At 37.5% G+C, this 288358-nt stretch overlaps 5 protein-coding genes and 1 long non-coding RNA gene across 7 annotated transcripts; 4 read left to right on the top strand and 2 right to left on the bottom strand.

The window, feature by feature from the left end:
* The first annotated feature begins 4403 nt into the window (after nt 1-4403).
* LOC124642552 lies at nt 4404-232070 on the top strand. Its single transcript, XM_047180981.1, has 7 exons — nt 4404-4686; nt 223286-223500; nt 224451-224586; nt 227098-227231; nt 230111-230313; nt 230684-230829; nt 231232-232070. Exons 1-7 carry the CDS (start codon nt 4629-4631, stop codon nt 231300-231302), a joined length of 963 nt encoding a protein of 320 aa, XP_047036937.1. The 5' UTR covers nt 4404-4628; the 3' UTR covers nt 231303-232070.
* LOC124642556 lies at nt 24349-27502 on the top strand. The gene is made up of 3 exons (XM_047180984.1): nt 24349-24466; nt 24552-24614; nt 27015-27502. Exons 1-3 carry the CDS (start codon nt 24463-24465, stop codon nt 27404-27406), a joined length of 459 nt encoding a protein of 152 aa, XP_047036940.1. The 5' UTR covers nt 24349-24462; the 3' UTR covers nt 27407-27502.
* On the bottom strand, nt 27620-30860 carry LOC124642551 (zinc finger BED domain-containing protein 4-like). 2 transcript variants are annotated; one of them, XM_047180980.1, is made up of 3 exons: nt 30530-30860; nt 29889-30017; nt 27620-29441 (listed from the first exon to the last, which is right to left on the bottom strand). In XM_047180980.1, the coding sequence occupies exons 1-3, from the start codon at nt 30629-30631 to the stop codon at nt 28278-28280; spliced, it is 1395 nt and encodes a 464-aa protein (XP_047036936.1). In that variant the 5' UTR covers nt 30632-30860; the 3' UTR covers nt 27620-28277. The 2 variants fall into 2 exon arrangements, with proteins under 2 accessions (XP_047036936.1, XP_047036935.1); XM_047180979.1 differs by having other exon boundaries at nt 27620-30017.
* LOC124642555 lies at nt 92129-93402 on the bottom strand. The gene has a single exon (XM_047180983.1). It carries the CDS (start codon nt 93302-93304, stop codon nt 92381-92383), a length of 924 nt encoding a protein of 307 aa, XP_047036939.1. The 5' UTR covers nt 93305-93402; the 3' UTR covers nt 92129-92380.
* Nucleotides 170197-172153, top strand: LOC124642554. Its single transcript, XM_047180982.1, has one exon. It carries the CDS (start codon nt 170295-170297, stop codon nt 171216-171218), a length of 924 nt encoding a protein of 307 aa, XP_047036938.1. The 5' UTR covers nt 170197-170294; the 3' UTR covers nt 171219-172153.
* On the top strand, nt 178304-179250 carry LOC124642557. The gene is made up of 2 exons (XR_006985787.1): nt 178304-178357; nt 178745-179250. It is a non-coding gene; the product is annotated as an uncharacterized LOC124642557 (long non-coding RNA).
* Nucleotides 232071-288358: the final 56288 nt, after the last annotated feature.

Here is a 288358-nt window from a genome sequence, read left to right on the forward strand (position 1 = left end):
CTGCTACTGACGGGCGAGTGAACAGCATCGTGTTAGAGGCCGCCGAATGAAAGTTACTCATGTTCGGTCACGTTTAAGGCATAAAAAATCCAGCGCTGTTTGCAGTGAAGCCAGCGGATACGATCTACGCGAATAATGTATTATAAACAAATAAAAGCGAGTGTTTTTCTGTTTATCCCCAACTTTATGAGCGGCTGTGGCCTCTGGGGCCGGGCGGGGGTGAGGGGAGGTCAGGGGGGGGTACATAGCGTTTAGTAAAGTGTTGAACAACAGAAGAACAGTGTTTATAGCTCGTGTTCTTGTAGAGCGAGGAAACTGGCCGTTCTCTTTTTACCGCCCGCGTTAAGCAAACATACTAACTATTATTAAAACCTTTGTTGCAAGATACCTATATGTTTATCAGTTGTTATGAGAGTAAGATGTTACTCTATGAGAGTAAGATGTTACTCTATGAGAGTAAGATGTTACTCTATGAGAGTAAGATGTTACTCTCATCATCCTCCGAGCCTCTTCCCAAACTATGTTGGGGTCGGCTTCCAGTCTAACCGGATTCAGCTGAGTACCAGTGCTTTACAAGAAGCGACTGCCTATCTGACCTCCTCAACCCAGTTACCCGGGCAACCCGATACTCCTTGATTAGACTGGTGTCAGACTTACTGGCTTCTGACTACCCGTAACGACTGCCAAGGATGTTCAATGACAGCCGGGACCTACAGTTTAACGTGCCATCCGAAACACAGTCATTGGTGTCTAAGATATACTTAGAAAGTACATACAGACTTAGAAAAGTTGCATTGGTACTTGCCTGACCTGGAATCGAACCCGCGCCCTCTTACTCGAGAGGTTGGTTCTTTGCCCACTAGGCCACCACGACTTCCCCACTAGGCCACCACGACTTCAACAAAAACTTCAACAAGAACTTCTTCGACTAGAATACAGTTTATATATGTCACCGGAAAATAACAAGATCCGTAAGTTTATCAATTTACTAGGAAGTTTATAAACTTTCATAAGATTCTAAACGGGAGATAAATTGTAATATTTTACGTCCACATTTTCGTAAATTGATAAACTTACTGAATTCACTCGTAAAATAATAAGTAAGCAGTAACCAAAGGCTACGCGCGATCTGATTGGTTGGCTGTCACGTGTCACTTCTCCTTCCTCGCGGCCGCCAATGCTGGCCACGGAACATAAACAAACCGGTTTGCTCGTGCGTTTTTATTAGTTTTGACAAATTAAAAATGTTATTAAAATGATAGAAAATTATAATAAAGCTAAAGTTTTGGGAAGTCGGCCCACAGACAAAGAATACTATCACGCCAAAAAGTATGACGTAATGACTTATATTTAAAAGAGTTTCTGTGATTGCTCGAACCATATAAAATCTTACGAATAGATATTCGTTAGTTCATAAATTTACCGTATGACGTCGGAAATTGATAAATTTACGAAACGGTGGACGTAAAATATTACAATTTATCTCCCGTTTAGAATCTTACGAAAGTTTATAAACTTCCTAGTAAATTGATAAACTTACGGATCTTGTTATTTTCCGGTGACATATATAAGTGATTTTATCGCCGGTACACTCGCGTGCACTCGCCCAGTGCACACGATACGCTGGCGGCCACACAATATGGGCGCAGCACCAAAAAACTCCCGCGAATTGTTCGCGCTGTAGTGATGAAACCGCACTATTTCCGCAGTGTTTGTGAACTAACTAAATAAACTACAAAGAGCTGCACTCACTGCAATCCGGTCACCTCGCACGCACTGTGTCGCTGCAAGGGGAGATATGCCTTCGTGGAACTTTCTAACACTGTTGTACAGAATACTCTTATTAGTAAAGATATAGGTATATACAGCAGATACATTGCACGCTGTCAGCAGCAGCTGGATGACTGGCTCATACAGACTTAAGTGACATATAATTACTACAAGTTCAGTTGCACAGGCTGGACGATGCGGAAATATTCAATTTCCTTCAGATGATAACCAGCGTGTTGAGTACAATTGATACATAGGCAACTATTAAGGTAATCTGTGATATATGAAGGTACCTAAGAAGTATTATAACTAAATTATCAGAAGAATGCATTGACATGATAATATTATTTATATCTTAATTGAAATCAAACTCATCTGCACATACATCGACTCACAACGTATTCGTCATCTCATAATAAAAAGCACGCAACTACACGACTACGTGGTCAACTAAAGTCCTACATGTAAAGAATGCCGAGTCCAGAGACGCGTCGCCTCGCCTCGTATAGCACCGCCTCGCCTCGTATAGCACCGCCTCGCCTCGTATAGCACCGCCTCGCCGCGTATAGCACCGCCTCGCCTCGTGTAGCACCGCCTCGCCTCGTATAGCACCGTCTCGCCTCGTATAGCACCGCCTCGCCGCGTATAGCACCGCCTCGCCGCGTATAGCACCGCCTCACCTCGTATAGCACCGCCTCGCCGCGTATAGCACCGCCTCGCCTCGTATAGCACCGCCTCGCCGCGTATAGCACCGCCTCGCCTCGTATAGCACCGCCTCGCCTCGTATAGCACCGCCTCGCCTCGTATAGCACCGCCTCGCCGCGTATAGCACCGCCTCGCCTCGTATAGCACCGCCTCGCCGCGTATAGCACCGCCTCGCCGCGTATAGCACCGCCTCGCCGCGTATAGCACCGCCTCGCCTCGTATAGCACCGCCTCGCCTCGTATAGCACCGCCTCGCCGCGTATAGCACCGCCTCGCCTCGTATAGCACCGCCTCGCCGCGTATAGCATCGCCTCACATCGCCTCGCTGTCGCGCACTGCATGTCAATGTGGCTCAAGTTAGCGCCGCTCAGCGCCCCGTCGTGAACACTTTTATAATTCAATCATTTGCAAACTTGTGCTCAATACAATGCTTTATTTCTCAACTATCGTCAATACTTACTATTCATATTGTTTGTTTGCAGTGTCACCGTCAAAATATGGCAGCGCAAATACTTCTATTGGAGTAATCATCATCCTCCTGTAGCCTGGATCCATTCTTTATCTTAACATTTGGTTCTGTTTATCTATGTCCAGTTCCATTATATTAGAGTACAGCAGACTATTTTGTTCCTTTTCATTAATTTACTGCACATATTTTGTTCCTTTTCATTAATTTACTGCACATATTTTGTTCCTTTTCATTAATTTACTGCACATATTTGAAGGCGTGAAGTGTAACATTGTCAGGCTAGCACGTATGTGTTAGTATCGTGAGTACTGCGGCTCGTTACACGATGTAATTAACATTATCTGGGCCATCGCGCGCATCTAATGACGCGCCACATAATGATGACTTACTGCCGCTGCCCTGCTGGCTGCTGCTAACACTAGCTATACTCCAGTAAGCGCTGCTGCCCTGGTAGCTTCCACACCCGAAGATCTTTATAGTCTTTTAGATATAAGTGAGCGAAATCACAGGAAAAAAAGCACTCTATGAGCATATAGAAAGGTTTCGCAGTATTATACCGTAATGTTCGGTTCGTATTGAATAACAACATATTATCTGGTCGTCTCTCATCCTCATGAGTATCAGGTGCACATAGCTACATGTATGTCAAGTAAGTATTTACACAAAACAATTGATGAGCTGTTAATTGATATCGCTTTCGCTTGTTGACAATAAAATCCAATAGGTTTTACCTCGAACCGTAAATATTTATACAAAAGCAAGCGCCCGAGTGTTCGTGCGAGTGAGGTGTGTGACCACGCAGCGCCGACATGTGCCAACATGTTACCCGCGGGTGGAAAATACGCCATTTTTGTAATATTTACAATTAAGTTATATCAAACATTATATTGTGATGTAAGTCAACGGGACACTAATTCTGTTTGCGTATATAAATACACAGTGATTTGTTTCCCCTTATATACTCTCAGAGGGTTAGCTGAGCACCCCCGCGGGGCTGGAGGGTATTCATAGCACAGATAATACTCCAATTTGTACAATTAAGCGCAAATGCTAGAAGTAATTCGTCCGTTGTAACGCTAATGATCGTTTTTGTGAGCAGCTCGTCACGCGCTTATCTGAAGGTCAGGCTAGCCGACACTCGTGTCTGACACCGCTCGAGTGTCGCGACATCGTTATGTCGTGAGATGTCTCGCTGATTCAATAATTCAGCAGCTCTCACGTACAAATAAATTAGATAAGGCTTATCCTGTTTTAATCGTTGTCGACGCGGTGCGGTGTCGCGGGGTGCGTTTAATTTTGCAGCGTCTCGCGCGACTCTAAAATTCCATAACATTATGTTAACGCATCTGCATACACACCGCGGGAACTTTATTAAACGAAATAATGTAGTGAATACGTTGCCTCACTCACTCCGGCATAATGAGCAATCTCGTAGCGCTACGCCGTAGCAGGCTCAGTACCGCGAGGGACAGCGCGCCGAGCGCACGCTACGCCGCTACGCGCTACGATGGCCGGCTCCTAGTCACGGCGCGCGACTCTCGCGTTACAACTTTGTGAACAGTTCACTCGTGTGCTCGCTTACCTACCTCCCGCAGTCGGACAACACTCGTGTAGTTGTAGTTCGCGTGTAGCCGGTACTTGTGTAGTTCTGTAAGTGTCGCCAGTAGTTCACTAAGTGTCGCCAGATGATCAAGATGAAACGGATTTGCCACCTGATCTTCCGGCTGCTGTTCCTGCTAGACGGTACGTGTGCTGCGTGTAGTGTGTGTAGTGTGTGTAGTGTGTAATGTGTGTCGTGTGTGTCTTGTACACTAATTACACGCAAGTTGTCGTGCTTTTGACAAATGAGTAATGTAAGTGCTGAGCGCCGGAGCCGGTTATCTCTTTAAATTAATTAATGGCGGTGCAATTATTATGTTAACGTTGTTAAATTATAATTACTTTACAACGGTTTATAATTAAAACGAGTCTCTCGGTTTATTAAAATGATGTCCGACGTTGTAAGGACGTGTTCAACTGCAAACCGTTTCAATATTTATTCATTACTGTATTAAACGCACAAATATTATACAAACATTTTAATTTGAGATATTTTGCTATACAGTTTGTTACACGTAATTTTTTACAAAGTTTTAGCAAGTTGATTTCTGACACGCGAATATAAGACATTGAAATAAAACAAGTTTTACGGATTTTATCGCGGTTATATGAATATTATTTAATCCCGACGTTTCGGATCCTCAGCATCCATGGTCACGGCAGACTAGTTAGCTGTAGTTGTAACCTTCCCTGGATACATGAAGAGTACAACAAACACACACACACACACAGTGACACATGCTAGTGTATGATGAAGTGGTCGTGTATAGCAGTAGCGAGCGCCGCGAGTCGGGAGTGCGCGGTGCGCCGCTGACCACAGTTTTAATTAAACTGCTAATTTTGCACTTGATTTACTAACAACATGTTGTTCAAATTAAATTTGTTTGTGCTCACTCAAGTGAGATGTTATTTATTTGCTGAAATACTTGGTTTGTATCAAACGGAGGCACCCGCGAGGGAAGTCTTCAGTCAAAGTGAAAGTTTCTTTATTGTGGGCATATGTAAGTTACAGATCTTAATAAAATATTCGAGTATCAATATACTCGAATATTGACGATATATTAAGATTGATAAAGATTGACAATATATTAAGATTGACGTATTGACGTCCTGCCTGATAGGCATACAATAATTATATGGGTAGGTATTGGTGGTGGAATTAAAATTTGATCAACAATTTAAGAAATCTTGAATTGTGTCAAAACAATGTCCAAGGCGACAATATGAATATGCCTGTCAGATGTGTTTTAACTGTGATATTGTTCGCTAATTAGCCATAGCCACTTTACATAGTAATTGTGTTAGTATAATGTGGTAGTGCGTGTTCACTCGACCGCGATGTCCCTCCAGGCGTCTGTCTGTCTGTCTGTATGTGTCGGGAACATATCGACGCAGTATCAGCTGTACTTACTGATTAGTGCTTCAACTGTTGTGTGTCGCGTGTTCACAAACTATAATTAGTGTGATTTGTGCCGTTTGATGGCGGCGCGTTTGGAGTCACTTTAAACTTGTTGTGGCATTCACTGTCATATCGTATCATAAGTTAGTACCGACGTGTGTCGGTGTTCGCGTGCAGAGACTTGATCTGAGGGCACGGCAGTGCCCCAGCCAAGACTCGAGCAAAGCGGGCACGGCCGTACCATCTTTTCTCGAAGCGTTTCGCGGCTATTTCAGCCCCCTGTATCTTCCATGTGAACAAAGCTAGGAGTTTAGGTTTTCGATGACCAAGAGTAAGTATTAGAACAAGCTCAGTCTCAAAATTACAAGACATTTGAATAAATAGTTTACGAGTTATGAGCGATCAAAGTTACACCATTTTGTCACTGACTCACTCACTGACCGATCATCAAAAGTCTAAGGTACTTCTAGCAAACTTAGAACCTTCAAATTTGGCACCAAGATAGGTTATTAGCTACATATAAAGGGAAAATTATAAAAACCTTAAAACTTAATAAAAAAATAGGAAACAAATTTATATTTGCGGTTTTTCAAGAACATTGTGTATGAATTCTGACTGCATTGATAACTTTGTTATTTATTTATGTACAAAATGTTACTATTTGTTTTATTGTTACGTAGTGGTATATTGTTATTATGTATTAAATATACAACATATGAATAAAAAAGCTAGGTTTAAATGAAATGAATAATGATAAAATCTTTCATATTAATGCAGTGCGATAAACACTGCATGCTCGCTCGATAGATGGCGTTGTCCTGGTCTAAATCGCGCTATGGTTTCGTTACATAGCTTATATAGTAGTACTTAAAAAAAAACATATAATTTCATGTGATAGCGTCATCTACCTCTGAAATAAATCTCTTTAATACTAAAAGATATTCGATTAAAAAATAAGTTTAAAAAAAAATTTTGTTTACATGCTACCTACTTTAGGTGTACATATTTAGTTTGTTATATATTTAGTTAGTTGCATGTAAGTTAATTTTATTTGTTATACCTATACTTGGAGAAGAAAGAGACCTACAAAAAATAAATTAGATCCCACCAAAAACATTAAATGTAAAAAAAAGCCAATCCTCTACGCAATTCCTCCACCGTAAAAAGTTTTGAGATCGCATAGAAGCCAAGTCCTGTTCTACTTTATTTGTAATAATAAATCAATATTTTGTGACTATATCAATAGTTTTGTTCACATTACAATAATATTGTCTTGGCCATGAGCACAAGTTAAAATTCGCTCCTTGTAATCATGTGTAAATACCATTGAATTGATAAATTCTATATGGACATGATTTTACGATTGGACTGATTATGGACTGATTGGAATTTGAGATCACCATGGACTAAACATGCGCCATAGTACATGTGCAGTTCATTGATGTTGGATGATACTGACTGTCGGTCATTTAGTAACAATTGAATAAACTAAAAGTATTTAATTCTGTGATATTAAACTTCATGTTTGACTTTCACCTCTCCAAGATATGCTGTATTATATTTGTAGTTTATTGTGCTCATGGCCAAGTCAATATTATTGTAAAGTGAACGAAACTATTGATATAGTCACAAAATATTGATTTATTATTACACATAAAGTAGAACAGGACTTGGCTTCTATGCGATCTCAAAACTTTTTACGGTGGAGGAATTGCGTAGAGGATTGGCTTTTTTTTACATTTAATGTTTTTGGTGGGATACTAGATTACGTCAAGACAAGTCTCGTATAACGATATAGGGCATATATCTGTAGTTGTTACGAGTTCTATGTTTTCAAGAACCTGACTTTAAATAAGTCGTACTTTAAATAAACTCCTTTAACAAAGTAACAATCATTTGACATACATTGGAACATCTTTGGCAGTAGTTACGTAGACAGCCGTTCTTTGTTAAGCATTGGAACTCAGCTGCATCTAGTTAGACTGGAAGCCGACCCCAACATAGTTGTGAAAAGGCTAGGCAGATGATGTGCACCAAAATATCTACAATTATACATGTTATGTATAACGTCGACGAAAAGGCATGACGTCTTGCAGTTGCAAATACAATAAGATCATTATTTTAATGAATAAGTTGATCAACACTGGCGTTCTTAAAGCACCTTGTTTCTTAACATTATGATAGTATTCCTGAGCAGTGAACAGACTCAGCACTGTCGACACTAGTGTCAGTAGTGTCGAGTGTCGCAGGCGGCGGTATTATCATGTTATGCATATGTAACTGCAGGCGTGACGTCATCGGCTGCTCACTGCACATAGAAGCAAATGTGGAACAAATATGATCACTTGTATAACTGTTAGTGTGTTATCAGCGTGTTATCAGGGGGCATCAGTTAGCCGGGACTTATCTAAGCATTAGAGAACAACTTGGAAGTCGCTCCACGTAATGCAATGGTGCACAGTTACAAACTGAATGCTGACCCGATGTACTTAGGAAAACTATAGTACATGACAGAGTTTTATAGAGAATGTTAACAATGATTAGCTGTGTCAAATATCGAATCCCGTAAGACATGTTTCTTTAAAAATAATAAGACAGCGCTACTTTCCCACGACACAGACGTATTGAAAGAAAACTATCGGGATAAAAATATGTTCTAACTCAGTAGAGTAAACAAATTAAATGACGTTTATTGAATAAGTCTTGAGATAAAAACTAAAATAAACTTGAAAGCGAATGTTCGCCGGAATAACGTTTGAGTTCGTTTGAATGGACACTAACGTGAATGGCTCGCCTTAGCGATGTTCGCAATATTTCTGTGATATTTTAATTTTCTGAGAAATCTTCGCGTTTCACTGAACCCCCGCTGCAAACATCGGCTGAATTAATCAATGAATAGCAAGAGATCTCACTGTTGCTGGACAATTGACTGTTAATAATGTGTTTCACAAGAATTGAACGCGTACTAGTTTATGGGTGTTTATTCCTTGTACTTATTTAAACATTATTAACAGATAATAAACCTCAAAGACATAACTTGAGGACAACTTTATTTCGAGATCCAGCACAAACAAGTTGGAAGTATGGAGCCGCAGCATCCCGCTATAAATAACATCTCCCAGCTCAACGAGATGAAGCTGCACGACGACACCAGTGTAACGTTATTGTCGGTTCACATTTACAATACATAACACATATATACCTATATAGTAGCAACTATTGTACAAACGTTATCTCCTATACATCACATCTGATGGAACTCTGACCTTGTCAGGCACTTGCAGTAATGGCATACAGCAATATGCATAGCTCAATAGCAACCAGGATACCTTCAATTTTCTCGTGATCTTGTCAAATCAATAAAACTATTTACAAAAAAACCGACTTCCATGAAATGCTACAACCTTCTCCTAAATCAACAAATATTATGCTGATAATCCCATCAAAATCACCGATTTCGAGCAGCCAAACGTGAAATTATCGCATATAAATATACTTACATACAGGTTAAACTGAGAACCTCCGTTTTCGAAGTTGGTTAAACATATTGAGTGTCGTATACATGTTTTATTCTGAGAAGAAGCTTTCTGTGTGATTTTGTGATCTACAGACTTTTCGGTGACACTGATTAGTCATTTAATTTATTCTAATGTCCAATGTTTCACTATACATTATAAGCAATTAGCATTAATATTAAGGTCAATAAGAGTTTATCAGTGTTCCGGGATGTCAGGCGAATATTGTTGATATAGCTGTAAATAAGCAGAGTTTATCAAATGAAGCGACCGCGACGTCATAACGTGTATTATTTGCACCGAAGTAAATCAATCGTAATCACCGCCAATTACACGATATTTATGAAACAAACATACGAGATATATTAATAAACTAGCGACTCGCCCCGGCTTCGCACGGGATAACAGTATTTCCCCACTATTTAATGTATGATATTATACACAGAAACCTTCCTCTTTTACTCTATCTATAAAAAAAAACACATGAAAATCAGTTGTGTAGTTTTGAAGATTTAAGCGTACAAAGGGAAAACGGGACCTATATCTGTAGTGGTATGTCACAGTTGGATATTACCTACTTATTGCATGAGGGATATTTATTAAGTCCCGGACGGCGATGGCGAATGATTCGCGGACAATTAACGCCTGCATTAGTATAACGCGTTAAACCCCGCGCCCTGTCCCCTCACCCCTCACTCCCCCGCCCCGCATCTCCCCGCGGAAGGGATCACGGTGTCCATAAAAGGTTCCTGGTCATTAGATATAATGTGACAGACATGTGTGTGAAGCACATGACTGCAGTAAACTCACTCTTGTAGTCGGTTTGCACACATGTGACTGGTACTTACTTACACATAGCATAATTTTCCTTTTACAATGTTTTCTAATAATACCTGTTTGGAGAGAAAACAAAGCAAATAGTTTGTGGACTGCCCGCGAAAAGTCTATAACATGACAGAAAAGTGTGGAAAACGTTTTAGTAGTTTTGAGAAGTTAATTAAGATCGACAGTGACGTCTTACTTCGGTTTGCAGCTACAGTTTCAATATTTTGTTGTAAACATATCTTAAGGTATATTGCGCAGTTATCTGACCAGATAAAGTTTAGTGTTGTCGAGTGCAACAGTCAGTGTAATCTATTAAAGCGCTTTACAGGACCTTTGTGATGGGATTCGGTCGGCAGTCTCCAGCTGCGTGTTTTCTTCTGGACGATACTAAAAATACTTGATGACAACAGGACGGTCAGAAGAACATGGAACTGTGGTCTGTAATCATGGTCACCCAACGCGCGCCACAGTCTGTGCCAGGTGCTTCTATAGTGCAGTGGTACAATCACTCGCCGTGATGGCGAAGAACAAAATGACGTCAACAAAATGACTAGCGGAGGGGCCATAACAAAAAATCGCCTAAGCAAGTAGCGCGCCAAAATTCGGGTGAGTGGGGGACGAGGAACATTACTGTTTTCGCCCTTATACGCCTTATTTGGATCCTCGTTAGTTCACACGTAACTGTTCGTTTTGGTCATGCCCACCGTATGAATTTGAGCTAGAAGAAGGCGCCTGATCTACCTGCATTAGGCATCTCCGCTCATCTTTCATTACTCCGTGTGACGGACCTTCTGCATTTGGTTAGTCTGCGACAAAGGCTCTTGACACAGTCCCGTGCGTCACTCGCCGTATTTGAGTAATTAAAACTAGTGGTTTTATGTGTGGGCTTTATTTAGTCAAGCTTCTGTTCCACGTTATAATTATAATCTTCAAGTCTGTCTTACAAAGAGTAATAAGTAGTCAGGTAGTGCGCGCCAGTTCATTTACAAAGCCACGCTGTTTCCCTCGCGCTGTTTGTATTCAAACCTCTTCGTAAATTAACTCTTCTCCAAAGTGCACTATCTATTTATTTACTGCTGAGTACATACCTCATTCGGTGCACGAGCTAGTTCAGCTACATATATGCAGTATGTCTAGGTGTTTTTACAATTAATTAGTAGTTTACTTGTCCTCAAGACACGCACGTATGTGACCTCCTCGAGGTCGACAACTACAAAGTGAACAAATTAATTAAAAATGTCTATGTGTAGTCTGTGGCAGTGTACTGACGCGGTTGTTCTCTGAGTGAACTTTAAAGTACAGCAGAATGAATGTGAAACAAAAGGCTCGCGGCCGCTAATTAACTAACACAATGATTGTAAACACTCGATTGTAGTGAGCTCAAGTACTCGCGTGGAGCTGGCTGTAAAAACACACTGAACTAATAATACTAAGCACGTTTTTGTAATGACCTTTAAAGCACAAGAACTTTTCAAGAACATTTATTTGCTCACATTAAACTCGTAGTCAATAGACAATCTACGAACAATACAAACAGTTAGGCGAGCACTTGGGGACGCGACACTCGGTACGAATGTACTATTAGTGTCGCACTCCGCATGACGCCTGAGCGACACGACAAGCGCAGATATACATTATATCCACGTGTCGGGTAAGTGTGAGAAAATATCCAATAAATATACGACAGCGGCTGCCGACCGTGAGTAACGCGACCGGACTGCGCGCACTAATTTGTCTCGGCTCGTGTGCACACGCCCTTTCACGAGTCTGTGTCTACGTGACACACATCTACACTACAGAGACACTTGAAATAATATTTTCGTGGCTAAGAAAAATCTGAGCACAGAAACATCGCGTTACAATAAAATTCCAAACGGCATAAGTGGTCACCGTGCCAATTAGTTATCATCATGACATTTAAGTAAAACTACTTTTACGAATTTTATTGCGGTTGCATTAATATTATTTTAATCCCGACGTTTCGGATCCTTTACAGCAATCATGGTCACGGGCAAACTAAGGTGTTGATCATGTTGACACTTTAGTTACACACTGCTACCCTACATTTAGTTGATTATTGACAATACGATTCACGCAGAACGAGCTCACTACCTATATCTTTAGGTCTAGCAGTGCTTGGATTTGGATTTAATAAATAGTTTCTATGATGGGGTTCCAAGCAGGTGGTACGCTCCAGCCTGCATATAACTTTTCTCAAACTTAAAATTTCGTATATTTCCCGCAATGGACAGTAGCTGATATTATCCAGTATGTCGACTATCAGTGTGAGTTGTGGAGAACTGTGTTGCACTCGTGTCGGCCATGTTCGACAGTTGTGCATAGTTCACACAGTAGTAGTAGTAGTAGTGTCATAGTTGAGTAGCGCGGCGGTCACCGCCGGCGCCGGACGTGTGCGCCAGCAGGCTCTCCACAGTACCTGGCGTGTCCGCTGGAGGGCGCCACAGTGTTGTGCAGTGTCGAGCACGGCGGCGAGCGCCGTCAGTAGCGCGGCGGTCACCGCCGGCGCCGGACGTGTGCGCCAGCAGGCTCTCCACAGTACCTGGCGTGTCCGCTGGAGGGCGCCACAGTGTCGTGCACAGTGTCGCACGGCGGCGAGTGCCGTCAGTAGCGCGGCGGCTACCGTCGGCGCCGGCGCTTGGTAACAACATCTCCCAAGCCTGATCGGAAATCCCCCGAAATTGTGTCTTGGCTAAATAGCAGACCACCACTGGTGGCAAGACACCGAGGCATCGCAGGAAGGCCTAGAGGCAGCGATAGGGATCGTGTTATCGTATGTCAAACTGCTGCATCTAACATCTCTCCGATCGTAGCGGTTCACCGTTCCATCGGATAAAGGGATGTTAGACGAGAGAGTGCTCTTGCGTTTGCGCGTAATATATCCTGCGCATCTGACTGCTTCCGTATAATGGACCCCGATTTGGCGAAGACTAGTGGCGATAGGTTGAGGTAGAGAGGTTCGGGCTGATGCAACCTGAGCTTTGTCTGAGACCTGCACACTAGCGGCTCTGGGGGTGTGAGTACATGCCGTGGTCGTTTTCTCTTTGAGCTGGGGGGACAGAGGGAATCCGGCAGCACCCAGAGCGACAAAGCAGCCCTTTTTAGGGGAGCACTGCTTTCCTTGCTCAGCCTGGGAGGGGGCTAGAAAAGGTGCCCTAAAAAAATGCTCACCCCAAACACTCTTTGGATAGCAGTAACCACGGCTGCTTCCGCATCTTTTTATTCGTGGTCGACACAACAACAGTAATAAACGTAAAACACCTTTACTGACTTTTGGTGCATGGAATGTTCGCACCCTTCTCGACCGCGAGACAAACGCCTGCCCAGAACGGAAAACAGCCATAGTTGCTCGAGAACTCCGCCGCTACAACATTGATATAGCTGCTGTAAGCGAAACCCACCTTGCCGATGAGGGCGAGCTAGTCGAGCATGGCGGTGGCTACACTTTCTACTGGAAGGGCACTGCTGCAACAGAACCAAGAAGGTCGGGAGTTGGTTTTGTGATCAAGAATAATCTTGTGAAGACACTTCAAGAATGTCCAATCCACATCTCGGACCGTATAACCACATTGCGCCTTCACTTAGACGGTGACAATTTCCTTAATGTTATCAGTGTCTATGCACCGACGCTAGGTAGTTCTGACGACATCAAGGATAAATTTTATGAAGAACTTACACAATGTCTCCATAAAATACCGAACAGAGAAAAGATTCTCTTGTTAGGGGACTTCAATGCTAGAGTTGGTCAAGATTATGAAGCGTGGCCTAAAGTTTTGGGTAGACATGGGGTAGGCAACATCAACTCTAATGGCCAGTTGCTGCTTAGTTTATGTGCTCAATTCCAACTTGCAATCACAAACACCATGTTTCGCCTTGCTGCTAAGCACAAAACTACGTGGATGCACCCACGTTCTAAGCACTGGCACCTCATTGACTATGCCATCACGAGGCAGCGAGACATCTCTCAGGTCCTAGTCACTCGTGTTATGCGCGGTGCTCATTGCTGGACGGACCATAGACTAATTGTCACCAAACTGCGTCTTTGCCTTCGGCGACCATTCAGGGCTAGCAGGAAAAAGCCTCAGAACATAAACATTGAGAAACTCAAACATCCGGGACCCCGAAGCAAATACGCTGAAACGCTGGCATGTGATATACACTCTCATCAAAATACCGGTGATATTGATGCGGACTGGAACGCTTTATCGTCGTCCATTCTTGACGTAGCCATTAACACCATAGGGCTAAAAAATAAACGCAAGCAAGACTGGTTTGATGAGAACGACGAAGTTCTTTCTAAAGCTATTGCCAAACACCGAGACCTTCCCAGGCGCAGTAATAACAGCGCACTTATAAGAGAGAGTGACCGTGAGTTGCGTAAACTCACGAGACACACTAAAGATAAATGGTGGCAAGACAAGGCTCAATACATCCAGTCGCTTGCTGATAGTAATCAGCTCGGTGATTTCTATAGCGCAATTCGCAATCTCCTGGGTACCACCAACTTCATAAAGGTACCACTGAAGTCGCTGGATGGTAAAAGTCTGCTGAAAAGCAAAAATGAAGTGTTAGATCGTTGGGCAGAACACTTCAATAATCTACTTAATGTAGATCGAACAGCCGATCTACACTACATAGACAGTTTGCCTCAACTTCAAATAGCAGAAGAATTGGATGATGCCTTGTCTAAACATGAGGTGCTTTGTGCCATCAAACAACAGCAAAATCAGCGTGCGGTTGGCCTAGACCTTATACCAGGTGAGCTTCTGAAGTACGGCGGCGAGGAACTGCATTCGCGCGTCTGGGAAATGTTTGTGCTTATGTGGGAGAAAGAACAAGTTCCTGAAACTTTTAAGTTATCGCGCGTCAGGGCTCTCTATAAGAACAAAGGCGACCGGTCGGAATGTGGTTCTTACCGCGGTATTTCACTGCTCTCTGTCTCTGGAAAAGTCTTCGCCAGAGTACTTCTAAACCGCCTCAGGAACCTCTCTGAAAAGATTCTGCCGGAAACCCAATTTGGTTTCAGACCAGACAGAGGAACTTGTGAGGCAATATTCGCAGTCCGTCAACTCCAGGAAAAAAGTAGAGAGCAGGGACAGCACTTGTATCTCTGCTTTATTGATCTGGAAAAAGCCTTTGACTGCGTCCCTCGCGAGGCCCTCTGGAAGGTACTGAGAAAGTTGGGGTGTACAGAGAAGTTCATAAGACTCCTGCGACTCCTGCACGATGACATGCAATGTTGTGTAGCGGTTGAAGATGACCAATCGAGCTTCTTCTCCGTCACCTGTGGAGTGAAGCAAGGTTGTGTCCTGGCTCCCACATTGTTTGCATTATATTTCGCAGTTGTAGTCCGGGAAGTATTGAATTCTTCTCCTGAAGGAGTTCGTATTCGTTATCGGACTGACGGCAAACTTTTCAACCTGAATAGACTCAAGGCGACCACAAAGGTGTCCTATGCACATATACAGGACATTATGTATGCAGATGACCTCTGTTTCGTGGCTGAATCCCCTGAAGTCCTGCAACAGCTAGTCACGAACCTTCACAAGCAGTGCTGTACATTTGGTCTAAAAATCAGCATCAAAAAGACAGAAGTAATGTCTTCAGATAATCACGGACGTCAAGAACTGACCATTATGCTTGGTGAAGATGTCCTGAAGCAGGTCGATAAATTTCGATATTTGGGGAGCACTATAACAGCAAAGTGCGACCTTGACGCCGAAATCAATAGCAGAATTGGTGCTGCAGCCGCTGCTTTCGGCAAATTCGACAAGAAGGTCTTCAGCTCCCATGACCTAAAGATATCCACAAAGGTTTCTGTGTATATGGCAGTTGTGTTGCCTTGTATACTCTACTCAGCGGAAACATGGACACCGTACCGACGCCACATCAAGCAACTAGACCGCTTCCACCTCAAATATCTGCGCAAAATATTAAATATCCGTTGGTTTGATCGTGTGCGTAACACAGAAGTGTTGAGGAAAGCCAATGTAGGTGGCATTGAAGCATACCTCATGAGGAGACAGCTTCGTTGGTGCGGGCATGTACTGCGCATGCCGGATACTAGAGTGGCCAAGCGCATCCTCTACTCCGAGTTGCAGGAGGGCAAGCGGAAACGTGGCGGACAGCTGCTGCGATACAAGGATGTGCTGAAGCGTCACATGAAAAGCTGTTCCATTGACCCGTCTCAGTGGGAGAATCTGGCATCCAACCGCAGAGACTGGAGAAGCCGCGTTAAAGCCAAAGTCTTTGACTTTGAAGCACGCCGACTTTCTGAGTTGGATGCCAAACGAGATGAGTTGAAAGCTCGACCACCTGTAGCTATCAACTACAACTTTGTGGCTGGTACCCTGACATGTCCGCAGTGTGCGCGGACTTTCACGCACAAAATTGGATACTCCAGCCACATGAGAGCACACGCACGCCATTAGGGTCGAAGTGGTCGCCGTTGCCGAAATCGGCGTGGAAGATTATTATTATTATAGTTCACACACAGCGCTCTGCATATTGATACTCGCCGCGGGCACTCCACGGAGCAAGGGGTTACACGTTCTTATGCAGTATATGTTCTGAATTGAATGTGTTAGTGTTGGAATGAGAACAACTAATCAGTTACGACTAAGACAAACAACCGTAAACTATAAAATGTTCTTAATCTGTAAAGGTTACTGCGAGGTAAAGAATTATCTTTTACTAGCTTCTGTCAGCAGTTTCACCCGCATCCCGTTGAAATATCTGCACGAACCCGGATAAAAAGTAGCCTTTAGCTTTCCTCGATAATCGGGCTATCTAACACTGAAATAATTTTTCAAATCAGACCAGCATTTTCTGAGATTAGCGCGTTCAAAAAACAAACAAACAATTGTATAGATTCCCGGGCAGATACACAAGTTTCAATGGATCTCGTGATCTAATATCGAGTGTGGGTACAATTACGCGTACATGCGCGTACAAGCGCGTACATTATGTACGTAAGTCACGTGGCATACACCACGCTCCGGTGACGGTGACTCGGAGCCGCACTAAGTGTGCACCCCTGTCTCACGGTGAAGGCGATTTACACTGTTGCAGATCCTTAAACTAGCTTTTTTTATAGTTCAACGCATGTTTTGAAATGGAAATGTTTCACGTAACCGATTAAACAGTTTCAAAAAGTCTTCAGCAGCTTTCGATCTTTACCTAATACTAAGCTTTCGCCGTTCAGAAGATGGCGTGACAAACAAGTTGATTTCAATACTGACTCGTAGTCAATGTAATGTGTTAAACATGTAATACGATCCTGTGTGACTGTGTTATATCGCACTTTGTGTCGACTCGATGTGTCTCGCGGAGTGTCGCGAGTGTCGACGCATGCGACACGCGCGACACTCCGCGAGACAACATTAACATAACTTTGTGAGAGTGGAACATTCGCAATTAATATTTATTTGTATGTCGTCGTGTCTTAATATACAAGCTAAGTAACCTTGTACAAGCGTGGAACGTACTAATGTGTTTTAAGTCAATGATATTTACCTATGTAGCTTTTGAAAGCCTCTAAACAGCAGAATTATTAATAACTTTGAAATGTAAAACATGCGTAAACAATCTGACAGGCAAAAGTTTCCCTTTGCTAAATGAAATAGTTTCAAACACGCAGATAAGTTAACGTAAATACAAACTGAAGGTTCTTCAGGACACTTCACAAGACTTCAGTGTTCTCGTGGAGGGTTCGGAAAGGTTTCAAAAAGCTTTTCTTAGAAATGCTTGAGATTTGCACGGAGTATCAAAATTCGGAGTGTATAAGGGTTTGTGTCCCAGTGGTGTTGCTGTGAGCTCAGTTGCTGTACAGACATACAGACAGAAAGAGGATGTAATCAGCGCGCGCCGGTGGCGGCGTGTACCAGGAAATAAGAACGTGCGGGAGATGTGAACCTAACGACAAGCGATACCAGACGTCAGTTGGTGCAAACTGTGTACTGTGATCTACAATATACATTGCATCAAATGTTAATAAGCTTTTTAATTAACAGTATACACTCGACTGTTACTTCGACGACATAATATTTTGTGTCTTTAGAAAGTACAGGATCATTGTATTTCAAATCAAAAATATTTTTAAACACATATAAAATTGATTAATTAATTATTGTTATCTGTCATGTCACATAGATACATTGGTTGCGCGGTAATTTTCATATCAATAATTTGTTATATTGGTAATATCACTGGTGTTTGCAATCCTATTCCCTTCCTTTTCCCGCACATACCTCAACGCATTCGTTGGAGCGAGAGGCGACACTAGCGCCCTTGAGTCGTGTGTGCAACATAACAAACAAATCAATGGCTGACAACGCGCGCGAGAGCTCACGTCTCTCTCCGATACAAAAATCGATATTGAGTGGAAAACTGGTGTGATTTGTGTTGAACTTTATTTGTGGCAGTGCTCCTCGTACAGAAATCGCCGTAGAAGACAACAGGTACTGTGCTTCTTTCCTTTAGGCATACTTTCTTGTTTTGTGTCGCTCGCAGTATGCCGACCTTCCGTCGTATTTATAATCACCAGTTTTTTTCAAAAAAAAAATAGCATTTTTCCGAACCATATTGTATTTCCCGCTTAACCATACACAACTCTTGAAGCGTTTGTGACATAGACGTGAACAATTATATTAGTGAACACCTACATGCCGCCTCCAAACCACAATTTCTGCGTTCTTTATGTTATTAGAATATTTATGTGTAGGAGTGAGCATTGAGTCAGTCCATTTATTAAATCAAATAGAGTCAAACCATACTACAAATACTACACAAGTAAAATACAAGAATAACGTGAAAACTTTCACTCCTCTCTTCTGAAATAAAAATAGCAAAGTAAACTGTTGTTTTCTAAAAAGCCAAAAAACAAGTAAATAGACTACGTTATTTTGTATACATTGTTGGGTATAAGATATAGAAGTATCGTTAAGAATGATTTCGAGATGAGACTCGGTCGACAGTCCGCCGCGGAATGCGGTATTTATTTCAAACCCAACACAACTGCTGTATTACACAGGCAAACAATTCGTGGAAAGCCCTTCGACAGACCTGGCATCGTCGCTCTAGAGCATACGGATCACGGTGTCACACAACACCAGGGAACAGACAGTTAGTAACAAAAAGGTGTGAAACAGAGTGACGGCTCGCGACTTCTGACAGGTGAACTGGGGACTCCCAGTGGACTTCATTGGACGAACACTTTGTAACTCACTTGTTTACTTTCCCGTACTTTAAAACTCTCGTGAACTGACAAAGTTGTTGAGTATAATCTACACCTACAAACTATTTTAATATTTGGAGAATTAGTGTCCAAATGAACCATTAGGCGATCAGTGTTTACGATATCAGTTTACCTAGCTTTGAGCCTACCATTAGGCTATCATCATTAAATAGTAAATAATTATGTTCATAAAGGCCCACACGCGTGTAGAGTGAGCTCATGGAGAACAAAATAACTAGTGGAGGTGCCTTAACTAAAAATCAACAAAGAAAGTAACGCGCCGACATACAGGTGAGCGGGGGACGAAGAACGTTACTGATTTCGCCCTGATACGCTTTCATTGGACCAGACCATTTTTTGTAATACCGAAAATCGTTGACAGATGCCTCAAAGAACCCAAACGCCTCGTTAGTTCCCTTGTAGCTGATCGTTTTGGTCATGCACACCGTTCGAATTTGAGCTAGAAGAAGGCGCCTGAGCTACCAGCATTATGGCATCTCCGCTCATGTTTCCTTACTCCGTGAGTGTATTACTCAGTAATTCAGTAATGACCTCTAGTGGCGTAATGTGGCACTAGTCAATACCGCCATTACTGCGTTTTATTGCCGTCGTCTCCCGCGCTTCCACTGTGAGGATTTGTTTTACTGCCAGTAATTAGCAGTACTACTGTAGGTGTGTACAGGACGAGAGCCATTGGGATGTTTACATTACTCAAAAGTACTGACACTACTAAGTTAAGTTAGCTCTTTGTGAACCATCAAAAAAAAAAAAAAACGATCAGTAAACCAAAATTACCAAATACCAAAAATATTGTATGTTTCGAAAATCATTTTGCATTTTCTTCCTACATCAAGTTATCATGTGAAGTAGAAATTCTGTTCAGCTACTTACAACGTGTTGTCATGTATATCGGTTAGTTAGCGTCGAATACATTAATATCCTCGTCACAGAGTGACGTGGCACGCACACATACACAAACACACACACATAGAGAGCTACCTGACAGGAGTATAATGTTAGGGATCACCTCGAGACTGTGTCAGTAACAGCAACAACTTGTAATGTACTCTCTCTCTTATAGTGAAGATCACTTCACAAACATACACCGCCCTATATTTAGCCTCTGCATACTTGTTACTCTGTGATTCTTAAACTTCGATTTGTTGCTAAGTACTGGTAATAATAAAGTTAGTATGTTTTGTTGTCGTCTGAAGGCTTTACCTTTTGTTTGAAACACTTGTTGTTTAATTTATTTAAATTATTGTTGTCGACAATTATGGCGAAACTTTGATGACTGCGAGGGGATGCCGAGAGCTCTCAGCGTCCACTGACGCGTTGAGTATGAACTCTTGATATAGAGCGCTTCATACATAGAAATAAATGCGTAGGCACTTGTAGTTTGTGTAGAATACTAAATTGTTTTAGGAAAGAGATCGCCGTAATTTCTTCATTTTTGTTAAGTCATAAATGGGACTAAAACTAACTAACTAACTAATAGTAAAAAAATAAATACTTGAAAAAATATTTTTAGGAAGCAAGTCCGTCAATCATGGCCAGCAGGTCTCTGACTATTGTCCCATCTGCATATTCTTAGAAACAACAAACTATACATTGACGTCAATATCCGTTGTATTGAAGTCAAAGTAAATAGTTTATATAGGCAGGTGTAAATGATTGTCATAGTTCTCCTATTTGACTAAGACATACTAGCGCTCTATATCGTGGCGCATACTGCTTGGCGTTGCTCGAGCGGCGCTTCCAATTGTCATCCACTTGAGTCTGTTTGTTTTGCTTCCATTTTAATTACACCTCTTGTGATTTCCGAATTATTTTAATTATACTCAGGAGATTAAACGTTACAAACAAGAAAAAGTACACAATTACGAGAGAGGAAAGTTTAATGGCATTTTATCTACTGAACAAGTGGAATTTGTTTAAATATTATTATAAAATACAATCTTTATAGAGAAGGCTTTAGCTCTAATAAAACCTTTAGTTGCAAAAAGTTATTACCATGGAACCGGTAACAAACTGCATATATACTCTCGTCAAAGATTCGGCTAACATTATTATAATCAGTTAGGAAGATTAATAATCGCATTCGGTATGCAGAGATTAAACAAGGCAAAATAACAAGAACAAGTGTATGAACTACATAGAAGTGACATTCATCAGCCGCAAGAAATAACGCAAAATGCTGCAAAAGCTACACTACTACACTAAACAACACTGACCTACCCCTAGTCGGACGAGGACACACTAACTTCATACACAATTTGTGTTGAGAAGGCGACCAAATTCCTTCACAGCATTAAATCCATTTGGTCCGTTTAAGTATTTATATATTTATAAAATTCGCGGTGAGGGTTCACGAGAGAGAATAGTTCCACTAATGTGTACCTCCCCGAGTACACTGGATGAATTATTAAGCGGCGGCCGCACTCGCTACAAGTTTTATGAAAGCTGCGGGACTCTCCCGACCTACAAGAAACACAAGTTCTGTGTCCCCACCCGAGCACAGCCAGCACTATGTGTCCGATATTTCCTCTGTATTGTTCTCAGGAACTGAGACAAAGTAGGTAATCTCTTGTCCACGCGCGGCTCACGGCCGTTTTCATGTATTAGGAAAGACCCAGAATCTTCCACCAATATATCGAAAATAAGACCAAATCAGTTGCGTAAATAGGAGTCATATAACAGCGTGATATGTGCTGAGTAACATTTATTATACATTGGTATATCGTAAGTACTCACAGACGACAATGTTATGATCGCGTTCGGCTCACATTGGAAATAGTCTGCGTTATTAAAACAATAATCCGTGTGTTGATCGAATGTAAATCGTATTCATTGAATCAGGCGATAACTAGCGAAGCTGCTCAACACGCGAGCAAAACAAACCGAAGCTTCATCGTTAACAATCGAATCAATTACAGCGACGATATTTTTACATTTAAAATATTAAGTTCCTTTGTACAATATTCAGTATTCCATGTTCATTCACATGGATACATAGACAGATGAGACAGCTGAACTAATTTCTAGGTAATGTAATCTGTGTACAAATTATGTTGCGTTTCATCAAGGGTGATGTTTTCGGTACTAAGTAGCTAATGAACACACATTATTATTTTGCTTGATGTAGTTTTTTTTTTTTCCTAAAAGTCACAAGCAAAGAAAAATAGTTGTTGACTATTAACTTATCTATTATTTGATCGCATTCAGTGGTAAGCACACATTACAAACTGAAATACAATGGGCAACTGACCCATACATAGGTGTGAAAGAGGCGGCAACTAATCTCCGATGATATAGAGTTGGCAGTCGGTGAGTCCCGCGAGTCCCGGCAGTCCCGGGGCCCGTGAGTCGTGGGACTAAAGGACTACGGAATAGTTAAGTCGCAGTGTATTTGCCATAAACATCAAACGAGTAAAGGTTACAAGCGCACTGTTCCGAGGGTTATGTTGAATCGTTTCACCTTCACTTGTGTACGGTTGGGGTTTTTCCTCGTCGCCGGCTGTTCCAATCAATTCAATACGAGTTTGTTTTATTTTCTATAGTTTGTTATATAACTATGCGATAAGCGAATTTATAGATTTTTAACAAATACACAGTCTTTGTAACTCCTTTAATTCGCAGTTTTGATACAAAACATTGCTGATGATTGTAATCAGTAGATAGCAAACTATCGACTATCCCAAAGAAACAGCACGTGCGGTCCCACGCCGCCAGACAGTGCTGGATGCTGCCGGATGCTGCCGGACAGTGCCCGACAGTGCCGGACAGGGGGCGGTGTCGGGCAGCGATGCACTTACACGTGTTATTACTGAGAGTGGCGCTCAGCAAATATTGTTCAGAGTTCAGAGTATCGCGACACACACGGACACACATATCTACGTGTAATATAACTACAATACATGATTGTACTCGCCGCAGTCTGTATTATTTATAACCGCTACCAATATTCTATCCACCTGTTGTTTTGGTTAGGTACCAGAGATAGGTATTTGACATAATTTTATACCATGCAGCTTATGTCAAAATTCTATTTATAGTAGGGATTTCAACAGATAGATTATTGGGACGGCCGTTAATGAAACACAGAAATTCAACTATGAAATGATAAAGTCTGTGTTTCAGACTCTACTTGTTTATTTCCCATACTACGTGTGTACTGTGTGGCTTTGTGAACGTTTCTGCAATTTATTCCAAACATGAGGAAATCGAGTACCTATGAGTAGTTGTACTACCGCTTATAACGTTTTGGATTATTAACCCCACATTTCGACTGAACATCAAAGGACTACCTCGGTATTACCCGAATAGAATACTATCTCAAAACTGGGCTAAATTGAAATTGTAGTAAAAACAATTCTAGCTAATCTGAACCCTTACAAAATGATGTAACATTCAGTAATGTTACAGAGTACAGTGCGTAAAGTGTAAGGTGTAGAGAGAGATCTCGCCGATAAGGGATGTAAACTGCGCCCTCCGGAGCACATTCACGCGCCGCTTATTTATTTACACCTACGGCAAAGTATGGCCGTTTTATTGTTAGATTGCATCTACATTCAATTACATACTTTGCTTTATTTACGTTTTCACAATCGACACTTATTGTTTACGTACCTCTAAACAAGGCTCGGATACCGGTTAAATTTTCAAACCGCTATGATGTACTTGACGCAAAACCTTTACATTTGGTTTCGTTCGCATAAACCGTTTTTTTTTAACCGATATTTGGAACAGTATTTACATAAAGGTTTTTTGAGATTAAAAGGTTTAGAGCAATAAAAACCGGTTTAAAACGGACGCACCCTAAAGAAACGCCGCGCATTGTTCAGATTTTATTCAGTAGTAAGATTTTTTTCGTTTGGGGTCGGACGTTCATGTCATTGCATCAATACGCTCTGTTGCAAACATAAATAATGAGTAAGTACCTATCTAATATTTTGGTGAAATTAAGTTGATAATGATGATAAATAATCTGTAAACATTTAAATATTATTTTTTACAGATCCTATGGACCAATTAGATAGTCAGCCATTTTTTATTGAAGAAGAAAGCTCTCAATATCTAGGTAAATAATGAATTTAGTTCATTACACTGGTCCGCGCAACTATTGTCTTTTAATTGTGTCTTTAACTACGGTATTCGAAAGGTTAATTCTGTATCCGATATTAAAACTCAAAATTACATTACAAATAGGCCAATCGTAATTATAGATAACTATTCTCTTCCTGTGATTTCCCCTGCGTAAAATTTCTTGTCCCTGCGATCCACCCTGTCGCATTCAGAGCTGACTGGGTACAGGACCTCATCGGCTCGGTAACACTACCTCTAATTTCGTCGGCCGCCAGGGCGCCCTGCAGACTCACCGTCCACATACCGGCCCATTGTGCTGCTCGACGAGGTAGGCAAGCTCTTTGAAAGAGTAATTGCAGACCGCCTCGTCGCGCTCCTGACACGGAAGGGGTCGGATCTGGCGGATGGTTAGTTCGGATTTAGCAGGAGGCGTTCTACAGTGGACGCCATCATGCGCGTGCGAGCCCTCACGACGGGGGACGCGGTATCCCGGGGCAGATGTGTCTTGGCGGTGTCTTTGGACATCGCCAATGCTTTTAATTCGCTGCCCTGGAGTTGCATTGGGAGGGCACTCCGGTATCACCGGGTGCCCGACTGACTACCTCTGTCGTGTGATCAAGGCCTGTCTGACAGGTTCATCATCTATCCCGGTCACCAAGGAGAGTGGAAACGTCGAGAGATGTCGTGCGGTGTTCCACAGGGATCGGTATTAGGACGGCCCTTGTGGAACATCGAGTACGACTACGTGCTGCGCGCCGACCTACCTGAAGGTCTCAGCGTGGTCTGTTTCGCAGACGACACGCTGGTCCTGGCGCAGGGAGAGTCGTACCAGGCGGCGGTCGAACTAGCGACGCACGGGGTTGCGACAGTCGTGGAGAGGATCGAGCAGTTGGGACTCGAGGTAGCGCTACACAAGTCCGAAGCCATATGCTTTCACGGCCCTCGGAACGCGCCACCGCCGGTCTCCCAACTAACGGTAGGAGGAGTTCACATCGGCGTCGGGTCGACGATGAAGTACCTAGGACTCGTCCTCGACAGCCGGTGGAATTTCGAGGAGCATTTCCGACGTCTAGCTCCCAAATTGAATCGGACCGGGGCTGCCCTCAAGCGGCTCCTGCCGAACTTAGGGGGTCCAGACGCCTCCTGCCGGAGGCTCTATGCTGGCATCGTTCGGTCCATGGTCCTTTACGGGGCGCCAGTGTGGGCGCCGTCGCTGCGTAAGCGACCAGCGGCCCAGCTGAACGCCTGCCAGAGGGTCATGGCCATACGGATAGTACGGGGATACCGCACGGTGTCCCGCGAAGCAGCGAGCCTCCTTGATGGCCTGCCACCGTGGGATCTGGCGGCAACAGTCCATGCACACATGCACGATCTGCGCGCGGAGATGCAACGCCGGGGCGAAACTCCACTGCCGCGACAAGTCACGGCCTGGCGGACAGAGTTCCGGCGGGATCTCATGGTGGAATGGCGACAGCGACTATCGCAACCTGGTGCTGGGCACACCATAATTATGGCGGTAAGTCCCATCTTTGAGGCGTGGCTGGAAAGACCTCATGGCGTCCTCACCTTCCACATGACGCAGGTTCTCACCGGACATGGTAAGTTCGGGAGATACCTGCACCGGATTCGGGAGGTGGCGACGCCCGGGTGTCGCCACTGTGTGGACCGCCCGGAGGACACGGTGCAGCATACGGTAGAGGTGTGCCCCGCTTGGGAAGAGCATCGCCGTGTCCTGGTGAGGGCGATCGACGGCGGCGATCTCTCGCGCCGGGCTTTGGTTGAGGCCATGGTCCGGAGCGAGGAGGAGTGGCAGGCGGTCGCTTCCTTCTGCGAAGCAGTAATGCTAGCGAAGGAGGAAGCCGACCGCATAAGGCAACGGCGCACACGCCGCGGCCGTCGCCGCCGCATTTCCGATTCCGATTTCCGGCCACCGGTTTTGTCCGGACCTAGTCCAAGCCGTCGACGGCGCGCACTGTTCCCGCGCGCCTCAGGGAGTCGCTAGTAAACGGGGGCCCGAACGGGCCGAAGCCTCCTCCTGGGGTTCTGGGTGAATGCGAAAGTTGGCGCACCAGGGCTCTGGGACCAAGAGATGGAACGGGGTGGGTTTTTAGTCAGTAAGAGTCTGACACTATTTCCCGCCTTGCCCAGGGGCGGGATTTGTCATTGGATGATTTTACCCACCAAAAAAAAAAAAACCCTGTCGCATTGCCATTGTCGATCAGTTTGGCTTCGTTCACACGGCATTGTCCTGCACGTCTTTTTGCAGTATACGTCTTAACGTATAAATAGTGACCATACAACTTACATAGATCCATTTTCCATATGTTTGTGAGTTTATGTGGTAAAGAAAAACTATTTTAGTATTTATTTAAATGGATGTGTATTATTGTCACAGGTGAATCACGAAAAAGAAGACAGGAATATTGTGATGATGAAAATCAATCCCAATCATTGCTAATACCTAAAAAACGTGTTATCAACGCATCTGACACGTTTAACATAAACACCCAATTTGAGAAAGAGGATGAAAAAAATAGTTCTGATAGTGACGAAAAGATGAAGTGTGGTGAAGATTCTAAACCAGAAGAAGAAACTACTTCAAATGTCAAACAATGTGTTTTTTGTATATTTGATAAGGAACTAGATAAACGAAACTATTATTTTGGAAATTTGTTAATAGGTGAATTACAATTTTTGCCACCATGTATGCGCTCTGAAGCATACATCAATATTTTAAAGTATATAGATGCTTTAAAACATCAACACCGTGATAAATCAAACAAATAAATATTAAATTTGTATGATGTGCCTGAACGAACATGCAAAATATCAATGTGGATCATTCATACTTAAATGTTACTAATAAAAATGATTAAAGGAAAATACGAGCAGTTTTATTTTAAAATCTGGAATATGCACAAATATATATTTTTATCTTACGGATCATTTGACACTTTTACCAATATTTGGAAAAAGAAAAATGAAAATACTTTTCATTATATCAGATATTTAATCGTCTTGTCGTTTACATATTATTATATATGTAAGTACAATTAGGTAGTTTAGTTAAAAAAAATGTAGGTAGGTATACACTAGTTCAACCGCACCCTAATTGCATAACACACAACTAATCACCGTGTTCACAACTAATCATTTCGACAACTCAACAACATTAATTGCGTTACTTACGTTGTTGAGCAGATACATTTTTCGAAACTAATAATTAAGCCATTGATTTGGAAATTGTGTGCTAGTGTGAGTTGTTTCGTTAACGTGATCGTGACGTTTAGCGGGTTCGGCTCTCTGATTGGATAAGATCTTGGAGCAGGCCAATCGGAGTGCCGAACGTCATAAACGCGTCGATCGCGTTAGCGTAAAACAACTCACACTCAGCACACCGATTAGTTCAACGTTTGAACTAGTCAGAATTAGGAAATATAATGAACAAAGTAAAATATTTGGCTAAATCAGTCTTAAAAATCTTAAAATTAATGATTCTTATTTTTTTAAGTAGTAAAAAAGAACATTGTTTAGGACAACATGAAAATGTTATTTTGTTGACATATTCGAAGTCCTGTAACTAAAAAATACTCTAAAAATTAACTGAACAAAAGCACAATTAGTTAATCAGTTTTGTCAAATTAAAATAATAATTTTATTACTGACACAAATGATACAAATGGTTATTTCTAACAATTAAAATGTCGTCAATGGTTGTATCCTTTAACGATATTCTTAAGTTATTCATTATAAATTTTAAAGATGAGAATAGCCTCTCCACACTAACCTGTGTTGCTGGTGTAGCCAAGGCAATTTTAGAAATCAAGTATAATTGTGGATCAGTAATCTTCTTTGATTCCCAATAATTTAAAATATTTGTATTAGAAGGAAGCAACGGTTCATTAAGAAAAGCAAGCAAACTAATTTGCAAATTATCATTATGATTTAAATGCGGTAAATCTTGATATCGTTGCCTGAACTGCGTTTGCAAAAAAATGTCAAGGATGGAGGATGAAGTTGATGGTATGGGATCATCTGGAGTTTCATTTTCTGTTTCTCTTACACTAACGGTCGAATTTAACCTTAAATATCTTTGATATGTTTGGACTAAATGGGCACGAGCTAATTCCAGCTGTTGATTTGACAACATTGAATTTACTCTCGGATCTAGATAAATTGCACCCAGAAAACATTCATTTTCAAGAAGAGTTTTCTCTCTTTCCCTCATACAAATGACTAAAAATATGGCAAAAACTGTGTTTATATTTTCTATTTCTAGGATACATTTAAGCCAGGCAAGATAGAAATCTCCAAATGTCAATTGCTCATGTTGTATAGTTTTCGACAGAATACGACATGGTTTTAAAGCATCAAGAGTTTCATTAAGTTTCTGCCATGTATCTTCTACGGCAAAAGTTTGAAACACTGGTTCTGTGCGTCCACTCAAGAAATCTTTGAATAATAATATACGCTCTACCATGTCTGCTGTAGAATCCCATCTCGTAGGACAATCAATGATGGCTTGTGGTAAGCCCTGAACTCTTAACTGAAGAGCATTATTTGGTGAGCGCAGTACACGAGCTATCTGGCGACATTGTTCTAAAAGATCACGAAGTTCGCTACAAGCATCTCTTATAGCGAGCTGCAGTGTATGAGCTGCACAACGCACTGTAGTCAATTTGTTTTGGCCTTGATTATCAATATTTAGATTTAAGTTACCTGCTTCAGCGAACCACACCTCGTATCCGTTCTCATGCTCAGAATCCTCGCCTTCAACGAAGTCATGTTCCTCAGTTGTATTTTCTTGCATCTCTTCCTCCAACTGCTTTGACATTCGAATCATGTTAGCTCCATTATCAGAAGTTACGGAATATAATTGTTTAAGCTCAATACCGAAACGACTTAGGACTATCATCACTGTTTCTTTTAGAAATTCGGCCGTGTTTCTCTCATGTAATTCATGGACACTGAGGTTTCTTAGTACAATTTTACCATTTGCAATATACTGAATGTTTATGCCGAGAAATCTTCTAGATTTTACCGAAGCTACATCAATTTTTAACGATATAAGTTGATCCTTTAACTCATCATGGACATTCTTGCGTATATTATAAGCATGTTTTTCAATCATTGTTTTAATGTTTTTAACATTCACAGACAGGGGATTTGAATTTGGTATTAATGATATTAAGTCTTTAAAAGCGTCATCCTCTAAAATCGAAAACGGCCGACCATGAATCGTAACTAATTTAGAACAATGCTTCATTACTTTCATATGGTTGTCATCTTTTTTCGGTGGTACATTTTCTTTATTCTTTTTATTCTCGTGAAGGATTTTGTCGTGCAGCTGTCTGTGTTGTGTGTAGAAATGTCTCAATAAATTAGCACCATGATTTCCCTAAAACAAAAATCGAAGAAACATAAAAAAATCTTTCACCTTAATAATGACGTGGAAAAACCTAAATCTTCTAATGGATAGCGTATTCTTTACAAGCAACAATGTAACATAAATTTTATGTTAGTTAAATTTTAACTTCATTATAAACACATTTAACTAACAGGCATCACTTCAAATCAAATCATAAATCAAATATAATAAACTAAACTAAATATGTACATTAAACCTAACCATGTACATACACATATTATACAATAACCTAATAGTAAGTACATCAACAAAGTTATTACTACTACCTACCTTCACGTTAAGTTATAATATTTCGGCAGAAAAAAATCTGACTTAATTATCCATCATGTTAACTATAACAACAGAATATAATAACCACTAAATTAGGTACTTTATTATAATATTCTGTGCTGTAACATAGGTACCTTCTGTTCACTACCAGTCTAACTGTGAATTTTAAACATTTAAGCAAATAAATACATGCCAATCAATGGTTTACTTACCCGTAAAACTTGTTCACAGTTTTCTATTAGACACTTTGAAGTTTTATTGTTTTCATTGTAATCAAAGTATGTATAAATTAAATTCGTCTTCTTTCTACCCATTTTAAACACAAATAATATAAACAGGTGACAAAATCCCTTTGCTCAGCACACGTCTACCTACGAAGTCACGCACAAATCGAATGAAAAGAAATATCTTAAAGTACCTACCACGATCCATACAAGTTGCAACGCGTTTACCGCCGTTCGTCAAATAAACCGGTTAATTTAGGTAAAATAAAGTTCTTAAAACGTTCACGTTCTTAAGAAAAGTTCGGAGGAAAACCGTAATAAACCGGTATTAACTGGTATTTTTTAAACCGGTTCCGAGCCTTGCCTCTAAATCTGTTTTAAATAGACACTGAAATTACTTGAGAACTTGTATGATGAATGGTATTATATGAAGGCACCAGGCACACTCTACTACCTACGAACGCGAGACACCCGGCTTCTGTACAAAGTTGTTTGATTAAGTTAGCAACAGCCTCGAGGCTGTATTCACGCTATTTATTTCTTTAGATAATTCACATATAGACGCGCGGGTTGCCATGACAACCGCGGTTATTGTACCTCTCTCGTATTACGGTAAGTTGGTCTACAAGTAAGTTATGTTATTACTTGGTAACTTCAAGTTATGTGTATTACCTGAGCATGGAAGCCGGGAGCTCCCAAATGTGTCTTTCCCGTAGATATGTAACGCTGAGTAGGTACTGTGGGTACCGTGGTGGGAACGCACTCTTTCTACTTTTCCTGACTCTATAGCAATATCTAGAGGCAGTTAGACTTCATAAAAAGATGCAGTTCATCATCATCATCATCTCAGCCATAGGACGTCCACTGCTGAACATAGGCCTCCCCCTTAGATCTCCACAGATACCTGTTGGAGGCGATCTGCATCCAGCGTCTTCCGGCGACCTTTATAAGGTCGTCTGTCCACCTCGTTGGTGGACGTCCTACGCTGCGCTTGCTAGTCCGTGGTCTCCACTCCAGCACTTTTCGGCCCCATCGGCCATCTGCTCTGCGAGCAATATGGCCTGCCCATTGCCACTTCAACTTGCTAATCCTGTGTTAATGTTGCTAAGATGCAGTTACTTTAACTATATTATACTTTACACGATTTCCCCCGGTTTCAAAAGGCATAACTTACCAGCAGTCATCCAGCACTTCGATTGGTTTTCACTTGGACACAAAGTAAACCATCAGACGTGAATTCTTGTGAGCCAAAATAGCATTACTGTCGTAACTCGGCTCGTTACAATATTCACGCGAATGCCAGAATTCAATATGTGTAGCAAATAAATAGTCGTGTCGAAGCCTAAACCAACACTACCCTTGATACTTGGCTGAACAACGCGGGAATCAATACAGCGATGACTTGAGAGCTTACCTCTCGATTACTTCTGCACTCCTGGTACCTCCGTGTTTGTGAGACATACTCGAGTGGATCACGGCGTTTGCTTAGTCACAAAATATTTGGCTTACAAACATCTTGCTGTTGTTTACAAATCTTTTTGTTTGGGGGAAACGATTTCAGTTACATTAAACAAAGCGAAAAAAATACAGACAAGAGATCAAAATTAAACAAATTCGGTAATAATCACAGAATCTTCGAACCGCACTAAAGTAATCGGATACCAAACACATTTTCCGTCTTCATTAAAGTCGCATATCAACCTCCAACGTGTTCCTGTTCGCCTAGTACACGCTGAGTACATACCAGGGCAGCATGTTCTGTAGGAGCGCAAAGTTTGCCTCATTCTCTATATTAATGACGTTAACGTCGCTCGCACGCGCGCTCGTGAAATGTGCGCCGATCCTGTTTCACTCATACCTAGGCTATCATTGGAAATTGCCCAACTTTATTTTTCATGGACTTCCAAAAACGGTCCTCAGTTTGGCTGTTTTTTCCAAGGCTTTTTTTGTATAAGTGAAATGTTTTAGAGTCTCTAATAATACGGTTCTAAATGTAAAATTTGCGAATCATACTATACATTGAGTACCTATTATTTGTGCGATTTACAATTAAATAAGAAAGCTGTTACGAGTAAGTGTATGGACTTTTGTGTATCTCCATACGTGCGACACAATCGGTGCCACAGGTGATGTGTTCCGTAATACATCGCCGAAACTTGTGCCTTTTACGTATTATTATAAAGCGAGACCATTTTATTGTCATAAGCTTCTCAAAGTATGTCGATGGAACATTACAATTATACCCATCTATAATAATTGCATTCACTAAAATAAATGAAGTAACTTGACTATGCAAATTGGCTTATATTATCAGGTATTGATATACAGACTCCCGTAGCTTATTATACATATAAGTTGTTGGAAATGAATTGAGCTGCGTTGTATGGCCTAGCGTTGATCACGTCGTAATAGTATTTGCTAATTACGTGCGTTGTTCTCTGTGAGACAGGGTGCGGCTAATTGGGTCGCGGAGGCTCACGAGGCGAGCTCAGGGTATAATACTCAATGTGCTGTAAGGAACTATTATAACTTGGAACTTTACATTATCGCTGCTGGGACAAGTTTCGGAATCGCTTTCGGTACAGCTTTTGCGTGACATTTCATAAGCAAACAGTAGCGAATAAAAAACATAATTCAAATAATGACAGTAAGACTGATATTTTTTAGGCAATTGTGATCCGATGGCCCCTAAAATGTGGGCCATTACGACATTTAGCCCCGAAGAGACTTCACAAAAGAGAACCGAATTCCAAACCTTACTAACATAATATTTATATATTTATGACTATTATTAGCTTTTTGATGTTATAACAAGAGACTTGTAGTTATTCAAGAAGAGACTGTTCACGTATTGAGCGGTTTTCTTCTAAGAATGGCGAACAGTTCGGCAGCGAGTCACAGATCTTATTACAGATAGGCGCTATCTGTTTCAATATTACATTTCGCTTTCACCGAATGAGAAATCTGTGTCAAAATGGAGAAACTTTAAATGTCGAACTTTGTTCTTTTTCAGCTACACTAAAACAAATATCAGGTTTTTGCTGAATCTTTGCCTTTAATGTCATCGATACCAGTCTCACTGAAGCTGATTGCTCATTGAAACTAGAACAACAATTCAACTTTCCAATATTGTAGAAAATGTAAATTATAATAATGTCTGATATGATGACCTTCACGTCACAGCAATTTGACGCGCCGACGGGAGAGAGGGCGCTACTATGCGGGGGGTGATGCTATATTTAGATAACTGATACTCATTATTTTAAATTGAATACCAAACAAATGACAGAACATCATCACAGCAGCCAGCCAAGTTTAAGCTTTCGTGAAACAGTCTGCCAGAAACGAAATGGATATTTCTATAACTAAGTTTGCATCACGCATTACTTGTTAAATATTTGCACCTGTTCAGAAAGGACATATTCACGGCTGTCATAATGAGACCAATGATGGAACAGTCCATCATTCCCCCTCTCCCCCCCTTGCCCCGCTCTCGCCTAAATATGCTAAACACAACGACACTCACAACACAGTTGTGAGCACATCACGCACACAAACACACAGTACACACACATGCATACACGTGATCTATACATATAATAAATCTGTAGAAAAGTAAATTTTTGTACATTGAAGAAATTTACAAAAAAAAATAGCCAGCATTTTAAAGGATAACTAACAGAACCCATTTCCATCATTTTTGTCTGTTTGTTTGTTCGCGATTCACGTAAAATGTACGAATTAAATGCAGACAATGCTTATATACAAAAATTCTACGTAACTTGGGGTATTACTTAGTTTTTGTTTCATCGAAATCGATTCACTCTATCAAAAGATATGATTAATTTTGTGAATTCAAGACGTAAAATATTACGACACGCAATCTATTTGTCAAAACTGTACATTTGAATGTTGTACTTATATTAGTTGATCGGCCTATTATTAATCTTTACACAGAAAATCACACCTTTATAAGTAACTTCGGAAGAAAAAAAAAATGAAAATTTTGTTTAGCCAAGGTTAAAGTAGCTTCATCTGTGGTAAATAAAATACATCAAATTAGTCAAAGGAGCGAGGTGGTAAATGACAATGTTACCATACATTCTTTATAGAGGATTATTATTTCAACAGATGGAGTTGTGTAATTTCCGTAATTCACCATATTTTAACACGTAGTGTAATTTTTCGATAGACATTTCAATAGTGTTTGTCAGTTTGCCGTGCCACATCAAAATCCAACTATAATTATTACCTTGATGAAAAGAAAATTAATAGTTCTCAGCCAAATTTAAAACTGTGCCATCGAAATTATTTTTTGAACATTATGTCAAAAATGATGACTTTAGTGGAACAATTAATTATCATTTAAAGTTACAGATGGAGTTCATATCAGGATTTTTTCATAAACATAGTTTAGCTTATCTTCCACTAATGTGGTGGCCTTAAAACAAATTACTTTGAGTGAGTAGTATTAAGTAGACCTTAATTATTTTTTCTGATGCAAAATATGTAAACTTAATCCTAGAAGAAATGAGGATCTATCTCTCGCAAGCGCTGCTAAGCGTGAGGTAGGTAATGTAGGATTCTGTAGCTTTAAAAACAAGCCCAGATACAAAGTGCAGATAAGAAATGGGAGCTTTCTCTATTTAATACCATACACACGTAAAATGCTTTATGCGTCTGAAAACGTACAAATTACGCGCCGCATACCAGAGACATGCTTACTTTCAACTTCTGATCGCAAATACACTGTACACGATTACGAACAGTCTCAGTAAGACTCGAGCCAAGTCTAAAAAAACACCTTTTATATGAAACTACGTTTGATGTCATTTAATCACAAAGACAGAATTGTTCTCTGTTGCAAATCCTATCCACCTATATCCTATCCTAATCCAGAATGCATTGCAGGTGTGCATTGCACAAAAACCAATGGTATCCTATTCGAGAAGTCAAAAGAGTTGACCTGCCAACGTCAGCTTCTGCGCTAAGCAAGTGTTCTTTATAGTACCATCAGAATTACATTCATCGTTGAATGAGTTGAATAAATTTTCAGAAACCACAATAACAGTAGGAGCCAAAGCGTATTATCGCTTCATAGAGCTCTGATTGGCCCCAGGTGACCAAGTCAGGTCTGATTTGTTCGTTCATCAGATCTTTGAAAGTGTTTCGGTGGATACTAACTGTCGTCCTGATTACGTGTGACACAAAATATGGTATATAAACGTCCTCCGCAAGAGCGAAATTTTCCCGGTGTGTGGTAGTGACGCACAGTATACAACACTTATGTTTCTTTTGATTTGCTGGCTCCATCAAGAAATGACAAATTGCGAGCGTACATTCTGAAAATCTTGGCAAAACTGCAGGTTTCAAGTACGAACACATGAAGTGGACTCTCACAGATACGTACATTTTGCCTATTCGTGAACTAATGCAAACATTTAGGTGGAGTCCCGGCTTAGGCCTCCCCCACATTAGGCGTGCGCGATCCTCGGGCGTGTGAGTAGCGCGGGCGCCGCGCGTGCGTCGCGAGCGCGCTGCGTGAGCGTCGCGTTTTGCTGCCCTGCGGCATTTGCAGCGCGCTCGCGGCGCGCACGCGCCGCTCTCCTTGACGTTTAACTGCTAAGGCGTTTAGCGGGCGGCGGGGATAGCGGGCGAAGGGGTAAGAACGCAACTCGAGCGCCGCGTGCTCGCCGCGAGCGCGTCGCTTGCACTCTTCACACATGCCGCAGGGCAGCAAATCGCGACGTTCACGCAGCGCGCTCGCGACGCCCGCGCTACTCACACGCCCGAGGATCGCGCACGCCTAATGTGGGGTCAGCCTTACCATAGTGAGTAAGTGAAACTATCCTACCCTATGCGCCTGCTGATGATGATGACTCATTTTATCATCCATCCAGCTATTCCCCAACTATGTTGGTGTTGGCTTCCAGTCACCGAATCTGTTTGAGTACCAATATTTTGCTTGGAGCGACTACCTACAATCAGTCTACAATCCAGTCAACTACACAAGACGATATCCATGGTAAGACTGACAGACTTTCTGGCTTCTGATTAGTCGCAGCAGCTGCAGAAAATGTACAAATGACAGCTTTTTGTCAGACTCAAAGCATGTAGACATAGATTATAGCTGTTTCCTGTGAAAATTACTTACGCACCATACGTAATAATTATCCAAATTGGCTGAACAACGTCACAAACTTTACTTCTTTTGTTTAGATAAATGGTCACATCCACAACACAACCTTGATCAATGAATCTATGCGACTGCTAAGTGCTAATCCTAATTATACTGTCACGTGAAAGAATGCACTTACGGGATAAGTAGTATTTTGACGATTCTATATTGCCCACGCAGACGAAGTTGCGGGCAACAGCTAGTAGCTAATATAAAAGCTGTCAGTTGCAAAGGCGGGTAGAATACCAAAATACTGTAATCACGAAACTGCGGAGACCACAATGTTGCTCTTTTACAATTACTTTGTGTTAAAAAATGTGGGCGATGTTCGGCTTTTTGTAATATTTGGCAGATCACGCGGCTGTTGTTTCTCTCGCTCCAGGACTGAACTACACGTGAACTACGAAGTAGTTACATTGAACTAGTTTTTGTCTGGATTCGATTTGTTGTCTTCATGAACTTACTCCATACGCCTGAACGTATGATTAGGTCTCTTACTAAAAGAAAAAGTTTCTTACAAACTACAGACAGTCGTACAGATATTCGACAAGTTAGTATTGCTATGATGTTATTTAGTTTGTCTGTGACTCAGTACCATCAGTTACTTCATGAAATATTCAGAGAATCTCGTACTAATGCATGCAACACTATGCAGGTGTAGGCAAAACTGATCACTTCAAGATACGTTGTCAGTATAAGGCTGTTCGCCCACGTCCGATTTGTAGGAGAAGAATAAAACCGACTTCCAAAAACACTAAAAAGTTAAAAAAAAACTAATTAGGTGCATCGGCCTAGAAGTCGGTGTCAAATGGATGTTACTAAGTTAATTTTGCCACCGACTTATAGGCCGATGCACCTAATTAGTTTTTTTTTAACTTTTTAGTGTTTTTGGAAGTCGGTTTAATTTTTTTGTAAAAAAGTTTTTTATTTACTGCTTTTCAGTGATACGAATAGTGGTCACTATCCATATAACGATGCCTTAGAGTGAAAACCTCGTAAGTGCAAGAGATAAATTTTCAGGATAAGGATTAGTATTAGATATTTTTTACGATTATCTTCCAAGAAATGCAATAAAAAAAAAATTGAGAAAAAATGCATTTCCGAGGTTTTCATTCTAAGGCGACGATAAGTGGAAAGTTCTCATCAATATAAGGAATATAAGCCCAAATACGAGGTATTTTACATAATCAGTTGTCGAGTTCCCTCGACCTTCTCTGGTCTCCATGATCAGGTCAGCTCCAAACCTTCACTGTTGCAAAGGTCTCGTCAATACAAATAATATAAGCCCAAACACGAGGTAGTTTACATATTCAGTTGTCGAGTTCCCTCGACCCTCTCTGGTCTCCATCATCAGGTCAGCTCCAAACCTTCACTGTTGAATAGTGCTTTCAGTCAAGTTTTTACCCTATGTATGCCTACAACTTTCGAAGGTTGCCCTCGATTTCTCAAGGTTTCCATTATCAGATCCTGACCTGATGACTATGGGACCAACTGGCAGCTATTCTGCGTCGAACAAAAAAAGAATCACGTAAATCGGTCTATAAACCTCGGAGTAATCGATGTACATACATAGAAAAAAAAAAAAAAAATACATACCGGCCGAATTGAGAACCTCCTCCTTTTTGGGAAGTCGGTTAAAAATAAAACACATTGATAGCAATAGTGCAACGCACAGGTTCTATAAAAATTTAGATAGTCCTACTAAAGATCGCTCCTATCACGTCCTACACAAAGTTTGGCGCAGGCAGACAGCCTATTTATGATCACATGCTTGCATAGTAAAAAAAATAATAAACAGGGTATAATAAACAGGGGGTATCTAGACACACGGCAGTGTGTCCGCCAAGTTCGAGCAAAAAAAGCGACACACCGGCCGTGGGTTATATTACACGAACCATTTCGGGCCAAATTCGACCCCCCTGTAACTCAAAATCTATTTTATTTACGCATATCAAATTTCTAGTATCTATTGAGACCCCCTCACTTATCTAAAATACAAATTTTCATTAATATACCTATTGTAGGTCTTGAGATATTGACGTCAGAAAATCGCTATTTTTACTATACACTCACTGACTGACTGACTGACTCACTCATCAAAAACCTAGACCACTTCCAATGGTCGTATTGACTTGAAATTTGGCATGGAGGTAGGTCTTTATGTCAAAGTAAAGGGAAAAATCTGAAAATGGCCAAGTGTGAGTCGGTTTCAAAATAATGAAGGTGTTTTATACCCGGTGTAAATTTATACCCCAAAGGAACTAAAACGAACTAAATTTATCTATATTTATATAATATATCTTCGAATGGTCGTACTGATCTGAAATTCGTTACAAAGGTTTTTATTTAGTCAAAGTAAAGTAAAAATCTGAAAACGGCCAAGTGTGAATCACTTTCGAAAATAACGAATGTGTAACTTTGATCCACGAACATAATATATGATAACATGTCGTGTCAGTCAGTTGGTAAATCTAGTCCATTTAGTTAATCTAGTTCATTTCTTTGTAAGAAACATAGTGCATATTAAAAAATCTGAAAGATAGTATAAATGAGACATTTCTTTAACTAACTTCATCATAAGAAAAAAATAAAATTAACAACCTTACAAAAATAAATGAAATCCCACCCAAAACAAAAATGTGAAAGACTGCCAAGTTCGATAATATGGGAATGCTTCGCCTATAAAAGAAGTGAGATCTGAATAAGTACCAAGTTCCATACACATACCTCAGTTAATAATAGTTACTTTTTAATGATGTTACTTGGCAAGTTTTAATAGAAAATTAAATACTTGATTCATTTTAGTTTGTTGTTTAGTTTGTTTGTTGCGTTTAGTAGGTTTATAACAAGGTGTGTGAAAACTTGCCAAGTAACATCATTAAAAAGTAACTATTTTTAACTGAGGTATGTGTATGGAACTTGGTACTTATTCAGATCTCTCTTCTTTTATAAGCGAAGCATTCCCATATTATCGAACTTGGCAGTCTTTCACATTTTTGTTTTGGGTGGGATTTGCATTTACTTATGTAACTTAAAAAACCGGCCAAGTGCGAGTCGGACTCGCGCACGAAGGGTTCCGTACCATCCGAACTAATATTCTATAGGTACATATGTATTTATCGAAATCGAGCAAAAAATCACGTTTGTTGTATAAAATATTTATTTGATTCTAGTTTTCAGTATAAAACATACGGAAATACATCATCTGTGAAAGTTTCAACTCTCTAACTATCACGGTTCATGAGATACAGCCTGGTGACAGACGGACGGACAGAGGAGCGAAAACAATAGGGTCCCGTTTTACCCTTTGGGTACGGAACCCTAAAAAGATCTACTTTGCTATTGAATTTGTGTGCAAATTGCCTGAGCTCGTGTATAAGTGATATCGGCGCATCTCACCTGTTGCCGAAGGAGCGACATAATCACGCGTGTTCCCACCGTATCGGAACAGGTATGCGAGTAACAGCTACAGTATCGTAACTGTTCCTAGTATATCGGAATAGATCATAGTGTTGTGCTTTAATGTTGAAATTAAAGATTGATTGATTTAATGTTCCAACTCATCACGTCGAGACATTCCTCAAGGAAGAGTTTTGGCCGATGGGTGTCGCCTTTCGGAGGTTCCGAGGCAGGCTACGCGACACCTCGCAGCGTAACACGACGCCGACGCTTCGTGTACATTAGTTTTTAAGTTATTTATATATTATGTATTAGTGTATTATAATTTAATGTTATTATATTTAAGTATTGTATTTTCTATGGGTCTCAGATGCCTGATGCAAATAAATAAATAAAAAATATAGGGAAACATTTGGAATGAGTTTTCCAATTTATTCATAGTTTATACGAATTCTGAATGTAAGATAGAATGAAGTTAATCACATGAATAATGGAATCAGGCGTTACTTTCCGGCGATTAAATGTCTGGAACCATATTTGGCGTTAGTTCCGCGAGACGTCTCGTTCATTCTCGCGGCATTAATGCTAAATATCTCTCTTAACCACATCATCAATATAATATTGTTCAATCAAAATCAGCTTCGATGGAACCTGTAGTGTTGTGGTACATAGCATGTATATTTATCAACAAAATTAAAATAAAACTGAAAGCACCGTCACTTGACAGGAGTGCTGTTGAGTAGTGTAGTACCAGCGGCGAACTTCACAGTGCTCGAACACGACGCACGAGCGACGCCGCGGGGCAACGCTATGCCGGAGACAGTAATAGTTCATTTATTCACATCAAATAAACAAGACACACTAAATTCCTTACATGATATTCCAAAATTATTCTTGTTTACCTTAAATATTGACTACAAAATAATAGTTAATAATAAAAGATGAGTCTGATTGTTTTGAAATTACAAGTGAGTTATTTTTTAATTGAGGTCTCTGTTTCTGAGTTTAGAAGAGACCCTAGTTTTTATTTGTATTTTTTGGCATAAGGATAAGATTATAATAAGTAGCTAGTTAATTAACTATTCTCAGAATGATGACTGAGCTTAGTCGATATTATTGTCTTTATATCCTTCCGCTAAACACTAATTAATTAACTCCGACTGACCAATTAATATATTATTAATGTGAGTTAATACGGTAAAATGAGTTTGTTTACTTGCTAACGAAGCTATTAACTGAATCTATCTATTATCTGATAACAAGATATTATTCTGATATTCAATAAAGCTCTGGTTCCAATAATAATTCTCATCTTGTTACGGACAATCATGCCTACGAAAGCGTAGCAAGCGTAGGCGCTACGCCGTAGCGTTTTGTGAGTCGTAGCAAACTAATCACGTAGGTACATGTTAATATACTCTATTTGATAAGAAATACTATTATTATTAGATTGAATAGAATTATTAAGATTGTACTATCTTGTAAGCCATTTTGTCAAAACAACGTCAGCATGTAATTTAATTCATAAAAGTGTGTAGATAGTAGAATTCGTTGAAGGAATGAATATGAATGGCAAAACTGTGTATTAACAATTCCATGGGTACGCGAGCGGCATACATAACATGTTCAAACGCTCGTGGCTACAGAGTGATCACGGCGAGGGAAAAAAGACGGGTGTGAATATGCAGTGCGACAACAACTCGATCATTGTTTCATGAGTCTGTGGTATTGTTGCTATATTAAATACTAGCTGTTGCCCGCAACTTCGTCTGCGTGGGCAATATAGAATCGTCAAAATACTACTTATCCCGTAAGTGCATTCTTTCACGTGACAGTATAATTAGGATTAGCACTTAGCAGTCGCATAGATTCATTGATCAAGGTTGTGTTGTGGATGTGACCATTTATCTAAACAAAAGAAGTAAAGTTTGTGACGTTGTTCAGCCAATTTGAAAAATTATTACGTATGGTGCGTAAGTAATTTTCACAGGAAACAGCTATAATCTATGTCTACATGCTTTGAGTCTGACAAAGCTGTCATTTGTACATTTTCTGCAGCTGCTGCGACTAATCAGAAGCCAGAAAGTCTGTCAGTTTTACCATGGATATCGTCTTGTGTAGTTGACTGGATTGTAGATAGGTAGTCGCTCCAAGCAAAATATTGGTACTCAAACAGATTCGGTGACTGGAAGCCAACACCAACATAGTTGGGGAATAGCTGGATGGATGATAAAATGAGTCATCATCATCAGCAGGCGCATAGGGTAGGATAGTTTCACTTACTCACTATGGTAAGGCTGACCCCACATTAGGCGTGCGCGATCCTCGGGCGTGTGTGTAGCGCGGGCGTCGCGAGCGCGCTGCGTGAACGTCGCGTTTTGCTGCCCTGCGGCATGTGTGAAGAGTGCAAGCGACGCGCTCGCGGCGAGCACGCGGCGCTCGAGTTGCGTTCTTACCCCTTCGCCCGCTATCCCCGCCGCCCGCTAAACGCCTTAGCAGTTAAACGTCAAGGAGAGCGGCGCGTGCGCGCCGCGAGCGCTCTGCAAATGCCGCAGGGCAGCAAAACGCGACGCTCACGCAACGCGCTCGCGACGCACGCGCGGCGCCCGCGCTACTCACACGCCCGAGGATCGCGCACGCCTAATGTGGGGGAGGCCTAAGCCGGGACTCCACCGAAATGTTTGCATTAATTCACGAATAGGCAAAATGTACGTATTTGTGAGGCCTCTGCCTCGAATTTTGCGGGCAGCGGGGCGGCGGCGGTGGCGGCGCGGGAGCGGCAGGATCTTACGCGTATAATCAAATGGACCGGCCCTCGAATACAGCGGCGCAGCGGCGGGCAACGAGCGGTGCGCTCCAGTCAAGCGGTGACCGCCCGCGGTGGGCGTCTGCATTGTAGGCATAGTGTTATACATTTTTTTTGTGACGTATCAAAATGTCTTCGGACGTGCAAGAGCTAATTATTTCGGCCATCTTTGAGAGGACACCCATATGGAACAGCAAACACAACAGAACACAACACTACACTGCTATATTGCCGCGCAATCTGCCCGCTAGTTTCGAGAACAGGTATGCGTTGCCCGCCCCGCTCCCGCGCCGCCGCCGCTGCCGCCCCGCTGCCCGCAAAATTCGAGGCAGAGGCCGAGTCCACTTCATGTGTTCGTACTTGAAACCTGCAGTTTTGGCAAGATTTTCAGAATGTACGCTCGCAATTTGTCATTTCTTGGTGGAGCCAGCAAATCAAAAGAAACATAAGTGTTGTATACTGTTCGTCACTACCGCACACCGGGAAAATTTCGCTATTGCGGAGGACGTTTATATACCATATTTTGTGTCATACGTAAACAGGACGACAGTAAGTATCCACCGAAACACTTTCAAAGATCTGATGAACGAACAAATCAGACCTGACTTGGTCACCTGGGGCCAATCAGAGCTCTATGAAGCGATAATACGCTTTGGCTCCTACTGTTATTGTGGTTTCTGAAAATTTATTCACCTCATTCAACGATGAATGTAATTCTGATGGTACTATGAAGAACACTTGCTTAGCGCAGAAGCTGACGTTGGCAGGTCAACTCTTTTGACTTCTCGAATAGGATACCATTGGTTTTTGTGCAATGCACACCTGCAATGCATTCTGGATTAGGATAGGATATAGGTGGATAGGATTTGCAACAGAGAACAATTCTGTCTTTGTGATTAAATGACATCAAACGTAGTTTTATATAAAAGGTGTTTTTTTAGACTTGGCTCGGGTCTTACTGAGACTGTTCGTAATCGTGTACAGTGTATTTGCGATCAGAAGTTGAAAGTAAGCATGTCTCTGGTATGCGGCGCGTAATTTGTACGTTTTCAGACGCATAAAGCATTTTACGTGTGTATGGTATTAAATAGAGAAAGCTCCCATTTCTTATCTGCACTTTGTATCTGGGCTTGTTTTTAAAGCTACAGAATCCTACATTACCTACCTCACGCTTAGCAGCGCTTGCGAGAGATAGATCCTTATTTCTTCTAGGATTAAGTTTACATATTTTGCATCAGAAAAAATAATTAAGGTCTACTTAATACTACTCACTCAAAGTAATTTGTTTTAAGGCCACCACATTAGTGGAAGATAAGCTAAACTATGTTTATGAAAAAATCCTGATATGAACTCCATCTGTAACTTTAAATGATAATTAATTGTTCCACTAAAGTCATCATTTTTGACATAATGTTCAAAAAATAATTTAGATGGCACAGTTTTAAATTTGGCTGAGAACTATTAATTTTCTTTTCATCAAGGTAATAATTATAGTTGGATTTTGATGTGGCACGGCAAACTGACAAACACTATTGAAATGTCTATCGAAAAATTACACTACGTGTTAAAATATGGTGAATTACGGAAAATACACATCTGTTGAAATAATAATCCTCTATAAAGAATGTATGGTAATATTGTCATTTACCACCTCGCTCCTTTGACAAATTTGATGTATTTTATTTATCACAGATGGAGCTACTTTAACCATTTTTTTTTTTTTTCCGACGTCAAAAATCATCAAATGACCCCTCCCGCTTGGGCTGCGGGTTGTTCGAAAGTTCGAAGTTACTTATAAAGGTGTGATTTTCTGTGTAAAGATTAATAATAGGCCGATCAACTTATATAAGTACAACATTCAAATGTACAGTTTTGACAAATAGAATGCGTGTCGTAATATTTTACATCTTGAATTCACAAAATTAATCATATCTTTTGATAGAGTGAATCGATTTCGATGAAACAAAAACTAAGTAATACCCCAAGTTACGTAGAATTTTTGTATATAAGCATTGTCTGCATTTAATTCGTACATTTTACGTGAATCGCGAACAAACAAACAGATAAACAGACAAACAGACAAAAATGACAAAAATGATGGAAATGGGTTCTGTTAGTTATCCTTTAAAATGCTGGCTATTTTTTTTGTCAATTTCTTCAATGTACAAAAATTACTTTTCTACAGATTTATTATATGTATATAGATGTATATAGATTTTTCCCATATACAACATGTAACGTAATTAACGCACACCCTCAAACACCCTAATTAGAATATTATGTTATAATAATCATAATACATACACTGAATTTTTAATTTAACATGTATATGCATTGTTATTTACTAAATTAGTTATACCAATTCTTGGAGAAGTTTTTGGTCATATTACTACGCACGCAAATATCGCGCTCGACTCGACACAACATAACGAAACTACGGAAAAAGCCGACAATACACGAAGTCTTATTACTTTGAGTTACAGTCTATTTGAATTTGTTTTGACTGTACAGGGTTAATATGACAATAATTTCCGTAGTTTTAATTATTTTTGGGATAAAAAATTACCTATATTAAAAATGGGTGTACTATGCCAAATCGAATAACAAATAATCGAATATCAATTGATCGACCACTATAAATCGAAATTCTAAATACTCGAACATTCATAATATCGAATGGTTATTAAATCGAACATTCAATACATCGCGCAGTCTATACTTCGAGTGTTCAAAATATCGAATGTTCGTTTGATCGAGCGTTAAATGCATCGTATATTCATCCTATCGAAAAATTTATATTTTTTATGAATACAAGAAAAACTCAAAACTTATGAATAAATCATATTTTAATGTAGTTTTTATTATTATTTAACATTTTTTCTATCGCATTATCATCCCTTTTGCCTCTTTTTTGTAAAGTAGGTCTTCCCAATTCCGCGTTTGCCTTTTCAATTCACACAAAATTTTAAAATGTACCTTTAAAAGATAAGAATTAAAGATTAAAATGTGATTTATTAGTAAATTTTGAGTTTTTCTTGTATTCATAAAAAATAAGGATTTTTCGATAGGATGAATATGTTTTGCATTTAACGCTCGATCAAACGAACATTCGATATTTTGAACACTCGATGTATAGACTGCGCGATGTATTGAATGTTCGATTTAATAACCATTCGAAATGATATAAATCGATTCAGTAAACGATTCTGAACAAACTAATTTCAGGATGTGCGTTAATTAAGTTACATGTTGTATATTTTCATTTTTTTTTTATAATGAAATCATACTTTTATGTTTTAGTTTTGTATTTAAATGAGTTCATTTATTCATGAAAAAGGTATATGTAAGTACAACATTTCTACGAACTCCCTTTCTCGATTACATAAGTTGTACTGAGAAAACAGATGTACCTAATATTTTATGAAGAATCACGAATCAATTGACTTATAATGAAACAAGGCTAATCATAATATTCCATTGAATCCCGAACACAAACAGACAAACACCCCGCCGACATCTGCCTCTCTGCCGAATATTTTTTATTCCATTTCATAGAAATTGGATAGAATAGTTGAGTAGTGAAACTTTTACAAATGTGCCTTATTTTAGCTGGCATTGTTATTGTAGTACCTTGTCTGTGTACGAATATATTGAATTGATTACAGTTGGCGCAAGTTTTTGTGCTCAATAAGTAAGTTGGACAAGGTTCCACTTGATTGTGTATAATGCTAAAGCTCGGCATTCACGGCGCGACCAGGGGCGAGTACTTCATCTGAATGGATGGTTTTGGTCGAGGCCAGGCCGAGTGCAGATATTGTACCTTCCATTCGTTGTTATAACTCAAAATATTCAACCCAAAAAAAGGCCATTGATTTCTAATTTGACGAAAAGCGCCCTGATTCAGTCTAGATAAATCCAATCATTATCAAATATCAACAGCTTGATAATGACAAGTTTGTCCATGTGTGGTTGAAATTTACTCCACATCAAATATATTTTTCATGCGTATAGACATTACCTATGTCCGAGTCAGTCGAGTGTCACCGACGCGATAATTACACTTGCCGGCATGTAATTGGAACACATATAGTTCAGGGATCACTGGAGTACACTCGCGTGACAACATATCAGGACACACGTTAAGCTCAAACAGACTAGATTATACTCTTAACGTGGCAGTTTCTGCGTCCAGGCAGTGTATCGAGGTGCAAATACGAGTGCAATTTGATTGCCGCGAAGCCTTTACTGCTCCCGAAAAGCGATTACCAGTCTATGCATAAATCGATCGCTTATGTTCAAACTGGTGAATTCCTTTCAGTTGCTTGCTTTTGTGGGTTATCACTGTTTCTCTGTTTCGAGCCGTAACTTAATTTGCTCAGATAGTGAATACAGCTGCATCTAACACTAGACACTATAGTTATAGTTTGAGTAGTATAACACAGAGTAACTGAGTGCAAATCCGTCGTCCCTGACGTACATCGCCGCCATTAGCCGAGACACGCAGTAAGCTCATTGTAACTCTGTGTTGTTTGACATTACTGTATATATTTTTTCGTTAATGAAATAAAATTATTTGATTTTGACTAGCTATGTTAGAAATTGTGTAACATATACTTTTTGCCTCCCCCTTTGATTTGAATTAGAATCCATACTGTTCCAAATTTTTCAAATACTAACCATGCAATATTGAAAAAACTGGTCGCTGAATATTACAGTGATATTGCATATGAATTATGCTTATAGCCTAAGTATACAGCTTTTTAAAATAGCATAATAAACGATCACCTTACCATACAATAAACAGTCATTTGAGCCCAAAATGGTGTTCACAAAATGACAAAAGTTGAACATAAACGCATAGAACACGCGCCCATCAATAATGCCATTCTACTCTACATACGTTATGAGATAGTGCCGGGGCCGGACCGGGGTCGGGCTCGAGTCGCGCTGGAGCCGGGCCGGGGTCATGCTGGAGTCGTGCCGGACTCGTGCCGGACTCGTACTGGACTCGTGCTGGACTCGTACCGGACTCGTGCCGGAGACGGGCGAGCTAATGTCCGGTAATGGCGTTGAACGTGGACAGCTGCGATGTTCAATCTGTAGGTGTTGAGGTCACTAAGCTGCTACTTAGTGTACGGGAGAAGGGAAAATTGTGTACATTATTGTGATGCACATAACTGAGTTCTCTGAAATTGTGGGTATTGTGCTATCTATACTAATATTATGAAGCTGAAGAGTTTGCTTGTTTCCTTCTAACTTACTGGTTCGAACAATAAAGCTTTAAGTAGCTGAAACATCGATCTCCACTCAGGCAAGCTTTTTTGAAAATTCGAAAATATTGGGGACAAAACATAGACATAAATCTGTAAGTTCATCAAACAAGACAAGATTTATATGGACCTCCTACTTAGAGCAGCTCTCGTACAAGTGCGCGCGACACCGTCCATCTGTCGCGACAATACACAGATAATGAGCCGCTCCCACCCTGCCCCACCTCGCCCCACCCCGCCCCACCCGCGGGGCGCGGACTGTCCACTTGTTACTGTCGCTGTGTAGTTGAACATGTGCTGAGCGCAGTTAATAGAGCAGTTTGTTCTAACTCATGTACTTACACCGCTTTTGTAGTTGTGTCTGGGTGTAAGGACTTATGTCTTCAGTGATTTTTCATAATAATATTAAATAATTAAATAAGTATATAGTTTTATTCATTTGTTTGGTAGGCAACAGTAAAGACGGATTTCGATATTTATAAAACCGTGCGTCAATGACATTTCATCATAATTGCTTACAACAGCTTAACAGGAGATTTATATTGATTGTAATTAAAAGCTCGGATCTCCTAATCGGATAGCTCAGCAAATAACTCCATTTGAAACCAAATTGAAAGCTACACACAGTACTCATAGGGAGCCTGTATGAACACACGGACATATGAACAAGCTCTCGCTAGAGACGGGACAAACCGCGGCGGTCGACGCTCGATTGATTCGCGTGTCCGCGGTGACAGCCCGGGACAGCACTACGCTAAGGACGGGACATATTGACACACTTCACTACACAACACTCGAGCTATGGGCCTTTTGCTCTGCTATTGTGACTTTAGGAAGGTAAATAGCCCAGATTTTAGGAAGACTGATAGGTTTAAAACCATGCTTTGTAAGTTCGAGTAGAAAGTTAAAAAAAAAATAGGTATATTATTTCAGTTTGATTGGCATAGCAATTTAAGTTGAGCATTCAGATTCGTGATCTTTCAATTCGGAAGAGATTTCCGTGGAATTACAGGTTACCAATGGTGGATCACACACAGTTGTTGTTGTTGTTGGAATTAGATGAGAGGTCTTGCTTCGGTGGTATTTCACTTCATGGAACTGCTCTAAAGCTACTAAGTATATGCCGGTTTGAGAGTTTTATTCTGGCGAGTATTAGTGCCCTTAACCATCACAGCATTGAGTGAGCAACAATGATCCAATAACTGAAACGAGTAGTGTCAGCTACTTCAGGGTACTCTTTTACTTTATTAGTGTTCGTTAAAAGAATCAACCAATGTTATTTTATAGCCATCATGTTATTTCCAATCTCAATCGCCTCTAAAGGAACTCGAGCACTCACGGCGAAACAAAAACGAATTATCAAATAAAACAAACAACAGCAGAACGTTCACTTTCAGTATTTTTGTGAAAAACCTCGCGTACGACGCGGATAACATATAAAACCACTTACCGCGTCCCGCTCACCGGCCACTGCCTCACAATGCCTACCTTACGTCACAAATTGATAACTTCTGCAAATATTGGTACATTCTTCATCTTCAAGAATATTATTTACTTATTTGGGATGCCAACAATTATAACATTATGTATAGGAGAAATCGATTCATGCAAATAAGTTACAAGCTAAATTTAACTATATTATATTCAATTAAAAATAACATGCACACATTGCGACAATCAATTTATAAAATATCGCTTAATAGTTTTCATGTGAAATTGCATTGAGTGTACGACTGACAAATGATAAATGACCATATAAGAGTATTAACACAGCGTTTTGTCTGTTTATCGATAAATAAAGTGGCGCAGTAGCTAGAGCGCCGCGCCAAATGGTCGGCGGTTCGATGTCCGTGCCAACGATACGTGGCGATTAGCCAGCTCACTGGTGTCGCACTTTCATTACGAGCGAACCCGCGGGGCAGGATTAGAACCCGATATTCAACTGCCAATACCAACGATCAATGGTTTTTATGATAATATGCCAATACATTCTAATTTCAATACTGATAAGCAATTGTCTATAGAGTAGACACACAAAACTGTACAATGACGTGAAAATGTATCATCTTGAGACGCACTTTATATCCATTGACGGTTAACTAAACACTTGGATGAGCACCGCGCACACAAAGCGCGCGATGTACTGCCATTATTCCGAGAGCTATAACATATTACACACACAAAAGAGCTGATATTTATGAAGAGTTTTAAGAAAACGCGTTAAAAGCCGAGACTAACACATTTAGCCGTAAATTCGTTACATTATGTGTTTACGAGCGAGAAATATTCGCACAATATCGAGAGTTCATTGTTGCCGATACAATAATTTATGTTCTCGTGTCGTGTGACACACAGTCACACAGGGTGATCGTGTGTCACAGTGTCTGTGTGTCACACAGTTACACAGGGTGATCGTGTGTCACAGTGTCTGTGTGTCACACAGTCACACAGGGTGATCGTGTGTCACAGTGTCTGTGTGTCACACAGTCACACAGGGTGATCGTGTGTCACAGTGTCTGTGTGTCACACAGTGTTTATGTAAGGGATATGTATGTTACTGTTTCTAGACATCTGGCTTTCAATAGTGGGTTCTTGTTTTACATTCAAGAAACCAGAAATACTTGTGTGTGTGTGGACAATAATTTTGAGCTGTGGCTTAGTGCTTAGAAATCGTTCAAAAACACTTATTAATGGCTATTTTTCTTTGTTACAGGTATGTTTGGTCCAAAATAGACGTCGCTGCATCCGGCTGGTATGCTCCTGCTAATAATAGGTATAAAGTTAAGTTACGACGTCACAGCTGCTCTCTACGTCGATAATCTATATAATGCTATGATAGGCTGAAACCTTTGCAATTAAAATCCGTCACAAAGGCGGGCGGATCGCCACAGATAAAAAATGACGCTCGATCATTTAGAATTTTTGTAAAAAGTGTCGCCAAACAATATTTCAGAGGGCTTCGGTTACAAAAGGCGGCTGATAATAGGATCTTTGTTATAAAGGACTTGTCATTACCGCGCGCGCCGTGATCGATTGGCGCCGTGACGTCACGCGGTGACTTGCCATATAATTAGCGTGCCCACTGTGCACTGTGCCTGCACACCGTGCCTACTGTGCCCACTGTGCACTGTGCCCACACCATCGTGCCCACTGTGTGCTGTACTCGCACACCGTGCCCACTGTGCCCACTGTGCCCACCGTGCACTGTGCCCACATCACCGTCAATACAAGCATCTCACAGAGCGAATAAGTCTCTGTTAATATTGAAAAAAGAAAACATTAAAATCATCATAAAACTTCTGGGTATAATAGAAATCCGGAGTCAGTTGTAAGCACACTCTATAGACTGATACTGTTATACGCTGATGATTTTATTACCCTCCGGCAGTCAGTATTGTTATATGGAACTAAGGCCTTTTATTAATGGCTGTTCATTCATTTATTCGATTGATAAAAATCATTACTTTAAACATTAAATTTTTTACATTTTTTGCTTTGTTTTCTAACTTTATTAAAAAAGTATTTTAGCTAAATGAAGGCGTATTTTCCATAGGTGATAAATTTAAGGAAAATCAAAGTGTTTCGGCTCGTTTAGTAAAAAATCACTTAAGTAATGTTCGGCGCAGGCTCTGCAGGATTACTTTGTTTAGAAGCAAGCGAGTAAATTAGATGAGGCGAGGTCGCACAGCTCGCGGGAATCTATACTAATGTTATAAAGAGGTATTTGTAAGTTTGTATATACGGGGTAATCTTTGAAACCGCTGGTCGGATTTCCAAAATTCTTTCACTGATCGATAGCTACAATGTTCCCAAATGCCATAACCTATATTTTATTCCGGTACGGGCAGTAGTTCCCACGGGACGCGAGTGAAACCGCGGGAAAATGTCCAGTTCGCTATAATTTTACCTTTATTTTTTATTAAATCAACTTTAAACTGTTCTCGTACCGAATATAAACTATTTGGTATAAATAGTTGGGTCAAAGTTCACGTCTCTCAGTAATAGTGAGGAATCTCCCACAAGTGCATCGCGGTGCAGCTGCATGCAACATCGCCGCGAATGTAATAATTAGTTGCTTCGAACTGATAAGTTTTGTATCGGGTGAGTTCCGCGCGCGAGCTGAGCACTCGAGTACTGTGTGTGGGGAGGCCTCACTGTGAGCGAGTAGCGGGTGAAAACAATACTATGTTTCACTTTATTTACAACATAAATAAGAGGCAATTCATTAAGACTGAAAATATCGATTGCACCCATTTACTTTGTTGTGATATGTGGACCATTAAATAAATCTGTTTAATTTGTATTTTTTCAAATCAATATACTCACTAACTTTTTGATAAAAGGAAAGAGGTTATAGTTTACATAACAATGTTATTGCATATTTTATCTTCACAGTTCCCCTTCTAAACTTCCATAGAAAATGTTATAACTATACAAATGCGGAGGCGGCGCGTACAAAAGGTTGGCTAACTGTAGTGTGAGCGATGTAATGCCTTTATCACAATGTGCCGGCGTCACCTGGCTAAGCCGCGGGTCGCAGCTGTGTCCCGCACGTCACACCTCCGTCACGCCCGACGTACTATAATAAGTTGTTACGTAACATCCCCTCTAACGACCCGACGTTCATTAATTACCAATCTAATTGCCACTAAAAGGTCTCAATCAAATCTGGTTCCCACACGCTCGCTTGCGGTCGGACCTCGCCTAACAAATCGTTCGAATTAAACTAATTACCTTTCGGAATCGACTAACTCGTGTTTAGGACCTCTTAAAACTAATCTGCGGATTGACAAAGCGAATAATTTCCACTTCGCTCGCTCGAGATTGATTTTCTGCGTTCACTGTACTCGATCATTTAAAGTTGGATTACTTTGCTTGTCGGTTGCCATGGCGACCGCGGCGGAATGCTGAGGCTTCGTTAATTAATATTTGTTTAGTATACAATTGTTATGAAACGTTACCGATCCACAGCTCGTTAGTCGCGGGACTTAAGAGATTGTTCTCCTACCGAGTTGCGATCGCGTTCCCAAAATATATTCCGCTTCCTCTGTGAACGTCAATAACAAGAGAAATCTTCGCTTGAAGAAAGGTGAAACAAAAAATTGTTCTATCGAAATCAGAAATAACTAAAGAAGTCCCCTATTGGAGCCGAATTGCAAAATACATAAGATACCTGAGCAGTAGCCTGGCTGCTGGCTGCACATTGGTAAAGTCTAAAGATTACAGACTTCGTCAGTCGCAGTATTTAGTGACGTCATTGATCGCGAAGCAATATCAAAAATCGATCCATATCACCCTCCTCTTGAAATTTCCTTACGCCTTAAAGTTAATCACAGCTTAAAAACAGAACCTAAAATTAGATTAAACTTCAGAAAAGCCAACTACGCTGCTATCAAATCTGAACTAGAAAATACCGACTGGCATGCGTTACTCTCAGATACAGACGACTCCAATATAATGTTGGAACGGTTCTATGCGGTACTTTATCAAATCATCGAGCGGTTTGTCCCATCGACTTTAGTGAAAAATAATGCGCGACCTCCATGGTACACAAAAGGGCTAGAGAAGTTACTGCGTGAAAAAAATAACTTAAGAAGAAGGTATGGTACGTACAAAAACCCTATGGACAAGATATCTCTTCGTTGGGTTAGTAAGCGCTGTGATAAACTGGCAAAAGAATGTTATAACTCCTACATAAATAACATAGAACAGAAAATTACAACAAATCCCAAGTTCTTCTGGTCTTTTATTAAGGCTAAGCGGGGTGCTGCTAATGCCTATCCAGCCTCAATGTCAAATGGCGTCAGTGAAACTTGTAATGGTAATGAGATGTGCAATATGTTCGGGACCTACTTTTCCTCTGTGTACAGTCCAGCTACCCATGCCTCCAATGTAGTTCAATCCTCGCCTTTCTTTGAAAGCCTTATCTGCAACTCTGACAGCTTTTACTTGATACAAATCCCAAAGAATAAAATAGCCAAATATCTCAAAAGCTTAGACATATCCAAAGGCTCGGGCAGCGATGAAATTCCTCCTAACTTTATTGCAATTTGTGCTGACCAACTAGCAACCCCCCTATGTTTGATTTTTAACAAATCTCTCAGCGTTGGTATTTTCCCCCAGCAATGGAAGCTGGCCAAGGTGGTCCCGATTCATAAGTCAGGCGAGGACAATTTGGTTGAGAACTATCGCCCAATATCTATTCTCTCGACATTTGCCAAGGTTTTTGAAGCAATGGTATGCCCTGACATACAAAACTACTTTAGGAAATATCTGTCAGACCATCAGCATGGCTTTACTGCAGCTAGATCCACCTGCAGTAATCTAGTGGCTTTCGTTGAGATTATTGCTGCCTCACTAGATTTGAACCAGCAAGTCGACGCGATATACACGGACTTCAGCAAAGCTTTTGACAAAGTTTCCCACGAAGTGCTTATTCAAAAACTCGCTGCATACGGCTTTGCTGGTTCACTTCTTAAGTGGCTCCACTCTTACCTTGTGGACAGATCCTTTTATGTCGTGGCCAATGGCTTTAAATCTGACACCATGCCCATAACCTCCGGCGTTCCGCAGGGCCCTGTATTATTTATCGTCTTCGTAAACGACCTCCCATATTGCTTCTCTAACTCCACTCCATTCTTATTCGCCGATGATTTGAAAATAGCTCGCGTTATAGATTCTCCAGACGATTCAAAATTACTTCAGGATGACTTGAATAGACTCTTAAAGTGGTGCAAGGATAATAGAATGCAACTTAATGTGGAAAAATTTTCCCAAATTACGTTTACTCGCAAGGCTAACTTCATCGACTTTAATTATAGTATGGACAGTATGTACCTTGGCAAAGTTGATGTGATCAGAGATCTGGGAGTTCTTTTGGATAATAAATTAACTTTTATTCCTCACATGGACAACATTGTTAAAAAAGCTTCAAAGACACTCGGTTTTGTGTTACGTAACGCCAAATGTTTTCGCAAACCTAAAACTAAGATCTATCTTTTTAACTGTCTCGTTCGCACAGTGTTGGAATACTGCGCGGTTGTATGGCGTCCCCATTATGCAACACATAGTCTTAGGTTAGAGAGGATCCAGAAAAGATTTCTGTACCATCTTACCTATTCTGTGGGATCAAGCAGAAAAATACGGAGTTATGCAAAACGTCTGGAACAATTTAACATGATCTCACTTGAAAAACGAAGAGACAATATAGATTTAATATTCCTGTTTAAAATACTCCAGAGTAAAATAGACTGCCCTGATTTATTAAGTAAGTTTAACTTTAACATACCCCACAACTATCCGCGTCGCCCTATAAAATTATTACGTCCGCCATTCCGCAAAACTGTATCAGGATCCAACTCTCCCATCCCCAGAATTTGCAGGCTTCTCAATAGTTGCAATGAATCAATTGATATTTTTTCCACAACACTTCAGAAATTCAAGCGCCAAGTCCAAAAAAACATACCACATTGTTAAACTTTTCCTACCCACTTTTGTTGTAATTGTAGCGTTATTTCTGCACTAAGTATATTGTAGCTTTATGTTGTTATTTTTTTTCCTTTTTGCATGCTGTGTCGATCGCACTATGTTGCACACTATGCTTGTATTTTTATTACTAGTATCATAGGAACAAACAGTGTAACAATTGTAGATAGGCCAATAAATAAATAAATAAATAAATATAAGATGCTAGAAAATGCTGCGAGTGCGGGCGGGTGCGTTGAGATCGCAATTAATTTAATTAATCGAGCTAAAGTAATGAGATTGTTTACATTGTTGTCGAGTAAAAGTGAAAGCATCGCTGCTTTACAGTGGACACTTTTACTTTATTTATTCTGTTACAAATTGATATTAGAGACAACACGAAACTGATTAACATCTGGTAAAAATGGATGAAGTGTGTGAAAGTCGACATGGCTCTAGCCAACGAACGTTAACGCAGTAAGAACGTTACTTGTGAGAGAACGGCAAACAGAAGAATATGTAAGAAGAAAGCATACTGCACCGACCACAAATAAAAATTGGGATAAGGGCAGGAGGATGATGATATGAATCGCAGCGTTAATCACAACAATTATAACTGGTTCAAACTGTTGATGAATATTTTCGATTACTACGTAAGTTACAAGTTCACTCGTCTGGAATGATTTAATTTTGCAAACATGCTCCGATTGGCTGTTGTATTTAGGTTAGTAAATAATATTTATTGTATTTACTTGAAGCATGTTTTGAGGAAAATACCTGAAGTTTATTTTCAAATATTAAACTATTTTGGTACAGGAGAATAGACTAGAGTGGGTGAAATTAAAAATTCACTTTCCTTCACTAGCTTGGCTCTTATTCGAATTTCTTATTTAGTATCCTCCGTATTAGATTACTACTCATGTTGCGCACAAAGAAACTACTCATACGCTTGCGAGGCGCATCATATTTACTAATGATTTTATTAAAAACCTATTAGTATGATTGATATGTTTTGACTGTTTACGTAATTGTGTAGATTACTAAAAAAAGAAAAACACAATTTTAATTAATATTTATATATTTTTATTACAAAATCTTTAATCAAATAAATCTTAGAAACAATTTTTAGGAACTTAGGCAATTTAACAGTGTTCTCATTAAAAATAAAAAATACAAATTTAAAGTATACAATTCTCTTGGAAAATAGTAAATTATGAAATAATCAACCAAAAAAACTAACAATGTAACAAAAAAAAATATTTTAGATGCATCCGATACATACATGAACTTGATGTATAGATGTTTGGCACTTGGCGCACGTCATTTTGGACATCCTCTTCTTTTTAGATGTACAATAAGAGCAATATCTTCTTTTTTTTTTGGCGATGGTGGACCCTCATTTCCTCCAGAACAGTCATCGGAAGGTTTTTTTAGGATGACATCAATTATATCCCAGATATTGCGCTTCAACGTAGGTGCTTCTAGTCATTTTTGCATCCATTCAGTAGTCAACTACGTGCTAAGTTTTTTCGTAAATTGTCTTCGACTTAGGGGTTTTTCATTTTTTGTTGATATGTTATGACAATATATAACATACTAGTATAACATATGAATTTACAAAAGATATGTAGAATAACTAATAATGAACAAAAAAACACTAACAAAATAATTTGATTAATAGCGTAAAACTTACATACAAACTACTCATACGTCTTTGGAGCGCCAAGGGTAGTAATATCAAAAAAACTATTACACTTACCGTAACACAACCACCGTCCTGCGACACGTGCTGGTATGGACTGAGATGTCCTGGAACGTGAATGCCGTACGCGCAAAGGATAAAAGGAGAAAGCAAAATACCAAAAAACGCGGGCGCCTCTGCGACGTAGAGTAGTAATCTAGGGTTAAATAAAATTAATAAGGGTATTAAAGTAGTTCGAAAAATCTCAAATTAACAAGTGCAATTTCAAGCAACATTCACGTTAATAAAATATTTTACAAGAGTACATGTACATGAGTGAAACAGACATTACCATTTTATGTTATTTAATAAAAGCTTTCCATAATCATAAACTAACAATGATGGACTGAATATAAATATCACAACAGTTCATTTAATAAAAACATTTTAGTATTACTGCATCAGTCGTATTGGAAAAGTATTAATCTTCTATATTTGTATTGTAGTTATAATAATAAAGCCTGAGATAACCGTTTTTGTTAAAAATAATCCACTTTCATAAGGTTCTCGTCATGCGGAACGGCGACATCGACTATCATCGCGCGGCGCGCTGATCGATCTATCACCACAATATCAGGCTTATTGGCTACAATAGTCCTGTCAGTGATGATAGATCGATCCCAGTACAACGTGATATGGTCCTTTTCGAGAACTGGGTCGGGCGCATACCTGTAGTACGGTACCTCAAGGTCTACAAGGTTGTATTGCAGAGCAAGCTGCTGGTGGATAATCTTGGCCACTTGGTTATGTCTGTGCAAATATTCACCATTAGCCAAACGAGAACAACCAGATATAATATGTCTGATAGACTCACCCGGATGGTGACATGCCCGACATATGTCAACCGTCCCGTCTTTCACGATATATCTCCGGTAGTTATTCGTAAGGATAACTTCGTCCATAATTGCACATACAAACCCTTCGGTTTCTCCAAACAAGTCACCGAAGCGTAGCCAAGATACGGACGCATTGAAGTCTACATCGGGGCCATGAAGAGCCCCGAAGAAGCGTCCGTGTAGCTGTTTGCTCTGCCATACCTCCTTGCGATCATGGGTAGTTAGTACCACAGGTCTGCGCCAGTTCTCATTTGCCAACGATAGCGGGGTGAGTCCTTTGTCCACTGCTACCATATCACGATGCATACCCACGTCGCTTTTGAGAAGATATTCTCTGAGACTGCACACCTCACGGTTGTGGAGCGTCTTTGCATTTAAAAAGCCTCGGCCTCCACATTTCCGTGGGATGTACAGTCTCATCACCGACGATCGTGGGTGATGCATTCGTTCTGCGGTCAGCAGTGTGCGGACTCTCCTATCCAAGGCATCCAATTCAGTTTGAGTCCATTTGAGTATGCCGAAGGAGTACATCAGGACTGGCATGACCCAACCATTATAGGCGCGAACCTTGTTGCCGCCTGATAAGGAACTTTTTAGGACCTTATTCAGGCGGCCAAAGAAACGCTCCCGCAATGACTGTTTCATGACAGCCACATTGATGCCTAACCCCTCCGCCATACCCAAGTATTTATATGTATCGTTTGCGGAGAGTGATCTCAGGTTTATGGAATCTGAGAGTTGTACTCCCTCAGATTCCACAATTCCCCCTCGCTTTACATGCATGACTGCACATTTGTCCACACCGAACTCCATCCTGATGCAACTACTGAAATTTTCAGTGATCTTCAGTAGCTTCATCAGCTGCAGTTCTGTAGTGGCAAACAGTTTCAGATCATCCATATAAAGCAAATGGGATATAACCTGACCCCCTCTCCGCAAAGGATAGCCCAGCCCCGAACCCTCTAGCAATGTGCTCAAAGGGTTCAAGGCCAGGCAAAACCAAAGTGGACTCAAACTGTCACCCTGGAATATTCCCCGCTCGATCTTAATAGGATCGCCGGTCCCTTCAATTTGTCTACATCCTGGATAGTGAAGAACCGTTCTCCATTGCTCCATACATGACGCAAGAAAGGCGCGTAGAGTTGTATTTATTTTATACAACTCCAGTACCCTCTTAAGCCATGCATGGGGGACCGAGTCGTAGGCCTTCTTATAGTCTATCCAACATGTCGACAAATTCTTTCGGGATCGTCGAACCTGTTGGCTGATGACCATATCAGTGAGGAGCAGCTCCTTAGTAGCACGGGACCCCTTCTTACATCCATTTTGAGAAACTGACATAATTGAATATTTTTCAATATGTTGGTTTATTTTTAATCTCAAAATAGATGTAAGAAGTTTATAGACCGTCGGTAAACAAGTGATCGGTCTATAATTTTTGGGTTCCGCGGTACTGCCTGATTTATGGAGCAGATGGGTAACTCCTGTTGTTAGAAACTGTGGGAGCGACCCGGCTTCTAAGGATGACTGAAACTGTGATGCTAAACAGGGGTGTGAACTTTGCAGCCACTTTAACCAGAAATTGTGCAGTCCATCCGGTCCTGGTGATTTCCAGTTTTGCATCGGACGAACTGCACAGGCTACGTCGGAGGAGGTAATATTGACCTCCTCCATTTCTGGTATTTGTTCACACTTCCGTTCAACATCACGTGTCCAGTCACCCTCCTCGTGAAATACGGGCGTCGACCAGAGGTTGCGCCAAAACGTGTTTGTGGCACCATCATCCGGCCGGCTCCCGTCCATCACGTATTGCTCAGGTCGCTCCCAAGTTCTATATACCCATCTTTGATCACTCTGGAACATACGATTCTGGGTGTAACGTTCTACCCGTCGTTTATACCTTCGAATACGGCTAGCCCATGCACAGACTTTTTGCTTCAGGAAGTCGATGCGCTCCGCGATACGCGGCATATATTCATGAGGACTGAGTCCAGTCCCCATGAATGCACGTCTCACAAAGCGCATCACCCGTGGTCGGGTATTACCCTCCCTGAAGCAATATAGTTTGCCGATGAGTACTCTGGCCCCCTCGATACGACGCTCAATCCTGCACTGCCAAGCTGGTACCGCTGATTTTGGTCGCGTAGCTCTGTTACTGTCAGGGAATTTGACATTAGCTACACGACATGCCGCAACAGCCGCGCAATACATAATTGAGTGTGTATCAAGGAGGTCTTCGCTGTTTTCAAAATATTTTTCCAACAGCGAATCCAGAGCACACACCAACGCCCTATTCTGTCTGTGCATAGGCAATCGAGGTAGTCGCGGTCGGTTTTCGACGGGTGAGTACCTAAATTCCTGAATCGCATCCTCCAGAGCACTCCTCACACGTTCGTTGCACTGAGTACTTACCGTTACAACCCTATTGTCCTCATCCCGTTCAACGAGATTGGACCGCGGCGTGACTCCGCCTGAAGGTGGCGGTGGCACCGCGGCCTGTGACGAGGTGGTGACCATAGGGCTGCTCAGCATCTCTAAGCGCAGCCGATCAAGTGCGGCGTCGTCCAGTCTGTGATTGCGCTGGATAACCCGCACCTGATCCGACAGTCGTTGGGCCGATACGTTGACGGCTGGCTCAAGCACCTGGAACAGAGACAGCATCCTATCACGGTACGCAGTGAGGTTAGTTCCTCCCTCTGTGGACCCGTAGTATGCGCGCATGACGTTCTCATTCATTTTCTGAGTCCATCTCATGCGCTGCACACAACCACCGGTAGCGGGGACCCTGCTAGGGACCTGATGGTCCCCCGATCCCAAGCCCGTCGGTGGCCGGCGTCTCCCCTGCCGACGTACAGGTGGTGGCGACGTCGGCGGAGAGAAGTACTCGTCGCTCGAGCTCGACGCAGCTGCAGCCGCCGGTATCACTGGTGGTCCGGGGTCCGGCGGCGGCGAGGCGGAGCTGAGCGACGATCCCGGAGGTGGTAGTCGTGCGCGTAGGCGGGCCGCTCTCGTCAACATTATTAGTTTTCTCTCACATAGCCGATGCACATTGCTGATTTTTTAAAGAGTTTCTTGTCGTCTTTCTCGTTTCTCATTTTAGTCGTGTTACTATTTTCCTTTTTTTTTTTGGGTATTTCAATACATTATGTATAAAATATATATGTAAATTATTAATTTTTATTGAAAAGATTTGGAGAGCAAAAAAATGTGACAGTGACGTTGACGTTGCGTTTTATTATTATTCATGAGAAACAAATAAAGTATCTCGACTTAGCGCACGAGGTTGTCGCCATGTGGAGTGTCGACACGGCTGTTGTTGTGCCGATTGTCGTTACGGCCAATGGTTTAATAGCCAAGAGCCTCGACGAACACCTCAGGAGGCTCTCGTTGGGCGGCTGGATCAAGGGACTGATTCAGAAGGCAGTACTCCTTGATACGGCACGTATTGTGAGGAGGTTTCTGTCTCTGGGACCCTAACCACCGGTACCTTGGACCCTGTGCCCGATATCGGTGGCAACCTATTTTTTATATTTTTAAATGTTTTTTATTTTTATATTTAATATTTAAAAATGTAAATTATATGCTGGAAAATAAATAAATACCAAAATCCACTTTCATAAAATGATTTAGAAAGTAGACCGATTCAATATTATTTTCATAAAATTAGCTTTTTATCCTTTTATTAGAATGGTTGAACGATTTTGTAAGAGCCTTCGAATAAAATAAGCTTATAATAACACAGACTAACTATTGCTCTGCAACTGGGATTTGACGAACTATTTTCACGTGAACTGTTAATACTACATATATTGCTAGAAGCCAATCACAACATCAACAGAGACAATGCTAAGCGGATCTCACACTAACTCCCAGTGGGCGAACTATTGAGCAGCCGGCGTCTGTCAACAATTAGTTGAACAACTTGTGCTAAGAAAAACACAATTCCCTGTGGCACGTGTGAGTGACAGCCGAGCTTGGACTCGCAGACAAGGCAAACACCCCGCGAACAGCTCGCGAGGCCTGCGGGAGTCGCACGGACAAAGTTTGGAGGTCCCGTGGGCCTCGCGAAGTTCCCGCAATTTGTCACCGTCGGCTAGTGGGTCCTGCTGACTCCTGCTGAGTATATGTCATAAGTTGTGAGTAGTTGTGGGTGGGGCGTCAATCACGCTCGTTGTAGTGAACGCTGTGTGAGTGGAGATCCTTGTTTTAGTTTTTGTCATTATTGATAAGTTTCGCACAACTTTCAAATCACGGTTTCTTCATGCCTAGATGTCGATACGAAATTATATTTAAGTTTAATCTATAGAAGTATTATATCTAGGACTTAGTTTAATAATTTTTCAGTAATGGAAGAATGGAGAGGTAGATTAGAAGTTAATTAAGTAATTTTTTTATGTCTCTCTGAAGTAAGCTCTAGATATTTTTTATATTCAGTGTGTGACCAATGGAAATGTCATGAACAAAGATATAACTTAAAATAGTGGAAAACATTGATACTAATTAAATTAATTATTTTTATCTGTAAAGTAATAATATTTTGATGAATGCTACTTAAATAGGATATTTTATATTTAATTGCCAGCGTTGATGTAATTATACAACGTAAAGGCTTCAAATAATTATTCTAGAGATTTTAATTAAAACAAAAAATCTCATTAAGCCAGTCGAATACTTTTCACTTAGCAAAGACAGATTTTGGACATTAAAATATTCGTGGCATTAAGTTTTAAGTCAATTTGTCTGAACATTCAGCGGAATGGCTGTAAAACATCACTTTACATTTTCTAGCAGCCAAATTGAAAATAATTATCTAAGTGGTCCGGAGTAAATTAATAAATTAACCCCATCCCCTAAGATCTCAGTCACTTTCTCTAAGATAATGATATCTGCCATAATAGCGCCCATTATCATCATAATGGCACAACCCTTGTAACCGTTACGCCGTAGGCTGCTACGCGGCTACGACGCTACGACGCTACGGCGCTACGCGGCTACGGCGTAGTCGGTTGGTGTTGGGAACATTAACAACAATGTTGGACTAAATGATGTTGTATAGAAGTGAATGATATTGGTTTGAGAATATTTGAGAGATGTTATTTAAGTTAATTTATTATTGTAATTGTAAGAACTTGAGCTCGGCAGTCTCGTTGAGCGAGTTTGTCTCGCGATAGTTTCTGTTTCACAATTAAATTGGTTAAAGACGTGAGTTGTAGCGAGCTCTCTGTTTCGTACATTAGCGATGTAATCAAATATTCATTGCACTTAAATTTCAAATCGTTATGATTCAAACAGAATTAAAAATGAAGTCTACTGTGTTTGTGAACATTATTTGATAACATATTTGAATTGAACATGACAAATATATTTGTGTTTGAAAGCTTTATGAACTTTTTAGCTATATGTATGTATAATGCAATTAAAAATAAATAAAATGCTTTTAATGGTAGCTGATTAAAATATAAAACATGTCTTTGACGTAATAAATTACATGTTTTTGAATGTACGCTCTGAGTATCATAGAATAATAGAAACTATATGGTAGTAAGCAGTAGTTGTTCAATTTATTACTATGTAATTGTTTAGGCTGAATGTTTATTATGTTCAAACAGACAGATAGACTGTACCTTACATCTTTTTAACGTTGACGCGTAACAAACAAAAACCAGATATTTTAATAGTCAACAGTATAATGACATAAACCTCGACAATTACAGTTAATCTCCTTTAACCGATGACTTATTAATTGCTTCATGCAGTTAAATATATTTCTCTGAACATGCCGAATTAAATCAATTGCAATAAAATCAGATTCAACATTAAAATTATATGAATCATGTAGCATCAGAGTCTTGTTGATTTTAAATAATATAATTAATTTACGTGCCAACATTATAGTATTTTAATTTTTTCGATTTACCTCATAAATCTGGCCTGCTCTTGACGTATTGTCCACTGAGCCGAGAGAGTCTAAAAAATAAGGTTAGTTAGAATAGGACCAGTCGCAAAGGTACCAATACTCACAGCCATTACATTCCACAAGTGTTTATTTGCTAACAGTACTGACTTCGATACACACATACAAACAATAACAGTGTATAGTTACATAGTAGTTGTGCATGTGTGTGTAGTTGCCATGGAGGCAGTAAAGATGAGCGGAGATGCCATAATTAAGATAGGTCAGGCGCCATCTTGTAGGTCAAGTAACGTGCGATGGGCGTGATCAGTTACTGGAACTAACGAAAAGTTCCGGTTCTCTTGTTAAATCAACACGAAACTATCAAAGACTAATCTTTATTCATTGGTGATTTTGTTTAAATAAAAATAATCTGGTTCTACAGAAGATATTTGAAGGCGGAGTAAGCAGCGTTCCTGATCCCCGAACACCTGCATGTTGTCACGCTACTTTATTAGGAGATTCTGTATTATGACATCTCCGCTAGTGATTTCGTTCTCCATGGTAGGTGCTGGGTGCGTGTCGCGGAGATCCGGCGTCTGTCAGACCGCGCTCACGCTAGCACAATACCGCGGGTGCGCTCGCCTGTCGCGACAATATTGTTAGCTGTATTGACATGATTGCTCTGCTTATTTATGTACCGTCTGTGGTCAGTTTAGACAGAAAACGTCAAATAGTTTTGCCAATACATATCAATTTGTCGACTTGTTATAAGATATTGTAGTTTCACGATGGTTTCGTGTTGAGATTCCAAATCTTTGTAGTTCTTTTTATTTGATCCCTATTCGACTTCATTACAAATAGGTAGTATAAATCCAGATTTTTTAGTTAGTTACGAAAGGTTTCTGGAGCTTACTACGGATCAGGCGCTGCATGAAAGTTTTAATCTCTCAATTGGCTGAACTTGCACAAATAGTTTATGACACGAGAGAGAGATAGAGCTTCCTTCAGTTAACGTCACTAAGATAACACAACTTTATAAACGGGTTAATAGAAAACAATTTCGGACAAAGTTTATCTTTTAATCCCGGCGGAAGTATTACAAGTTTAAAGTTGGTTGACATAACAAGCTTAACTGTTAAGTATCTTGAGATACTTGGATGCTGAGCACTCGCCCTCGGGACCAGGTGGACTCAACTATGTTATTTACGATCGTCTGTAAACTTCACTAGTTTAGGCACTACTTTCCAGAAACATTTGTGATTTAATGTCCGTTAGAAACTGCTCTATAGCTATGACTGAATGTTGAATAAACGATACGTTTTCAATATATAAATATTTATTTTCATACCTCAAAAGCTAACCAATTGGTGAATGTCAGCTCAAACACACAACTAATGAAGCAACAAATAAAACATTTGAATTTCATGCGAGCGTTACAAACACAAATATACAAAAAAAAAAAACAATTGTACTTCACAGCGAGTTATATTTTATTCATTCGAAATGTAAAAGTGACAAAAGTAGCGACCGCCGAACTATGGGCACAAAGCGGGGCTGTGTCCACACAGAGCGCAAACAGTCCGACACAATGCCATTGTTGGACTGAAGGCGTCTGACGGTCTGACAGACATACATCTCATCTGCGGAGGGTTGCTTCTGGCCCTTTTGACCGCGACTTGTGTACACTGAAGGGTTAACGTGTCAATCACTGTGTGCTCGCACAGAATAGTTTCTTTTTTAATTTACTTTCTTGTAAATGGGTTTAGTTTGTGGGTTGTTTGCGGGTGGCTGTGATCATATACCTATGTAGTATTGTATGTATCTAGTTGGTATCGATAGTAAAAGCATACGAAAACCAATGTTTAACTCGTAGATTTCTTTTACATAGGTACCAGACTTTCGATATTTTATCTATATTGAAGTGAACAAAGCGCTAAATATTATCGAATTGACAATTGATTAAACAAATCGTGTGACTTGACGTGTGTCAGTAAACATTGCGATTGGTGGCGAATATCATAAATTCGCATTTAAAAGCGTCTCTATTTGTTCGCTTCAATCTATTTTTGTTTTGATGAAGCTCATTTTGTTCGAAATAAAATATGGAGTTCATAAAATTTCCTGCAGTATTTTTATACAAAACTGCATTTGTGATAGATTAAACACATGTATATTGTATAAATATAGAATGCTCCCGCAGTGGTTCCCGGCGGTTCTGTTTGACAGCTGGAAGGTTCGTGTTCGCTATTTGTGTTTTACTATTCATATGTATTTTCATATTTTCTAGAACACTCGGGAACAATGAATTCAGCTCTGTTTCTAAACCTATATGAATTTGCTGGAACTACAAATATCATGTTCATGGTAAATGAAATATTGACTATATCGGTTTATTTGGTGGTTTATATTTTGTTATATTTGCCCGTTTTACTATAACATAACTTGTGATTCTCAGATTTGTTGTTATTCGTAGATAAACAATGTGAAAACAAACTTAAAACCATGTTCAGTACACAGTTAATTTCTGAAAATATGAGAGCAATTTGTGCGCCATGTAACCCGACACGAGTGACGTCACGCTACACAATGCGGGTAACCCGAGCGCGGCCGGGGGGCGCACTTAGTGCAGCTACTTACTAACACATTACAGTGTTCTGACCGCGTGTGCGTCATGTGAGGGCTTATGAACGTCCATTAGAAGCCGTGAACTGTATGAATAATGCACGACTTGTGCGAACATAAAAACTGATGACAAGAACTGATTCTGAATAGAATCGCGACTCCATTATAGTGAATGAGCTTCTAGATTGTTCCATACGATGTCAGGTCACAGCAATAGGCTCGTACGGTATATGAGTGCAATTTGTTTGAGCAATGCTCTCGATATTGCTAAGCTCGACATTGTGACGAATTGGCTACGTGAGAGAGAAAACTATTTTATGTTCAATCTAAGATGAGTACGTGCGCAGTTTATGTGAAATGTTGGAGTTACTGAGTAATTTGCTGCACTTTTATTCTCGCATGAGCAAACATAATACTTTGGGTCTGAATGAAACAAAATATGTCCAAAAAAGCCACAATTTAAAAAAGCGTTAAAAAAGAAAGAGGTAAATATTTCTGCAGGCTGGAACAAAAAGTAAGTACCTATTGGATCAATTTGCAAGTTCTTTTATCCTTAGAATGCTATTTTATACGTGTATATCATGTGGAACCACGAAGAACATCTAGTTTATGAATAAACCACTAATGAGCGGGTGATAAGAGCCAGAACTAGACCAGGCTATAACTCAGTGTTATCAGTGTTCAGCTAAACATAGTGCAGTATATATTGTGCAGTATATAATGTATATATAATGTGTCGCAGTCGACATAATTGTGAAGGTTAATGTGTGCGTTAGTGACGGATCAGTGACGAGTGTAATGACTCGCTGCACCTGAGAGACATACACACATACATACATACGTAGTATGTTATTATTGCTATATACATATGTCGGTTATCAATAACATGCATCATCTGACTACTCAATACAGAGATAATATTATCGTAAGAATAGCGCGTTCAACCTAACAAACCGTTAGCTTTATCTATACATATAATAAATCTGTAGAAAAGTAATTTTTGTACATTGAAGAAATTGACAAAAAAATAGCCAGCATTTTAAAGGATAACTAACAGAACCCATTTCCATCATTTTTGTCTGTTTGTCTGTTTATCTGTTTGTTTGTTCGCGATTCACGTAAAATGTACGAATTAAATGCAGACAATGCTTATATACAAAAATTCTACGTAACTTGGGGTATTACTTAGTTTTTGTTTCATCGAAATCGATTCACTCTATCAAAAGATATGATTAATTTTGTGAATTCAAGATGTAAAATATTACGACACGCAATCTATTTGTCAAAACTGTACATTTGAATGTTGTACTTATATTAGTTGATCGGCCTATTATTAATCTTTACACAGAAAATCACACCTTTATAAGTAACTTCGAACTTTCGAACAACCCACAGCCCAAGCGGGAGGGGTCAATTGATGATTTTTGACGTCGGAAAAAAAAAAAAAGGTTAAAGTAGCTCCATCTGTGGTAAATAAAATACATCAAATTAGTCAAAGGAGCGAGGTGGTAAATGACAATATTACCATACATTCTTTATAGAGGATTATTATTTCAACAGATGGAGTTGTGTATTTTTCGTAATTCACCATATTTTAACACGTAGTGTAATTTTTCGATAGACATTTCAATAGTGTTTGTCAATTTGCCGTGCCACATCAAAATCCAACTATAATTATTACCTTGATGAAAAGAAAATTAATAGTTCTCAGCCAAATTTAAAACGGTGCCATCTAAATTATTTTTTGAACATTATGTCAAAAATGATGACTTTAGTGGAACAATTAATTATCATTTAAAGTTACAGATGGAGTTCATATCAGGATTTTTTCATAAACATAGTTTAGCTTATCTTCCACTAATGTGGTGGCCTTAAAACAAATTACTTTGAGTGAGTAATGATGATGATGTCCTCCTAGCCGATTATCGGCTACGGCGGCTGTTCTCATGTAAGGAGATTAGCCAACTACGCAGGACATATTATAGTGCACGAGCATTTGCGCAGACACAGGTGCACTCACTATTCCTTCACTCTCATAGCCCGATGGGACAGCAATCCGACACGACCGGAGAGAGATCAGGCGCAGGACCGACATTTACGTGCTCTCCGATGCACGGGTGTATCAATCACCATGACAATCACCATGAGTGAGTAATATTAAGTAGACCTTAATTATTTTTTCTGATGCAAAATATGTAAACTTAATCCTAGAAGAAATGAGGATCTATCTCTCGCAAGCGCTGTTAAGCGTGAGGTAGGTAATGTAGGATTCTGTAGCTTTAAAAACAAGCCCAGATACAAAGTGCAGATAAGAAATGGGAGCTTTCTCTATTTAATACACACATACACACGTAAAATGCTTTATGCGTCTGAAAACGTACAAATTACGCGCCGCATACCAGAGACATGCTTACTTTCAACTTCTGATCGCAAATACACTGTACACGATTACGAACAGTCTCAGTAAGACTCGAGCCAAGTCTAAAAAAACACCTTTTATATAAAACTACGTTTGATGTCATTTAATTACAAAGACAGAATTGTTCTCTGTTGCAAATCCTATCCACCTATATCCTATCCTAATCCAGAATGCATTGCCGGTGTGCATTGCACAAAAACCAATGGTATCCTATTCGAGAAGTCAAAAGAGTTGACCTGCCAACGTCAGCTTCTGCGCTAAGCAAGTGTTCTTCATAGTACCATCAGAATTACATTCATCGTTGAATGAGGTGAATAAATTTTCAGAAACCACAATAACAGTAGGAGCCAAAGCGTATTATCGCTTCATAGAGCTCTGATTGGCCCCAGGTGACCAAGTCAGGTCTGATTTGTTCGTTCATCAGATCTTTGAAAGTGTTTCGGTGGATACTTACTGTCGTCCTGTTTACGTATGACACAAAATATGGTATATAAACGTCCTCCGCAAGAGCGAAATTTTCTCGGTGTGCGGTAGTGACGCACAGTATACAACACTTATGTTTCTTTTAATTTGGCTCCACCAAGAAATGCATTGATTGGCAAAACTGCAGGTTTCAAGTACGAACACATGAAGTGGACTCTCACAGATACGTACATTTTGCCTATTCGTGAACTAATGCAAACATTTCGGTGGAGTCCCGGCTTAGGCCTCCCACACATAAGGCGTGCGCGATCCTCGGGCGTGTGAGTAGCGCGGGTGCCGCGCGTGCGTCGCGAGCGCGCTGCGTGAGCGTCGCGTTTTGCTGCCCTGCGGCATTTGCAGCGCGCTCGCGGCGCGCACGCGCCGCTCTCCTTGACGTTTAACTGCTAAGGCGTTTAGCGGGCGGCGGGGATAGCGGGCGAAGGGGTAAGAACGCAACTCAAGCGCCGCGTGCTCGCCGCGAGCGCGTCGCTTGCACTCTTCACACATGCCGCAGGGCAGCAAATCGCGACGTTCACGCAGCGCGCTCGCGACGCCCGCGCTACTCACACGCCCGAGGATCGCGCACGCCTAATGTGGGGTCAGCCTTACCATAGTGAGTAAGTGAAACTATCCTACCCTATGCGCCTGCTGATGATGATGACTCATTTTATCATCCATCCAGCTATTCCCCAACTATGTTGGTGTTGGCTTCCAGTCACCGAATCTGTTTGAGTACCAATATTTTGCTTGGAGCGACTACCTATCTACAATCCAGTCAACTACACAAGACGATATCCATGGTAAGACTGACAGACTTTCTGGCTTCTGATTAGTCGCAGCAGCTGCAGAAAATGTACAAATGACAGCTTTGTCAGACTCAAAGCATGTAGACATAGATTATAGCTGTTTCCTGTGAAAATTACTTACGCACCATACGTAATAATTTTCCAAATTGGCTGAACAACGTCACAAACTTTACTTCTTTTGTTTAGATAAATGGTCACACCCACAACACAACATTGATCAATGAATCTATGCGACTGCTAAGTGCTAATCCTAATTATACTGTCACGTGAAAGAATGCACCTACGGGATAAGTAGTATTTTGACGATTCTATATTGCCCACGCAGACGAAGTTGCGGGCCACAGCTAGTTATATAATAAATCTCATTTGCAAAAAGTTTCATAATGGTCATATTCAAATGACTAGCGACATTGCCTTGACATTGCAGTAGTTACTCACACAGCCGCCGACGCAAACCGACACACTTGCCCACAAATGTAATTTCCTACTAAAGAAACTACTTATAATAATTCAGTGGCGAGCTTATCTGCATGTCCGGCCGGACACGGCGGCGGCCGGCTGGTGTCCGGCGGTGTCCGGCGCCGATACATAACGCACCGGACCCGCTATTGTCCGACCGAACGGATCAAATTGCTGAAACATTTGTATGTGTCCTCGTACTGGCCTAGACTTGCTTCTTGCTTGACTCACTATCAATCTTTTGTAGTTCTATTTAAATATCTTTTGAAGTACTGTTAACTCAAGCGTGAGAAATTCTCAGCACTGAATACTGATTATATGCATTTAAAAATAAAATTGCGACTTTAATTTGGATTCAAAAAACGTACATATGGACATCGCGTAACAAAATATGTAAACTCTTACTTGTAGCTTTCTCCCACTTATTATCGGCCGATAAAAGACAAAAGCGCGAAAGCCTCTAAAATGAAGAAGAACAAGATTAATTTAATAAACGAGTATTTACAGTTAGTTGATTGTGAGTGGTTTGTTCGCCGAATATTAATGAATACACAAAGTTTCTTTAACTGCCACTACAGAGCCGCACATTTGTAACTGTCGCCGCGCAACTGAACAACATTCATTTAAATATAATTAGGCTTTAAGCAACGCTAATGTATTATACTATTTAGTTATTTGACTGAAGACTTTTATTAAGATTGACATCTGTTTTATTGTAACTTCTGCACTTCTTGTCTTTATTTTATATTCGATACTTACATAAAGAGTTGTGATTTTGTTATCTCTTTGTCAAATGGTAATGAAAGTGGAAATGGAATGATGTCATCTTTGGTCAATGTTATGGGAGTAAATAGTTTCGGGGACTACAATACTTCTTTTCAAAAACAAGGATATATCAGAGAAGGCTCAAAATAAATCCTACAACAATACTCAATACCTTATTGCATTTCATAATGAGTACAAAATTGGTAGGTAAAAATAAATGGAAACTCTTTGTGACAAGGAAATAATTTATGCGAAGATTGTGTACTCATAGAAACTATTACCGTCCCCCACCGCGTCGGTTCACACCTACATCAGCACTGATGACCGGGTCTCGGACCCCAATCACGTTTTTATCAAAATTCCAATTTTCCAGTATCTCAGGCAGCCAACCCTCCAGCGCCGATATATAATGTTTTTATCTCCGTTCTGTCACCGGGTAACCCTCTCACCACTCATTTATATCGTTTTATTGTGCGATTGTTAATTGAGTGGGTCGATGATACCCGCGTGAGCACAAACACAGTCGATCAGGGGAGGGTTGGCCTGCCTCGTGTTAATTGACTCAAATTGCCGTGATTTTTGTTAATGGATTTTATTTCGTTCGGGAGTATTTTAACACGATTAGATTGTTGTTTATTTGCAAATATTTTATATTGACACACAATCTGAAATAAAGTGAGTGAATTACTTTTTACCGTTTTGACTAGAGGAATGAGTTAACCAGCATTGTGGGGCATTGAGTCAGTGGAACTGAACATTGCACAGCTGTTATGCTGGAGTCTTTTGCGTTCGATCATTTATAAACAGTTACCACCTCGCTTGTTCGAAAGTGATGGCAAAAGAGTTTCATAAAAGTAATGACGAATTCATATTTACCTTAATGGCAAAACTAAATATAGCAATAAGCCTATTTTTTTTGTAGTATTTTGTCAAACCTAACAAGGCTGACGCAACGCATCAGCGCGTAAACCTCTACAAACACATAACGGGAAAAAAATCACTAAAAAATCACAACAACATCAGGTTTCCATAGCATCGGCCAAACACGAGCCATGGAAAACACATCAAAATATAAACTAATAATGTCCGCACATTTTCCATCAAATCAGATTATAGGTACTAGTGAACATTCGATATGCATTCGATTATAAACTAACATCGAAAATAATCGAGACACAACTACACAATCGATATCATGTAGGACTTTTATGTGAAACATTAGAGCGGTATCTCGGAGTTACACTAGTACAATAACCGTTACTGATAACAGTTACATTAGAGAGTAACGCGTAACTTGTAACGCGTATTGAATCATCAGGAACTGGGAGATAAGGCACAACCTGCGCTCTCTAATGGTTTTACAACTTATAACTGGTGCCCCAATTGTGAATAATATTCCAATGAAGTATCTTTGAAGGTTGGGGACACTTCTCTTTGCCCGAAGGCTTTTATTTTGATTTCTACAAAGGAATTTTATTTGACGCACTCTATTAAGTAGTTCTTACTTTTATTATGTGATTATAATATCTGTTATATACAGTTGAACTGCTCCTCTGTGTGGTCTCCGATATACAATAACCACATAGATCGCATAGAATCTATACAGAGAAGATTTGTCAGAAACTTAAGCGCAAAATGTGGTCTAAGACGTAAACTCCCCAATTACAAACAGCGCCTCACACACTTTCACATGAAGAGTCTTGAGAGAAGGAGATGGATTAGTGATTTAAGTGTATTGCATAAAATTGCCAATGGTTCTTTTGATATTAACTTACTTGACCAGTTAAGATTTAAGATACCCACTCGATCTGTACGCATTCCACAATTATTCAGTATTCCCTCTAGTAACAATAATGTTTCACAGAATAACCCGTTATCCAGAATGTGCAATCAATATAATACAATATGCCCTAAGGTAGACTTGTTCTTGAACAGTTTCAACGAATTTAGAAATTGCTTAAATAAATTGTAATTAATTGTTTTAGTCATGTATTAGCTTCTTAATATTAAGTACTTCAACTTTACTGTCTCTAACGAAGCATATTAATACTTGAATGTTATGTACAGGAATAATTGGACTTCAGATTTATGTACTGTATGCTAACTATTGTTTTTCTTGATTGTCTTAACCTGTAGTCTGTCACTGTACTTATTAAATAAATAAATAAATAAAATAAATAAATAACTTCTAAAACAGGCAGTTACTTCATTCTTTGTTTGTACGAAAGAAATCAATAGAACTGAGCATTTCATCGAACAGAGCTGACATTCTTTGGTTCAATATAAGTGACCCGGTTTGTTCGGCCGCGAGTGTAGATGTCAACACAGTGGTTCCCCTTCAGTGCATTACACTGAGTGCATTCTATCTGCCGCCGCGACTGGTCAATATTCGCTAATGCTTCTATATTGCTGTTCAGTAAATGATAACTAGAGTATTCGCTAATGCTTCTATATTGCTGTTCAGTAAATGATAACTAGAGTATTCGCTAATGCTTCTATATTGCTGTTCAGTAAATGATAACTAGAGTATTCGCTAATGCTTCTATATTGCTGTTCAGTAAATGATAACTAGAGTATTCGCTAATGCTTCTATATTGCTGTTCAGGAAATGATAACTAGAGTATTCGCTAATGCTTCTATATTGCTGTTCAGTAAATGATAACTAGAGTATTCGCTAATGCTTCTATATTGCTGTTCAGTAAATGATAACTAGAGTATTCGCTAATGCTTCTATATTGCTGTTCAGTAAATGATAACTAGAGTATTAGATTGTACGTATAAAGTGGTCTTAAGCTTTGGTTTCCTAGGAAAGCGGTGCCGTCATATAGCGGCCGTAATACAGCGGTGAATGACGTCACTAGAACGTTGTCTATGTAAACGAAATGGGGCGGTTTCCTAGAGAGCGGTAACGTACACCGTAACTTCAAAATGCGGTGCCGCCATTTGCATGACGGCCGTCTTGACGGTGTCAGATGGTTTGGTGAACGTTTTATTGAAAGCGGTGAAGCTTTTTTAATCCGTATTTATGTTTGTTTTTTCGGAACAACGTAAAAAATGAGTTCCAACTCTTGGAGCAGCGAGGACGACGAAATTTTAATAGATTTCGTTCGTAAGCCACGAAGCAATAAATAATATAAGAAGTAAAGATTATAGAAAAAGTCAACTAAAACAAAATCGGTGTCGTGAAATTTGAGAAATATTAAATAAATCAGGTTAGTAAGTATAATACGACTAAAAAAAAGTTTATGACGGTGTGTTAAAACGGCCGTGGAACTTTCCACATGTCATCACCGTAAAGACGACCGTCTATTTGCGTCCGTAATATTACGGCCGCTATATGACGGCACCGCTTTCCTAGGAAACCCAAGCTTTAAGTATACTACATTTAAAGCAGTTCGAAAAGATACTGTAGATGTTATGGAGTTATAACTGGCAGTCACAAAATTGAGCTACGATATAAGGCGAGAATGATAGCAACAATTTGAGAAATTTCTAATTTGTAACACATTAGCGACAGCTAAACAACAACATAAAGTAGCAAAATATTCCGTCTATAATGAAAGCAGAATATTTAATTAAACCTTCAGAAGGAACAAATCCCAACAATATTGTGAAACTTGCAATCTGTGCAAATGATGGAATTGTGAATAAATGAATAACAAACACACGACGCAACCAATTATTGAGGAAATTAACCAAATCATTGGATCCCGCAATCCCAACTAATTGAAAAAAGTTTTAAGCGCCTCCGTCAAATTGTTTCGCCGAGATTTCGGCGCCATTTTAATTTGCGAGCAATTTGTATAAAAATTAAATGTTTAACGTGCGCGCTAATGGGATGGGGACGGGATGGCGGGATGGGACGGGGATGGGGATGGTTGTCCCGGCTGTATGATTGGGTTGCCACACAGGCGCTTCATTTGTTTCACTCGGGTACAATTCGCGCGTTCTTTTTGTCGCGTCACATCACATCTCCCTGTTGATTCGCATCGGGAAGGTTTTTAAATTGCCCCGCGGGTAATTGTGTGCCCGACTTTATTTGTGTCAGCTATTGTGACTTTGTTTTTTGTTCAATTATGTGAGTTAAGAGCTATTATTCGTTCCTTCTGGATTAAAAGTAAAGCATGTAAAATATTGGTTATGGATGATTTTCCCGTACTAATAGCAAAGGAGACAGCTACAGGAAATATAGAGAAAAATATGTCCGGCGCCATGTGTCAGGGTTGTCACAAGAATTTACGGAAGCAGATGAAATATGGCGGTGTTCGTAAGTTATAGAGTCGCAATCTGTCAATAGTTGTGACAAGTTGTAATCCGGGGGCAATCAGACGCGAGCGCAGGACTCACCGCGCGGCGGGGCTTGTCGACTTAGTTTCACTTACTACTACATCATTACACATTGTGAACAATATCGTGGTCATTTTTGAAATGTAGTACAATATTGCACTTTGGTTACATGTAATACCTTAGGAATATATCTAGTTAGACCAGTTTTTATCGATGGCAAAAATCATCAAATGACCGTCAGAATGAGCGTCAGACTCTTATTGACTAAAAACCCATCGTGTTTCCTTCGTAGGCCTTTTATGTACCTTTCGAACAATCCCGCAATTAGAGGTTGCAGTAAACTAAAACAAAATGTTTTGGTAAGCGACCATGTCGAAAACCAAACATATCTTGAACGAAGTAACAAATAAAACGTATCCTAGTCTCCCACAAAATATTCATTCAAACTTCCACATAAAATATGAGTTGTTTCCTAATAAATTTGCCATGGTTTCAACACATTACTTCCTCAATACATTCACATTAGACTGTTGCCACAGAGTAGCGAGGCGGCGAACATGTCGGCGGGTCTGCTGTCACTTTGCCGCGTGTTTGCGCAGCATGTGGACGGATCTGTATCAGTTAGGACGGCTGCCAGGCTCCGCGCCGCGTAAATAACAGAACGGAACCAGTTTGGTTCCAGCACTTAATAATAAATTCCTCGCCATGGGGTGGTGAGCGACGCAAGATATAGGCGGATGACTACTTGAGATAAACAAAAGACGATTGTAAAACTACGATGAAAACATAATTCGTATGTTGAAAAAAACTTCAAATATACATAACGATACAAAACTATATAAACACTATAAACACAACTATAAACACAATAAAGTAGGTTCTTTAAAGAATCGAGACAGCTATCAGCTAGTTGGCTCAGCTTTTTTATCTGTTAGAAATGTATCATATTTATGCTCTATCTTAAAATATTATTTTCAGTCGATTTCTCTTGAAATTATAAACGTTTTTCTTCACAAGTCTTAATAAAAAGGCTCAGGAGATGACGATATCCTTGTAGTCCACGATACAGGGTCGCTCCCGCTCGTCACTTGGGCTACGGGCCGCTATCGCCTTGGTGGCGTGCCAACCGTCGCGCGAAGACTTTGTCTCAAGAAAAACTCGATTTGTGTCCCGAATAATGACCAAAACGAATTGTTATAGTTTTTTCTTGTCCTCGTTTCTTGCTATGGCAAGTTGTGCGTAATCACAGTCGGTATGTGTACAAGGTAGATTATAACATTTAATGGGCATATATTATGTTATAGCTTTGTTTTACATTTGGTTAGGGCTGTTAATTCTGAAGTAACTGATAATTAAGGAACACAAAACGGATATGTCACTTGACAAGAGAAAATTACAATTCACACAAATTCAGCTATGCAATTCTCAGTATTTTCCCACAGTATCCTGTCTGTCCAAATACTTACTCTGCGCAACTTAAAACAATTATGCCACGTGACATTAGTAGAACACATTGGAATATTAATGAAATGTGTGTTTTCGTTGTTTTTCACGTTGTGACGTCACACACAGTATTAATATTTTATTGTTATATTTGTAACGTAGTTTAGTCGGCAATAGTGTCGGATATTCATAGTTTTGTGTGAATCGTTAAATGCTGTCATCTGACTGTTATGTGTTTTTCTATAGTTTTGCTCGCTCATTCCCTTTTTGCTTATATGAGTGGTATTTTTCTGATAACTATCCCATTGTTTGCGGTAGTGGTAGTCATATTCTGTCATTCTTTAAGATTAATTCAAAGCTCTATAAATCTTATGATTTAATGAGCAGTAAATCATGCTGTCAGTGTAAGTATGGTCTATGGTCAATGAATAAACATGAAGTATCGATCGCGACATAAAGCCGAAGCAATCCCATTACATTTGGCACATGCAACGCACACATTAACTCTGTTACAACTCTCAACTACCACCACCCTTCATACATATACATTGATAAAGAAATGTAATTGTCTATACAATAGAAACTCGTGAGCCCCAATAGAAATGCTATAGAGCAATTAATTACTTATAGACAACCACCAAAATAATCGTCAATTACGAGTTAAAATCAAAACAAAACTCGTTAAATATTGAACAGTTGAACAAAGTAGCTGTCACGCACTCGTCAGAGTTCGGGCGCGTTCGGGAATTCTCGGCTACGTTTGGAAGCACTCGGGCATCTCCGATAAACGCCTTTCGGATAATAACTTGCGGTAAGTCTTAATTTGTTGATAAATTCCGTAGTTGAATTGTTGCCGCGAATTCTGTTTAATGAAATGAGGCGATCTATTGATTTCATCGAGTATATTGAGTGCGCCAACTTACACGACTGTTAACAATTAATATATTTGGAGTAGAGGGGGCTACGGGGGTTCGTGGCTACGGAGTTCGATACAATGAGGTCGGAAGGGGGCTTGTTGTTATAAAGTCTGTTTTGTTAGAGAGGTGCTAATAACATTCTAACGTTGTGCGCTTTAGCTCCATATTTATGATTCTACTGGTTTGTGGGGGTTAAGCGAAATGCCTATTTGTATGTAGAGTATTTTTTTTGTAAGCTTACTGAGTAGATTTTTATGGAACGGGAAAAAAGAAATTATCAGATACCTAATTAGATTTTAATCCAAGAATTTTTATAATTTTAATTTCTTGGTATAAATAAGTTTAGATTACAATTCAGTTGTCCTCCAGGCTTATCTTACATCGAAAACTTTCCTCAAAGCTGTCAAAGACACAATTAAACACTAAGAAGAGATTTTAAGGAAAATCTTACTTTAGCTTTTAGTGGAATTCGCTTCGATTTGTGGCCACGGAGATAGACATACTTCTGTAGCTTTTTCTGTGAAGGAACTGAAGTAAGGACAAAATGTAGCACCAACTAAAGCCAGAGAACTTAGATTATCAAGTCTTTCCATACCACTACATAGTATAAAACAAAGTCGCTTTTTGTCAAAACTCAAAACTACGTAACCGATTTTCATGCGTTTTTTTTTTTTTAAATAGGTAGAGTGATTATAGAGAAATGTTTGTATAATAACATACCTACATGTTATAGGAATTTACAGTTTACTGTGATCATCGTCGAGCAAAGCTAAATATTATTACGATAACTGGATGGGCCTCGCTGGAGAAATTGCTGGCTTTACTGCAAACTCCGTTGAAGTCCCCGTTGAAACCCCGTGACCCTCAATGTAGGTGAAAAAGGCAAACTTACCCGGGAAACAGGGAAGTGGACAGGAAGGCGTCTGCCGACGACGGGGCGCTCGAATGCCGGCCGGCCAGCGGGACACTTTCTCTGCACTTGCTTTGTATTGTCCTTTTCACGAGTCCGGGTTGTCGAGGCACTAACGAACAGCACTTCTAGCGAGGCTTTTATGAGTTTTTCTTATTTTTATCGCGCGACGAACCGCGGGCGATACCAATTTTTTGACTTTCCCAAAGAAAAGTGAAACAAAAGCGAAACCCGTCATGGCAGGAAGAAAAATTAAAAATAAAGAAATGAGGAAACGACCAAGAAGTCTGAACATTTCCCCCCACTTGAAAGCCACATGGGTTTCACGGATAAGTCGAACGCAACGGAAGCTAAGCTCGAAAAATATACGTTAAACTAAAACTTAACTTCTAAGAATGAGCAATACGATATAAAGGACTGAGATCGATATTGCTCAAGTTATCTAGTATAGACTAATTAATTGGTATAGGGCAGACCTTGACGATGTGTCGTCGAAGCGTCCTGCCATTAGCAGCTCGGAGAGTAAAAACTCCAACTATGGTATCGGCACCTGGGTGCACTTGTTCTATATGAGCCAATCTCCAGAGCAAAGGTGGAAGATTTGGTTTGTTGACGATGACTAAATCGTTAACCTTTAAATTAGGCGCGACTGGAAACCATTGGTTATATTGTTGAAGTGTGTGAAGATAATCACGTTGCCAAGCTCGCCAAAAGACGATTTGATGACAAGCTAAACCATTGTATACTATAGCAGATTTATTTTTATAAAGTTCATTAACGAACTCTTTGAGACATTTATTCGCGCCTAAGAAATTTTTACGACAAGCGGTTAGAACATAATAACACATATCGCGACGAGAAACAAATCTGATTATCCAGAAGTTATGTTGAACTAACGCTCCCAAGGTTCTAGGATCGCAAAGAAGATTCTTTAAATGAAAATATTCAACTATCATTCGAGATAGAGGACTTAATTTAGGTGAAATAAGAGAGTGGGACGTAGATGTGAGTAAGGTAGCCTCATCAATGCGTCCCCCCACTTGCAGACAACCTTCCTCATCTATAATCGGTGAAAAGTTTTGAATAGATTTGGAACATTGTTGCTTATCGTACACTTGATTGAATACTATTGTCATATGTTGACTTTGAATGTACTGCACCAAAGCTCTCAATGACCTTTTAAGTTCAGTGCTAGAGAGAGGAGAAGTGTCCCAATTTTGTTTGGGACGTTTAAAATTCGATATAATACGAAACCACCAGGCTAAGGTTTCTTGAAGTTTTATGAAATTGGAATGTCTAGAAATTAAAGTTGAAATTACATCTTGAACTTGACGAGAATGTAAATTTTCCGTTCCAACGATTTCACAATTAACTACATACATTTTTAGTAAATGAGGATTAGTATTAATCCAAGAGAGCGTACTACTGCTATAAGAATGAGCACGATTAGTTTGAATAGGAGTTCTATCCTTTAACAGATTATACATGTGAGATAGCACACGCGCTAGAAGCAAAGCATTGCTTAGCTCGAGCCTATTCACTGTAGGAGCCACTCTAGACTTTCCTATAAATAGATGCGTTACAGTAGAATTCGTACATGTAACAGCGCATAAATACACGCCGCATCCATATCCTTTTGACGAACCGTCGCAAAATCCTACTATATGGATATCAATAAGATCTGGAGGAATAACCAGCCGCGGTAAGATTATACTTTTCAAACTAAATAAATTCGCGGCAGGCAAATGCCATTGTTTGACTAAATGTTCAGGAATACAAATTGCTAAATAAAGCGAACTAGTTACTTCATATGCAACTGCTGTGTTGCACTCATATTCTACGAGAGCGTCGGTAAGATTGTCTCGCCATAGAATATGTTGACAGCACCTCTCTTGAGGCCTGAACAGAATCTGTCTGTAAATGTTACAAACAGGAGAAACTTCAGCAGTAAGAACAATTTTATAAAGACGAAACTTTGTAACTAAATCGACTATATCGATTTGAAGTTTAGGTCCTGTATGAACAATATTGTTCAACGTGTAATTATTCGTAGTCCGACTACTGACGTCGAAGACTACACGCAGTCGTGTCGTAGTGCTTTCTGGACGCACGGCGCAGTGATGCGGAATAAGATACTGAGCAGTAGACAAAGAATCAATAGGCTGCATATGTCCCAAGTCTTTGTACTGCTCCATGGAATCCTGATATTCCGTTTTAAACTCAGGTCGAGTACATAAACGTTTCTCTAGGTGGAGAAATCGCTTTAAAGCGTGGCGAGAAGAATCGCCAAGGGAAGGGGCATTATCCTTTAACATCAAAGGAACTAAATACCTATCCTCCGGAGTACGATAGGTACCGGATTTCTGTTCACAAACTTCGTGAACTTCGTCTTTAGGGCCGGAAATTGTACATTTCGACGGCTCCTCAGACTCCCAGAACCGTTGAACGGTATCGTCGAGCGCACTGGATGACGCGACGAGTGACGTAACGGATTGATCTGGTGTACGAGTTGACGTGTCATGAAGAAACTGACCTGTTATCACCCAGCCGAATACACTCGATAACGCACAAGGTAACCCGGGACCGGGAGTGTAACGAGAGCCAGTATATATCCGGTCAAAACACTCAACTCCTAATAAAAGATCGATCGGACCCGATTTATAGAAATCGCAGTCGGCGAGATCTAAGTGTGCGAGATAATCCTTGACGTACATCGGCAGCGATGACGAAGGCATCATTCCTGCAATCTTTGGTAAAACTACCAAAGAGATGTCAAACTGTGGTGACTCACTCAACCGAGGTATTATCGAACCAACAGTGTGACCCTTGATATTAACGAAATTTTGACCAAGCCCAGACACGGTTAAGTTGCATTTTCTAATCCGCAAACCTAATCTGCGTGCGCACTCATTTGTGATCAACGAATCCATCGACCCGCTGTCGATGAGCGCACGAGCATACTGCATAGAACCATCGGAGTGAAGCAAGCGCACTACAGCAGTACCTAAGATCTTTGTACTCTTGAACGGTTCAGCTGTCGTAGATGAGCAGGTAAGCGTGGTGCTTGAACCCGCTCTCACAGTCACCTTTGAATCACCCGCCTGTGTTTCTTTACTTTGACGTTCGATATGCAGCAGTGTATTATGTCTCTCGTTACAAATGTAGCAAGACAACTTTGATTTGCAGTTAACATTATCGTGACCAGGACGCAAACAGTTAGTACACAGACGCAAATCTTTAACTAAGGTTCTGCGTTGATCAACCGACATTGAATGCATCTTTCCGCAACGGTACACAGAATGACTTTCATTGCAACAAACGCATATTATCTGGTCTGACTTGGTATTATTTGAGGTAGGTTGCTTAATATTTAAGGAAATTAATGACGTTCGATTCGGACGATCATGATTTTCGACCTTATTAATCCGAACGTTAGATTTATTAAAATTAGAAGAGCAAGCTAACGCGGGTGGCTGACTTACTTCCAGAACTTTTATATAATTTTGTAAATAAGCCAGAAAGTTATTGAACGTAGGAATTTCGTCCTTATTCTCTAACTCGAACCTTCGCCTAGTGTCAAAGTCAAGAGGTCGAGACGCAATGTAAAATAAAATAAATTCACTTAAATCATTAATATTTAGAGCACGAAGTGCATTGACACTTTCATACAGTGTATTGGTTAACTCGGATAGATTCGATAACGATGGTTTTTGAATTGGGGATAATTTAAATAATTTCTCTAAATAAGTTGTCGCGAGAATGCGCTTGCTGTCGAACCTATCGATGAGCGCGTTATATACTACAGCGTAATTCGCTGATGTAATAGGAACGCCTTTCGTGAGCGACAACGCACTGCCGGACAAACATGGAATTAGATAATGAAATTTTTCTATATCGGATAACGAGGCGTTATTATGCACTAATGGCTCGTAACTATCTTTAAACGTCTGCCAGTTTTCAATCTGGCCATCGAATTTTGGAATTTTCAACTTAGGCAGCTTTACAGCAGCAATCGATGATTGGGTACCAGATGCTACTGCCAGTGGCGCACACGAACTAGAGTCTAGCGAATCGGCAAACTCAACGGCCGCGTAATATAACTCGTCAAACGACACCAAAACGAGATTATCAATTACGAACTTCGGATTAATTTTTAATTGTATTTTATCAATTTCTTTACAGACTTCAACATAAGTATCGCGAATTTTTTCTATTGACTTATATCTGGCCTTGAAAGTAGATATTTTTGCTTTACTTTCTTGGCAACTTTTAACTAAGTCGTAAATAATTTGCATGTTTTTGAACGCATACTCGCGTTCTTTAATCAACGATTTCAATTCTACTTCCATCTTGCTCAGAGACTACTGAATGAAGAAAGAAAAAGTTAACTGATTGGTTTATAAGTAAAATAAAATCCTTCGAGCACAACTGTCACTACGAACTACTTATAAGAGATCAACGGCGAATGCAGCAGCAATACTCTTAGGTATAAGAAGTTTTGCGAGTGGAACAGATCGAAAACTCGATAGGAAATATTATTTTGAGAAAATATTACTAAGAAATATTAGTATTTACGAGGATTTGTGAGGAAATTCGTTCCTCACAGGAGGCACCAAAAGAAGAATGGATGGGCCTCGCTGGAGAAATTGCTGGCTTTACTGCAAACTCCGTTGAAGTCCCCGTCGTCGGCAGACGCCTTCCTGTCCACTTCCCTGTTTCCCGGGTAAGTTTGCCTTTTTCACCTACATTGAGGGTCACGGGGTTTCAACGGGGACTTCAACGGAGTTTGCAGTAAAGCCAGCAATTCCTCACAGGAGGCACCAAAAGAAGAATGGATGGGCCTCGCTGGAGAAATTGCTGGCTTTACTGCAAACTCCGTTGAAGTCCCCGTTGAAACCCCGTGACCCTCAATGTAGGTGAAAAAGGCAAACTTACCCGGGAAACAGGGAAGTGGACAGGAAGGCGTCTGCCGACGACGGGGCGCTCGAATGCCGGCCGGCCAGCGGGACACTTTCTCTGCACTTGCTTTGTATTGTCCTTTTCACGAGTCCGGGTTGTCGAGGCACTAACGAACAGCACTTCTAGCGAGGCTTTTATGAGTTTTTCTTATTTTTATCGCGCGACGAACCGCGGGCGATACCAATTTTTTGACTTTCCCAAAGAAAAGTGAAACAAAAGCGAAACCCGTCATGGCAGGAAGAAAAATTAAAAATAAAGAAATGAGGAAACGACCAAGAAGTCTGAACAATAACACTTAGTCCTCCTGGACTCAGACCCAGCATCACGTAATCTATATATATCACGTAATTTAGGCCGGGCCACAGCACTTCTTCTGCCCTCCTCAAAGTGACTGGCGATATTAGATTTGCTATGGAAGACGCTAATCTCACAGTGTTGGTACTCGTGGATTTTTCAAATGCGTTCAATACCGTCAGTCACGACATCCTTTTATCTATTCTATCACATCTTATGGTCTCTTCTAAGGCGTCAGACTGGTTTTCCTCTTATCTTCATGATCACCAGCAGTCGGTTCGGGTGGATGAGGATTCATCTGCGTGGTGTTCTTTGAATGCTGGCGTTCCTCAAGGCGGCATACTCTCACCTCTGTTATTCTCCATATTTATAAATTTCCTTACTCCTGAGCTTCAGTGTTCGTATCATCTCTATGCCGATGACTTGCAGTTGTATCGTCACACAAAAGTGAATGAGTTGGCAGCTGCGCTTGTTAAAATTAACAAAGACTTGGAGGTAGTCAAAAGTTGGTCTGACAGGTTCGGAGTGGCAGTCAATCCTGTTAAATGCCAAGCTATTATCATTGGTAGCTCAAGAAATTTAGGTAAAGTAGACGCACTTGGGTTACCAACTTTGGTATTTGACGGGATAAATATACCGTTTAGCTGCTCAGTGAAGAATTTGGGCCTTCATCTTGACTCTTCACTCAATTGGCAAGCACAAGTTGCAGCTGTCAGCCAAAAAATCACTAGTACACTGCGGTTTCTTTATCGCTTCAAAAACTTGCTCCCGTTCCATGTAAAAGCAATGCTTATGCAAACCTTAATCTTTCCTATAATCGACTATGGTGATGTTTGCTACTATGACCTGAATGCAGATCTGCTCAATAAACTCGACCGGCTTCTCAACAATTGCATTCGATTCGTTTTTAATCTTCGCAAGTACGATCATGTGTCAGCGTATCGAGCGCAACTTAAATGGCTACCGATAAGACAACGACGTGTGATGAGGGCATTAACTACTCTTTTTTCTATACTTTATACCCCGTCTTCACCTTCCTATTTAACTTCTCACTTTCAGTATGTGTGTTCTCAGCATAACAAAAATCTCCGCTCCTCTAATAATCGTCTTCTTCACTGCCCTGCTCACCGTTCAGACATTATTCACTCTTCCTTCTTTGTGAAATCTATTCTTCTTTGGAATGAGCTACCTCTGGAGGTCAGGATGGTAAATAGTCGACACACTTTTAAAATGAAACTGCGAAATCACATCCATGGCAAGTTGGCCGAATCATTACAGTAGTTCATTTTTCTTACCATCTTCTCCTACATTCTCCTGGATACAGTTGTACATATATATAGTTATATATATATATATATATATATATATATTATATTTATATATGCATAAATATATATTTTTATTATCTTCCACTGATGGTCAAATTGTGTTGCACCTACCACTTCTATTTCACCACCACCCTAAGGTAGACTGGCAGAGAACGCCTAAGGCGTTAAGTCCGCCGTTGTACAATGTGCAAAAAGTATTTTAAATAAAAATAAAAAATAATCCCTGGGCTTGGATAGTTACCCGGCGGATGTAACTGCGGGTTATCCGCCGGTACACAAACACGCCGCCGACCGGGGTCGGGTCTCATCGCTAGCGCTGCGGAGTTTACTACAAGCCGTAGTTAGCACAAGTAACTTGAACGATAAACGTCAGTTATAAAATCCTCATCATGATTTTTAACCCCCGACGCAAAAACGACGGGGTGTTATAAGTTTGACGTGTCTGTCTGTGTGTGTGTATGTGGCATCGTAGCTCCCAAACGGATGATCTATTGTAATGCGGTATTTTTTTGGTTTGAAAAGAATGTCATTCGGGAGTATTCTTAACTATGTTTGGTGGAAATCGGTTCAGGTCTTCAAGGTCATCAGCTCGTTAGTTAGGTGTGATAGGAATGTTACACGCTCAGTTTACTTGCAAGCATATGTGGGATCTAAAATTTGAAATACTAATGTCTTCTGGAACCACTGAGCTGGTCTGCTGTTAGGACACGAAGATAGGAGACGTAACCCTGAACTGCCTTTTAGTAAACCCATCGAGTTTGGGCTCGTTGAATTTTTCTTGACTGGTTCTCTTCATGTTTCTAATTGACGAGAATCTGATGCTGGAAATGGGATGTGGCGGATGAAACCCTGGAATGGTATATAACCCTGGATCACCAAAGGTTAATCTTTATTGTTTCTCAATCTGTGCAATTCTCCCAGAGCCAGTTTGTCATGAGGATTGTTAAACAGCTTCCTTTGGCCGAGATCGCATATAGCTACCCCATCTTAAAATAAAATAAATTAAATGAAGGAAAAATTAAGTAGCTCCTTCAAAAAGCATGAAATAAAATTAAATTATAAATTTAAAAAAACCCCCGACCCAAAAAAAGTACGCAATTATTATGACAAAAGGTTAAAAACGCTAAACCCTATAAAAAGCAAAAAATAACTTTTAACACTACGTAAGTACCAACTAAAGCATGTCAGACTAAACTTAATTTTGACGTGTCGTTGGACCGCTTTTTACCTTCAAAAATACTTACATAAATCAAACTAGGTACCTACCTAATTACAACATTCGTATATAAAAAACACGAATCTTAATTAGATAATTAGAGCGGTCCCCCGACACGACAAAATTTAGTTTAGTCTGACATGCTTTAGTTGGTACTTACGTAGTGTTAAAAGTTATTTTTTGCTTTTTATAGGGTTTAGCGTATTTAACCTTTTGTCATAATAATTGCGTACTTTTTTTGGGTCGGGGGTTTTAGTTAAAAAAAATCGAGCTCGCTCGCCTCGCACCTGTACAAACCCAATCTATTTCTTTTTGCGTTTACTTTGTCAGTCTTCAAACTGAAAACTATTCACATAATACACAAAGTCAAGGGCGGCTAAATTATTTTCTGGCCCGTGTGGCAGATAGCCATGCTACGCCTGAGTATAATGAATATGTCTATAACCATATAACCATTTGGAGCGGTACCACACGCCACGAGCCGTACCTAAGTGTATTTACGTCTTTAGTTTACTTCTTACTTAAGCTAAGGTTCCGCCGAAAAATTGTGAAACGAAAAGGGTTCCGAAGCCAAAAGAATTCGGGAACCGCTGCTCTAGCGAATGCTAGCCGCTGTCAGTGAGACCACGGCTGATGTTTCTATTATAATTAATTGAAATAACCAAACACTTGCCTTTGTTCCGGCGAGAGCTCATATTTCAAGATGTTCAGGCTAAGTGCTGACAGTTACAAGTACACAATAATACCCAAAAAGTTTTGTGTAAAGAGAAACAATGATAACTTAAGTTGTACACACAAGATGTACTTAAACATCACGTAGGTATATATAGAGAAAAGCATAAAAAACGAGTGCTTTCTTTGAAAACAAAGGTCAATACTTGACACCCCATAAGGAGGTGGATTTTTGTCGCGTGTAGCAAAACCGACCGTAATATCTGCTAGTATAAATGCACTGACACCCTCAATATTGAGATGCGCACAATAAAAACTGTCAGTTATCAATACAAATGTATTTTACACAACCCGTACTTAAATAAAACTCCTGTCTTTTGACCTTTCTTCATAGTACACACAGACTGATACAAAACATCAGAAGGTCTACTCAGGTTACACGGTCGCGTCACCGGTCAGCACCGTTGTCTCTCGGAAACAAACTCCGTCAGTCGGTGTTCAGCACCAACTATACGTGAGTTGTGCAACTTCCACACATTCCTGCTTTATTCCTACCGGAGTTACACTGTCAAAGTTCTCTTTGTTTATTTCGGGGTGGTTTTTATTTTGACCCCTCTCTGGTTGCATTTAGCCAGGAACTTGTGAAACGCCACACAGTTGCATGGTTCCAAAAGTTGGTCTCATGGAGAAAAGCTGAAAAAGAACTCCATGGACACTCTTTTTAAAAGATTAATTTACGTTATTGTTATTTCAACATTTTATATTTTTTTCCTACTACAGTTAAAGAGAGTTTCTGGGGTTGGTTCTCATCGCTTAGGTAATACTAAGAATGAAATAGTCCACGACTAACGTCTGTGTAGTAGAATAAATAAATAATTGTTTTCAGTCTTGAATTTCCACCCGTTTCCTGAAAACTACATTATTAGCAAATAATTCAGGGAAGTCTTTAGATTTAATTCGAGCTTGTTTTATGCTGAAACTGAAATATCTTGATAGTCTTCATAATCTTAGTTAAATACAGTTTTAAGACTTTATTTATTTATTTATTTATTTATGAGCATGGAAGACTTACAGCTAAGTACATATAATAGGTAATTGTGTGACTAACTGACAGCCAATTACAAGTCTTCACTTCTAAAACTAGTTAAACATAAAAAAGGACAGTGGAACAAACTCAACACACTGCTTATAACGCCTGAGCAAAAAAACAAAAAAAAAAAAAAAAACAATAATTAAAAACGCAAAACCAATAGCTTTGCTACAGGATTTTTTGAGGGAAATGTTAAGTATTAGAAATTGAATTGAAAGATGGGAACAAATAATTTAATTTTTAAAGAAATTCAATGCTAAACTCTTTTTCACCGAAGTCACACTTGTGTTAAATATGTCAAAGTCAAACTGCTTACACACCTTATTAAAATATCTACACACACGCACAAAATAAGAATTTTGCCTGTAATTTGTATTTGATAATGGTACGCTTAGCGGTGGATTGAACCTTTTGGATTTACTTGGCACATTAAAAAAGAAAGACGATAAAATTTCAAAACAATTTATATCACCTTGAACCGTTTTCAATAAAAATATGCAGTCAGAGATGTCACGTCGATTAGCCAGTGGTAAAAGATGAAATTTTTTACAGAGATTGGGGTAGTTAACTGATTGATACGGTACTCCTTGGTGATAGCATAAGAATTTTATAAATCTTTTTTGGATACGCTCAATGCGGTCAATGTATTTGTGATAGCAGGGATTCCATATTTCAGATGCATATTCCAAGTGGCTTCTAACATAAGTACAGTAAAGAATTTTTAAAGTTTTGGCTTTTGTGAAGCACTTAGATAATCGCATAACGAAACCCAGAGACTTAGACGCTTTAGCAACGATAGCATCGACATGCTTATCAAAGCTTAGTTTGTAATCGTGATGCACTCCCAGATCACGAATAGTATCACATCTGGGTAAGACATGACCACCTAGAGTGTACGTTGTGGTTAGAACCGATCTTCCACGAGAATATGTCACAACAGAGCATTTGCTGGGGTTCAGGTCAAGCTTGTTATTTTTACAATAATCTTGAAGACTCTGTAAATCTTTTTGAAGTGCTGACATGTCCGCTGTTGAAGATATTGTTGCGTATATCTTCATATCATCAGCAAAGCACAATAATTTGGATGAAGTCAAGCAGGAATCGATGTCATTTACGTAAATAATAAATAATAACGGACCGAGCAGGGAGCCCTGGGGGACACCACTAGGGACTGAAACCCAGCTAGAAATGTAGTTATTTAATACTACAGCCTGTGACCTGTTTTCTATGTAAGATGAAAACCATCTGAGTAAGTCACCGCGTATACCGATCCCCTCTAATTTTCGTAATAGGATGGAATGGTCGATCCGGTCAAAACATTTACTATAATCTGTGTAAATGACATCAACCTGCCCACCATGATCCATTGCATCTGTGATGTAATTGTTTAGCAGTAGAAGATTGGTAACAGTGGATCTACCTTTGAGAAAACCGTGTTGGAAGGGACTAAATGATAATTTTAAAGCCGAATAAACTTGGTTGTACACTATACGTTCGAAAATCTTGGCGACAATACACAGTTTGGATATCGGTCTATAATTTGCAATTTCTGTTTTGACTCCTTTCTTATGTATTGGCGATATATATGCCGACTTCCACATGTGGGGGACAACACAAGAAACTAAAGATTTCTTAAATAAAATTGAAATAGGATATGCAATAGTTGCAGCACAGCGTACTAGAAGCTTGGATGAGATGTTATCCGGTCCTGGCGCTTTGGACGTATCCAATTTACGAAGCATGTTGATAATATCTTCTGTGTTTACCGTGATACAACTGATATCGGATGAAGGGTTTGATGGTTCCGTTACATGAGCGAAAGGAGAGCTAGCACCATCACGATCGAAGTTGGGATCTAAAAAAGTCGAGTGAAAATACTTTGCAAAAGCCTGACAAATAGATTCACCAGTGCGCAGTGTTTCATTTTTATAATTGAACGAGCTCGGGATCGCATTCGTGTTATGACGTTTTTTAACAAATGTCCAAAAATGTTTAGGGTTGTTTTCTATAGACGTTTCGGTAAGTTTTAAGTAATTAGAGTAACATTGACTTTCCAATGATTTTACCCTTTCGCGAAGAAGTTTAAAGGTTTGTTCGTCAGCTATATTACCGTAGGTTTTAAATTTTTTAAAGTACTTATATTTCTCCTTTATGATTTTTATTAATGAGGAACTATACCAGGTCGGATACGATTTGTTGCGGAAAAGTTTCTGGGGAATATATTTAAGTTGGAGGTTATAAATTATGCTGTTGAAAAAGCTTACCGAATCGTCAATTGACCTTACTGAAAATTCATTATCCCAGTCAGTCTTAGAAATATCGCGGTTAAGAGAATCATAGTCACCCCTATCATATAAGAATTGTAAACGTGATGCTCTCTCAAGAGGAGGCGTTTCGACAAGATCTACTGTAATCTGCAATGCCGGGTGATAATCATCGATTGGTACCAACGGGCTTAAACATTCACTGACGCCGACTGCCACGTTGGAGAGTACTAAGTCGAGTATTTTGCCGTGTTTATTAGTCACACCGTTATATTGACTAAAATCTATAGTACATAACTCATCGCCAAATAATACTTCATCACTACTTTTAAGATTTGTTGGGACGAACGATATGCTATCAGATGAGACCCAATTTATTCCACTCATGTTGAAGTCGCCAATAACAAGAAATTTATCAGGACAGTTATCAATAACAGATGTATTTAATTTGGACAGAAAGTTCGTTAACTGTGAAGAAAAAGAAAGACCACGGTTTTGTTTACAAAGATAAATCCCACAAAGATGTAAGTTAATATACTTACGTGTATTATATAAAGTCCTTCAAATGCATACTTATCCAGAGATCTTCAGCTGTTGATTGAAAATGTTGTTGACATGTAACTGACAATTCTCGACGAGTAGCTATTAACACCCCACCACCGCGCGATTGACCAGTTAAAATATAATCCCTGTCCCTGCGCCACACAATATACCTTTCATCAAAAAACTCTGAGTTCAAAATTCCATCCAATAGCCACGTCTCCGTGAGAATAATAATATCGTATGTACAAGCTGCCATCTGACGATAGAATATATCGGATTTAGTTCGTAAACCACGAACATTCTGATAGAATATGTTTAGGCCGTATAAGCTTACATTCGCATTAGTTGCCATTGCGCATCAAATCAATAACAAAAAAGAAACCATTACAAAGTAGCAATAAAAGTCGTTTAAAAAGCATATGAATAACCGATACAATGTCGAAGACAAATAAATATGTTTGCAAATTAAATTTTTGTAAGCAAATTACCAATATTTTAATTAGCGTGAGGGTAATATTCGACTTTGAGTGGTAAACAACTGTGTGAGCAAACAAGCAATAACGTATGGATCGTACAGGTAAGAAAGAGTTAAGCATATTTTTAGTTTTGACGCATTGAAGTAAACAGCGCGATAAGCAATATAGTGGAATTTTTACTAACGAACAAGAGAATGGTAACCGGTTCATTAGTGTAGCAGAGGTGCTAAACAATTTGTAACAACTTAGTATAGTGAAATGAGTTATGACAAAGCAAAGTAGTAGCGATGATTGTATAATGTAGTATAAATAACATATTAAGCAATTTTGTTTAAATCCGATTCTTTCCTCACTATTAGAACCTTTGAGTTGGTGTTTTTGAGTACGTGAATTTTGCCATGTTTCACCCAAATAAATTCGTAGTTTTTTTCTTTGGCAATAGTTTTGGTTTTACTCAGTAGCTTCTTATATTCTACACTAAGATGATCATTGACAAATATGCGCCGAGATGTGCCTTGATATCCAATGTCGGTTGTGGACAGGTCCTTTACTGCTCTTGCGGCCGCTATAAAGTCCTCCTTGACGTATCTGTTCAAGAAGCCCACGACAATAAGTTTTTCGTTAGAATTGAAAATGGGCACCCTCGAGACGTAATTAATCAGGGTTTTGGGGCAACTATAGTTCACTTTCCGGCCAATCGCATCAATAATCGAGAATAAATTTTCATCTTTCTTTATAGGAACACCCTTAATTTCGATATTATTTAACCGGGAGCGCTGGTCAAATGATGCAATTTCGAACTTAGCTCTGGATAATTCTGTTTGAAGATCATTAATAGTCTCTTGCAGCTTGTCAATCTCTGAGACTTTATTTTCGACTTCAGCAATTCTTAAATCAAATTCTTCAAGTTTGCCACTGGTTCCCTCACATGTCGACTTCAGATCGGATAGCTCCTCCTTAATAACCTTGATGTCATCGATTAGTGTCGGCAAATTAATCAGTTGGCGTTTCATGTCCCGTATCTCACTGAGGATGGTTTCAAGGGAAGCTTGATCAGAAGTTGGTACGGCTGGAGACGAAGTTTTACAGGCTAAGCACTTCCACTGTGCCATCCTTGTAGCACCCAGCTTTCTCCATCCAACCTCGGATATATTTGCACATTCAAAGTCCAGGTGTTTTTTACAGCTTCCACATTGAACGCCATCGTTGAATTTCACATTACACACTGCACACGTTTTCATTGTTAAAGCACTACTAGAAAAGAGTTGAAAGAAGTATGCAAAAGGTTGGCGATCTATTTATTTGCTCGGAGCAGCAAGCAGCGCGTACTGTACGACTGAGTGTCCACCGTGACATGAATGAACCGTGACATGATTTTGTATTCTAAAAATATCCGCCAAGTTATACCGGGAAGTCAAACAAAGGCACCAGAAGTAAATGTTGAAAGCATTATTTTGTTTTATTGTCGAGTTTAAGAATATAATATTTTTAAAATTTTAAGTAAGACTAAAAAAAGGAAGAATTATTTTATCTTTTATCCATTAGAGTTTAGAGGTTGATGAAGTTTAGGGTACATTGAGTGGAAATAACACTCATAATGATGCTAGTTACTTCAACTTTGAAAAATTAAATCAGCCTGCACTGTACACACTGCGACACCATGGATGCTATAAGCTAAGCCGCACATTACACTGTACACACTGCGACACCATGGATGCTATAAGCTAAGCCGCACATTACACTGTACACACTGCGACACCATGGATGCTATAAGCTAAGCCGCACATTACACTGTACACACTGCGACACCATGGATGCTATAAGCTAAGCCGCACATTACACTGTACACACTGCGACACCATGGATGCTATAAGCTAAGCCGCACATTACACTGTACACACTGCGACACCATGGATGCTATAAGCTAAGCCGCACATTACACTGTACACACTGCGACACCATGGATGCTATAAGCTAAGCCGCACATTACACTGTACACACTGCGACACCATGGATGCTATAAGCTAAGCCGCACATTACACTGTACACACTGCGACACCATGGATGCTATAAGCTAAGCCGCACATTACACTGTACACACTGCGACACCATGGATGCTATAAGCTAAGCCGCACATTACACTGTACACACTGCGACACCATGGATGCTATAAGCTAAGCCGCACATTACACTGTACACACTGCGACACCATGGATGCTATAAGCTAAGCCGCACATTACACTGTACACACTGCGACACCATGGATGCTATAAGCTAAGCCGCACATTACACTGTACACACTGCGACACCATGGATGCTATAAGCTAAGCCGCACATTACACTGTACACACTGCGACACCATGGATGCTATAAGCTAAGCCGCACATTACACTGTACACACTGCGACACCATGGATGCTATAAGCTAAGCCGCACATTACACTGTACACACTGCGACACCATGGATGCTATAAGCTAAGCCGCACATTACACTGTACACACTGCGACACCATGGATGCTATAAGCTAAGCCGCACATTACACTGTACACACTGCGACACCATGGATGCTATAAGCTAAGCAGCACATTACACTGTACACACTGCGACACCATGGATGCTATAAGCTAAGCCGCACATTACACTGTACACACTGCGACACCATGGATGCTATAAGCTAAGCCGCACATTACACTGTACACACTGCGACACCATGGATGCTATAAGCTAAGCCGCACATTACACTGTAAACACTGCGACACCATGGATGCTATAAGCTAAGCCGCACATTACACTGTACACACTGCGACACCATGGATGCTATAAGCTAAGCCGCACATTACACTGTACACACTGCGACACCATGGATGCTATAAGCTAAGCCGCACATTACACTGTACACACTGCGACACCATGGATGCTATAAGCTAAGCCGCACATTACACTGTACACACTGCGACACCATGGATGCTATAAGCTAAGCCGCACATTACACTGTACACACTGCGACACCATGGATGCTATAAGCTAAGCCGCACATTTTTTTTTTGTTTTAATATGTCACTTTTTAAAAAGGGTGTCTATGGAGTTTCTTGCCGACTCTTCTCCATGAGACCAACTTTTTGGAACCGTGCAACTGGTGTGACGTTTTATAGGAGCCTGCAAAGACCTATTTGAAAGAAAAACATTTGACTTTGACTTCCAAAATATCATCATCTCCCGAGCCTATTTCCCAACTATGTTGGGATCGGCTTCAAGTCTAACCGGATGCAGCTGTGTACCAGTGTTTTACAAGGAGCGACATTCAAAATATACCAGTTATAAATCAGTTGAGATCACCTCCAGCCAATCAGAGGCATGGGTCAAAACAGTTGAGCTTCGAGGACCACGGGGACTTTATTAAACAACTATTCGCTCCTTCCACTCGGACGGAGGGACGAGAGGGACCCGACGGAGGGGGGGGAGGAGGAGAGGACCAGGGGTTTGTTTAGAATTCCGATCCGTTTGAGTATAATGCCGTTAGTAATTGACGTAAGTGGAGTTCAGAAATTGTTATTTAATGAACATTAATTTTGGGGCGGTTAAGTTGTTTAGGTATTTATTTATGAGTTGGTTCATCATTGATTCAACTAATCTATCCCACTTCTGAGTTTTTGCTCCTTAATCTATCTTATTTGTGAGTTTTTGTTGTTCTGTATTTTAGGCTAAATGGTTTTACATCTTGTGCCCTCGGGTATACACAGCAGGTATTGTGGAACACATGGTTACATTGCTCGGTGCTCAGGTGATACCGTGACGTCTCCCGGGACACAGCCAGTGATGGATGAGCACTACCATATTTATATTGTCTTGTACCTATTATTTGTAGAAGCCTAAGTGTGTAGGAATTTTATATTGAAGCGGTTCTAGAGTTTGATAAAGGCTTGTTTATACTACATTATTTAATACCAAGGGGTATTGGGTTGCCCAGGTAACTGGGTTGAGGAGTTCAGATAGGCAGCTTTTCCATGGAAAATACTGGCAGGTACTAAGCTGCATTCGTTTTAAAAGAAAGCTGACCCTAACATAGTTGGGAAATTATTAGGCAAGTGCTGATTAATACAACTTTTCAGTTTTTTTTCCAAATGTTACTTGTGAAGTCAAAATAAAATGAACATAAGGTTCGAAAGGCACACGTAAGTAGAATGCTCTTTACAAAGCGTCGATGTACAATATTATCATACCTAATCCGCGCAATAATTACCTATTAGGTAATAAATGAATCACTTAATAATCATGCAATAATATAACCTGTGCAGAATCCTAAAAAGCATACGATAAAAGAAGCAACATTACTTCGCGAGTAAGTATTCAGTATGATCGGCGAAACATTGGCTCAGCCCCCAGCGCTCCGGAGACTATCAAAGCGTATCAGTACGCAATCCCGCTACGAATTGAAAATAAAAAGAACATTATAATAAGGTAGACACGGGGGCCGCAATAGTCCGCAAAATGTTCGCTTATCGCTGCCTTTCATTTAAAAATAAAGCACCTTCGATACTCCGCAAGCCTTTGCGACGCGTACCTAAAGACCATTCGCTCCGAACCAATAGCAACTCTATCAACTATAACACAAAGTCGCATTTCGAATGGAGAACAGAACATGGATTGGTACGCTTTGCACATTTGAATTTGGTCCAATGAATATATTCTAAATCTGTAGATAAGCAAAATGGATCTAGACAGACTGATATTGTGAGGGTCGGGAGTCGGAGCTCGCGGTGGATTTGTAACCGGCACTCGAGTTGCCAACTCGACGGTACTCGCCCAGGTAGGGGGGAGGCGGGGGGCGTTTAGACATTTCCGAGATTAGATCACGATTGGTTACCTCGATTTCACTTAACTTTGTTTTTATGAATCTTCAGTTATAATTTGCGTAAAATAGCGACTTCGGTGAATACTTAAAACAATTTCACTCAGCAACTTATTGTTACAAAGAATTAATTATGCCTCTCAGTATGTAAATTAATTATACCTTGGCCATAAAAACAATATTCAAATCAGGCCTAAATCAAAAACATTTCACCATAAAACTACATAGCTCCGCAAAACGCTCAGTAATCCAATTTTCAGATTGAGGCCAAAGACATAAATATCGTGCTCGATATATCGGCGAGAGCTCCGACATCACACACGGAATAAAACACTCCAACAATTTACCGAACGACTATTTCTCTTAAATATTTCCAAAGATTGGGCGCCTCCCTAAAATATCAATAATATTCGGTGTTGAGCCCCAATCTCCTACAACTGTGCCCTCGAGAAGAAGCGACACAAAACGTTTGACGCGATCCAATGCGTGCTACACGCGGCGGAACATGGAAGCGTCTTTGTGTAAAGCCGACGTGCATAATGAATTTATTTGCTTTGTCCTTCGGGAGTGTGTGGTAAGCGATAGAACTTGGAATGTTAAACTAGTTGAAACGTAATTTGTTTATGGATAAAGAGTTTCAAAGATTTGTTTGTGAATGGAAGATAGCTAAACGTAATCCTTAAGTTTCAACCTTCTGATATCTTGAACTAATGGTTATCTTTCGGTACTTTCGGTTCGGTCGACATTTGTGTGATGAGCATGCTTGTTGGCTGTGGTCTGGGTGTTATGATATGTATTTATAAATATGTATATATGTAGCTATATGTAGTTTATCAGTTGTGTTAGCACCCATAACACAAGTTAATTAATAACTTACCATGGGGCTAACCGACCGTGTGTGAAAAGGTGTCCCGACATTATTATGTCCCGACATTATAAGAGTTACGTACGTACGTACAGAACTACAGTCTATATTGTTCATACAAATCTTTCAATACCGCATACCCAAGATTGATTCCGTAAACAATTGCGCAGAATTTCCCTAATGTATAAGCGTGAAAAATTACTGGTGAATATGTACGTATCCGCTGAAACTATAAGGGATAAAAGTACCGTAAATATTATGAAGAAACAGCATAATGTCTCATCAAGTTTATTGGCTAGAGGAAAAACACGAAGGAATATAAAACAAAACAAACTTGCTCACAGATGACGCTGCACTCTCTCCCTGTTCCGCTTACATTGCGTTTTTGTTTCTATCTTTACGAATATACTTGATAAGAAACACAGCAATAGTACATGTACCTACCACTTTGAATACATATATTTTACTTGTTTGTATATACAGGCGTGAACGGTATGTATACCTTTGTTGCCGGATTTTCCAAAATAACGTTTTGACTGGCGGATTTTTCGCTGTTTTTTATCCATCGTGCACTTAACAAATGTTTGTAAAAAACATATTTATACATGGAGCGAGCTGTAATACGTTAAAAGCCTTTTGTTATTTATCACGTACACGTAATAATATACTGGTTCGGCGTATCTTTTATACATTTTAATACAAAGTGTATTGTTCCTACGCACAGCACTGCCTCAGCTCGATCGATTTTATTGTGAAGCGGAATTTCACTGCCGAAATATAAGTGAAATAAAATGTCAAAATATTGGAGGGATTTGTGTGGCTTATGACAATCTACTACAGTCGTATCGTCAGGTAGATGTGTCCGTATTTGCAGAGAGAGGTAGGGAGGGTTCCATGAAAGCGTTTTGGTCACAGTGATCTTAAAAGATCTATTGTGTAGTCTTTCAGTCAGTAAATATCGCTGTCGATTACAATGTTACCATTTGGGTGACAGTGTTCACTTAGTCGGGAAGTGGGGAGTGTGGAGGTAACTGGGGTAATAGTGGAGTCCCCCTACAGGAGGGTACTTAAAAGACTATTATGTTATCCGAGAGTTAATAAGAGTTGAGGCTACAGCGGCATGTGTGTCGAAGCAGATTTTTGTTATCTGTTGAGAGCGGGCGTGGAATTACTGAACTGTAGAATACCTAGAACTAAATGGCAGCTACGAGAAGGTAGATTAGGGTGCAATTTTGACGTCAAAAAACTGACCGATTAGAAAACGTTTCGTTTCCCGTTAATAAGATTTAATGGTCTGATGATACACTCGAATCTTTTGCAAATGAAATAAAAGCCTCACATAAAACACATAAAACAACGCTAGTAGAGAGTTTATGAGCCGTGCACGGAGATAAACAAAACACGTTCATTCTCGTGGACAGCCGGGACCAGTGACATCATTTGGGTAGTCTGGTGATGGGGTAGACCAATCAGTAACGCTCCAAAATTCTATCAGTCACAATATTTAAAAAGAATTCGTTTTAAAGAAGGCGTGCAGACTAATTATGTAAAGGATAGGGCGTAGGTTTTTCCTTAAAACGTAATTATGGTCGAATTAAAAGTTCAGAAGCATGTCAATGTTTAGACAGAAGCGGATTAGGAAAGTATAAATAGAAGGAGTGCTGAAAACAGAAAATCGGTATCGTGATTTCTTTATGTTGACTATATTTTAAAATTATTTTAGTGTCGATAGTTGACAAGAGGCAAATTAATCAAATTAAGATATACTAGCTGTTGCCCGCAACTTCGTCTGCGTGGGCAATATAGAATCGTCAAAATACTACTTATCCCGTAGGTGCATTCTTTCACGTGACAGTATAATTAGGATTAGCACTTAGCAGTCGCATAGATTCATTGATCAAGGTTGTGTTGTGGATGTGACCATTTATCTAAACAAAAGAAGTAAAGTTTGTGACGTTGTGAATATCTCTGGATCTAGTCAGCCAATTTGGGAAATTATAACGTATGGTGCGTAAGTAATTTTCACAGGAAACAGCTATAATCTATGTCTATATGCTTTGAGTCTGACAAAGCTGTCATTTGTACATTTTCTGCAGCTGCTGCGACTAATCAGAAGCCAGAAAGTCTGTCAGTCTTACCATGGATATCGTCTTGTGTAGTTGACTGGATTGAAGATAGGTAGATAGGTAGTCGCTCCAAGCAAAATATTGGTACTCAAACAGATTCGGTGACTGGAAGCCAACACCAACATAGTTGGGGAATAGCTGGATGGATGATAAAATGAGTCATCATCATCAGCAGGCGCATAGGGTAGGATAGTTTCACTACTGGGGAGAAACACTTGTATGACGGGGATTTTCTGTGCACTTACTCACTATGGTCAGGCTGACCCCACATTAGGCGTGCGTGATCCTCGGGCGTGTGAGTAGCGCGGGCGTCGCGAGCGCGCTGCGTGAACGTCGCGTTTTGCTGCCCTGCGGCATTTGTGAAGAGTGCAAGCGACGCGCTCGCGGCGAGCACGCGGCGCTCGAGTTGCGTTCTTACCCCTTCGCCCGCTATCCCCGCCGCCCGCTAAACGCCTTAGCAGTTAAACGTCAAGGAGAGCGGCGCGTGCGCGCCGCGAGCGCTCTGCAAATGCCGCAGGGCAGCAAAACGCGACGCTCACGCAACGCGCTCGCGACGCACGCGCGGCGCCCGCGCTACTCACACGCCCGAGGATCGCGCACGCCTAATGTGGTGGCCTAAGTCGGGACTCCACCGAAATGTTTGCATTAGTTCACGAATAGGCAAAATGTACGTATCTGTGCGAGTCCACTTCATGTGTTTGTATTTGAAACCTGCAGTTTTGCCAAGATTTTCAAAATGTACGCTCGCAATTTGCCATTTCTTGGTGGCGTCACTACCGCACACCGGGAAAATTTCGCTATTGCGGAGGACGTTTATATACCATATTTTGTGTCACACGTAAACAGTGTAGCATATTTAATATTAGTGAAGTTGAGGGTGTCTCGAAATAAATCAGTCTGTGTCAAGCTATCTTGTTGTTTTACTACATGGTGACAGCGGTGCGTGAAATAAATTAAATAATCGTGTAATTGGTGGTTAAAAGTTGTTAATATTGATTGTATTTGCTGTATAAACATATTAATCATCGAGTACAATGGAACATGCGCGACCACCAGCGGAATTGAGCCTGGAAGGAGGGCCCGCCAACCGGGCCGACGCATGGCGTAAATGGTTACGTCAATTTCAAGTGTTTTTGAAAGCGTCAGGTGTTCATAAGGAGCCGTCGGATGTTCAAGCCAGTTTATTGATAAATTTGATCGGACCGGAGGGATACGACATCTTTACAACGTTTAAATTTGCAGCGGACGAAGACAAAGACAAACTAGAAAAAATTGTTGAACAATTTAATGCCCATTTCGGTACAAAATCTAATACTACCATGGTGAGATTTAAATTCTTCACAAGATGTCAAGAAATTGGTGAGAGCATAGATGAATATGTCACTGCTTTGAAGCTGTTAAGTCAGCGTTGTGAATTTGAACAACTGGAGGATAGCTTATTGCGCGATCGGATTGTGTGTGGGGTCAAGGACACGAGTGTACGCGATAGATTGCTGCGGACAGACGAATTGACTTTAGAGAAGGCGGTAAAAATATGTCAAGCAAATGAAATATCCAACGACGGTGAAAAGCAGATTGAAGGTATTAAAACGGAGGCCTTAAAAAGTGCATCGGTGGACACTATTTGGAAAGGTGGACGGCGAGACGGCCGCCGTAGTGTCAGAGGCGCAAGTTTGAGTGTGGAATCACGGCGTGGGCGCGGAGCTGTCGGCGGCGGCCGGGGCAGCGGCAGCGCGGGCGCCGGCTTGCGTGGCGGCGGCGACGGTGGCGGCGCGTTTGCTGACATGCGCAGCGCTGCAAGCGGGCCAGGCGAGGCGGCCGGGCCCAGCGCGCGCGCCTGTGCGGCCTGCGCTTCGGTACACTGTGATAGCGGTGAACGTTGTGCGGCGCGTAAAGTGAAGTGTTTTAATTGTGGTGGCAAGGGCCATTTCAAGGTAATGTGTCCAGTGCGTAAGTCAAGAAAGGTTTATGAACTGTACGAAGATTACGATGAAGATGATAAGAAAGACTTGTACTACATATCATCATTGGAATATGTGGATACGATTGTGCAAGCAGAAGCCTCGAAGTGGTATGAAACTCTTTATTTATCCTATACAGGCATCGAACATCGTTTCAAATTAGACACAGGTTCGGATCTTAATGTTTTATCAAAAAATGATTATATAAAATTAGGTTTATCTATGTCGAATGTTATTAAAGACCATACTCGTGCAAAATCTTTTTGCGGCAATTTCTTGTCAATTATTGGGTCTTGTATAATCAAATGGATGTATAAGAATGTTACTTATAATTTGAAGTTTATTATATCGGAACAAAACTGTCAGAGCATATTAGGTAAAGATGCCCTTGAACAAATAGGCCTTGTAAAAAGAGTGTTTTCATTGAACTTGGACAATTATAAAAATTTATTTCGGGGTCTAGGGAAATTACCCGGTACTTACACTATTCCTATTGAGAGTAATGCGAGCCCTTGCATATGTCCGGTCAGAAAAATCCCATTGGGTGTGAGAGACCAACTTAAAGAGGAATTGACTCGCATGGAAAGGTTAGGGGTGATACGAAAGGTTCATCATCCTACATCCTGGGTTAATGGTATTGTTATGGCAGGAAAAAAAGATGGTAGCTTTCGAATATGTCTAGATCCGCGGCCACTAAATCGAGTAATACGACGTCAACATTATCCTTTGCCTACATTGACTGAAATAGCGACCAAGTTGAAAGGTGCGCGGTATTTTAGTAAACTAGATGCAAAATCTGGCTTTTGGATGATACAGCTGGATGACAAGAGTGCTGACTTGTGTACATTTGGGACGCCATTCGGCCGGTACCAATATTTACGTTTGCCATACGGCATAAATTCGGCTTCTGAGGTGTTTCATGCTCGAGTTAGGCAGTTGTTAGAAGACCTGGAAGGCGTCGACTCATTCGTTGATGACGTCATCGTCTGGGGTTCTACTAAGGAGGAGCATGATGAGCGCCTTCGAAGCCTTCTGGAGAGAGCCAATGAGGTAGGTATAAAATTCAATCCAGAAAAGTGTGAGTTCGGTGTGAATGAGGTTACTTATTTGGGCCATAGATTTAGTATTGATGGTATGAAAATAGACCAAACTAAATTAAAGGCGATTACTAATATGCCGAGTCCAACAGATCGTTCATCACTCGAACGCTTCCTCGGTATGGTTAATTATGTTAGTAAATTTATTCCTCATTATTCGGAAAAGGTTGCACCGTTGCGTAATTTGTTGAAAAAAGATAGTGAGTGGTGTTGGGGTGAGTGCGAGGAGGTCGTGGTAAGCGAGTTGAAGCGTGCGTTGTGTGCGGCGCCCGTGCTGGCGCTGTTCGAGCCGCGCGAACCCGCCGTGCTGTCGGTGGACGCGAGCGCGCGCGCTCTCGGCGCGGTGCTGCTGCAGGCCGGCCGACCTGTCGAATTCGCTTCAATGACGCTCACGGACACACAGCAAAGATACGCTCAAATTGAAAAGGAGATGCTGGCAATAGTTTTCGCTTTGGAAAGGTTTCATCAATACATCTTTGGAAAAAATGATGTAATCGTTGAAACCGATCACAAACCTTTGGAGGCTTTGTTCAAAAAGTCACTTGACTCTGTGCCGGCTAGACTTCAGCGAATGATGCTTCGCGTGCAGCGTTATGACTTTCAGGTAAAGTATACGCCGGGAAAATATATGTTTGTTGCCGACACTTTATCTAGGGCCCCGCTTCCTGATTTATTAAATAATAAGGTATCGGAGGAACTCGAAGAACAGACATGTTTCTTAATACAAAACCTAAGATTTAGTGGTGGTCGGCTTGAAACTGTAAGGGTGCATACTGAACGAGATGAGGAATGTCAAACTTTAATTAATTATGTATTGAACGGCTGGCCCATTAACAAGTACAATGTGAAAGAAATAGCTCGCCCGCATTGGAGCTACAGAGAGTGTTTGGAATATGTTGATGGAACGTTGTTAATGAATAACTTGGTATTTATTCCTAAAACACTCAGGTCGGAGATGATAGAACGCGTGCACGAGGGACATCTCGGTATAGACAGGTGCAAGAGGCGTGCGCGTGACGTCATGTTTTGGCCAGGGATGTCACGCGACGTGGAGCGCGCTGTGCGTGCGTGTCGAGTGTGCTCGCTGCATGCACCCCTGCCGCAGCGCGAGCCGATCATAGCACACCACATACCTGGGTTACCATGGGCAAAGATAGGCTCGGATATTTTTGAAGTCAATAAGAAATATTTCTTGATACTAGTCGATTATTTTTCAAATTTCGTGGAAGTTTCGCCGTTAACAAGTATTTCTTCAAAGCAGGTGATATTAGCCATGAGGGATCAATTTGCCAGGCATGGCATACCCCAGGAATTGATATCTGACAATGGACCTGCCTATTCCTCTAAGGAGTTTAGAAATTTTGTTGAGAACTGGGGATTTAAGCACTCGACATCGTCACCTAATTATCCGCAGTCAAACGGACGTAGTGAGCGTGCAGTGCGAACAATAAAAGGCTTGATATCCAAGTCAGTACATTCGAATGAAGATTTCTATTTAAGCTTGCTTAATTACAGAGCAACGCCACGAGATGGCATAGCGAGCCCTGCCCAATTGCTGATGGGCCGAAGGTTAAATACTCGTCTTCCGTGTCACCATAATAAACTGTTGCCAGAAAGGGACAATACAGCTGATTATAACAACTTGATACGAAATCAAATTAGAAGCAAATCGTGGTACGACTCTCGTGCCCGGCCGCTTCCTGAATTAAAAGTAGGCGACAACGTTGTGGCGCTGGAGGGGCCGCGCCGGGAGTATGCGCGAGTGCTGCGGCGCGCGGCCCAGCCTCGCTCGTACTTCGTGCTCGATGGTGCGGGCAGGGTGCTGCGTAGGAATCGTAGGCACCTAGTGAGGGTTAGTTCTCCTGATCCTGAGCCGTCTCCCGCGACATCGTCGCAACAGACGACTTGTGAGGACGATGTCACCCAGGAAGATACTGGATTAAACCATTCTTCTAGCGAGTCGGAATGTTACGATTCCTGTCCTGAACTATATGATAATGTATCTCCAAAATCATCAGTTGGCCAAATACAAAATAAGCGAACTGAAAGGGCAGCTGCAAGGGTAGCTAAAGAAAAGTTAAAATTTATGAATTAATTACCTAAACCCCCATATTTACCTACTTATTATTATAATATTAATTCATTGAATAATGTCTTGATCAGGTTGATGAGTAGGTATTAATATGTTCATTTTGCATGTTTGCTTATAATTGAAACCAATTTACTTTGTGGAAAGAAAAATATATCTATTATTGTTGTATCGTACTTCTATTATTCTATTAATATTTTAGAATGTGTGTAATTAATTATTATGTAGATATTGTTACACTCTTATTTTGTTTTAAGATGGTTGTAAACAATATGAGGGATATGATAATTATATGTAACGTGTATTACTGATTCCCATTTTGAGTGTAAAAGCGATAAGGTAGGTAATTAGGTATATATGTATAAATAACTTGCAGTATTAAGTTTAAATTAAAATTGTATTGCAACTAAATATAGCTCCTATTCCTTGGGTCACATCATTGTTACTGTACTTACTTATGTTTTTATTTTGTTGCAACTTGTATGGTTACTATTTAAGTATGCTAAGCTCAACCTACATTAAAATGTTATTGTTTAAGGAGGGAGATGTAGCATATTTAATATTAGTGAAGTTGAGGGTGTCTCGAAATAAATCAGTCTGTGTCAAGCTATCTTGTTGTTTTACTACAAACAGGACGACAGTAAGTATCCACCAAAACACTTTCAAAGATCTGATGAACAAACAAATCAGACCTGACTTGGTCACCTGGAGCCAATCAGAGCTCTATGAAGCGATCATACGCTTTGGCTCCTACTGTTATTGTGGTTTCTGAAAATTTAATCACCTCATTCAACGATGAATGTAATTCTGATGGTACTATTAAGAACACTTGCTTAGCGCAGAAGCTGACGTTAGCAGGTCAAGTCTTTTGACTTCTCGAATAGGATACCATTGGTTTTTGTGCAATGCACACCTGCAATGCATTCTGGATTAGGATAGGATATAGGTGGATAGGATTTGCAACAGAGAACAATTCTGTCTTTGTGATTAAATGACATCAAACGTAGTTTTATATAAAAGGTGTTTTTAGGGTTCCGTAGCCAAAATGGCAAAAACGGAACCCTTATAGTTTCGTCATGTCCGTCTGTCCGTCTGTCCGTCTGTCACAGCCGATTTACTCGGAAACTATAAGTACTACAGTGATGAAATTTGATGGGAATATGTGTTGTATGAACCGCTACAAAAATATGACACTAAATAGTAAAAAAAAGAATTGGGGGTGGGGCCCCCCATACATGTAACTGAGGGATGAAATTTTTTTTTTCGATGTACATACCCGTGTGGGGTATCAATGGAAAGGTCTTTTAAAATGATATAAAGTTTTCTAAAAAACATTTTTCTTAAAGTGAACGGTTTTTGAGATATCAGCTCTCAAAGTCGTAAAAAGTATGTCCCCCCCCCTCTATTTTTATAACTACGGGGTATAAAATTCTAAAAAAAATAGAGGTGATGCATGCTAATTAACTCTTTCAACGATTTTTGGTTTGATCAAAGTATCTCTTATAGTTTTTGAGATAGGTTGATTTAACTGTAATTTACGGAACCCTTCGTGCACGAGTCCGACTCGCACTTGGCCGGTTTTTATTTTAGACTTGGCTCGAGTCTTACTGAGACTGTTCGTAATCGTGAACAGTGTATTTGCGATCAGAAGGTGAAAGTAAGCATGTCTCTGGTATGCGGCGCGTAATTTGTACGTTTTCAGACGCATAAAGCATTTTACGTGTGTATGGTATTAAATAGAGAAAGCTCCCATTTCTTATCTGCACTTTGTATCTGGGCTTGTTTTTAAAGCTACAGAATCCTACATTACCTACCTCACGCTTAGCAGCGCTTGCGAGATCGAGATAGATCCTCATTTCTTCTAGGATTAAGTTTACATATTTTGCATCAGAAAAAATAATTAAGGTCTACTTAATACTACTCACTCAAAGTAATTTGTTTTAAGGCCACCACATTAGTGGAAGATAAGCTAAACTATGTTTATGAAAAAATCCTGATATGAACTCCATCTGTAACTTTAAATGATAATTAATTGTTCCACTAAAGTCATCATTTTTGACATAATGTTCAAAAAATAATTTAGATGGCACCGTTTTAAATTTGGCCGAGAACTATTCATTTTCCTTTCATCAAGGTAATAATTACACTAGTTTACACGGTTTTTATACCCCAGATGAAAGTTGTTGAATTTTATCTATCTATCTATAGGTACTCTAGGAAAAATATTTAAAAAAATCTATCACGTCCACATTTGGAATTATACTTAATTTAAAAAACACGAGAAAACGGACCATAAACAATTAAAAATGATTAATTTTGGACTTCTTTTTGTAGGTTTCGGAATCGGTTTCTCTTAATATAGACCAGGAGTAGTCACCCAACATATTTTCGTCCCAATAGCCTTGATGACGATCTTCAAAAGCCTTTAAATCCTGGTGAAAATGCTCTCCTTGTTCGTCGCTCATGCTTCCTAAGTTTTCCGGAAAAAATCCAAGTGGGAATGTAGAAAATGAATCATTTGACATGTTAACACTCATCTTATGATAATTTTGTAATGAATCACTCGCTATCTCTTTATTGTTTTCACTTTTATTATTGCTTAAAAAGTCTCTAACAACAGTTTTGAATGAATTCCAAGCAACTCTTTCAGTCGTAGATAAAAGAGTATCAAACTTAAAATCACTTATGATTTTGCATACTTGTGGGACGCCAAACACCCCCTCTTTAAGTGACATATGCATACACAATACCCGACTTAGTTTTCCTATTAAAACCCGAAGTCTTAATAACACAAAAGTAACAGTCATTTTCGTGATTAGTTGGTTCCCTGCACAACATTGGTGTACCAAATGATAGGTGTACGTTTTCGCCGGATGACCATCACAGTAAAGTGATTCTATAGCTCTCACAAAACACATAGTGAGCCCAGTTTTTTTCTTGATTGGCCACAGGAAATCCGAAATAATGAAGATATGCAATTTTCAACGATTCCGTCATATGTCTTTTCTTCTTTATAAATATAAATTGTCCACAAACATAACAAAAGCGATCACAACTATGATTACACTGTCTACGCGACATTTTTTTTTTAAGTTAAACAAAGAATATCTTTTAAACTAAACAAGTGATGCAACACCAAAGATCGAGAGTTAAGAATGATTCCTAAAAACAAATATTTGGGGGTAGAAAAAAAATGTGACGTGATAGAATTTTTATGTTGTTACTTTTAGAATGTACAAAAGTGGCGGAGAGTACTGGTATAGATTTTGCGAGGGGTATATGAAAAAAATAAAAATTTGTAAACTAGTGTTATAGTTGGATTTTGATGTGGCACGGCAAACTGACAAACACTATTGAAATGTCTATCGAAAAATTACACTTCGTGTTAAAATATGGTGAATTACGGAAAATACACAACTCCATCTGTTGAAATAATAATCCTCTATAAAGAATGTATGATAATATTGTCATTTACCACCTCGCTCCTTTGACAAATTGATGATGTATTTTATTTACCACACATGGAGCTACTTTAACCTTGGCTAAACAAAATTTTCATTTTTTTTTTTCTTCCGAAGTTACTTATAAAGGTGTGATTTTCTGTGTAAAGATTAATAATAGGCTGATCAACTAATATAAGTACAACATTCGAATGTACAGTTTTGACAAATAGATTGCGTGTCGTAATATTTTACATCTTGAATTCACAAAATTAATCATATCTTTTGATAGAGTGAATCGATTTCGATGAAACAAAAACTAAGTAATACCCCAAGTTACGTAGAGTTTTTGTATATAAGCATTGTCTGCATTTAATTCGTAGATTTTACGTGAATCGCGAACAAACAAACAGATAAACAGACAAACAGACAAACAGCAAAACAGACAAACAGGCAAACAGACAAACAGACAAAAATGATGGAAATGGGTTCTGTTAGTTATCCTTTAAAATGCTGGCTATTTTTTTTGTCAATTTCTTCAATGTACAAAAATTACTTTTCTACAGATTTATTATATGTATAGAAGAGACGAGCTATAAAAAAGACCAAATGAATTCCACACGAAAAAACACAATTTCAATTTTTCTGTCCATTAAATCTACAATCCCATCCCGGCGTCACATTCCCTCGGGAAAACTAGCAGATTCTTTTATGCGTAGTTACTTAATATTGTCCATATAAAATCATTGTAATATTAGTGCAATTTGTTAATTAGTAGTTCAGCTTTTAAAACGTGGTTTTAATTGAAAATATGTAACATTAAAAGCAGCTAATGCATTCATTGAAATTGGTTACTACTTTGCTACGATTTTACACTCATTTCACAGTTCTATAAAGTCCTAGATAACATATAAAGCTATAAACCACAAAGAGTCAGTTTTCGAGCACAAAGTTGTTCCGTCGGAGTCATGGAGAACAAAATGACTAGTGGAGGTATCATAACGCAAAATCTCTTTAGAAAGTAGCGCGCCAAAATGCCGGTGTTCGGCGGACGAGAAACGTTACAAGTTCTACTCTTATTTGTATTCTTTAGAAACCGCCAAATTTTTGAAAAAAAAAATCGACTTTCAATAAAGACCAATCTTTCACAGAATCGTATTGATTTGACAAGGAACGCGAACGCCTCGTTAGTTCTAAAAACTAATTACACCCTAGTACTCGACCTACAAGAAGATGTCTGACCTACCTGCGTTACGGCATCTCCGCTCATGTTTCGTTCCTCCGTGGTGAGAGTATATGTTGAGCTGTGTGGCGCGTATCTCCGCCACTTCAATCTATTCCCGTCTCGCTGTCTGTCTTGTTATCTCTCCTACTTCTCATATACCAATGTTTTAGTACAAAGTATCAATATTCGCGTATTTGCTCCATTTCTGACACTGGATTGCTTTTCTCGTATAAAATATCGGCATCTACATACTGCTATTGGTTTTTTTACTTGTTTTTATCAAAGCGTCTTTTGAAATACCTAAGAAGTGTACCTACATGTATTGATATAACTGTTTTTTTGTTGTTAATATATGTTTTTCGTTTTGTTCCAGGTATGTTGAGAGTCAATATGAAAGAAACAATTTACTTTCGGGAAGCCTGAACGGAAACAATATGCGGACGGAGAGTTACCCAGTTACAAGATCTGTTGTTGTTGAAACAACCTTTAACAATATTGCTTAGTTTATATGAATCAACGTTAATAACAGTATCATGTTCGAGGAAATACTCGGTAAGATACAATACCTTAGTTAAATATAATACGTTGGTTAGTGTTCACATTGTTTAGCTACACGTGGTAGGTATTTTTCGAAACATAATATTATAATTTGCTCTCATTCCCAATTTATACAATTATTTTTACAGGTTATAGAAGAAAGTCTGACGAATAAAAGTAGACGAATACCACAGACTAAACAGTCGACTATTGACGATTTGAAAAATTAGTTCTCTATTGATAATCAATTCCGATAGAAACTATTCATGCATGTAGTGTAAATTCAACGTTGCAGTAATAGTTAATTCGTTTGTGAATGCATATCGCTTTGGGCACAAACCTGCTATCGTGGCGCACAGACATGTTGGTCGGCTGTCGGCACGGCTAGCTAAATGTTATTTATTTGTTTACAATATAACCGATTCATAGAATTAACCTTTCAACGCTGAATTATTACTGCGAATATAACTAAAATTGGAAATATCCAAATAAGCATCCATTAGCAATCGAAAAACGAAAATAGATATTTTATTTAAGAACTCAATCTGTTTTTCTCTGTATCCAATTATATCCTACACTCGAATAAAAATGGTACCTCTTTCACTGATATAAATTGATATATTATCTCCATACAAATTGTCATTAGTCGGTTCAGTTGTTTTGAAGATAGGTTATAACGAAGCGTGGTATAAAAATTATAACACGTGGATATATTCCCAGTTTAAAAGCGCCTAGGGAATCAGTTCATCAGTTTATACAAACTGACAAACATAAATTGCGGTTTTTCTAGCACATAATTCAAGCATTAAAAACGGTAAAAGTCTAAAACTATTCCCAGTTATTTAAAGGAATGTCGGACAACACTACAAATTCGTTTTCAAAAAATCTACCCTCTTATTCCGCAAAAATATGTCGGTAGTATTGTAGAATATTGTTAGCGGCATGCATACCGTAGCGCTCAGCTGCACCGAGCCGATGCAACTTTGATCAGCTGACCGCGGCTACTAAACAATTGATGCGCGAGTGCAATTTAGTGCAGTGTTGCATCTGTGTGCATCTGTTAGAATGCGGCTTTGTGCTGGGTCGTGTTTGTTTGTGGCCTGCGGATGTCGTAAAAGACGAGTGAAGCTATTGGGAATAAGCGTGTCCTTTTATGTCCGTTGTTTTATCTGAACATTGCAATCATCTATGATTTTTCTTGCCATTCAATGCAATGTAGCCAGCTTATAGGGAACGATTCTCGCTGACAGCGACGTGGACGAGTTTTTCGATAAATTATGTTATTTTAATTTAATATTTTTTATAGTTGAGTTTGAGCATATGTTTATCAGAGTTAAAGTTGATCCATTTCAAATTCTTGGTATTACCTAGGTGCCAATAAGTACTCTCATTTTTGGTGATACTTAGTAGAACAATAACAACAGCTAAAACTATGTCCAGACCTTACTCTCGTAAAACCACACCACAGATGTATACTAAAAATACCCCAACATAGTTCAGTAAAGTTGTTGCAGTTGCACATTCACAATATATGCGCCGTGACGTCACACAGATCATGTGCAGCGCTGCACTTGCGAGTTGCAAAAGTTCAGACTTATGTGCTCATGTCGGGGAAACCGTCTGATATACTCACAATAGGTTTTAATTTCTTTAAAATGTTACCCAAGCTAACTGTTTCGAGTTATTTTCAAGAAAATCAATCTGACTTTTTTCTGAAGGTATGTTCAATCTAAGTAGATACTTCTAATTTTATTACGTACTTAAAATATATCTGTTTATTGGATTGGACTTTTATTAAAACAGTCGAAAAAGGCATCAAATAATCTCAACTCTATCTTTAAACACACGCAGCCACAAAACCTAGCACATATCTGAAAATTTCCATACATATCCTCCCATTCACGTTGCGTTTTGGCAGTCGAGGCGACGAAACGCGATTACTTGTCGCCCGCTAATGTGCGACAATCGTGACAAACGGGCGACAGCGAGCCAGCACGCGCGACAGGCTTATTCCCATTCACTCCAATCCCATTGTTTTCTGTTAGCGAAGTTTTCATACATTTCTTCCACTTGGGTCCAAAATGTTGTTGAACAAAATACATAAATTCGCGCAGGTAGTTTTAACCATCAACCATCAAACCATCTGCGACGATAAGCTCACATGGGACCGCCGGAGCCCCGCAGCACCGGAGCCGTGACAAAAGCGATGCTTGCTGCATGTTGCTTGCTTACATTTTAAACGTACTGAGTTAAAAAATTAGAAGCTAATTAATTATATTTTATGATGTCATTTAATAGTATTTTAGAAGTTTACTGTTAGAATGCATGCTACAAAGTTAGATGCTAAAAAATAACCATCGTGCTGAGTTGTATTTAGAGTGGTTTACTTAGAAGATAACTAGTGGCTAAGATAGTATTATTTAGATGCTCGTTAATTGTAGCTGACTTAGTAATTTAGAAGGCAACATACATTTTTGGGGGCGAATCCTACTTATATTATAAATGTGAAAGTTTGTGAGAATGTATGGATGTATGTTTGTTATTCAATCACGCAAAAACGGCTGGACCGATTTGATTGAAATTTGGTATGTAGATAGGTGATACCCTGGATTAACATAAAGGCTACTTTTTATCAACACACCACGCGGGCGAAGCCGCTGGCGGGAGCTAGTAATGATATAAATAGAAGCCTGTTTAATTAGCACCCAATAAAATTCACCTTCAAATTCCTTCAATATGTCTCCAAAACATTGTGAGTATCGTCAGCAAAATATAGTAAATTACGTCTCTGTACTTAACAACTTGAAGCTAGATTAAATAGAGGGAAAATTTTATTATTTTAAGAGAAGGAATTTGTGGAGGAGATGGGAACAAGCCCTCGCGACTGGTAGGAAGTGCGAGTTTTATTGCTGCGAGTGTCGCCGGGGCTCGGCTGAGTCGCGCTGTGAATGGCTGGCACCGACGTGTGAGCACCATGTACGTTTGAATTATGATGTTGCATCTCTGCGGGGTGTTGTGATATATTTGCATAAAAAGGAGGTCCTTTTTCAACCCCGGTTTTGGAGAGATGCTAATCTTATTATTATCTCAAGCGATTTATGTACCCGGGCAATATTTCAGGCCTCAATTCATCTGTTCCACTGTGCTAAATTGTAAATCAATTAACATAGAGGTACATACAAATTTGGTGAGTCATGACATTTCCCGTAGACTGGCTTACAATTGAACTCAATCCGATTGCATCATAATACCCAGTGGAGTATCACAAAAGTCGAGAAATGTATCAACAACATAGCCATAGATATTGTAACTCTATGTATTATAGTTCGGCCATTCAGAGAATGCGTTCCTGACACGTCGCGATTGAACTGACGACGTAACTACATTCATTGATTATTGATATAATAATGTTGTTTTAATGCTCCTCAATTGTTAAAACGGTAAACAACCAGCAAAAATATTTTTATCGTAACTGCAACGCCATTGCAAAGTTACGTCGTCAGTTCAATCGCGACGTGTCAGGAACGCATTCTCTGAATGGCCGAACTATAGAGGCAATCACGTGAGTTCCCGCGCTCTGAGTAGCGACTCGCGTCTCACTGATTAGATTGTACCGTCTCAGCGCTGTATCGCCGCGTATCAGCCTCGTATCGGCCTCGTATCAGCCGCGTATCATACTGCCTTACAGTACAGCCGTAACGTTGTTACACAGTCTCATGGTGGTCTCGATGTTTTCACGTTTTATATTATTACTGTCACAATTTGAAATCGATATTTTTTGGAGTTCCATCATTCAATTCTTCAAAGTTAGCCTGAATTAGTGCCATAGCATCTCTTTCTTTTTCGGAAGTTGGTTAAAGGACCAGATCCCGAATTTCCATCCAGCATATGATAATGACCACGCTCGAAGTAAATGAAACATGCCGGTGAATTGCGAGTTCTTCACGGATAACAAGCTCTATATTGATGTAACGTCGTGTCAGCTATCTGTTTCCAAACGATTGCTTCCCACACCTTCACATTTATGAGTTCTGCAGCTATTTCACAACTATAAACTCCCACACAGCTAAAACTTCTAACAAAATACTCACAAAATATGTGCCATAATTACGAACAGTGGGACTAGCGCCACATATAATAATAATTTGCGACAAACAAACAAATAAAGCTAAAAGCCCGGCTGTGTGTCTCGCAAAGTTTTTAACAGTCGCCGTGATGGCAAGTTGCTCTATTTGGGCGTTACTTTCAGTTGTGCGCGCAAATAGTTTGTTTATGCCGAAGTAGAGCAACTATGTGCTCCACTTCGGGATTGTTAGGGACCTTGTTCACGTGTTACTGTGTCGCCAGTAATACGCTAGACTAGAAATTAGGTAAGTACTTCCTATTGTTAGTTTGATATGTAGCCATTACTGCACATATACTGTAGCTACATTATTCTAAGATGTATTGTTAAAACTCTGTTTAAGTTAGTCATTTCGTATTAGACATAGCCTCTCTCTACTATAAAATAGTAATTTCAATATTGAAAAAGACTTAGGTTACTATACTAAGCTGTACTATTTATTTGCAAAAAAATCCCGGACAGGATTAAGACAGAACAATTTCCTTTCACAAATAAACAAAAGCATTTTCAATAAACTCATCTTCGTCTAGAAACAACTCCAAGTCAAGCGGTCTCAGTGGTCAGTGTGCAAGGCCGCTAGCGTTATGATGTTGTGGCCGCTCAAAGGGTTGTAAGCCGAAGTGATATTGTATTACTTGCCTTCGCTACACAACTGTTTGATTAAAATTGTTTCACAAGATTTCGGTAAACGCTACAAGTTTATCTCGTGGTCAATATGCTCATGAGTCACTGAGTGTAATGATGATAGATAAATCAAAATATTGAAATGTGTAGTTGTTTATTAAGACGCTAAACTGAGGATATAGTGACAAATATTTCGGTAAAGGCAATTGAATCATGAAATATTTTCTAACACTCATCATAAAAAAATATGAACCGAGCACGCAGTATCTATTTACTCAGTCAAGACAGGTTGGCGAAAACTGCGCGGAGGCCGAGCGGCGTGAGTGCGGGGACACGTGAGCCGAATGCCGAATGCCGAGCCTGTGATACGGCAGACGTATAGCCGAGATACATGGCGAACTAAATGACTAGCGGAGGTGCCATAACAAAAAATCTAAGAAAATAGCGCGCCAAAATGCGGATGAGAGAGGGACGAGGAACGTTACGGTTTCCGCCCTTTTACGTCTTTTTTTACCCGAGCATATTTTGTTGTCGACAGATGTCCCAAAGTACCCTAATGCTAGTTAGTTTGCTTGTAACTGTTCGATTTTGTCACGACCACCGAATGAATTGGGCCTAGAAGAAGGAGCCTGACCTACCTGCATGATGGCATCTCCGCTCATTTCTCCTCACTCCGTGGCGCGGTATTACTCGGCCGACTTCACTCGATGAGATACACTCGTGTCTTGTTTTTGTGAATGGCCAGACATAAGGATACAGGATTGGGAGGATAAGGGAAATTATTTTATGTAGCTCATTCTTGTTCAGGAGTTATTAGATATACTTTTTCAATTGTGCACTTGGAGTAATTTACCTTACCTAATATGGCCGTATAATCAATCGATATGATTGAAATTTGCATTTTGAAAATGAGACTAGTAACATAGATCTTGTTTAATTGAAAATTGTTATGTATTTAAACAAACGAAATAAATAAAAAAATCCTATCTATTTATCTTCGTCAAATACATAGGTGTGTGAAATTGAGCGTAGTACAAAACATAGAAAGTGACGCATGCGCGGTGAAGTGCGGGTCAAACACTGAATTCATTAAAACTTTCACACGATAACGTATTTATTTCAATATTTATTCGCCAACTGCGGCGAGTTGTGCACACTTTTTGTTATTATTTCTATTCAATTCCAAGCGTCAGTTCAGTTCAGTTATATTTTTCATTATGTTTTCATGGTACATACATACTTATATTTATTGGTTTGGAAATTGTGAATTGTAGAACCTTAAATATATATACACACATTTAAAAAGCAACTGTTTATATCCAACTCTGACTTATATTAAAGCCAAAGAATTATAATTATCGGTTTCTATATTCTCTTGGTAAGCTTATGAACAACGTATTATTAGTAAGTATGTACAGATACCCAAGAAAATATAAGGCCTCGACCTCGAATTTTGCGGGCAGCGGGGCGGCAGCGGCGGCGGCGCGGGCGGTCACCGAGTGCACCGCTCGTTGCCCGCTCCCGCGCCGCTGTATTCGAGGGCCGGTCCATATGATTATACGCGTAAGATTCTGCCGCTCCCGCGCCGCCGCCGCTGCCGCCTCGCTGCCCGCAAAATTCGAGGCCGAGGCCTAAAGGACAGTTTTATGATAAGAAAATCCGCAATAAGCCACCTAGTATTTCATATTTCTGGGAAATCTTCCTCTCTTGTAAACTTAACTTGAGAATAAGTTATTTAATCTTGGCTAGGTGAAAGTAAAACACAAGGTACGAGTAAATATGTACCAGAAACAAATTAACTTTTCTTAACAAAAATAACCCAACTTAATTGAGTTATGTCCCACTTACACGACGGGTCAACTTAGCCTAGCCGTAGTTCTAGCTCAGAATAACCAGTGAAACTTGGTCCCTCACTAAAACAGAGATTATACTTGAATTTAATTTCTTTGAGATTTTCTTTACCGTTTAATTATTTAGCGTCCTGTTAGTGAATGTAATTAAGTTCTGCGAATGATCAGCTCATTTAAATGAAGTAGTTTCTAAATCTGTGGGTAGTTAGATGACGTCACTATTAATATTATATTACAGAAACAGGTCCAGCTACCAACTGTTACATAATTTTAATGAACTAATCTACTAATTAATTTGTAGGCTTCCGATCACGTCTCGTTATAATCGTAGTTATTTCAAACTCAGTTCAAGGAAACTTCTATCTTTATCCAAATATTAATTTATTATTCATACTAAATTGGAGTGATTTATTTTTGAATTAGCTATTTTTATCTCTTATAATGGACAGCGTCTGTTAATTCAATCAATAAAAACGTGGAACAGAGTAACTGAAATTTCTATTTTAGTACGAGGATTGAAATCCCTAGACGCACGCTTAAATACAAAAATTCAATCAATTTTACTAATAAAATGCATGAAGTACCTAACATTCTACTGGTCACTGAACATACCAAAAGGAATACAAAACAATATACTGAGCTATGATCACAGAGCTACTGTCGGCGATATGTCACTGGAAGCGTCTGCAGTCAGTTAGACTGGATTACGTTGTCACATCTAGCAGGACAGAGGGATCCGTGTGATTATGTTCTATGTTAAGATGGACGGTCATGCAAGGTCACAAAGGTCAAGTGGACTGCAGAGGGAACTAAATGTTTGTATATCCGTTCGTATAGATCTATATATCCGACGTATTTCCTTAGAGGACTTTTTTACTTAAAGCTTAATCTATCACCTGCACTCCTGAACCTCATAGAATATTCTCTTCCAGCGGACTTGTTTGACATATGCCACATAGTCCGCAGTTTCCCGACTTTGCACCTCATCTTAGCGACAGAGGGCTTACCATACAGTATTAAGGCATTTATATGCCTCAGCTTATTCATGGGTCAAGAAACCATGAAACATTAAAATCAACTGCACGTATGTAGACCGTCACGGTCTTCACAGAATAGCCGCAGGATTCAGTATCCAGGCACAGATCAGTTCACAAATAATTAAACTTCAAAAGTAACTTTAGACAAGTTTCAAATGGAAGCAACTTTCAGTTTCCTAGTATTTGTGGGAACTCGCTAAATTAATTGTTTCTATTTTTCTTTTTGCTTCCAGCTCTTGTTTTAAGTCTTAAAACTCAATTCTGAACTGTTGGCGGTAATTCTATTGTAACCGAAATGTGTTACGGTCCAATACTGTAGCTTTACATTCCGTATTCTAATTAATTTCTCTATAGAAAAATTGCCAATTTACTACAGATTTCCTCGCCAATTATAAAGCTACAAGTACAGACAAGACTTTTCACGCGTAACGCATATACAGGAACACTATCTATACCTTTTAATACCTGTGCTCTGCGTATAACATATCACTCGTGGTAACTCCCACTTCAAGGCGCGTGTAAAACAATGTTGGCGTAGGCGTATATTAGAACACCTCGTGTGCTCAAAGCATTAGAAGGCCTATGTTCAGTATGACTTTTACTTTCAATTTTGAAAGTAAACAGTGGTTTTAAGAAAAACAGACGTTTATGTTGTCGGTGAACCTGGGCCTCAGTAAAGGGCCTCGGTGACCTCATGCAGCGATTAGCTGACCTTCTGCTCTTCACTGGTATACCACAACTCCTCAAACTGCAGTGAACACATTAACATGACGGTGCAACGTGCTCAGAGTACGTGACGTGAGCCCGTGTATCAACGAGGTTATTGCTAAACGTTAATGTGCTAGGTTATAATCCGGCAAGTTTGCTGTTGCACAGGATACACTGTTAATAATGCTATCCATAACATGACAGAGACCCAAAAACGTTTATATAGAATAGTCCTAGCAGTATCCACCCCACTTGAGATGATTGCGTATCTCAGCTTATCTCAGTTCTGTTTAGATTCACGAAGGCATCTCTATTTTATTAGCCTTCCTTTATTTCTTTCAAACAAACATACTAACTTCACGGATCAACATCATCCCAAACTTCTAATAAGGTCTGGCGTTCCACTTTTTTATCGCCGAAGATATCCGAAGAATGCCGAGGATTGCCGAAGATACAATCTTTAGTGAGACGTTTCTCCAACTATTCGTAAAAACTTCACGGTAGACGACAAAGGGAATGCGTTCGCCTTTTGTTTCGTAAACAATCTAATTAGTGTTGCGAAAAGACGCTCCATGATAATAGTGATGTGCCTTTGTGCCCGGACTGTTCCCGGATATATCGCGGGGGCGTTTTCGACGTAACATTTCCTTTTGTTATATTTTTGCATAATCAATTCACTAATATTTTGCATTTTATGTAAATGTTATTATTCATAATATACATTGGATGTATTAAATCATTTTACAGGTCTCTGATTTATTCAAAATAATCAGTCCGATCCTACAGTTAATACTCTAAAGCTCTTCAGAGCATGTGTTGATTAGTGCTACAGCCGTCCAAACATAATAATTATGGGTCTATCCATTAATCCTTCTAATTATAAACACAGCACAAAGCGAATACCTAGCAAATACCGAAATTCCCGTGTATAACAAGATTAGTTTACCAAACAACAACAAAAATATAACGAGAGAGAATCCCGTGCTCTCAGCAAACAAAACTAGAAAGTCCCGTTGTTCTTTTATTCAAACTCCCGTATCGTTAACAACACTAGTGAGGAGACAATTAAAAAAACGCTCGACATCTGGAGACGAGTTGTCGGGATCAAAGCGGCAATGAATGCTGAACTTAAATGAATGAGATTGATCGTATCTGTCAGGCTGAGCTCGTTCACTCGTTCTTTTGCTCAGTTGCTCCTCTGCCAGTAATAGTGGTGTTTTGGTGTTTATGTAAATTTCTGCAGTTCGCATTATAAAGTTTGGGCGGTCGGCGCGGAAGAAAAACAGGGGGTTTGTAAAAAGGCAGATAAGGTTGTTGCTTTAGATTGAGTTTCTTACAACTTGTAGTGATAAATAAACTTTCTTTTGGGGTTATTGTGCGAGGGAGTTGGTCTGTATTGTTGGCTTACACGTCAGATTAGAATAAGTCAAGGAAATCCTTGCTTCACTATCAAGATGTATTGTAAACTTAATCAAACATTTAGAGTACCTTAGTAAGATTGTTTCTCAGACAATGAGCTAGTTCATTACATCTAAATGTCTCGGATAGTATTACCGAAGCGATGATGAGCCCGGTCTATAACTAACGCGATGTTATTGCCCATAACTATTGACAAATGGCCGCCGACCCACGCCGATATGAACCGACTTCATTTCACTAAGTGCGTTACCGAACTAATGTAGTATATTGTCATATTAGCTGGAAGCTGTGTCTATTGAATATGTTCAATTTATATAATTAGGAAATGGGAAAAATATCATAATCTTATTGAAGAGATGGTCCTTTGTGAATAAATGTCGATTAGATTACTTCATGGCTCTTTATACTAGCAATGTGCTGATTAAATTAAAACATTAAAAATATATCTACCTAAAACCTACTCATCCATTACTTTTAGCAGTTTGCTTTTTTAGTCGTTGATGCTTTTGGGAATTATTAATTCTTTTACATTCAGTAGAGACATAAGTAAAAGCTAATTTTAACCAAAAAATATGTAGATAGATGGTTCCGTGTATTTTCATTTACAGTTAGAGCGGTCAAAAAAACAGTTCAAATATTTGGTTCTGAACGCGCAATTGAAATAGTTTCATAATGCTAGGAGCTAGATACAATTGATGACGATTACCTCACAATTTAGGTTTAATTATGAAGGATTAATTTTAACTGTTGATTAATTCAGACTCATAATTAAGTTGCAATTTTTGTATGTTTTTAAGAAACTAATAGAACACACATAGTTTCAATATTGATGCGATTAATAGTTTCTCCAGAACGCGTTACCGTAAAGACCCCATTGTTACCCCAAGTAATTGTAATTGCTATGCGTGAACCCGCAGGGTGAGCCAAGCGAGTGAAGTCATCATAGTCACCAGATGAAACACAAACAAACAATCAGCATTATTTGATATAATATTTGTAGTTAGTAGGCACGCTGCAAATATATTTCACAAATAATGGTTGCTTACAATAGCGGAAATGCCATTAATGATCTTGCAATAAAATGAGACATGTTCTAAGTTATATTATTTCCTTATTTCGTAAAGTTTAAAAGCTGAACAGTGCTGACCAAAAACTTCAAAATATATACAAATGAAAGGCTCAAATTGTGTCAATGTTTTTTCTTTAAATAAGTAGCAATGGACCCCTGATTCATTGCTCCCTCATCATTCAAAATATTTTATTTTATAACTTTCTTACTTAAATATTTAACTGCACCTAAATGAAATGAACTTAAACGTAATTTATCATATACGTTTGAAATGATTCACAGTTCACATGAACTGGTTGTAAGTAGTCGAATATAAATAATCGCGGTACAGTTAATTAGCTAACTTGCGAAGTTTTTCGCGGCGCGATCTCACGGAGCGCAGGTATGCTCGCCGACTAGTTTTAATTAACGCCACATACTTCTAGTTAAACGTAAGGAGTTTTAAACGAACCAAGAAGATACATTATTCATGTGCCCAGATTTACAACCTATTTTGTTAACGGTTTAATTTATGGCTGTTAAAATATTAACAAGTTTTTTCGCCATATTCCTTGTAGCTTAGAATTTTCACTTTATAGAAGTGTGTGAACCCAAAACAATAGAAACAATTTAAATTAATGACAGTATAATAGTCGAATCAAAGTCTTTAATGTCATTTCCAAATGACAGTGGAAGTTAGGAAGCAGTTAAATCGATCCCTAAACACATTAAACAGTCGCTCGGCTCTAATCGATTCTCGATAACAATCGTTATGACAAAGGCTTTCAATTAAACGTTATAATTTAGATTTGTACACAATAACCGCGCAAATTACTGAGGGCCCGTCAATCTCAATATTTTGACTCAGAATGTTAAGGTGTGGTTTTACTACGCGAGCGTTAAATGAAAACAAAGGTAGGATAATTTTGCTGTCCTAACTAACGTTTAGATTTCAAATAATATGCCATTTGCATAAGGGGAATCGCTTAATAATGACTGCTTCTGATAAGTAAATAATTAGAACTGTATAATTGTTGAGGACACGAGGTCCTGAATTCTGTTGTCTTCAAATTTCTTCTTAAAAAGAATGCTCTGTAAATTAATTTATGTTGTTGTCTGAGTCTCAAGGAAATAGAAACGCACTTTAAAACACGATGAATTAAACGTTAAGAATTCGTTTGTGTTCACTTGATTGATTTAAAGGTCGTTATTGAAAAGTTTTCCCGAACAATTCCAATTTGACTGTATACTGCAGTATTCAACGATAAATAAGTCACGTTTTAGAATTTAATTTATGTTCCGTGGATGTGATCGAGGGGAAATTGATGCTTTGTAAAATGTTGTTTTACTGCTTGCAATAAGTGATAAATTAATGGTAGAACAAAAATTACCCAAAAAATTACAAATTAAAATGCTATGCACATAAATCCATAAACGTAATTATAGTACTTTGTGTAATGAAATCTGTAAAAGTTAATTCGATTATATAAACTGTAATAAGAATTCATGATATTTATTATTAATACGAAGAAATGAAGATACCGAAATAATGAAATACTCAACGACGCTGCACTTCAAGCAATTAATACAAAAATATTTCGTAAAATTACACAAGTATGCTTTATTAATAATTTGAACTACTTATTTAACAAATGACCCGAATAAAATATCCTCTCACACATTAAATCGTTTAAACAATTCATTTTATCTGCTGTGGCTTCAGTAATTGGCTAGCAACGCCGCCCGGCGTCGGTCGCGCTCCATCAAACCATTCGGTTATTTGTTTCAATCCAGTGCGGTATTTTACCGACAGCGGTAGTTCATTACCGACCAGTGTTCGGTTACAGAGCTCTCAGGTTATAATTTGGTACAATTTAAATAAGTACATCGCAATTTGTCCCATTTAGTGTCGTTGTATTGGTTTCGAAGTTTGCAGGTATCAACTGAAGTTCTAATTAATTTGAACACTGAAACTTAATGAATTCCAGGATATAGTTAATAATACTAAGCTTTGTAACATTTTAATAGAGAGCTATATTTAATGTGAATTATTATCAATACTAATTAGGTCGACGTTACAGTTAGTTAAACCTTCGTTTAGTGCTTAATACAAAAAAAAAAACCATAACTCTTTCTACAGAATTCATCTTTTATGTATAACAGTAAAAAAAATATATTACACACAGATTTTGCCGATAAACTTGCACTAAAACAGAAGTAGAGGCGATTTTTACGTACAATGCAGTTTACGTACTGAGTCTAGGTGATAATAACATGTTACGAGCAGATTGATTTCCCAGCACACACACACACACACACACACACACACACACACACACACACGTGAGTAATAGCCGGCTGTTGATTAAGTTGACACTAGTTCGGTAATTACAGCCGGTGGCGGCCGCGCAAATATTATTAGGGATGATACACACTCGCAGTGTTTGCTCACAGCTCGGCGACTGAGTGCCTTTAATATTGACAGCCCTTAACACAGGTACGTAAACCACTCACTTTAGTGCAGACGACAGCTTTTTGGAAAACTATTAAAGTTGGAGATCTGATAGTTTAATTGTCACCTGTTTTTGACAAGCTACTTAAAATGTTACTTAGCTATTGTGCAATGTATAACTAATCGCTTATTTGGTCAAAAAAATTCCAAAGTTAAATGTGCCTAAACTTTTCATTACTCTCTGAGGACGTTATCGACCCAGTTGAATATGACTTGTGTGGTTTTACGCATCTTTAAAGATCATTGCTTTGATGTCTTTTTTGGTAATTCATCTCAAGGATACTGCCTTATATTATCTATTCCACATTTCATAGTATTCAGTTAAGCCGATTCGCTTAAAGTTTCGCATGACAAACACACTCTCTTTAGCATTAAACACATTAAAAAGTAAGTATTAGGATTAGGGTTGTAACCTTTCCAACCATATGACTAGATCAGAAAGGCCACCGCGTTGCGTCCCTCACGGCTGATTGGCGCTCAAACACAAGCGGCGGCTGATTCGCGCTCATTAGCGCAACTACTTCTGATTCCGGCGGTGTGTGCCCCGCCGTGTTGGGCTAGAATCAGTGTTGCCACGCTTAGCTCTAAATACTGCCTTTTTAAGTTATGCATCAATAATGTACCTACTTCTTTACAGCCTTATCTTTAGTTGCTGTAATTTTGACGGTAATTGGTGCTAATATAAAGCCTATTTTAATAAACGATCATGACTTTGACTTTATACATAGTCAATTTCAATGTTTGTTTGTTGCCGACCGTCAAATTATGGAGTCAACTAAACCTGAACGTTTCGTTAAAATGTCTAAACAATCACGCAAATACAAGACTTTGTACAAAGCTAAAATGGCTAATTTCAATTCCATGAGGCATAGGTACGAAATAGACCGGTTGAAGGCATTGACGCGTCTCTTTATATCGTTGATCTATGACTCATGAACTTACTTTGATTGGTATTGTAATCGCATCGGGAGTGCTCGGGACAGACAGACAGACAAGCCAGTAAACCTCTCAGTATGCGCCCTTTTGGGCATTAACATTCCCTCGAGCTTTATTTACGAAGAGGTTTGTTATTTTTGGAGAAACAACCTTTTGTACTGAAAAGTGGGTTTAAATCTATTGTCTGCTTTATACGTCTTCGGCATCTCTTGTAAGCTATTGAGTTTTTGAATTACTTTGTCATAATAGTACAAATTTTATGCAAAAGGCTTTGTTGTAGGCATATTTAATAAAAATCGTTGGCGAAGACTTACTTCTGTTCTGTTTAATACGCTGATTGAGTAATAGAAACCCATGTAAGTGCTGTAACAATCACTTGAGGCATTATAGAAAATAATCATTATGTTCAAATGATGGCTATAATAAAAGTATCATTTTATACAACATGCATACATCGAGAGTTTCATAACATTATGATCTTTACCCGCCTAACAAGCCGAGCAAGAATTCTAATATACACTTAATATAGCAGGATATCATAAAAGGCTTGTTATATCCAAATATTTTACGTCGGCACATGAAAATGTTTTTGTGCGAGCTGTAAAACGTATGCAAACGACAAGGAAACTCATATTTACTGCGAGATGACCTTCAAAGGGCTCTGAAAGAATACGTTCTCTGAGTTATTCATGATGTTTTTAGGAAACTGCGGATTTTATGAGGAAAATATTGAGTTAGAGATGATCAGCTTTCAGTCAGGTCTGTAGGAAGGATAAACTGTTACAAGGAAAATGACCTTACTCAAGGTATACTATAATACCGAGGCTACACGGCAATAAATAATGTATCAAAAAGTAAAAAAAATCATTGAATGCAGGCCAAGAGGCCAAAGGGCCAAATTACTTTACAAAGTCATATAACATCGACATACGTAGCTAAAGTTATCAGAACACAATTATGAAGTCATCTACATACAACATGCTACAGATCGCTCGAAGTTGTCTGAGTCGCACGGCGATCTGTTTGTTCGTCACATCGGGAACAAACACACGAATTAGCAACTTCTCCTGTCACTTAATGGCATTTCTGGTATTGTATTACGGTGAATTCAAACAATTATGTTAATTCTACTTAATTATATCTATAAATAATGAAAAGTCAGTGTGATAGTTTGTTACGTTATATACTTTCTTAATTACACCCCTAATACCTATACTCACTTATGTACTTCCCCTATGTACACCCCTTATATACTCACTTATGTACTTCCCCTATGTACACCCCTTATATACTCACTTATGTACTTCCCTTATGTACACCCCTTATATACTCACTTATGTACTTCTCTTATGTACACCCCTTATATACTCACTTATGTACTTCCCCTATGTACACCCCTCAACAGGGTTATAGGTAACACACTGGCAACCTCTCGGGACCGTATCACTAATATCATAAACTAAAACTTATATACTCACTTATGTACTTCCCCTATGTACACCCTTAATATTCTCACGTATGTACTTGCACTATTGGCTGCCTCAAGTATCGTTTTGTACTCCCCCATATACTCCTTTATGTAGTAGTTAGAGTTCTTAAATTCAATCGTGGACTTGACTGTTGGACACAATTGTAAAGTATTCCCTCTGGCATAGCTTTCTACATTTTATCCGGGTGCGGGAAAAAGTTCGCCGCGCCATTTTAAACCGCGAAACACTACAGTAAGTAGTTCCATCGTGAACTAATCTGGAACTAGTTCCCATCTACGTGTAAACTTGAAAAAACCCACACAAAAGTAACAACTTGAAATCGATAATAATTCAATTGGAATTGAACAGCTTGAAGTTAGATTGAAGAACTTGCTCATTGGAGATGAAACAAAAATATTTCCGTTTGAGCTCGAGCAACTTTTATTACTTACTTAGGTTTTCAATATAATTATATTCCAGTGCTTGTCACTTCAAACTATGTTGTTTCAAGGGTGGAACTAGTTACTATTCAATCTAGAAAATTGAATTCATAATGTAATTCTAAAACGTAAAACGTTATGAAATGTTTCTTCTTAATTTTAGTTTTACATAAGAAAAGCTTCCAAAGTCTAATCACATATTATTTGACGTCTTTAACACTGCGTAGTGTACTTACGATAGTACATCAAGCTGCCTTAATATGTCATATTTATTCAATAGATTTTTAACTTTATCACAAAGTGGTACCTATAGGGTAATGTATAATGTATAATAATATTACATTAGATTGAGATAAATTATTCCCAAAGATAAAACAATCACCACATTTTATTCCAGAAACCATTATCAGGATTCTTTCAACACGAAGAGAACTCCATGAGCATTCAACCCTTCCCCACCCGGATCAGCGGAACACATAAATCTCCCCAGCAGGGTATAAATTTGTTTTTTTTTTTTTTTCATTACCGGCGTACATTTCATTACCGGGTCGCGTGGCTGGGTAATTTATAGCACTCAGTTGGTCGGCAAAAAACGGTTAATTACGTATACGAGATGAAGGAACCTCTCGACTGTGCGATACTGACCTCGCGACCTTTCTTGTGTCCTACGTGACATTATGTCGCCTGAGAACAGCCGGGGATGTAACTAGCTAAGGTTGAGTCAACACAAGCAGTTGTTTTAATATTAATTTCATATATTGCCCATGAATTGGGGATAGACACAAAAATATTTTTAGGTAATCAGTTATAAACTATCTGAAAATTGTTTTGATGTCTTTCACAATTGACAAACCTAATGGGAAATAATCTTAAAAACTATTTTCAGATTCTTTTAAAAAAGTATTATCAGCTACAAACTTAGAACTGACCTACCGCACTAACACGGCTTATCCCCGATTTATTTTAAACTCAACCTCTAATGCGCTAACAATATGCGCCCGAGGGAAGGCCATGAAAATACGTACTTTATCCATATTAATACGTTTTATCAGAAAAAAGACATCATCAATACCTGCTACTGCTCTCCCCAACAAAGAATATATAACATTAAGCGCAGTTCCCTTTGAATTAATGATTATTAGAGTCACGCGGACTAATTAACGAGATTATCCCGTGTCGCCCTCGTCACCAATACATTGCGCGATCATAAGCGACTGCTTCGCTAAGCTCCTTAATCAAAATACATTGAACGCTGGCTGCGCGGCCAACGGAGCGTGGCGCAATAAAAACAAGAAAGGGATGAAAAATAATGCCAAAGAAACGAATGGAGCGAGAATATCTGAGTAATTGTTGCATGGAAAGATCTCTAACGAGCACCTCGGGTAATAAAAAGGTTTGTGTGGCCACGAGGCGCGCGGTCACCGGGACACACTTATTTTTGTTTTGTTAGCGGTTTGACAATGGAGGTGCTCAAATTGAGACAGTTTTAATGAAGGTGGCTTTCTTTTGTGTCTTCATAATTTCATCAAGATATAACGAGACGGCTGCTGAGCTGGCTATTGAAACATTGAAATAAATAAATAAGGCAAAACAATTTACCCTCGCAGATAAAGATTCACCATCTGCTTCATCAGGCAGACTACTAAACTGAAATTAAATTAATGCTTACTTAAAAAAGTACATACAGAGAAATTAATTAAAAACTCACACGCTGCCCTTATGGCCCGTCTCAAAAAAGATAAAATTTAACAAATAAAAATGGCGCTGGTTTATGAAAATAAAAAGCTCCATTCATTATCGGGCGCTGCACGGCTCATTTATAAAGTTTCTCTAGTCAAGTGAGCGCAGGGGTTTATGCAAGCTGTGTATGTGTGTGTGTAACGTCATACAGTTCAGATTTATACTAGATGGGTTATTTCATTATCACTGTTCGTCTCTGTGGGTTTATTCTGCATTTCAAATGCAACCTGTTACTCGTAAATGGATGGATTCGATGTCGAAGTCTGACAGAGTTTTTGGGTTTTCATTCAAGACTATGTTTTGGTAATTACAACTCAGACGATGCTCGGTACGTGGTTTAAGACTGTTTACACCGATTACTTTTATTCGAACAAGAATCCCTGAAGAAAGGACCGTATAAACAAAAACAAACTTCAGACGAAAATAACGAGACGCCAAAAATAACAATCGTTTAATGTTAAAATAACTCGATGCTAAGGTAGTTACTCAACAGTCCTCGTATAAATCGGAAACGTAATTACAAGCAATCTTTAACAATTCGATTAAAAGTTTATTTCACAACTGCGAAATAATAATTGTTCTCTCGGCAAATTAATTAAAATTTTATAGCTGTGTTCAAATTCAATTTATTTGATTTAAACATCGTTTACGTTTTCATTTACAGTAAGTATAGTTTAATGGAATAAATAATTATCTCTCGTATTATTGTTGAATTATGTTGCCCTGACGTTTATACTTAATTACAATTTTGTTAAAAAAATAACTATGTTCTATTTAAAACAATCTAAAACTGTAAAACCATACAACAACATACTAACTGCATAAATCAATTTAATACAAAAAATAATAAATGAACTCTATCTACATCGCAAAGCCTATATTTTTCAAAAATTTGCTAATCCTACAATAAAGTACGTACTTTTCGCTAATAAAGCAATAAACCTGCGATAAACCAAAGAAGTACCTTCTCGTATGACTACTCTTAAACCGAGACGTAAATAAAGGCGCACAACACTAGTACTTTACCGTGACAAATACGGAGCTTGTGCCAATCCCGCCCGATAATAAACTTAGCCCGTATTTTTATGAAGGCCCCGCAGTCCCGGGACGAGAGCACCGGGATCCCGGGACTCTAATGCCGACTATTTGCGCAACACTTACGTTTCATGACGAACGTTTATTTAATTTTAAGATGATTCTTACGAAACTATTTAAAAGATGTTATAGGTTGTTTTATATCGTGTTATAGTCTAAATTAGTTACTGTTATTAATAGCTTAGTAATATAAAATTAGGCACCTACCGTCTTACCACAAAAACTTTTAAACGTCAGTTTATGCCTTGTCTAAAAAAATGTCAAATTATGACGTTGACATATGGTTCATTTTGCAGCCAAAATTTTATTAGACAAGTATAAAACAGGGTTTAAAGTTTTTGTAGTAAGGCCCCTAATATTTTAATTACAAAAAATCTCAGATTTTACTACAGTTTAACGAAAAGTCTTAAAATTAAAATTATGATCAGATGATCAAAGGTTCGTATGAAGTAAATATTACGATATTGTAGGTAAATGTGAGATATAATGAAGTTAGACAGCGGTTTGTAGCGTGTGACCGCCGCGTGCTGATTTATGTAACACGCGAACAACATTATATTAAGCTCAGCACTTTATGAGCTCTGACTTTAATGATAACGTATGGATCAAGTAATTGTATTATCATCTGTGTAAGACCTGTATTATGGGCCTATGTTTTACGCACAATAAATAATTTTAACTTTCTGCAGATTAAGCTTGTAGATAATATTATCGAAGCCTGCGAAAAGTTCGTTACTTAAAACAAAGTAAAAGGATTTATTCTTACATCAATGTATGTAGTACATAAAAGGTGCCACAAAACAGTTATTTAATAGTTACTAGAAATTAGCATATTGGCAAACATAGGCAAACACAAACAACACCTCCTTTTTTGGTAAGTTGGCTAAACATAGCCCTTCACTTTAAAATATAATAAGTCTGCAGATGGTCTATCAGTATTACGGGCGCAGCCACCTCATTAGTATTCATCTAGCGAGACTTAGTCCAGCACTTACCGGCACAAAAATATAATTACACCAAGCTTACAACTATTCATTGTAAAAGGTTTTGTTGGAAAATACCACAAATATTTATAGTACAACGTGGGACGAATTAATAGTGTTTTATAATAGATCTTTACTCTGTACTTGACTAGACTAAGTACTAGAGGGGCTAAATTATTTCAATTTAAAACCATACTTTTAATAGGTTATTTCTTGAGTTAAATGGAAAATTATTTAAATCAGTACGAACAAATTAAAAAATTCTGTCCCCCTGGTAGGAAAAGTCCTCATTTTATACTGAAAATGATGAATGACGTAAAACGCAACTCGTCACTGGCTTAGTTAGGTACTCTTGAACGCAGTACGTACGTATGTACAATCAACAATGTTTACCAATGATTAGCGAATTTCCGACCTTCCCAAACCCTCAAAACATTACAAAAATATTCCTAATTTTAAAGAGTACACAGAAGAAAATAGCTTTTGAGAAAATCAAACAGAAAACGGAGCTGACCCTTTTAGAAACGAGGCTCTTAAGGGTATTACCTATTTTACTTAAACCGTTTAGAAAAGAAAGAGCAACTCTTTTGGTAAAACGTGTTCGGATTCGGCCGGATCCCGCCGGTTTGCGCCGGTTCGCGCCGGTGCTCGCCGGTAATCCGCAGTTAATATTCGGCGCTCGTCGGGATAAACACTCGTTATAATCTATTCATTAGCGCAGAGCGATTACACGGACTTCAATAACAGACTAGAAGCGACCAGCCCTGGTCGGTTATTGGTTCGTTTAACACGCTACTGGGCACCATTGTGGAAGTGATTTTGTACGATATGTTAGTGAAGGTATATTTCGGAGTTACTGTTTCTATTCTCTATACGATGCTACATATAATTGTTCAATACACGCAGTGTAGTTGAATATCTCGAGTTCAATAAGCTTATTTTTATTCCCAAAAGAGTTTAACAGAAAACAAAATAAAATCCCATTTTTTTATGATAATATTTAATTCCATCTAATAAAGTTAAAGAAAGGACACTCATTCAGACTGGCAACAGCCCAACTTAGACTCTCAAGAGAAATTCAAGTAATCACCAGTTTTGGCAAACAATACACCATGCTGATGCAATTCTTTAGTTTCTATATTTTAGAACAAAATAACAATGACTGTGCAGTAGCCATTCAGATGTTAATGAGAAACTCAAACCACTTAGGTCTGTATTCTAGAACGATGTTCGATACTGAGTTCAAGTGTCGGAATACATTAATGTAATTGTTTCGAATCCGTTCTTATTAACACTTCTCTGTGTAGAATTCATTACGTGCATACTCGGGTTATCAATTTTAAGAAAAAGCAGATTCAATCAGCTAAAAAAATAACGGGAGACCTTTTTTCAATGCCTAAATCCTAATTGTCCACCATCTTGGAAGCCATTGAACCCCTTAGATGTTCGAGAGGTGGTGTGGTCCCTCCCATTATCCACTCCATAGTCCAGTACTTCAGTGTAACTTGCGAGGATACCTTAAAAGCTTCTCAAATTGTTGAGACGTCCGGCAAGCGGTGTAGGGCCTGATGCAATTACACCCATCCACGATGATATTAATTTTGTTGACGTATTTGCTAATCTTCGCCAACTTTATGTTAATTTTATTTGTAGAAACTACGGAGATGGTGGCTTACTTGAGAAGAATTTCTTTAACTTTTGGGGTTAAGTGAAAAGTCGAAGATAGTCTTGAAAAATCAACAGTTTTGCTCAAAACTCTGAATAGTAAGAAACAATGACAGTGCAAGTTTTTGAATACAAATCAGCATTGTAAAGTTTCTCTACTTTTGACGTATCATTGTAAGATCATTATCTTGTTTGTGACATCTCAGAAGTCTGTTTTCATCTTCAATAGCAAAACTTAAAATGTTTATTGTTTCATAAAACGCTACTAGCAACTTTCAAGAATAACAGACATTCTCATATTTCCTTATAACGTTGAAAACACCCCCTTTAAGGGGAACCGGGAAGTTTCTTCCAAACACGGTGATACCGTCAAATGTCGCTTGAGATATGTATAAGTTTGTGAAGTGCCGTTAGGGGAGGCTCGTGAACTGAATGGTAATATTACTTCAATTACAGACGGCTTTAATTGGACGCTTCGGTTCAGATTAATCCCTAAACTGGATCTAGACGGCAATACCAAATAGAGATAGAAACACTAGTATAGTTTGCAAAGTATGCTAAAGTCTCCTTAAGTTTTTCTGAAGTCATAAAAATATGATTTCTTATTTTGCTGTTAATGTTAACACGATACGAAAAAATATCAAGTCTCTAAAATACACTTTTTTCACAGTTTTAGAACAAAACCTAGAGTGGACCTTCGAGTCCTTCTCCCAGTAGATTCCTCGACCTCAGGCTGAAGTTAGCAGCACATTAATGTGATATTCAAGTTATTATGTTAATGAGTCCATGTTCGAGTGATATGTGCGTCCCTCGACCTCTGTTACGAGGGTCATAAGGTTCAAATTACGATGGCCACTCCGAGATCATCATTAACAAGTTTCGCCTTATATTAATAAGAGGAACTCTGGCGAGTTGACCACAGTCTACTGCTGTTTAGAAGTTACAATTTTGACTGTTCCTACGGCATCCAGGCATTATTATAAGTATAATTTTTGTGACACTGTTGTTATATTTACTCAGTAGTAATCGTATTCTGCGGCGACCGACAAATAAAATTAAAAAAAGAGCAGGATGATTCGTATTTGGTTCTATTCTGTTCCTTTATTGAATAGCATAGTCAGAATTAATTATCGATTTTTAAATCCATTAGACGGTCCATTAGGAACCAAGAAAATACATAAATCCTTTTGTACCTTAAAAACGCTGATGCATATTCTAGGAGCTCATAATCCCGCAGGATGATATGTCGTAACGTTACTAAATGGACACATACGAGGGCCTGCCTCAATAAAACCTCCGTATTTATGGTGTCTGCCCGTAATGGACCTTCTTTTGTTTCCCTTCCATTCATTAACTTTAGTTTGTGGACCCTTAGGCCCACGTGGCTCAGGTTACTTCGATAATTTAATAAATTGCCCTTTTTATTTGGTACAATTTGTTGCTTGTTTGGCCGGTTCTGAAGTCTGGGAGGCAAGGGGGTTGCTGATTACCAGACTCTGGTGGGTTTTAGACCTCATTAGAACCTGAGATAGGGAAGAGTTCTTTACTTAATATTTATTTGGCTTCGGTCTGCTCATTTAGTATTTTCTTCTTTTTACTATACAGATTTCAAGAGCATCAATTTTGAGATGCGCCTTTACATAGCAAAGTTATTCAGCAACAAAAAGGGGAGTGATTATATCCTATGACGTAAATGCAAGAAATAGCATATTGCACGAGTAGTGAGTTACTGAGCCATCTGCGATAACATTAATTTCTCTCGGGAGTGCTTTGTTCTCGTGATTATCATAATGTTATGGTTGACCCGCAGATAATAATACTATCTCGCGGTTCTAAAGCATTGGTTAATACCTACTCGGTGTTTGAACTTAATAGAACACCCTTAGTTTCAATATTTAACGTTTTTTGTTACGTTTGGGGGATTAAAAAATTATACAATGAGTTTGTTGACTGTCTTTGTTGCCAAAGCATTTAATTCCAGCATCATATGAGTAACTGGCAAAGAAATAAGTAAAACGCTGTTGAATGTTTTCTTATTTGCTACATTGCGTACAAAATAATGATTTTGTTTGTACCTATCAGTCTGTACTAACTGCGTACCTATGATTATTGATATTTAGTACGCAATGTCTATTAAATTATTCACTTGAACACGAGGCATCGGCTGTAGTGCTAAGCGCCGTCTAAACATAAGTCTTCGCCAAACATCGCGCTATTGTGAAGCACTCGTGAGATCAGAGTCTTAAGAAATAAAAGCACTCAGCCAGGTCTTACAAATGAGAATACGATTGTATAAGTACCAGTGTACAGAGTAAAAGGGGTTTTATTTAAATATTTTTTTTTATCCCTAATAAGTACCTATTTTTTATTGATCTACTAGCGTGTCGAGGCTTTTACTAATGTAGAATATTAATCTGTAATCGTCTAAAAACAAAACGTATGATACGATTCAGCCGTTTCACATTCAATGCTTAGCAATAAAACATTTTCATAAATTATTATTTTCAATAAGTCTCAATAAACTTGTGTTACTAATAAGTACGGATAATCTTTTTTAGATTTTAGATAGCTACTACACAAGAACTCTAGATAATTGAAGCTAGATAAGAGTGAATGGAGCTTGGCTTGTAAAAGGCGCAGCCACAACATAACCTATTAGATGCTGTTTCTGTCTTAATTATAAATAAACAATTTTGAGTTACTATTGTATGAATAATTAAGGTAATTTAAAGCTTTACATTATTTTTTTAAAGTAATTGATGCATACATTAGCATCTTTTGGGTGGATAGGTAATGTGTTATTCTTTAATTGAATTTAAAATTGAAAATTTAATTAAGCGCATCTATTGTTAAATACTAAAATTTACTTTGCTATATTGCAGAACAACCTATTCAAAGCATTGCTTATTTAAGTACATAAAGTTATAGAACTCAAACGGTTAATAAACATTTTATGTAAACAATTGGACTTAGTGTACAAATAGCAACAATTTGCTCACTATTTACCATGATATTCCACTGTGATTCAATATTAGATCGAAATAGATTTTATTATAATATCTCGTAACTGGTGCGGTAATCATTCATCATAGTCAGCCATTTTGTCGAATGTCATTAATTAGTTTAGACCTGCTAATTGCGTATATTTCAATCTGATTTATTTGTTTCAAGTATTAGCTCTAAACATATTATATCATTTATAAGCGCAGCTTTATAAACAGAAAAGCAAAGCTGAATAAATTCATGTATTAGAAATGATATGGTTACGATACTGTTTTCACTTATTTTATTTTTATTTATTTATTTAACCATTTATGTACACAGTGAGAATATAAAAGAAGTAGAGATAGCATAAAATAGCATATTTTCATTTCTCAATAATATATTTTCAGAAATTGCTTCGTATATGTACGCACTTTTGCATGTATATTATGTGTATTTATTCATGTTACGTCGTTATTGCTATCAACATACCTTTTCTAGGCTATGAGAGTGAAGGAATAGTGAGTGCACCTGTGTCTGCGCAAATGCTTGTGCTCTATAACATCTCCTTACATGAGAACAGCCGCCGTGGCCGACAATCGGCCTTGGACGCCATTACCTGGGGTCCGCGATGTTGTTGTGTGCCTTCTGATGCGGCTGAGCGCGTTGATTGCAGGAAAGTCCCCACTTTATTGCATTAAAAGGGTTCTGTTTACAGATTGTACCTACCGCTTTAGAGATCTGTAGCTAGGTGACCAAGTTTTATGTTAAAGTAAATGGTCTCTTTATAACGAATTTTCCATCAAACTGTGTGTTTTCGCATCAAAACGAGAGACAGCTTCGCATGAAGGGTCCATTTATGAGTATTTACTATAATTATATGAGTAGCGAAAGTTAAGTTTCTATTCTAGCTTCAAGAAAGTATAATGCGTTTGTAATTTCAGTACCTAATAATGATTATGTGTGAAGACTGCAGAACCCCGTGCTCTTATCCGTCAAGAAACCAAAATGACCAAATAATATTAATGCGTTTGTAATTTCAGTACCTAATAATGATTATGTGTGAAGACTGCAGAACCCCGTGCTCTTATCCGTCAAGAAACCAAAATGACCAAATAATATTGCCTATGCTGACCACAAGTTTGCACGCACCAGAGGATTTTGTTCACAGACAAATTAATTCGCTATTTAATTCCCCAGCGAAGGATTTTTGTAAACGAGTTATTTGAACCTTTTTGCTTTTTGTGTTGAATTTTAAATGTGGGTTTTGTAGGTACAGGTATCATATGTACCTGCGTGATATATACCTCTATATAGCTGAGCCGAGAGGTTTGTTTGTTTGTGCGAGTGACGCTTGAGAGAACGGGTTTTAATTTTCTGCGTGTATTTATTTTTACGTTTTTGTACGCAACAACAGTTTTATGATCAGCTCGAGTGGCAGATAAAACTGATTGTACATATGTATCACTTTAGTTTGAGTATAAACTGACGTTTTACGTAAACGTCATTCAAGATCCAATTCCATTTGATTCCAGGGGTTTTCAACCTTCAAACAAAAGCTCCCAGTTAGCAAAACACCGTTGGGTATCTGAAGCATCGAGGACTGATGGCTAATCGATGGCCAGGGCTATCAATCATCAGGCTCGCGTGATGCATCGCAGGATTACCACGCTCCAGACACTGATTTAGAACCCCTGGCTCCGGCCGCCGAGCGAGCGTTTATTTTTGTTGACAGCTGTATGTTCTCGTTTTTGTTTTAAATCTTGTTGGGGTTTTGGGATTGGATTGGATTAATAGTTGTCTGTTTTGATAATAGTGGTGGATAAACTCGTCGTTTTCTACAATGACTAAAGATTAATTAATCATCGAAGAATTCTTAGTTATTCTACTATGTAAATGTATATATTTGTTGCTATACAAATCTATATAGTATCTACTTTATATATTTGTTGTATGGTTTCTTCCTGTCTCATCGACTGTGTACATAAACTGTTAAATTAAATTTCCATATGCAATAAAAGCTAACTATTATAGAATATGCATGCAGAAAATGGTAGCTACATACTTAAGATAGTTCAAAAGCAGTAGAACAAAAAATAAACATAAAAACTAGCAGCATAATAACTTCCTACATACAAACCAAGCTACTTCTTATTTTTACAAAACTACAGAAATATAGCATCAAATAGGTACATAGGTTCCATGATAGTCTTGTATTCCTGACGCATGTGCCGTCGCTAAAAGAGTTTGTGTACAAACACAGATACATTAGCGGACGAAGTATAGAGTGCAGGCGATGCGCCCTCGTGCAACTCGCGACTGCTCGCAGTTGCTCAAATAATATTGTACATTGCATTATGTATGTAGGTATACTTGGGGATGTTGATATATATTTTTAGTGAGTACCTGTCTTGAGTTTACAGAAGGAAAAATGTAGGTAAGCTAGATTCCTACCAAGTGGTTTAATTAAAACTAAATAAATTAATGTAGTAATCATATCGACAATAAAATAAAAAGCAGCTAATTGACATATAACTTTGAAACACACACAAACATCCAAACCCTTTGATCCGCATCAGCATGCGAATCAAACACGAAACTTCCATAATTGAGAAAATTAGGCCGTTTACACATGACGCGTTTCGAACACCAACTTGTGTAACGCGACCGCGACTAATCCGCGCGACAAGTTACACAATAAGTCGCGTCCCCCCCTCACGCGCGTCCCGGCGCGGGGAGGCGCGTAATGCTGTTTGCGGACATCGCGCCGCGCAACGCTCATGCGATTTAATTTGTGTCAACACTATGATCAGCATTCGACGCAGTGTTTGGGATAAAAATAAGGGCTCCGTCAATACCGTAACGAATTGTACCAACCTGAGAATCTGATTCTCTTCTATTTTCCCAACTTGATTCATTTTGAACGTCGCAGTAAATGGGAAGAAAGTTTGTCGTCTTTTTCCTCAAGTTGAGTTGATATTAGATTTTTATTTCGAGTCCTAAGTAATCACCGGAGTGAGTAGGTACTTCAATTAATTTGACGCTCATTAACAGTTTGCTCGTGGAAGACATCATATTTCTAAGCGATGTTCTTTTTGATAATTAACAGCCCAAGCTTATAAAAGCGTGTTAAAGAAGAAAAAACCGGGTCTTAAGTAGCCAGTAACTACCAACAGCTAGGCTAGTCAAATACGAAAATCGGTCTCCAACCGCCTTCTCAGAGCAGATGCGTTATATAATAATCAATGATGATATAATAGTGCCTCTGCCTGGTACTTGGCACTAATAGTGACTAATGTAGCCACGTCGCCTTAATTGAGATTTATACGAAGAGAAATTGAGCGAAGCCGCGGTACCTCTTGAGGTTAAGTGGGCCTTATTAACTGTAAGTGGGGCCTGAATAACTAAAATGTGGATTTATAGAAACAAGAATTAAAATTATCTTAGTGGGTATATGATTAATGATAGTACTCGGTTTTCAACTCTAGGCAAAGCATTTATTATCTCTCATAGTAGGTGTTAAGTAAGGCGCTTTTCCGATTAGGTATTGTAGAACCCTCCTGAATTGAAATAAAATTCAATACATGCTATAAGAAAATGAATAGGTACAATATGGGGTAGCTCTGGTGAAATGCGTGTTATTATGGTAAATAATAAACTATGGCCCACTTTACCGCCAAACAGTGGCTACAGAAAAATACTTTCAAGAAATATGGAAATACTAAGTAACTACTAGCTTTTACTACAAGGACAAAACGTCTTCCAAAACATCATATTTTCATGTAAAACTCCAAAGAAATTAATCGCGTGTATGAAAATTCCAATTAGAGTGAAAAATATTCGAGTAGAAGCAACCTCTGATATTTTACACAAATCGGATTTCCCCGCAGTTTATTTCGTGAAACAACGTAAAATGTGGGAAACGTATTTATTTAATACTTTAAACTACGGTAGGTTTCTGATGTGGTGAAAACCTTAATACTTTTTTTACATAATATTTAAATGTTAATTTTTTTATTAATTTCCCGACAAAATACAGACGATCATGTGTCAACATGAAATCAGTTTAAAATAATAGAAAGCGTTAACCGGTTCATTTATCAACTGAAAAACAATCGAAACCTCAATAACATTTGAAAAATGAAATCATGATAAACGTTGTGAACAGCGGAACACATTGAGAGTAAATTGAGTCGCCCACAACCTGTTGACTCCGTAATCTTTTTACCTCTCAGAGCTAATAACGTCTAATAACTCGTTTGAACACTCAACGAGCATATTACTACTATTACAATTATGATTTCCAGCCATTTCTTTGAGAAGAAAAATCCATTTTCCCTTCAAACTTTCTTTTAGTGTTTTTGTATTTTGATTTCTGACACTTACGCGAATATTAGACATTTAAATAAAACTACTTTTACGGATTTAATCGCGGTTATATTAATTTTATTTAGTCCCGACGTTCCGGATCCTTTACTTACAGCATCCATGATCACGGGCAGACTAAGGTGTTGGTCATCTTGATATTTTAGTTACACACAGCTACCCTACTTCTTTGTATTTTGTTTTTTACGCGTAGGTAGGTAATTGTTTTCTGGGATATATCAAGGATACGTTTATTTGTTTTGGCACGTAATGTATACGCAATGTATTGTCACAGATCGGGATGAAAGGTAAACACTATAAGAGCGGACATGTGGTCCCGCCGGTCTGACGCACACAAACACACATTAATATTTAACACTAGTGTAATGTGGATGTTTGTGAGCTTGGGTGAGACTATGAGGATAAGGTACTGTAAATAGGCCTAATGTAATTTTATATACCCAGAGGATGCGCAAGTCGTACACATGAAAAATCCAATAAAATATCAATAAAATTAAAAAGAAAAATGAATAAGTTTAATAGCGTTTATTAAAAATTACGATTTTCATAGTATAATTTTCATTCTTAATAATATTTGTATAAAATAAATGGATTATTCCAAACTGCTTAAATGATACTGCAATACAAATTGTAAGCGCGTCTGTCAGTCGCTCGCGCGCGCGAGTTATGATACGAATGTGAAACATTCCTGCCGGAGTGACGTTGCGAGACTTGCACCCTGCACCTATGGGTTCAGATATTTCATACCTTTAGGATTTAAGATCAAGGATTTCTTCGTGTGTTACATTGTTATTTTTATGTGACATGGAAAAAATGCTTTTGTCAAGATTTTTCAGCTGTGACTTACTTTTACCATTTCATTATTGTACATCAAAAAGATTTATTTATTTATTTAACAATTTATGTACACACACACAGAATACAGAGAAGAAGAAAAATAGAAAAGATAGTACAAAGGCACAGCTTATTTCATAATAATAAGATTCTTAGCTTCTGTAATGTTAATGTACCAAGTCGTATATAACGTATATAAAAAGCCGCATCCCCTCATCCCATAACTCACTGGAAACAAGGCAATATGTTAAACACACACTTTTCCCCTCAACGCCGTATTAGCACGCAAAATTGGGACAATTTTAACCGAAATTACGCCCAAAACCCGCTATAAATAATCGCGGCATTCCCACATACCACTTAATCTCCGGAATAAGACAACACACGATATATTAAAGCACAATTTGCCCGAATTCTGTGCACACGCATGCAAATGCGTGCTCCACGGTACTAGCACCCGATAGTTTGCCAAACTGTCGCACGGAACAACGCCTGCATTCGCTTCAAACTAATTAATTTTCAACCTTATAATGACACACAATAGAGATGACATTTTCAAATTTGGAATGCACGCAAATACACCATACCATTATTTCCTCTTGTCGTAATGTGCTGTATTGCAATGATCATAAAGTCCATAATACCCTACTTAGAATTCACTCGTTTCAGTCTGCATTCTTATGACAAAGCAGACAATCTGTACGCTGCTGAAACCCATTCTCAGCTTTATTCTAACAGCTATAAAGTCCACAATTTCGAATTTCAAACTCAGTTTCAGAGCTGTACCAACATAAATCTCTATTTACATTCAACAAAGCCTTTCAGCTGTACAAATAAGGTTGAAAATTGTAGTTTGAGAGTGCAAATGTAGCATTGTGCATTGTTCACGCGTACGGAGTCTGAACAATTGTTTGGAATCTTGTCGTTGGTACATTTCGTTGGCTCTTGTAATAATTTCAGTTGAAAGGTGTAAACGCTAGGCGTGTTATTATTTGGCACAATGGCAGTACAATGTGGCACAGAGAGCGCTCAGCGATGGCAGCAATGTCGGGAATGTTGTTAATGCCGTGATACATCGAGCCACGCACCGCTTTGTCTGTTGTTTTCTTCTGATTCTCTGAAACTTATTACACGAACGAGCTCCAACATACTGACATAATTGCTGAGCTGAACATGAAATCTTCATACGCTGACGTCATTGTTGCGTACACGAGTAATTCTCCATTTCCTGGCTTGAAGTTTAGGAATGAAGTTTCTCATCAAATGAGTGTCAGTAACGCAGACAGGAACAATATTGTGTACAGTGTATGTTTGTATATCACAATGCACAGATTGATCATGTTAGTGTCAATGTTTCAGGCGGGATAGTTTGATTGTGATGTCATATGAGGCGTACGACTGATAACTCACGGATTCATTTAGTTTTTTAGGGTTCCGTACCCAAAGGGTAAAACGGGACCCCATTGTTTTCGCTCCTCTGTCCGTCCGTCCGTCCGTCTGTCACCAGGCTGTATCTCGTGATAGTTAGAGAGCTGAAATTTTCACAGATCATGTATTTTTGTTGCCGCTATAACAACAAATACTGAAAACTATAACTAAATAAATATTTTGGGGGGCTCCCATACAACAAGCGTGACTTTTTTTGTCCGTTTTATAAATAATGGTACCCTTCGTGCGCGAGTCCGACTCGCACTTGGCCGGTTTTTTATTATTCATGGATTTTACTGATTGAAAAAAAAAATATCATTTTCATTTATTTTTTGATACAGTTAATAAATTACAAATCTAAACTCACTGTGTAATTATTAACAAACTAGCATAATCCTACTCCTCGACCTACCTACAACATATATACCTACAACACAAAATTCTTTCACTTACATTAGAAGCAATTTCTCTTCATTCTCCAATCGCTTACCAACAATGCGCTCGTTTTTATTGCACTATCGACAACAAAACAGCAATTAAGAAAACAACACACAAACGTCTAGACAGAACACTTCAGTAATAAAAGTGTTCTATCTCTCTTCACACACCGCTTTACAGTACACACGGAAAACTTTTAGTCGGCCGATAGTTTGCTTGGGCTCGTAAATCCGTATGAAGATGGATGGTGGTGCGCACATTACAATGATCAGGTACTTAGCCGGTATCAGACTGACTGAAAACTTTAATTGGAATCAGGATTTTTTTATTTTTATTTATTTTTTCTTGATAAAAAATTACATTATTATATGTAATTGAATTATTTATTAATTCATTCATTACATATTGAAATGTTTAAATTATTGTAATTAAATATAAACAAACTTATTAACTATAAATAAATTGATGAAAATAATATTTTTTTCTAACCATCGTATCAACCGTCGGCCGACTACTTAGTCTGTAGTCTGATACTTTACCGTTCGGCAAGCAATTAGTCTTGCTGTCACGCCGCACACACGACCGCTTGAACGTGCAACATACACGCTACACGCTCAGGCTAATCAATTAGCGTCTCAAGCGGTTATGACTAAGCTTTGACAAACAGCCCAATAATACTCTAACTATATGCTAATTATTAATTAAGGGTTAAGTATATCGTAGACAAAAATGTGAAGAAACCTGGACTATATAGTCTGAAGTCGCCAACCCGCGTTGAGCAAGCGTGGTGATTAATGCTCGATCCTTCTCCCTGTGAGAGGAGGCCTGTGCCCAGCAGTGGGACGACAAAAAAGGCTGTGATGTAATTCATTAAAGGCAATTGCATGTAAAGGTAAGATAGAAGTGGAGCTCGTAGCTAAGTTGTTTTTGCTATGGTTTATAATTCCTAATTATAATTTTCCTTGTTCTTCTTCTTAATCCTATGTTCAATAATTTTTGATTTATTAATATTATATTGCATGCCAATTGGTAAAATATGGCGGATCTTTTTACCCTTATGTAACAACATCATTGTAACCCGTATTTGCAATAATAAATATCTTATCTTTATCTTTATCTTTATGGTCGAATAATGATAGGGTTAAGTAACGCTTGGCGCGGTTTGTAGTGGGTGGGTGACCCTACGATATTGAGTTCCTTGGCATGTTAATGTTGTCTTTGCAAAGGATATCGGGTTACCCGAGTACTGGACAGAGGAGATCAGATAGATGATCTACAGCAGTTCGACTGGAAGCCGACCACAACATAGTTGACAGACGACGACATAGTAATTATGGAGGAGCTATTAATTAAAGAGCAATTGCATATGAAGGGTTAGTGGATTCAGTTCATTGACCGAATGTTACTGGGATACACCAACTGTGCAGAAGAGTGATTAATTACGTTTGTTTGTGAGAACATGCTACAGGTGGCAGTGAGAATCTACTCGCTATGAAGTTGCAAGATAAATAATATCGTGATTGTAGTGAGATGAAATCAGTTAACGAAGTAAAGGAGACCTTTATATGTAAGCTTTAATTATTATTTCTAATGAGTTTAATTAACGTAAGGTTGGAAACGTATTGTAGCAAACGGACATCATAATACGGTAAAATATATTTACTATCAAGAATAATATATAGGTATTGCGATTAAAATGTTTTTTCAACATCGCAAAATTACTTGCACTGCATATTTACAAAATGTTAACTTAAGAAGTCGGTTAGAAAATAAGAACTAAATATATCAGGCTGTAAAAAAAGGACATCTAAAAGTGTCTCAAAGTAAGGAAGGCAAAGTCTCAACTTATATACCAGAGTATTCCTAAAATAGATTTTTTACGCTAATAAAATACATTCCCGGGAGTCTGGAGTCTACACGTACCAAGACATGGAGCAAGATAGGGGCAGGTGGTTTCAGAGAACTTGAGACAAGACCTAAATTACTGTCGTGGTTAGGTTTGATCGAGTATAGAACAAAATTATTTATAGCTCTAACGTCGTGTGTAGTCTATTTTTATAGAGGTGTTTAGACCCGCAAAATACACGACTACTTAATATGAAGTTCAACTCACTATGAATATTATTTATGCTCCAATTAGAGTCTCACCCGCAACAGGTCGACACTCATTTGATTTTCGACTCCGTCGCTCCACTTCGCGCTCAACCATTTCACGCTCTCTGCTTTATCTTCAAAATCTTTATTTCCCTCAGCATCATTATTTAGATGTCTCCCAACTTTGTTCTCCTCTAAAACAGGTTGAACGCGATCAGAATTCTCAAGCCTAACCCCCTTCTTCCCCCCTCCTCAGATATCGGCACACGGAGCAGCACTTGACACTTTTGAATTTTTAACCATGACTTATTCAAAAGGCTTCGTTACGAATAAAGTTGAGCCAAACGCTCGGAATCAATTCTCGGCTGTGCCTGAATGTTTCAGTCTAGCTGCGAGCGCTGTGGGGGGAATCCTAAGTTTTATTTGTCGTTTGTTCGAGGACATTTTTAAGAATTGTTTTTGGTGCTATCCATGTCTTGTTTGATGTTGTTTTTCGGAACATGTGTTTTGGAAGTTTGACGTACTTAACATGTTGTTATGGCCTTATCACATTATTCAGGCATTCTATACTTACAAAACTATGTATTTTTCTCCCAATGCGTACTATGATATTTTTAATCCTATTTTTAAATACCTCTCTTATTTTTAATATTGATCGACGTAGACGTAACCTAGACGACGTAAACAATTCCATTATCCAGGTTCAAAATTGGTTCAACGCAAATAACTTGGCTCTTAATGAAAAAAAAACAAAATGCATTCGATTTTCATTGCCAAATGTAAAAAGTAGTGAATGTGACATAATACTCAATAGTCAAAAACTAGAATTTATAAATCAGACAGTTTTCCTGGGAATCACTCTTGACAAAAAACTACAATGGGGACCCCACATAACATCTCTTGCGGGTCGTCTTAGCTCGGCCGCCTATGCTATTAGAAAGATGAGGCAGCTAGCGGACGTAGAAACAGCTAGACTGGTATATTTTAGTTACTTCCACAGCATCATGTCGTACGGCATTCTGCTGTGGGGACGAGCTGCTGACATTGAATGCATATTTATCTTACAAAAGCGAGCGGTCAGAGCTATGTACAACTTACGTGGTCGTGAATCTCTTAGGGAACTGTTTAAAAAAATTAATATCATGACCGTACCTTGCCAATTTATTTATGAAAATATCATGTATGTTAGGAAAAACTTACATTTGTTTGATAAAATATGTGATAGACATAATTATAACACTAGAAATAAAAATAAGTTAGCTATCCCGCAGTTTAGATTATCTAAAGTACATACATCTTTCATGGGATATTGTGTCAAATGTTATAATAAAATACCAGACAACATTCTGGAATTGAATGACTTGCGGTTTAAAACTCATATAAAAGCCACACTTTGTAAGCAAGCATATTATAAATTAGAAGATTACATTCAAGATAAAAATGCTTGGAAACATGCTGGTCCTGCTCCATAGGACATACTGACAATATCTAATTAATTAACAAATTAAAACTACACCAGCAAATAAAATTGTATTCATCTTTTGATTATTAAAATTTGTTTGTAACTTTGTACCAAAATATAAACCAATTTGTAAATGTGAACACCATGTAGCATTTTAATTGTCACTTTATCCTCATTTGTCTTTGCGATTCTACATGATCTTCGCATGCTTTTACTGTATGTATCAATACATACAAACTGTAATACTATATTATTTTTAAAAAGAGTAACCATGGAGTTTCTTGCCCGTTCTTCTCCATAGGAAGCTACTTTTGGAATGGGCAACTAGAATCAAACTTAGTTATAATTTTGACGTTCATAAGTGCTTGTAAAGGCCTAAATGAAATAAATGATTTGACTTTTTTTTTTTTTTTTTTTAATCATATGCAAGCATTTCACATACCTAATAAATAACAGTGCGAACATCACATTAATCGCGCAACTATCAGAATGTCTACATAACATAACAACGCCACATTAGCATTTTGTCACAGCGAAGGCTAAATTCTAGACTAAATAATTAGTACCTGGAGCATTGCGGAGCTACCGGAAGTCACCTGCGCTCCTATTTATGGGATTGTAGTGTTGGCCGCGCTTCCGGTCTGCCGGCTCTACTCCCAAATTGTGTTATATAGTCTGTGGAACGAGGCGGAGGTTGTTTGTTGTCCTTTGTGTTACTTTGTAGCTCTGTGCGATGTGCTCTATGCGACTCTGTGGAAACGAATACTCGTATTTGTTTTATATGTTTCTAGAACCGTCTTTACTATTGACTTTCATATATGTAGGTTCAATTTAATAGAAATAGTTTGTGTAATTATTAAGATAAGTAAAAGACAATTATTTATTAGAAGCTTAAAATTCATAATCTGCGAAAGTATGAAAGCTAAACTTTTAACAGTCTCAGCATATAATTCTGAATAATAACGAGTCCATGAGACTGTCACTTCAAACTATTTCATTAAATTTTTATTAAAATCTTTATAAAAGTTACACAATGGACTGCTCCAAGTTCTGAATAAAACATTTTGCTAATGTATTAAGATTTAGTTACTTTTACAAAAGTACTTGAAACTTGACGAGTTTGAATTTATAGACGATTAACTTACATCTGAGTTGGCATGCCAGATAAAAACTAGACAAACTGTGGGAAAACGAGCGAGTTCGGACTTGGCATAAAAAAGTTTAGCTACTTACAATCACAGGTATATCTATACTGATAATATAAAACTGAAAGAGTTTGTTTGCATGCGCTTATCTCAGGAACTACTAGTGCGATTTCAAAAATTATTCTGTGTTCAACAGACCATTTATCGAGAAAGGATATAAGCTACTTTTATCCGAAAGCCGGTGAGTATTTTCGTTTTATTTATATTTTCGTCACGATGCACAAAGCAATTGATGGCAATTCGATTTACCACATTATATTATTATTTGACCAAAATAGTTGAATGTCTCCAAACTTACACATATTAAGTATCTCTAACGACATTTACCCAAAGATCCTGCACCACCCGACTTAGTAATTGCCGAGTGTTCAGTTTCAAGCAACCCCGCGGGGCGGTACTAGTCGGTAAGCGTGTGCCTTCAGGGAAATCAGATGTTTTCAGGCGAGCGCTCTGCTTATGCACTTGATTTCATTCCTGAGGGTCGCGGCTTCCAGTCACTGCATTCTAATAGCTCGTTGTAGCTCTGTGTTCATTTGTTTAATTGGTTTTATTAGGTGATACATGAGCGAAGACCGTTTTTTCCTGAAAGGGGGGGAGGGGGTGAATCTTCTTTGGTCTTTTCCAGTCCGTAAATACTAGAAGAGGTTTGCCATTTATATCAAGAAACAGAGAAGAAAGAAAGACGTCTGTTTACATTTAAAATAATACTGAAATGCTGGGGAAAGAATACTCAGGTCCTTGTTCTAGCTCTTTGTTCGTTTTCTAACCACTCAAGACAGTTGTCGACTTTTATAGACCTAAAAGTAGGTCAACTAATATTGTAAAAAACCATATTGGAATGTGGAAACAAAAGTCCCGAAACAGAAACTTCATCTTAGTTCAATCCACGAAACTCAATAAATTCATTGTCGTTTGAACACCAAACTAAAGGCTACGTCAGAAGTTTCTTTAATAACTTAAACTTCCCAAGAATTACCTAAATTTAAACTCACAAGCTATGCATGTATGTTATGTACACTAGTAGCCGTGCTCAGACCAACACGCGATTAATAACTAAACCCTCTTGCACCGAACACTGCAAGTTTATCGAAACTTTCGCAAACATATCTAATATTAACACGAACCACACAAAGGACACTTTTTCCCAACTCTAGCGGTGTCTGAAATTTTAACTTAACAAGCGTCGTCTCTAGAGATCCGACACTGCGACACTGCGACACGTCGACACTCCCAAGAGTTGTGTCGACATCGCATCAACGGATTACTGACGTAGAAATAGAAAATGCATTTTTTGAATCTGGTTTTAGACGAGAATTTTAGATGAGGCTGTGTGAGGCCTGTCACGGGAGATTTGATTCGGACATCACGCCGAGAGCTCAATAATACCAGCTCAGAATATCATATGATGCATTGTTTATTATTAACTACAATATTTTACTATAACTAACTACATACATATATTAGAAGGATTATATTCTTGTAGACATATTTATCTAGACACACGGCAGTGTGTCCGCCAAGTTCGAGCAAAAAAAGCGTCACACCGGCCGTGGGTTATATTACACGAACCATTTCGGGCCAAATTCGACCCCCCTGTAACTCAAAATCTATTTTATTTATGCATATCAAATTTCTAGTATTTGTTGAGAACCCCTCACTTATCTAAAATACAAAATTTCATTAATATACCTATTGTAGGTCTTGAGATATTGACGTCAGAAAATCGCTATTTTTACTATACACTCACTGACTGACTGATTCACTGACTCACTCATCAAAAACCTAGACCACTTCCAATGGTCGTATTGACTTGAAATTTGGCATGGAGGTAGGTCTTTATGTCAAGGTAAAGGGAAAAATCTGAAAATGGCCAAGTGTGAGTCGGTTTCAAAATAATGAAGGTGTTTTATACCCGGTGTAAATTTATACCCCTAAGGAACTAAAACTACTAAATTTATCTATATTTATATAATATATCTTCGAATGGTACAAAGGTTTGTATTTAGTCAAAGTAAAGTAAAAATCTGAAAACGGCCAAGTGTGAATCACTTTCGAAAATAACGAATGTGTAACTTTGATCCACGAACATAATATATGATAACATGTCATGTCAGTCAGTTGGTAAATCTAGTCCATTTATTTAATCTAGTTCATTTCTTTGTAAGAAACATAGTGCATATAAAAAAATCTAAAAGATAGTATAAATGAGACATTTCTTTAACTAACTTCATCATAAGAAAAAATAAAAATAAACAACCTTACAAAAATAAATGAAATCCCACCCAAAACAAAAATGTGAAAGACTGCCAAGTTCGATAATATGGGAATGCTTCGCCTATAAAAGAAGTGAGATCTGAATAAGTACCAAGTTCCATACACATACCTCAGTTAAAAATAGTTGCTTTTTAATGATGTTACTTGGCAAGTTTTAATAGAAAATTAAATACTTGATTCATTGCGTTTAGTAGGTTTATAACGGTGTATGAAAACTTGCCAAGTAACATCATTAAAAAGCAACTATTTTTAACTGAGGTATGTGTATGGAACTTGGTACATATTCAGATCTCACTTCTTTTATAGGCGAAGCATTCCCATATTATCGAACTTGGCAGTCTTTCACATTTTTGTTTTGGGTGGGATGTCTAGCTTACCTACCTAAAATTCCTAACTGAAACTCCAAATGTGTCACCTGAACATAAAAACGAAAGCACTTGCATAAAATAAAGATAACTTATAACTTCTCAGCTTTATAATAACGATTCTAACCTAATCAATCTACCAAATCTACAATTGATTTTAATTTAAAAAGTATCTACTTATTTTCAAACACCATAATAAAAGTCCGCGTGTACTGTCAACTGCACACTTGTACTAAGGTTATACATCAACACTATATAACGATCATTCGAAGCCGCGATTTAGGGCTGCCACACACAGGCCAGTGGCAGTCGAGTGGCTCGCGCCAACACTCGAGGCGAGCTCGAGAGAAATGGCTCCATATTTGCATTTTGTATCTTGTAGAAGTTGGCGGATACTTGTAACGGAAACCATTATAATAATGTGGAATATTCAATTACTGTAGTGTTGAGTTACGTAGTTTATCAAAATTTGGGTAATACTTAAGTTTCCGTAAAGGAAGTGGTGTCTGTATAAAGTAAATATACGATACATTACCACGCCTTCTCATAATATTGTCAAGTCGTCACAGAATCCCTTTCTAAAAATATTTCTATAAGCTGCTTTGATGCCTGTAAACTATAATAATAAATGATTCGGGAAAACTTTTATGTCAAATCCACAATATCTTAATTTTAAACAACACTAATAATATCCGAGTTTCATAAACAAATGAACACATATTCTAAAAGCCCTAGGCACAGTCTCAAGGTAGTAAGAAAACAAGTCAATTAGGCTCCGTAGGAACTTTACCGCACCGCGTCGTACCGTACCGTGCTGTATATTCCCGTGCCGTACCGCACACCGCAGCAAATTGCTTTACGGTGGCGTCGGTATTGTGCGCGCGGAAATATTGACAGGATTTTATACTTTCGCAGTATACGGCATGTCAGAAGTAACATAATAAAGATATATTAAAGTGAACGATAACATATTCCTGCTTAGAGTTAGGAGAATGTATTTTGGATAGGTGTGGATTACTTACCTTTAGGCTTTTCTTGGAACTATTTATGTAGGTACCTGTAAAAGACAGACTCTGGATTAAAACTCATAGAATTTCTACAATGAGAGAACATCTTATAATAGGCTAATTTAGTTTGACTCTAAATATTAGAATATTAAATTCGCACTCCACATCATTACAAGACTGCACCCCACTGAACTAGTGCACTAGTACAGCAAGAAACCCGAGTGAATGCGACACAATTAGCTCGCAACGCTAACACCGTGTGAACACGCTCTAATTGTCTTAGTTTCTGCTAATTGTTGAAAGTATTTAGTTTCATTATGTAGGATTATGAGTCGAAAATTTTCATAACAATGAGCAGAATGAGCCCCTTTGAAAACCTGAAAACTGGGTTATTAACTGATATTCTGCTGTTTTAAATATCGTAATATCAATCTATTAGACGAATTTCATCTGCGTTCAAAGCTCAGTATTTACGAAAAAACCATGCAGTTGGTAATACTGGTTTTCGGTGACAGACTATCCAAAATAACTACGAAAGAAAAATTCTGTATCATCAATATTGATCACTAACAAGACACAAACTCCGCAATAATGTTCTACCATTAGCTCAAACACCTTAAGTAAACAATTTTCCCAGTGAATAACACTTATGTTCATAAAAGTAGTTATACAGCATTATTTGAGAAAACCGCACGTAACAAGACGCTGAGGCAATTAGTTCGCGTAGTGCTCACAACGTGTGTGCACGCCCTAATTGCCGGCGTGTGAACGCACCTCGACATATCGCACCAGAATATGTTGTAAAAAGTATTTTTTGTCAGACAAATTAGGGAAAATACCGTTTAGGCATTTAAATGCATAAAAAGTCTACAATACCATCCATCGGTTTTGTCATACATACAAACACGCATATTCAATTTACGATTAGGTAGTTTTACCATTAAAACAAATATCCCGATGAATGGACATCCTCCTCCTTTTTGGGAAGTCGTTTAAAAAGCTAAATAGACAAACCCACATTCGCATGTATGACAGTAACAATTGCATGCAATTATAGTTCGGCCATTCAGAGAATGCGTTCCTGACACGTCGCGATTGAACTGACGACGTAACTTTGCAATGGCGTTGCAGTTACGATAAAAATATTTTTGCTGGTTGTTTACCGTTTTAACAATTGAGGAGCATTAAAACAACATTATTATATCAATAATCAATGAATGTAGTTACGTCGTCAGTTCAATCGCGACGTGTCAGGAACGCATTCTCTGAATGGCCGAACTATAAGCCTTTGTTTTGAGCTGAATACGTTGTAAGTAGTCGGTTATTCTAAGAAGAAACATTTCGTTAACATTAGAATATTACTTTCTAGTTGCCTGCATATTCTGAAAATGGAAAATACGTACAACATAAAAAATAAGTTCATACATTTTAAATGCAAAGTTAGTCAAGTTACTCTAACGGTGTGTTATACAAGCGTGTGAAATCGCGTGGACCAAATTCTAAATTGTATTAACATTAATCATCGTTTTATAAAATAAAGCTCTTCTCGTTTTCCGCGGTTTTACCTGCTTTGAACTTGCTACCAATTACCGTACACTCTTTTAAAGTCTCAAGATTCACAGTATATTATACGCATCGTACCTAGTTCCTAATATTTATCCGGGTGCGAAAAGTAGGTCCCAAAGGACGCGGGTGAAACCGCTGGTGGAAGCTAGTTAATCAATAAATATAAAGTGAATCCTACTCGTAATGAAAACATTTGAAATGCAGTCACAATTCTCGCTATATAAATGTACTCATTTCATTACAAAACAATGTAATTTGCTGAAAGAATCGTAAAACAAACACGCTATTTTAAATGAACAGACAACAGAAATAAACGTTTTATCAATTATTTTGAAAATCAACATTGCATCAAAATGGTTTCCATATTGAATTGGAATTATTGCAGCTGTGCTGTGTAATTATGGGACATACGGCCACTCGATAATTTATTTTATCGAACGAAATTGTTTTCCAACATTTATTAAGTATATTTCTTTGTATCCATTGTAATTTCACAGCGATTCGAGTTATTCGAAGCTATCAGATTTAAACTATTTATCACGCCACAAAAGTAGGTAAGTGGACACAAGAGCTGCACTTTCAGTAGAACATTCGTAGAATTTTAACCTGAAAATCCTGATACATTACATTAGGCCGAACTTCTACCTCTACTATGAAAGCGTCTCTAGACACTCACGAGACAATACAGGCGTATAAGCTAGACTGGTTGATATTTTTACCATTATGGAGCCACAATACGGTTTCGTACCCTTCCACCCGCCGAGCGTAAAAGTAGTGTATCATGTATAAGGGCTTTCACAACAACGCTGTATTACAGAGATTACGTTCTAGTGGTCCTTTTCACGCAGTTACCATGAAAAACTAGCATCAATCTTCTTAATCTTAATGTGTGTATTTTATGACGTAAGCACAGTCCCGGATCCCGCCGTAATCCCGCGGGAATATAAAAAAGTAACGAAACCAAATGGATCCGTCAACTTTTGACGAGAAAATTAAGTATTCCGAGACGATGAGCTGTAAAAGTCGTCGTAAAAGTAACGGAACGATGTTAATTTTAAGTAGTTTTTGTCAAGGACAATGTTGCCAGTATGGACGCCGCTAGAAATTTAATGTTGTCAGCCTGCCGACTGACATCACTGCTCAATGAGATCTGAAGTTGGAATGGGACGGTTTTAATTTACTTTAAGCGATGATACTTTGTGTTAACCCGTCTTATCTTACAACTATATTATTCAACTAAGAAGGCACAGAACTTAGTAACACATTTATGCACTGTTTACGTAATCGATAGGGGCCCGATATCACTTGGTAATCCGAGAGCATAACATGAGCTACTTAAAGCGAAGGAGCGTTGTTTTGCCGCGGCAGATCGTGTCGTCAAATAATCAGTGCGTTACGTGACTATCCTTACAATTCCGTTTCGTCCGGAATTCCGCGCCGTTGCGTCCCGCGCCGATAATTCCTGCCGAATCAAGTTGTTCGGAATAACGTGTTGCGTGAAGTGCGATGGATTCGGACGGAAACTTGTGACGTAAGGAATCATCCTTCAGATATTTTAACAGCTAGTGAAATGTTTACCTCTAAGCTTTTGTGGCAGCCTGGTATCGCGTCACAAGTCACAACAAATAAGCTCTTATTTTTCATCGTTCATTTCGATACTAAGCATCTAATGTACTGATCAAAAAGACAGAGTCCCTTCCCTATTGTATAAATAATCTCAGTTCTAAACTAGTGTAACTGTCTCTCGAGCTAACAATTTAATAATTTCAGTACTAGGAGTACATAACTCTGAAGTGGTCCACACAATATTACTTGTGGACAAGACGGCCTGCTCGCTCAGTCGGAACACAAAGCGGCGGCTGTTTTCTTAGTATGAAATAATAGGAAAATGAACGCGTCGGGAGCTAGGGAGGGGGGAGGAGAGAGGGGGTAAATTAATTTTGTTACTATGTTTTCTATTCATGGCGACGTAATGGTGCGAAATTGATTAACGGACTTTAGATTGGATGTTATTATGATGTGAAAGGGGCATTCATGACGATAATGTAATTATTATTGCTCCGTGTCGTAACTGTGTTTGTTAGTGATATAATACACGTGCAATATGCTTCTGGTTTTAGATTTCTAATACTGTGACTGAGATTGAAGTAATATAAATGTACTTTTAGCGATAGGTGTCATATCCTCCCATTTCTTAAGAACTCGTATCATGCGACTAACAAAACAAAGTTTACACCAAATCCTTTCGAAATAAAACGACAATTAAGAACAAAGTTGTATCGCTAGTCTCACGTCACGCCACCTCCACGCTCACGTGACGCCACCTCCACGCCACCTCCACGCCACGGCACATCTCCAGCGTGTTATTGTTGTGTCGCGCCCGAAATTGCCAGCTTTTGTCGCCTTCACGCGCGAATCCACTCCGAATGCCACTAAAAGCGCTATTTCTCAACCGACGGTAAACGTTCGGGTTGAACGGATCGTCCCACCCCCGGGCCGAGGGGGGGCGAGGGGGACCAAATGCATTTAGAACGTTTTTCCCCGTCGCAGTTTGTAGCCAGTGCATTGTGGACCGGACAATAGCACCAAAGCGATTGTTTTCGTCAATTCGATTGTCAACCGAGTTATGATTCCAGAATGGACGGTTTTAATTTACTTGTGAACGTCTGTGACGGCTGGTATCGGCTTCCACTGGTACCTTCCCAACAATGGCGTCTTTCTTTTCTTTTTTACACTTGAATAAATGTTTTGGACTACTTTTAGTGTTTTGATTGCTTTTGTGTGGTTCACCACTGTGTGACAGTGCTTAGGTATTGTATTTTACGTAGACGTTTATTTTTGTCATCGTTCTTTTGTTAACGTTTCGTTGTACGTGTGTATTGATATTTAATGAAACGTTGTAAAGTCACTACGTTGGAAAGCTCGAATTGAGTGCTTTATTACGAATCACATTTTTATTTCAGCAATAAAAACATTAATTTGTACCATGTTTAGTGTTTCAAGTTTTTGAATTATTCATTTTATTACTGTCGAGGTAGCAATTTACTCTTGTGACGGTCAAATTTAATCATGGACATTGTATTTACATACATGAAATATATGTAAAGCTCTTCTTAGCAATAAAACATAGTAATAAAGTACAAGCCATTACTTAATCGCAAACATTAATTTATTTACGAGTACATACGCGTCTTTGAGTCTAGTTGAAGCGTAAACAGAAACAAATTGTTCATCGAGTATTTTTTCCAATTGCTTGAAATTAGATTTAGCTCCAATGTTTAATGTTTGTTGTGACAACTTAGCATTTCCATTAAACGATTATAAATTCATTGACTTAAGATTGACATTTGAGTTTTTATTGTGCGCAATCAAAACGATTGAACTTTGCTTTCATTTAAGGAGCTCGTGGAATTCGCAGATTGAATTTTTAGATAGCTTTATCTTTGATCTTCTTCTGACTTTTGAGTAGAACAATAAAATCTTTGGCTTGCTAATTCGTAATCTCAATTTTGCGCATCAATTTCCCGTCCAATTTGACAATTCGTCTGAACATTCCACTGTCTCAATGTTAGCCTTTGTCTTCAGAACACTGATTTGATCTCAAGGTACGTCATCCGTGAAATAATCTCTTGTTCAACATTTTTGTTTAAAAACATAACGTTGGAAAGTTCTGGAACACCCTGGAGCGCCCCAGGGCGTGTGATGGCTGCTATCAGCAATTTGGACACACACACGGAATGGAACTAATTAACCGTCAACCTTTGTCCATTCCAAGTCACAATTACATACAATTAAACGTGGCCTAAAATAATATTAGAGTTAATTTGGACAAAGTTCTAAATGGTGTTCCGCAGGGTTTATGGTGGGACCCTGTGGCATTAAGGCGGGCAGGGGCGTGTCCGCTGGTTTCAATAAAAAGGCTGGCAATTAGCCCGGGTGTCAATTAACGCGGCGATTAATGACGACCTGAAGGGTCGATGTTTTACTGTGTTTACAAGCTCCCTCACACAATTATATAGACGATGTTGTTTAAGTACTAACTTTGTTTTAGAGTATTGTTATTCTGGTTTTATATTGTGACATTTGTTTGTTACCTAACTCAGCTCTTTTGTTGAAATATACAGCTTTTAGGAATTAACATGTAGCCCACTGAATGCATAAATCCTTCTTCAAGGGATTGGAACTCACCTGCTGAGACTACTCCACGTCATCCTTGTGACGTAACGGCCTCATGTGCCTCACAGCAGTAAATCAGCACAACTTGACAGACTGTCTCACTGTTATTGTTCTGTTATATTGCGATGTGACCAGTTTTAGATATTATTCAAGTTTTGTTGTACAAAGTGTAGACTATTGTGAATGACACAATAACTGTCTAGGAGTCTTGTGAAGAAGTCTGGATATTTGATTGAATAAATCACTGGTAGAATAGGCTGGACATTTCCAGCGATTCAAATTAATACACTTTAAAAGTAGTTAGTACTTGAGCCTTATTACAAAGAAAATGTATCAGAGATCAAAGCAGGAATGTTAATTTTCCTCAATCCCAAAATCAAGAACGAAGACTCGTGTCTAGAACAAACATGAAAGCATTCTCCAACAAACATGCAAACAATTGTAGAAACAAATGTAATCCTAATGAAAGAGCTGAAAGTAAAACAAACACAGTATCTTCAGGTATACATTAAGAGACGTCTTAATTTGCTGACAAGTCGGAACTTAACATCGAAAAGATATACGTTATTATTTCCGATGGAGAGCTCGGCTGCCAGGCAACAGTGCAAGGAACAGGCGATAGCGATTCCCTTTAATTTTCCCCAAATTTGGGAATCGGAATATTTTTAGACACGTCTTGCTGGTGGCCACGTAAGTCATCATCATTCTCTTGTCCATATTCTAGTTTTTTTTGGGATCGGTGCAGCATGTTTTCTTTTTCTATAGTTTTCTTATCTGCCGTCAAGTACAAGTAACATGGTTGCTAGTTAGGTATGAGTTATTAAGTCTTGTATCACTATATAATCAAGAGGCAGACTTGAATTGTGTATTGCAACTAAAACTAAAACAAAATGTTATAAACGATAAACCCTATAAAAAGAAAAAAATAACTTTAAACACTACGTAAGTACCAACTAAAGCATGTCAGACTAAACTAAATTTTGACGTGTCGGGGGACCGCTCTAATTTATTAGCCTAACGTTAGAAGTAATTATATACTACTACATTCCTTCTTATAACTTTTTATATAATTTTGTTTAGATACGTGTTTTTTTTTATACGAATGTTGTAAATAGGTAGTTTTCATTTGATTTATGTAAGTATTTTTGAAGGTAAAAAGCGGTCCCCCGACACGTCGAATTTAGTCTGACATGCTTTAGTTGGTACTTACGTAGTGTTAAAAGTTATTTTTTGCTTTTTATAGGGTTTATCGTTTATAACATTTTGTCATAATAATTGCGTACTTTTTTGGGTCGGGGGTTTTTTTTTAATTTATAATTTTATTTTATTTTATGGTTTTTTAAAGGAGCTCTTTAATTTTTCCTTCTTTTTATGATGGGTTCGCTATATGCGATCTCAGCCAAAGGAAGCTGTTTAACAATCCTCATGAAAAACTGGCTCTGGGAGAATTGCACAGATTGAGAAACAATAAAGATTAACCTTTGGTGATCCAGGGTTATATACCATTCTAGGGTTTCATCCGCCACATCCCATTTCCAGCATTAGGTTCTCGTCAATTAGAAACATGAAGAGAACTAGTCAAGAAAAATTAAACGAGCCCAAACTCGATGGGTTTACTAAAAGGCAGTTCAGGGTTACGTCTCCTATCTTCGTGTCCTAACAGCAGACCAGCTCAGTGGTTCCAGAAGACATTAGTATTTCAAATTTTAGATCCCACATATGCTTGCAAGTAAACTGAGCGTGTAACATTCCTATCACACCTAACAAACGAGCTGATGACCTTGAAGACCTGAACCGATTTCCACCAAACATAGCTAAGAACACTCCCGAATGACATTCCTTTCAAACAAAAAAAACCGCATTACAATCGGATCATCCGTTTGGGAGCTACGATGCTACAAACACACACACACACACATACACACACACACGCACACAGACACGTCAAACTTATAACACCCCGTCGTTTTTGCGTCGGGGGTTAAATAGGAATTGAAGGTAAACAATATTTTTCAAGACGTGTTATTCATAAGCTCCAGTCAATACAATTCTTATCACATTTTTTTTTTTTAAGTAATGCTCAAAACAATCGCTCCTATTCACATTTTGCACCACATTCGTTGTCGGTATTACAGCAAGTTTCTCAACTACATTCGTGTCTCTTCGTACTCGCGCCTGTTGCCTCCGCGGCAATCATCGCGACGGCTCACTGACGAATTTCAATTCATTAAGTCTTCACATCGTTGGGATCATATTTTGCGGTAATATCTTGCTCGGAAAGAGTTATTATTCTTGGTGCGGCTGTTGAATTTAAATTGGCAACAAAGTACTGGTTATATGTATAGGTAGGTAACGTTGAGGATTCAATAAAGTTTTTGTGAATTGTTGATTCTTAGTATACTCTTCTGTATTTGGGTGTATTTTGTATATAAGCTGGTATTCTTAGATTTATACTTAGAGCTGCTGTTTAGTCTTGCAAGTAGGTCTACATTTTTAATACCGATCCAAGATCTTTTATCAATAGGACCTCCAATAACACCTTTGTCTCAATCAATACCATTACTTTAAACCTCATCGCTTTCCCTCTAATCATGTTTCTTTTCATCATTTCCTCGTCTCCTTCCTCCTGGGCATCAAGGAGCTTACCCCTGTCACCCTGGCGTCACCCTGGCGTCACCCGGCTGTGTCCTGAACAAAGGACGAGCATTTTAACGACCAATTATACCGATGCTTACCGTACGGAGACTTTGACATCGTTACTGCCTTTGTCGGAGTCTTCGAGTTTTTCTTATAAATTTTGGACTTTTTTTTCTTTGAATGTGAAGAGGGGATACCCGCTTTAAAATCGTATCTTTGTAAAGATATACAATAGCAAGTCTTAAATAGCCTTAATACAGCTTTTTATGGTGCGGAATCCAAAAATAATCTTTGTAATAAATAATGCTTTTAAGAAGAAAGTTAGCACTAGTTTAAACTTTCCAACCTAATTCCAGTATAAAACACATCTAAGTAAGCGCCTAGCTCTCACCTCACCTCACCTCACCTCACCTCACCTCAGCTACCTTTCAATCCATATAATTAAAGCGTCGCTATGAAGTGTGGCGAAACTTGCCCAACTCGCGGCGCCAGAACTTTCGCACTCATAATTAACGTCCCCTCCCCCCGCACTCCCGCCCCTAGCCCTGGATTACGTTGATAATGTAATAGACCATGTTTTATTGAGACTGTATTTTATAAAGGGGTTCAAAGATTTTACTTATGATACCTTTTGGCAACCTTTAATACGTTACAGTCGAGTGCTCACGGTTTCTGAAGTTTATCAAAGAGACCTTCATACACGCGCTGCATGCTCTTTTTACCTTAATCTAAATTTCAATCAACTTTAAAAGTCCCGTCTGCGTCGACGTTACATCATTCACCTGAGCTGCAAAATTGCTTAAAAACGTTTAGTAAAATTCATTAAAATATTCATAAGCGTCTTCTTCTGCATTTTACGTCAATGTTGGCAACAAGTGTCAGTTTGCGACTGGCGTTTAATTATTAACAGCCGGCCCCGACCAGCCGAACGCTACTGACTCAAATATTTAGGCTATTCTAACTTTAAACGAGTGCTCCATGTTCATATTTTGCATTTGTTATATTTGTTCCACTTTGCATTTATTTATTTTTGCTTGCTTGAAAAGAATATTTTGTCTCGTACCTAGATAAATTAGAACTTATTCCGTTTATTTGAATTGATTAACATGACTAAAGTGTGTTGCCTTACCTTGATGAAAGTCTACCTCTACAAGTAGTATCTACTCTGTTATTGTCTACTCAAACCTAATTAGTAATCTGTCCAAAGTTTCTGCCTGTTGCCACAAAATTCATGAGATCTAAATTGGCGTTCAAAATATTTGCTGAAAAATTATAAAGTTTCCTCAAATTAATTTGTGCCACTTCGTCCACTTTTGTAACATTACGTTTATTGACCACGATACTTACTTCTTACAGGTTTTAATAAGCTTTGAATTATAATGTTTCACGTGTGACAGTACAGGGATAAATGATTATTTCCTCAATGATGTGACATAATCCATCAGTAAGGCACACGTCAGTCTCGCACGAAGCCTTTATGTAATTGTGATCAATAGAGCCATCGATGACGTCATTGTTCCCGTCCATAGAGTATCGTATTAATTCTGACGTATCAACCTGTGGATAATTACGTGGTTAATAGACGTGAAGATGTTATTATGTTTGTATAGGCCGATATGATTGGATGCTCTCTGTAGACGGTATATCAAGATGAATGCAGATCAGTAATATATAATCTACACGGAAATTGATAAGGACTTTCATATTGCTAATGGAAAGTAAAGATGGTCTTCTCAGTGATTTTTCCAGTATTCATTTATTTTTTGCATGGTTGAAGTAATATACCTGCTGGGTATCTCAAATAAATAAATAGAAAATGAACAAAATATATGTATCAGGCAAAGATAAAACGCGTCCGTTTTTTGATTATTGAAATTGAAAACGATGACGCTTAAAATGAAATGTGATTCGTAAGTTGATAATTTCTCGAATTAATTTCGAATAATAATTAATTTCAGCGAACAAAAATAAAAGCCAACATCAACAGTAAAATGTAGGAACTCCCAAAATATGCTGTCCAAATACACGATTCCGTACTTTTCATAATTAACCGAGTAATAACAACGAAAATGAACTGGTAACTTTGAACACAAGTAAATCTAGAACTGCAGTTACTATACAGATTGGATTCAGAAGATCAAGAAGTCCATGTAAAAGTCAGTTGAACTCGATAAAATGTGAAATGATAGCACATTGGATGATAGTTAAATATGTACCTGATACATTCGTCGTCATAGATGAGATTCTTGAAATAATATCGGTGACGAGATTTCAACTGTGTGTCAATGAATCTATTTCAAGTAGGTACCTAAGTGGAAAAGTTGCCTACAGCCGACTTTATTGACTAGCCGACTACCTCTCTTAAAATGAATAATCTAAACTTTGGAAACAACATCTCTTAAATCTTGTGCACTGTTCTTCTGTATCGCTTTAACTATTAACAACGTTTACAGATTTCACGAAAACATTAATCTAATTCGATTGCACTCGTGCATTCAAATAGAGTGGACATTCTGTATCTATCTGCGCAGTGTTCGGTTGTTGGCAACGACTAAATATCTCGGCAGGATGTTTATTTTTATTTCCTTTGGCTGCACCGTTTGTGGAAGTAATGGCGCTTTCAGAACTATTGCTATTCGCTCTGTTGTTTTGCTATATTGTTACAGTAATAGCTGACCAGATGTGACTGCGGCTATTAATCACTGTTGCTTTTGCAATAGTTTGCTCTAAAACATTAATTGGTCATTACTACGCCATTTATATTGAATTTCATAGCTTGCAGTTTACATATTGATTTCTGACACTTACGCGAATATTAGACATTTAAATAAAACTACTTTCAATATAATAATATCAAATAATAATCAACAAAATGTAGGGTAGCTGTTTGTAACTAATATATCAAGACGACCAACACCTTAGTCTGCCCGTGACCATGGATGCTGTAAAGGATCCGAAACGGCGGGATTAAATAATATTAATACAACGCGATAAAATCCGTAAAAGTAGTTGCAGTTTACAATTTGCTAAATCTTCGCTTTTCTCTAACAGCCAGGTCTTATTTGTAAATTCACATTGCATGTTTTTGGAAATTGATAGTCCTATTCGTTGTATCTACATTATAATATACTAGCGCATAATTGTGAAGTGAATCCACGATCACAATAATATACAGTCACTGGCGTTGTCCTATATTGTGTTGTATTTACTCCGCGCCACTATTAGTGGCATAACATAGCGCTCACTGTTGACTTGTAATTACCCTACATCCTAATAATATACGCATAATAGCGCGATAATAACAACGTGCTCGTACAACTTATCATTGTTAGCTTCACAATCATCATCTGCTTTTAAGTAATTAGCTGACATTTGGATCGGAATTTGGATTTCATCTCCATGGGAACTAAACTTACCACTTTTGCCAAATTAAATGTTGAGCTTCTTTCGTATCGGCTTCTAAGAAGGATTTCTCTCGAGTAACTCGAGTTGTTTGAAATATTTCTCAAGTGTTAACAGTTGGTACATTTCTCCGAATCCGTCATTTGCGAGAATTGTGAGGTCAGTAGGTCGCTGCGTTAATGCAGGCTGCACTTAATTTACTTTAATGGATTTTCACTCTACTAGAACTCGTGTTTTATAAAAAGAAACTACAGGCATTAGTTTGTCTGAGAACAGAAAAACAATCTCCAAATAACCACGGAGCAAGAATACTAAACAGCATACGAGAAAGTTGAACTTCCTCATAACTTAAAAAAGAAGATTTAATAACACAAAAATACAAAAGATTCCAGAGATCCATACTTTTATCAAGTGCTTAGCAAGTACTAGAGCGATGAATAATTCAGTACATTCGAGATAAAAAAACTGCGTAACTTGTTCAGTCAAGGGTTCCGTGTAATAAAGTGTAACTTGGTAAGTTGGGAGGCTGTGCCGTCTCCGATGAAATATTCATGTCGTCGTTAACAAAGTTCTTTTGAACGCTTCTCAGAGAACAAAAATAAATAGCTGGTATTTAAAAATTGTGGAAAGGTCACGACAATTTACTCCAAGTTGGCTTGCGAGTGAGATGTGCGCTTATTGGTAAGACGTACTTGAGGTAAAGACGAATGAATATGTAGATTGAGAACCACGTTAAATTCATTCATGTAATTTAGAAGACACGAGTTCTTTAAGGGTGACCTTTTATAGTCTCTTGATTGAAGTTTGCATTTCGTTTTCTTGCAGTAGTTTAAAATATAAAAGTATACCTCGGCTCAAATAAAATTGTATCTTCTCAGTGACTTTACCCAATCCGACACTAAAATCTATAAAGAACAAAACACAGAAGCAAAGTAACCGAAAGACATATTATTAACCCTTCCATTAAATCTCTCCTCCTCATTTTTCCTCACAAAATGTTTGCAAAAAATATTTGTTAAAAGGTTTCAACAAAAACAAGGCTGCTGTACCGTGCTGAAATCTTCCGTAGCGTCCGCAAAACAAATTACTTGAGCGAGAGGCGCGGGGGTGAGGGGCGGGGCGGGAAGGACAGCCGCCGGGGGGGGGGTATTGGTTCGTGAAACAGCGTCTATATAATTACACGGACGTCTAATTCTGGTCGAGTCTATTACTTCGTGAAAACTGCAGAAGGATCACTTGAAATTCTTGGAAAATGCTTCCTGTGTAGCAAGTTTATTTCGAGCAAAGTTCGAAAATTGTTGTTTATTTTAGTGACTATTTTTTGACTCTTTGAGAAGCCACGGAACAGCCTTTCACACTATAGTAATTAAATAATTAGGATTATTAAAATTACCAATGAAGATGCCGTAAGGACTAACTATAATTTTAATTAAATCATATTTATGGCATTTTCCAACCAAATCAGACCAATAAACAAATAATATACATAAACTAGACCTTCGAACAAGCCAGTCCTTCACCGCACACTGGACAACCGACAGTTAAATAAATCTCCATCAACATGAACTGACTATCCGTCGTTGTCTGTCTAACCGGCCGTTAAAATGTAATCTTTTCCGAGCGATCCGGCCGCTATCCGACGGTTAGTGAGGATTAGTCGGCTGATAATGACGTATTTGCGGCCGAGCTGACGTCACTATTGTAGGGTTGCCAGATGTCTGCTTATGTAATGCTTTCTTTTGGGGTATTGTGATCGCGATTCAGATTAGATTGATCGAAGTTTTGTGGCCTAACATAATAACAGACTGTTGTCTATCGCCAATAAATAAAAAAAATAAAGGTAATTTTTAACACTAAAAAGGTTGTAACTCATTTTTATAAACCATGTTACACTGAAGCACATCATCAAATCAAATCAAATCCTTTACCTTTATTTTCAGGCTGCATTGGCCCATAGGTATATACCTTAATGACTAACATACATATTATATTATACAAAATTGTTAGTATATAATTAAAATTGTTTCGTGATACTATTATTTAGATAATTTTCACACAAATAAACATACGTAATGAGCCTACTAATCATTCTCAAATTCGTTTAGCGTAAATAAATCCGTCATCAGTAACAGTCGGTAATCCTGCCGGTAATCCGGTAACAATCCGGTAACAATCAGAGCATAATCATAGTAACTGTGTTACCGTGTGGACTCAACGCGGCTGATGCGTCGTTTGTCGCCGCAGTGACGGTAATGTGTGCGTTTACTTAACTTCGACCATAAATGAGCTGTTGTGTACAGTTTTAGGTTTTAATGACTATGGTAGAAAGGTAAGGGAATTAAAATTAAAGTAAAATTGAAAATGTAGCAATAGAGAACAAAGAGAAATCAATTTCTTTACTTATTACGGTATCCCACCGGCTGTAAAAAATCCACCTCTATACAACCGGAAAAGTTCATGATTGATTCATTTGATGCATTCCACAAAGCATTGTGCCCAAGAGAAAGGAACAAAATCTCCCTCAACATCATCGGACCCTTTGTGGGCTCGAACATCCGTCGATTTAAATCAAAAACTTTAGCAACTTGATTTTTCATTGATGCTCTTAAAACGATTTCAACTTGAAGTCGGGTCAAACAAAAGTCGGTTTGAAAGTCGTTCCGCGAAGTGGCTGGCCCCGTAATTTATAGCAATTGGAGTTTTTAATAAAAAGCAGAGGAAACGTCCGAAATGCCCGCCTGGATTGTTAGGGTTTTAATAAAATTCCCCGATTACACAGGTATTGGTCCGCCCCGTCCGCCCCATCGCCCCGTCCCGGGTACGAGTGTACCCCAGCGGCGAAGTTTGTTTTCACTTTTGTTGTTTAACTGGCTTGCTGCCGCTGCGACACAGTTTAGCACTTTTCGTGGCTTGCCGGTTCCTGTACTTTCCTGTGTGGTCGCTGGAAAAATGCCTCTGTACTTTTGAAAATGTAATGTGTACTGTACAATTAATGTAACAAAGATAATTTTCATAGCAAACTCAAATTTCACTAATTACAAAGCAAGCATTTATTGTAGTACAAGCCTCTTAGAGTTTCTTTAAATAAAAGGCTATGTAACATTGATACAGAGCATGAAGTCAGATAGTTATAAGTGCTTTTGCCAAGAGAGGTGGTTCCCTCCATTCTTTCATATTAAAAAGTTACCGGCGGCTACCTAAGTCGATACGCCTATAATTTGTTTTACCCACAACTTCTAGTTTCCCCGATGTTGCCCTAAAATATTTACGAAAAAGAAAAACCTTTATTTTTGTGTTATTTCCTCGGCGTTATAACCATAACTTGTGCAAAGGTATCAAAGTTTCTTATTACATTTAACTTCTGCACGATTGGGCGACACAGTACGACATTTATCTTGGGTCGGGTTCGGCTCCCGGACGCTTAATTTATTAACAATAATACGGAGAATTGCGATATTGGAATGCCAAAAATGCTTCCTTAGCAACAGAAACAATAAATATGTTACTAGAAGGTTAACTTAGTGACGATATAAAAGGAAACTCGTTAAAAGACGTTTCATTTTTAGAAAAGATTACCTTACGTTGTAAGAGACTAAAGTGGTTTAACGTTTAAAAATATACTGAATACATAGGTAAAAATGTAACTTAATAGGCAATTTAAACCTGTCTCTAAAAATTCTAAGCAGGTTGACTTTCTCTCCGATCCCGTACAGTGACAACGCTATCAAAGATACAATATTGTGATCAGCCAAACAACTCAAGGAAGCCTTTTATGTGAGGTCAAACGGAGATCCAGGAGATATGGCCCACTGCTCTGAATACAGCCATTTGCCGCCACAAAAACTGCGCTATATTTGTATTTACAAAAGACCGGGAAAACGCTATAATAAAGTGGGAATGGAAAGGTAATTGTCAGCAGTCTGAGGCACAGGATGCGGTGTGCCGACTGCGTTGCGTGACGACGTAGTTTGCTTGCGGATGGCACTTGTATTGTTACTGATTTTACTGCAGATAAATCTGCATTATCAGTAGTCTACATTAAATTGTTTGTGCTTATGTGAAGTGTGGACTAGGTTATTATCAGTAACTAGATGTTCATTCGTTTCAGATACAACAGTTTCTTTTCGGGTTTGCCTCAAGGCACTTTTATTAAATTTCCATTTGAAACGCTTATTCTTGGTAACCTTTAAAAATATTCAACATTTGGATACAATTCAATTACTTTGATATCAGCAAATTCTTTCGATTCGTTTTCAATGGTAAGCGAATCACTATCGGGAGCTAAATATTCAAGTTTCCTCACGTTTCCTGGTATGTGTTGTCTTCTACAGAAAAATATCTTTTCAAAATAACATTGTTCGGTTTTCGCGATGTTTGCCGTTTAGTTTTGTTTGTCCTTATTTGGTGGTCTATGATTTCCATTATTATGTGTTATTTTGTGGTGTAGTATTCATATGCACAACTGCTGAAAATTAGTTTCTGGATTGGATTGTCTTTTTGTACTTTTGCATGTTTAAGAAATTTCTCAATTTTTACCGTAGTGTATATTTGTACCTCGAATGCCATTGTATCTGTCTATATCTCCTTATTTCTACATCTCTATTGATAAACATATACATCTATATTATATTATTTAAGAGCAAGTCGTTCTAATTACACTACTTATAACTCAAGAACGGCTGAACCGATTCGATTGAAATACATAGTTGGGAAGTAACCTAGATGCAAATAAAACCGCGGGCAGAAGCTACTCAAAATTAAAGTTGACAATGACCATACCTTGTTTCAAAATAAACACCATTGAAAATATGCACCAAGGTATTATTAATAGTACCCCCGCAAGGTTGGCGCACATTGCATCTTGCAGGCGCTGCAACTGCATCAGCGTTGTCTCAGCAATGTGATTTATGTGCGCAACCACTATTACATTACTTAGACGCGGTGCTGCAGACGGAGGGAAATCTTACGTTCTGACTATTCTGACTTTTCTGATATTTATTAAAAAAAGAGAGGTCATGTGACGTGTTGATTGTAATGGCTAGAAAAGACTGGATATCAGATGGTGTACGATGATGTAGTAGGTACTTAGATTACTTTTATTTGACAGTTTTTGTGTCTCTTTGATAATTGGCAAAAATATGTGTGATATGTATAAATGATTTATTTAATAAGAGTAAGCCTTTAGCCTAGTCAGATTATGTTTAGACATTTGTTGAAATTGATAAGCACCCTGCGATATTAACACGCTTTTTTATACATATTAATGGTAAGGTGATTTTATTTGTGTATTTGTTGTTGTAGCACAATGGCTAAATTAATTAGGATGAAGTAGATATTACAGAAATGGTTCCTGGAGAAGGTTGAAGACTACATTGCATCTGAGTGCACGAAGTAGCTCCCTCAAGACTCTGGTGTAACCGCGGTATACAACTAGTAGCAAGTTTAGCCATTTTCCACCCTAGCTTAAATTCCATAGTACTAAATATAAACTGCATAAAGTCACAAAGTTTCATGATGTAACTGAATCACACCGTGGTTATGTGAAAACTTTTTATCGCAACTTCAATGTCGTTGAACCTGCGTATTCAAATGGCGATGTTTTTCAAATGCTATTCCAAAAGTATTTTAGTTCTAAAGATATTGCTTCCGGAAATGTTATTGTTTAAAATGTTGGTTTTAGGAATCGTTTATTTTTATATAAAGGTAGGTATTTTTTATCACCATTTTTTTTGGTATTGAATCCTCAACTCCATTAGTAGATTTTTTTAAAATCTTCTAAAACATGCTTTAACTAAAAAAGAGAAACCTCAAACCCCAAAACACACATTTATGACATCACCTCAAACATGAATACCCATACTTAATATAAAAGTCACAGGTGTGCAAAAACGGTAATCCAACTTTTTAAATATTTCATCCGCTATTTGCAGCTAAAATATGACACAACAGAAGCTTATTCTCGACCTAATTATCACCAACACATTGCCATTACTGCGAGCGTATATTTTACACACCCTCCCCACCCGCCCCGCGGCTTCCCTCGTCGCCCCACCTCGCCCCGCAGGCCTCAGGGGGGCTGAAACAGTTCGTTACAGTACAAATTGGCTTTTCTCCAGCGTTTCTGTATTTTTGTCGGAATAACAACGTCTTGGTGGGGGACACCAGATTGTAATTTATCAAAAGACTTATTATTGTTGAAATTAGACGTTTGCGGAATGTATTTTTTACTTGAATTTCGGTAAGAAAGCAATTGTTAAGAGCGTTTTGTGTAAAGTAGGCGGGGATGGTTGAATCAAAGGTCACTTTGAATCAATTTGAATGCTGAGTTATGTTTACAGTGATTCTTACAGGATTATTACGTAGATATAAAGCTTTTATTATTTTATTTATCATATTGATGATTATGTACTCCTAATAATTATGTATGTAAGTATTTGTAACGTTAATATTTTAGCCGTTTGCTTAAGCCGTTGCCTCCCATAAAACACCAATTATATTATCTGTCTTGGGACAAAAAAATACTAAATACGTTATCCCAACACATCTATAATAAAAACAGCAAACATATAAAACAATAAGATTTGTCCGTTAACATAAACACAAACAGTTAACAGCACATAATCCGCGATTAGGCAGAAGCCAGTAATAATGAAAAAGTCCCGGTCACGTGAACACGAGCCGGTTAACATTCAAGCTTTAATTAATATTACACAAAGGTCAATTTGCATAAGTTACATTAATTATATTGTGCAAACAGAAACGGTGTAGAAAAAAATTACATAATGGTTTTGTTAAAACATGATCATTAATGTTTTTGGTTTTAAACACAAAATTAAAAAGGCTTAGCTGATAGAATAGGATTAGTGTGATCATATTTTGCAGAAATCTGTTTTATTGTGTTGTACCTATATCTTATATCTTAAGTATTTAATTACCTAGTAGGGCAATAGTAGATGACCTGAAATACTGAACTAAAAATGATTTTCCTAGAACTAAACTATAGAGAATTAAGCTATCTGTACAAAAACGTAATAATTAAAATAAACAACATTTGCTCCCAAACGGCATTGTTTGCTGAAATATAATTCATAACATATTAAAACATTTCTCGTACATTAGTGTATGTAAGCAAAATATTTGTTTTGGCGGTGTCGGAGGATTTGCGGCCGAAAATATAATAAATACATAAGATGGTAAGAGGATCCGCTCTCGTTAGAACATGCTCCGATAGGCCCGCGCTCCCGGCCTGTTAGCCGCGCCGAATTATTTAATATCATATGGAGCTACTGTTTGCGATAACAATACTGGATTTTTATTTATTTGGAACATTATTTTCTATATTAGTAGTCCTTTTGCTAATGATGTATTAAATAAGTAATTACTAAGTAACAGCGTAGTACCCATATATTACAATATATAATATTATAATGTATAATATGTACTAAGAACTAATCTCTCTCGTATAGATAATATTTTGTTTTCTATGCTGTAAGATAATACTTTTATGATCACGAAATCTTTGTGAAAATCTGAAAATCGCATTTACAAGCTTAAAATGTAAGTAATTTACATATTACCTTTCAGTGGCTTTAATTAAATATTTAAGCTTCGTGAGGTTTAGTTCTAGGAAAAGGTTCTCTCATGCTCGTAATTACTTCATTTGAGTAACATTTTTTATGACAGCGAGAGGTGTTTAGTAAGTTCTCAACCTCATTTCTTGTGTATGAAAAAAAAAACTCACTTAATATACTTAACTTGAAAGCGTAATACTTACCTATATTTTTACAAAAAATATTATTAAGTATATGCATTTTTAGTAAAAAAACACACAAGATGACTTCCGATCCGGTAAAGTAATACAAACGCTTCAAAATAATAATAAAAAAACGACGACGCATCAATTAACAACATACAAAACTATCCAGATAGGAAGAAAAGAACTATCAAATATATATATATATATATTATATTTTATTTGTTATTGTTTTACGTATTAATATTATATATACATAGTGCACCAAAACTTCACGGTGGACACTCAGTCGTACAGTACGCGCTGCTTGCTGCTCCGAGCAAATAAATAGATCGCCAACCTTTTGCATACTTCTTTCAACTCTTTTCTAGTAGTGCTTTAACAATGAAAACGTGTGCAGTGTGTAATGTGAAATTCAACGATGGCGTTCAATGTGGAAGCTGTAAAAAACACCTGGACTTTGAATGTGCAAATATATCCGAGGTTGGATGGAGAAAGCTGGGTGCTACAAGGATGGCACAGTGGAAGTGCTTAGCCTGTAAAACTTCGTCTCCAGCCGTACCAACTTCTGATCAAGCTTCCCTTGAAACCATCCTCAGTGAGATACGGGACATGAAACGCCAACTGATTAATTTGCCGACACTAATCGATGACATCAAGGTTATTAAGGAGGAGCTATCCGATCTGAAGTCGACATGTGAGGGAACCAGTGGCAAACTTGAAGAATTTGATTTAAGAATTGCTGAAGTCGAAAATAAAGTCTCAGAGATTGACAAGATGCAAGAGACTATTAATGATCTTCAAACAGAATTATCCAGAGCTAAGTTCGAAATTGCATCATTTGACCAGCGCTCCCGGTTAAATAATATCGAAATTAAGGGTGTTCCTATAAAGAAAGATGAAAATTTATTCTCGATTATTGATGCGATTGGCCGGAAAGTGAACTATAGTTGCCCCAAAACCCTGATTAATTACGTCTCGAGGGTGCCCATTTTCAATTCTAACGAAAAACTTATTGTCGTGGGCTTCTTGAACAGATACGTCAAGGAGGACTTTATAGCGGCCGCAAGAGCAGTAAAGGACCTGTCCACAACCGACATTGGATTTCAAGGCACATCTCGGCGCATATTTGTCAATGATCATCTTAGTGTAGAATATAAGAAGCTACTGAGTAAAACCAAAACTATTGCCAAAGAAAAAAACTACGAATTTATTTGGGTGAAACATGGCAAAATTCACGTACTCAAAAACACCAACTCAAAGGTTCTAATAGTGAGGAAAGAATCGGATTTAAACAAAATTGCTTAATATGTTATTTATACTACATTATACAATCATCGCTACTACTTTGCTTTGTCATAACTCATTTCACTATACTAAGTTGTTACAAATTGTTTAGCACCTCTGCTACACTAATGAACCGGTTACCATTCTCTTGTTCGTTAGTAAAAATTCCACTATATTGCTTATCGCGCTGTTTACTTCAATGCGTCAAAACTAAAAATATGCTTAACTCTTTCTTACCTGTACGATCCATACGTTATTGCTTGTTTGCTCACACAGTTGTTTACCACTCAAAGTCGAATATTACCCTCACGCTAATTAAACTATTGGTAATTTGCTTACAACAAACATATTTATTTGTCTTCGACATTGTATCGGTTATTCATATGCTTTTTAAACGACTTTTATTGCTACTTTGTAATGGTTTCTTTTTTGTTATTGATTTGATGCGCAATGGCAACTAATGCGAATGTAAGCTTATACGGCCTAAACATATTCTATCAGAATGTTCGTGGTTTACGAACTAAATCCGATATATTCTATCGTCAGATGGCAGCTTGTACATACGATATTATTATTCTCACGGAGACGTGGCTATTGGATGGAATTTTGAACTCAGAGTTTTTTGATGAAAGGTATATTGTGTGGCGCAGGGACAGGGATTATATTTTAACTGGTCAATCGCGCGGTGGTGGGGTGTTAATAGCTACTCGTCGAGAATTGTCAGTTACATGTCAACAACATTTTCAATCAACAGCTGAAGATCTCTGGATAAGTATGCATTTGAAGGACTTTAATACACGTAAGTATATTAACTTACATCTTTGTGGGATTTATCTTTGTAAACAAAACCGTGGTCTTTCTTTTTCTTCACAGTTAACGAACTTTCTGTCCAAATTAAATACATCTGTTATTGATAACTGTCCTGATAAATTTCTTGTTATTGGCGACTTCAACATGAGTGGAATAAATTGGGTCCCATCTGATAGCATATCGTTCGTCCCAACAAATCTTAAAAGTAGTGATGAAGTATTATTTGGCGATGAGTTATGTACTATAGATTTTAGTCAATATAACGGTGTGACTAATAAACACGGCAAAATACTCGACTTAGTACTCTCCAACGTGGCAGTCGGCGTCAGTGAATGTTTAAGCCCGTTGGTACCAATCGATGATTATCACCCGGCATTGCAGATTACAGTAGATCTTGTCGAAACGCCTCCTCTTGAGAGAGCATCACGTTTACAATTCTTATATGATAGGGGTGACTATGATTCTCTTAACCGCGATATTTCTAAGACTGACTGGGATAATGAATTTTCAGTAAGGTCAATTGACGATTCGGTAAGCTTTTTCAACAGCATAATTTATAACCTCCAACTTAAATATATTCCCCAGAAACTTTTCCGCAACAAATCGTATCCGACCTGGTATAGTTCCTCATTAATAAAAATCATAAAGGAGAAATATAAGTACTTTAAAAAATTTAAAACCTACGGTAATATAGCTGACGAACAAACCTTTAAACTTCTTCGCGAAAGGGTAAAATCATTGGAAAGTCAATGTTACTCTAATTACTTAAAACTTACCGAAACGTCTATAGAAAACAACCCTAAACATTTTTGGACATTTGTTAAAAAACGTCATAACACGAATGCGATCCCGAGCTCGTTCAATTATAAAAATGAAACACTGCGCACTGGTGAATCTATTTGTCAGGCTTTTGCAAAGTATTTTCACTCGACTTTTTTAGATCCCAACTTCGATCGTGATGGTGCTAGCTCTCCTTTCGCTCATGTAACGGAACCATCAAACCCTTCATCCGATATCAGTTGTATCACGGTAAACACAGAAGATATTATCAACATGCTTCGTAAATTGGATACGTCAAAAGCGCCAGGACCGGATAACATCTCATCCAAGCTTCTAGTACGCTGTGCTGCAACTATTGCATATCCTATTTCAATTTTATTTAAGAAATCTTTAGTTTCTTGTGTTGTCCCCCACATGTGGAAGTCGGCATATATATCGCCAATACATAAGAAAGGAGTCAAAACAGAAATTGCAAATTATAGACCGATATCCAAACTGTGTATTGTCGCCAAGATTTTCGAACGTATAGTGTACAACCAAGTTTATTCGGCTTTAAAATTATCATTTAGTCCCTTCCAACACGGTTTTCTCAAAGGTAGATCCACTGTTACCAATCTTCTACTGCTAAACAATTACATCACAGATGCAATGGATCATGGTGGGCAGGTTGATGTCATTTACACAGATTATAGTAAATGTTTTGACCGGATCGACCATTCCATCCTATTACGAAAGTTAGAGGGGATCGGTATACGCGGTGACTTACTCAGATGGTTTTCATCTTACATAGAAAACAGGTCACAGGCTGTAGTATTAAATAACTACATTTCTAGCTGGGTTTCAGTCCCTAGTGGTGTCCCCCAGGGCTCCCTGCTCGGTCCGTTATTATTTATTATTTACGTAAATGACATCGATTCCTGCTTGACTTCATCCAAATTATTGTGCTTTGCTGATGATATGAAGATATACGCAACTATATCTTCAACAGCGGACATGTCAGCACTTCAAAAAGATTTACAGAGTCTTCAAGATTATTGTAAAAATAACAAGCTTGACCTGAACCCCAGCAAATGCTCTGTTGTGACATATTCTCGTGGAAGATCGGTTCTAACCACAACGTACACTCTAGGTGGTCATGTCTTACCCAGATGTGATACTATTCGTGATCTGGGAGTGCATCACGATTACAAACTAAGCTTTGATAAGCATGTCGATGCTATCGTTGCTAAAGCGTCTAAGTCTCTGGGTTTCGTTATGCGATTATCTAAGTGCTTCACAAAAGCCAAAACTTTAAAAATTCTTTACTGTACTTATGTTAGAAGCCACTTGGAATATGCATCTGAAATATGGAATCCCTGCTATCACAAATACATTGACCGCATTGAGCGTATCCAAAAAAGATTTATAAAATTCTTATGCTATCACCAAGGAGTACCGTATCAATCAGTTAACTACCCCAATCTCTGTAAAAAATTTCATCTTTTACCACTGGCTAATCGACGTGACATCTCTGACTGCATATTTTTATTGAAAACGGTTCAAGGTGATATAAATTGTTTTGAAATTTTATCGTCTTTCTTTTTTAATGTGCCAAGTAAATCCAAAAGGTTCAATCCACCGCTAAGCGTACCATTATCAAATACAAATTACAGGCAAAATTCTTATTTTGTGCGTGTGTGTAGATATTTTAATAAGGTGTGTAAGCAGTTTGACTTTGACATATTTAACACAAGTGTGACTTCGGTGAAAAAGAGTTTAGCATTGAATTTCTTTAAAAATTAAATTATTTGTTCCCATCTTTCAATTCAATTTCTATATAATACTTAACATTTCCCTCAAAAAATCCTGTAGCAAAGTTATTGGTTTTGCGTTTTTAATTATTGTTTTTTTTTTTTTTTTTGTTTTTTGCTCAGGCGTTATAAGCAGTGTGTTGAGTTTGTTCCACTGTCCTTTTTTATGTTTAACTAGTTTTAGAAGTGAAGACTTGTAATTGGCTGTCAGTTAGTCACACAATTACCTATTATATGTACTTAGCTGTAAGTCTTCCATGCTCATAAATAAATAAAATAAATAAATAAATAAAAACTACCTGCGATATGGTTATTTCCTTTTTTCACAATCCATCCAAAGGTTGTCTGTAAGAGATCGCTTTTAGCGATAAGACCGCCCATTGTGTCACCGACTTCAAAACTTTTGTTTGTTCTTGTTGATTGTTAATTGGTGTGCATAATAAAGAATATATCTATCTATCTATCAACAAAAAAGATAGTACTAATCAATGAACTTCCTTCCGTGAAACAGATAACTAGGTTCTAGTAACTGATCCCGCCTATCTTACATCGCTTGACCTACAAGAAGGCGTCTGACCTACCTTTTTAATGGCATCTCCGCTATCTTTCCTTTCTCCGTGGCTCTTTCAGATTCATACGGGTTTGAGGGCAACTATGTTGTTTATCAAAATAATTCAAAAATTTATATCATTAGGGTCGTTCGGCACATTCGGCCAAATAAATCTGCGTGCACCTTTAAGTAATTTTCCTCAACATGCTTCGGGTTGATCGATCCTGCATCAGGGCAGGTCCTATCTCGCCGAGCTCAGTTTTACGGCCCATCGCAAACTATCAACGTTACGTTCATACAAATTATATCGTTTGGTAAATCGTTTGTAGTTCTAGAGATTGTTTCTTTATGGTCTTGTGATAGCTGAAGTAATTGTCTTGTGTTTGTAAGGTCGTAATGTTGTTGTTTTATTAATTGATGTGACTACGTGTGGTTTGTTCTTAATTACATTGCTTTATTACAATAAAATGATAATTAATTAGGTGTGCAAGCTAGAATATGCGTCAAATCTCAGAAATCGTAGCTCAAATCAGCTCATAGAAGCTAATTCTCTGTATTAAAAAAATGATTGTATGAAAATACTATAAATTGCTATGCGTATTATTCACTATGTATGTATGTACTCACTTATGGAGACAACTTTTTTTTTGTCAATTTTAGGAACATTAGAAAAAAATAAAGCCAGCCAAACTAGTTATCAATGAACTCATTATTTAAATCATTAAAGATCAATCAAATAGCAAAACACAAGGCGAGTTCAATTAGCGTGAATATAGACCACATTCCAACTTAATTACTATAAGAGTATCTGCGAACTGGAGACTAAACAGTTGGCCGACAGTTGATCCGATATTTGGCAAAAAAACCGGCCAAGTGCGAGTAGCGGAGGGTTTCGTGCCATTATTTATAAAACCCCCAAAATACTTATTTAATTTTAGTTTTCAGTATTTGTTGTTATAGCGGCAACACAAATATATCATCTGTGAAAATTTCAGCTCTCTAGCTATCACGGTTCATAAGATACAGCCTGGTGACAGACGGACGGACGAACGGACAGAGGAGCGGAAACAATAGGGTCCCGTTTTACCCTTTGGCTACGGAACAGTTTTCAATCGGTCTGATACCGGCTAAATACCTGTTCTTTGTAATATGTTTACTACCATTCATGTCTATACTGATTTATGAGCCTATACAAACTATCGGCCGACTTAAAGTTTGCAGTGTACTCTTAAGAATTCCAATTTACGTGAACGCAGGTAAAAATATGAGATTGTAACTTTTCTTTGTTAATTTGCTTCAGTTTTGAGTTAATGTTCTCTCTACTTTGAACGGTAAATCGTTGTAACATCAAAATGTTCCGTAATTAGTTGCATTTTTGTTTATTTTGAGATTATTTTCTTTTTCATTTGCTGCCTTCTAATTCTTACATTTCAATATTTGCTTAGCCCATGGCTAAAGGAAAACATTTTTATTTACTTTTTGAAGTGAACCATAGATTAATGAATATTTTGAATGTTTCCCAATCAAAATACTCCAAATATCAACAAGTTATTTCCCCAAACTATAATTAAACTGTGATGATGAGTTTAATCATCTATACAGTTTAATCACAAAACTATGCTTTATTACTATTACTTCCTAACCCACGTTCAATTTAATTAAAACTAAAATCAATTAATATAATCACTTAACTTTCCCACATTGGTCGAACATTTTATTTTGATCCACTCATTAATATATTGAAGTGGTTGTTTTAACAGAATTCACTCAATTTGCATTTTTATGAACGTGTTGGTATAATGCGAGAGCCGCCATTATGCCGAGTGCTTGTACTGTGTACTGTGAACGACGTATGAGCTTTGTTATTGGGATTTTATGCACTAAACCTTGTGAAATTAATACTTGAGTTAGGCTATACAGATGTTAATTATTTTTAACTAGGTTCCGCCAGTGATTTTAAAAGCTTCCTGAATGATCTACTTCTCACACCCGGGTAAAAAGAAAAGTTGTTTTTATATCGGGCTTTTGAGTTACATTTCTGCCGAGTGTCATTAAAAAAATTTCAGCCATTCGAGCGTTGTTGCAGAACACACATAGAAAAAAATAAATTATATCACAAGTATCAATATTATGAGAAGGTGTATAGGGGAAAGTGGTCACCATTCGTACGTGGGGCACATTCGTGCAGTTAGTATAGCAGAAAAACTAAACGGCACACACACACGCCTTTGGTTGTGTGCATAGACATACCGGCCGCCATATTGTTAGCGGAGTGGCGCGGCAGTAGACATGGGCAAAATGTGTCATTGAAAAGAAAAGATAGATATGCATCTTTCAATCACTGGGATATGAATCACTCTTTCATATCTTTATATCAGTAGCTCAGTATAACTCAGTAGCTCGTTTAAACTCGCAACTCGTGTGCGGCTCACTCATTCAAATAGATCATTCAGATATAGTGATAGGTTGGTTGTTGTTTGCATCTTTCTGATATATTGAGCGGTTGCGATTGAACAACTTTTTTCTAATTAAAAAAAAATACTATTCTTATGACTGTAGGTACAACCTACTTCTTTTATGTTAATTAGTTCAATGAATAGTCAATCGCAATCTAGTATTGAGTATAAGCATTAGTTTAGTAAGTATTAGAAAATAAAAATAGAAATAGCCTTCTGATTTCCTTTCATACTTTACACAGGCTTAGGACTGTCTACCTACGAAATTATTTACGTGAAAATTAAATTTTAGTTCAAAATGTGTATTTCGAGTCAAAACATATTTGTTCGGTAGGCGGTAAGTTTTCAATACATTTGACAACATTATAATACCGAAATATTCAATAAGGACAAACAATTATAAGCCTTATGCGTGAGCAATAGAGTTAACAACTTATTATTGGGTGTCAACTTATTGTGGTCAAAGTAACGACATTCGTAATCGTATGGGTGCGAGCGAGACGGCTCGCTTGACGTTCAACCAATGGCGCGCGACGAAGCTATCCGACGCCACAGATTAGTTAGTACCCGACGCGATGACCGACGAGTGAGTGAGGTGTAAAGAAAGATATACTGAACTACTGACACATTCGGATATGTAAAGATATGAAGAGTGATTGATTCAAATGGAATGATTCATATCATTTGTATCTATCACTCCTGAGTTACCCATCTCTACGCGGCAGTCGCACCACAGTGTATCGGCTGACAAGACGTAACGTGTTTTCGCGCGCGGTGAGTAAATTTTTTCCTTAGGTGTAATTCGCAATTGTAAGTAGAATTGTTATGTTTTTGATAATATGGTGATTATTAATTAATGTTAATATTGTTTATTTTGAGCTTTAATTGTTATATTTCTCAAACTAAATTAGAATTTGTATAAAGTTGTACTTTAATTTTGTGCAAGGTATGGGGGGGTGCTTTCGTACAGCCAAACAGGGGGCACATTCGTACGCGTACGAATGTATGAATACGAAGTTTTTTATGAAATAAAATATGGTAAACTTTTAAAATACCAGGCAAAAAGCACAATAACATGTCTTTCCTTTTATAAAGTATTGTTCTTCTAACAAAATGAAATATGTTTATTAAATAAGCCTTACCATTAATATTTTATTGCAGAATCATGGTGCGAAAATATAAAAAAAGGGCACGCGTACTAAAAGGGTACACGTACGTTGGGAAGAAACCGGGATCATCATGGTCATTCTTTTTCCCTGTTATAGAAGACATACACACTCTGTATATCAGTGAAGTCGCCATGATCCTCCCTGATCCAAAACTGGGCTGGAACAGGGTTGTACAGCTAGAATGGCTAGACTTTTTACTTTTGCAGTTAATTTAAATAATTATAATGTGCAATTACTTCAAAAGTAACAATCAAAATGTATGATTACCTATTTTAAGTTTTAATTGTCAAAGACTGTACAACAATCTCATAGAAAGTGATTGTAAAGATCTCATTTAGACTGATTGTATCAATAAGTAAACTAAGGATGAATGATGTAATGTTTTGTTATTTTTCTAAAGAAAGATTTATCGACTATGAGTCAAGTCAAATATTATTAAGTTAGTTCTTTGAGAAATACATATTTTTATAATAATTAATAAAAATTTAACGACTTTAATAGGCTTTTTAATTACCCTGTATGAATCTACCCCATGCGTATGAAAGTACCCCACCTACTGTACGAACGTACCCCGTACGTGGGGCAAGTTCGTACAAATATCTTATCGTAGAAAAATGACTATAACTCTATAACCTTTTGACATAATAGTGTCGGACTTTTTGGTAACAAACTACAATATATTTGTTATACTTAGGTCTATAAACTAGATAAATTCGATTATTAATCATAAATTAAAAAAATAAAATCTAAAAAGCGTACGAAGGGTAACCACTTTCCCCTAAGGCTTATTTAATAAACATATTTCATTTTGTTAGAAGAACAATACTTTATAAAAGGAAAGACATGTTATTGTGCTTTTTGCCTGGTATTTTAAAAGTTTACCATATTTTATTTCATAAAAAACTTCGTATTCATACATTCGTACGCGTACGAATGTGCCCCCTGTTTGGCTGTACGAAAGCACCCCCCCATACCTTGCACAAAATTAAAGTACAACTTTATACAAATTCTAATTTAGTTTGAGAAATATAACAATTAAAGCTCAAAATAAACAATATTAACATTAATTAATAATCACCATATTATCAAAAACATAACAATTCTACTTACAATTGCGAATTACACCTAAGGAAAAAATTTACTCACCGCGCGCGAAAACACGTTACGTCTTGTCAGCCGATACACTGTGGTGCGACTGCCGCGCCACTCCGCTAACAATATGGCGGCCGGTATGTCTATGCACACAACCAAAGGCGTGTGTGTGTGCCGTTTAGTTTTTCTGCTATACTAACTGCACGAATGTGCCCCACGTACGAATGGTGACCACTTTCCCCTACCATTAATATTTTATTGCAGAATCATGGTGCGAAAATATAAAAAAAGGGCACGCGTACTAAAAGGGTACACGTACGTTGGGAAGAAACCGGGATCATCATGGTCATTCTTTTTCCCTGTTATAGAAGACATACACACTCTGTATATCAGTGAAGTCGCCATGATCCTCCCTGATCCAAAACTGGGCTGGAACAGGGTTGTACAGCTAGAATGGCTAGACTTTTTACTTTTGCAGTTAATTTAAATAATTATAATGTGCAATTACTTCAAAAGTAACAATCAAAATGTATGATTACCTATTTTAAGTTTTAATTGTCAAAGACTGTACAACAATCTCATAGAAAGTGATTGTAAAGATCTCATTTAGACTGATTGTATCAATAAGTAAACTAAGGATGAATGATGTAATGTTTTGTTATTTTTCTAAAGAAAGATTTATCGACTATGAGTCAAGTCAAATATTATTAAGTTAGTTCTTTGAGAAATACATATTTTTATAATAATTAATAAAAATTTAACGACTTTAATAGGCTTTTTAATTACCCTGTATGAATCTACCCCATGCGTATGAAAGTACCCCACCTACTGTACGAACGTACCCCGTACGTGGGGCAAGTTCGTACAAATATCTTATCGTAGAAAAATGACTATAACTCTATAACCTTTTGACATAATAGTGTCGGACTTTTTGGTAACAAACTACAATATATTTGTTATACTTAGGTCTATAAACTAGATAAATTCGATTATTAATCATAAATTAAAAAAATAAAATCTAAAAAGCGTACGAAGGGTAACCACTTTCCCCTATATACTTATGTAAGCCCGATTAAACATTACTATTAGCAAAAACCTGTTAAACGAAATTGATTAATTTGTGTCATATCACGAGAGAATACAAGGAGCCACTTCTTTTTCAAGCAGAATGAAATCAGTTAAAACAATTTCAGTAATCAGCTGTACAGGTTCGATTCCCAAAAGTAATCATTTAAACATCAACAATGCAGTTCTGTCGATCATTATGCAACAACAGACACTTTCCTGGCATTTCAGATTACACTTATTTATTCTTACTCGATTTTACTTCCAAATATCTGAAGCGAACACAAATTAACATAAACACACAAACACAATACATTTATTTATAGCCGCCATTTATTACTGCGATATCATGACGTCACACACCGCGTCACAACGTCAAATATGTTAATACTGAACATTAAATTGACATAAATGACAAACTGACGTTACGTCGCTTTAACGTTGACGGTAAATTACTTGATTTTTGGTGTATTTTAAATATGTATGCCATAATTCTGTCAATATTTTGAGATACATGTCGATATAATTTCATGATATACAAGAATTATTACATAAGAAAGATTTATATGTTGTTTCAACAGTTAATATGTAAATAATTAAGCTATTTAATTTAACTTAAGTAAAAATAAGTACCTACACATACCTAGTTGTTTGTTGAAATTAACGGATTTGCCATTTACTGTTCCCAGGCTATTATCTATATTCGAAGTTTCCAATACCGGTATTATTTTATTATTAGACTCAATGTTATACGCTCAATGATTTTATATTACAAAAGGCATTTCGAGGAAGGGTCTTAGTCCCAAAGGCCCCGAGTCTGTTAGCTTCATCATACCATTCAATAACGAAATATAGATATGAAAAGAAATGTCTAAAATACGTAAAACACATCATCATCTGCCTAGCCTTTTCACAACTTATGTCAATGGTGTGACTGCCTATGATTTTCTCTACATAGTTAGCTGAGCAATCCGATTCCCTTTCTAAGACTGGTTGACAGACTTACTGGCTTCTGACCACAACGTCTGTCAATGATGTCTGTACCTACAAATTACAGCCAGGACCCACTGTCCAACGTGCCTTCCAAATCACAGAGGAACTCATAGATAGGCACAACCACAGACCGACTGCTTACACAATCGATCGACTCGTAAAACATTCAACTCAAAAGAAAACACGCAATAAAACCGACAATTTCTTCATTGAAATGAAATAAACCGTTGCCGTTCTGCTAGTGATTAAATGTCCACTAACTAACATTTCAATTTGCCACACAAAGCCACGGAGTTCACTACTAATTGTTACTCCAGTCACGATAAAATTAAATTTGAATAACGTGCCGGACCAAATAAACTCGCCCTGTGAAGCCCCGGGCTGCGTTTGTGAACACCATGTATAAGCCGAACTGTTGTAGCGTTTCTTTGTACTTACCTACGTAATGTGACAAGTTTTTTACGCTTTTTAGATTTGTTTGTTAGAATGCATTTAGCGTAATTTGGTGGATCGTTAAACATATTTTATCTTTAACTTCTTTAATAGCTTTAGCCTCAACAATGTTGCGTTTATAACTTCTAAAAGAATAAGAAACGATGTATTTTGCAGTTTGAACTTACCTGTTATTTGTTGTTACTTTAATTTTGAATACTTGGCTATGATCACATCATACATAATTACACTAATATTATAAAAAAAGTAGTTTCCTTAATACGCGAGCGAAACAGCACAAAACGGCCAGTGTTTAATAATCTTTTTGAAATAGTTACTTCACAATTTTCAGTGAAGTAGTGGCTAATGGAAAGTGAAGTAACTTCACTAGACATCTATATTATTATATAGCACAGTTCTGTATAACTAGAGGAATTTAATAACCGGCCTGAGATTAATAACGAAATACTTTTCTTACGAGTTAATCGAATATCTTTCAATGATCGCGTTGTTCTATTATTGGATATCGATTTTTTACACAAGTTAGTTTTTATATAGTGTCCTGACGGACTGTTTTCAAAATCCTATAAGCCCAGTTTTATTTTTAACACTAAGCTAATATACGAAAAGTAACAAGAAAAACTTAACTCTCAGTAAAAAAAATATAGTGCCTATATAATTATAATTTCCGACTTAAGAAGTATGCAAAAATAGATTTTCAAATAAAATATGAACATTTTATTTTCTAAGAAAAGTCAAAACTGAATTAGATAGCTATAAGCTTCGAGCACTTTATTAGAAATGACCTATTTACTTTATTGTTGTATAATTCACAGAATTTTATGAACAAAGAACAATTTAAAAACAAAGATAGTAATTTTGGCCAATAAGAATGCAAAAAACATTTTCGATTATCAGAATAAAATATACCTACTTCATTATTTATCATTCTTTTACTTAATACTGATCAAAGATGTAGGCTACAATTACTTTTCATTTGAATTAAAAAAAACCTACTAAACTTCCAAAAATGAAAGTCTTAATTAGAAGTTACATTTACAGTTTTACACAGAATTTTAACATTAAGTGTGCTGTAGTGAAATGGAATAAACCCATTCGAATTCTCAAAACCGTTTAGTATTTAATTATTGGTCAAGTTTCATCCCACCCCAATATCAGGCGGGTACAACCACAAATTAATAATTAAATTCGTTAAGTATGTCAATACGTAAAGTTAAACGTAACTCGGCATTTGAACTCAAATTAATGAGTTTAGTAGTTAAAGTTTAATTACTGGAAGTTTGCAAAGTATTGGTATTTGCGCCACTTATTTAGTATTTAAGTTTGTTCTCAATTGAATTTAGTATGAACGTGGTTAGGCTGGAGTGGCTATTCTAATTTAATTTGCTTTAAATTCATTAATAATAGAAATGTAGTTTATGTACAAATAAAATAGTTTCTTAAATATTCAATAGTTATCATTAACAGTTAAAAAATGAAGATAAAATTTCTCATTTATATTCTCAACTTAACATCGTTTAAAACTCAGAAAAGGGACAAAAAACTGAAAATTCGCCGTCAAGCATTAAACGTTGATAATTTCCTCAGCCACCATCCATTGCAGCCATTATTGGACGCAAATTCAACTTAACATTGTTTCAACTCAAACTCATTTCCAGAACAGGAAATATCATTTTTATATTGTTGAGAAATATTCGTTTATTGTCGCTCGATAGCCGTCGGACGCATTAATTACTTAATTTCCGTGGCCACAGTATAAAATGTTTACAGGCTTTTGTAACGGGGTCGTTTATGTTGATCGCATTCAGTGTGATCCGGGGATTACTCTCAATGGTTTTTATGCGTATTATGATGTAAATGACAAGCACATAAACGTAAATAACAATATGGCTGCGAGCCCTGATTTGGGTACGAACATAGATTTAACAGCTAATGATAAAGTACCGCGGTCACTGAATAAAGTGATAGGTTCGCTTAATTTATGGTTATTGTATTTTAGGATATTTTGTTAGTATACTTTACACATTTTATTAGGAAAATATATTGAAAAACATCATCATGTCTGATATAGATAGTAGTCAGGAGCTTTAATAAAAATACCTGCACTACCTACATCTTTACATAAACAGATATTATAAAACGCAAAAAAGGTCATAAAAGAAACCCCATCATCACCATAACACTCGATCTGGGGCTCGAACCCACTCCGCGACATAACAAAACGTTCTCGATCAAACAAATGCGCTAAGCAAAGCCGGATTATAAACATTACCCACTGAAATGAAAATATTCCTTCGAAATTGTAAAAATATTCCGACATCGGCCTGCCTCTTAAATCAATATTTTTTATTTGTTTTATACTGCTTTTTCAAATGATTTCTTATATACGTACAGTATTTATTAGGTGTTCAAAGAAAAGAAAATAATTTTGTAACATAAATAAGCCCTCTTAAATATGCTACCCTGGTACACGCATGACTAATTTCCCCGAGAATGCAGAAACTTATCATCAGGAAAATTACTCTTTAGTTCGGCATCATCATCATCAGCCTATCGCAGTCCACTGCTGGACATAGGCCTCTCCAAGTGCACGCCACTGAGATCGATTTTCGGCTTCTCGCATCCTGCTCCTGCCAGCCGTCTTGCGCAAGTCATCACTCCACCGTGCCTGAGGACGTCCTACACTACGTTTGCCGAGGCGTGGTCTCCACTCTAAAACTCGTTTACCCCAACGGTTATCGGTTCTTCGGCTAATATGGCCAGCCCACTGCCACTTCAGCTTGCTGATTCGGTGGGCTATGTCGATGACCTTGGTTCTCTGACGGATTACCTCATTTCTGATGCGATCCCTCAGAGAAATGCCGAGCATAGCCCTTTCCATAGCCCGCTGAGCGACTTTAAACTTGTGAACCAGCCGTACCGACAGTGTCCACGTTTTGGCTCCGTAAGTCATGACAGCTAGGACGCACTGATTGAAGACTTTTGTCTCTAGGCACTGTGGGATCGACGGTGTTAGGACTCGACGTTGCTTCCCAAATGCAGCCCAACCCAACTGAATTCTCCTATTCACCTCGTCCTCAAAGTTGTTTCTACCTAACTGCAATATCTGCCCGAGGTATACATATTTCCGAACAATTTTGAGAACGGCGCCGTGTATCGCAATCGGTTCCGGTAGAACATGTTCATTGAACATGACCTTGGTTTTGTCCAAGTTCATCCGTAGGCCGATGCGTAGAGAAGATTCAGCCAGGTCGTTCAGCATCTGTTGTAGGTCCTGCAGCGTTTCCGCCATGATGACGATATCGTCAGCAAATCGCAAGTGCGAGATGTGTTCGCCATTGATGTTGATGCCGCGTCCTTTCCAGTTCAGCGTCTTGAACATATCCTCCATTGCATTAGTGAACAGTTTCGGGGAAATAACATCCCCTTGTCTCACTCCTCGATGCAACGGTATGGGCCTTGTTTGCCGATTCTGTACTTGGACGGACATTGTAGCGGCTTCATAAAGACATCTCATCACTTGGATGTATCGCCAATCTACTTGACAACGCTGCCGGGACTCCAGAACAGACCAGATTTCAACCGAGTCAAAGGCCTTCTCATAGTCCACAAATGCTAGACACAGGGGCTGATTATACTCTTCGGTCTTCTGTATAATCTGCCGCACTGTGTGGATGTGGTCTATGGTGCCGTATCCGCTCCGAAACCCAGCCTGCTCCGGTGGTTGGAATTCGTCGAGTCTTCGCGCAAGTCGGTTCGTGATCACTCTTGAGAACAGCTTATAGACGTGGCTTAGGAGGGAAATGGGTCGATAGTTCTTCAGCTGGGTTTTGTCTCCCTTTTTGAAGAACAGGACGACAACACTCCTACTCCACGCCTCTGGAGGTCTCCCTTCAAACAGGACGGCATTAAAAAGCTTCTGGAGCTCATTTGGACCGAACTATGTAAGTTATACTATAACTATCGACCCGTCTCGGCTTCGTATGGATAATTCATCTAAAACTTCCTCATGAATCACTCTTATGAAAAACACAACAGAATCTGACTTGACAAACTTAACAGTTAAATAGACCCAAAGAAACACGAGCAGAGGATTTTCTTTGTAGTGTTTTTTAAACTCATATGTAATGTGGAATTCAGTTAGAAACTCGCAAATGTTTACGTATTTCGTTTCTCGCGATCATCTCACAAACATGAGCATGTTTATCCCCGGGTTCGCGGCAGTGGGAGTTGTTCTATATCTTAGCAAACTGAAATGAAGGCTTTGAAAGTCGCCTCACGCCGCTCCGATTTTAAGAGCCCTTCTGCCGACCATTATTATCCTATTTTTCTTGCTCCGCACTGCCTTTTACGGGTCCTTGAAAATTCCTGCACTTTTTTCTGTCTTTCTAGAGGTTTTTGTTAAAATATTTCGCTTTAATGTGCGGTGTTTTGGTTTAGAAAATTGTTGATGAGTAAAGATAATTCCAGAGAGGATAAGTAGTTTAGAGAGCTTTTTCAGAAAGTAAATTGACACTATTGGGATGAAAAAGAAACTGTGTCTTGTTACGTAGGTAATAGATAATTGGGAAAAATAGTGTCATATGTTTGTGATTTTTCTTACTATTGCCCATTAGCACCTGAACTGACACTGCGAAATCCAAAAGATTTTTTAACGCAACTCCACAAATTACTACCAAGCAAGTTATTAAGTTTGGTTTGTATCTAAAATAAAGAGACATGCAAACGCAAAGTTAAGTTTACTAAAGGTTGCAGCAACTACACTATAGTACGTAATAACACCGCCTTGTATGAGCAAAGCCTTATTTTTTGTAAAAGCTGCACATTGTTTGTGTAATTTCTCTTGTCCCAGTCGAGGGGTATTCTCGAGAACGACTGTAGCATGAAAACGACACGAGTGTTAATATCGTCTTTATGATGAATTTCGTCGCTTTACTTATGTATGTTTGCTTTGCACTGGTTTCTTCTTTGTAAGATTATTTTATTATTTTTTTTTACATAATACTAGATTTTGTAACAATTAAATTATATGTAAACTGGCCCAGGATTTTTATTTTTATGTCTCACTCTTATTGTTGTGAACTGTGCGATTTACAATAAGCTTTATTACGAAACAAATTGGTAAACATAAAATTAACAGTTCTTTTTAATTTTTTACAGGTATGTAGCTGTATATATTCCTGTTGTGACAACTCTATGCAGTAAGTGGACTAGAATAGCTAAGTTATACGTACACGTAAGTGTATATTTCCCTCAGTGATTAAATATGTAACTACTATAGTAACATCTATCTAAAGAATATAGAACCTTACATTAATATAGTTAGTCTTTCTAAGACTAAAATTACACTTACAGAAAGTATTGATGGATTATCGAACATTCGTAAAACTTTTGAAGCAGTTTTTCTTTCAATTAAAAACTTTTTGTTTTGAGAACCTTCATCAAACTTACAAAGTTTTGTCATGCTTTATAAAAAAGACTATTAAACACTGAACAATATACTAGAAACTTAAAAGACAACAGCACAGAAACAACTTGCAATTGAATTAAAACAAACTAAGTAAAAACACCAACACCCAATCTCAAGTTTAGATTTCAAAATTTAAACAAAAGTCTATTTTCGCGAATTTTAAAAAGTAGCGGACCGAGTGTAGCTCCTTGCGGCACTCCCTTTAATTCTGTGAGATAAAGCTCGGGAGCCGGCGACTGGCCATTGTTATTCCGTCCCGGTGCCGAGCCGAATTGTCCCCAACACCTACACAAAGAAACGCTTGTGAATTCACTCGCAATACTCCTCATTTTATTGTAAATCTGTGACCGCAATGTCGAATGGCCCTTAGGGTTCCACTGTGGGGAGGGTAATAAAATTATGCGCGTTTGTGATTGATAGGAACATTTTTTTTTGTTGAGAACATTCTGTTTCTGTTATGATACAACTTTTTGCTCAGACATAGATTTTAAATTAAAATTCACAGTTTTTTTAAATAATTACGGTACATCGTGAAGGTTTTTAAATAATGTTATGTGTGTATGAATAAATCAAGACTCGTCCGGTATTCGTTACTAACTGGTATAACGTAAACACACAAATACGATGTGATTGTAATAGAAATACTCGCTCATTCTGTTTTTATGCCACTAATTAACCCCATAAAAGAAAATCGTAATTATGACACATGATACTGTTGGCGTGTTTTTTCATGTTTTGGGAAAATAACGGCGTTTGATTATAGGGTTCTTCCGTATGACCATTAATATTCTTTATATAATAATGTGTAATTATCGCGTCTGTTATATTTGTACCATTGACTCATCGAGAGTAGCGCTGAAAAGTAACTTTAATCGCTAGTCAGGTATTCTAACGTTATTAATATCGTACCTATTGTTCGTAGATTTATGGGCACAATTCCACAAATCAATTCTTATGCAATTAATTGTAAATTATTGAACCTCCCACTTGACATAATTTTATTTAAATAATATTGTATAATAACACGTCATAATCATATTTCATCGCAAGAAAGATAATATCTAATGAAGAAAACCTACAATGAGATAAGCCAAAAAACCTCATTCAGGCAGCGTTATCAAAGCGAGCCATCATGATCCGCAATAATTCCTCCATACCTAGACGGTCTCGGGCATTTCTGCTATAAAAGCAGATTTCTTTCGCAACGCTCTTTTTGTGTGGCTAAAGAGGATTATTTTGATAATAATTTACCGTTCGTGTTGGTAATATTGTACGCGTAAATCCTTTTAGTGGCACTATTTCTTTATTTCGACTTTTTATTTTGCGGGAGCATTCAAATAGAAACGCCTTGTGACTGGATCGCTTTATTTCCGAAATACTTGTAGTACGTGGTGGTTTATTTTCAAAATACAATGGATTATTTTCATAGCCTTTGTATTGTTTGACTTATGTGAGATTATGGTTTCTGAAATAGATTTTTATTTCTTTGTTGTGAAAGTAGGGCATTACTATTGAATTTTAATTGGTAAGATAACGTTTGTTAAGCGTTATGTTTTGACATCAAAGAACTTAATAAGAACAGAAGCAGAATTCAGTTAGCATAAAGCGAATACTGTACCTAACTTACTTTGAACATAAAATACAGCTTTCAAAAGGAAGTCTCGACTGAAAGTAATAACGAGAGACTGTTACATTATTCAGATATCAAGTTGAAAGAAAAAATACACAACTGTTTAGATAACAAACTATTTGACCCACTCGGAATAACAAACATCTTCGAATAGAGTACAGTCGAGGCATTCAATTTGCCTGATTTCCTACAAACTGCAGAACAGAAATATTTCCATACCAACCGTTTGATCTCCATTGATCAGAATAATTTTACTCGGACGTTTTGAAGATATGAAGAACAATATGAACGTAAAAATGTTAGACGGAATTTTGAGGAGAAATTGGGTCGGGTTTGAAAAGAAACGGAATATGCAATGGTTTTATGAACGATAACTGTCCGAGGGAGGTCCGGGTGTAGCTTAAAACTTGGGCTTTGATTGTTTTTGCGTACGCTCGTTTTGGAAAGTAAGATTTTTATGAACGTCTCTGTGCTGCTACAATTTTATTTGAAAAATTATGATGCAATTCTATGCTATTACGTTTTTCCAGATATAAATTATAGTTGATAGACTCAACATAGTTATCACCGAAAAACCTTCAACTGTAGAAACAAAAACGCAAAACTTTTCCACCAGTAACCCAAATCGCACCAATTCCTTAAAACGACACCAAAAAACCGAAAAGTACGGCAATCGAAAAAAGTTCCTCCTATCATTGGAAACTCTTAACCGTGGAGCGAAGGGCCCCACAAAAGTCAGGGCCCTTAAAAGGGCCGCTAGGGGCTGTAACCGACAGGCCTATAAAGACCAACATACTAAAGTTTATAAGCCGTAAAGTGTTGGTATAAACTTACTGCATTTACAATTACATGATTGATGGCTCGTAAACTATGATTTAGGGAAGTTTGCTTTTTATTTCGTTTGTTGTTTAAGACTGAGGGTTTAGTGCAAATTAATGATGTTGTTGTTCCGTGTTGCGGTGTTCAAAGAGAGTAATTTGGTTTTAATGAAGTAGCACTTTTGGTAGCAGTAGATGTGTTTTATCAAATAATTTGCTTGTACATTCTACATCTTGAACCTAGCTTATTATCATATCATAACATATTGTGATGATTGATAGAGATGCAGCTAGCAGTAGGTAGATAAACTAGGTAATAATGGAGATGGTACAGACTGATGAATAAAATTTAAAGTGTGAGCTCAGACGATCTTGTTACAATGATCCGAAAACCAACCATAGTATGTCTATCTATGTCACTAACGCTTATCCCTTTTGCGAAGGGACTCAGCCATGTCGAGGTCAATTATAGAGTAATATTATTTACCTAATTGTGACCTTTGTAACTTTCAGTCTCTCAAGTAACACGCTTCTTAGAACATCGTGTCCTATTACTGACAAACCAAACTTTTGCGACGAAGCCTCATAAAGCTGCCTTTGAGAATATTTCTCTACTTTAGAATAAAGGGCAAATAAAATTTTAACTTGTATGAGAAGAGTCATGTAAGGATGTTTTATCTGTTAGTGTCTCTTTTGTACTCTGTCGTGGATTGTTGTCATGTTTCATTTTTGAAACTACACATGTATGTAGGTAGTTAAGAGCTTTTACTAATTAATAAAGTCGCGAGATTTTTGGTGTTAGTGTAGCATTCGTTTTGTAGTCCCGGTTAAAGTTGAAAAGTGACACAAATAAAGAAAAAGGGTTTCACAATCATTACAGTAAAATGTTGTAAACTCTCTTACGCTTGTATTTATTTACCTATCATTACACCACACATACAATGCAAATAAAAAACCAACCACCAATATATCAAAACAAACATAAAAAGTGACCCTACATCCATTACACACAATGAACAACTACCCTCAACCCCAACAAATCTAAACAATCGAAAAATACCTTCACTATTAGTGAACACCGATCGGGTCCCACGTTGGGCGCCAATAAAACACGCTAGAACAAAGGGAGAGATGTATAGGGCTAACTAAACGTTTGTAGTATCAGCATTAATTGGGCAGTAATTGGCCCTTATAAGCTCCCCACTGAAGGGAAATAGATAGCGTAATTGTATTGGGTTTATTTGTAACCGGGTTTGGGTTTCTGTCCTTTGTTTCGGAGAGTTATTTTTGATGAAACCAGTTAAGTGTGTCGATAAATGTATCGTTACAGTTAACGTTTATGTTATTTACTGATGTTATATGCGGTGTTTAAATGGTTTACCTTTTAAAAATAACCGCATAAAATTCGATCCCTTGATCTGGTTGTGAATAAAGTCAAATATCCAAATCAACGAAACCTGTCTAAAATATAAAGAATTCCCTAACAATAAAAAAAGCAGCAACAGGATTGAAATACCCCACACTTTTTAAATAAAGGTAGATCTCAAAATCACATAAATTACAAAATCTCACAAAAGATAGATCAGCGTTAACAAATCAAAAGAAAAAAGGTTTCCCATAAAAAGCGTCGAGTGCAGACATGCAAATGATATCGTTCCCTAACGTGACTACCATTCAACGAGCCGTAGTCGGTAGGAGCAGTCGCTCGTCACGCGCACCAACGAGCGGTAACTACCGACAGACAACTTCGATACCCCTGCTAAAGAGCCAATGTATGGCTACACATTCGATAATCACACTATAAGAAGAAGTAGTCGATTTTGGACTTTAACGCTATAGATATAGAGTCGAAAGTTGTAAAGTATAAGCGTCTATATACTGAAGTGCTTACTTGAGTTTTTTTATATCATTCCCTTTAAGACTACAGTAATGAGCCCCTTTTATTTTCACGAGAACTTTTAATTATGTTATAAAAATATATTTTTTTCCTTTTGTTTTTCAACTTTCTCTTAGATTGGCAAAATTTGTAACGCCTAAAATTAATTTAATGTGAGTGAATAAAGTTGGCTCGTAAACTTCATTATCACTCTTTATTTTAAAGACAGATTGGAACTGAAAAATGGGGTCAGACGGCTTTTTGGCTTTTTACAAAAAAGTGTGAAGTGAATATTATATTTGGGTGGAATTGGGTAGAATAAAACATAAATGTATGGGTATGCATAGTACCTGAATACATAATACAATTTAGAACAGATTTTTCTGCTGCTTATATTGATCATGCAGATATTCAGATGCCCATATTACTAAGTAAACAGCCCAACAGCATTACCACTAAACTTCCACTTCGTTGCAAGGATCAAACATTACATTTCTATGTACTTTGATACAACGCTTTACGTTTACTACTAGTAACCTATGATCGATAAACAGACAATACTCAATATTCTCCGAAACAACCAAATCCTTCTCCATCATCATTTCATTTGCCTAGCCTTCTCCATACCCCAGATTAATAACCCTTATGTTCAAAGCACAGTAATTAGCAAATAAGCGAATCGGATTAGCGTTATCATAGCTCTAATTAGCAAGTACATAGGTAATGACGGCAGAATCCTGAGGTAACTAATCGGCTAATAACTTCGTAGGAGACCACTAATTGCAGGAATGCTTTGTACCAATATTGTAATTAAACTCATTTAGTTATGATAGCTATAGTAACGAGAATTAATTAAGGATTCGTCGGTATATATTTATAGCCATTGACAGATCAATTCAAAGGTGAATGCATATTTCTTGGTATTGAAAGTTCCTTCACTAACGAGTTTATGATCACTCTTGATAAACGGAAGAGTCATTATATAAGAGAGACTCCTATACAGATAGCCGTTTCATTTATTTGGACGACTCCTGATCTTCTATTAATGACTTGGTATATAAGGAAGAGTAGAAATAATTTTAAAAGGATAAGATACATAAATATTCAAAGATGAATAAGTAGGAGTCAAGTTCAAAGAAGACGATCAAAACATGCAATTAAAAACAGAAATGGAAAGCCATCAAAACTAATTAGAAGCATTCGTCACAGTTCGGCAATAATCGTCAATGATCGGCTTGTCACGGGTAAAATTAAACCGACCGGGAAGCGATTGGGTTAATTGGAAGGGTGCAAACTGATCTAGTTTCCTTCAACTAAGAAACTTGGTAATTAGATGAAAGTGTTATTACGACTGGATTTGTGCTTACCTCACCTTCTTGAGGTAAGGGTCCTTAATGTCATGACGTCATCATTGCCAAATAGTGAACAAACATATCAGAATTGTCTAATACTCTGTTACAATATTGTGACTTATGAGACGGTTGGATTGAACGAAATAAATCTTCTTCATTAAGTTAGTATGTCATCGCAAATTGTTGAAATCCATCATTGACGCTGAGCTGTCTAAGTAAACAGTTTGCATTATGCATGTCGCCATCGATTCATTACCTGAACATCAATCAACATTGTAATCAATATCAATAGCTTAGCAGATAATATGAGACTTACTACAGAAAGTCCACGACTATTCTCTAAAGATATATCTCAAATACTATCTACAGGTATATAAATCAGATGAGTTTCTAAAACAACTTTCTCGTTTTTGCAAACCATACTTTCTCATCTAATGCAGATAAAGACTATTAGCCATTTACCTGTGTCTACTGAAGTTAAGACTCCCATTAAGAATTTTCTAGATCCAATAACACTTCGCTCGACCTGGGAGCTGTTCATGGGATTTTACTAACAATATTTAGCTATCTTAAGACCTCTAGATGTTCCGATAATGGCACATCCACATAAGAGATGGTATTTAAATCTGATGAAGCTTTACTACTATTTGTATTAGAAAATGATATTTAGGTCAAGTAGCTTTTAAGGCTTATACAGGTCGATAACAGTGTAAACCAACTAATACATTCTAACAAAATCCAATCCATTCAACTACAAATCCCATCTGTACTTGGTCTTCTGATTCTATTTTGATATGTCTCGTAAAGATAGGGGTAAAGGCTAATAGGCTCTTTGAGCCATTGTCTCCAACGCCTTACATATCTAGCCATCAATCTAGGATTGGATTGGAGGCGAAATCACTTGAGCATCGCCCATGCAATTCATTTGAATACGTCCTTTGATCTGATTTGATTAAACAGAAAGAGATTGTGGTAAAACTCTGGATTGAAATAAACAATTTGGTGGAAGAACCAAACTGCAAATGTTTTGAAATGATAATCAACTTTAATGCATCGATCATTCTCAAAACAAAATTGATGAATAAAGCTCAAAGCCCAAGTTCAGCAGATTTTGCTTAAAAGCATGATATTTCAAATTTACCAAAGGCAATGAAACGTCGGAAATATCTTCCATTGAAAACAACCTATAAAATGGCGAATGACTTTGAAATCGGCACAATGTAGGTAAGTACTCAGAAAATGTAATTCATAAGTCTCATCATCTGTACACAGAAAACAGAACTTTAACGTGATAGCTACAGAGTTGTATTTCTACTGAGACATGGTGAAAAATTCTTTTGGAATAACAAAAAGTATTTCTTAGAAAATTGGGCTGAAGTCAGTGATACCGTATCAATTACAGTTATTAATTTAGCATTTGACCCGGCTTCACTTGCTACTCCACGTAATAATGATGACGAAGTAACCCTTCGTGACGTAGTGACAATTAAACTTGTATTTGAATAGAAATGATTGGCTCGTTGTTATTGCATGTCAACATTGAATAGAAACGTGACGAAAAGGTGAAACAATGGATGTGATAGTTGATTTCTCAACAAAGGGATAAAACAGTGGCTTGTGTCGGTGACGCCATATTGGATTCCGAGCTTAACGAAAAATTCAGGATTTTCGTGTCTCTGTGTAAGGAAAGTAATATTGTACTCGTCATCCTAATGGGTTTGAACTTATTGACGTTAGATTTTCTTGCCTTAAATTCAACTTAGTTTTTCAAATGAACAACTACTTAGTTAAAATCAGTCTTGAGATTAAAAAAATAATCGTATAAATGGCCTTCCTAAAAAAAGTTCCAATAGAATTAGAAGGAATAAAAACGAAAAGAAATGACCTAACGTGAACACGTCTTACATGACAACATATTAATAAAGTCTGTCACGCCACACAAGATACGGGAAACTCGATTTTGTGGTTGAACACGTGGCGCGGGCGGCGGCCATTTTTCACAAAACAAATGAGCTGCGAGAATGTACAAACGAGGCATCAGGGTCACAAGGCACATCGATCGGACCAAATGTGAGGGAATCTCATCTTATTTGTTGTGTTTACCATTTATTTTTATATTTAAGATGTCTGCCATACGAGCCAGTAAAATATAAAGAGAATGTGGGTGTATGTTATGGGTATTTGGAAACTGTTCGATCAAAATATCTTTCACTTATAGGATACTGAATTTGCGACGTGGTTTTTTTTTCATACAGAAAAAGGGACATTATAAACAGAAGATAAAACCATATACTAATATGGTTCAGTTTACTTTACGGTTTAAAGTCGGAATCAATAAAGATTAAATCGGGTTTGTATAACTGGATATACAATACATTTTATGTTGGAAGACAGGCGAAACCGAAGGAGACAGCTAGTCGTATATAGAACATTATTACCAAGTTTTATAGCCTTACTTATAACCACATCTAAGTAATAAATTAACAAATGAATACAGGATTCCCAATGATTATCCCATGGGTTGGTTTCTGCGATCATTTGACGATTAGCCTCACAATCATGTGTGCGCTAACGAGTGTGCTAATGACTGTTTGGTTATAGCCCAGTATTGCTGAGCTGCTTACAATGAACACCTTGATGGAAATAGCTTTATTGAAGAAAGATGGGAGATTGATTATGATGATAATATTTTTTTGTTATGTGTAGGGGAATCTTTCGTTCAGTTATCGGCAACGCCCGACTGCCTTTTGAATATCGTTATTATGTAATAGTCAAACACAATACACACTGCCTTTTGAATATCGTTATTATGTAATAGTCAAACACAATGGTTTGACAACCAGAACCTATTCAAGGGTTGCACAGGCTAACCCTGGAGGTTAGATCTAAAGTCGCGTCATAAAAAAAAAAAAAAAAAAAACATTTTTACTTGCAGATAGTCTAAAAATACACCTAAAAATTGGGAAAGACAGATGATGACATTGATGTGTAGGAACTAGCAATAAGTCATAGGAACTAGCAATAAGCAAGTTAAATCTTTTAATATCAGGTCATTAAAATGTTGAGGAACTTCTCGCAACTATCCAGAATTTGTGATCTACAGATGACAATAAGATCGTTATGATAGTAACATGGTTAATTATCGTTTACCTTTATTATTAAATAAGTTTTCATTTTCCTGTACTTAGCCTCAAGGGAAGAACAGGTTTTGTGTGATGTTATTGTTCATAACTTTGCCCTGACGAAGTTTTCCACTTCGCTATGTAAAGGAGGGTAACAACATAACCGAGTATTTCTATAGAAATATGAGTTGTTGTATATTATCTTGCTTTGTGAAGCAACTATAGATCCCGGGGTAATTACAGACATATGCATAAACTGTAACTTTGATCTTTGTCTTAATGGTAACTACTCAAGTTTTTGATTGTCATTAGTTTTGTCTGTTTATAACTTATTATTAGTTACACCTCATGAGGTAGTTGTGTAACAACAGATCTTTCAATTCGGAGTACTGTCGGAGTTTAGTTCAGTTTAGAAGTTAATATAATCATTTCTTGGTTGAAACAGCGAGATGAACATCACCATGTATGCAGCAAGATACATTAAACTCTTTGGGGTGGGTATGATAATTTTGTAATCAACTTACGTTATTGCTTTAGAGATATACATAAATAGTCAGGTAACTAATATTTAAATATAGGAACATTGTAGAAATTTTGAGTCACCTATAGAATTTCCGAAGAATACAATATTCTGTCCGGTCACTAAAGAACATTTATTAAGAATAATTAAGCTGTCAGAAGCTCATCCACAGAATTAAAACTGTCAAAATAAAACCAGCACTCACTCCACGTTATCCCTAGTTAACCAACGAAGAGGTTTCAGACCCCGGAAGCCGAAACTGCCGAAAAGCCTTTATGAGAATGCCGAAGCAAGCATCTCCTCAAATTAATACAATTGGTTGTTAAGCCGTTGCTCTGAACTGGAAGCAATTACAAAACGACTCGGTGATTCGAAAAGTTCGGGAATGTGATTTTGTTAACCGTTTGCAGCTAAACCCGGGTTAAACGTGGTTAGTATGTGTTTACAGGTTTGAGTACGTTGGGAGTTCATTTGATGTTTCCTGGTCTGTTTTGGGTACCTTGTGTATTTGTATTTAGATTCAATCGTGGAGTAGACATTTTGTATTACAGATTTGTTGATACTTTTTTGTACTTTTGAAGGTCTTCATAAATAAGGCCTTGTTCTAAAATGTTATTTGCTTTCAACTGTTGCTTGTCGATGCGATCGATCTTGACAATAGTAATTTGAATACAGACCTCAAATAAGGCCTGGCCACATAGAGGTGCTACATCGGTGCCAAATTGCAGGCTATCTAACTCCGATATCAGGGAGAATAATTGGCAAACCGCAGTTACCGATGTAGTTTGCAGTAACAAGATTGAGGGGTCAATCCATACAATACTGGGAGATGCTGGACATGGATACAGTTTGGTGAAATTTAATACAATCTGTAGTATTATTGTAATACCGATTTTGTGTGCAAATTTTAGGTAGTACTACTTGGTCAAATGTGATATATTCTTCTTAGTGCTAGATAGCTCCTATATTGACAAAGTCTACAGGTGGCTTATTTTTTGGCTTCATAAACCAGTTCCCACATGATGCTGATAAGACCTGGTGGCCATACATGACATATTGACTCCAGAATAAAAAAAATAAAAAAAACTTTAGAACATCAGGAAGATACTTATGTTATTTTGGCATATACTCTACGAATATAAAAAGTGCAACCACGAGAGCACTTCCTCAAATAGAGTGTTATCTCTGAACCTTCACGGAGGGGAAGTCGAGAGCCCTCCTTACAGTCCCGCGTCAAGTGTTGCTTCTATATTTGCGTTCATGGCTTCATTCTGTCGTGTATGGGAAGTTAGTAATGTAATTAGTAAGCTAAGTTGTCCTCTAGTGGTATAAAGTTATTTTTGGATTTGATTTTGTGAAGGTATGGCCATCATCAGCTTTTTTATCAACACTGTTACCTAAGGGCATCTGATTTCTCATGATTTGTTCCTTTTCAGATAGCCATTTTATACAGTACAACAAGTTAGCATTTTTAGTTTCCCTTAATTTTAAACCTTCCTAAAACTTGCACTTTCTTTCATCTTCAACAAAGAATAAATGAGAAGCTCAGCTGCCAATTTACTACAGCGAATAAACTTCACTTCCACCAAACGTATTCATCCACCTCCCTGTTAAATTATTCACAATTTTTCACCCCCAACTAAAATTATTAGCTCCGCGGAGCGTATTAACAAACTACAACAAGTTTCAATTTTGCCCTCCTTGGGGAGGTCTGGGTAAACTGTTCAGAGAGGAACCTTTTCAGAGGTAAACTTGTGAGGGAAAACTCCGTTAATATTGAACAAGTACTGTGATAGATTATGCACCTGTGGTGGGCTATAATGGATGGAGTGGCTGGAGTGTCGTGGCTGAGGATTTGTATAGAGCGTACCGACGGGGAGGCACTTGGGTGGGCCATTCATCAATATGCGTTAGCTTCTCACAAAATTTTGATGAAATCGCCTTTATTATAGGTAGTCGACTTTTTAAAAGTCATCAATATTACACAAAACGATTTTTGTAACAACAACAACAAAAAGAGAACGTTACAAAAATCGTTAAGTAAAAATTTAGTAAAATACATCCATCAATTTTGGCTGACTTTCACCGCAAACACTCTGTAAATTGTTGATTCAAAGGTTTGGAATGTGCAACTTAGCCAGTAATTGTCTGGCAAACCGCCAAACTATTGGAGGTTAGCGGTCTAATTGAAATGTTAAACTGTTTAGACCTTGATTAGAGGATAGAGGATAGGTACAGATATTTTGAAGTCTATTACTGAATGAATTCTTTTATCACAACTATGTGGAGTGTACTAAAAATAGTAGTAGTGTACCTACTAAAGGCAATAAGAAGTGACTTACTAAGTAACATCTAATTTGATATTGGAAACAATTCGGAACAATATCTCGAACACGCTTGAGTCAGTTGTTTCGAAGTATAACATGTAAGAGTACTCGAAGTTTCTCAAAGAGTGCTCAATACCGCGCGGTATGCTTGTGTACTATCACACGCCATCTGTCGGGGGATATACCAACTTCGATACATTGAATATTAATGCTGCCAAGTATTATTATACTGATTTGTTATTATGCTAATTTGACAGACTAACTTGGAATGTAGATTTGATAAAGATGTTACAGTATTTTGTTCAAAGGGAATATGAATGCCAAATTAATTTGATTTACTTACAACCTACTCAAATATCGTGCTATTTCTAGCTGAAAAATAAACGAAAAAAACTTTGAAATAAAAAATTCACTCAACGTAAAACCGAGTTCATGTCACGAAAAATCAGAGGCTAATGGGCTTCTAACTAAACACAAAGAAAACATTCACCCCATAAAAGAAGCGAACAATCCCGAAGCTTACATACATTAAAAACTTTCCAACAGAATCGATGTTCCCCTAAACGCCTCCCTTATAATACAGAAGAAAAAACTTGTGAAACATTTTGTCATCGTAATTGTTCGAGATTCGCGTCTGATACTGGTCCCCAATCTCCGAGAATTCGGGATGCTGTCGAACAACTGCTAAGTCGACAACATGAATAACTTTATTTGGTTGTCAGTTAGTCATTGTTGGTGGTTTAACTTTTAGGATAACATGTAAACAAATAATGTGTCAATAATTTGATTGAAGTCCTGTTTAATTTTCTTTATTGTTTTTCGTTTTTTTATTTAGCGTCAAGTACAGTTTATTATTCTATAGTTTGCTTGATGTTTTCCACATTAAGTGTAACAAAGGATATACCTATATTTTTTTGAGATCTTAGAAGGACACCACAATGACAATCAGAAAATAAAATAGCTCACAAGACTGATTCAAGACTAAATAAAAATAAGACAATAGTGAAAGCTGAAAGTGGCATTTGTCCAAAAAGCCATTCTTATAAGCCAGACCCTAATTCACTTACCGAAAGTCTAGATAAAGATGAACAACTAAAACTAGAAGATCTTATTACAAAAGGAAAAGATAACGAAGTTCCCAACAAAAGTGTAATAAAACACATCCTAGGTTATAACCCCAAAGATAAGATACTTTCTGTTTTACCTTTGTGAGTTGGCTCTCAGGTTATTTATGAGAGCGGATAAAATAACATAACGGAGTGCGGCTTAGAAAAATGATACTATTCTGATCTAGGAAGGGAATGTAATAGTTTTGCATTTATCTTCTGATGGTGGGGGCTCAGGTGATTTAGTATGATCTTTCTTACTTTCTCTATTGGCGGGCTTAGTATCTCAAGTTGGGCTCGCAATCTATCGATTCATAACTTGTGGGTGGGAAAATTGTTACGGTTCATGTAATCTGTTGTTCAAATTGTTAATGAATTTTATAGTTCAAAACTCATAAGTGATAAGTTAGAGGTAAAATTTTGTAGCATTTTTAGAATACAGTTATTTATCCCCAAAAAACTCAAAAGAGTAACAAGGCTTACATGACTTACCTTACCTTAGTATTTACAATTTGTTCCAGCCCACACACAAATTATACTCCCACAAAACATTAAATACTACAAAGGGCTTTGATACATTCAATTGTCTTTTTTTTGTAATCAATTCTATTTTGGACAACAGAAAAAGATTTATTATTATTTTATCTTTTTCAACAGCTTTAGTAGTCAGCCCGAAATAAATATCAATTATCGAATTCCTCTATTTAAATACAGTATGAATGACTGCATTCATAAAATCCTTTCAGGAGAGGCTTTTCATAGAGATTGCTGTACCAGTTCTCTGCCAGCTCTCAAAGGACCGAGCGTGATTGATTCGACGTCCGACCAATATTGAGGACAAGACAAATAAGCTCTGCGGAAGGACCACTCGTTTTGTACGTTGATTCATCATTGTTGGCTGTATCAGGCTGAATGGGTCAAAATACTCAAATTATTATATTCAAAAGTGGCTGTTTTTTCATGGTTTTATTATAAACCACATAATAATACACTAATTTAGAGATCATTGAAAATTTCTTTTTCTTTATATAACGTATGTAAGTGTGAATTTTCCTTTATGATCTAGACTGCATGTAACTGCAATAATTTAATCTTCTTTTACCCACTTGGTTGATGTTTGTTTTTGCATTTGTCTGTTTGTTTAGTAAATAAATAAATAAATATTCTTAATTTATTTACATCGTGCATTTGGTTAAAACAGTAGTCTACAAAAATCACCATGACTTGAATGTTTTCTAAATATCATTATAATTGCCGAACGAATGCACAAACTGAAATTCACATTTATCATTACAACGATGCCTTATGATACATGCATAAGACATATTCACAAAGAATGAACCTCAAGCTACAGACGCGATCTACCTGAGGAACTTGTTACAATATGAGTTTAATATTTGATAGAATGCGAACTCTCGTGGACCAACTCCACTTGAGCCCAAGTTTGTCGTTCCGTTTCACATATTCATCTGTTTCGCGCTTCATAAGTTCCGACTTTATAATTTGAATATCTTTCCTGTGCATTTTTGATGGAATTTCAATTGCTCTTCGTTATTTATGAGTTTGTTCGCTTGATTTGTCGATTATATTAGCTCATGGTATATCAAAACTGTTCTTATTCAGTCAGAAGCCTTACCAAAGGGTATTTATGTGTACTGTGTACGTATTGTTTATGTTTATGCATGTTTTGATGCCTGATCTTTTAAAGGAGTTTTAGATAAATTACGTAGAAGACTTCTGATAAAAAGATATCGTGTAATGGAACTTCTGTAACCAATTTCAAGTGGAGTCTTTAACATTTTCTTTTTTTATTAAATGTTGTTCAGGCCACTTTCTTGAACACAAAGAAGAGATTAAATTCCGAAGGCGATGCCGGAGTATTGTTATATATTGATTAAAAAGTAACGCGCAATAGACTGAGCTACTGAAGCTTGAAGGCGTCCAATGCACTTCCTACTGTGAATTGGACGTGACTTGAAAAAACAGTCGACTGTTTCTTGGTGTTCAATGAATATCAATTTGTATTTATGATTGTTTTAGATGCTGTTTGTGACTTTTTACGACTTTCATGTTGTAATAATGTAATAATAATTTAAGATTATTTTGGTTCTGTTCATAATAATTTACTCAGATAGCTAGAATAATAGTAAAGCAATAGAAGGGGCAACAAAATGTAAAAGTGATGTACGAAATCAACTCGAGTAACCAATTTTTCGGTTGGTATAGTATATAGCATTTGGAATTAATTGAATACTTTTTCTGATTAAAAGGTGTTAAAGCTATTTAAAGCAGGAATCTTCGAAATACGTTGCCTAGCAGCAGAACCGTCTTGTCTCAACCAAATACAATGATGCATCACCAAGATATTGAAGGCAATAAATCTGGCAGTGGACTGGTGCGTTAATCTCTCATTTCAATAATCCGGCCGGTGAGGGTCCGGGTAATGGCGACATAAATCAACAGTGACCTCCCGGAGACACGCCGGTTATTCATTATATGCCCTGGGGATTGGAAGCAGGTCTGTTAGATGACGTGGTGCAGTTTGATTCTGGGGAAGAGATAAGAGTTGTAGGGAAATCAAATTGGAGATGAGAAACTGATTTCAAGAATGCCGTATGGTTCTTCTTATTATGTTAAAAGTATGAAATATGTAGCTGTCGTTTTGTGTACCCCAGAGAAAATAGGAGCAATAATAATGATTATAGCTAGGAGAAAATGCAACATATGAAACTTAAGATAAAACGTTACTGTCATATTACCAAATACCAATAAAAGGATTGTTCTAAAGAAATTGTAATTCCATTGAAGAGATGTTCTGGGATTGCCTACTTCTTCAACACCTCACTCCTATGCCTACAAAAACTTCCAGTCCACAAATACAGCACTACACCAGCATTCCTGCTAATCCCTGGTACACAAAGCGTGAAGATACATAAATTAAGCGTTGACCTCGCCGAGCTGCCTCGCTTCGCTATTAATAATGTACCTGCAGTTACACGGGAGCCGGATTAGCTCCTAAAACCTTGTAAAATTAAGATTTTTACAGATTACCTCTGTTTCTACTGCCAGGATTAACTGGTTGTTATCTTGAAGCTGATGGTTGTATTACTGTTGATGATCATTGTCATAGCTGTCATAGTGTGTTTTTAGATGTGTTGCTATAGTAGGAGTGTATTGATGCTGTATAAGATTAAAGTCTTGGTACTTTACGTCAATACTAAGGAATGTTTAATAAACATCGATATTATAATCACTTGATTGATCACAAGCCGTAGCATGACGAAAATAAACGATACAACCTAAACAAACATAAATGCGATTGAAAATTCGATTCGGCAATCGTGGAACACGCCAAAATGAATTTTCCTCTTTGTAACAACACAATACCTTAAAGAATTTGTATAAAACGCTCGTACGCGATATAAAATACGTGCGCACACATGCAACACGTGTCGTTACACACGCACACACGGATGAGCGCACCTCTTCACTTCGGCACGTATGCAGATCGCTCGCTCGTCGATATATTGCCTCTGCTCACACAGATTTTAACCTTCAATTTCATGGCTAATCAAACAGCAAGACGACAAATAGAGCTCCCGAAGGACCCTCCATATAATATAACACATTTATCATTGGAAGGGTAGACAGCCCCATAAATGAAAGGTGCTCTCTATAAATCTATGCAGAACCTTAATACGTTAGGGCTTAGAGAAATCGGAGTTCCGTAATCTTCCGCCTAGGTCGAATTTCACCGGGATCTACTACTGAGAAATTGGATTTATTATGGACGAAATAGAAATTGTGAATGGCGCGCGTTTTGCGTTTGATGGCGAATTCATTTGGCATTTAGTGCTTCGCGTTCCATCGCGTTGCGAGAGCTGGCGTAATCCTTGTCGAACAATTATCAAATATATTTTAAGGAAAAGTAAAACTTACCTTCTTCAAATTGTTTTTTTAGGGTTCCGTACCTCGAAAGGAAAAAACGGAACCCTTATAGGATCACTTTGTTGTCCGTCTGTCTGTCTGTCTGTCTGTCTGTCTGTCTGTCAAGACCCTTTATCTTAAGAACGCGTGGATGTATCAAGCTGAAATTCACATGAAATACTCGGGTCTATTGTCCCTTTAGGCTGTGAAAATATCAAGCTTCTAAGCCAAGCCAATCAAAAGATACAACCGATTATGTCGATATTTTCAACAAATTCTCGACACTCGCAAAGGAATCAAAACCTACAGGGTACTTCCCGTAAACTCAGAATCTTGAAATTTGGCATGAAGCATTGTTATATAATGCAAATATAGGAAAAATTGCGAAAATCTCATTTTTTTGTTATATAATATAATAAAAATATTTTAATAAAATGAAACTTACTACCTTATTTCTCACGAACGAATAAAGGTACCAAATTGAAATTTATACCAAATAGCTAGGTCTATTGTCCCTTTAAGCAATGAAAAAATCAAACTTCTAAGTTAACGCGATCAAAAGATACAGCAGTTTTACCAACACCTTAGACGAATTTCCGTCACACGCTAGGGAATCAAAACCTACAAGGTACTTCCCGTGAACTCAGAATCTTAAAATTCGGCACGAAGCAACGTTATATAGTACAGATAAAGGAAAAATTGCGAAAATGATAAATTTGAAGTTACATAAAATATTAAAATATTATTTTTGCTTACATGACATAAAATATTTTTTTAATAATTATAAACTTACTACTTACCCTTTTTCACATGAACGCGTAGAGATATTAAAGTTTTGATAAAAAGTGAAATACATATCAAACACTTCTTAAATATAATGGCCTCTAAACTGTGAAAATTTTTAAATCATTCAAAGGTCATTGGGCACCTTAGTATGGAAACCATACCCACGGCGGATACGAACGAAATATAGCACAGTATAATGATAAAGGCTCTGATTTACTATGGCATTAGTCGCATCAATGTGAACCATGGGAATCTAGAGAAAATCAGGTGTAAACATTAAATATTTTCCTCATTTCAATGGGGAATTTAAACGACCAAGTTTGACGGAATTGAGAAATCATTTCTTTGTAGTGAAAGAGTATACTCGCCGTTTATTTCCATTGTCATCAGGTCAGGATCTGATGATGGAAATCGTGAGAAATCGAGGGCAACTATCAGAAATTGTAGGCATGCATAGGATTAAAACTTGATTCTCAGATGTATGTCTGGTGATACTGTCAAACAGTGAAGGTTTAGAGCTTACCTGATGATGGAGACGTGAGAAAGTCGAGAGAACTCCTCAACAGTATGTTTTAGTTACGTCGTGTTTGGGCTTATATTATTCGTATTGACGAGAACTTTTCACAAAAGTTATAAAAATAAAAACTTTTTACAAAAAAAAAACAACTTCTAAAACAACAAGAAAACTGTTTATATGCATCGGTCTAGATCTCGGTGGTTAAATAAATATAGATGCATCCTCTAGACACCGACTTCTAGACCGATGCACCTAACATCTTTTTAATTTCTTTCTTGCTTTTGTTTTCTTGTTGCTTTTTTATATGTTTGAAGTTGGATTTGTTTGTAAAATGCTACAAAATAAAATAATGCCGACTTTATAAAACAAAGAAAGGGACAGAATTACACTTTTGTCAAGGCTCTAGAAACGTAAAGCCAGCAGCCCCGAATCCTACTCTCTAGAAGTCGTTGTTACAATTCGACAGCTACAAGTCGTCAGGCGGTTTCGAAAAAAACCTGAAACTGGGGCTCTTTAGGTGATTAATCCCTCAAAAATAAAAGATCCCATTCCTGCAATGGCTGCTTTAACCCAAGTTGTAGTGAATTCTCATCACCTAAAATAAAATAAGCTCCAACACAAGGTTACGTTATAATTTGTAAAGGAGTTCCCATAACTATATCTGATCTTAGCTGTCGATCCCACAATGGCAGTCAAACCTATCTTTGTGGAAAGTCTTCGCCAATACGAATAAAATAAGCCCAAACACGTGGTAGTTGCAACATACCGTTCGGGAGTTCCCTTGACTCTCTGTAGTCTCCATAATCAAATCAGCTCCAAACCTTCACTGTTTACCAGTACCCTCAAAAATACACTCACATGTCTGGTTATGACTCGATGCGTGCCTACAATATTCAAGAGTTGCCCTCGATTTCTCAGGGTTTCCAGATCCTCATCAGATCCTGGTCATCCGAATTGGCACCTTCCTTCTTTATGAAATGTCTTTAACAATAAAAACTAGCATTGCAACCTGTACAATCCTCTGAAACTGCTTGTCTTTTATATTTTTCAAACGATCCTGGACATTCGTCTCCATGGAATTTTAATAAAATATTTATATTCAAAGAAACGTCATACCATTCTCCACGATTTAAAACTACTTTGATTCATGTCCGCCACTTTTTACAAAGCGGGTCAGATATGCCCCATGACCTTTAAGACATAATTAGTTATTTTCAATCAGATTTCTGAATGATGACTATAAAATGTTGTATATAAATAACTTCAATAAAATAACTTTTACAAGGTACTGGCCTACTATTTTAGTTATATTATAAAATAAAAAATATTAACTATTTTGACTCTCACGAAATTACCATAACTATGATTGTTCTAAACTGAACGGTTGGCGCGAAACTCACTTTTTATCTATACAGCATTTGTACGGAACCCTCGGTGCGCGAGTCCGACTCGCACTTGGCCGGTTTATTATTTTTCCATGCATTATCTTTTAGAGCTTTCAATTTATCAAAATTCCTATTGTATCGACTGCCGTATAGTAGCATGACGATGCCGTATGTACGTACATACCGACGTATGCAATCCATTTTACTATTAAGAAGGAGTGATGAATGACCCGACTCCAATACTTTACGCTACACTTTATTCAGATTCGGTACTAAGAAAATTGTGTCCTAAAAATACCAATTTTCTTTTAGATTTAACCTAAAATTGTTCCAAAAGCCACAAATTCCGGGCTTCTCCACTAATGAGAAGATTTGCATCACAAAGAAAGATAAAATTGATCCTTCTCTAGATTCCATAAAGTCGGCGTCAAGACAATTGTGTACTTTGTCTCAAATAAAAGACAATGCCAGGTTTGTATGAAGGGTTGCTACTATGCAAATAGACGTACATTATCATAATGAATCTTGATTTACTGCTTTCTTACGCAATAATCTTGGAACAAATACAAAGCTGCCGTAAGTCGGAGCTCGAGTGGTTCAAATGAATTAGTATGGTGGCTAAACAGCCAAATAGATTTATTTCCACTTTTTCTGCTAAGATGACAAATCTCTGTAGTGACTGCATTATATTTTTCTGAGCCGAAGAATTTTGTAACAACATTTTTTATTTATTTTCGGCTATTCAAATAGAGTATAATCTTTAAATTCACATTCTGTCGCGCAAATAGCAACAAAATCGTTTTAAGAAATGATGTAATGTCTTTCGTTGCTTCACGTTACACGCCTATTTCTCGCTTAGCAACACTTTGACTTGGTTATTATTATTTAATAGATTCCACTCAAAATAGATTCAAGTATAAATTCACCCACCAAGAACAAAGGGTCAGACACTCCCTCGCCATTACTCTTCCAAAACAAAATACCTCTTCTATCCTTCGTAAAATAAAAGGTGGAAATAAAAAAGTCGATCCGTTACTATCACATTAAGGTCTGCCACAATCTTAACGCAATCCCGCGGTCCGGGGTCCGTATCTCGGGATCTTGGGGCACAGCTCAGCAGATCACGGAGACGCCAATGAATTAGGTCCCCGGGGAGGCGTCAGTGGTTCGATAATTGTTGGATGGCTATCGGGTAGGGATGGCGGGTGTCCCGGGATGCGGGGTGTTTATTACACGGTATGGTTTCTTTTCTTTGTTTTACGCATTTGTGCTGATACGTCATTTTGGTTGTGTACTTAGTTTTGTATTTACATAAGATTGTTTTACAGCCACATATCATTTGGCATATTATATCATAATTATTTTCTAATTTGTATTTAAAACAATTTTAATCACTTTGTTTGCCTAAAATTTATTTATGACCTTCTAATGAATTATTGAGTTTCTAATTTACGACTCACATTAATTTAAATTTTCAAGTTAAAATTAAGCTTTTCAGTAAGTTTATTTTCAAGCTCTTCTCAAAATAATTTATAAGAGTACGTATATCTCACGTCATTTTTCAGCATAACTCCATATTAAACTGACTTCAGCTCCGTGCTAGCCGAGCTCTCTAGCTTAAGAGAGATGACTGTATTATGCATAAAAATCTTTCTTGAGAACCGCAAGAATTTCTTATCATAGTGGAAATAGAATCAGAATGCAAGCATACACTGAGGTTATCTGGAATAAATCGGTGATCGCGATAAGACCGTCCATTATACCGCACTCGCTATGTTGCTTATCTTAGCTATTTAGTGTGCAATACTGAATATTCATGTTTATCTATAATAGTTATAGCAACTATACTAATTATTTTATTACTTTAGTAGTCGCATTAGGGTTGGTTTTGATTTTATAAAGTTGCGATTTAAAAGTTTTTAGTCTTCTTATTCCAGTTTTAGTACATTTGTTAAGCTAATAAATAATACATACATCATCATCATCTGTAGCAAGATAAATCTATTACAAACTTGAAGCGCAAAATAATCACTCCTCTATCTCCGGGGCCGGGATAACATCGCAACTATCAATCTTGTAAATCAGAATCCCGGGATGGTACGTCACTAGCAGCTGCCGACACGGCTGTTTGCTAACCACCTTGTTAGTATTCCGCCGACGGATTAAAATTTGGCTAATTTCGAACTCCCTTTGATAAATCGGAATTTTGACGGATAATACTCAGTTTACATTTGAGCTATTAAAAGTTGAATAGCGAAAATACTGGTGATTTGCATTGAATATATAAGTATCATGTAGATGTAAACCGATGAAAATCGACTATTGGTTCTAGTTTCCAAAAGGTCTTAAAATCATATTGACTCGCTCTTATAAAGAACGGAATACAAAAATCTAAAAAACTTTATAAAACTGGCTTTTCCATTGAATCCATCGAAAGTTGGTCAAAAATACAATAGGTACCGGATAATCCAATAAAAGTCCATTGCAGGTTTTAATCTACTTACATTTTTCTCGGTATTGCATAGAAAACCATAGATATATGGGTTCCGCTATTTTAACTAGCTAACAATACAAAGTATTAAAACCGTACATGACAGATGAGACAAGTATTCTACACATTACACCAGGAGGGCATAAAACACAAGAACAAGGCAGACATCTAAAACTCCATCCACTTGTACCCAAAACACTTCCAAAGACCACCAAAAATATATTATCACGAACTAATCAAAGGGATCTACATACTAGCTACGTTAGCAGCGCCAATAGAAATTGGCAATTTGATAGTCCAGGAACAGTACGGGAATGGCTCGCAATGGTCCATTGTCGGCCATAGTGGAAGACTGACCGTTATTGACGCAATTAAAGGCGTGATGCCGACTTGTACGCAGTTCTACTTTTAAAGTGTTACTGGTTGGATTTTGGAAGTTATGGGTGGGTGAAAGTGTTATTGTTATGCATCAAAATTGGCTTGGGTATAGTAGTGTGACTGCTGAGCGTGGTGTTTGGAGTTTGCTCATCAAGACTCATGTCTTGGGTTGAGCAAAGTATGAAAAAGGAAGGAGAATTATTTGTCAGCGTAGATACAATAGGTGTTTTATGATTGTCTCATACGTTCTACCGAAATCGGTGTACAAAATTAATTGCTGTACATACATTTTTTATTTGGAATGATCTAAGCTGCAGGTCAAACTGACAATTATGACAATAATCAGTATCACTACTATTATATATTACAGCATTTCCTCAACCTTTTAGGAAAATTTCTAAGTTGAAAAGTCTTGACTAATATAATTTTGGAGCTAGCATCATTTCTAAGACTCGTTTGTAAAACATTTCATATTTCATTTCAAACCAAGATCTTACATTACATAGCGGAACCTATACACCTAGGTACACATACAGCAATGCACATAACATACAGTTTGTAATATCTGGAGAGCCTGCAATCCCATCACTCAGGTTACTAAACAAAATTCTAGACTTTCGGTCCATTTGAAATATAGGTTTTAATATTTTTCGTTCTGTATCACTCGAGGGCATTTCACGTAAAGCTTTTGATGTATCTGTGTGTATGAATCTGGGACATGGTGTTTGATACTCGTGTGTGTGGAAATATATCATGTTGGGAATTGTTTTAAGTGTTCAGTGATTTTTCGACACGCTGTTATTTATTTTAACTAATCTTTGAAACAGTGATGTTGTGTTTGAACGATTTAGTCTTAAGTTGCAGTCTTTAATTAATAAATTAAGGCTACTTTGGGGAATGTAATAATGTTAGTGATTAAGTGTATTTCTTTTGGTGTGTGATTTGTTGGTTGTCCTTAAATAACATAATAAATAAAGTTTGCCAAAATCTTTAACACATTTATGTCATTTATACTCAAAAGTTTCTCACGATTCACTCAACGGTTTCAAAGATGTTCGCTGCCAAACAGCTACACGTTCCAAACCCATAATGAATAAACATCAATTAAATTCCCAAACAGCAATCAATCATCACTAGACTGGTCAAACACGAGATCCAATTAAGTAAATAAGATGACACCTGTGTTACCCGCAGCTTACAATTACACGCTGTTGATACGTCACCGCAATGACGTCACTGTGACGTCACGCGAGCGGATCATGTTTGCATAGATGGATCCTTGTTGGATCCAACTGTAATTGTATTTGAGGATTATTTATGTGTTGTGTTTGATGTCATTATTGGTGAATGTTATTTAATACGAGGTCTGTGAATTAGTAGGTACCTATACTTAGTAAGTAGTCTTTTATGATGACCAAGCTACTTATGATGCGAGTGAGATTTCCATAATTTAATATTGGTATACGGTGAAAAGAGTAAAACCTATAACAATGCAGCTGTAAATCTGATGCCAACCTAAACTTTTTTAAATTATTTAATATTTAAAATACACGGTGGTTTTTTTAGAGATGTGTGTTGAAGTGATCGTTTCGGTAGAAATACAAAACAGTACGTATTAATTTTTTTTTGAGCCTCCTAAGCTATTCACTAAAACATAAAGCAAAATCAGATCAAAAATAATCCACTACGAACAACTCAAAAAAAAGTTGAGGAAAATCCCTTCATTCCAACGACATTAAAACTGAAAGGTCAAAGTCATTTATTTGAACAACACCACAAATAGAACTCTGAATAGGTTTCAACACAAGCTTCAATATTATAAACCTTTGACAAACCAAACAGGGTTCAGCAGTTACTAATCCCGAATCAAACAGGCATAAAGCCGTCATCTAAACAGGCTCTCAATCACAGCATCTCGAGATCTTCAGATCCATTGAATAGAGCGTTAATCTGCCACGAGATGCACTAATGCGTACAATTTGAAGCCAAGCTTGGCTGTCTATAGTAAGTCGATGGCTTTGAGAAACCCATCGATTACTTTGTCTATGATTGGGTTGAGTTCTCTGATATTAATGCTTAATACTTCAAAGCACTGGAGTGTTTCAAGTGTTGTTATAGAATTAACTATTGCATGTTATCATTAATAGAATTCTCACCAGTTCATTGAGTATCTACATATCTTCTCTGATATAGGCTTAGTTTCCTTGGATGTCAAAATTTGGTAAACGACGTAATGGCATCCACACAAATTTTTGACTATGGCGGCTTTTCTGTCAGGAGCAGTCAACTGCGAGCGGTAAATACAGGTCAAACTGAGAACCTCTCTATTTTGAACACTGAGTTCAAAAATATCGTAGCCCTAACCGTAGGTAAATAAAATTAAAACCGCATCTACAGACTATGAAATTTTTGATTCAGTTTTTGAAACACAAGTTGCAATAGACTATACGAGTCTATTGCAACTCTTAATATGCCTAACTTTTAAACTGAGATGTTCCATAATCCTCTAGCTTATCTTTCAATTTAAATCGAACCTGTATACTACATCACTCAAATTACCTTTACTATAATGATCTCCAATCTAACATATTATTATCCGAGATTAGCTCGTACATGCTCAATAAGCCTTCTATCGATACAGTAATCTGATTACAATACCTGAACCAATTTATTAAAAGAATCGGCAGATACGTCTGTGTGTCTGCTACTAAACAAAGGCTCTTAAAGCATTAATAGTCTAATAATCTCCTCACAATATACTGTTTTGTTTTACGTCTGTTCGTTTGTTAGTAATTGGATGTTTATCTATTGTTTTGTAATTCTCTTTAATTTGTTATTAGCTGTTAGTGTTGTTATTTTATATGTGGCTTTTGTAGATTTTTTAGTTTCAATCCTTGTGTTGGCTATCGATGTTATTTTGTTTCTTTAAAATTCAACAACGAAATAAAGCGATGATCTGTGAATGTAATGTAAAACTTATTTCAAAATTAAACTAGAGATCTAAATAGAGATCCGGATCCGTTGAAGTTGATACACCTAATAAAATAACAATGACCTAAATCCTGTCAGATTAAACAAATGTTCCCAAATATTATCCATACGTTCCACAAGGGCCTATCCTAGGACCACCCTTAATCCCACCCTCACTGATCCTCATTAAACTAACGTTTAATTTAGCCTAAATTTTAACCGAAGGGTTAAAACTAACACAGTTTCAGATCAATGGTCAGATTAGCCAAAGTTAAACAGTTCATTAATGTTATGAGCAAACTTCTGAAATCTGCTAGCTATACGTCACACGACGAGTGAGTCCTACATAATTAGGCAAGGGTCGATAGAATTTGAACTCAACCTTTAACACAATAAGGTTGATTTTAATGGTATAGCAATAAAATATGATTGAGATGACCTGATGGAAATTTCGTGTGGAGAGGAAGTTTGTCGAGAGATAAATTAATTACCGATCATTGTGATAACAGATGTTTGTGGTGTGTTAATTGTTCTATTATTAGTTCGCCTATTCAGATATTGTTCTGAACATAAATTGATATAATTTTCTAGACAATATCGTGTTTGTTTTCTCTAGATTTTACTTCGAATACAGTCTAGGATTCCATGTAAACTTTGTGTGTATGTGTGTTGTGTGTGAAAGATTTACATCTTATCCTACGCCGAAAACTGTCATAAAGTCACAAGTTAAATGAATCTTACTCATGCTAATGTAGTAGATGTTTTCTCGTATCTCCATGTTACCTGTATTCCACCTGCATAGTGGAGTTTGTTCACAATTTAGTTTGGATAATTAAATTAATTAGCAGGAATGAGGAAGTCTTGCTGGCACGTGTTTCAGTTCATGTTGTTCTTGCATGTTTGCTGTTTCATCTACGTGCGCATCATGGCTGATAAATACTTGTGTGTGTGTGATTTTATTTTTGTAAAGATATTAGTGCTGAAAATAAATGTTTTAGAAAATTAACTGTCTTAATGTGAGTTTAATGCATATTTTTCTATAAATTAAAATCTAAGAGTGATAATATATTCATTCATGCTTTGTTGATTATCCTGAAGTCTATTTTTAGTACTCAAATGTTGACGAGCAAAGCTACTAGACAAGAGCCTTCACCGCCCAAGAATGGAAAAGTATAAAAAAATCTACTGTTAATAGAATGGTATCCTTTTCTCAAGACGTCCAGTATTGCTGTCCAGCCAGTCTTATAATGTAAATATTCTTGTAACAATCTTTTCTTCTTGATTTTGACACTTAAAGGGTACATAAAGATTGGCACATTCTTTGTTACCCGAGGGTATTGTGGCCTTTTCACATATTTACGTTACACCGGTTAGACGTTCAGCATTCATATATTATCAATAATCTTTGCCCAAAGGAATAAATATGACATTACCAAGTTATGTAAACATATAAAATATGTACAAAAAAATATGTATATTCGTCGTGTTTTCCTAACAAATGATTTGGTGGAATTGTTTGAGCAAATATCACAATTTTGTGGTGACTGCTGAATACTGAACGACAATTTGCTTATTTTTATTGCTGACTGTTTGTATATAATATTTACATGATATCGTAAGTTAGGCTTGTCATATTAATGTTAGAGTTTTTGCTGGAATTGAAAGTTATTTTGGCTTTCTTTGTTGAAAAGACTTTTGTTATAATCAAGTTATTGTTTTCACACTTTAATAAAGTTCCCTATTTTGTTTCCTTAGCAAAAAGTTGAAATCTGAAATATTGTCGAAGTAGTTCAATAATTTGAAGAACAATGAAAATGTAGCGTAAGACAGTGTTCTATAGAAAAATACTTTTACTTTAATAATAGATTATATAAAATACGTACTATTACAAAACCTGAAAAAAAAATATATAACCGAAAATGCTCGAACAGATTGTTAAACATCGAAAAGCCATGTTTTATTATTTAGCATATTGTTAAAATTCCAAACAGTTTATCTTGTCTATTCACAATAGCTCAAAATATTTAAATATTTTCTGCAAAATTGTAAAGAATAAACTCTAAAATGAATATAATAAATATGTCGAACAGGGTTGATGAAAAATTATTTTAATTAAAATACAGATTTTACATTGCTAACGGTGCCATTATTTTCAAAAGCCGGAAAAATTCCACTTTTTTATAAATAAACGCGCAAAAAGCCGATGCAAGCTCGAATATCTGGAACATTCGATAGTTCCAAATTCAAATTATGAGATACAAGTTCACTTTTGAGAATATGAATGAATGAATGAATTTTTCCGATTATTTTTCCATCATAGGTAGTATTTTTGCGTAAAAACCCTTTCAAAGCTGAAAAGCTGCCGTAATACCGTGGAACCTGATGACCTGTACGCGTTCTATAAATAAAAGAATTTAGCAGTAGATACTGCTTCATTTTTTCTTGTTAAACTATGCATATTACATTCAACCAATGTGTATAAAAAATGAATTATACAAATCTTTAAAATAGTTAGAGTTGAAAAAAAAAACAATTAATTCATCGTCATCTTCTTATGCCATAAAAGAAACTAATTATATATTAAGATACTGCTGATGACATCTTACATACTCTCAAGGGAATTACCTACGTCCCGTATAAAACACAGCTTCGTAAACATAACTCCGTCTTAATGGTACTATCTATCTCCATGACAAATTCATGTAAATCGATTCGACAATTATAGCGTGAAAAAACTGACTGTCGCGTAAGAATTCAAAATATTCTCATAGTACTAAATATCACTAGAACCTTAACATCACTATCCAGAGTGACAGCAAAGCAAATAAGAGCAAGTTGACTACATCATTACAAGTGACGGTAACAAATCCCGGGCCGGGACTCCGGGCTCTAATTAGTCCGGAGAATGGCGACAATGGGATACACCCGGGTGGTTCAACCGTATGGACCGGGTGGACTAATTGTTACAGCTACTGCCAGGTTTTATACAGATAATTGGCTTATTATGCTCTTTCTTCCTTTAAATGAAGAGGCCTGTGCTCTGAAATCTTTATCTAAACGAATATTAGAAAGAGGTAAAAAAATATTTTGTTTGTAATGGATAAATTCAAAAAACTGTTGAACCGATAAAAAAATACTGTTGGAAAGCTACCCTCTTCCCAAATAACATAGGCTATTTTATCCCGGTACGGGCAGTAGTTCCCACGAGACGCGAGAAAACAACTCATGGGACTGTAAAATGGACGATGATGAATTTAGCTTATTATGCTATGTCAAACAAAAATTGATAGTAATGACATCCTAATTAGAAAAGATGCATTCGATCACCCAAACATCCGTGATACTATTTTTAAAGCTACCATCATTGAATTTGGGTGGACGAAAATAGTGACTCTCTGTTTTGCTAATTGGTTTATTATTTCCATGTTTGTGTACATTGTAGTTATCTGTCGATCTAAACAAAGGAGATGTTACATCAGTATTTTCCATAGCGACAAGTTCTCTCCGCGACCCAATTAGTTACCGACCCGGATACAAACAGAAGTCAGTTTTTGTGTAACATTGTTTCAATTACAATTATGTTTGGCTTCGTATATTTCCACCGGAATAATTAATAGAATAACGTTTTGTTTTTAGAAGTTTGGCTACTAACTGCCTCTGTTGCCATTGTTATGAACTCCAACAATATTTCAATGTAGCGTTACAATCAAAATTTTTTACTGTGCCTACAATTTATATATTTATAGTTATTTTTTCAAAATCACTATTTTTTTAATCAATCTAAACGTTTCTATCATAATTAAAGTCCCAATTAAGCCTTGAATCATTTTTACCAACTCTAAAAGTATCATAACCCACCCAACATTCACAGAATTGAGCTCCAAAACATCGTTTGAAGCGGCAAATGAAGCGGAACTCTCTCGAAAACATAGTAAGGAGGACTTAACAGGCGTGTAAGTCTAATCGTCGCGGAGAGGCTCACGTGCCCCCGGCCCCAGCCCCAGCCCCAGCCCCCGCCCCACGGCTGAGCGCGAGCATTCATTTCCGAGAGCCGAGATACTCGCAGTTTACACGGACGCGTAAAACGGTCTTATTGAACGCGGAGACCGTGTTCATCATTTGTTTAGATCTAAGAGGAGATTGAGGGTGTAATTCTTGTCAATGGAAGTGTTTAAGGTGATTCTTTATTTGAAAAAATCAAGCCTGTCGACGGTTTTTTTATTCTTCCTAGATTTGTATCAAAACATATAAATATAATCACAAATTGGCATAATGAAGTCTCATTTCCTGACGCAAAAACAGTTATTCCTCTTTATCCCTATCTGAACCAATTACAAAAAGAAATGTTTTGCCATTTCCTATCGATAAACTACGTAAATAAAGTAAACAATATATATGGAAGCGTTTCATTGTTCTTCCAACTAGTGGGGGAACATTTCCTACTGAAATATCCTCGTGTCAATCCTGCGAGCGAGACATATAGGACTATTACCAAGCCATCCAGTTATTGCCGAGGAGGCGCGGTCATTATCTCAATGTTCGCTATACATCGACGCTCGCACGAACACTCTCCAACATTTATTACATTCATTAGCTTCAACTGAAAGCGCAATTTGACGAGCTTCGCGCATGGTGGGTTAATTTGACGGAACATCTGGAAAGGGGACTGTTTTTTAAAAGGCTTCTTGTGCTCTCGAAGTGTGATGGGATTTTTATGGGCTTCCTAATGCAATTTTAATTGGAAATGGTGCGTTATTTACGTAATAGCGTCTAATTGATGGAGTATGTGTGGGTGTGTGTCTCCTGGTGCTAATAATAAATGTTTATGATGAAGCCGTTGTGGTGCATTAAAGGGATCTTTGTACCCTTTTGTGTGATGTTTACGTATTGTGCTAACGGTTCTTTTTGACGTAGAAGTTTTAAGAGTTCTGTATGACTTTACTAATACTTACTTTTTAGCTTTAGCTTCGTTTAATAATCTGCTTAAAACCCTCATCGTTTAAATTCTCTTCTACATTGAATGTAAAGTTAACTAAACTTTTAGCTAACTCCTTATCTGTAAGTAAGGTATCAACAACAATTTCCCTGCCTATTACATTTAAGCATACGGTTATATCTGTCATTAATACGGACGCGAAAAGTTTGTCCGTTCAAATGGCGGAGTTTCTGTCGACTCGCATTCAGGAGTTGGCATGAAACACATTTAGGGTTTATTAATATCTAGGCTTCATTATGAGGTTAAACTTTGCCGTTTTTGGGTTTATATTTTGGTATTTTATGGAGGGAATGCCTTTGAGTGTGTTAGTGAATTTTAGGTGACCTATTTTCTATACGAAGTTTTTTAATATTATATTACGGTTATATAATAATGTGGAAACATTTCTTTTTGTGTTTATTTGTACCCTACAGGCTCCGTTACTTCTGAACCGATTTGAAAAATTCTTTCATTGTTGGAACTACACTTATCCTGAGTAACACAGGCATATTTTATCCCGATATGGGCCGTACATCTCACGGGACGCGGGTGGAACCACGGAAAAGCGGCTAGTATTATCTTAAAATAATAATTTTAATTTTCTTCCTATTCTACTTGATTGATTACATTGGTTTCCGTTTTACAAGAAAAAGGTTTTCTATCTTTCACAAGACAGGAGCAAAAACTCCGTCAGTCTTGTTCCAAGTACCTCCTTATTGAATTGATTTATCATTGGCATGATTGCCTCCCTTCGGAATGTTCCAGAATGTTCGAAGTGGAACATGATGTAAGTAAGTAAGATAAAGTATATAAAATGTGACCTTCTTGATGACATCTCGAGGACATTTTGAGCGATGTAATAAGGAGTACTAAGTAAGTAAGTAAGTGAGGAGTAAGGAGTATTACATACACTGGGCTTACTAATTTGTATATAAATTACTATAAGAGTAAAAATGATGTTCGATAAGGAATATAATATTTTCAAAAATAATAGAGAGTAAGAGACGGTATAAATTAATAGTAAACATAATTCCAGACACATTAAAAATCCTCTGGTCTTTTACAACGAAATCGATAAAATTAACATCGGATCCATTTAAATCATATCCAAACAAAACCTATCGAATGAAGCAATCGGACTCTCCGGAGATAATACCGCATCCCTTAAGGGTGGGTCTCACCACAACGCGGCTGTTTCCCCAGCTGTGAACACACAACCTCTAATGACCGTAGGATTATGCATGCTCACACCTTAATTGATTGTTTGGGAAATTATCCAGGGCAAGCGACAAACTTCTGTAATTGTATTTGTTTTAAAGTAATGGAGGGTAGTTCGTAATTAGTTTGGGTGATATGATGGTTTTTCTGGCAGGCGATAAGCTAGACTTTAGCCTCATTTGAATTTTTGATGAGGGAACTTTAGGCAGGATGATAAATGGGAAGGGTTTAGCGTTCATACTTGCCGACTAATATTATATAATAAAATTGATCCGTGTTCTAAATATGTTCTAAAGTCGCGCTATTATAAACACAAGTAATAGCGTCATCAACCATGAATAATAACGTTTTAATCACCCTAAATTGTTCCGGGTTAGTTACCGTATATTGATACATTTCTCACATCAAATGTCACAAATTCAGCTCCTTCATCGACAAGAACACCAAAGTAAACCAATTCCTCATTCGTAACAGAATCAGCATGAAAATTGTCTAATCCACCCGGGCGTAATTCAATAAATCTGCATAACGCGCTCATCGCATTCAATTGAGCCGTAACTCCATTACTCCGTCGGCAGGCTGTCCACAATGCAATCACTGAACAATGCCGGCAATGTATCAGGCATAAATCAAAACAATCGCGGCTAACACACAAACAATGTGTTATCTTGCTCAAAGGGTGAGAAGCCTCCTGACACAGGTGTATGCCGCTGTGAGGGTAGCGACAGAAGAGCCATTCTTCCCTTAGACCTCACTTAAGAAGTCAAGTGTTGACCTCTAGCTGTAGTTAATACCGACCCTAAAAATATAAAACAAAACTGCCAACGCCACAAGCTCGGTCCTGATCTTCGTGGCCGGTTAAATGGAATTTTCATTATGCTTAAAACATGCAAGAATGTCGGTTGGTTCTGCGACATTTTTTGCTGGTAATCCAGGACCACTAATAAAGGTGTTCGGTTTTAAAATTTGGCTTTCAATTATTGTCGAAGTAGGTATAGAAGATAGTTTCAATAATTGTGAAAAATACATAAATAGTTTGGAGTTAAATACGTGTTTTAAAAAAATGCGCTCAGTCGAGAATTATAAAGCCCTTTTGTCTCCTCGTTAGCAGGCCTTCTGTATTCCCTTATTCCTTGGTATCACTGATTAGTGACCACACCCGCCCAGCTGAGTCCCCACCCTTATAGGGTTGCCAGAAATATGACGCCAGCCAAAATTGTTTTAAAAGGTACCTTTAGGGTCCGGATTAAAGGAACTGCGGTAAACGTATCGGGTAAAAAGCTGGGTTGTCACAAATTTGATCTCGTCGCGTGCCTGTGTGGACCTTAATAAGGGTTTGAAATAATTATTTTTGTTGATTATTCAGATTTCAAGCCTAACAAAATTTAAATACGGAAGCTCTTGTACGTGTATTCCTAATCCCTTTTCACGGAAAGTAACAAGAGTTATTGTTTGTTATTTATTAGAGCGGTCTATTTTAGAGTCGGATAGTTTGTCTTCATAACATTTGTCAAATTGTACCAAACTTTGCAGTAAACTTCTAATATCTTAATAGCTTCATCCTAAGCTAAAAGTACTTCAATAGCTCCTTAAACAAGAGGCCCTAGACTGTTGTCAGCCCTGGGATCCTCCTGGACCAGTCCTTTGGGAGATGTTCACACGCCACCGTGCCGCAGACATATTGTTTCCGAATCACTCCTGGGACTCAGATCTGTAACTTTCACAAGTACGCAATTCTGAACGATTTAAGAATTGATCTTTTTTTAGGATTTAGGTATTTTGGATCGTGACATTGATAAATGTAAATAAAAATGTCTGCCACTACATGGGATATGGAACGATAGGTATTCTTTGTTAAAATGTATTGTCCGTATTTTATATATCAAATTGTTGATCTAAGTATAAGATTGTTTCAAATCTTTGCAGACTACTGAGCTATGATTGGCTCTGTCAAAGATTCTAATAGTGATTTGTTAGAGAAATAAAACAATACTGCTCATCTTATCAATATTGTTAATGCGCCAAGTTTGGCCATCAACCAATCAGTTCAATAAATACTACACCGTAATGAAAGTGAAAACCAATTGTTTTCCATTCTGTTTTACTGTTATACTAAAATAACAACAATGGTCCACTTAGCTGTATTACTTACATTCTTAGAACATGTTTTTATTCGACCCATTTAGCGAACAAATAGACTAATTTCAAGTATAATAGAAAAACTAACTAGCAATGACTAAATCTTCGTAACATATCGTAAAGAACAATATATTCTCTAGAAGAACTATTAGAATGAAATAATGTATTTCATGAAGAACAAAATGTACGTATTTGGAATTGAATTCAGTGGAGAATTACTTGCTTACTTATCGATAATATTTTAGGCCAGTCCCAGCAGAACCGAGCTACATTATGACCTATAAACCTGATATTTCCTTTGTACCGACTGTACCCAAAATTTTGTGAAAGGAAGTAGAATTAAGTAGGCACACATTTTATATATTTTTCGTATGAAAGGAATACGTTGTGTGTTTCAATAAACGTTACTTGCAAATTGTGATTGATCTCAGTTAGTTGCCGCTCGGGTTCTCTTTCATCACAAATTGGATGTGGAAGCATGGCACTTTTATAGTTGCCTTTTGGAATAACACAAATAAAAATACCGATACAAATCACAACCACACCAATTTTGTCAACGAAGCACTTTATGTTACCATCAATGTCAAAAAAAATATCGATGCAATTTATATTTGAACCACCCAAAACAAAAATGTGAAAGGCTGCCAAGTTCGATAATATGGGAATGCTTCGCCTATAAAAGAAGTGAGATCTGAATAAGTACCAAGTTCCATACACATACCTCAGTTAAAAATAGTTACTTTTTAATGATGTCCCTTGGCAAGTTTTCACACACCTTGTTATAAACCTATGTACTAAACGCAATGAATCAAGTATATAATTTTCTATTAAAACTTGCCAAGTAACATCATTAAAAAGTAACTATTTTTAACTGAGGTATATATATGGAACTTGGTACTTATTCCGATCTCACTTCTTTTATAGGCGAAGCATTCCCATATTATCGAACTTGGCAGCCTTTCACATTTTTGTTTTGGGTGGGATTTCATTTATTTTTGTAAGGTTGTTTATTTTATTTTTTTAGTTAAGGAAATGTCTCATTTATAATATCTTTCAGATTTTTGAATATGCACTATGCTTCTTACAAAGAAATAAACTAGATTAACTAAATGGATTAGATTTACGAACTGACTGACATGACATGTTATCATATATTATGTTCGTGGATCAAAGTTACACATTCGTTATTTTCGAAAGTGACTCACACTTGGCCGTTTTCAGATTTTTACATTACTTTGACTAAATACAAACCTTTGTAACGAATTTCAGATCGGTACGACCATTCGAAGATATAATATATAAATATAGATAAATTTAGTTCGTTTTAGTTCCTTAGGGGTATAACTGTACACCTTCATTATTTTGAAACTGACTCACACTTGACCATTTTCCCCTTTACCTTGACATAAAGACCTACCTCCATGCCAAATTTCAAGTCAATACGACTATTGGAAGTGGTCTAGGTTTTTGATGAGTGAGTCAGTGAGTGTATAGTAAAAATTGCGGTTTTCTGACGTCAATATCTCAAGATCTACAATAGGTATATTAATGAAATTTTGTATTTTAGATAAGTGAGGGGGTCTCAACAGATACTAGAAATTTGATATGCGTAAATAAAATAGATTTTGAGTTACAGGGGGGTCGAATTTGGCCCGAAATGGTTCGTGTAATATAACCCACGGCCGGTGTGTCGCTTTTTTTTGCTCGAACTTGGCGGACACACTGCCGTGTGTCTAGATATTATTGCTGTCGCTTTTAGGAACACTCCCACCTCCAACAATAACTTTAATAGTTTTCTTGTTCATATCAATAATTTTACTATTGTCTTCATTACTTACATCAAAAACCTATGTAGTTGAAAATCCCATCAAAACCACCCATTTTTGCAAACACAATTAACCTAATTCCCCATTTCTTTCGCAGGTGGAGTGTGGTCCCTCAGAAACCTATCCATCTCTGTGCCCCGCGCCGTCCTCTCCGGCGAGGGTCAGTCAGCCATCCTGAGGTGTTCCTACGACCTGGAAGATGCAGCTCTGTACTCCATCAGGTGGTACCGAGCAGAGACGGAGTTCTATAGATATGTGCCACGGGAGATGCCGCCTACTATGGTGTTTCCATTGCCTGGGGCGTCTGTTGATGTGAGTTGTGTTGAAGATTATGATTTGTACGTGTATGTAGATGACATTATTGTGGTGTGAATTATCTGTTGCAAATTACAACAAAGTGTCTTAGATTGTTTGTCTTCAACGAATTTTTGTTGATTGATAAGAAAAATACACAGAATTTAGCTCGTTCTTTTAAACAAAGATTTTTATTGTTTCATTCTATAACTTGAAATAACTACTCAGTGCTCGATAAATCTATTGTACTTACTTACATCAAAAGGTATTCAAGTTTCAAGATTTTCAAGTAATTCGAAACTCTTAATGCCGACATAAAAGAGTAGAGTTTTCATTTCACAGTATTTATCATTTTCCACGTAATGTTCGTAGTTGTGAAGTTTTAAGTTGAAAATAATGATCTCTTGTCGAATAACTGTGATAACTTAATATCTTTGGTATGCTTATTTCTGCGCTATCCTTCAAATATTACGGCATTTACTAAAGTCTGATAAACAGTCTTCAAAAGTAGCAATATAAAAGCGTTTTGAATTTGCATTCAAATTTAAATTTACATTCAGAATATTTCTGTCTTCAGCTCGAATTCATATTTAATTCAAATTATTTTCCATATTCAAGGAATCTCGCTTAAGTCATAGCTCTTTTGCTTTCATCAAATTACATTCTTAAGGCGATCTGGATAGCCAATATTGTGTATTGGTTTATTATCATTAATGGTGTGTTAGAATGCAGTTTTATTCTCATAGGTTTTTTGGTTTAGCTTTCAAGCCACTTGATGCCAAGTTATTCCAAGTTATCTCTGGAGCCCATTGTTTGTAAGATCACCTAAACTCTTACCTACTAATTAGCCACTTGGAAGACTTACATTGCCTATTTGTTTGAACTTTCTCACTTGTAACTTGTTTGTAGACCCTATTTGATCCACGTTTTTTCATTCACCCTTATTAAACCCCTTCTCCTCCCCCCAGCTGACGCAGTCGGACCACCAGCAGGTCCGCATAGTGAACCTGAACAGACGCCTGAGCGGCGACTACCAGTGCGAGGTGTCGGCAGACGCGCCGCTCTTCCACACAGACATACGGTCCGCGCCGCTCACTGTTGTTGGTAAGATTTCGATTATTATTTACTACCGGCCCCGGCTTGGCATGGGTTCAATACTGATACTAAATACACTACATTATACTATTATACATTATGTGTCGGAGCTTATACGGCACTATAGACCACATCCACACAGTGCGGCAGATTATACAGAAGACCGAAGAGTATAATCAGCCCCTGTGTCTAGCATTTGTGGACTATGAGAAGGCCTTTGACTCGGTTGAAATCTGGTCTGTTCTGGAGTCCCTGCAGCGTTGTCAGGTAGATTGGCGATACATCCAAGTGATGAGATGTCTTTACGAAGCCGCTACAATGTCCGTCCAAGTACAGAATCAGCAAACAAGGCCCATACCGTTGCATCGAGGAGTGAGACAAGGGGATGTTATTTCCCCGAAACTGTTCACTAATGCAATGGAGGATATGTTCAAGACGCTGAACTGGAAAGGACGCGGCATCAACATCAATGGCGAACACATCTCGCACTTGCGATTTGCTGACGATATCGTCATCATGGCGGAAACGCTGCAGGACCTACAACAGATGCTGAACGACCTGGCTGAATCTTCTCTACGCATCGGCCTACGGATGAACTTGGACAAAACCAAGGTCATGTTCAATGAACATGCTCTACCGGAACCGATTGCGATACACGGCGCCGTTCTCGAAGTTGTTCGGAAATATGTATACCTCGGGCAGACATTGCAGTTAGGTAGAAACAACTTTGAGGACGAGGAGAATAGGAGAATTCAGTTGGGTTGGGCTGCATTTGGGAAGCTACGTCGAGTCCTAACATCGTCGATCCCACAGTGCCTAAAGACAAAAGTCTTCAATCAGTGCGTCCTACCTGTCATGACTTACGTAGCCGAAACGTGGACACTGTCGGTACGGCTGGTTCACAAGTTTAAAGTCGTTCAGCGGGCTATGGACAGGGCTATGCTCGACATTTCTCTGAGGGATCGCATCAGAAATGAGGTAATCCGTCAGAGAACCAAGGTCATCGACATAGCCCACCGAATCAGCAAGCTGAAGTGGCAGTGGGCTGGCCATATTAGCCGAAGAACCGATAACCGTTGGGGTAAACGAGTTCTAGAGTGGAGACCACGCCTCGGCAAACGTAGTGTAGGACGTCCTCAGGCACGGTGGAGTGATGACTTGCGCAAGACGGCTGGCAGGAGCTGGATGCGAGAAGCCGAAAATCGATCTCAGTGGCGTGCACTTGGAGAGGCCTATGTCCAGCAGTGGACTGCGATAGGCTGATGATGATGATGATGATGACATTATGTGTAAAACTTACTCTTCAATCACTCTATCTATTGAAGAAAATCAAAATTCTGTTGCGTGGATTTAAAGATTTAAGCGTACATAGGGACATAAGGACTTGTTAGAAATGTATGTGGTAGTGACTTTAGAGGCTGCCCTGAGAATAGTGTAATTATAATTGTTACTTACAAAACTCTTAGCATAGATGCCTAAATTGACCTTTGCGTTCTAAGATATTTATTGTAAGATCCCACAACCTAACTGTTGATACTTTTTTAGACTAAACATTTATAGGTAATCGTTGTATATATTAAAAAAAAGCATGAAGGGTTCTCGGTTCGATAGGCCAAAGGTTAATGACTTCACGGAGCTTAAACTTTTAAGGATTATTTCAACTCAAAGATACTTAAACTTTTGTTTATTTTTGTCCACAATCAAATATTGTTGCAAACCTAATTCCTCCAACAAGAACATTATTTAAACTGTAATATTATTTTGAGATACAAAGTTGTTTTCAGCTTAATAAGATTATACAACATTTGAAGGACAAAGGACGACAAACTCTAGATATTATTGACGAGTATTGGAGTGAACTCGATAGCTTCCTGATCGATCTATTTTAGTTCCGACAGTAGTATTATTGTCATCATTCATTCTAATCTCACGCAAATGGAATATTGAAAAGGCCGAGAGGACATTACGCCCGTATTTTGTTTCGTCAAAATTATTTGAGACGGAATTATTTCATGACTTTGTGAATGTCGTTAAAGTCTTATTAGTTACTATAAGTAAATGCCAAAATACTTTTCTAAATGTTAATTCGATTTCAATATAAAAACTTTTACTTTTATATTTTCTTTGGTAAGAGACTCTTTTTTATATTTTGAAGGAAATATTTATGCCATTGTCAATCCCCAATTGTGTACCATTATTGGTATAAAGGCAAACGGTAACTATCATAGAGCTTGCATATCTACTCATAAACACATTAATAAATCGTCGCTAAATAGACTCAAAACGTTACGTTGTCCCTTGTAATCGTTTGAAACAGACAGCAACAGACTTTAAAATTATAAAATAACATCAAAATACAGTGTATCGGATGTTTAATTAGTCAGATCCACCTCTGACCTACTGACTACGCTCCACAACCAACCTATGTACTGTATGTTTGTTTGTATCATTAGTAGCTACTGAAGAGGGCCATCATTTTAAACATTTGTTTATATATTTGTATTTATTCTTCCTACCCAGATCCGCCCTTCAGAGCGCCACATCTGTCCATCTCCCGCGGCAGTTACGCGCGCGGAGACATACTGAAGGCAAACTGTTCAGTAGACGAGGCCTACCCTGCTCCCAACATCACTTGGATCTTGGATGATCATAAGGTAAGACCTTCCAGAAGATTCGAATACAGAATTAGAATCGAGGAGTTGGAAAAAAACAAAAGAAACAGTATTCAATCATACTAAATTTATAGGTGTTTGTGAGTGCGTATGCGTGTGTGTATGTTTGTTACTTTTCACGCGGAAACAGATGACCTGATTTTGCTGTAACTATAACTCATAACATCGGAAAAGCATATAAACTACCTTTTATCCAGTTGCGGGAGGTAATTTCATCGGGATGCGAGTTAAAAATAAATCAGTTTTACAAAATAAACCGGCACGATATTTTTGGGAATTCATTCATGATCTTTTTATATCCTATATTTTACGTGGACTGATTCATTTCCACACCAGAAACGGAGCAGTTCTAAGGGATTGTTCACACCAAACGTATTGTCCGCCGCTTACTGTGAGTATACTCACTGTCTGCCCCAGTGTGAACGTCGACTCAATCTGCAGTAAGCGTACTCACCAAACCGACAATAAGCTATAGCGTACGATGCGCTACATGTGTGAACAAAAGAATAGGCTCGTGTAGGTTCACACTAGATGCGTACGCTGAGCGGCTGACTATTCTACACATAAAAGAGCTCAGTATTTGAACCCCCCAATCTTCATACATAACAGATGCTATGTCTTCCCAAGCGCATCTTCGTAATTTCTATCACTAGATTCTTCTGAATTCGCATTCCAAATACAGTCTCTAGAATGTACTTCTGCAATAAACTTTTCGGTGTCGAATATCGCGAGGTGTCACGTGTCACGTCTGTCCTCATTGAAGTATGTTTCTCGAGCGGCGGAGCGGCGCTATTCGGCAACTGCGTCCGCGTAGCCAATCCGCGTCCGCCGTGCATAGTCTCGTAGTAAAATAATCGGCCACTGAGAGTCAGCGACAACAGACGACGTAATAGCGTATAGTCGGTTCGGTGTGAACGACAATTTCAATATATATGGAAAAGCAATAAACTGCGTAACGCGCGCTCACAGTCAGCGGCCGACAATATGTTTGGTCTGAACGATGCCTAAGAAAAACTTCTGTAAACAAGGTCGGAATTTCATTAATATCTTCCATCTACCAACCCTTCATATTTCGGATATTAAAAAAATCTCTTAGTGAAACGAGACGGGGCCCCGGGCTCCTGGGCCCTGGCCTCTTGTATTTTTATTCAAAATGGAGGAAAAACAATGGAGTATTATTCATGGGTTGCTATTCATTAATAAGAAAGGATGTCGTTGCGTCCCTCCGTCGGTCAGGTATCGGGACGATCTCGGAATCTTCCGTGTGTTTGTTTGTGTCATTATGTTGTGTGGACTTTACATAATGTTGTCATGGAAATAGACGTAGAAATAAAGGTCATGTGTGTATTTTTGCGATAAAATATACATAGAAATTATTTCACTAAAGTTAAACAATAAAATAAACCAAATAGTTTAGCCAAACAATAACTCAAAGAGTTCTAAAATATCGTTGAAAACTTTATAGTTCTTTATTCGTTTGTATCACGCAACAATAAATTTCTTTCACCTTTACAAATGCCTCGCTGAGCTCTTAAGTGGAGCTTGAAAATATTTCAGACTTCAACAAATCTGAAAATCTGTATTATTACCAGAAGACATCAAACAGAAAAAATCTGGAGAGATTTCAAGTATTCTTTAATGCTGCGTTACTTGGTAATCGTACTTATGCCTCTCGTTTGTAAAGATTTTCTACCTACTTGTATTATTTTTGTTGAGACTAAAGCTTTCTAGATGTGGTATCAGTAACTTGACAATGTTCGCAATATGTCATACAGTTCGGAGGACACTTCTCTCAGAAATAAATCTGTGACTTCAGCTAGATTACGAACGGAAGAATGAAATATGTGACAGTGACTTGCTTTTTCTACACTTTTGTCTTTGTACCAATTCAGACGTGCGAAAAGATTTTTGCAGAGCTTCTCGGACAGTTTTTTTCTTTAAAAGATTTTTAGAATAATTATCTACGAGATTGAACAAAAGTTTTTTACGTCTAGTTTGATTCTGGTGCACTTCTAAAGAAACTTCATAATATAATCAGTCAATGAAGATGATGTTCATTTCTTTGTTTGTTTTTTTTGTAAGACCTATCAAAATTAATCAACCCCGACAAGTGATAGCGACAAAATAGTCAGCCATAAGTTAGCTGGAAATTCCATTAGTTGATCCAGTAGCAGTAGCCGCTGTAATAACTGACACACAGATAAGCCACCCTTGAAGGCAAGCTTCACACGCGCACTAACTCCCTAAGCCTTAAAGCCAGGCTTTAAAGTGGTCTCCAGCGAAAACCTCGGGCTGCGACACTCCACCCGCACACCACGCTAAATAGTTTTAGAACTTGCAACGAACTGAAACAAAAATAAAAGTTTCTACGTGGAAAAACTACGGACACCGAGATACCTATTAATGTTGGCTTTAGTTGGAGGTATTTTCAGCGTTTCTGCTCGGAAATGTTTACAAAGGAGAATGGTTTTGTATTGAGATTCTTAGTTGGGGAAATGGAATGCGAAAAATCAAAATCATTACCGTGGAAGCAAACAGTGAAAGAAAAGTTTTTGCAACCGTCTTTAATGGCATCTCTTAAGTTATATCAAAGTTAGCTTTCTGATGCATTTAAGTACCAGTTTATGACATAAATTGACTGACATGGTAACATCATAGTGTTTAAGGTTCTTCTAACCTACGGACAGACATATGTTGTTAGGGAGTTTGTTGCGCCACTTCTTCTTCCCAGCGAAAACACATGGAAGAGGTGAAGGGTGGGCATTTTGGGGATGTCTTTTGTCAATTCCTGACGTTCAAAAAGTGCTGTTTTGCGAGTTTAAATAAACGATTTTTGATCCTCAATCTTTCTCCCCAAACAGATAGCAGAAACGGTGTCATTCCGAACTTCGGATCTAGACTTCAAGGAGCGGGGAGCATTCAGCCGTCTGGAGATATCGATCCTGGAGGCGGAGCACTACAAGATGGGGCTGACGTATACCAGCGCCAGCCTCAGCAGGGCCTACCAGGACAACTACTACGGGTATGAGAAGCAGCCTGAGAAGGAGGATAAGGAGGTGTTGAGGTTTGTATTATATGTTCTAGGAAGTTGTTTTACTGCCGTTTCACCATCTGCCTGACTTTTTCCCAACATTGTTGGGGTCACCGTTAAGTGTCACCAGATCCAGGAGAGTACCAGTAGTAGGCATGTTTATCATGGAGCGGCTGCTTATCTGACCCCCTTATCTGAACCCCTGTATCTCTACCTGGGTACCTGGCCTTACAATTTACGAATTGTATGAATGACGAACTCTCAATCTTCTGAATTAGGATAGCTACAAACTTGATCATTTATGATCATCTCGGCGTAGGATTGTTTTCTATACAAACGGGACAATAGTACTAGTCTAGTTATTTTTACATAATTGGACTTTTCTTTTCTGTTCTTTCTCTAGATACACGCTGATCCCTCCGCCATCAGGGCAGTTCTCTCTAAGCTGCGTGGCAACTATCTACGACATCTACGCGCGGAAGGGCGACTCCATCCTCATCAGAGAAGATGCTCCTCATCCTGCCTCCGTCACTGGGGAGGACTCCTCAGGTAACCAGTTTAAGCGTACGGTTGTTTAATTTGAAGTAGACTTCCCTACATAATATTATAATGTCTTTAAAATAATTGGTACCTCTCTCGTCTTTTTTTCGTGTTACCATCAGAATCGCTCTCACTCTTCAAAAATCCCCTCAAAATAGAGAGTTGCTATTTCGTTACTACCTACCATTAGTTGCTACCTTTTGCTCGTGAAATCATTTTAGCAATAAAATTACTGCCCACACACAATCAACACTCAAGAACTAACCGAGTGGGTGCTCCGCTATAGTGTTGTTTTTTCTTAAAGATTCTTACAACAAAATTGAGGTTTTGCTTGCATTGCCAAACTCAGTCCGCTTAAACCAAATCCACATGTATTAATCACTACCATACTAAACTTTACCCTCTTTCCAGGTGCTCCCGTGTCGTACAACTTCGCGCTAACATCGCTGTGCGCGAGCGCAGTGCTGCTGCACACGTTATGATCGGCGCACGCGACGCCGCACACACTCAATTAAACTCGCTAATACGCTCTGCGCGCGGTATACCCACACAAGTGGGCACAACGATTACTATGGTTTATTTATACGTTCCCAATATTCGATCTATCTGTGGTTTGGTTACTGGAGATAGGTAGGAGTTTGACATTACTTGTATGGAGCTAATTTCGAAATTCTATCATTCTCTGGTTATTAGGGGATAGAATATTGGACGTATGTTAGGTAATAAGGTTAAGATGAGGAAGTGTGTGACGTCAATTGAAGTGGACGCGTTTTTATATTGTCGTTTTGAAGGAGGTGTTAGACAATGATTTAGTTACATTTGGGAATTCTGGCTGTCAATAATTTGGTGGGATAGTAATGTAAATTATAAGAAAATATAATTAGTAGAATATTTAATGTACAAAGGTGAGCTTACAAATTCAGCGAAAGATTATAAATATACGAATACTTAAAGCTATACCTTCATTAAAATATATTTAATTATGGGATATCTAAGACGGCAGATTGGCAGCCCCATTTAGTTCAATTCAGGAAAGGAGTATTCTCGTCTCGCTCACTCACATGTATAAAGCCATAAGAGTAAGAAGGACCGCGCGCAGTAACCGTTACGTAAGGAAACTGAATGTTGTGATAGACTCGTAATGAAGCTAATATTTGTACTAGTGAGTAAGAAATATTGTATATTATACTTATTTCAATGTTGCAGATTTAATTATATGTGAATATGTAAATAAATTCATTAGTTACTGATGTTTGTGGTTTTATTTTCTAGCAATCTAACTTCTACTAGACACTGCAAACTTTAAGTCGGCCGATAGTTTGTTTGAGCTCATAAATCAGTATGAATGGTAGTACGCACATTCCAAGATCAGCCATATAGCATCAGACCGACTGAAAACTTAAATTAAAATCAAGATTTTCTTTAAAAAAAAAAAACAATTTAGTCTCTACAGGTAAATACGTACAAACAGACTAGCAAACTAAATTGCCACCAGTTGGTTACAAACATATTTAGTTCCCCACTACAGGCAGTCTAAATATTCTATGAGTCAAACCGTGGCTGGAACACTGACCTATATTTGTGTAACAGAACTTGAATAATAAATCAATTCCACACGTTTCTAACTAGTATGCCTAAATGACATTCTAGACTAAAGGTCTCTGCACACAGCGGGCGCGGCGCGGCGGAACGGGACGCGACACTGAGCAGTTGTAATGTACTAGATATTACGCGTCGCGTCGCGCCGAGCGGGACGGCTGTGTGACGTCGTCCGTAATATTCTAGTACATTACAACTGCTCAGTGTCGCGTCGCCGTCCCGTCCCGCCGCGCCGCGCCCGCTGTGTGCAGAGACCTTAACTGTTCCCAAAGCATATTCACGAAATTGAATTTCTACAGTTCACTCATCTGTCTATTTGTCTGACATTAGGGTGCATTTCATAACTAGCTTTTGCCAACGGTATCACTACACGGTACTGGAAACTAGTACACCCGCCAGAAAAAAATACTATCATTTAGTCTTCCTCGACAAATTGGCTATCCAACACTGAATGACTAGTTTAAATCGAAATATTAATTGCTGAGTTTAACGAGTTCAAACAAACTTTTTAGCTTTATGTAAGTAGGTACCTACAATAACATCGTCCAGACCAGTTGTCGAAGTCAGTAAAAAGATCTGGCCACATACTCAAACACGTCAGTTTGAGATCTGTTCTCACCATAAAGCAGAAATCTAGCATTAACCGGTTCAATATAACTGCTGGCAAGTTTACGACAGCAGCAACTGTCAGTACATGTGTCATCAAATGCATCGTAAACATCGGGAGCATGGAGAACAAAATGACTAGCGGAGATGTCATAATGCAAAATCGCTTCAGAAAGTATCGCGCCAAAATACGGGTGCTCGGGGGAACGTTACTCTATCTCTGACCTTACACGCCTTCTATGTAGCCCGCCACTTATTTTCAATATAAAGTCACCAATCAATCAAGACGAATCTTTGTCAGATTTAGCAGACTGATTGGTGACCCGAACGCCTCGTTATAGTTCGGCCATTCAGAGAATGCGTTCCTGACACGTCGCGATTGAACTGACGACGTAACTTTGCAATGGCGTTGCAGTTACGATAAAAATATTTTTGCTGGTTGTTTACCGTTTTAACAATTGAGGAGCATTAAAACAACATTATTATATCAATAATCAATGAATGTTATAATTTTGTGCCAAACTGAGTGTCAAATAACTTGGTAAACAATATTTTTCTAAATCTATACTGCGCTATTACAAGGTTATGTCAGCGGTTTATATTTTGTAGTGCTGTGCTAAAAATAACAGGCAAGTATCGTAATCTGTTCTTATACAGTTATAATATAAAATAATACGTTTTGATTTTCTTTTTAAGAATTGGAAAATAATGGACTATAAGACTTAATTATAACGTTTATGAAATATAAAAATAAAACTATGACCAAACCGCATTTTTATACTTAGATTAAAAATGGTAACCCCAAATGGCGTTATGGGCCGCCATTTTGTGACGCTAAAACAGTCGTTCGTTGTCGTTTCGTGCGCATAGACCACGTTTTTCAAGTGTTTTCGATCTGTTTTTATTTGATTACCCGGCTTTTGTTAGACCGAGATATCAGGATTGATTCTGTTATTGATAATAATATAATTATACATGTAGGCGAAGATGATGATGAAGACACCACCTCCTCAAGCAAATCGGAGTCTGATTAATATTCTGTTCGCACATTCAATTCAATGTACTTGTAACAAAGAATAAATAAAACAATTTTATTATATGAATATTACCTTTTTTTGGTTTCCACTTAAATAACTAAAATATAAAACAAATGATTCCGCCAATTTAAAACGAAAATAATCTTAAAATAATGCGGCGGTTCATTTTGAAGGAACGGTAACGAACTCAGTGTTATGTTGTGCCCATCACTAGTCGTGACTAACTGATAGGTGTCAGGAACGCATTCTCTGAACGGCCGAAGTATAGTTCTAGTAACCGATCCCGTATATCGTACGTTACAAGAATGCATCAAACTTACCTTCCTTTTGGTATCTCCGCTATCTTTCCTTACTCCATGATCGGGAGCGTTCGTTTTATTGCATCTTATTGCCAGTTGTCACCTGCGGATGAACGTGGTGCTGCGAAAATATGTATTTCCCAGTAATTTGGTAGTTATTGGATTGAAGTATTTGACTCTATGATGTGGGCTGGATCTTTAAAACAATAATAAAATTGTACATAGAGAGAGAGAGAGTACATACCTGTTTTAAATTACAACAGATACTTTTAAAAAGTCACTCATGAAGAGACAATCTAACTTTTATAAAAGCGGTATAAAATACAAAGATAATATGTTTTGTTTTACTCTGGAAACTTTACATCATTATTTTGTTGATAGTTGATGTAATGTAGCATGAATTAAAAAGATCAAAGTATGGCATGTCTAATAATTTACGTCGTAATGCCAGTGTTGGTCATTATCCCAAGTACTAAAGGTTCCTTCTTGATATTTCCCAAAATATCGTCGGTACACTCGGCAAAGGTACAGCCATCTTTCTGAAATGAAGTGATACTTAGCAAAGTCCTCACAATTCAAGCAAAGCGTTTGTTCTCAAGCCGCGGCGAAACATGATTAATGATCCTTTTAATTTCCGGGACCTTCTCAAATCCTGCTATTGAAGACTCCATTAAAATAGATTTATTCTATTCTTACTTCAGATCAAAAGGCGTTGTATCAGAAATATATTATTCTGTTGCTGTCTATGAACCCCGGCCATTTTTTGTAGCGATTTTTTCGTCCGTCAATTTCGATGTGCACAAATATTCATGACGGGTCAACTAAAGCCATGCGAGTTTCCAGGAACGGAGGCAGTATGAAAAAATATTTTCAGTTGCTGCCTTTATTGTATTATTTTATACAAATGGATAAAGAATTTATTTATTCCGGCAGGTGTGACTGATAACGGTTTGAGGATGATACTTGTAAAATCAAAAATGATGGACGGTATAAAATAGAAAATAAAATAATTTTATTTTGCAAATTTGGTACACGAAGGTCTTTAAATGTTGCTATTTTTATGAAAGCAGAAACATATGTAAAAATCTTGAATAACACAGATATTTTTCTGTAAAAGGCAGCTGAAATCAAGTTATATTTTCGTATTCCTCACAAAAAATACATACTTAGTACTTGTAGGAACGACAGAAAAATCTTAATAAATCCTCGCTTCTAAGTTTAAGTTCAAAACTTGTTTGCCAAGTTGTTAAGTTGAAAACATTTCATATTGCAGTTACGATGGAAGCGGCGCTTGTGGGCTTTCTAACTTTTTAGATACTACTTGTGAATACTCTTAGTGGGAGTTTCCGAGTTTAAGATATTCATAAGAATTAATTAATTTATTAGCCAATTTTCTTAAATCTGCTAACTTGTAACACTAGTGAAGGAAATAAGCTTAGACCGTTTGGCCCTTATATTATTTTAATTCAATCAGTACAGCTGTTTTGTTTTAATAACATTAGTAAAGAATTTATTGAATCACTTCAACGTTCCTTATGTTTGTTCGTTCATTTATTATACCTATCAGAACCTAACCAGCAATACAGTCAGGCAACATATCCGACCGATATATTGACCGATGATTGAAACATCGAGTGTGATGGATTTGTAACTAAAACTTGATACATGGTTACACAAACTGATACTGAATCTATAGGTTCAATATTCGACTACGAGCAACCAAATACTACGTATTAATTTTTACTTTTATAGGCCTCTGTAAAAACCTTATGTAAATGATTTGACTTTAACATCGACTGTTATTTTTTAAATAAAGGCCAGTTTTTAACTCGCTTAAAACTCAAATTTTATTTTACATTATTGCACAGTATTTTAAGGTAATTTTTGGGAACTCTTCAGTGCCTTAGGATCCATCCATAGTAATATGTATTTAATTTCACCTGGCCTGGCCAATATTCACTTATTAACATGTTACAAACAACCTGTGCCTCACAAAGCTACAAAGAGCCATTTAGCCAATAACTTGATAAACAGACGAAATTGTATTCCAACTCCCAACCCTCGGGTAATATCTTCAGCCAATGCAATCACAGTCGGACTAACTCCACAGTATTACGACATTGTTTGTCGAAATGACCATCAAATGTAGCAATACTCAGACCAGAGTGACTCGTAATGCTGCCACTGGCATCTCGAGAGCATCCCGGAGCCTGGCTGCCGTCCAAACTGGGAGTATCTAGGACCCTTCACTGCTCACCGCCTACGAATAACGAGCACTTCACATTTCTGCTGGACCCTAAATATCAGCGCGATTGTTAACCTTACCACCTTAGCAATAGAGTCTACTGAGATAGAAGTCTCCAGAACGCAATTGCCAAATTTATATATGCAGTTCCTTCAATGTATTCTAGACTTTGTTTTTAGGGGCTTAAGGGTGAAGGTTGTGTATCCAAAGTTTTTAAAATTGAATAGTATTGGATGTTCGTTGAGTTATTTGGGATTGTGTTCTATTTTGGTGCGGAGAGTACACTTTTGGTGACAAATTGATATCGTTTAAGCGATAAAAGTCTATCCTGAATCGAGGGATAAGTTGTTTGTAAATATATTGTCTGTGAATTCAATGTATTTACTGAACTTTTACATCCAATGAGTTTGTTTGTTGGATGAGGTAAGCTTTCTTGTGTTACAGTTTATTTGTTTTCTTGTGTGCGGTAAACAATAAACACAATTCAATCTGTGAGATTGTAAGAGCAAATTAATAAAGCTGATTCATTAGAGGGTTCTCTACCTCAGCTTGGAAAAGGGGTAACCTAAAACAATCAACTTTACTAAATCATTTACTTACAGCACTTATTCTTTCTCTGGCTATTGTTATCCATTAAAATCGGTTCAGCAATTTCGATGTGAAAGCCGAACACACAAAGTTACTGCGCAAAATAGCCGCTCAAGGCCCCCTAATTTCAATTTACACCGTTCCTCCTGAAATATTTGAGTATCTGGTGAAACAATCTGAAATGACCAGTCGTGACCGCGGTCGGTATGTCGCGATAACCCGAGTTTTATTGTTAAACTTAGATGAAGTCGACGATGATTTATCTGAGGTTACAGAGATGCGGAGGCTGCGGGGTCTTAGTTAAATTAAACTTTTTTCACTTAACGCTTTGGTTGTTAAATTGTGTGTGTTTTTGAATGTGGTTTTAGTATTATTGAGAAATCTTGAGAACCTATAGAAAACTGGTGATTAAAATGATAGAATAATCAACAATGATGTACTGAATAACAAAAGCAACTTAAAGTAGGTAATCACTGTTGTTTCTATATCTCATGTATTTTTATACTTTTAGTTTAGCAAAGTAAGACACTCCCTAGTGAGTGTCTACAGGTTTTTCTAAACCACTGGACAACATCTGATAAACCACAGCATGGCTTAAGCACCCATCAAATCCTGAGCAGATAGCACATATAGCCATAACCTTAGTGAATAACATACTAAATTCAAAGATGGAACAATCTTATCTCCAACTTGAAATACAGAGATAGGTAACTAAATCTCCAGAAACGATAGACAAGTCTACTTTCCCAGTTGTCTCTGGTCTCCAGTCGACACACTTGAACCAATCGACATTATTTCCACAGTATGTGGAACATTTACTTCAGTACCTACTAACGTATTCATTGAAAATATTGAAATCCGAACAAAATTGGGACCCTCTATATATATCATGTCTGTAACGATATCGGATAGTAGATTTTTGGGAAGAAATTTCTATTAGACATGTATTTTGTATGAGCTCGTTTCGTACTGAATTTGTTTTACAAGATGTTTTAGTTAAATAATATATTTTTGGATATTTCTGTGATGTAGTCTACCTATATTATTATTATTTAGGTTTTCAAATTTATTTTTCTCAGGTTTATTGAAACCTGGTATTTGTAGTATCTTGCGGGCCTAAGCCAAAGTGAGATACTAATTTATTGACGGGATAATTTGAGATGATGAATTTGGTACTGCACTGAAATTATTGTCCAAATTATTATTATTATCCTTTATTGTACACAAAAACATATAAAAACACACACAACACAGAGAAGACATGTACAAAGGCGAGCTTAACCCAGAACTGGGTTCTCTAACAGCAAACCTTAGAGCGATAGAGAGATGCGATAGGGAAGAGAAAATTAAAAGTGCACAACATTAAACAAAACAAAGATAAAACTACATAACATAAAATATATACCTATAAATAAAACATAAAATATAATAAATAAATACATACAAATAAGGTCATGTTGACAGGAAATGTTCTTTAGTTCGTCTCTTGAAGACATCTTACGATGTGCTGTCACGTATACTGTGAGGCAGAGCGTTCCAAAGCCTTACAGCGCGAACAGTGAAGGATCCATCATAACGGCTCGAAGTATGAGGAGGGAAACGGAGTAGGAGAGATACAGAGGAGCGACGGGGTTTGCCTCTAGGAACAAGGAACTCAAAACGTTCCCGAAGATAGCTCGGAGTGTTGGGATTATGAAGAGAAAAGAGAAAAGATAGAATATGAGCATCTCGACGCTGCCGAATATCATGTTTGTGTTGGGAACTAAAAACAGCGCATAATTCAAAGTATATTGAAAAGTGAGTTGATGAGATAAATGATTGAATATCTATTGTTTTACAAAAAGATTGTGAAATTCTCACTGAAAAGTATGCAAGATTACGAGACAAATTTTTGGTATACCTACTTATTTGGTTCAAAAACTAACGAAAAGATTAAAAAACACCTGACTTACTCCATATATATCTCTTTACCAAACACGAAATAAAACGAAAGTATATTTTTGAATTAGTGCCAAAATCCATTCTCAATACTTTTATCGTTTCTAAGAGAAATGAATGGTGACAGAAACACGAACGAACTAACATACTTATTATATGTGTGTGTAAGACAATGGGAAGTCTTTAAAGATTTCCTTTTAAAATGGAGCGACATTGTCCCCGCTTCCCTGGAGTGAGATAGCCAAAAGTTTTAAAATCCTGCCAGTACTTTTTGGTGGAATAACTGTGAATTGGTTTTTAATTTATAGATTAAAGCAAATTGTTGACACACATTTTCTAGTCCTCACTAGTATATTTTTCCTATTTATACAGTAACGAATATATGTAAATCAAAACACGTTGTTTTACAGCAGAAATTATTATCCTTTACTACCTCAGCTTCTTGAATGAAAAATAGGTTTTTCCAAATCTTATAACACCACCAGTGGCTTTTACGGATGTTTTCACTCGCATCCTGAGGGAGTTGTTTCCCGTAGACGGATAAAAAGAAGCCTATATCCATTCGCAGATTCTAGACTATCTGTGTACCTTTCATCTTATCTGTTCAATAGTGGCACTAAATAGAGTTACGCAATTTGTGTACCTAGGCCATGTAGTAAATGAGGACCTGACCGATGAAGCAGACATGGAGAGGGAACGCATTGTGCTGACGATTCGTACTAATATGCTGGCGCGCAGATTTTCCCGATGCTCCGAACAGGTGAAGAAGACGTTGTACAGGGCATACTGCCAGTCCTTCTATACCTGTAGTTTATGGACTAGCTACACACAGCGAACCGTCAGCGCCCTGCGGGTCCAATACAACAATGCTTTCAGGTGGCTGATGGGATTGGCTCGCTTCTGCAGTGCGTCAGCGGTGTTTGCCGAAGCTCGAGTGGATGGCTTTCATGCCATTATACGTAAGAGAGCAACATCGCTGATGCGTAGAGTTAGGGGAAGTCCCAACAGCTACTTGCGGGTTATTGCAGATCATGTCCACAGTCCGATCTGGCGGCATTGGATAGGTCTGCATGTAGGGTAGGCGTTGTTTTGTTCTTCCCCTCATTTTATTTTATTGTAAGTACAAATAAAATTACTAACATAGTTCTTAAGTTATTATCTTTCATGTATTACTAACACTATATGGACCGAAAACAAGGCTGAAATAAATATATTGAATTGAATTGAATAGTGATATCATGAAACCGTAATAGGCAGACGTCGCCTTTATAGTATTAGCAAGTTTATAATCCAAAAATGTACAAAAAAATATGACGAAGTTAAGATACTGTTAAGCCTTGCAAACATTTAAAACCCGTAATTCGTTGATATCATGGAGTGAGCTCCATTAGGTCTCGTCTCGAAGTGTTGGCTCGTCGCCAGCGCAGAGCCGTCTCCACTGTTGAGTGCTGTACTCATTTAATTAGTCGGTTTTATTGTATGATACAACTTCTTTGTTTTATTGTCGGTCAATGTTAACTGTTTGGACAGAAGATGTAGATTGAAGAGATTTTGGGGACAATATGATTCACCAGCAATCTGTACATCAACACTAATTAATTTTAAGAAGAAACTGTTTTATTTATTTTGTACCCTACAGGCTTCAAAACTACTGACTCGTTTTTGTTGGCAAACTATACTATTCCGAAGTAACATAGTCTGTATTATTTTATCCGAACACGGGAAGTAGTTCCTACGGGATGCATCTGGAAATACGGTTAACAGCTAGCATAAAATATAGAGTAATCCAGTTAATCAACATAAATAATATAAATTATCATGGAGATTTGAAAGCCTTTTGACAGGCATAGGTGGTATCATTTCGAAGTCACGTGAGAGGTTGATAAATATTTTCAGTTATGGCATCATTTTCTTCTTAAACATTTAATTAGAATCACATGTTATAAATACAAAGTAAAATATACTATTTCACTATGCTTATTTTCAACATGACTCCGGTTTTGTCAATATATACAGCGTGTAACAAAAATATCTAACAATATACAGGATGTTATAGCAATTAGATATACAAGAATAATAGTTGGAGTTTAGTTTAATTTCAATTGAAACTAATTACCGGGAAATTGATAAAATAAATAATTGTTAGCTTTGAACAATTCCATTAAATTGTTGCTATATTTGTTTGAATAGAATAGAATTTGCTCTTTTTTGATCAGTTTCTGAATTTGATACATTGTTTATTATTACCATTAAAATGGTTTTATTTTGTTAAATATGTGCAAAAAAATTCTAAAATAGAATTTTAGGTAAATACACAGATTTTTAGGAACACATACAGTTATAGCAAATTCAACATTAACTCAGTTGAAATAAAGTTCAAAATGATAAATCACCGAAACGGCCATTTTGGGTGTTCAAACAAGAAATATTCGATACTACACATAATGCTAGTACTTGGTTATTCTACACTCGCAGTAATTATAAAGGGAACAAAATGTACGAATTTCCCGAAAACAAGGATTGTAGCATAAAATACAAATTCACGTTTTGTAGTACAAATAAACACGTTGGTTGTATTTGTCCACGTTTTCATGTTATATTACAAAATACGTAGGTTTCACTTTATGATGGTTTTAAAGGCAGCAATATTACGTATATATTGCTTTGGTTAAATCAACAAACAACCCATGATTGGGTTATTGAATAATTTTGTAATCGTTGCGTTTATGAGATTGCTTTATTAAATTGCAAATCACTAACTAATTAATAATTAATTTAACTACTATTACCTTATTACATAACAGATAACTACAAATAAAAATGAAGAATCTATTCACTGAAAAACTTGGTTCAATAACAATATCCAAACTAATATTATAAATGCGAAAGTAACTCTGTCTGTCTGTCTGTCTTTTCTTCACGCCTAAACTGCTGAACCGATTTGTATGAAATTTGGTACAGACATAGTTTGAAACTTGAGAAAGGACATAGGATAGTTTTTATTACAAAAAATAAAAATAAAAAATAAAATTTATTACGGACATACAGTGCCATCTATTGGTCAAATGTCGAGCTGTTCCTATGCTCCGTAGATAGATGGCGTTAATCGTGCAATGATGTCATTACACACAAATCTGCCCGAAGTCACTATTCCACGCGAACGAAGTCGCGGGCAAAAGCTAGTTGCTTTATAAAACCCAATAGAGAATACAAAAGAAAAGGGCTAACACATTTTCACGCAAGTATTCAACTCACTATTTAATAAGCAACCCTTCATGTACAATCAGCACCAATAAGCACCCCCTTACCGTAGCACACTGAAGACTAAACAGTTGGCCGATAGTTGCTCTGATAGTGTGCAAAAAATATTTTTTCAGTCAATCAAAGTTTTTTGTCCTAAATTGCTAATCTTTGTAATGTACGGTAGACCGCACATCAGTGGTAACTGTCATGCACCTTAATTCAATAGTAATAAGTACGATTTTCCTATAAAACTGTTACCACTGACCTGAAGTTGACTGTACGTACTTTAAAAGAGAAAGTCAAATTATTTTATTCCGTTTCTTCCTTTATGAACGTCACAAATATAAATAAGTTTGATTCTAGTGGCCCATTCCGAAAGTAGCTTTCTATTGAGAAGAACAGGTAAGAAACTTCATGGTTAGTCTTTTTAAAAATAGTAATTGTTACGGTTTTTTTTTGTATTGATGCATACAATAATATGTAGCATGTGACGATCGTGTAGAATCGCAAACAGAAAAAATAAGAATAAAGACACAACATTTTCATACTGATTTATGAGCGCAAACGAAACTATCGGCCGACTAAAAGTTTGCAGTCTGCTTATTCTTTTAATACTTGAGGCACGCACCAGCTTTTAACCTTTAAATAAAATAAAAAGGTTTTCAGAGGCGATCTATGCGATGCTTCAAAGTAATTCGCTTTTAGATGGATTTATCTTTATGTGCGCCGCAATTTAGGGTTACGTATCAGAGTAAATTGACGTGAAATGTGTTGTGGTACATTCTGTGGGATTTTTAAGGGCTTTAAATCTATCAAATAGTGTGTAGAGGATAAAATGTGGTCAGTAGATATTCGAGTTGATAAAAATTATAAAAGGAGTACACACGAATTTTAGCTAATATTACCTTTTATTATACTTTGAGTTCGAAAAATATATTTTATAATTTTTCCATTGGTCACTTTGCCATTATTTTACATATTCCAAAATAAAATACTTTGTTAAGATACGATTGTTATAATTGCCCCAGAAACTTATTATCCAAACCGTTCAATTTCCTCTTAACGTGAAAACTAATTATTTACAAGCTTCGGATTATTTGCTCGACAGTATAATATTCTTAGTGAATTATCGGCCATTTAATATGATGTACTAATTAGGTATTATTGATCACAGATTATGCTCATATATAATGAACATATAATAACCTTTTCAATAGTATTAGTTCCTCTTCAATTAATAAACAAAAGAGTATGTAGGTAGCTTATATACTTATTATTATAGTGCCTTAGTAACTCGTCGACGATAGCTTTCATATAAAACTGTATTGGAAAGACTTTACTTGAAATACTTGTGTTAATAGGTGAGTAATGTTTATAAGTTTTCAGAAATAAACATGGCGTGATTTCGTGTTGCTAATGAAGAATTAATTTACCAATTACTGAATCATCATCATGCCCCGAGCCTTTTCCCAACTACATATATTGGGGTCGACTTCTAGTCTAACCGAATGCAGCTGAGTACCAGTGTTTTACAAGGAGCGTCTGTCTATCTGACTTCCTCAACCTAGTTACACGGGCAACTTAATACCCCAATACCAATAACTCGGCAAGACTGGTTGTCAGACTTACTGGCCTCTGACTACACGTAACTTTCGCCAAAGATATTCGAATGACGGCCGGGACTTACAGTTTATTAGGACCACTGTGCATAATGCTTACCTACACATTACATTAAAAAAACGACACAAGTATGATCGCAATTTAAAAAATCACCAATTAAAACAAATCACCATTCTCCAATCAATCACCAGTAATTATTCTTCACAGACATACAAACGCATCACCCGGTACATCAATCATGATTGAATTAAAAACCAATTGGCACTTCATACGGCCGTCCGGCCCGGGTCCGGTGACACGGCCGGAGATATTAAACCGGACCGGCTTAATAGCCGGACGATTGCCGTGGAAGCTTCCAATGCTGACTGAGGGCTTAAGAGGAACTTATACGTGTTGGAAATCTCAAATGAGTGAAGATTTTTATTTTTATTATATTTTGTAGTGACTTGGTAGTGACTTTAAATGTAGTTTTAGTACAAATGGTTAGACCCGCGCTCCGTAGTCAACTTCTTTCTGTAGCCGGAAAAATATTTTTCAATTTTTTAATTTATTTATTTGTCACAAAATACAACTATTATTACAGGGGACCTAATGCAATAGTCATTTACCTAGAATAGAGTAGCTTTCCAACAAATTCGTTGCGCGTGAAAAAAAAAATCAAATCGTTTCAGTAGTTTTGGAACCTTTGAGGTACACACAAACATAACATATTTTTTTTTATAATATTTGTAAAGATCGCTTTTAGCATGTAATTATTGTATTAAAGTTAAATTTTGCTATGATAAATGACAAAAAGAGCGTTTAGTTTCGTTTAAATATTTTTTTTTTTAAATCTCTTGTTATCTTATTTTCTTTTTTTAAACCATAACCTATTTAATGATATCACAAGTTTAAAAACTCAATATTTGACCATATTTTGTATAAAAGATAACTCAAAATCTTAATGAATAAAGGTATTCAGTAATGAGAGCACGTTAGAGCTAGTTAGCCTAAGTGTAGTCTGACTCCTGGCAGCCGTCCAGGGAATGCGAGGAGATTACTCTAAGTAGCGCAAGTAATATGTCTATCAATTAATATGTGAGGATTTTGAGGTAATTAGGTATACCTTTGCCCTTAGTTTTAAAGGAATAGTCAGACAAAAGTTTTCGATTCGTAGTCCTTATGAAATAATCTACTACTTATTTGTTTTTTTTTAATAAAGTAGTATCCAATTATATGTATTATTGACGCTCCTTAGCTTTTGTTTGAAAGAGTAACTAACAGCCTTTTACATTTCAAAATTATTGTGATTTAAGATTGGGATAATTATGTGCAATCCAAGTAACTAAAAGCTTTCTTAGAATCAATTTCAGTACCAGACAAACTATGTACTGATAGTTTATCCCTTAAACCCAAAGGAAATTCTTTATCTAAACTGTTTACATTTGTCCACTACCGTCGTTTGCAACACAGCCTTACTTAGAGGCTTAGATTCACGAGCAGGGGTCAATGACCTTGAACTTTCATCCTAATGTAAGCACAGAAGATTACAGGGCGATGACCCCTTGAGTACAGACACGAGTGTGAAGTGAATATTTTAGAAAAATGTGTGCTGATTATATATGGAATATTTTAATGTGTATGAAAATTTGTTTCGTTTTTATTGTAATAAAGGTTACACGTGGGTTTTCACAGTGTTAAAATACGTCTATGTAGGTTCTTCTTTTTATAAAACAGTAGACTTTGTTTGAACGCGTTAATCGCGGTAACTCTGGATCGATTTGAAAAATGTTTGTAGCTTATTTATTAAAGACAGCTCTTTTGATAATATTGAAATAAATAAATATAGACAGCTAAAATGGCTGGCAGAAACTATTGTAATTAAATATAATTTCGAATAAGTACATTAAACAATTGTGTCCGCACAAAAATTCACACTTTTTTCATTCGAGATCAGAATCTCCTGAAAAAAAATCCGACTAAAAGTTCTAGATTTTTCTAAAGGACATCTCGATATAGACCAGTGAAAGATAAAATGATATTCTGAGTGACCGATTTTTCTTCACAAGTGCTTCAAATCACGGCTTGGATGCATGATAGATTGTACCATTCTTCTCCTGTCGAGTCGACAAGAACACTCGCTCATTTTACAGTAAAAAATAGCCAGACTAGGATAATGGAGACAGTAGGTTCATTTTGAATCTATTAGAATCAGGTTCGTGGCTAACGGACACACTCAGAGACATTTAATGGTTAGGTACTTAAGCCGTTCCTTAGTGCAGATTTTCTATAAGAATCTGCGTTTTCTGTGAGAGTGACTTAAGTAATCATTGAATGTCTCTGAGTGTGGGGGTAAGTCACAGGTTGACCAGTCTATTAATCATTTGACCCTGGATGAGTGACTATCTTGCCATGACGAGTTCCTCAGTGTTTCGGAAGGCACGTTCAATTGGTGGGTCCCGGTTGTCATTTAAATATCATTAGCTTTTGTGACGTCGTTGTGTTTTGTGACTGACTAGTCTTACCAGAGGGAATTGAGTTGCACAGGCAACTAGGTAAGAGATCAGATAGGCAATTTAAGCCGACTAAAAATTTATTGGGAAAAGGCTAGGCAGATGATTAGGATTTTCATTAGGTATAATAACACCTTACAACTACAGCAAGCTTACTGTTGGGATTTTAATAAATCGTAATATTCTAAGAATCCATCGTGGTGGTATATAACTAGTTATGTACTAAAAGCTAAATTCGCCACAATTTTAGCTCCCTCGTGAGATAATTTCTATTTATAATAATCTTAGACACCATTGACTGTGTTTCGGATGGCACGTTAAACTGTAGGTCCCGGCTGTCATTGAACATCCTTGGCAGTCGTTACGGGTAGTCAGAAGCCAGTAAGTCTGACACCAGTCTAACCAAGGGGTATCGGGTTGCCCGGGTAACTGGGTTGAGGAGGTCAGATAGGCAGTCGCTTCTTGTAAAGCACTGGTACTCAGCTGAATCCGGATAGACTGGAAGCCGACCCCAACATGATTGGGAAAAAGGCTCGGAGGATGATGTGAGATAATTTCTATTTAAACACGTAATCAGCTTACTGTTAAGCCATTGTGCTAACTATGCAATTATTCACATATTTCGTTTATTTACTTAATTTATACTGATGTGGAATGGGAAGGTAGCTTAGCCCTGGAAGGACATAGTTTAATAGGTACACGTAATAGACATAGATAGCTTTTGTGTGCTACGGAAAGCAGTTATCTCAGGACGCGGGTGAAATCGCGGATGGCAGCTAGTATAACACAAAAGCAACAGTCTAAAACACTAGTTTTTTCGTCCAATCCTCTTAACAGTATAGTTGTCTAAACAAATGTATCAATTAGCAACAGAAACAGATCGCGTAATGAGACAAACGCCGGCTTTCACGGAACCCATTAACTGACAAACTACCCTTCCCCAACGTCGCGAACGAAAAATAGGACTCCTGTAAAGAGCTTGTAAGGGTAGGTTCTATTGTATAAAACAATCTTTAAAAGTCGTATCTTTGATAACACTTCAAGTTTATCAACAACTGGATGATTAACATTCCTATGGTACAGTTTTAAGCCTGATTTTCTACTAACTGATTTCCAGCTTTCCTGGTAGCCGGCTGCCTTGAGTTAAAGTCAGTACTAAACCGAAATATGGTAAGTATGTAATTTCATATGAGAACTTGAGCTATGAGACTTATACAAGAAAGTGGAAAATAATTTGACATACAAGACAATTATATTTCAGTCTTTCAGAGCTACCCTTGCCTAAATAAAAGTTTTCGAGACTCAAATAATTAAATAGTCAACAAAATATTTAACTGTCTAACCAAACAACTAAACCACACCTTAACCAGCATTTAAAATGAAAAAAAAAACAAAAGCGTGCTATTAAATATCTTAAACCCACCTGTTTCACTAAACGCTGTTCATTTGTCCCTGCTGCCCCTCAGGACTACAGCTTAATGATAATCGTTAGTATTCCAAGCTTCTTACTACTAAATAAAAATTTGCAATCATTTCTTGCAGATGCTACACCATTAAGAAGATCGTGACGACACTAAGATTTATAATCCGTGTGTACTCACGGGCAGATATTCTGTCCGGGCACGCTATCCATGTCTCGTAGCATTTTAGTGGCCATTCAAGCGATATATTGTTATGTTTCTAAGTAATTGGGCTTTGTTATGAGGTATTCAGGTAAATTAATAGTAGTTTTCTTGTGAAATATGAAGGATATTTTGCGGTTGATGTGCTTTGGGTGTCACGTTTAACTGCCTAGCGTGTGTGAAGATAATTGGAAAAAGTTTTTTGACCATGAAACTAGATTGTAATCACAAATCATACGTTATTATAGTATCAATTTGTTACACGATTGTTAGAAAATAAAACAAAATAACCCGCAACAGTACCGCCCGAAACGTTCTCCCCTATATCCCCTTTCCGCTCATTACGTAAGTTCCCCAATCTTCGTCACCCATCGCTGGTCGGAATCTACTTGTAACACAGCACGCACGTACAAAAGCCGCGATGTATGCCTGCCGGAGTATTGTTCGGTTTAATATCCGTTCTCTGATCGTTAGTGATTTCCCTCGCAAGTTGACTCGTGGACTGGAAATTAGACATCCTGATGTGAAGGGTGACGGGTGACGGGTGATGACGTGACGGGTGACGGGATGGTGAGTTGTAGTTTGATTGTTTTGGGTGTTCTTAACACGGTTACATCCACAATTGAGTATGTATTCTCGTGATTGAAGAGGAAAATATTTTGTGGCTCAATAATTGCCACTTCAGCCACCTTGACTTGTAACAAAATCTATCAGTTGTAATTACATTTGCTTCAGAAAGTATATCTTGAACTGTTTTAGACTAACAGTGCTCTTTTGATACTACCAGCGTCCCGTGGGACTTTGCGTAACCGCATAAAGTGTATTGATACTCTACAAATGTGCTATGTACAACTGAAATTATTTTCAAAACTGGTCCTATATTCCCTACTTTTAATTTTAACTATCTCTTTACCTTTATAGGTGCAACCCTGATTTAATACACCTCAATTCACAAGCCAGTTACAAGTTAACAAAGTGACTGCTAACCATTCCCTAAACTAAACTATAAGATGTTGTCAATATCTTGGAAGCTGTAATATTGATCTGCCAATACACAATAGATATAAACAGTATACATCGGGAAGGGAGGGCGATGGGAACAAATCGCCTCGAGGAAGACGAATCGCACAGACATATATATACATACATACAGAATTAACAAATAGATGTAAATGCGATTATGTTAGTAGTTGGGATGGGTAGATCTGCGACTTTGCGACTGGGAAATCGTGGTTTGTTGAACTCATAAATAGGTTTAGCCAGGTTTTTTGTTCATAAAATTATTAAGAATTCTGAAATAAAAAGGACAAAAAAACCTCTTTTTAATGCTTCCTTATAAAGATCATTGATATTTGTACAATATATCATTTCTAATGTCAAACCAACCAAATATAAAAATAACTAGGCAAAAATATCTTAAAGATCCCTTCTTTCATTCGTACACTGAAGGTTCCTTCACCTTTCACGTCCAATCCCGCATGAAACATTCAAAATATCCCAAAATCCACTGACTAAAGACATTTAGACACAAAAAGCGAGCAAACAGCAATAAATGCGATTACCTAAGGCCGTGTCCAGACGCACGACACGCTCCCCTCGGGGACCACGGATTAAGGCAGAAACGTCTCATTTTTGAACGAAATCCAACTTAATTGACTTCTTAAAGTATTCTCTTGAGAGCCCAGAGTGTAATTTCCAGTGTTTATTTAGAATCTGCATGAAACGTGGCCAAAATAAAAACGGTTTGCGATAAAATTATATTGTCCAGGAAGAGTGTTTTTGCGTGATTTCTTTGAGAATCTGGTATCAGGTACGACTAATAAGAAATAAGAATTGAGTAAATACAAAACTGTTAAAGGTCAGATTGGATTTGTGCTAAAGATAAAATCCATTATTGTGTACTTAATTTTAGTAGACGCTTTTTTTGTGACTACTGATGAAAATGGACACAGTTGCAATTATACTAAACTATCAAGATTCTTTTTATTGTTTGCTAGGTGCAAAATTATTAAACAATTTACGTTATCGCAACAGAGAACAGTCAGACATTCACTTACTAGACGGGTCTTGCGGTTTTGCTTGCGTTCTTAATAACCCACTTTTCGCATCCGGGTAATAAGTAGATTATCTTTAACACACCATCCCATTTTCTCCACACAATTTACTTATGTACGTATGTTTAATTTCATACATTTGAAATCAAAGCTAGACAAAAAGGTTCTACAAAATGGACGAAAAGTCTCTCGTCTGCAACAAACCGCGATTGGCTGTGCGGAATAAATCATCGAGACTCGGCCGACATCGGCGCGATCAATCACCCGCCATTATACAGATATCATAAATGTATCGCGTCACTGTTATGTGTCTGTCTGTCTGTGCTGATCCTATGTCTGTGTTGACTCGTGTTAACGGTATAGGTAACGGTATAGGAGGCTGTAAGTAAGCTTCTAGAGAAGGATTTTGTTTTCTTTATAAAAAAAAACTATACGAGATTTGCATTCGCATTACATAGATATCATAAATACGCGCGTCACTGTTGTGTCTATGTTTGTCTATCTGAGCTGATGCTATCTCTGAGAGGACTCGTTTTAACGTCATAGGTTTAGAGGCAAAGTTTAGTGCCAGGGTAGAGACGAAGAATATTGATTTTCGTGTTAATTTAGTTAACTACTGCTTGATATCTTATGTACATTAGGCGATACTACTAATAGTAGGGAAATCTTTTGCTCCAAAACTCGTTCCTATAGAAAAGATTAATGATCAGATACCTATCAACTAAAAAACTTTTTCTGCTGATTTTGATTTCATGGCAAGACTTTATAAAGAAATATGAGATTTGAAATTGTTTAACTTCTTACAGGTCTTAACACGAGAGCCCTAGTAGTGCCTAGTAAAATACACAACAATCAATTATAATCTATCTATTTTCTTACCTACACTAACATAACTTTACAGCAAATATTTCAGCACTCGCTCAACAAAATTAAGTGGCATTGTACCAGCACAACTGAAGATAAACTGCACGTTTCAACCTTTACACGACTTTCCCAACACAACGTGTTCCAGCAACATTTGTACACGACGATAAATAAAATAAAGACTGAAACACTGCTTCACAATCAACTCAGAAAAACATATGGTAATGGCATCCAATTTTATTTTAAAAATACTTCAATACATCGTTGTTTTCGCTATTTTACTCAGTCATTACTCAATCGAAGCTGTGAAATAAAACGGATTATATATTTTTTTGTATTGTAATGGGATCAATTTGTTGTGTTGGCGTGTGTAATGTGCCTTAGGTTATCTTTGGTTTATATATTGTTATGTCTGGAGAAATATTGTTGTACAAGTAGGTAGTTATTTATGAGTTTTTTAATCCACCAGAATTTGAGATTTAAAATTCGAGTTCATTTTTTTAGTAACGTCAATCCTTCACGTTTCTTACCACAGTGTGTTATGAATTTATCCTAAACCTCTCTAAATTAATAGTTTACGCATTACGCCCCAATAGAGGCCAATTTTTGCATTCACAAAAAATATTGGGAACCCTGTATTGACACAGTTATGGCTTTACATATACTAAAATGTTCCTTACAATTTACTTTTGCCCTAAAAATCTGAAAAAACCATGCAAAAAGTAACAAACTTCTTTCCGAATATTACAAAACTTCGTTTTAGTATTCTTAGTTTAAGAGCACCGTGTAAAAGACAGACAAACAAATCTATAAACCGGGTTACAACTTTTACTAGAAGTGCACAGTAAAATTTAAATAACAGTGTTATTTTACATATCTTTATAGTAAAACGGAATATTTCTGAGTACCTATAATACTCAAAAGTATAAAATGTTGCCGACCATTTCTTTTTACTAGTTAAGATTGCATCAGATATACGTTAAGAACGAAGTTGATTATGTAGAAAAATAATATATAGAAAATGTCTCAAACCTTATCACAATAAAAGTTTTTTGTTTAAGTACAGCTTTTCATTGATATGAGTAGTGGTCACTATCCGCATAACTGGAAAGTTCTGATCAATACAAATGATATAAGCCCAAGTACGAGGTATTAAACATTTATTACAGTATTTAATTACAATTATTAATTAGTAGAAAATAGCATTTAAAACATAAAAGTGCCAAAGATATCTAAGGAGTTAGGTTGGCAGCAATGATTCATGTCTGTCATGCTAAACTATTTCTCATGACGTGAACGTATGACTATGGACCTTATAACAATTGAAATAAGTATAATTTTATCTTGTCAAATATCCTTTCTTTTTCAATTAATAAAAACGGCAACCTTTATTTTGATCGCAAGCCGGGATTGTTGATACTTACGTAGTTTATCTCTGCTTTACACATGATTTTTAAATTATACCTTGAAATGTAAAGTACCTACCTACTTAGTGGCGTTTTACACAGACTAAATATTTATTGTCAAAAGAGGTTAATACATAAAGTATTCATGGCGCTAGTGGTTCATTTATATATGTATTTTGTTACTATAATATTTAACAAGAGTATTGTTATAGGATTTAATGTGATTAGGTATGACACACCACACCATAAACAACACACGTCTACTCCGAAAACACACCACTTTTTGTCCAAAAAATAAATAACAAAAATCAACAAATAAATAGCAGCCCATTTCTCTAACTAAATAACTGAAAGCAAGCCACTGCACCTGACCGGGTTAAAAAAACATGTTTTTTGTTCGTTGTTAAAAATTCACACACACTCCTAGAAAGTGCGTCCTTGAGGGATGGTTCCTAATGTGATTGGCCAATCTGAGGAGTACCATGGCCCATAAATAATGCCTAAAGTGGGACAAGACGCACATACATTCGAATAAGCGGGAGATATGGCGGCTTCCCGCCAATTGTGGCGGCCATCTTGTCCGGCCATTTTGATTAAACGTCTAGACGTTATGGAGAGGCGTTGTTCTTTTTTTTGAAATTATTTTATGGTTATTGGAAATTATTGTTTGAGGGTGATAGGTTAAACAAAAATAAATAACTAGTTATTTAGACTACTTACTGTATGACTAAGCTTTTTGAAATTTACTTTGTGGGGACAGACTGAACATACGGGCAAAAATCTATGGGAGTATTTTAATAAGACAATATTTCGGTATTTAGCATTAAAATACTTACCTATACATTCAATATGAACTATGTTCTAATTTCTGTTTTGTAGGTTATTTTTAAAACAAAAATTCTATATCTCCACAAAAATAATTTTAATATTCGTATAGAAACAACCCACCATTTAGATAATACCACAGATTATATAATAGTTACTACGTAACAGATAAATCACTCCATACAAAAATGTCCATACCTACTGTTATAAGCACCTACAAGTTCCCCAACTACCTACAAATTCCTAGCTGCGTTATAAAATGAACCTTAAAAGCTCGAGCGCTTGATTGTTATTCCAATGCGATAGCGCACAGTTCAATGACCGCAACCGTGCCGTGGCCGTGCTTAGGGTTGCTTCTTACAATTTATTAATATTTAAGTAGGAAAACAAAGTTACGCTTATTTTAAGATAGCCTTTTTTAAAACCGAGTTTTTAAATAAAAAGTAATATCAAGAATATTTAGTTAACTATTGTATTGCCTACTACAATGGAGTATGGGTACATATTACTAAATATTACCTAATACGTAAGCATAGGTAAGTACTTAAGTAAAGCTTTCGTCAAAATCACAGGCGGTTTCCAACTATTTTTCGAGTACAAGTGCCATACCCCATATGGTACAACTCCGTCGAGTGTTGATATATACCTAAAATTGGTTACTGCGTAGCGACACGCGTAATGTTCCGAATCGTCATTAAGTTGGACCAGAATTATACCTACTTACACTCGAGATGTGCTTTGAGTTACAAAACTCACAATACAGTTCATATAACTAAGTAGGTATCTAAAGTAAAATAAGTACCTAAAGATCTCTGTTGTTAAAATCATAAAGTAGATAAGTATTAATTTATTTTTTTTTAAATAGAATTACTAGATTAGTTCATACATATAAAATGTTTCAAAATTACAATAGTCGCATATAAACCAACACAACTCAAAATAATCCATCAATTTGTGAGGTAGCTTAAAAAACCTAATAAAAACCAACAGCATAACATGCACGAAATAAAAATAATAATATTGTGTTGCGCGCGGCGCGTGTGACTATTGAAAGCCCTGAGCCGCGTGGGGTTACCGGTAACCCAGCGAGCGGTAGGCATTTATCGCGCGCAAGTACGTCGAGTGACAGAGGCCTGATAATACTCACAAACAAAAACGAACACGTTAAAGCTACTCTTAACCATATTTTTTCTACATCCAACAGTATTATGCTAAAAATACATTCCTGGCAACATTTTACCGGCAGCTGATGTAACGAAAACTGGCAACACTAAGAACTAACAACGTAAGACTACACCCGTAGGTAACGAAGCGCTCATTAAAAACGATAAATTACTCAAAGTAATTAATACCTGAGCTTTTAATTTGAAACTCGATACGTTCCCAGATATATTGGCGTGGTCATAAGGCGGGATGTGGGGGAACAACCTATTTTTAAAGTACATAAAGGCTTTATAATTGTATATTTTCATGTACTTAGGCCTTATTTTCACTTCATTTAGATATTTCTAACACGTTTTTGTGTTAAGCCAGTAAGTATTTTTTTCAACCTAATCAAAATAAGTATCCTTCATATTGCATTAACATGAAATACTTTTGTTTTTTTTTAATATTTTCGTCAAAACAGACCGCTCAAGTATTAATCGCGTAGCATGTTTTGTTTGTATTTAATCCTTGCGATTAAAACAACAAGGGGCTTAAAAAAAACATTGGATTTCACAATTCACTGTAACTTTGTCAAAATAGGAATAAATAAAGAATATCGAACTACATAAATATGAAGTACTATTTTATTTCCACGATTTCATTTCCACTCAAACAAGCTCGTCAAAAACCGTCTGCAAAAGACCGAAAAATCGTAAATAACCGTTAACCGGTCACCGGTTCGGATCTCATTATCATAAGCAGTCATCGTTGTCACGTATCAAGGAGGATGGAAAGGCAACGCAGATACCATAAGGAAGGTAGGTCAGGCACATTCTTGTAGGTCAACTAACGTGTGGTAGGTCAGATCAGTTACTAGAACTAAAGAGCCATTATCAAATCAAAACTAATCTGTCTAAGTTCCTGGGGAGTTTGTTCCACCACTTCTTCCCTGCAAAAACAAATAGGTTGGCGTTTTGTATGTTCTGTCTTTTGTATTTTTTTTGACGTTCGAAAAGTGCTCTATTGAAAAAATGACTTTTGATTTTAATTTAGAAAAGATTGGTCTTGTATCATCTAGTTCTTTTGAAAATAGGCGGATTCCACGGAAGGCGTGAAAAGGCGGAGCTAGTGACGTTCCTTGTCGCCCGAACACCTGCATTTTGTCGCTACTAAGAGATTTTGCGTTATGTATGACATCTCTTGTCATTTTGTTCTCCCTGGTCTATATAAACTACAGAGTTCAATGTTTTCTACTGGAAGTGACAAAGTTGCAAAGGTTTGCGTTATTTTTATGTGAAAGCTGCAGGTTATGACAGCTTCTGAGAGTATCTGTGGATGTGTATTACTGATTTTATGGTATCTGGTTACTGAAGTGCAAGAATGTGCAGTGTCAATGTAACCTTATGACAAGTACTGGTAGTTATGCTTTGAAGTTATACTTACTTATATGGTTTTTGGAGTATCTATACATAGGCACTTTTTTATGTACCAATAGCACTTTTGATGCGTCAATACTAAAATCTATGATTAACTTAATCAGTATCATGTTTTTAGCGCAAGTGCAAATTAAAAAGACGATTAAGTAAATCCATTAGAAGAAAATGTTTGTTAGATTAAAATTCTGGTTGATTGATACCTTTTTCAAGTTATTAATTGTTTGTAGGATCATGTTCTTATAAAAATTACTCCCTCCTCATAGTTATTAGGTATGTGTGTTAAGGACTTATTAATATGCCCAATATTTTGATAACAACAGGCTTGCTCAAAAATATTTTCCACCATTTTCTCCCCAAAAATTATTTAGGCAACCTCGCCAAACAAAACCCCAAAAAAAGCTATTCTCCCATTCAATAAAAATTGTATATTGAATTATGTAAACAAATAGCATATTCTTGTTCAAATAGCCACCATATTTGCGGACCGCCAATCGGAATCGAATGGAGCCTAGAACAAAATAGAAATAACAGAAATACTCTTTGAATACTAACCTCTCCCTACTTCGATAGAAAAAAATATATATTCAGGTCACGTTTTTAACGAAATCTAGATAGAAGCTAGTTTTTCAATGTTTTTTATAGTTTTGAGGAGATAAACAGATCGGGTGCAGAACTGCAGATATCTTGAGCTTATTTTATTGGTTGTCTCTATTGAGTCGTGGCGGCATGTGTTATGTGCAAGAGCCTGCTTATTTGTTTTTGTGATTGATTTGTAAGTATTTATTGATTTGTCCTCTGGGAACTGCTGCCCGTACCCGGATAACATATACCTAGCCGGCCTAATGGAACTCCGGGATAATGTAGCTTTCTAACAGTGAATTTTAAAATTGGGCACAAAGAAACAAAAATACATCTTTTTTACATAACAGTATAAAAAAGTACTAGTACTTCTTGTATCAGCAAATTAACAATAATAATGAAGAAATAAATTAATAAGTCTTACTAAAATATTGAGTTTATTATACAAATAAAAGATTTAAGCATTCATTATTTCAGCGAGTTACTGAAAATTCTTACTAAGAAATACAATTTAAAAAATCTCAATTGTAATTTGTAATAAACCAAATCGTTAATAGTTTTATAAAGAACCAAAATCCTCCGATAATTTTGAAAAGCTCGAAAACTTATCACAATACAGAAATTATTTCGCAGACTTTATTCTAAATCTATTAGATTAAAATCAGTAAATCTCTTCAAATACTTTAGTTATAGACAATTGACTGAACTTAGTTCATTAGAAATAGTTATTATTCATAGTAAATTAACTTGTTTGTCCTACATTAGTATAGAACTGGCTAGAATGTTGTTACAAGGGGACGTAATGTATGTAAATTATGCTGACTTCCGCGAAAATGTTGAGATGGCATAATAATATATGCACGACACGTGACAAAATTTCCAGGTACAGGCATGTGTAAGAATCTAACGGATAAATTCGAATTAGAAGCCATCTTGCTTGTTAAGGTTATAACTACTCGTAAATAGTTAATTTGATATTAATACTAGCCGTTTCCCCCCGGTTTCACCCTCATCCCAATGGGTTAGGGGGAAACTCGCCTCTGGGCCGCGGCCCAGATTACACGGTATAATAACAGTCGGGAAAACTGGTCCGAATGTGCGGGCCAGATTACTATGTGAAAAAAGTGACGGAGGTAAGTCGACCCATTGGGACTTAATTTCATAAAATCCGATAGTTGTGAAATTTTTCACAGCTCAAAATCGTCAGGAGGCAAAAAGACTTAGATCTTTTTCATAATTTTCATCATAAATATAATACTTTGTCTAGATACTGGACTCCTAGTAGCTAATATAGACTTCGTTAAATAATGAAGCTCCTATAGATATTTGATACATAGTTTTTATTTTTACTTTTTTTTTAATATCTAGATTAGTGGAGATAGTGGGATATTTACATATGTAGAATATGTGTGTATAAGTAGGATATAATATTTATTTTTATTTACTTACAGCATGTTAAAAAACCCCATTAAAGTTTTTGTTGCATATTTAGTTCCTATACCTATATATTTAATAATCGCAAAATCGTCAGGAGCTAAAAAAATAAAGATCTTTTTCATAATTTTATCGAAAACTAGCTTTTGCCCGCGGTTTCGCTCCCGTCAACTGACTTCTCTACTTTACCCTATTTTGTTTCAAAAGAACCTTCTCCTGACAATAACAAACACAACAAAAAAAGAATTAGTCAAATTGGTCCAGGCGTTGTTGAGTTATGCGCTTACCAACATATTTTGCGATTCATTTTTATATTATTTTATATTGATGTCAATATATCCAATGTCAACATAAATGAGTGTTACAAAAATACTCTTGTTGCCAAAAGGGGATTTGTTTTTTCTTGTAACACTCGAACAAAATTTTGATAAAAAGAAACAATGTTTCTATATTTACGTTTTACTTATAAATTGAGATTATTAATTAAGTATCTATAGGAACTTCATTATTTAACGAAGTCTACATTAGCTACTAGGAGTCCAGTATCTAGACAAAGTATTATATTTATGATGAAAATTATGAAAAAGATCTAAGTCTTTTTGCCTCCTGACGATTTTGAGCTGTGAAAAATTTCACAACTATCGGATTTTATGAAATTAAGTCCCAATGGGTCGACTTACCTCCGTCACTTTTTTCACATAGTAATCTGGCCCGCACATTCGGACCAGTTTTCCCGACTGTTATTATACCGTGTAATCTGGGCCGCGGCCCAGAGGCGAGTTTCCCCCTAACCCATCCCAATGGATCTAAAATGTAGACCACGTTACTTGGGAAGAGTGTAGCTATCCAACAGTGAAGATATTTTTCAAATCGATTCAGTAGTTTCGGAGTACAAACAAAACAATGTTTTTCCTCTTTATTGTATTAGTATAGAAGTATAGATTATTGAACCACTCTTTTCTACTAAGCATTTGATTTATTGGCTCTCACTTAATGATACTGATTGATGAAAGCTCTGTTTACGACTTTCATTAAATTAAATCTCATGCAATCGGCATTTCAGCTTGGGAAAAGCCTCAGGATATCAAAAGACTTTAAAGAAGACCATTTGATTCAATTAAATTGAACACAAGCGACAAATTAAATTAAATTGAAATGTGAATTAGCAAATACTTCTTCCGTCTCTGTCTCTAACAAACTTAGGTATTAGTTAATTCTTACTTTTAATTAACCACCAATGAAGACAACTCAAAAGTTTCAACTTAATAGGCACATACACACACACACACATAGGTACATACTAGGAAAAGGAATTCCGGTTCCTTCAGCGTCGCACCACTAGCACAGTTTAAATATATTATCTTGTAAACAGTTGTGAAGCTACGTAATATCGTTCGTAACAATGTCACTCACACGCATGTGCTCGATTCACGGCACTCAGTACTGACAGCACCGGTAGTGGCTCGTCTAGTGGGTTAAGAACCAACCTCTCGGTTCGATTCCAGGTCAGACAAGTACCAATGCAACTTTTCTAAGTTGGTATCTACTATCTAAGTATCTTGGACGCTAATGACTGTTTCGGATGGCACGTTAAACTGCAGGTCCCGGCTGTCATTGAACATCTTCGACAGCCATTAGGGGTCTTCAGAAGCCAGTAAGTCTGACACCAGTCTTACCAAGGGGTATTGGGTTGCCCGGGTTACTGGGTTGAGGAGGTCAGATTAGCAGTCGCTCCTTGTGGCACACTGGTACTTAGCCGCATCCGGTTAAACTGGAAGCCGACACCAACATAGTAGGGCAAAGGCTCTGGAGATGATGAGTAGGTAGCTTCACAACTGTACATGTTTATTCTGTGCCTCTGGGAGGAGGGGGGGTGAAGTACGGGATGCGGGGGTGCCAGCAAATAGCTTGTACCCGCGACACATTTCCAGTAAAACTGCTTGTATTTCGCGAGGACTCGAGTGGACTTGCGTGAACCATTTTATGTCCAGACGTTGATATTTTTCAGGACTTGAATGGACGAAAAATGTTTTTAATATGTAAGGGGAAATGTCTTGGTATTGGCTTGTGGTGAATTTTGTATTGTTTTATTAGTTACATTTATGATTTGAAACTAAATGATTGGTAATTTGTTAATGCTTTTTATAAAATGAACTGGAGTCACGCATCGACGTGAAATGCTCTTCAATAATTTTATTTTGCCAATGAAATAATTACTTCTACCTTAGTAGCTAGAAGTTACATAAATATACTAAACTGTTCCGAATTAAACAATCCAAACAATTGGGCTCAATAATTACCAATATGTACCTAAGTTTCTAATCCCTTTTCTCTGATCCCAAAACAACACATTATACAGCAGTAGCACCAACCACGAACCTACTTTTCTCCTCGCAAATAAATTTAAATGTGAATCAAGTAAATCCGCGAACATACTCAGTCTCTGTTTGAGTTGTGCGCGACTCTGCTTACCCCCCGTAAGCAGAGTCGCGCACAACTCAAACAATAGTACTCGTTACTGCACCTGTCATGAGAGAGGGAATTTCTTAGAGCATTCAATCAACCGGACCCGCTATGAACACTTAACTCTATGTGAAATATTCTGCCAATTTACGTAGCTCCCAACAAATAGTGATAGCTTGCCTATGTATTTTCGGTCACATCGCTGTGTATGCACACGATAAAATTGAACACGCACACATGTATGACATTCTCATATGTACCTATCTTTGGTACTCGATTTACAGTCTCGTACTTTTGGAAAAGGGGTAGCTATGGCGTTTCCAGTTGGTCAAGTTATCTAAGGAGAATTTGGAGTATTTTCCTTCGCTTCCAATGGAAATTAGGCGAGGTAGGCGCTCTGTAGTGCTTTTTATATGTGAAGGCGTAATGAGCTCAGTTTATACTACTGTTGTTTTGATTTCAGTTTACACTGAGGTAAAACAAAAAGAACCGGGCATAATATACAGGTATATTTGAAAAGCAATATTCATAGACATTGGTAGTATTTAAGATCTGTCATAAACCGTAATAGCAGATAAGAAGAATTAACTGATGATATGATTAGTGTATGTGTACAATATAAATAATTAATTAACTACATACCTACCTTTAACCGAAACCGGAAGAAAACAGAACAAACAACCTAAAAAGCTACCGGATACAGCAGAATCAAATAGTCTCGTTACATAACCACTAGGAAACAATATCAATCAAAAGCAATCAATAAACAAAATCCTGAACTCAAAACTAGGACACAACAAACTTTCAGCGACGTACAATAGCAAATTAATATTAATTCCAAACACTTCTATAGAGAACTGTAGCTTTTGTTAGACGAAGTTATGTTCGTAAGGGCGGCGTAAGATGGTTACATACTTGTACTGAAGTCTGTTTATAACCTTGATCATGTAAGACTAAGAGCTCTGCATCATTAAGATGATGTGATGTCGCCAGTGGCGCAGGTCTGGCTACTTCTAGCATCCGAAGTTCGCCAAGTCGAGTGATCATGGCGTCTCGACAGTAAGTTTATAGAAGAACTCGCACGCTGACTGGCGACCGTGTACATTATAGTAGCAAAAGTGGCAACATCGCCAAGCTGCCAGAGTATCCAGAAGCCACGTAGAGAACTGTAGCTCGTGGCCACTCTTCCAGTTCGGCGACGTTTCCAAACCGTCGCCAAGTCAAGTGAGTTAGGTACAATACAATGACATTTCAATATTAATTGCTCGTATGCATGGCCGGCGACGTCGCCATTGGCGTCTTAATGAGGCAGAGCTCTAATATCTAAATCTTACTATGTAGTTTCTTGTGCCAATCTCTATAAGGCCCACCCCTTCTCCAGCGGGGCCTACCAGGGCCAAGTCCTGCAGGGGTTGCGAGATTATTCGCGCGAGTTACCACGGCCCTGGTACATAAAAGGCTTAAGAAGGAATATGATGGTTTTTAGTCGGTAAGAGTCTGGGACTCCTTCACTCTGCTAACCTACAGCAGGAGGAGTCTTTTGATGATTTCTAATAAAAAAAACAGGCCCACTCCTTGGAAATGCGTTCTTAACTTTTGAGGTTTCGTAAGAGCTTTTACCTACTTTGATATTTACCTGGAATAAGATCTATCTATTATTCAGGTGATGGTTAACATAACGTAAGCAAGGTATCTTGTTTCAATATCCTTTTCCAACTTTATCATTTTAATAAATGGGAAAGAAAGACAACACATTTATATATTGATGCATTATACCCTGGTTAGTCCCAATTACCAAATCTTCAATAAAGTTAAAAAAATACAAGCTCGTTTTAACCAAGATATTGAAGTGTGTTCCCACCCTAAACATTTGACTCACTAAACTCAAAGTCACAAGCTATTGACGGCAGACAATTTACGTTAGACGCGGCGTGTTCGCGCCAACTCATTATGTTCCTACATATCTCGCGAGTGTGTTTGTAAGTTTGTGAGTTTGTGTGTTTGTCTGTCGCGGTGCCGGTGGAAGAACGCCGTGTTTTTTTACGGTTGATTGCGTTTGCTTTGGGGTTTGGAGATTATGTTATTTGTGTCGATGGTGTGTGAATGATATGGTTTATTTAAAGAAAGGTTACATTTTATTCTAGACAAGCGGCCCGACCCGCTGATGTACATATAGGTACCTATATCCTGGACTTTAGATAGTGGTTGGCGAAGGTTCTGGGAAATCTCCATGAACATTTGTGAGATAGTTTTTTAAAAACTAACGCGATCAGATAAACAGATTATTACTTAAAGTTTTTTAAATATGTAAAATTTCTCCTTAAATACTTCTGAGTCATAATTACAAAACTCATTTGTATCTAACCCCCGGCAAAAATAAAACACTAACACTAGTACAATTCACCATGCGCGCCATAACTTATATGGCATTCCATCAAGGCTTGCTATAAACGATCCTACACATGGAGAACAGAATTACAGGCAGAGGTGCCATAACGAAATGCCTAAGAACGTAGCGCCCCAAAATGCGGGTGAGCGGGGGACGAGGAACGTTACTCTTTTCGCCCGTGTACGCCTTCTTTGAATTCGACCATTTTTTTTTACCTAAAATCGTTGTCAGATGTCTGAAAGAACTCAAAAGGCTCGTTAATTCACTCGTAGCTGATCGTTTTGGTCATGCCAACAACAAATTTGACCTAGAAGAAGGAGATTGACCTACCTCCTAACCTCTATTAGCACTTCCGCTGATTTTCCTTCGGTGATCGTACACCATACATCAGCATTCTACGTCGCCATAAACCCATAAAAACTGTCAGAACTATGTTCACCCGCGATACGAATTCATAAGCTGTCTGTATTTATGATATACTAGCCGTTCGCCCGGCGCCCCTCGTGTTATCGTGACGTTTCGTTTAATCGGATTGAAGTTTTATCGGTGAAGTTTGGTGCGATCTAAACCTGTCGTTTTTGGGGTGGTTGTATGATAGAAATCGTTACGTGTCATTTATGATATTTAGGTTGTTATTTTATCTGTCTACATATCTGAATATTAAAGTAGTAATCACTTTACCAATACATAGAATTGCATGTTATGTAGAACAAAGCGTAAAGTGAATACATCATCATCCTCCGAGCCTTTTTCCCAACTATGTTGGGGTCGGCTTCCAGTCTAACCGGATTCAGCTGAGTACCAGTGCTTTACAAGAAGCGACTGCCTATCTGACCTCCTAAACCCAGTTACCCGGGCAACCCAATACCCCTTGGTTAGACTGGTGTCAGACTTACTGGCTTCTGACTACCCGTAACGACTGCCAAGGATGTTCAATGACAGCCGAGACCTACAGTTTAACGTGCCGTCCGAAACACAGTCATTGGTGTCTAAGATATACTTAGAAAGTACATACAAACTTAGAAAAGTTGCATTGGTACTTGCCTGACCTGGGATCGAACCCGCATCCTCATACTTGAGAGGTTGGTTCTTTGCCCACTAGGCCACCACGACTTTCCGTAAGACTAAGCGTAAAGTGAATACATATTTCGGAAAAGCATTTTAGAGAATCTGTTCTTGGTCGGTTTTAATATAGCAGAAGTAACACTGCCTAAAAACCCACTACGTTATTTTAAAATACCCTAAATCACCTGATATCCAAAATGGACAACATCAAAAATCGTTTGACGACACTAAACCAATCTATCAGCATAATATCATAAAGAATTGAGTATTGAGTATCGAGTGTATTCACAACTGTCCCGAGATCGACACTAATGTACTGTGACATTACCATTCTGTGAAAAGGTTTGCAATCATGCTAAAACGGCTGCCTTGATCCAGATAGAATTTGGCACAGAAGCAGATAGTACCCTTGAGACAGTTATAACCTACTTTTTATCCCCGTGATCGGAAAAGTTTCCCCGTTATGCAAGTGACACCGCAAGAAAAAACTACTAGATACAATCATAAAAAAGACAATAATCAACACTACGAAGTGGGTCACACTAATGTCATGCACTTCACACAAACACACACTATACATGTGTATAGAGATATTTTTTCTTATTATCCCCATAGAGCTAATAAATCCATAGCAGCTTAGCCCCAAAACACATCGTATATTAATATTCCCCATCATTCAGATGCACAAACAAACTCCGACAATATTAATAGCACCTTTCTCCCTAATAATAAATATTGGCATACATTGCTTGCTTTGCTAACAATATGGAATGGTGCGCGGTTGGAAAGCGGCAATGCAATGCGAAGTGGGGAGGAATATCGACAGATCTGCTCGTGTATGTGGATATTTATCAGTCTTTATGGTAATAACTGTTGGGGGAGGGGTGAGGGGTAGGGGGGATGAAGATACAAGGGAATGATAGAAGTATAGTTTTGGGACATTGGTGTTACTCTAACTTCATATTATATTATCAGAAACCTAACATCGATCTATCTAGCGATTTATTTAGAATAGTTTATTTTAAAATTATCCTATTATCTTCCAAAAGTCTTGGATAGTTTGCTTGTTCTCATAAATTAATATGAAGATGAACGGTATTGCGTACATTAGAAAAATCACTTATCGAAGGTAATATGATACAGTGCAAATACTGACAAAAACTCAAAATAAAAAATCCGGCACACCATTTTCAACAGACACCAACCTAAAATTCCCTAGCAACATCAGAACAAAATCAATAGCACCCATTACAAAAATTAATATTTTTAATGTTAACAAAATGGCGGTGCTTTACTGAAATTAATGTCTCCACAGCGTTGTCATTAATTATCTAGAACAGTCCTCTGCTTCATAGCACCCTGGGGACTGATGGAGTGGAGACAGGAGGTACTGGACTTAAGTGCAGCTCCTCTGATTGGTATATCTGTCTTAGCTTCAAGGGGAAAGGATTTATGAGAGAATATTCTTCACTGGTCTAGGTTTCTTGGTATTTAAATAGTTGTTTAGGTTATAGAGACAGATATGTTTAGTAATATGAAGTGACGAGCTAGGCCATGAAACGCTTCTGCAAGAATATAAATGGCTGCGTAACTTCAGCAGCCCACGTACGTAGAGGTGAGTTAATTTTAGCCTCTTGTTATTAGTAACAGCCATGAAAAACCTCTTGGAAAAGCCGTACATATTTATCAGACAGATCATGGATTTACAGAAACACGGAGTAATTTACGAAAAGATAATTATTTTCCCATTTATACATAGCATAATATAAGCAAGGAAATGATCAAAAAGCGAGTACAGACCGCATTAAACCTACTTAAACTTTTGTTTGACCGACCCGTCTAGGCACCTGTCTATTACCAAGTCAAGGGATACACCTAATTATAACAAATAGTATATCATGGAAAAATATAGTGGAACACTGGTCCTTCTGTGTCATCTCTGTAGAATATGTCAGAATAGAGTCAGCGTTGTCCATATAGCATTAGGTAAATTGCTCAGAAAGTAGGAACTATTTCTTTGTGTTTCCTCCGTATTCACGAATAAATCGACTGTTTGTTTGTACGTATGTTTGTACATTATGTATACCTACCATTGTATATTACAGTTTCAGCTAAGTACGTATATGTTATGTATTGTACTTCAGTGAAATGAATGTACAGCCTTAATAGTGATTTAAATGTGACCATGAATGGTTTTCAGTATATTTTGTTGAATAAAACTATTTAGTATTTCGATGTGTTTTACACTATTTAACTATAACGATAACCGAACTAGTTTTAGTGTGTCAATTCGCCGATTTGATCAATGGGCGGCAAGTATACGGCTGGTTGTGGTATGATTGTCGTTATAGTTAAATGGTGCAACTCACCCTAAAAGTACAATATTATTTAAAAGTATTAGTAATTAAATTTACATATTTACAAGAATTTAAACAATTTTGGTATTTATTTGCTATCTATGTCATTTCTAGAAAACTGAATTTAATAAATACTCGATTAAAGTGTATTTCGTAGAAACTGAATATTTTAGAAAATATTTGTGATTTATGGAATTCAAATAGAAATTATGTGGAATTAATAATATTGAACTATATTATCGAACATGCTCATTTATAACGTTTTGAAAGAGATTAGATTTTTCATGTAAAATCTTAGAAAAATAATTTATTGTGATGTACCCGATGTAGCCACGTCAATAAGAGATTTTGACGATTTTTTTTATAAATAAAAATGATCGAAGAATGTAGGAACACAAAAAGGTAAAATGGAGACCATATAATCATTGTTTTGTTAACATATGTAAGTAACAAAACACTCAAAAATCTATTTCAAACAGAATTAAATGTACTTCTCTTTATTTACAAAATTATAATAGGAATAAATTATAATACAAGTATTTAGGTACCTATATATAAACTTAAAGCCGTTGATAACTTTATTTTGATGCATTTCTAAACATAATTAAGACGTATTCCCCATTTAAAATCCGCTATACAACTACATATAGACCCCAGCTTATCTACTCTGTCAATACATCGGGACCTCAAGGAGGTCTCGTGAGGAGGTCTGAGGAGGGTCAGTGTGCACTCACACACATATTGGACAGTCCGTCTGTCTGTCCGCGGTCTATTGCGCACCGATGTCAAATTACAGCTCAATGAGATCGAGTCTGCGTGAACAGGAACGTTGTGGATATAGGGTCTTGTTCGTGTATTACTTTTTTTATGTGTTTGATAGTCATTTTTCTAGGGCCAAATAAGTCGTATTGTGTGTATTTTATGCAAGTACTATTTGATCGCCATTATATTCGTAAAAAGTTTGTACGCCAATTACAGGCATGTAAGGGTCTGATATTAGTTTAACAATTGAAATTAATTTTTGTTTATTTACACTCACTGTAAATGTGACAAGAAGATCTAAAAGATTCAACTACGTAACCTTTGTATAAGAACTTTTATCATTCAAATATCAAGCTATAAAAAGCTCAAAAGCCACAAAGATCACTTACTGATATTAATAATTCCATTCACACCGAGTTCTTATAAAACTTGAGTCCCTGGCAACAATAGCTCCCACTCTAATCCAGACCAAAAACCAACAAAATACAAAATAAAAAAACATCTCAACAGGAAAAACAGTGTAAAAACTCAACGTATACAGTCGAAAAAATATAATTTACCAAATCCATTTCCACTATGATAGTATGAAAAGAGTCATGTTTGGGGATATAGGACCCTTCGTCAGCAAAAGAGATGAAATTAATATAATCTCTATTTTTTCTCATAAAAGGGAATTTACCAACATACCTTCACACCCCAGCTATTCAAAAACCAACCTTATTGTTACTTGCATAAGGGTGGGTATGACCGCATGTGTTTTTAAATGCGGTATGGTAAGAAGAATAAATCTTAGGTCGATTTGAATAACAAAAGTGAGTGAAATGCTCTTTGATTCTGAACAGCTAGTGATGTTGCTGCCCTATTGTTCAACTGAGGCTGAGGGAACCAAAGTTTTATGTAATAAAAAGTTTGCCGAAGCCGGTTTTGTGGGTACTTGAGCAAGAAGGTTGCTATGTTACTGACAATTTATGGAAGTGTGGTACCGTCAGAAGTCATTACTATTCTACTATTACTTTTGTGAGAATTTTAATGAATATAATATGTGGTATATGGTCGGTTACACTATTTCTCTATGCCCGAGAGTCTGTACTTAACATAGTGCCCTAGGCACAGTAATTGTAAAACTAGTTGCAGAATTAAGATGTTGTAAGTTCGATTCCTTAATAGAGAGAATATTTTTAAGAATATTTTTTGCTATTCTTAAAAAATATACGACTGACAATTTATGTATATGAGTTAAAAAACAAAACACAAACAGCATTTCCTTTAAAAAATACAGACAAAAAAATCCAACAGTATAATCCGGCGAACCACTATGTACCGCCATGGAAAGCGTGCTGCGTCTTATGGGACTTGTAACATAGATACACCATGACCCGCTTTCGTAATACAAACCAACTACAATGCCAGATTATTACTTTTTACTGGCTATCTGGAATATTCTATGCTCTTGTATCGTTAGGTGTATTGAATTTTGGGACAAAGACTAACTACAAATTATCTAGATGATAATTTGTAGTTTTTGAGTGAATGGCTTTATTTTAGGTCAACTGTCTTAAATGATGTATATTTTTTTTTGGGAACTATGAACATTGAGAAATATTTTGGATGTAACATAAGGGTTCTTTTATTAATTTAATTGATTGTAATATCATGATAATGTAAATCGATACTCATATATAGTTTTACAGGGTATACATCCACTATCCAACCAGCCCGTATGTCACCGAAACTTAATATGTCCGTAACATGGAAGAGGGAAAGACATCGGAGATGCCATTAAACAGGTAGGTCAAGCGCCTTCTTGTAGGTCAATTAACGTACGGTAGGCGTGACTAACACTATCAGTTACGATGGAACTAACGCGAATTGTAAGATGTCAGTCAAAGATTGATGTTGATTTTGTTTTTGTAAAAATAGAGGGTGCCAAAGAAGGCGTATGAGAGCGGAAATAGTAACGTCCCTCATCCCCTGAACACCGGCATTTTAGCGCGCTACTTTCTAAAAGGTACGTTTTGAATGATAGCTACCGACAGTAACTGCCAACCACACAAGCCTGCCAAGCGTTATGATATCTCCGTTCCTCATTTAATTCTCCATGGTCCGTAGTATCACAATTCCGTATGCGTAGCTTTGTATCCTCCTCACCCGTGTGTAGTCCAATATTAACATAATGTGCTGACATACATATGTATGTATGTTTGTACGTCTGAAGGTTTCTGCTTCCTTTTGAATTGTAAAGGAGCGCTGACATTTGCTAAGTAGTGGATGTTTAATCTTGCATGCACCGCTTAGGTGGGCCATGATTTTTAAAGTTGATGCAAAAAATGTTATAATTTTGACCTCTGTGTGTGTGTTTGTCTGTCTATCTGGGGCGCCACCTCCTAAAAGTATGAACCAATTTGAATGAAGTGTTTACTTATACGTTTCATCAAAATTTTAATTTTTTGAACTACTGAACCGACTTATGTAAAATCTCTCCAACTGTTCAAGACCAAACTTATTGATGTCAAAAAATATTATTGTTCAAAAGTTGTCTCATGGCTCGATAGATGGCGTTGTCGCGTTTAAAAGCGAGCTATGGTTTCGTTACCAATGAACCTATTAGGCAAAATGGATTTGTAAGACCAAATGATATACCAGCTTAGATCAGTACACACAGGCGGTTTTATTTATATTCACCCCATCTTGTGTGCTATAGTTCGGCCATTCAGAGAATGCGTTCCTGACACGTCGCGATTGAACTGACGACGTAACTTTGCAATGGCGTTGCAGTTACGATAAAAATATTTTTGCTGGTTGTTTACCGTTTTAACAATTGAGGAGCATTAAAACAACATTATTATATCAATAATCAATGAATGTTATTACGTCGTCAGTTCAATCGCGACGTGTCAGGAACGCATTCTCTGAATGGCCGAACTATAGTAGGTCAGCAGATCACCTAGTAGCTTAGCTAGGAAACACCAACAGTATTGCTAAAATGATTTAATGTTTCTTAAGTACGATTACAAATATCACAACAACGTTCTTTGTTTTATTTTTATATCTAATTTTATATACATCGTTTTTTTTTCTTTATTTTAATCTTATGTCAAATTTATGTATATGTCACCGTAAGATTACAAACATCGTTAGATTACAATCTATCTCGAGAGATTGTAAACTGTCGAATTATTGTGAACCGTAACATCTGATTGCAATTTAACGCATTATTTTTCGCTATATTATAATCTATCGATGAGAAATTGTCAAATTGTCAACTGTCCGAAAGCTCTCCCTGATTGGTCAGTCTTTTTGTAAGATCGAGAGCGATGTAGAGCGGTCAAATTGTCAACTGGCGTAGAACGGAATGCATCTTGCGCGCTGATTGGTAGAACGTCAAAAAAGACAATGTTCTTTGCAACTCCCGGTGTCACAGCTCTTTGACGTGCAAAAATAAGTGACGGTTTAATTTTTTATAAAATCAAAAATTGTACTTAATTTTTAAGACTCAAATTACACACAATTAAAAATTGTATTAAAAATTGAAGTTAGTGACGAAAACGAATCGCTGCAAAACCGACTCCACGTAGTCTTGTCTGCCCTACCCCTAGAGTGCAATTCAAAACCGCGTAGGCGCGGAGGGGCGAGGCGGCCTGCGAGCTGAGGCGCAGGTAGTTTCAGCGCTCGCCGCCGCGGCTGAGGCTGGCCGGCTCCGCCGGCCAGCAAGCCGAAGCTGCGGTGGTGAGCGTGAAAACCATCTGCGACGATAAGCTCGCATGGGACCGCCGGAGCCCCGCAGCGCCGGAGCCGTGACAGAAGTTATGCTTGCTGCATGTTGCATGCTTACTTCCATGCTGGGTCAATTAATATAGGATGTGTTATATTTTAAACAAAAAACTCAGTAGGTACGAGTTAAAAAATTAGAAGGTAAATAAATATTTTTATGATGTCATTTAATAGTATTTAAGAAGTTTACTGTTAGAATGCATGCTACAAATTTAGATGCAAAAAAATAACCATCATGCTGAGTTGTATTTAGAGTGGAAGATAACTCGTGGCTAAGATAGTATTATTTAGATGCTCGACGCTTTATTAATTGTGGCTGACTTAGTAATTTAGAAGGCAACATACATTTTTGGGGGCGAATAATGATATTAAAAAGAAGCCTGTTTAATAAGCACCCCTTTTATTTTATTTTTAAATATTAGTTTGTATTTGAAGACAAAATACCTAACTGTATTTTTATAAGAGTTATTTTTATATAAATTTAATACTTGAAGAATTTTTGAAGAGCATTTATTTTATTTAACTGACACCTCTATTTCATTCCTAACTCTACGGGAACTCCATGGGAACAGAACGGCTGGTCGTGATTGGTCGATCTTACAAAAAGACTGACCAATCAGAGAGAGCTTTCGGACAGTTGACAATTTGACAATTTCTCATCGATAGATTATAATATAGCGAAAAATAATGCGTTAAATTGCAATCAGATGTTACGGTTCACAATAATTCGACAGTTTACAATCTCTCGAGATAGATTGTAATCTAACGATGTTTGTAATCTTACGGTAACATATATATTCATTTGTTGTCCATGTGTCACACGCACATGCATAAATGTATTTTCTTTCTTTCTTTCTTTCAACAATAAGAATATTCTTACTAACCTATTAAATCATAGTAACCTATTACATAATAATAGTCACACAACCATAAACTTATCCACTATAACACAACTATACATAAAAAGCTAAAAATCTCACACAACGTCCTCACAAAAGGACCAAATTTCCTTTTAATACCAGCGGAACTATACAAACAGCGTCCCTAACTCTACAAATAGAGATGTAGAGACATTTTTAATATAAGTCTCGGGAACTCTACCATATCAGACATCTCTACATAATGGAGAGACTCACAAAGCCTCTTTGACTCTATTTAAAGCGTTACCTGCTCTATGTTATCGGATTTATTTGTCACTTTTTTTCCTGGTATTTTGGAAGATTTTTAAATGTATCTCTTTTCATTGAAACGGGATTTTATGTGACGCAGGATTTTTTGTATTTTTTTGAGCTTAGCAAACAATGTTTATGAATGTAAAAAGGTCTCGCTAAATTAAGGTGAATAACTTAACGTTATTAGGTTTGGGACCGCAAACAACAAGATTTCTTACGATATAATTATTTATTTATAGAAAATAACTTGCACATGTAAAAGAAAAGAACAAAATTCAACCGTCATGTCATTTTGTGTGAACCAAAAAAAACATTTTCTTTTTCTATAATACTAGTAGGCACAGGCAAACTTGTTGAACAGCCACAAACATAAAATTTAACTTTAATACTCCCACTAAATTTTATATACCTAACAACATTTTGCCTGTACGATAATAAAGACTTAAAATAACTAATTATCATTGAAAAAAAACTTATAACACTTATTATTAAAAACTTAAACAAACTAGATATCATTAAACAGTATCTCATCCCTTAAATGCTCAAATTTAACAGTAGGCAGAGCCTTTGTTAAAATATCAGCTAATTGGTCAGAACTTTGCACATATTGAATGTCAATTAACTTTTGCTGTACTTTCTCTCTAATAAAATTAAATTTCACATCAATATGTTTAGTTTTTTTATGATACACAGGATTATTAATTAGCTTAATAGAACTCTGATTATCAATAAGCAGAGAAGTGCAGCTCTGATTGATATCAATTTCCTTGAAAAATTGTTTTAACCACAGAAAATTCTTGGCAGCTTCACACCCTGCCATGAATTCAGCCTCAGTCGTTGATAGGGCAATACAAGACTGTTTTTGACTTGCCCAAGAAATAGGGCCACCATTCAACATAAAAATATAACCAGTTGTTGATTTTCGTGTGTCTAAATCCCCAGCAAAGTCTGAGTCTGAATATCCAAGTAACTTTTCATGACCTTGGTATTTAATGTACATATTTTTTGTTTTAATAAGATATTGAATTATTCTCTTAAGCTGAGTTACATGAAGCAGACTAGGGTTATTAACATATCTACTTAATAGATTGACACCAAATGCAATATCTGGCCTAGTTGCCATAGCTAAAAACAATAATGACCCTATGGCTTCTCTATAAGGAAAATCAGTTTGCATGTTATCCACATTTTTACTTATTTGGACATTTACATCAACAGGTGTATTACATGGGTGAGCTGTACTCATATTAAATCTATTTATAATTTCCTCAATGTATTGTTTTTGACTGATACATATGGAATTGTTAGTTTTAATAATTTCTAAACCAACGAACCGATTTAATTCAAACTCTTTTATATCAAAACCTTGTCTTAAATAAGTGACAATAAAGTCTAAAACTTGTTTAGACTTAGACATAACTAAAGCATCGTCTACATATAAGACTAACAAAACTTTATAGCTATGAAAATTACCCACAAACACACAGTTGTCAGCTTGTGACTGAATAAAACCAAACTTTACCAGAAAAGCAGTAAATTTCTTGTTCCAGCAACGAGCAGCTTGTTTTAAACCATACAGCGACTTGTTCAGTTTACATACTTTATTTGGAGGTGCTTTGACTCCATCTGGGACTTCCATGTATATATCCTCCTCCAGCTCTCCATATAAGAAGGCTGTTTTGACGTCTAGCTGTGTTATTTCCCAACTATATTCTGCCGAGACTGCCAACAATGTTCTTATTGATTCATATCTTGTGGTAGGAGAAAATATTTCAGTGTAGTCTACTCCTTCTACTTGAGTAAAACCACGGGCACACAGTCTGGCTTTATATCTATCCACCTCACCATTTTGTTTTCTTTTAATGGTAAATACCCACTTCGAGGTAATAGTCCTCTGATTTAGTTTTTCAACATAACTCCATGTATTGTTAGATTTATGAGCATCCAATTCCTCATTTATAGCCACTAGCCATAATTTACTTTCCTGACTATTTATTGCTTCTTTATAAGTTACCGGCACATTCAATTCCATTACATTTGCCTCAAATGTTCTATGACTGCGTGTTCGAATAGTGACATTTGAATGAAATGAATCAGAAGAATAATCTTCTGTTGATGGTTCATACGTCTCATCTTGATCATCGACAGCAGTATGTGTACTGTCATCACTGTAATCTGAAGAAATATGCTCATTGCTCACATTTTGCTCCATGTTGTCTGTCTCCTCTTCATTATCATGATCATAAATCAAAATTTGAGTTTCATTTCTCCTTACTTCAAAACTTTTTAATTCATTGAAAATAACATTCCTGGACACAGTAATTCTTCTTGTGTTTGGATCATACATTTTGTAGTTAAGGTTATCATAACCTACCAGCATCATTTTTCGGCTTTTAGAATCCAGCTTACTCCTTAATTGATCTGGAACATGAACATAACCTTCACATCCAAAAACTCGAACATGGTCCAGGCTAGGTTTCATACCACACCATATTTCCATGGGTGTAACATTAGGTGTCTGGCTAGAAGATGTGCGGTTTAATAAATAAACAGCACAGTTGACTGCTTCTGCCCACAAGTTGAGAGGTACATTACGGGCATAAAGCATGGATCGAGCACTTTCCATTATTGTCCTGATTTCCCTCTCTGCACGGCCATTTTGTTCAGGAGTGTACGGAGCTGTGAGTTCATGAGATATACCCTCACTTTCTAGGTATTCCTTGAAAACATTACTTGTGTATTCTCCACCATTATCAGTGTGTAAGATGCGCACACCATGTGAGAAAAGATTTTTAATTCTAGCATTATACTTTTTAAAATAGTCTAACACATCACATTTGTTCTTCAAAAAATAAACATATCTGAAACTTGATGCAGCATCTTTGAAAATAACAAAATATCTCATACCTTGGACTGATGGTACATTGATAGGTCCACAAACATCGCTATAAACAACATCACCAGGCTGTAGTGACTGTCGTGATGATTTCTTAAATGGTTGACGTGCTTGCTTACCATAAGCACAGCCCTCGCACACAAACTTCTGACAGTCTGTTAAGTCCACACCAGTGATAACATTGTTATTGCACATTTTTTGAATTTCTTTGACATTCAAGTGTCCCAAGCGTTCATGCCATGTTCTAAGGTCCAATTTTTGTACAACATTACAAACAGGATTTTGAATTGTCTTGACTTTTAACTTATATAAATTGTTACTTTGTAAAACTGCACACATTACTACATCATTGTCCTTGTAAATCAAAGCTTCAGCACGTTTCTTAACAATAATATAACCCTGCCGAGAAACTGCTCCTTCTGAAAATAGGTTTCTTCTTAGTTTAGGCACATAAAGCACATTTTTAAGAATACTTGTCTCCCACTGGCCCTTGACACACTTATTAATCAAAATATTTCCTTGTCCAGCAACTTCTATATCTTCTTGATTTCCTAGTTTCAGTGTGGGGCCTTTATATTGATATAATTCAACAAAATTTTCACGTTTATAAGACATGTGAGCTGAGGCACCGCTGTCTAATATCCAACCGATACCTTCATCATCATCGAGCCATTCACTGTCATCTACATTGAAAGCTAACATATTTTTTTCTTCTTCATTTTGTTTAGATGCCCGACAATCTTTAGCAAAATGACCCCGTTTTCCACATTTATAACAGACAAAACGATGATTCATTGATGATGAGGATGGTCTTTGTTCTCTTTTTGTTTCTGTAGATGTAAAATTTCTCTTCTTGTCGTTTTGTTTTGCTACAACTAGAGCCGTCTCATTCTCTTCTTCTACTCCGAAACTAGCCTCTTCGTCTAACAAGCGAGCTGTTAAATTTATCACAGTTTGTTTGCTTGAATCAAGTGACATCCAAGCCTGCCGGAGAGATCTATACTTGGGAGGCAGTGTACTCAAAATCTTGGTTATGATAGCAGTATCACTAATATCTTCTCCATTTTCTTTCAGTTGTTTAGCCATGCTCTCGATTTTAGCTATATGCTGAGCCATACTATCTCCCGGTGACATTTTATATTGATAAAAACGTTCATGTAGAATCATTTTATTTAACTCCGATTTTTGCTCATAGATAGATTCAAGTTTAGTCATCACCTGGAGAGCGGTTTCACAATTCTCAATGAGTGCTACTTGTTTTAAGTCCATTGCAGATGTCATTATGAACATTGCCATGCCGTCATCTTTATTCCACTGATGAGCGTTCGTTTCAGGTTTGGGTTGAGTTATGTCCAAACCTTTGGCACGCAGCGCACATTTTATCTGGAATTTCCACTGCTTGAAATTGGTTCCGTCAAACTTATCGAGGCTCATCGTCTTTCCCAACTCCATTTTTTTATAGTTACTATGACGTTTCACGTGTTCCTGATAAATTTAGTTTTCTTTACTGTATTCTCTTTCGTGCTCTTTGTTGATTGCCTGCAGCGTCTGGGCCCATAACCTATTAGGTTTGGGACCGCAAACAACAAGATTTCTTACGATATAATTATTTATTTATAGAAAATAACTTGCACATGTAAAAGAAAAGAACAAAATTCAACCGTCATGTCATTTTGTGTGAACCAAAAAAAACATTTTCTTTTTCTATAATACTAGTAGGCACAGGCAAACTTGTTGAACAGCCACAAACATAAAATTTAACTTTAATAAACGTGACATTCGAAAACTGTTTTAAGAATTTTTGTATAAGTAAATAAACCTTCTCATGCAAATAAATTTTAAAGTCTAATATAAAACCGATTACAATAATGTTACAAACATTAACTTATTACACTTAAAACATGTAACCAATAAATTAATAATTAAAGTATTTCACATTATTCAATTAAAGTACAACAAATCCATTGACATTCGTATGAATTATCGCGTAAATTCGTATAAATTATTGACTCAAACAATCAAACGCACAATTTATGATTAGTGCTATAAATAAAATATTGCTACACATTATAATAGAAGGCTCGTTATTTTTAAGGGTTAGGTAATAATGTTGTTATAGCACTGTCATACTGTTTCACAATTCATTATTTTTAACCAATTTTGCAAGAGGAGGCAATTTATTCGTCTTTATTTATTTTGAGCCTCTTCTAGACATGATTTCCAACTATGGATCTGATGTTTAACAATTCATCTTCTAACTCCCCGACTAACAGCGATCCTTTATCTAAACTGATATAAAAAGGCTTCGAAACTGCTGAACCGATTTGAAAAAACTTTCACTATTGAGAAGCTACACTCTCCCTTTCTGACATAGGCTATATTTTATCCGAGTACAGGAAAAAGTTCCCCCGACACGCAAGTGAAACCGCGAGAAAAAGCTAGTACAACAAAAACACGAAATAATTACATAACTCATTCACTTCAATGATAATTATTCAGCGAACAATTGTGAAGAGTTCACCGAATGAACTGATAACGATGAACGAGTGAACGAGTGAATGAATGAATGAATGAAATAAGTTTGATTCAACTTCGTGGTGCAGCGGAATGAGAAGGAGCTATTGACAATTTAAATGGAATTGATATTTTAACTGGGAGAATGTTTTAATTTACGAATAATGTTGCTTTAGTGTGGAAAATGTTCGTGGTCGCAAAAATACTGTTCTTTATTAGGTATTCTTTTTATGTTTAGTAGGTAAAGGCTAAGTAACTACATACTGACGTATTAAGGGAGACATCGTCAAAAAAGCAGTTTTTTGAACTTCCCAAATTCTCTGCTAATCTGTTTTAAGTATACTTGATCAATGCACATTCTTTATAGAAGAAAAGAAAGTGCCCTGTAGTCGTATAACAAAAGTACGCCAATGTTAAATTAATACCATCCGTCAATCCAATACATAAAGCTGTCAGATATAACAAAACGGAGAACCACAACATACTGGTACATGAAATAACTCTCCAAGTGAAATATCAAGCGATCACAAAACGTTCAGGAACTACGATCCAAACAGCTGTTAAAATATTATAAAGGCTCAAATCTCAGCTGCACTGAGAACCGTTCACTCTGAATAATTGAATCTTTCTGACGTAACCATGGAGAACAAAATGAACAGAGATGTCACAATGTAAAATCTTCAAGAAAGTAGTGCGCTAACATGCGGGTGTTCAGGGCATGAGAAACGCTGTAGTCGCTGAGAAAAGCTGCGTCCTTTCAAGCATTATGTGGAATCGTCCATTATTTTCAAAATAAAATCACCAATTTTTGACAGATTTTCCCCCAACGTTAGAGCATTGCCATCCAGGGTAGCAAAGCCGCCAGCCTATTGGGTGCACTGCCGGGTGACAGCGATGAGGACCAATTGTTCAACGCCTTTTATTCGTTTTGCGTTTTCTTTGACAGATTCATTTTGATTTGACAAAGAACCCGAACGCCTCATTTGGTCCGTACGTTATTTGACCTACAAGAAAGCGCCTGACCTACCTTGCTAGCATCTCTGCTACCATTCCTTCCTCTGTAACCAGAACCCCACGGAACCGTTCCTTGTATTTTATGATTCAGCTGGTAATTATTCAGGCGTCGCCGGGGATGCGCTAGTTCATGAGACATCACTGCGTTACGTTGCATCATTTATTCGCTAACTTTGCGAAAGTGTTACAGTTTTCATGACTGAAGGGAAGGTGCTTAATTATTTCCTGACTTCGTCTGGCTGGTGTTTGAGTGATATTTTGTATTATGCTTCTGTCTGTTTGATAAGTTGGATTGATGTGTGAGAGAAATTCACATTACATGTAGGCATGATGACTGAAAAAACGTAATTAGTCCGTCTTTTAGAGAACCCTAAAACAATGGACACGTATTTTTTATTTTCTCTCCCAAACAAGTAACAACGAAGATATAACACGATTCAATTTTGTGTTACGTCACATCTGAATACAAATTTGACAAAGCTGTGACGTCACTAACCTTCACTCTCAATCTTTGTTGCGTTATACCTTATTAAATATTTAATGTTTTGTTAAAACAAAAAATACGTGTGTAATATTAACCCTATCATCATGTCTATTTATGCTTTTTAAAAGGCGTACTTGACTAATACTTCAAATGATGAATGGTTTAGCTTTGTAATTGCAATTTGTTATGTTACGCTGAACGCTGTTCACGCCCGAATTTTTAGAAGGTTTTCTTCAATTTTGTTTTGATATTAGCAGATTGTATCCAAAATATTTTAGAGTTCGACAGATTTTTGATGGTCAATTAAATATTTTGAACAGGATAAAAGAAATGTAAAGCGAAACTATAAAAATATTTATTTCTCTGAAAAATATAAGCTAAAAAAATCCGACATAACTATGTTACCCAAAACTAGAATAGGACCAAAAACACTCGATTCTCAGAAACGAAATCCAGTTTCATACAAATTTTCCTTTTACAAAAAATAGCGAAACCAAAAGCTATTTGACTTTATTTTTAGAAACTACTAGCCGTTTTCCTGCGGTTTCTCTCGCGTCCCGTTGTAAGTCCCGTGCCCGTGCCGAAATAAAATATAGCTTATATTACTTGGGAAGAGTGTAGCTTTCCAACAGTGAAAGAATTTTTCAAATCGGTTTAATAGTTTCGGAGCCTTTGGGGTACAAACAAACCAACAAAACGATGCTTCCTCTGTATTATAGTACCACTAACAAAGCTCTTTTCATTTCTTAAAAAAGGACCTTAAAAAAATCTTCCACACACATAGTAATTTTTTTGGACTATTTATTTATATCATGGGACATATTGCAACAAATTGCATATTTATGAGGCTTTCGCGCAGAAATGCGGCGGATGATAAATATCTGGCGGATGTGACGTCACGACGCACGCTTCCTGCAGGTGAACTTAGCGAGCTTGGAGGGTAGTTTTATATGTGACGAGGACGATGCGACGACGACACGATCACGAGTCCACCACTATGTGGGCACAGACTAGAAAATATACTAGATGTTATATATATGGAGGAAACAATATGCTAAACTATATTATAGAAATATTATGAACCCTATGATAAAACAATATGCATGTTATTTCGCAGTCCATTGATAGATATAAGAGCCTTCAGTTGTGCCACACTCAGTTTTTTGTATTCAGATTTTCATTTAATCTCTTGCACGCAGATATTCCAGACAATATTTTCGAGTTAAAATATATGTATTGTAATATCTTCAAATAAAGATTAAAAACCAAAAACATATAACCTAATCCACTAATTTACAGCTAACTCTTAATGAAGCTGTACATAATAATTTTTCGTAAGAAATAAAAAGCGAAAACTTCAATTTGACGGTGCACTAGCACTAGCACTTTTCAAAAGTCGAGTTAAATAAATGGAATTATTCTGGTTAATTGGAAGTAAGACAATTCACGTTCTTAAACTTTGACATGTTATTAATTTACTATATTTGCAGTCGTATACAATAAAACAGGTCCTGTGAAATATTTGAGCTCTGAAGTATGAAATATTGCATGTTATATTTTTAATATACTGCCGAATAACACTAATATATCCCTTACGGAAACCAGTTCTTAGAAATGGTGCTGAGGTAGTTGTGAATATTTTTATTACAATACTAGCTTCCACCAGCGGTTTTGCCCATGTCCAGTGGGACCTACTTCCCGCAACCAGATAAAAAGTCTAAAGAATGCCACTAACGAACATAAAAAAACTATGGTTTTAGAAGGTATTTCTGTTTCTTACTAGCCTTGCTAGTATAAAGTATAAAGTAGCTAGTATAAAGAAGAATTGGCAACAAGAATAATTTACATTATTACAAAAGTCCTTATATCTCATACGTCATATTAATTTTGTTTGAAAAAAAATATCCAGAAGCTAAACATTTACCTACCAAAGAAAACGCGACTATTATTGTTCTAAACACAAAACATAACAAAATTACAATTTACCTTCATACTCATGAAAGACGATAGACTAAAATCACATTGAATCACATTGAATTACCTCGTAACCTTAGCGCTACGGGTAACGTAGTTACGTAGCTCCGTAGCACCGTAGCGTCGTAGCGCCGTAGCAAATTCTACGAAGCTACGGCGTAGCGGAGAGCGTAGCTAAGTGGAGTCTACGACAAAGGCTTTTGGTTAAATAGTTTCATTCTGTTGATATTGTTTTGAGAATGTTGTCGTTGTAAAGTTAACGACTATTTTGGTCCTGAAAACTTACAGGAGCTACTCAAGGTAAGGTGATTTTCGTTCCTCTTTAAAGGAAGCTTAGTGCAAAAGCATATTATTTTAACATTGTAGACAATGCTACATTTGTTTTGTTTTACCATTAAGACTGGAATACCTGAAATGGAAATCTTAATATTGTGAAACTTTGCTGTAGCTACAAGGAGCCGCTAAGAGTATGCTTATTACAATATTACCTAAATACTTTAAGTACTACAATGATGGTACTTATGAAATATAAAAAAAAAACTCTTTTTACGTTCTTATTCATCTTTATTTATGTAATCAAGATAATTATTGTCTTCCCTATAGTCCAACCCACAATTTCCATAAAAGTCTCGATTTCCTCAATAGCTATAATAACTATTTCCCCCACCACTACACTACAATGAAACAGCCTCCGTCCGTCTGTTTGTCTGTCTGTATGTTTGTCTGTATATCAGTGAACGACTCTTCAGCGAACAAATAAAACCTCCCGATTGGCGACAAACTTGCTACTGCCCAAGTTTTTTCATTTTTTCTCTAACTGTTACGTGTTGAAGTATGGATTAGACAATGTATCGAAAAAGAGCTTTGTTAAGTAGTGAATTATTTTATGTACATACTAGCGACCCGCCCCGGTTTCGCACGAGATAACAGTATTTCCCCACTATTTAATGGATGTTATTATTCATATAAACATTCCTCTTCAATAACTCTATCTATTAAAAAAAAAAACGCATCAAAATCGGTTGCGTAGTTTTGAAGATTTAACTTTGTTTTACACTATGTAGTGATTTGGAGCAGCATAACATTTTAAAAGCAGTCTTAATGCCATCATAGTCTTATGCATTGTAATAGTTTTCAAAATATTCGATCGGGCAACTTTTGTTTCAATGGATTAAAAAAGTTGTCGTAAACTTGATGAAAAATTATTTGAACTGTGTTATATTCATAACCACACCTAAACCTATTCAGATTAATAATGACATTACTTAAAAAGTTTTTTTTACTATTAAATCCCTCATCCATTGTAAAGTTTGCTGTATAAGAACCCATATTAAGTAAACTTTATTACGAAAAGCTCGCACTTGTTCATCATCATGTATGCAAAAATGTATCTTCATGCAATAAAGTAAATAATATACTACTACTACCTACTGTGTAATATACTGCTGTTTGTTATTCCTTTCAAATAATAAAAGAAAAAAAATAATAATAAATAGTGCTCTACATCTTATAAATACCCCCAACTAACAAGAGGGAGCGAATAGGATTAACAGGATCAGTAAGCACGGAAATAAACTTGTATGAACTGGCTTTATTAGCGATGTTGTGAGTCTGTCCGACTCACGGGGACTCGGGGTCTTGGGGACTTGGAGCTAGTAATCTCTAGTATTGAGTTACTGTTGGACACTGCTAATTGAAGGAGGATTAGTTAATGAGTTGATAAATGTATTATGATTTTTGTAGTTACTGTGATATAGAAAACAGGTGTCAGATTAATATTCTAATTAAATAAATAACCTTTTAGGTACTATATATAGGTTGGAGAGTAGACGCTGATAGTCTCAAATTTTTTATTCTTCTCATGAAGTTAAAATTTTTGGAGGCTCCCCAGAGAGAAAAAAAGAGTTCATATAAATATTTAAACTTCAAATTCCTAATGTACCGCAGGGTATTCTAAAATCAAATTTTGTCCGAGGGATTGCTTTATCACTAAATAGCTTTTAGCATCGTATGCGAGAATATTATAAAGCAGCAGAAATATCTTCATCTTATCGATTATTTTCTACCCTATTGAAATGTTTTCGACTGTTATCGCACCACAAAACACCTAATTTGAATAAAATGAAAATAAATCTTCAAAACAGTCGCAGCAACAAGCAATTCTCACACCGTATTGACTTGATAAGCCAGTACCCCCACTGACACCCCCCGTGACACCCTACTGACACCCCGCGGACCCCTCCTGACAATTAGCAGCTGCATTACAAGCGCGGGGCTCATTAACATCGCATCGCTACCGTTCATTATACTCTTTGATGATTCCTCCAGCTTCGTATTGTTTTCTATTATAAATGAGAAACTATTTCTACAGTGGAATTGTACATAGTGATAGTAAAACCAGGCCTCTGTCACTCGACGTACTTGCGCGCGATAAATGCCTACCGCTCGCTGGGTTACCGGTAGCCCCACGCGGCTGAGGGCTTTCAATAGTCACACGCGCCGCGCGCTCTCCAATATTATTATTTTTATTTCGTGGCATGTTATGCTGTTGGTTTTTATTAGGTTTTTTAAGCTATCTAACAAACTGATGGATTATTTTGAGTTGTGTTTGTTTATATGCGACTATTGTAAGATTTAGAAACATTTTATATTTATGAACTTATCTAGTAATTCATTTTTTTTAATATATGAATACTTATCTACTTTATGATATTACTTAGTTATATGAACTGTATTGTGAGTTTTGTAGCTCAAAACACATCTCGAGTGTAAGTAGGTATAGTTCTGGTCCAACTTAATGCCGACTCGGAACATTACGCGTGTCACTACGCAGACACCAATTTTAAGTATGTATCAACACTCGACGGAGTTGTACCATATGGGGTATGGCACTTGTGCTCGAAAAATAGTTGAAAACCGCCTTTGATTTTGACGAAAGCTTTACTTAAGTACTTACCTATGCTTACGTATTAGGTAATATTTAGTAATATGTACCCATACTCCATTTTAGTAGGCAATACAATAGTTAACTAAAGAAAAATATTCTTGATATTAATTTTTATTTAAAAACTCAGTTTTAAAAAAGGCTATCTTAAAATAAGCGTAACTTTGTTTTCCTACTTAAATATTAATAAATTGTGAGAAGCAACCCTAAGCACGGCCACGGCACGGTTGCGGTCACTGAACTGTGCGCTATCGCATTGGAATAACAATCAAGCGCTCGAGCTTTTAAGGTTCATTTTATAACGCAGCTAGGAATTTGTAGGTAGTTGGAGAACTTGTAGGTGCTTATAACAGTAGGTATGGACTTTTTTGTATGGAGTGATTTATCTGTTACGTAGTAACTATTATATAATCTGTGGTAAAACCACTTGAGAATTGTAAGCAAGTATATGAATGACTAGATATTTCACATGCGTCCTAGGGGAACTCCTTCCCATACCTGGACAAAATATAAGTAGTCTATGTTACTCGGAAAGAGTGTAACTTTCCAACAGTGAAGGAAATTTTCTAAAATTGGTTCAGTAGTTTCGGAGTCTTTAGGGTAGAAACAAACAAAAACATGTTTCTTCTCTATTATACAGAAATAAAGATAACGGATTATAATTGTAGTCAGAATACATTATGCTAGATAATGGGTTTGAGTTAAGTTTGGGTTTGATTCCCATGCGGGGAAACTTTAGCTACCAACTTAGCAACCACAGAAATAACAATACAATATTTTTCATCCGCTTTCATTCTCAAAATAACTGTCCTGTAAATATGGCATGGAGAATTTCCCCAAAACGTCAGATAGAAACATGGTTACGAATTCTGAGAATATAATTATCTTCCGCCTACATTCTCTGTTCAGCCTATATACCCGGGTATTGTACGGAGAAATTTCTAATTGAAAGCCTATAACAGTTGCCTACCCGGGTGTCGAACCAGTGACAATCTAGACAAGACATGCTCTTTGCTATCGAACTATGATGTAAAGCTACATTATATGTATGTAGTTCCGTCATACATGGCATATTGTGTTTTAAACATGTAAAATAAAATCAAAATATGAATACGATTTAATGTAAATAACAGATTTCCCTACTTATGACTATCAATAAAACGTGCCTTCCGAAACACTGAAAAATTCGCCATGACAAATGGTTACCCATCTACAGACTGACCGCACCAAGCGTTGCTTAACCTAACGATCGATTGACCCGTGCAGCTATAATGTTTAACCAAAAAATCTAAATACTATTCACCACCAAAAACAAAAAAAAGTGGTCACAATAATAAAAAAAAATACAAAGCTACTCGCGGCTCAGCAAATAAAAAATCAGTGTAACCAATTCACATGGCAATACCACTTGATAGTGATAGCGAAACAGCGGGAGTGTGGCAACACTGCGGGAGATTGGGCCATCAATCAACTGTGACGTCATAGCTGGCTAATTGGCTCACACTGCTGCCTGTCAGATTGGTTCACATAACCCTAACTTTGATGTATAAATGGTTTGGCGAATTTAGTTTGTTAAAAGTTGTGTTAGAAGAATTTAAATAATGTAGGTACCTAATTTTATTTGATAAGAGGTGTTGATCTCTTGGCTTTATTTTAAAAGTTACCTATCAGCTCTACATAGCATAATTATTTCATTTTAATTGATGCAGTTATTTTGCAAACTACAAACAGACGGAGTGGAAATCCCTGCCAAAATCTGGGTTTTTCTACAGCCCAGGACCTAGTTGACAGGTTAATAAGCAAGTGAGCTCCATTTTACAACATAATTGTAACCGCTTACTATCAGGTGAAATAGTAATCAAAGGTAAATATATCGTCAGTAAAAAATACGTTGAAAAGCCTCCGAGATAACAACACGAGGGTTTACCAAAGACATTCAACATTAGACAATAAGTTAATTGATCCACTGCATGACCAATATAAATATTGTCATAAAACAAATACACAAAATACAATATTTTCGTTCCATTTATTAAATAAAGTGTCGACGAAATACACTCGTCTAGAAACTCCTTTGTCTCACCGAACAAAAGAAAACACGATATCGATATTGTAACAAAAGACAACTATAATATTAATCAGCTATTTACAGCTCGAAGTTGCCGACACTCCGACACTCCGACACGCCAACACGAACTGCCGACAAGTTTTAATGTATTGCATTGTGTCGGTCTCACAGACCCGCTGCAGTGGAGGGTTAACGAGGACTTCGGGTTTCGGCTTTTTAATCTAGTGATGGGGTTTTGTTTTGTTTCAAGAATAAGTTTGGTAGAAATGTTTTTTGGTTTATTGTTGAAATATTTTTGTAACCAAATGAAAATTGATAACAGCAAGTTAACTTTAAAACGAATAAATATGATTTGAAACACACAAATAAAGCATGCTTCAATTTTAATCCGTATTAATTTTAATGATGAAATAGTTAAAGTGATTAACGGAAAAACGACCAAAATCAACACAAGAGCACGATTTTGTATATAACTAATTACAATCACCAAAACGATTATTTAAATCCAGTGTTTGTATTCATTGGGAACAATAATCGCTTAATTACATGGGACGGGATGTTTGCTTTAAAACTAACACAATCATTAATTACGAGAATAAAACGGTTGGAATCACTCGATTACGTAACAGAGGAATAAAGCCGGGAACAGTAACATCCGACAGTATTAAGCTCTCATTCGTCGCCGACAACTGAAGGACTTATGCTACAGACATCGGTCGCGGCGTCGGATTAGCGGTCGCCGATACAAATGCTAATTCCTGCTACATTCGGCGACATTGTCGGCTGTCGGCCTCCCGAGTGGTCTCCGAGACCGACGCGAGCACTCACAGGGTTGAATTGAAACGTAATCAGATACTTTGGCAAGTGAGTTGGACCGTGACCAGGAATCTTCAATATCTTTGATTAAGTGGAGTTTTGGGGTTAAAGGAAGGTTCCTGTTTTAAATAAACTATGGTCACTTGAATGGAACGGATATGCTGTTTACGTTTGCTGAATTTAAACTGATTGTTCTGATTTCTCTGAGTAGTTTTATTGTTACTGTGCCCACATTTAAGAATGTTTCCTATCAGTGCTGGAAAATATGGACACTTGAACGTTCAAACTATGTTTTAATACTTACTTTTAATTTTAAGTTTTCTCACTATCATACCTACAGTAAGACACCATTTCACTACACCGATAATCAAACCATAACCAGCCATAACATTGACAAATTGGCAATTTGGTGCAACTCACCTTAAATGTTAATTATTGTATTAGGGACTAAGGTAATGTGTATTGGTCTTGACAAATATAACAATGAATTATATTTTTTGTTACTAATAACACTAACATACCAAAATCAATGTTATTATCTTCGAAACTACAAACAGTTTAACCCTCAATTGACAAACGTCGAACAAACAATGCACTGCAACAACTAGCATCAGTTCTCAGATTATCGACTGCAACTTACTGCAGTTAGTAACTCGCTGACACCGCGAGACTTGCCTGTACTCTTGATAGCAATACACTTTGTCTGGGAGTGTACCGGCAATTTCGACAGATATTTTATTGAACACATTTTTTTAACTTTAGTTTTAGATTTTTTTGTGGCAGAAACTGTAATAGGAGAGTAGAGCCATGGGTTAGTAAGGAATAAAAAGTAAAATAAAAGTTACATATATTTGCCGTAGAACCTATATTACAGCCACAATTGCAGTTATTAAAATATAACAATGAATTATTAAGTTTGAAGATAATTTTACAATGATATTTACATTCATACATACGTATCTTACAAATTAAAACTACATACATAGGTACATATTTACAAAAATAATTTAAAAAGGTTGGGAAAATTAAAACTATGAAAAAAAAATAAGGTTATATAAGGTGCCACAGGTAAATAATAGGAAACTATATGGTAATTATGAATCCTATCAAGCTATCTTCTCGGCCAATGACTGTTAGCTGTAATGAACGCACTAACATAAGTCTTCGATTAAGATGGTATTAAATTAAGTTAATTTAAGTCTCTATATAATATGAAATAATTAGTAAGTATGACAAAACACACCTACATTAGAACCAGTGACTCACAACAATGAACCAATGTGGCACAACACTAACTTCTTAATAGTTAAAGTTTTATCTTCGTTTTAACTTACGTCGAAACTGGCGCCTTGGTAGTTATTATAACTTGGTTTACACCCAACTTGCTAGTAATTGCACCCGATTGAAACACTACCATGAACTGTGTACATATTTGGGCTTGTATGTTCGTATGTTTGTTCGCTTGTTTGGTCCCTGAGGTACAGTAAAGGTTGAGAGTTCAGGACTAAACTATCCTGAACTCTGTAGTGAATGATTAATGGGTTAGATTCTAAGTTATGGTAGATCTTGTTAATAATTAATTTTTCTCTGTGTTGAGTAGCCCTGTATCTAGAGAGGATATAAATATTGGGTACTATGTAGGAAATAAGAAAAATACAGCTAAGCTTAATGCGATAAAAGGTACCGCCCGATTCGGCCCGGGATGAGAATTAAAATATACATTTTGACAGTGATGGATAATCTGTTTTGTGTGTTAAAATATTTTTGTCAAAAATCGATAAATGTGATTCACAAAGCGTATACAAAAGCATAAGTA

Source organism: Helicoverpa zea, chromosome 25, assembly GCF_022581195.2.
Source record: "Helicoverpa zea isolate HzStark_Cry1AcR chromosome 25, ilHelZeax1.1, whole genome shotgun sequence".
NCBI classification, from domain to species: Eukaryota; Metazoa; Arthropoda; class Insecta; order Lepidoptera; family Noctuidae; genus Helicoverpa; species Helicoverpa zea.

Excerpts from the sequence above, each read along its gene's own strand:
- LOC124642555 (XM_047180983.1), bottom strand. The coding sequence starts at position 93,304 with ATGAAAACGTGTGCAGTGTGTAATGTGAAATTCAACGATGGCGTTCAA.
- LOC124642552 (XM_047180981.1), top strand. The coding sequence starts at position 4,629 with ATGATCAAGATGAAACGGATTTGCCACCTGATCTTCCGGCTGCTGTTC. Across the intron at positions 223,501-224,450 it reads TGCCTGGGGCGTCTGTTGAT|CTGACGCAGTCGGACCACCA; the intron begins GTGAGTTGTGTT and ends TCCTCCCCCCAG. Across the intron at positions 230,314-230,683 it reads GAGGATAAGGAGGTGTTGAG|ATACACGCTGATCCCTCCGC; the intron begins GTTTGTATTATA and ends TTCTTTCTCTAG.
- LOC124642554 (XM_047180982.1), top strand. The coding sequence starts at position 170,295 with ATGAAAACGTGTGCAGTGTGTAATGTGAAATTCAACGATGGCGTTCAA.
- LOC124642556 (XM_047180984.1), top strand. Across the intron at positions 24,615-27,014 it reads AGAAAGCTCTCAATATCTAG|GTGAATCACGAAAAAGAAGA; the intron begins GTAAATAATGAA and ends TTATTGTCACAG.
- LOC124642551 (XM_047180979.1), bottom strand. The coding sequence starts at position 30,631 with ATGGGTAGAAAGAAGACGAATTTAATTTATACATACTTTGATTACAAT. Across the intron at positions 30,018-30,529 it reads ACTGTGAACAAGTTTTACGG|GGAAATCATGGTGCTAATTT; the intron begins GTAAGTAAACCA and ends TTTTTGTTTTAG.